Source organism: Lemur catta, chromosome 1, assembly GCF_020740605.2.
Source record: "Lemur catta isolate mLemCat1 chromosome 1, mLemCat1.pri, whole genome shotgun sequence".
NCBI classification, from domain to species: Eukaryota; Metazoa; Chordata; class Mammalia; order Primates; family Lemuridae; genus Lemur; species Lemur catta.
In genome coordinates this window covers 29150542-29388885 of record NC_059128.1, presented here as the reverse complement: position 1 = coordinate 29388885, position 238344 = coordinate 29150542, and the positions used below count along the sequence as shown (strand labels likewise).

At 45.9% G+C, this 238344-nt stretch overlaps 3 protein-coding genes across 6 annotated transcripts; 2 read left to right on the top strand and 1 right to left on the bottom strand.

The window, feature by feature from the left end:
* The first annotated feature begins 24833 nt into the window (after positions 1-24833).
* Positions 24834-29891, top strand: SRSF5 (serine and arginine rich splicing factor 5). 3 transcript variants are annotated; one of them, XM_045564819.1, is made up of 8 exons: positions 24834-25008; positions 25911-26055; positions 26378-26448; positions 26580-26678; positions 26983-27052; positions 28276-28349; positions 28877-28987; positions 29083-29891. In XM_045564819.1, the coding sequence occupies exons 2-8, from the start codon at positions 25930-25932 to the stop codon at positions 29342-29344; spliced, it is 813 nt and encodes a 270-aa protein (XP_045420775.1). In that variant the 5' UTR covers positions 24834-25008; positions 25911-25929; the 3' UTR covers positions 29345-29891. The 3 variants fall into 3 exon arrangements, with proteins under 3 accessions (XP_045420775.1, XP_045420764.1, XP_045420767.1); XM_045564808.1 differs by having other exon boundaries at positions 24839-25004; XM_045564811.1 differs by having other exon boundaries at positions 24846-25133.
* Positions 29892-31353: 1462 nt separating this feature from the next.
* Positions 31354-44663, bottom strand: SLC10A1 (solute carrier family 10 member 1). Its single transcript, XM_045558788.1, is given in 6 exon segments — positions 31354-31426; positions 31428-31467; positions 33667-33863; positions 35327-35599; positions 44310-44642; positions 44644-44663. Coding segments are annotated over 6 exon segments (936 nt in total).
* Positions 44664-96698: 52035 nt separating this feature from the next.
* On the top strand, positions 96699-236263 carry SMOC1 (SPARC related modular calcium binding 1). Of its 2 annotated transcripts, none has more exons than XM_045564796.1 (12): positions 96699-97097; positions 161805-161970; positions 163086-163198; positions 182858-182957; positions 185098-185145; positions 199023-199079; positions 201021-201101; positions 216596-216788; positions 217336-217418; positions 219185-219290; positions 228812-229056; positions 234286-236263. In XM_045564796.1, the coding sequence occupies exons 1-12, from the start codon at positions 96999-97001 to the stop codon at positions 234297-234299; spliced, it is 1305 nt and encodes a 434-aa protein (XP_045420752.1). In that variant the 5' UTR covers positions 96699-96998; the 3' UTR covers positions 234300-236263. The 2 variants fall into 2 exon arrangements, with proteins under 2 accessions (XP_045420752.1, XP_045420744.1); XM_045564788.1 differs by having other exon boundaries at positions 198990-199079.
* The last annotated feature ends 2081 nt before the right edge of the window (positions 236264-238344 follow it).

Here is a 238344-nt window from a genome sequence, read left to right as displayed (position 1 = left end):
CTTGTTTTTATTTATTAATTTTTTAAATTCACAAGTAAAAATTGTACATAATTATGGTGTACAACATGATATTTTGATATATGTATACATTGTGCAATGGCTAAATCGAGCTATTTAACATACGGATTATCTCACATATTTATCTTTTTTTTTGTGATAAGAACATTTAAAATCTACTCTCTTAGCAATTTTCAAATATACTATATATATATATATATATATATATATATATATATATTTTTGAGGTGGAGTCTCATTCTGTCACCTGGGCTAGAGTGCCGTGGCGTCAGCCTGGCTCACAGCAACCTCAAACTCCTGGGCTCAAGCGATCCTTCTGCCTCAGCCTCCCGAGTAGCTGGGACTACAGGCATGTGCCACCAAGCCCGGCTAATTTTTTTCTGTATATTTTTAGTTGTCGAGTTAATTTCTTTCCATTTTTTAGTAGTGACAGGGGTCTCAGTCTTGCTCAGGCTGGTCTCGAACTCCTGAGCTCAAACGATCCTCCCACCTTGGCCTCCCAGAGTGCTAGGATTACAGGCATGAGCCACCGCGCCCGGCCCCCAAACAGAATTGTTGACTACCCTATTTCTCCCTGAAGTTTTGTCAGTTGTTGCTGCCTCATGCTCCTGCACTATCATAAACACGTGACTAATTTTTTTTCAGTGTATTTAATTTTCACATAAGCTCTGTTCTTATTTGCCTCATTTGGGTGATTTGTTGCTCAGGCACATGGTCCTTTTTCAAATTAAAATAAAAATGCTGGTGAAGGTTAGAAATAAGTTTATGTTCATAAAATGGAGGTCAGGCCCTGAAAATAGAACTGATAATGAAGGACAGCACTTGTTTCAGGACATTTGCAGAGCTGTCTGTGACATCTGGCCTCAGAGGTCTGCTCCGGTGGAGGAACCAGGGATTGTGTACAATGCAACTTTTCCACCAGGTGGCGCACTAAGCACACGGTACAGGGTCAGTCCACCCCGCCTCCTTGGGCAAGAAGACGATTCCAGTCACAAATACAAGGAACAGGGGATTTTCAAAGAAAGATGAGAGTTCCATATCCAATAATTTCTTTGTATGTGTATCAGGGCCAATACCTTATAACAGTGTGTGAGATCTGGACTGGCTCCTTTGACTTGCCTGTTTGTACAGGGATAATTAATCCAGAGTGATGAAACACACGAATGCTTTGGTTCATCCATCTACCGGTCTACCCATCCATCCATCCGTCCATCCATCCATCCAGTGTTTACTGAGTATTACCAAGGACTTGCCAAAGTCACATTGTTAGTAGCAGAACTTAGCTGAGAACCAGATCTTTTAGAGAGAGAATGCAAAATCTTAGAATGCCTCCAGATTCTATTTGCTTTTGGAAGGGGATTTTGGCATTCATTAAATACCAATGTGTTTAATATTTTAAAAATTCACAGCAGCCAAAACAAATAAGAAAGGCATATTGTGGTGGGGGCACATGGGTGGGGGTAAGGGTGGAACCCGTGGACCCTGCTCTTTCTCCAAGGCAGCAGTTGACAGGCAGCAAGACACAAACATATGTAATGTGTGAAGCTTGATTGGCTCCTGGACTGGGGAGAAAGCAATTCTAGAAGGGGAAATTTGAATATGAATATGGTATGAGGTGAGATTAAAGAATAATTGTTAATTTTCTGGTGTGTGATAATGGTGCTGTGGTTACGTAGGAGGGTATCTTTATATTTGTGAGATACATGCTGAAGTGTTTAGGGGTGAAATGTCATGATTATGTGACTTACTTTTAAATTGTTTAGCCAAATACACATATACACACACATACAAAATCAATAAAGCCCAATTGTTAATAATTGTTGAGTCTAAATGGAGAAAACACAGGTGATTATTGTACTATTCTTTCAACTCTTCAGTACATGGGGAGTTTTTTGTACCTAAAAGTTGAATGGGGACATGTAGCTCTCCAGGAGATGGACATACAGGTCCAGTTGAGAACCATGTGCTAGGTCTTTACAGGGGTGACACTCCCTGAAGGTTGGAGAGAGGTGGCCCCTGACCCCCTTCCTGTGCCCAGGTCTGAGAGGCAGTACACCTCACTAGAGTCTGGGTCTGCCCACGATGCCCCGTGGGTGCTGGGTAGATAAGAGGTGAGGGCACCAGGTTATACTTAGGAGCAGAGCTGGAGAAGCCAGGCCAAAACAGCAGTCTTGGGAGTGTCTGTGACTTGCACATAGTAGGTGCTCAATAAATCAGTCTATATTAATTGTCTCAACAAATGTTTATGGATTTCATCAGATAGTTGGCTGATGAACTTTGATGACAGCAACGCTCGAAAGGACTGCGGGTGGAAACATGATTGTGACCTTCCAGAGTTGATGACTATGATATTGAACTTCCAAGATTCTGATACTAGAGTGGCCAAGGCCAGCTGAAGGAATCTAAGGGAGAAACTCCTGCATCCTGGACTGCTGTCAAGGGAGAACTGTCACCAACCCGAGGTTATAGACCCCAAGGAGCCTACATTATTTGGAGTTGACTAATTGGACTAAATTTTGGCAGCTCATATTGAACTGCTAGGTGAAGAATTGAGTTAACTTTAAGCATTTTCAAAATGTGTGTAGGTTTGGTGGGATGACTTCTCAATCTTTGCTGTTTGCCTAAATTTGTCTTAACACACATTCCACAGAATGAAGATTTAAGTCATAGTTTCCATTTCCTTAATTAAGATGAAGTGACCATTTCTGGGAAGGTGGAAATATGTGACATTTGTACTTAATTAAATTCAATTTAAATATCACTCCTAAGACTCCATTATTCTCTTACTAGAGACCAAGGATTACATTTTAAAGGCTTTCAAAGATGTATTCCTAATATAAAAGTATTCTTTACTATCTCACCTGAACATAAAAATGTTTGATGTATCTATCAATCCCATATTCATCGTGTTCAAGACATTTTGACTTTTCTTCCAAAATTATCACTTTTAATTTATTTTTCTATAAGAAGATATCTCTGTAGGAAATTAAGAATATTAACAATGATATAACTAGTGACGGGTAGCCCCTGCCTTATTGCCATCCTGTTAGTGAGCTAAGTGGTAATTACCAGGAGTGTAATTCCCTGACCTGGCAACGACAGCATCCCAGGGAGCTTGTCTGAGTGTGAGGGTCTCTGGGCACCACCCCTGCAGGTGGCTCCACAACCAGGTGCCCCTGGTTATTCTAATCCAGCCACCACACACTAATTTAGACCAATTTAGAACGACACTGTTTTCTAAAGAGTATTTTCTAGTTACAGCCTTTTTCAGACATTCTTAGATCAAGCCTTCGGAAGAGCTATCCCAAACCCTCTGATGCAATTACTGTATAGGAAAATACAGATTGAACTTTTTTGCAGCTACCTCAGGATGTGCTACATGTGAAATCACTAGAAAGTACAACTTCCAGTTCCACAGATTAATCGTGGATCTATTTGGTGACAGCTGTCAAGGATTACAAGGCAATTATAGTATAGCTTAATGAAAATAAAATGTGATGCATTTGAAAAAACGTAATTAAACTGGAAATATGACTGCCTGTTTAATTATTGGTCTCCTTTACTACACAGGTGGGTTCCTTTGAGGAGTTGGTCGAGCAGTCCCTGGGGGAAGGGGCCGCGGCCGGCTGCTGATGCTGTCCTGGCAACCCCTCTCCCCCTTAGTTGCCTAGAACACTGTCCAGAACGGGGCAGGCACACCTCCCACAGACCCCACTCTGACCTGGGATGAGGAGGGCCAAACAAGGTGGGCAAGGGAGCACCAAGGACTGAGAAGGGTCTGGTATACAGTCGGCACTCAATAAACATCCCCTGGGTGGTAACCAATCGTTTGTTGAGCGCCCACTATGTGCCAGGAACTGTGTGACCACTTTGTAGTCTTTGCATCCTCGAAACAACCTTATGGATTAGGGTTCATTATTCTGGTTTTATAGACAAAAGTGAGGAGAAAAGGGTCCGAGGATGATGTGAACATTCCTCACGGACTGCGCAGAGCGGGAAGGGGACAGAGAGAGAGGGCGAGGGTGCAGGGGAAAGGGCATAGGGGCTGGGGGTGAGTCAGACCAGCCTTCCCCACAGCAGAAACACATGACAAGGAGGAAAAGGTGTTGAGGGTTGCCAAAGACGAGGGAGAGAATGATCTCTAGGTGAAAGGCCCAGGAACAGAGGATGGTGCCTTTTTCTAGGCATGAAGTTTTGACCTTAGAGGGCCTAGCTGGGCCTGAACCCCATGGCTGGTATAGGGCAAAGCAGGCACCAGTCTTGAAGCTACAAGACCTGGACTGGCCCAAGGCCCCAAGCAGCCGTGTGACTTGTGAGTCACTGGGCCCCAGTGCACTGTCTGCAGGGAATTCAAAAACAATAAGAAAACTGACTAAAAGTCACTCTCCCTGTTAGTATCACCATGTGCATGCAATCCTGAACAAAGTCGGTGATAAAGTACTCCTCCAGGAAAGAATTCTGCTAAGTTCTAAACAATTGCAGTTACTGTTGAGTTTTTATAAAATGTAAGTAAGCTACAAACTAGCTCATTTTTATTACTTATCTCTTAGTAGATATTGTACACAATATGGAAGTTGTGCAGTCAGCCTGGCACAAGTAGACTCAGCTACACCTGTTTGGTTCAAGGGTAAATTCATAACAGTTCAGAATTATTGAACTCACCGTGGTGCGGTTTGTGTCTGCAATACTGTGATGGTCCCACTCCTGCACTGAAACAGATTCCAAATCAACAACAGTGGCCTGGTCATTGAAAAGATGAAGAAACAGAACTTGGGTTACTCCAGTGTTGCTGCTCTATGTGCTAATCAGATGCTGACCCTTGTGGGGTTTACTGTTCGGGAAACATTGCATGTGTTTTTTTAGTAATGGCCATTCTAATTGGAGTAAGATGGTATCTCATTGTGGTTTTAACTTGCATTTCTCTTATGATTAGTGATGTGGAGCATTTTTCCGTATGTTTTTGGGACATTTGTGTATGTTCTTTTGAAAAATGTCTGTTCATGTCATTTGTCCACTTTTTAAGAAGTTGCTTGTTTTTTTCTCGCTCAGTTATTTGAGTTCCTTGTAGATTCTACATGTTAGTCCTTTGTTGGACACATAGTTTGAGAATATTTTCTCCCATTCTATGGGCTGTCTGTTTACTCATTTGATTATTTCTTTTGCTGTGCAGAAGAATTTTAGTTTAATTATATCTCACTTATCTATTTTCGTTTTTAATGCATTTGCTCTTGGGATCTTAGTCATAAATTCTTTCCCTGTGCCAGTGTCCAGAATAGTTTTTCCTAGGTTTTCTTCTAGAATTTTTATAGTTTCACATCTTACACTTAGATCTTTAACCCATCTTGAGTTAATTTTTGTATATGGTGAGAGATAGGGATCCAGTTTAATTCTTCTGCATATGGCTATCCAATTTTTTCAGCACCATTTATTGAAAAGGTGTCCTTTCCCCAGTGTAAGTTCTTGTCAACTTCATCAAAGATCTGTTAGCTATAAGTATGTGGCTTTATTTCTGGGTTCTCTATTCCATTCCATTGATCTATGTGCCTATTTTTATACCAGTATCATGTTGTTTTGGTTACTATAACCTTGTAGTATAATTTGAAGTCAGGCAATGTGATGCCTTCAGTTTTGTTCTTTTGCTTAGGATTGCTTTGGCTATTTGGGCTCTTTTCTGGTTCCATATGAATTTTAGAATTGTTTTTTCTAATTCTGTGAAAAAACAATGTTGGTATTTTGTCAGGAATTGCATCAAATCTGTAGATTGCTTTGGGCAGTATGGTCATTTTAACAGCATTGATTCTTCCCATCTGTGAATATGGGATATTTTTCCATTTGTTTGTGTTGTCTATGATTTCTTTCATCAGTGATTTGTAGTTCTCCTTGTAGAGATCTTTCACCTCCTTAGTTAAATGTACTCCTATGTATTTTTTGTTGTTGTTATTGCAGCTATTGTAAATGAGATTGAATTCTTGATTTGGTTCTCAGCTTGGTCATTGTCGGTGTATAGAAATGCTATTGATTTTTTTTTTTTTTTTTTTTGAGACAGAGTCTCGCTGTGTTGCCCGGGCTAGAGTGAGTGCCGTGGTGTCAGCCTGGCTCACAGCAACCTCAAACTCCTGGGTTTAAGCAATCCTACTGCCTCAGCCTCCCCAGTAGCTGGGACTACAGGCATGCGCCACCATGCCCGGCTAATTTTTTCTATATATATATTTTAGTTGGCCAGATAATTTCTTTCTATTTTAAGTAGAGACGGGGTCTCGCTCTTGCTGAGGCTGGTCTTGAACTCCTGACCTCGAGCAATCCACCCACCTCGGCCTCCCAGAGTGCTGGGATTACAGGCGTGAGCCACTGCACCCGGCCGAAATGCTATTGATTTTTGCATGTTAATTTTATAACCTGAGACTTTGATGAATTCATCTATCAAATCTAGGAGTCTTTTGGAGGAATCTTTAGGGCTTTATAGTTATAAGATCATATCACCAGCAAACAGAGATAATTTGATGTCCTCTCTTCCAATTTGGATGCCCCTTTTTTTCTTTCTCTTGCCTAATTGTTCTTGCTAGGACTTCCAGTTCTATGTTGAATGGAAGTGGCAACAGTGGGCTTCCTTATCTTGTTCCAGGTCTTAGGGAGAATGCTTTCAACTTTTCCCCATCCAGTATGATGTTGGTTAAGGGTTTGTCATGTATGCCTTTTATTATTTTGAGGTATTTTCCTTCTATACCAAGTTTTTTGTTTTTGTTTTTGGAGACAGGTCTTGCTCTGTTGCCTTGGCTAGAGTGCACTGGTATCATTATAGCTCACCACAACCTCAAACTCCTGGGCTCAAGCAATCCTCCTGCCTCAGCCTCTTGAGTAGCTGGGACTACAGGCAAACATCACCATGCCCAGCTAATTTTTTAAAAAAAAAATTTGTAGAGATGAGGTCTCACCATGTTGCTCAGGCTGGTCTCAAACTCCTGGTCTCAAACAGTCCTTCCACCTCAGCCTTCCAAAGTGCTAGGCTTACAGGCATGAGCCACTGCACCTGGCCTTTTTGAGAGTTTTTATCATGAAGCAATGCTGGATTTTATTGAATCTATTTTCTGGATCTATTTAGATGATTATATGTTTTTAATGCTGTTTATGTGGTGAATCACATTTATTGACTTGTGTATGTTGAACTATCCTTGCTTCCCTGGGCTAAAACCCACTTGATCACAGTGAATTATCTTTTTGATGTGCTGCTGGATTTGGTTTCCTAGTATTTTGTTGAGGATTTTTGCATCTATGTTCATCAGATATATTGGTCTGTAGTTTTCTTTTTTTTTTGTTGCATCCTTTCCTGGCTTTGGTATTGGGGTGATATTGGCTTCATAGAATGAGTTCAAGAGGATTCCTTCCTTCTTGATCTTATGGAACAGTTTCAGTGGGATTGGCACCAGTTCTTCTTTGTATATCTGGTAGAATTTGCCTATGTATCCATCCGGTCCTGAGCTTTTTTTTTTGGTTGGGAAATATTTTATTCCTGATTCAATCTCACTGCTCATTAATAGTCCATTCAGGAGTTCCATTTCTCCTGGTTCAATCTTGGGAGGTTGTATGTTTTCAGGAATTCATCTATTTTCTCTAAGTTTTCTAGTTTGTGAACATATAGTTGTTCATAATAGTCTCTGATAATCTTTTGAATTTCTGTAATGTCTCCTTTTTATTTCTAATTATGTTTATTTGGATCTTCTCTCTTCTTTTCTTGATTAGTTTAGCTAGTGGTTTATCAATTTTGTTTATCTTTTTAAAGAACCAACTTTTTGTTTCATTTATCCTCTATATTGTTTTTTGGGTCTCTATTTCATTTAGTTCTTCTCTGATCTTTGTTATTTCTTTTCTTCTGTTATTCCAAACAATATCCTAGTTAAACAAATTATTATGGGAAATTTCAAACAGGCACAATATTAGAAAATAGTTCAATGAACCATCTTGTACCCATTGCTATGCTTCAACAGTTATCAATATTCTATCAATTTTGTATAAATTTTTTACAAATGAGGGGTTGAAGTTGTATTTACTGACAGGAAAAGATCTTCCTGGCTTATGGGAAAAGACAGTTTATAAAGTTTTAATAGTTATTACAGCATGATCTCAATCATGTTAAAATGCATCTTTGGACATTTGCAACAGCAGATTAACCACAAGATACATTTTCCAATGGACTCCTGATGAACACTTAGTATCCATGGCTTCGTTTGGTGTCTTATTTTAAAAAAGAGCTTGTCCTATTTAGAGGGACAGAGGGAGGCAGCCTGTTCTGTCAGAGAGATGCACAGCTGTCTGTCACCTGCTTCAAAACACTTTGCCACCCACCATTCACCCACCCAGTGTTGTGTTTCTGGTGTTAAAAAAAAAAAACATTACAGTGATAAAACTCAACCAGGACTTTAGTAACACTGCAAATTGAATTTATAGAGGCTACGTGCCACATCAAGTCATGATATTAAAATATAATTGACTGGGGGTATAGCTCAGTAGCAGAGCATTTGACTACAGAATATATTTGACTGAGTGGGATGTCTGTGGGATATTCTTGCTAAGTGAAAAAAAAGTTATAATACTGTCAACTGGATGACCCTAATTTTGATTTCAATAAAAGAATAGTAGCATAGGAAGAAGGCTTGGAAGGACACCTGAATGTTAGTAGTGATGTTACGTGGGGTGGGCTTCGGGTGATACTTTGCATTTTTATTGCTTATGTTCTACTCCTCTTCTGCATCGTCTACTCTTTTCCTGTGCAGTACATATAGAAAAATGAAAGCAGTTTAAACACTCAAAATAAATAAATGTTTATTTTATGAATCCCAGTATCATTGCATTTGAGTGCAAAAAGGGTGATGATACTCAGAGAAAGAAGGTCCCTGAGCAGGAAGAACCTGTCTGATGAAGAACCTGTTTGTCAGACAGGTTTGAGGGAGGGCACTGGAAATGACTTTGTGTCCACAGGTGTCAAGGAGGGTGGAGGTGGGGGTTACAGGTGTGGGCATTGAGCAGGTGAATCAAAATACCCAACAGAACCTGAGGAGTCCTTTGACACTGGGGTGAGCGTGAATGCAAATAGCCCTGATTAGTGTAGCAGAGTTGAAATGAGTCCTTGGCTCCTGGAAAAACAAGGTTCCCTTCACCAACGAGGCTTTAAGCAGCTTGTATGCGGGAAACAAAACAAAGTCTGGAAGTGAAGACCTGACTGAGTACAAAAGGATTGCTTAAATAGGGAAAGCAATGGTCACTGTTACACAGAGACTCTTTGACTCTGGGCAGTTTGCTTGGAGTCCTCTATGATGCTTCTTAATGAGCAATCCAGTGTAGGCTAAGATTTAAATTAAAAACTATCTAAATTTTAACTGGTTTTAGCCCATGCAGCAGAAGGGAAGAGATGGTTTTATAGGAAACCCAGATGAATCATAATAGTGGTAACAATAATACTAATAAGAGGCTGCCATTTATTGAGCCTTTTTAATGCACCAGACACTTTGTGTATATTACATCATTTAATCTTGTTGCAACTACGAACCATAAAACCTGCCTTTGTCATTTAACATCAATGACAGAGTGCTTGAGAAACCTTGTTCTCTAAAATCATAGACTACAAGAAACATTGCTGGTAGAGATCCTTTCCAGGAGCATGGAACATCCCATTCTTGCCTGAAATTTCTGAGCCATGCCGGTGGTCACTGTAACACTTAGGAACTTCGATTTTCCAACCTAGGCACAGAGGTTTGGATCAGGAATCTTTGGATGCATCATGCCACAGCTACAGGGAAAGATGGCCCTGAGTTCCCTTCCCAGCCCTGCTGGTAGTCAGACAAAGTTTTTAGCAGAACCTAAAGCAATGTTTCTAAGAGGCTGTATCCAAGGTCACCCAACCTTTCTCCTTTCACATTGCTACTTTTTTGCCAATGACACCCCAGTTCCTCCTGCCTCCTGAACAAAGGTTCCTGAGAAACCCAACTGCTAAACTGTCCTTGCATCAATCATGATGACACTCATTCCAGAGCTGCCCCTGGTTCCCCTCGTTCCATGCCTGAATTATTCAGTACAAGCCCCAAGCCCTGTAAAAATAAATCCCTCCTTTTTCCTGTCCAATGAGATGCCCGTGGTTTGCCATAGCATGTGTGCCCACCTAAGCACTGAGTTAATAACTACCTTTTTTCACTGTATGCGTGCTCCAGTGATCTCTATCTATTGGGTCTTATCACAATTACGTGAAGGAGAACATTATCCCTGTAGTAAAGATGAAGACTCTGAAGTCAAGTAGTCTGTCCAAATCACATCACTGTCAAGTGGTAGAACCTGGTTCTGAAGCCAGGCTTCCTAAAGAGCCACCTTTGCTGAGCTTTTTCTACATATATGGCACAGGTGTGGCTTTATGTTTGGGACACGTAGTCTGGCCTAGAGTCAGGAGTCTGACATCCCTTTGTTGGGGTGAGTACCCCCAGGAGAGGCAGCACATTCAGCAGCTATATCTTTTTTTTTTTTTTTGAGGCAGAGTCTTGCTCTGTTGCCCTGGCTAGAGTGCAGCAACATCATCATAGCTCACTGCAACCTCAAACTCCTGGGCTCAGGCGATCCTCCTGCCTCAGCCTCCCCAGTAGCTGGGACTACAGGCATCGATTCTCCCACCTCAGCCTCCCAGAGTGCTAGAATTACAGGTGTGAGCCACGGCGCCCAGCCCTCAGCTGCTGTATCTTTCGCTGCCTCCTGAGTGTGAAAGAATTTGACCATAGGCAGATTTCCGTATAAGACAGCTAAGGAAGAAATGGCCACCAACTTGGATATAAATGTGATATGGATTAGTTAGCAGAGTGATCCAAAAACTGAATGGTGCACAAGAATCACCTGAAACAACTGTTAAAATGCAGATTTCTAGGAACTCCCCCCAAGCAGTTAAAGCAACTTTTTAGACACATTGGTTATAAACACATGTCAAAAGTTTTGTTTCAAACTTGCTATGAGGTAAGAGGCTTTCTAAAAAAAAGAAGGAAAAAACTAACTCAAAGATTTCTCCCTTTTTTTTTTTTTTTTTTTGAGACAGTCTTGCCCAGGCTGGAGTGCAGTGGAGCCATCATAGCTCACTGCAGCCTCGAACTCCTGGGCCCAAGGGATCCACCTGCCTCAGCCTCCCAAGTAGCTAGGACTATAGGAGCACACCACCATGCTGGCTATTTATTTATTTATTTATTTATTTATTTTTTGTAGAGATGGGGTCTTGCTATTTTGCCCATGCTGGTCTTGAACTCCTGGCTTCCAGCAGTCCTAGTGCCTTGGCCTCCCAAAGTACTGGGATTATAGACATGAGCCATTTTGACTGGCCCTCAAAGATTTCTCTCTTTGCAGAGACATTTTTAAAGGAAAAAATAAGAGTGTTTAAATCTTTGCTGGCCAATATGGTAACCACAAGCCACATGTGGCTCTTGAGAACTTGAAATGTGAGAACTTGAAATGTCTGAAGTGAGGTGTGCTGTAAGTGTAAAATAACCAGATTTCAAAGACTTAATTGGTAAAAATGTCAAATATCACATCAATGACTTTTACATTGATTATATGTTGAAATGATAATATTTTGGATATATCAACTTAAGTATAATATATTAATATTATTAAAATTAATTTCACTGGTTTCATTTTACCTTTTAAAAAATGTGGCCACTAGCAAATTTAATATGTGTGTGGCTTGCATTACAATTTCTATTGGACAGTGTTTGTTTAGAAAATCATTGTTAGACTAGGGACCAAAAAAAGAATATATGGTTAAAGATTATCAGAAACCTGCTAGGACTGGTTAAAGGTGCTTCGGTTCTTCCCAAGACCACAGTTAAACTGAATGAGATTCCTAGAAAAGGTTCTTAAGCCCATTAAAGTTTACCATAAAATTGCTCAAGTGTTTTTATCAGGAATGCAAAGTTCTTCTGGGAAGGAACAGCCTATGCACAGCAGATCACAGAGTTCCACTCCGGCTTGAGTTTAGGACGGTTTCTTTTGAAGCCTCCAGAGAACCTGATTCCATGGGTTTAAGGAAGGCCCGGAAATCACATTGTTAACCAGGCCCTGCAATGCGTCTGACTCTGATGGTTCTCTGAGTTTGAGAATTGGTGACTTAGGTGCTTGTATAGGCTTAGGGACTGAAATGGCCCTTTGGGAAAAGCCATCTACTTCACAGAATGTCATCTGATAGGAGAAGTAGGGGACAGGTTTAGTGTGAGGCCATGTGTCTACACTCTCCCTGGGGTAGGGCAGCTCCCATAACACTCACCCTTGTGAGCCCACCTGCCGTGTTCGTGTGTTGAGTTCTGTGCATCAGGCCTGTGGTCTTCCAATTTTACTGTTCACCTACCGTTTAAAAGAATTTTGAAAAATTACATAACTTTTCTCAAATTTTAAGTTGACATCTAAAACTTTTCATCATCAATTTAAATAATTGCAGAGGGTGTAATTTCTAGTGTTTGTAAGTATTGACATTTCAAAATAAAATGATTACATCACTCTTGAATAAACCCATTGCGACCCACGCTGATCCATTTTGATGCACAGATACCAGCCCCTCTAACATGATGGAAATTTCTGTCATTCCTTTTCTATTTGAGCTTATTTCCATGCCACTTCTCTCATAGATGATTATCCCAATATAATACGTTTTTATATTTAAAGTGTTTTAAAGCACCCTTTCATATTCTATGCATCAAAATTATGTATAAAAATGTACACTGAGAGCTGGGTGCGGTAGCTCACACCTGTAATCCTGCCACTTTTGGAAGCTGAAGTGGGAGGATCACTTGAGACCAGGAGTTCGAGACCAGACTGAGCAACACAGCGAGACTACAAGACTCCATCTCTATGAGAAATAATCAGCCGGGTGTGTACGCACACGCCTGTAGTCCCAGCTATTTGGAAGGCTGACGTGGGAGGATTGCTTGAGTCCAGAAGTTAGAGGCTGCAGTGGGCTATGACTGCACCACTGCATTCTAGCCCCGGTGACAGAGTGAGACCGTGTCTCAAAAACTAAATAAATGAATTAATTAATTAAATTAAATTAAATTAAAATAAATTGAAAATTTTAATTGTATATAATCAAAACAACATAAACATACTACAAATCTTGATAGTTATTCCACATCAAAAGCAATTTTACTGGAAATACATATGTTAATGAGGTAAATAGGGCTTTTAAAAATATAACTGTGGATAAATAACATTCATTGTGAGAAATAAACTTTTATATATTATATAGAAGTGCTAAGAAACATTGTTTATATAAACCAGTAGGTAGAATGGATGGAGTTTTGTTAAAATAATAACACACAATTTTTAAAATTCTTTCTGAATTGTATGTCAAAAATCATTTTACAAATTATCAGAAATTATACTTGATATATTAACTGGCGACTTGGTTATGTCCTCCTTCAGTTTAGTTTAAATCAAAGGATTGGAAACCATTTGATTTCCAAAAGGATTTGTTACCCCGTCATTAGACTCATTGGCCTTCTCAATACCTACCTAATATTTCCAACTGGCCGTTTGTCTAGGGCCTCAGCGGTGCTCCTCTCCCACTTGGCAAAAGAAAGGTCGCCATCGAGAGTCTCTATCTTCTGGGAAAAAGGTGTTAGAAAGATGCCTGAATCACAGGAGAGTTCTCTCCATCAGATCAACTTGGGAAAGCTTTCATTTTGAAGTGGAGGATCTAGAATGGCAGCTGGGTCCCTTAAAATGGAATTCCAGATATCCCTGAGAAAGCCTTAGTGTATTTCCCAGGGATTCATGCACCCCAGGCATTCACACACAGGCCAGCTGAGCAGAGCAGCTGCTGCAGTTTAGAGCCGGAAGTAAAGATCACCTTGACCTGGAAAGGAGGTGGCAGCTGCTCACCTGGGCAGAGTGCATTCCAGGACCCATCACGCCCAGAGCTGCCTTGCTGTCTGCTGGTTCCTCCTTAGAAAAAATGGCCCCTTGGCCTCATCTCCCTCATGTGTCGCCAGTTCGTTTCTTAAGCTTCTCTCGATATGTCCTTAAGGTTTTCTTCAGCCTGTATCCAGTATTTCTTTGTCATGGTAGTAAGAGTTTGAGCTCTTTGAGATAAACTGTGTGGTTTCAAATGCACACTTGCTGTGGAATTTCGGAAAGTTATTTTCTAAGCCTCAGTCTCCCCTTATGAAAACTTGTTTTGTCTTGAGGAGTAAGTGATTTAATGCACACAAAGTTCTGAGCACAATGTCAGGAACAGTAAGCTCTCAATAAATGTAAGCTATTATTATTGGTATTTACTCTAAATTTGGCCTATCTTTTAAATCTCCCTGGGACAGGCAATGCTCATAAAATGCTTTGAAACTCAAAAGACAAATCACTGTACAGAACCTCAAGCCCTGCTGTTACCCTCATATTCTCTGCTCCCAATTAGCCTCATCTTACTGGGGAAGTGTGAGTCAGACAGGCATGTGTTGAGGAATGTGGGGAGAACTGAAGCTGGATATCCACAGTGTCTGAGCCCCTCAGACTAAACTCAGTTTCAGTTTCAGCCTCTTGTGTCTTGGCCAAGACACACAACTCTACTCTGTCCACCCCCAAATTCCACACTGGAGTTGACCTTGGCCCAGAGGAAAGAGCAAATGGGCTTTGAGTATAGACGGACTTGGGCTTGAATCCTACACTGTCACTAATAGTTATTGAACTTGGGAAATAAGCTTCTCGGAACATATTTCCTCTACCATAAAATAGAATGAACAATACTGGCCTCAGGGTTGTGAGAGGGTCAAATGAGATAAGTCTGTGAAACTCCTTGAATAATGCCTGGCACATAGCAGGTCACCAATTATTCTTGAATGTTACAAGGTACAGTGGGTAACTCTTAGGGTATCTTCTTGTGCTAGACATAACGAGGAAAATAGGCATGCCTTAGGCAGATAAGATGTTTTGATGTGTCTTTGCCAAAGCAGTGCTGGAAGACTGATAAGCTGGTTTGGCTTGCTTTGGGAAGGTTGGTGGGTGGTTGGAAGTTGCAGATGGGCGGTTTTGAAGTTAAGCTGCTTGTTATTCAACATTTGGGGTATCAGCTTCATTGACAATAACCCTTGGACACATCATCCATATCTATGAGATGGGCTCTTTGGCAGCCATATTTGTACCATGTGACTTCATCTCTGATTGGACCAGGATAGACACCTCGCCCAACTGGGCCAATCAGATTTTCCTCACCAGAGAATTGAGACTAAGCGGTTCCCTTGTCATTCTGGGATCTACTTCTGCATGGAGGGGCTATAAGAACTGGGTGATATGGTGTGGCCATCTTCTCCCATATGGATTGAGAGGCAGGGAAAGCTAAGCTGCAGTGAGTGAGCAAATGAAATAAAACAGAGAGGAGAGGTAGAAACTGTATACTCCTGAGTTTTTGACAGTTCCCACTACCACTTCTTGTTTAAATCCTTCTTAGGCCTGGACACATTCTTGCCCTTGGATTTCCTGAGACACTTCTGAATCCATAGTGATAAACCCATCTTTGATTGGTTACATTGGATCATGTTGTATATTAGGTTAATTTGCTCTCAAGTTACATAAGCAAACTTGAGCTAGCTTAAGCAAAAAGAGGAAATTAATGGAGGGTGCTGGGGGGAATCTCATTAAATCCAGGTTTGAACAACACGGTTTGAGGAGGTGCTGGTACTGGGGCAGCGCTGGGTATATCATCTGCAGATGGGAAAGCCAACTTCATTCTGATCTGCTGTCTGTCATTCAGATGCCTCAGCTTTGGGTCTCAGTTCAAAACTGCAAATTCCTGGGGTAGAGAGAATTTCATTGATCCATGATAAGCCAATTAGTAATGGCTAGGAGGTAGCTTCAGGCAGCAGATGTATAGTTGCTAAGAGAGTTTAACCATGAGGACTGGATGCCATTATCCAAGGACAGGGAGTGGGCTCTGATTAGCCAGCCCAAGTGGTATCCAGTCCAAGCTCATTTATGCACCTGCCTACAACTTACTGTCAGTAGGAAACTGTGCTTCTCACTAAGAGGGATGCAAAGATTTGTAAAACAATGTCACTAACATCAAAGAATTTATAATCGGTCCACAGTTGATTATACTCCAAGGCAGCCTGTGACAACTGCTAGATGAGATGTACAAACATAAAGTGTACAGGAATTTAGAGAAAGGTGAGATAATTTTGAGCCACAGTGACTATGGCCTAGATGTCACAACAGGTCAAGGTTGGCCAAATTGCTTCCTGAACAAAACACTAAACATACACTTAACATGCCTTATAAAAACCAGAAGGAGCATATATTTAAAATCACGTGTAAAATTCAATAAATCAAGAATATGTTCCTGATGGACTAACCCATATATGTAAGCCACGCTGACATATACAAATGCTCCAAGTGGAGAGTGGACACAAAACAATTGTGCCAGGGTTCTGTCTGAATTCTAAGGCAAGTTAATCATACTCCTGTGATTCTTGGTCATAGCCCTGATTGTAAGCCTCTGGTCAGCTAGTCTGCCTGAACTCTAATCCCACAGTGGTGTTCGTGTGTGTGCTCTTCTGAGCCCTTGGCCCTTTTTGCATGGGTCGTTGGAAGTCTACTCCCAAGGCAAACACATCCTTAATCTGTGCACAGAATATTCTCTCCACATTTTTGCCTCGACCAAAACCTGGGTGACTTCATCTGTCTTCTTGGTTTCAACTGTCCCATATGAGAATTTCTCTGAATTTTAAAAACTGTTCTGGCTCAAATCTGTGTCCTACACACCCTACTGCATGACAGACTCTCCTCCTAGCATGCCCCAGGCACTTTCAAATCAGTGAGCCTGCGTGAATTCATGGGCATCACTCCTTCATTCCCTATTCTCTGAATTCTTTATTGCCCCTGTACTACACTCCCAGACTACAGCCCAGAAGTGAAATTTGATTCTTATCGCTCCCTTATCCACCAAGTCAAATCGATCACCAAGCTGTTATAATTTGTCTCCTCAATATTTCTCTAATTTGTCCCCTCCCTTTACCACTCATCAATCCCATGATTGACTTAACGCACAGCTGTTGTTTTTGCCTCACCATCTACATGGCTTATCCATTGCTATGTGACAAATTCCCCCAGAATGTAACCATTTACAACAGCAAACACATGATATTTCATGTAGTTTCTGAGGGTGAGGAATCTGGGAGCCCCTTAGCTGGGTGCTTCTGGGTCAGGGTTGCTTATGAGGTTGCAGTAAGCTGTCAGCTAGGGTTAAAGTCATCTCAAAGCTCAAGTGGGGCTGGAGATTCTGTGTCCAGGCTCACTCACATGGTGTTGGCAGGTTTCCCTTCCTTGCTGGCTGGTGGCTGGAGGCTTCTCTATAGGTTGCCTGAGTGTCACAGCATGGCAGCTGGTTTCTCCCAGAGTGAGTGATATGTGTGTGTGTGTGTGCATGTAAGAAAGAGAGAGAGAGACAGAGACACAGAGAGAGAGAGAGAGAGAGATGAAACCCATATTCTTTTAAAAGCTAATTTCCAACGTTTTCACTTGTACCGTATTCCACTGGTTACACAGACCAAATTCGGTATACGTGGGAGGGCACGTGTACATACCAGGACTTGAGGATCCTTGGCGGTCATGCTGTGGGTTGCTACCGCAATGTCAATTCACCCTCTTTTGGTAAAGCAATCATTTGATTTTCCTGTGGGGAATCTCCCTTCCCTTTCAAGCTATAGGATGAGCAGGGCTACCCCTCCCTCATTTCTGGTGTGGGTCCCCATTTGCAGCATGGCTCCTGATTGGCTAATGCCTATCCAACATCCATTCTGCTATGGACTGAATGTTTGTGTCCCCCCAAAATTCGTATGTTGAAACCCTAATCTGCAATGTGATGGTATTTGGAGGTGGGGCCTTTGAGAAGTTAGGTGAAGACGTACAGGAGGAGATGGCCACATGACTGGAGGAGTGCATCTGCAAACCGGGAACACCAGGGATGGCCGGCAAACACCAGAAGCCGAAAGAGGCAGGTAAGGATCCTCCCCTAGAGATATCAGAGGAGCTTGGCCCTCCTGACGCTTTGATTTCAGGCTTCTAGCCTCCAGAACTGTGGTACAATACATTTCTGTTGTTTCAAGCCACCCAGTTTTTGGTGCTTTTTTGTGGTAGCCCTAGGAAACTAACGCACTATGGTGTCAGTGTATTAGCATGTCATTTCTGAGACTAGGTTATAAACGGACTGTAGCTCCCATCTTGGGTGCACGCTCTCGCTCAGACCTCCCCCTCCAGGGGCAGCCAGCTGCTGTGTTCTCAGGACACTCAGGCGCCTTTGGAGATGCTCACATGGAAAGGAACTGAAGTCCCCAGCCAATAGCCGGCAAGGAACTGAGGCTTACCAATGTCATGTGAGTGCGCTTGGAAGGAGATTCCCCTGCCTGAGACATCAGATGAGACCGTAGCCTCAGCCAACAGTTTGCTGCAGCTTTGTGAGAGACTCTGAGCTAGAACCTCTCGGCCAAGCCACTCCTGAATTCCTGACTCACAGCAACTATGAGATAATCTCTGTTGTTTTAAGCTGCTAAATTTGGGGGCAATTTTTTATAGAGAATACCCGCTAAAAATGAAGGAGAAATGGTACCTTGAGGAGAGGCAGTGTGGAATGGGGGCTGGGCTCAAGAGAAAGGGAGAAGTGAACTGGACAATGCAGCGCTGATCAGTGGTTGCAAACTGTAGCTGGGGACCCCCTGATTAGGGTGCCGGTTAAATACAGGTGCTCCTCCACTTACCACGGGGTATGTCCCAATAAATGGATGATAAGCTGAAAATGCATTTAATACACCTAACCTGCTGAACATCATAGCTAGCCTAGCCTACCCCACATGTACTCAGAACACTGACATTAGCTTACAGTTGGGCAGAATCACCTGGCGGCACAGGACCCTGTGGAGCAGTGGTGGTTTGTCCCTGAGATCGCGTGGCTCACTGGGAGCCGAGGCTGGCTGCTGCTGCCCAGCTTCACCAGAGACTACCCCACACGGCTTTCTACTGAATGCCTATGACTTTCGCGCTATCCTAAAGTTGATTTTGAAAGTCAAACCATTGTAAGTAGGGGAATGCCTGCATGCAGACTCCTGTGTCGTAGATTCCTGAACCAGGCTCTCTGGGAATCTGCATTTGGAATCAGTGCCTTCATGATCCTTTTAAAGAATCATTGAGTCAGTGGATAATTAAAGTAGAGGCCAGAGTGGGACAAAAGGAACAGCTAAAGCTAGAATTAAAACCGTGTGTTGGCCGGGAGCGGTGGCTCATGCCTGTAATCCTAGCACTCTGGGAGGCCGAGGCAGGAGGATTGCTCAAAGTCAGGAGTTTGAGACCAGCCTGAGCAAGAGCGAGACCCTGTCTCTACTAAAAAATAGAAAGAAATGATTTGTACAGCTAGAAAAACATATATAGAGAAAAAATTAGCCGGGCATGGTGGCGCATGCCTGTAGTCCCAGCTACTTGGGAGGCTGAGGCAGTAGGATTGCTTGATCCCAGGAGTTTGGTTGCTATGAGCTAGGCTGATGCCTCGGCACTCTAGCCTGGGCAACAGAGTGAGACTCTGTCTCAAAAAAAAAAAAAAAAAAAACACAAAAAACCATGTGTTAATTCACGACACAGACTGACATCGGATGCACACAAGGCTATAGATCTATAAAGAATTTCTAAGTTTTGTCTGAATTAGTGGGAATTACTTTATATCCCTGCCTAAGAAAATATTCTCAGGAGCCTGCTTTCCCCTGTAGGTACTGCCCCATTTCTCCGGAGTGCAACTCCTATGCAGAGATGCTCTATTTTCTACCCTGTTCCAAACTTCTCTGGCCTTGGTGGTCAGGACTCTGCAAATTCAGTAGAAGTTCTTCCTGTTTCCGGGATTTCTGGGGCTGCTCTAGTCCATACAAGGGAGTACCAGGAAGACCATGCTGCAGCTTTTTTGAACAGGGCCTTGGCAGGAAAATCAGAAAGTGGGGTGGTTTGGGCAGATCATTAGACTTTCTCTCTAAGCCTCAGTTTCCTCATTTGAAAAACGTTATAACACTTCTATGGAAGGATTGGGGTGAGGATTTTTTTTTTTTTTTTTTGAGACAGAGTCTCGCTCTGTTGCCCGGGCTAGAGTGAGTGCCATGGAGTCAGCCTAGCTCACAGCAACCTCAAACTCCTGAGCTCAAGTAATCCTTCTGCCTCGGCTTCCTGAGTAGCTGGACTAGAGGTGCATACCACCATGTCCGGCTAATTTTTTCTATATATTTTTAGTTTTCCAGCTAATTTCTTTCTATGTTTTAGTAGAGACGGTGTGTGGGGGGAGTCTCACTCTTGCTCAGGCTGGTCTTGAACTCCTGACCTCGAGCAGTACCTACCACCTAGGCCTCCCAGAGTGCTAGGATTACAGGCGTGAGGCACCTCACCCAGAGTGAGGATTGACTGAGATGATGTTTGTAATGTCCTTAGCATAGTGGCTGCCACATAATAATGGCCCAGAGAATGGCAGCTATCAATACTAAGAGGGCTGGGGAGGAGGATATGCTCAGGTGCCCTGAATTTAAGATTAATCTTGATGTTACAATGGTTTGTGTCCCAAATGTGTCCGGCTATAACCTAAGTGAGGAGGAAGGAAGACAGAGCCAACTAACAGGTGGATTTTATGGAGAACGAGAAAGTTCCTAGATCCAGGTGAGCAGTTCTCACCCCTGGTGAGTATTAGAATCACCTGGGAACCTTACTAACAAATTAGAGCCCCACCCCAGACCAATTAAATCAGAATTTCTGCCAGGAGGGACCCAGGCAGCAGAATGTTATAAACATGCCCCAGGTGTGTTTTTTGGCATCCCTGGGTGGGCTAGAAGCCCAGCTGTTTCTAATGTGCAGCTGGCATTGAGAAACACTGATCCAGCACTCAAATTAAAGTAGTGGGACCATAGGTATTTTAAATATTGGGCACTAAATTAAACAACAACAAAAAATCAGAATGTAACAATTGAAAGAAGTCAAATAGGTATGTAGGGATGAATCTGAGTCAAAAACTGAACATTTAAAAAAACATCTATTTCTAAGAAAAATTACTTAAGGATACTTACTTGTTTGAAAAAGTCTCCAGAATTACAAGGTGGAAGCAAGAAAGCAACACTTATTCTTAGTGTTGGGATTTTTGGATAGGAATTTTTAAGCATCTGGTGATATTTAGGACATTTCCAGAGAAACAGAAAAGCTGGTCAGAATGAATAGTTTCCCCAGTCATGTAGCTGTGTAATGTTAAGGGGAAAAACAGTAAAAATTGAATATCCCCTTATGATCATAAATATACTAAAACAAAGAAACATGGAAATGTGCATTATTAAGTTTTATGAATTAAAAAACTCTCACAATACCAAATTATATACATGAGGATGCTTCATATTTTGAAAATACAATTGTGCTTATAGAAAAACCCTAAAGGGAAATTTAAAAAAATACTAAGTAGTTATCACTTAGGAATTAGGAATGGGGATGATTTTTTTAAAACCTCATATCCATGTGTTAAAAAATGATGATATATTACTCTTGTATTGGAAAAGAAAACATATTGAGCACTCGAAGAAAATATAAGAAGTAAATAAAATATAGTGCAATACAATCAGAGGTTGATTTGGTGAGATGGGATTGTTTTCTTTCAGATATTTTTCCTGTGGAACATTTTTCCTATGATGAGCATCTCTCTATTTTTATAACTGGAATCAAATAAGCTTTATTTAAAAATGAAGATAAAACCCTGTTTCCTTGTTCACAATTTTATTATCTGACAAAGGGAATTGGGTGGAGTACGCATAGAGCAGTTTAAAGTCTAGTCAGTTCAGGGGTTGGCAATTTTTTTTAATTTTTAAATTTTTTATTGATACATATTTGTATATACTTATGGAGTACATATAATATTTTGTTACATGCAGAGGATGTGTAATGATCAAGTCAGGGTATTCAGGATATCCATCACTTTGTGTATTTATCATTTCTATGTGTTGGGAACATTTTAAGTCTTCTAGCTATTTTGAAATATAGATTGCTGTTAACTATAGTCACCCTACTCTGCTTTCGAACATTAGATCTTATTCCTTCTGTCTAATTAAGTTTGCACCCATTAACCAACCTCTCTCATCCCCAACCCCCTAAGTTTTCTGTAAAGGGCCAGATAGGAAATATTTTAGGCTTTGCCGGCCATATGGTTTGTATCACAGCTACTGAAGCCCTGCCTTTGTAGCATGACAACACCTGTAGACAATAAGTAAATGAACAGGAGTGGCTGTGTTCTTAAAAGGTATTTATAGATACTGACCTTTACATTTCATATAATTTTCATGTCACCAAATAGTCTTATGTTCCCCCCAACCATTTACAAAGGTAAAACATTCACTTGCCGTATAAAAGCAGATGAGGGGCTGGATTAGGCCTGTGGGCCATAATTTGCTCATTCCCGAATTAGATGAAATCGGATTGTGATGAGTGAAACATACTACCATTATCCTGAAAGTCCCCAACAGACATGCCAACAAACTTTGTGTTTATTTTAATCTGCTATGTCTCTGCATCTTTTTTTCTTTTCTTTGTTTCTTTTTTTTTTTTTTTTAAGAGCCAGGGTCTCTCTGTCTCCCAGACTGGAGTGTGGTGGGTTGATCATAGCTCACTGCAGCCCCAGACTCTTGAGCTCAAGAGACCCTCCCACCTCAGCCTCCTGAGTAGCTGGGACTACAGGTGCTAGCCACCATACTTGGCTAATTTTTCTATTTTTTTGTACAGACAGTCGTGCTATGTTTCCCAGGCTGGTCTTGAATTTCTGGCTTCAAGCAATCCTTCCACCTCAGCCTCCGGAAGTGCTGAGATTACAGGCATGAGCCCCTGCACCCAGCCCATCTTTTTTTCTTTACTAAAGATGTGTTATTCACTTGGATGTTTTAGGAAAAGGATGCCAAGCCATTTTAGTGAAACATTAATACAGGAACAGGACGACCTGAGAAAAATGCTCATGCAAATCCAGGTCTACAAATATTAAGTATTTTCTGTGCTAGACATTTCTGGAAAACATGAATAACATACATAAATCAGTGATGAGGGAATTATAGGGGTATAAACAGAATATTACAGGATCACATAGGAAAGAGAGTTATTTCCGCTCATGGAAGATAACTTTGTGTTTATTAGAGAAATTGGTAAGGAACAGTCTGGTAAGAAGACTAGAGATTAGGCAGTCATCCCGGCAAAAACAAACACCACAGGAGAGAAGTGTTTTAAAATATTGTCACTAGGCACTATGAAGGAAAAATTACTTTTGTGGAACTCACAAACTTTGTAACAGTAAATAAATCAAGAGAAAAGAATTTATAAAAAAATTGGTCCTGAGGAAAAATCACAATACCATGGGCTGGAGGTAACAACGTTTTCCATGGTGTACTGCACCATCTTTCTTGTTTTTCACCCCCAGAAAACCTCTGCCATGTTACTGTCTCATATTGCAGCAAAAATAACATGTAGTGAGTGAAATCACAAGCAGTTGCTTTCATAGTCAACACAAAATGTAGAAAATAGTTGGAAGATTGATTTTTAAAAAAAATCATATAGAAACCAAATATAATTAAATAAAAATTGGTTTGGGACAATTTGAGCATTACAAAATGCCAAAGTTTATTTGGCCAACATCTAAAGGTAACAATTTTTTCTCTTTAACAAATGTGTATCTTCTTTTAAATCCATCCTTAACTCCCCACATCATAGATAACTAACTTTACAATTTTGTCATGTACCCACTGAGCCACATTTAACAGCATGAATAGCCAAGCTCATCCCATACAAATTATCCAACTTCCAGTCCAGAGTTATTAAGGGCCCCTGAGGTCAGGTTAGGGTTGCCCGCACTCCTCTTTCCTGGACTGCTTTATCTCTGTGTAACTCTAGTTGCAAGTATGCAACCCTAGATTCTGGGTACTTCTCAAAAATGGGGTGCCTTGGGTTCCACCTATAATAAGTATTAAAGGAAAGTAACCTTTTTAGCATTGTTCTCTTTATGCCTAAGTTTCTAGGCCTACCAATCTTATTGGGAAAACGCTGGAGTTCAGGATGTGGAGGGCTGTGTTTCACACCCATTTCAGAAGCACAACATTCTCTGTTTCTGAATAATTGTAGTCTTTCATGTGTTACATGACAGAAACCCAAACAGGGAGAATTAACCAAATACCGTTTAGACTTAAAAGCAGCTTAAAACCTCTTCTAGCCAGCTCAAGCCCAGGGTGTGGAAATGCAGAAATCTGCATTTCGGCCCCAATTCAAGATGGCTTTCTAGCTGCAGTGCCAATTTCACGCAAAAACCTTCCATTTAAAAAATATTTCAGTTCCTCAGTCTTCTCACTACAACCAAATCACACATCTATGGCATGCCAGAAAAAGGAATTCACTTGAGCATCAAGAGTTCCCTTGCCTTAAGAGCAACCTTTTAAGTGCATACAGCAGATCAGAGAAAGCCAGGTATTTCTGCAAAGCCTGAGTGAGTTTCATTTCAACCAGTAATCTTATGGGTATCTAAGAAAAACTTTAGATACAAAAAAGGATGCCACTTGTCTTAGGTGAGTCCTATGGGCCAGATGATGAACCGAACTCTGGCTTAGAAGGAGCGAACGTCTTCAGCGGCTGCACTCCCAACTCCGGGCGCCTGCCGGCCGTTCCCACGCCAGTTCCCGCCCCAGTACCACCCACCGCAGGCCGGGGGCAGCTCTCCGGGTCACGGTAAGGAAGCCCAGCCCCGCGGAAACCTTCGTTCCCGGATCCTACAGGGTGGACGCCCAGGTCCCAGGGGCGGTCCCGGAAGTGACGTAGGGACGCGCCCACCATTTTGTGGGGCGTCAGACTGCTAAGTGCGTCAGTTGTGGAGAGACGTAGAGGAGTTAAGTCCTGGTCTGTGTGGAGGCAGACGACTCCGTCGCAGACTACGGACCTCTCTGGGTCTCAGCCGCCAAAGATCCTGTCCGGTAGGTGAGTGGCTCACTTTGAGGGCGAGGCTTCTCGGATCGAGGCTTCTTCATGGCCGCTCAGATCGCGAGTGGCCGGGGCTGCTCTCTGTGCGGAGGACGGCGTCTAATGAGCGCAGTTGACTCGAGGTGGGCGCTGGGGCACGTCTCCCTTTGGGCATTGATTGTTTGAGGGGTGCTGAAGGTGGAAGGGCGGTCGCGGTTACGGTTGTTTGTACACAGAGGGGTTGCGTGCCCCTCCCTGCCACTTTTTAATTTCATCATCCGGACCCCCGAAAAGTGGGCCGGGAGCCCTCTGCCTGCTCGGGGTGCGGTTAGGACTTTCGTGTGCGGGCACGGTGATTCCGGGACGGTGGGGTCGGGGGCGGGAAAGGGAGAACGGGGCTTGGCGCGCGCGGCTCTCCCCCGCCGCTGACTCCGCGGCCGCCATTTTGTGGCTGCCGAACGCCCGCCCGCCGGCGTTTGCGCAGGCGCGGCCGTGGCGTCGTGAGATCCCGGCTTCCATCCGCTGTGACGCGCCCCGGAGGCGGGGACGCGCGCGCGGCCTGCCGCCATTGGGCTGGCCTTGCGGAGGGCGGGGTCGGCTCCGCCCGCATTTCTCGGCCTTTCCTAACTGCGGCAGATGGGAGGGGGCCCGAGAGCCGCGGAGAGTGTGCGGCTGCGCAGTTGGAGAGCTGGCAGTGGGCGTTGCGGTTGCTGCGGTCTGGGTCTAGGGTGGGATCGTGTTGGGAGCCAGGTTTTAATTTTGTCTGCAAGGGTCCTGGCCTAATGTGAGGCACTCTTGGCAGTCTTGTTGGTAACGTCACTGGGCAAACATTTTGTGCCATGTATGTTTTTGATCCCTTAACCAGGCATTGCTCTGTGACAGTCATTCGGTATTGTCCCGATTGAATTATTTTCTAACAGGAAATACTAGCCGGACACCATGAGTGGCTGTCGAGTATTCATCGGGAGGCTAAATCCGGCGGCCAGGGAGAAAGACGTGGAAAGATTTTTCAAGGGTTATGGACGAATAAGGGATATTGATCTGAAAAGAGGCTTTGGTTTTGTGGTGAGTATTTAGAACGAGGTCAACTATTTGTCGAGTAGGTAAAACTTTTGATGAACTGTTTTTGATCCTTCTTTAGTCCAGGTAGGATATTTGTCTTGCGGAAATGTTATGCAGCCTAGAGGCAGTGAATTTTATTAAAAGATAAAAGATACTACCTGCTGGCTGACTGGAACCCACTCCTAGTAACTTCTTGATTAGGATTATCTATATGGTGCTGACGTTAAGATAGCTCTTCCTATTCTGTCTCCCGTTTTTAGTACTCTCAATATGTTGTAGAATACTCGTTGAAAGCCACGTTAAGTATCTTATGCTTATATTTTAGGAATTTGAGGATCCGAGGGATGCGGATGATGCTGTATATGAACTTGATGGAAAAGAACTGTGTAGTGAAAGGTGAGAATTTTAGTTTTATAACTAGTTAGGCCTAGAATGTAGAGCAGACTAGGTCAGCTGGGATATTTTTCTAAGTAGATGTTTTATGTAGCTTGAGTGTATAATGGAGATTTTTCTTCCCCTTTCTGTAGGGTTACTATTGAACATGCTCGGGCTCGGTCTCGAGGTGGAAGAGGTAGAGGACGATACTCTGATCGTTTTAGTAGTCGCAGACCTCGAAATGATAGACGGTATGTGATGGGTGGATGGCTGCTTTGAACAATTATTATCTTACGGGCAGTATTTATGGTTCAGGAGTTAACAGAAATAAATGATTCTGGAACTTACTGTGTATTATGTTCTGTTATTCCTATGTTAGCCCACTGTTCTGGATGAATCTATATAATAAGTTACATAGAATAACACAGAAACCGTTGATGGAAGTCATTTGAATGACTTGTCATGTCGGATTGCTCGAACTTGCCCACAGTTGAATACACAAGAAGTGCACATCACTGCATTTCTTCCATTGTGAATACTCATTTTCTTCCTTAGAAATGCTCCACCTGTAAGAACAGAAAATCGGCTTATAGTTGAGAATTTATCCTCAAGAGTCAGCTGGCAGGTTTGTTGAAATACAGTTTTGAGTTATTTTAATGTGGCTTTTTTAAAAAGTTAATGGGTAGTTAATGTTTTATTATATTTTATTAAAAATAGTTTTATCTTTAATTAAATTGGTGGATTTAATTGTAATTTTAAAAATTTAATTAATTGTAACTGGGGGATATTACAAACTTTAATATTAGTGATCAAATGTAAATGTTTTGAGGATATTTTTCTTGTTCTTTAAAATCCATTTTAACCAAATATTAAACCCTTTATTTGCCAGCCTATCTGTGTCGTTGGCCTTATGACGAGGAGTGCCTGTGGGTTATCCTAATCGTTGTCTTGGTCACTCTTGGTTGGGCCTGGTTGACTTTGCCAGTCAGCTCCTACAGTGATCAATTGGCCACCTCTAGATCTGTGTTTGCCGGTCTAGACGTAATCGGTGCACTTACTTGAAGTGCCAGGTTGCAGCGATCCCAGAGCGTTGATAACGTGATCTGATCCCTAAGTTGAAAGCTGTCTTCCTGTAACGCTTCCGAATAAGAGGTCCTGGTGGAAAAGAGTTGAAAGATACGAATTAGGTGGTCGTTGGAATCCTGATCGCAGTAAAGTGGTCCTTGGTAACTGCTCAAGAGTAGAACATGTCTGCATCCGCCAGTAGTCTGCTAATAGGGAGGGCTGTGCGATTAAAGGCTTCCATCGATTGGGTAGTGTCCTTCAAGTGGGTGGCGAAGAGCCAATCGGGCATATGTCATGAAGGTTTCTCCGACCGATTAATGGTTTGCTGCTTGACTAGCCTAGGGAAATATTGATAAAGGTAAAGTAAACTTTTTTAATGACATATGGGGCACAAAATAACTGGTGTCTTGTAAATGTTCTGTTTTTTAAATATAAAACTTCTACTTTAGTCTTTACTTTAAAAATATGTACTGTTTCTCTTTTTTGTTTTGTTTTTTTTTTGTTTGTTTGTTTTTTTCCTTTTGTACTGGGCTCAATATAGACTAATACTACTTTAATGTTAAAATCTGAATTCCCTCTAGCATTTTGCTTAAAAGCAATATGCTATTTCCTTATTTCGTGCCCTGACATAATTTTTGAATTCTGATAGAATACAAGTGTGGTACATACCATGTTTGTACTTTATCTAACATCTTCTCTTTCAGTAGTCTTGTTTTTATACCATGTGGTTGTTTGTGTGTCACCTTTCCTCTTCTCTGCTTGACACAATTGTCTTGTGTTAAGGATCTTAAAGATTTCATGAGACAAGCTGGGGAAGTAACCTTTGCGGATGCACATCGACCTAAATTAAATGAAGGGTGAGTATGTACTGCAGGTTGTGAAAACCTTTTAAAATATCCTGAAAATTTTACTGTAAACATTTCTCAAGATTTAAAATTTGAATATGCTGAAAAGTAGTAGTTCTCCAGGGACAATTTTGCTCCCCAGGAGACATGGGAGTGTTGGGAGACATGTTTGATTGTCAAAACTGGTTGAGGGGGCTGGTCCGATGGTAGTGGGGTTATCAGAACTTATTAGTGTCACTGAAGTTGGCATTGAACCCCCACTGCTAAATTTGACTGGCTTTAAAAAAAAAAACTGGTTGAGAGTGCTGCTGGCATCTAGCGGGTAGAGGCTAGGCATGCTGGTAAGCAGCCTACCACAAAGAATTATCTGGCTTAAAATGTAACAGTACTGAAACTTTGCTTTCTAATGCTGTCATCCATCAAGAAATGGGAATGTAGCAATAGCAAAGTGAACAGGGAAACCATTTGTCTAGACTGTTAAACAAGTGTGTGAGACTACAAGATGTGTAAACTTTAAAAATGTTTTTTTTCCACTGTAGGGTGGTTGAGTTTGCCTCTTATGGTGACTTAAAGAATGCTATTGAAAAACTTTCTGGAAAGGAAATAAATGGGAGAAAAATAAAATTAATTGAAGGCAGCAAAAGGCACAGGTATCTGTCATATTTTTAAGACAAAAGTTTTATTAGATGGATTTGTAGGGTTTGTCATGTAGGCTGATTTCCTCCCCTCCTCTCCCTTTTCATAGTAGGTCAAGAAGCAGGTCTCGATCCCGGACCAGAAGTTCCTCTAGGTCTCGTAGCCGATCTCGTTCCCGTAGTCGGAAGTCTTATAGCCGGTCAAGGAGCAGGAGCAGGAGCCGGAGCAAGTCCCGTTCTGTTAGTAGGTCTCCCGTACCTGAGAAGAGCCAGAAACGTGGTTCTTCAAGTAGATCTAAGTCTCCAGCATCTGTGGATCGCCAGAGGTCCCGGTCCCGATCAAGGTCCAGATCAGTTGACAGTGGCAATTAAAACTGTAAATAACTTGCCCTGGGGGCCTTTTTTAAAAACAAATTCCCAAACCATACTTGCTAAAAATTCTGGTAAGTATGTGCTTTTCTGTGGGGGTGGAGTTTGGAGGGGGGTTGGGTTGGGTGGATATCTTTGTAGATGTGGACCACCAAGGGGTTGTTGAAAACTAATTGTATTAAATGTCTTTTGATAAGCCTTCTGCTCACATTTTTGTGAATGTCTGAAGTATATAGTTTGTGTATATTGCCAAGAGCTCTTTTATAACTAAAGCAAATTTAATTTTTTTGTACTAGAAAAAAATCTGAACATTTTGATTTCCTGATTATTCAAATATGTTAATTCAGAATTAGTTTAATGCCTCAGTTAAACTAATTAATAGCTTTGGACACTTAAAAGAGCTCTAAATTTGCTTGTACATAAAGGCTTAATTTGAGTTTTCTTTGTTTAGGGTCAAGGGTGTCCTCCCACTCACCCTTTTAAAAAACAGCTGCAGGACAGACACAAAAGCAGCTGTTTGTTTATTGATAATAAAATACTATAAAACTGGTTTTTGTCTGGTTTTCTGAAGAAGTCCTATGCTATTTATTCCTCATCTCCATCTACATAAAATACATATAAAATACAACAACTCTAGAGTCCTGGGGTTTATGATTTTTTTTTAAGTAGTATTGTTGACAGTTCTAGGCTAGTCAAAAGATAAGCAAAGACATCAGTGAACTGTTAATAGTGACTAAGTTGTTTGGCAGTTTCCGTTGTGTCCATGTTCCCCTATGCTTTTCCTTTATTCTCTCTGCTGGCATTGAGGTACTTAAACTTCCAGAGCCAAGTGAAGGACGGTATATTTGGGAAGCAAATTATAAAATTCAGTGGGTTTCTTGCTTTCCCTGAAAGTTACACAGTTTTGATGGTCAGATGATACAAAGCTTTTTGTCCGTGAATATGAATGGTTAAGGGGCTTTCACGTTTTGCTGCCTTTAGTCCTGAGACGTGTGTGACAACAACATGGTTAAGGGGAAACAGCAGTGAAAACTGCTGAGGTCTTATATCTACCTTTAGTCAAGTGTTAGAGTCCTCTGTGCTTGAGACCTCAGTTCCTGCCCGATAAATGCAGGAAATAAGCTTTATAGGAATCTCAAAGACTGATTAGATATTCTTAGTCCTCTTTTTTTAGGGTGCTAGACTAGATAAATTGGTAACAGTGAATAACATGTTTTTAACATGATTATACCAGCCAGACGCTGTTTTAAGTGCCTTATCTGTATATTAACTGAATTGTTAACACTATGACCATGTAACAGGAGGGAACTGTGGAACGTTTCAAAGAACAAGTTAAGTGGTAGATTGGTTCCAGAATCCAGTAAGTCTGGTTCCAGGACCCCAAAAGCACTTTTTCTCTTGACATAGACTCATGCCCCCAGCTGTTAAGGGATTTTGGGAAAGGCATAATTAGAAAAATTTAGCTTTTTTTGGCTTTCTGAAAGTGGGTGTTGCAGAGTGGGAATTGCCATTTGTGGGGAGGGTTGAAAGGGTTTTGGCATTTCTGTGTAAAGGGACTTCCTGGCAGTTTTCAAGACTGAAACTTAAGCCATGAGATTGTGAAACTGTTTATCAATATGAGGCTGAAGTTAGGAGGAGTTTGTTATACTTGTTAATTTATTTGAGGGGACTGGGTTTATTTTCATCTGTGGTGAAACCTAGAGTTTTCTTTTTGTATTGTATCTCTGAAGGCCAGCCTGAAGCTGCTATCAAAGTCATCCTGATTTGGTTTCTGCCTTCGTAGAGTTCACAGTCACTGAGCAAGTCTTTTATTTTTTAAATAAGTAGTAAATCCTAGACTGAGAGTAGGTGAGGCTTCTTGGGTAGACACCCTCTCTGTCTTCCCAGGAAGGCTTGATGATTCTGATAGCTTTGCTGGAGAAAGACTCAGGCAAGACTGGTGTTTTTGTTCCTCTGTAGTTGACCACACTGGTTTTCCGAATTGCTTAATGACCAGATTCCAGGTGGAGGAGTTAGGAGGAGGAGGAGTAGCATGTGCAAGGGGAGCACTCTTTTTTGTGGGTGCCGTTTTTCTCAGAGCTCCTGGAGTTCTTCAGTTTTGGTAGCTGTGTACATCTTTGTTTTCTCTGTAAAGTTAGTCATAGGTGTAGAGGGAGAACAATAGAGTAGTTAAAAGCTTGTTCAATCCTGAAAATGTAAGAACACCAATTTATCCCTAGAGGTGTGCTGTATACACATGTAAAGGTGTATTTTTTTCCCTTCCCACTGCTATTGTCTTTCCTGCTATTTACTCTTAAACTTGGCTTTCCCCCTAGTCTCCTTAGTGGTAGTGCTAGTAATAAAAGGCCTAATTAATATTAGAGTATTGAGCCTTTATTACTTCTACCTTTGTACATCGAGTAAAACAATAGGGGAGGTGGGTTTGGTATGCTAGCATGATTTATACTCAGAGTAAGGAGGGGAAGGGAGGAGACAGCTTTAGGAAGGTCTAGCCAGGAGAGTTTGTAAACTTCTCCCTGTCTTCTGTCCCCTACTTTGATCTATTCCTTTTCCTGCTCATGTAGAGATGGTGAGCAACTTTGGAGCTAAGAAGCCAGGTCCACCTTCTCTTTCTGCTTTCTCTGTAGAAGGGTACAGAAATCAAAAAAGAAACACTTGTGGCAGATTCTTCACCCTGAGAATAGCTGCTTGGGACCATAGGCTCCAAAGGTAAATTGCTTTCACTTAGTTTTGCCATTGGGGTTCTCTGAGATAGCATTGTGAGGAAAATTTTTTTTAAATAACAGAATCTTTGTCAACCCAGGCTGGAGTGCAGTGGCATAATCGTAGTTCACTGTAGCCCGGAACTCCCGGGCTCAAACAATCCTCCCACCTCTGCCTCCCAAGTAGCTGGAACTGCAGGAGTGTGCCACTGCAACCACACGGCTAAATTTGAAATTTTTTGTAGAGAACAGGGTCTAGCTTTGTTGCCCAGACTGATCTCAAACTCCTGACCTCAAGCAGTCGTCTGGAATCAGCTTTTCAGAAAGCTAGAATTACAGGTGTGAGCCACCGTGCGAAGCCTGGACATTTTTTGGTAGGGCTAAAGATCCAGAGTATTGCCCCCTGAGAGCATTCCAGGCCTCTCTGGTACTCGAACCTTCACCTGGTTGAGGAACCTGGTTGATTGTTCTAGAAATTTCTCTTTTTTAAAGGGGATAGAAACCTCATGGGCAACAAATCTCTTGAGTTGCTCTGAGAAAAGCATCAGACTAGATTCATTTACACAACTCCACTGTAGTTTGGAACTAAAGCTTATAAAATGGTTCAGCCATTGGTTTCTTTTTGGCTGCTTGATAACCAAATTACTTCACAGCCAATTGTAAAGGGAGAGAGAACCTACATTTGCTAATAGGAATTCCAATAGGGAAGGTTGTATATTTTCATAGGGTGTGAATCACCATCTCCAGGAACTAGAAAACGTTTCAAAGGGGCCCTCCATTCATGGGAATTAAGAGGCAGTTGAAGGATTTGGGTAAGTGGTTACGAAGAATATGTTGATATTTGGAGTTATGAAGTAATGAAATGTGTTATAAAGGTTGAGTTTCTTGGTTCAAGAAAAACATTGGAGTTAAAGTATACTTTAAGGAAGGGACTCTGGTCTTGAGATTTGACTATATTTTGAAGGTAATGCTCTGAGCATTTTAGAAAAGAGGTGCTGTATTAATCCAGTAGTAGATTAAAGTGTAAATCATTAATCAAGTCTATTGTAGTTGTGGTCACCGGTTAATGAGCATTTATGCATAAGTTTACTGTGTAACCAGAGTTGAGAAATCCTGTTACTTGGGTTCTAGGTTATATTAGGCTGCATTGCTTTAATGTTTTTCCTCACGGGAATGCCAAAGGTGCTGGAGCTCTAGCCTGGTCCCACAACATGAGAAACTTGTTCTAAAAAACAAACTTCAAATTTCATGAATTCTTGTGGTTGAGGCCTTTCACACATCTATTATCTCAGGACTCACATGTCCAGGGCAATTCTGTCCTATTTCCTCATGCTGAGGAAATGGTGTCTCCCCGCTTACAGCAGCCCAGATTGCCTCAGTCCTATGAGGTAAACTACATCCACCATTTGATTTTCCTAGCGAGAAGGCAGAAATGGAATGCAGTTGATGGAAGTAGTCTTGGCTCTTTAAGGTTTCTGGCATACTTCCTGTTGCTACCTGGTTCTTAATGACATGGTAAGAGTTAATTCCCCATCCAAAAAGTCCCTACTAGAAACTTACTTGTTGGCAGATAGAGGTCTAATATGGGGCAGAACTTGAAGAGGAGGATGATTCGGTACTCACCCTTGGGAGTCTTGATTTTCTCATGGCAACAAAAGATGGCAATGAGGAGAAGCCCTTCTCCAAGCTGGAAAATCGTGAGGAGGAGAGGAAAAAAGAAAAGTGGTCCAATGATTTAAGGGGGAAAGGTCACATTGAGGAGGGTGGCACAGAGTTGAATATTTTGGCATCCGGTCTCCATGCTGATGGTGCGTCTGCACCTGTGTAGGTGGGAAAGTAAAACCCTGTATGCCCTCACCGAAGGAACATGGGGGAGCAACTCCGCTTGCACTTGTCTTCCCTCCCAGATACTCCAGGATCCACTGAACAGTCCAACATAGGAAGATGGAAGGGAGTCAGGTATGTGGGGTGCTGGTGGGTTCAAAGAAAGTCAAGTAGACCCACTTGACACTAATCGAGCCCTGAGGGGATGGTGACTAGTTGGTTCATATCAGGAGGTTTTCTGAGAGGTTTTTTAAAGTAGCCTGGAAATGTATAACTTGTCTGCTCTTGTAAGATGCCAAAGTTTGGAAAAATGTCTGGCTGTTGAGGGATGAAAGGAAGGTGTGAGCCAGTATCATTCTCTGGCTTGTTATGTTGGGCTAATGGGACAATTATACTTTCAACATACAGCAGAAGATTGTCTGAGATGTCTGGGACCTTATCCTGTTTCCAAATGTCTGGCTTAGACATTTAATTATCACAAAGGTGTGATAATTAACAACAACAAAAAAACCCAAACTTGATTGAGCCCCATTATTAATTTTTGGAACACATTCTCTTAGTTTGATTTCATATGTTATAGATTAAAGGGTGGGATATTTACATTTAATGAATATAGATACAATTCATTGAATTATTAATTGTATTAAAAGTTACTAAACCCTGAGAGACATCACAGCACATTTATTATGAGGGAGGCTACTGTGATGGAACTTGGCACTGTGGCCATTACCATCTCTATCACCCTGTTTTGGTAAAAATTGACATCACTAAGTGGTCATTGGCAGATTTTTGGCTCACTATATCATCATGTGTTACATCCTGTAGCAATTTGTTCTTTATTAAATTACATTGGCTTTAAAAATGGATCATTATCTTTTAAACTTTTTAAAATTCAGGGTGTTCTTTTGTGGGGGAGGTACTACTAGTGTTTAGACTCCTGCATCAGTATTTGTTTACTGTGGCTGAAAAGAGGAAAAGTCCTTGTCCTAGTCTGGGTAGACAGGAGAGTGCCTGATGTTTCTGCACCATGCCCTCAAACTGTTCTCTAAAGTAGCAGCTGGGTGTGAATTGGATTACACTTTAGCCAAGGTCCACAGCTACTTCAGATCTCAGTGCCATTTAGCAGAGCTGTTACCCAATGGTGTCCTTGTTGGGACTAAAGCCTAGGCAGAAAAGGAAGAAAAGTGGGAAGGGAAGAGTATTTATCAACACCTGGTATGATGACATGAAACCACCCCAGTGCCACTAACTATCAAGGAGTTGGGCAGGAGATGGTATCTAGATTTGCTATGTTTGGGGGTACTTTGCCATTAGCTATTGCTGTTTGGATGATAGGGTTTAGCTGGTGCATTTGAACAGGCCTTGCCCAGATCTTGGGTTCCTATCTCCTTATCCTGTTCCTGAGAGGCTAGGACAAGAATAAAGCCCATGGCAGAGTGGGGCCTAAAATAATCCCTACCGTCCATTGAGGCAGAAGAGAGCAGAGAGAAGGTAGCCCAGCAGGAAGCCACTAAGGGGCATCAGGAAGGAGGTGGCCAGCAAGGTTGGTGTCATGGCAAACATGATGCTCTTGCCCACATTGATGGCAGAAAGGGTGATGATGGCCCCACTGAACGTGGCAGTGATTAGCATCCCTTCCATGGCATGAGACAAGAAGAAAAAGCAATAAAAGGGTGGGGAATAGGGAGGAATAGAGAGGTGGGGATTGGAGGTGGAAGGAAATATGAAAGACCTCTATCTTCCATCTTTTTGGATTTCTTATTGGTAGCTAGGAAGCTTGGAGGACCGAGAGCTAATCTGATAAATGCTTTCATTACTAAAATCTCAGCCCAGAACAGCTACTGCTTTTGACTTCTCTGGATAGCAGATTTTCAGGGAATAGTTTTGAAGGAATGAGTCTGTTCAGGTATCCTGCAAAGTTCATATTGTAAATTAAAAGTTTCAAAGTCATTTTTGGAACTTGTGTACACATGTTCCTACAGTACTGTCATTGTTCCAAATATTTTGGAACTCATTAGAACTTGTCATACTTGTCTCAAATACCTCCATTATAGGTAGAGACTTCATCCGTTTTAGGATGAATTTGACTTCTGGAAATTGCCAAGAGTTATTTGAAGTGAAGCTGGTAAATAAGGTGGACAATCAAGCCAGGTAATATGATTTTAGATCCAAAATGATGTGTAACCATATGGGGACAAGCCTACTTTCTTGAGTGACCTGCAAATTGGATATGAAGGAAATGCCCCAAAGAACTTTCAGAAATGTCTTGGGCAATAAAAACATCATCGGAAAGTATGCAGGTCCACCCTGTCCCAGGTAAGTGCTGTGAAAGCAACATTCATTGGGAACAATGGTATGATTTTCATTTTAAAAGTTATCTATTATTTCATAGTTGAATCTTACCTACCATTTAAAATTTTCAATATGTGAGTTTATGTTGAAATTATAGGCTGGGCATGGTGGCTCACACCTGTAATCCTAGCACTCTGGGAGGCTGAGGTGGGAGGATCACTCGAGGTCAGGAGTTCGAGACCAGCCTGAGCAAGAGTGAGACCCTGTCTCTACTGAAAATAGAAAGAAATTAGCCAGACAACTAAAAATATATATAGAAAAAATTAGCGGGGCATGGTGGTGCATGCCTGTAGTCCCAGCTACTTGGGAGGCTGAGGCAGAAGGATGGCTTGAGCCCGGGAGTTTGGTGTTGCTGTGAGCTAGGCTGATGCCACGGTACTCTAGCCCAGGCAACAGAGTGAGACTCTGTCTCAAAAAAAAAAAAAAAAAAAGAAAGAAATTATAATGTTAAGATTTTTCATTATGTAACAGGATGCAAGCTTTGGAGTGTACGTCTATGTACTTTCACTTTCCAAAGTGCATTTTAAAGAATCACAACTCCAAAATGGCAAACACATATGCATAAATTTAGGGCTGTGTGTCCCTTTCATCTTCTGAGTAAAGGAATACATGGCAAACTTTTCTCAAACTTAACATGTTGTTTTGTCATAGTTATATGTGTTCAGTTTCCAGTACATTTACATGTATAGCATTTTATATTTCCTAGTAACAGTTAAAGAATTATGGTAAAATACATATAATGAAATTTGCCATTTTAATCATTTTTGAGTGTACAATTCAATGGCATTAAGTACATTTGTATGTTGTCCTGATGGCATTTTCACATTTATTTTTATTGCTCAAATTTCAGCTGCACAGCTTTGCATTTTTGTTTTTAATTCATGCTGTTACTGATGTGATCATATAAAACATCACCTGTGCCAACAAGTGATCCTATTCTAAGACAAGAGTGACATTTACACATCTCATCAATAACCTTATGCTTCAAGTTTTATTAAAAGACTTACTGTAATGGGCTTCCCACTTTGCCTTGCATTTTTAATTGATTTCTGCTTTTGGATTTGCCTTTTACCTAGTGACCAAATAGTTTTTACCTTCATCAAAAGAGTGTAATGGATAGATAATGTAGGGGACATTGGGCTAGAGGGATTGTCTGCAAATCCAGAAACCCTCTTTCTCTGCATGGGTGTTCACACTCCTTCTCTCCCTCTTATTTTCTCACTCTGGGGGCCTGCAGAGTGGTAGTTATGAGCACAGACTTTGTCATGATCCAGGTGTGAAAGCTGTCAGTGTTCATCTCTAGATGTGTAAACTTCGGCGAGCCACTCAACCTCTCAGAGTGAGGTTGACAGCACAGGATCTGGCTGGCTTATAGGGACTGCTCATTAAGGACCACCACTTACTTCTGCCAGAGCTAGTTACTGGAAGTAGGGTTATTTCAGTTTGAAAGGTGTCTAGGAGGGTTAAGTGTGCAGAGGCTAGGATGATAATTTTTTTCATTTCTCAACTTGGCACTATATTATTTATGGCACATGAAGATGAAGGATGATCATATCCCTCGAAGAGCCATAAAACCAAGGAAACCTCAACTATTGCATCTTGATCCACATGTTTCTCTCTGCATCTTCACAGGACTGATTCCTGTTTGGGAGTATATGAAAATTAAATGGAGCTGTTGACTTTATGGTTGTTTAACCCTGGAGGTTTAGCCAGGGGCAAAATGGGTCCAAGGTATGCCTGGGTTTTGTAGATCACCTTTTACGTAGTCCATTGTTGATGGTCCCTGTCTTTCTAGCCCAAGTATTAATATTTCTTAGCTCTTTTAATATTCTCTGGGGTCATTTTGACTCCATTTTTGCTGTGGCATTGAGTGGTGAATGTGTAACAACAGGAACAGGAGACTGGTTGATAATCCTGGCTCTTCCAAGTAACTTTTCTGGGCCTCAGTTCAGTCTGCAAATTGGGAATAAGGCAGGAGACTGAACTTGATCTTGAAGCCTTCTCCAGTTTTAAGATCTGAGATCCTGCCTTTGCATCCTCAAAAGAACACCTTTACGGTCACTCTGAGGTGATAGGAGACATGTTCTCATTTCAGTTGTCATTAGCAGTGTGAACTTGGGATTCTGGTTCCTGATTTTTCTACCTATAAAAAAGGGGCGGGCAGAGTTGCATTAACGATAGTGGGGATCACTTCACATTTTTATATTCTGATTTTTGAAATTTCTATATACCCCACAAACTATCTTAAAGAAATAAAATCATGGACACATGTTTCCATTTCTGTTTTTTTTTTTTTTTTTTTTCCTGCTGATGTGTGGAATATACAGGTAGCAGACAGGAATTGCCCTTCGTTGCTTTATTTTCAGGGCACTGTGATAGGTGCTGTGCATTCAGTGTTAATTAAGACATAGCTTTATGGTCTTCTTGAGAAGCAGGTGAGTGGGGAATAAAAATGAACAAGTATTTATAATACAGTGTATTCACCACCACAAGGGTCGGCAGGCATTGGGTGCTGTGAGAGCGAATAGGACAAACATCCTACCCAGGCTTGGGGGAGGGATTCAAGAAGGCTTCCTGGAGGAGGTGCTATTTGTGTTGAGACTTAAAGGGTGAGTAGGAGTGACCCAGTGAAAGATGATGAGTGGCATGAGAATTGGGGAGAAGAATGTTCCAGGTGAAGGGAAGGGCATGTGCAAAGAAGAGAGCGGAGACTGGTGAGGTCAGCTGAGACCAGTAAAGGCCTGAGGCTCCACATTAAGCAGACTTTATCCTGGAGGGGAGTAAGGAACCAATGAGAGGCTTTAAGCAATGGAGTGACATGATGGTTTGTTCTTTATGTCTCTACCCTCAAGTTAAAACTGGGCCAGGGAGTCAAGTTAGAAGGCTGTTTCAGTTGTCTAGTGAGAGAGGATAGTGGCCTGAATGAAGATAGTGCAGCTAAGGATGGAGAAGAATGGAGGGATTCAAGGAACAGAAGGGGGAATTGATGGTCACGGGCGTGAGTGGGGAGGGAGAAGGGGATGTTGAAGATGACTTTCTAGTTGAGGCAATTAGGCACATAGATAGTCACTGAGATAGTCACACCAGGAGGAGGGAAGAGCAGGCTTGGGGAAGAGATGATTATAGTTTAAAACAAACTAAGTTTTAAATGTCTGAAGTAGAAAGATCTAGCAGACAATAAATGGATCCCAGAGCCAGGAAAGAGTTGAGGGCTGATGGTACTGTCGTGGAAGCCATTAGCTTGCAGACGGTAGCTGGAGACCTGAGATGGATCGGATCCTGCCATGGAGAGATCCTGGGCTGGGGGAAATCTGGCAAGGAAGGCAGAAAGCTTAGTTTGAATGCAAAGAGGTTACTTTTTCTGGAGGAACCCACAAAGGTGTCCAAACAGAAGTCATGAGAGGTGGTAGGAAAGCAGCAGAGCTTGGAGTCACCAAAGCTGAGGGAGAAAGCTTTTGAGAAGAAGCCAGTAGTCAGTTACGTCAAATTCTGCTAAAAGGTCCAGAAAGGATTGAAGAATGTCTGTTGGATTTGGCAAAGAAAGTGGAGCAGGTGGTCATGAAAATGCTTGGACAGTGGGAGACCAAGGAGGAGAGAAGAGAGGGATTCAAATAACAGGCTAATTGTTGGCCTGGCCACTTGTGAGAGTTCTTGTGGTGGCATGGTGAAGGTGGAAGGTGTTCAAAAGGAAGTTGACTGACATAGAGAAATGTGGGCAAGGGAGTGTTTTTCTGAGGTCTGGCTAGGAAGGGGAGTAAAGAGAGGTATTAGCTGGAATGGGAAGTGGATTCCACAAAAAATCCTAATGTTGCCAGAAAAGGACAACCAAATAGCCAGTAACCATATGAAAAGGTGATAGACCTCCCATGAAATCAAATTTAAAACTACCCTGATCTATTTCACACTTAGTTGGCAAAAATTAAGAAGTCTGACAATTCCAATATAGATGAAGACATGGAGAAACAGGGATCTTCAGACACTGCTAGGGGAAGTGTGAAGTGGAACAACTACTTTGGAGACTGGTTAAAAATGTGTGAATCCCACGACACAGCAGTTCTGGTTTTATTATGCATGCCCTCATATATCGGGTATGCACTGTTCATAGAAGCCAAATATGAAATCCATATAAATGTCTTACAGGAGAATGGATGAATACCAGCAAACTATACAGCAGTTCCAATGCATGAAGTAGCCATTTTATTGACATGCCTATTTCTCAAAAAAAGGAAGTTGTCAACTGTTTATATCAATATAATTTTTTTTTTTTGAGATAGTGTATTTCTCTGTCACCCAGACTAGAGTGCAGTGGCGTCATCATAGCTCACTGCAACCTCAAACTCCTGGGCTCAAGCAATCCTCCTGCCTCAGCCTCCTGAGGAGCTGGGACTATAGGCGTGTGCCACAACGCCTGGGTAATTTTGTTTATATAAAATTTAAAGACATACAAATACAACAGTGTATCTTGTTTCTGAATATATGCACGTGCCAATAGTTGAAAAGGATCTGTGGAAATGCTGAACACCAAATTCTGGGAGGTGCTCCTTTTGGCATACGGCAGAGGGGAATGAGACTGGGGAGGGGAACACAGGGGCCTTCCATGCTAGCTCTTCTTAGGAGAAAAGCCATACACAGGCTGTGTGTTTGTTTTGGTGTGCTAGAGCAGAGAAGTCTTGTTTACTTTGGCTTGATGTGTAGGAGTGTTGGAGTTTGCTCTTGGACTTGGTGTGCCTTGTCAGCTTGGGTAGGTGGGAGCATGTTCCTTGATCTCCATGTACTTCCTCCACGTGCATAGGTGCTGGGGGCTGTTCAGGGACATCCATCTCCTAGCGGCTGGGTGTCTGTACCTGTCGTTTAACCTCAGTTTACCCTGAGGGACAGGGACAGAAAGGGGAGGTGACTTTACCTACTCTAGCTCTCAAAGATTGGATGCATGGTAATACCGTGGGCCTGGCTGCCTCTCAGGGGGAAAGGAGCACATTTGGTTCTTTATTTTTACTTTCTGCTTAAGTTAAGAGCATTGCATAGACCCTATTTCTGGACACCTGTACACCCTGTTTGAGGGACTGCCTTTGAGCCTCTGTCACTGGAGGGATTAGAGGCAGAAGCTGAGGGAGTTGTGAGGGGCCCCATGAGAGTCTCTGTGGGGAGATGGGAAACTTCTGGGAGTCCCGGTGGCTTCCATCTCATCGTCATTGGGCTTCCTACATGATGGAGGGCAGACCTGCAGAAGTTCTTAGGTTGTGCCCAAGCCTGTTGTCCCCACAGCCATGAGCTCTGGTGTCTGCTGTGAGGCTGGTGGTGGTGGTGGGGTGTGGAGCAAATGAGCTTGAGGGGAACCGAGGCAGATAGCCAAAGGGGCCAGGTCCCTCTGGTACTCTCTCCTCTGTCCCTGGCAAACCAAGTTCACTTCAGCTTTGAGGGCATTTTTTCTTGCCTGTGTGTGTCACCTGCATTTTTTGCAGCTTGTTAGCAGTATCCATGAGGAAGGAGCTGCCGTGCCTGGCTATGTCGACGGGTCCACTGGGTGACCCAGGCGCCTGTGATGGCAGACTGTCCCCAGACTCGCTCCAGCTGCCTCACTGGGAGAGAGCCCTGGGCTGGCTCTAGAAATAAGCTTCCCACAGATTCCAGGAGACCTTTGGCAAGACTCTGGGCTTCAGTCTCTTCATGTATACAGTGGAATCGGCATCTTATGCTTCCTCCCAACTCTCCATGGGAAATAGTGAAGTGTTGTGCTTCAAGAGACGCCTCAAACTGAGGCCTGTGAGCTACATCTGGCCCTTCAGCATGTGTTGTTTGGTTTGCACGATCTTTTTAAACAGTTTGAATGAGTTGCTGATTTCACATCAAAATGGAGATTCTACCTTCTCTTGAAAAGCAGGAAGCTGTGGTGGCAGTGAGCCTCCTGCTCCCGCAGAATGCCTGCTGCTGACGCATGGCGTCTGCCCTAATTAGAGGGGCCATGCCTCCAAAGCTGCTGCTTTGTGGTCATGCGGGACTGGAAGATGTTTGAGTGAAAGCACAGGCTCTGGAGCCACCCTGACCTTGAGCAAATGTACTAACCTAAGACTCAGTCTCCTCATCTCTAAATGTGAGAGTGGTCACAGCACCTCCCATGGGGGTGCTGTATGTGGATCACATGCACTTATCCAGGTAAAGCGTTCAGTGCAGTGCCTGGCTACTTCTTATCCTTGTCCTTATTACAATACGTGTAACAAGTTGTCCCAGGTGCACTCAGATTGGAATTGGAAGTCCAGCTGCACATGATGGTGGATGAGATTCATGCTCTTCCAATGGGGTCAGGGGCATGGCTTAATGAGTAGTGTGGGAGGCTTGTTTGTGGGGAAGGGGCTTAATGGGAGAAGGTAGATGTCCCAGGAGAGCATTATCTCTTGTAGGGTCTAGGTAGAAGTGACAGTCGCCAGGTGCCTGGACAAGAGGCTGAGCAGAAGAGCATGAGGGGTCATGTTCTTGAGTCACCAGAGGCTCAACCCGGGTGGGGCCCAGCACCACAGAAAGGTAGACACTGGACAGAGACCTCATAAGCACCTCTGGCTGATGAGGCTGGGGCAGCTGGTCACTCACACTTAAAAACTCCCCTGTTGTCCTTTAATGCTGTCCCTTATGTTGTCCCCACTGCTCTACTTCCACAGAGACACAAAGCCCTCAGAGTGCCCCTCCCTAGCCCCTGACTCCCTGCATCTCTCCTACACAGGGATTAAGGTATGCTTTGGGTTCCTGGGGACACAGAGGCTGCAATGAGCCCTTTCTGCAGGCCAGATCAAAGACCGAGGGCTTGCTTTGCAGCAGGAAGGATTCGAACTGGACAGAAGGAAGAATTTCCTCCCATGAGATAGTTGAACATTGCAATATATCCCTGTGGGAGCCTGCATGAGCCAAGTCCCCTCTTTGCGCCTCTCTCATCTACTGCCTAAGTGAGGCTGTGCCACGTGGGTCGAGAGCCCAGAGCATTTCAGAGGGTGGGGCCTGGCAACCCCCAACTCTCTCCTGTTTTTTTTTTCCTGTAAATATCAGTCCCAGGGTCATTTGGCATCACCAAGAGGGGCTTCTTTACTTGTTTGTTTTCTGAGCAAATTTCGGCCAGGGGTAGGGTGCTGACAGACACAAGCAGATCGGCCTCTGCACTGCACTGCTAAACCTGGCATTGAATAGGGTCTCCACTGAGGACTGAACCAGAGGGAACTGGCTTGAGGCTGAGGCTTAGCTAAGAGCAAGAGCTTCAGCTAGTGAGTTTCCTTCAGCCTCAGCACAGGTGGCTGGAGCTGGAGCGGGTCTGAATGGCTCCTCTGGTGGGTATTTGAGATGGGAGTCCTCCCTGTTTGGAAGGACAGGCATTGACCAGCCACCGTGTGCTGGGTCTCCAGGAGTGAGTCCTTGCTGATTTGTGCTCATGGTGCTTTGGGTCGGGGGAGGCTGCCGTCTGCCCTCTACCAGTCTGGCTGGGGTGGGGCCAGCATAACCCGGGTGGGTGCTGGGAAACTCTGGGCCCTTCTTGGTTGTGCCTTTGCATGTAAGTGGCACTGTGTTTGATGGGGGATGAGGGACTTTAAAAAGAAGACATCCCAGATGCCTAAGTAATTAGGAGGACCTTTTGGAAATTCTTGCCTGCTCTGCAGGAATTTGAGGTGCTCATTGGTTCCAAGTCACATTGATCTCCCTGGCTATGTTTAGAAAGGATTGCACCCCCTTTCAGATCTCTGGCCTCAAAGCAGACAACTTGCACACCAGTGCAGGTGGGTACAGTTCTCCAGAGGTGCCTTTGGTTTAAAGCAAGCCTCCTTTAAGACAATCCTTATGCTTCACTTGAGACACCTCTGGGAATAAGGGGGTCTCCAGGATGCTCCTGGATCAGTTCAGTCCCTTTGGCTTGATGCTTAAACCAAGAAGTACACCAGCTCCTGCCCCCAGCCCAGCATAAACTCTTGGCAATAATTGCCAGCCATTCCCCGCCCCAGCATCCACCAGCCCCCACTCACTCTGTCTGCTGGCATTAGCCCAGCTCTTTCTCTTGATTATGACATCTCCAGTGCGACCCCTGTCCCAGCCTGCTCCCTCAGCCCCAGCCCTACCTGAGGTTCATGTCTCCCTCCATGGCCAGACTGAAGACATTGGACAGGTTCCCCCCAGGTGAGCAGCCACAGACCAGGATGGCCAGTGCCTTGATGTTGGTCAACCGGAAGATCTTGCCCAGTGCAAAGGCAGTGAGGGGCATGATGCCATACGGTGCCACCAGGGTGATGGCCAGCCCTTTAGGCTTCCAGAGGTGAGCCTTGATCTTGCTGAATTCCACGGTGCAGCCCAGCGAGAGCATGATGATGAGCAGCATGAGCACCAGGATGATGCTGAGCGCCAGGTCGGTGGGGCGCTTGTCAAAGTTGGGCGGCAGGGTGAAGTTGACGGGCAGACGCATTGTGGGCCTCCATCTTCCTGTGAGGCTGGGAGACCACCCCTTGTTCTCTGGCTGACTCCAGTCCTTGCTGGGTGCCTTCTTTTATCACCTCTCAGGTCAGAGAGTTTCTGGACAAAATGTAGCTCTGGGCAAATAGAAGGATTATGCAACTAATTGAGGTATTTCTCTGGCTGTGGCCCCAAAGAGGAGAGCTCAGAGCCTTATCTGCCTGGCCCTGCCTACGTTTCCCAAACTCCCTGACCCTGCTGCCCTCTTGAGTGCCACTCACACTCCTCCCTTACCACTTTGCTGCCTCTGGGACAAGAGGGCTTATTTCTCTCTTTTGCCCTCCACTTAGTGCATCTCACAGGTATTCTGTTCCTGGGGTCCAGTCCGGGGTCCACAGCAGTCCAGGGCCTGCCTTTCTCCTTCCCTGTAGCTCCTGGCCCCGTTGCCTTAGTTACTTGGTTGGGGGAGGGTGCCTTCTCCATGTCCAGGGTTATCATTTGTCCCCAGAACCCATGGGAGTGAAAGGAGCTGAGTGTAGCCTTTGGTTCCTGGATATGGGCAGCACAGCCCAAGGGGTTGGGGCACAGGGTAGGAGCAGGTGGTGTCGCTGGCCTCTGGCAGGGGATGTGTCCATGACCTTTCTCCTGGGAGATGAGAGGATGTTGGTGTCCTTGCCTGTGCTGGGGAAACCCTCGTCTTATCCCCAAACCTGGACTGTATGGATCCCGGGGAGGAACACTCCACACTCCCTGGCATGCTTGCGGCAGACGGGCTCTGAAGGTCGGAGGCTCTTTCCTTCCAGGGCAGCTGCGAGGAACCCTGGCTGTGGGGATTAGTTTTTGCCCAGGGAGGCCCATCACTTGGGAAACTTGCTGAGAAGAGAGCAGGAATGCACAGTCTTTTCTGTCTGATTTCCTGACTGCTCTACTTTTGCAGTGAGCCTGTGTGTCTCCAGCTGGGAGCCAGGCTTGGGGCATGCAGCAGCAGCAGAGAGAGGCAGGCATGCCAGGGGCAGGGTTGTCTAGTATGCAGTTGCCTCTTGGCTGGGTTGGAATCCATGAAGCCTGGGTGTGGTCTTAAACAGGTGATTAGACTTTGTGTGTGGGATTCCAGAGGGCAGAACAGGAACCAGGAACATTGGACAGATTTTGAACCACTATTGGATGGATTTTGGCTTGGGGCTAGGAACTGCCTGAAAATGAGAGCTCTCCAACAATGGCCTCAGAGGCTTCTGGAATCCGGCATGGATAAGGGTTGCATGACGGGATCTACCCACGGTGCATCCTATCTACGATGAGGTTGCCACCTGAAGTTGTACAGTGCACAGCCTGTGGGGCTGTACACCATGGCTCTGGGGACATGATCTTGGAGCTCCTTTGGTTGAGGGAAGGTGCCCTCCCCATGTCCCTCTGAAAGTCTCTGATATTAATGATTTCCTGGTGCTTGAGTTGAGCTGGTATCAAAGGGAGGGCAGACAAAGGGCTGAGCACTAGATGTTGATGAGGACATGTGGTGTCTGGACTGAACATTCCTGGAGGGTGTGGGGAGGCTCAAAGGAGGCTGTTTTCTCATCTTGGAGCTAGTCAGAAGAGGGTCTCCTAACAGAGTGGCTAGAGGAGAATTATTCATCATCAACAGAGGACCAGGCACTGTGGGAAGCAAAAAACTATATAATCCATGTTCCTGTCCTCAGGGACCTTGTGGTCTATATAAGACCACAGGTGGCCAAATGGTACACAATGCAAAGCAGAAGCACGTGAAGGTGGAGGCCACGCAGGGCTCCCATGTACAATTGTGCAGGTTGTGCACTGCATAATGCTGGGGACACCATTCACATAGATATCCTGTGCAACCATGCACGGAGCACTGAAGCCAAAGAAAGACATTAATTTTTTACACATCTGCCTGATGCCCAAAGGGATGAGGAGTACTTGATCAGTATCTGTTAAAGATCAGGGCCTAAAGATGTGTTCATTGATCACAATGTACACATAGAAACAGCAGAACTCCCACCAACACACCTCTAAACTGGATTCCAAACCATTTGGTCTCTACCAATTCTCCCTCTTCACCTCTTCTCAGGAACCCAAAGTTCTCCTACCTCCTACTGTGAATTTTTCCCTTTGAGAAAACACACCTTTCCCTGGCCATCCCTCTTCCCCTGTCCACTCTGTTCCCAGCAATGTGTCTTTGCAGAGAATAAAAGGTCTCTTCCACGAAGCTGAAAACCTCCATTCTTTTCTCCATATCCCCTCTGTACCTGCTCTGATTCATAAAATTATGGGGGCAGGAGGATCTTTTGTGTTATGTTAACGATAGCTGAGAGTTGTTGAACACATACTTGCTTGTTAAATGGTGAGTGATACACAGCACTAAATTAAATCCACTATAAGGTGAAGGAGGAAAAAAAAAGAAAAAATCACAGCACGCAGCACACAACTGCCCCTTTGTTTGCTTAACCACCTGTCACTTAACTTGTTGTCTTTAAGAGTTTGTTTTACAGCACTTGAAGAATACTGAGCAGAGAGCAGGAATGTAACCCTCCTTGACATCTGCCAGCACACATTCCGAAAAGATTGATAAAGCCAGTCGAACAGAGAAAAACAAACACAGCTGACTCCCATTATCATTTCCCAACAACTGCTTTGTTCTCTATACTCCAAACCTCTCATCTTAACTGCCAGCACTTCTTTCTTTTTTCTTTCGTGCCATGTCGTTTCCTCTCTTGGAAAGTAAAATAAAGTTTTTGTTTCAAATATATCCTAATCTTTGATTCAAAAATTCTTTCTCAGCCTGTGATGCGAGTTTCCACCCTAACATTTTGGTGGCCCACATGGGGAACTCGCTTTTCTACCTCTGTCTTGGAGAACTCACTTTTGAGTGTTTTGAAACTGCTCCCTCCTCTGCTGTGTAGCTCCGAGGACATTCTTCTTGGCACCCTCAATACTATTCGGAACTCAGTGAGTCTCATGGACTTTGGAAATGGTCGTGCATTCACGGCTAGGGGTGGTAGCTCTTTGGTTTGGTCTAGTATGGAAAACATGGCTCTGGGTCTACCATTCGGGGTGAGGGTGCCTTGGAGGGATGCCTCCTAACCACCCTCCTCGGTCTTCACCCAGACCCAGGGACGCCTGGCTTTGGGGAAGATCTCAAGGTTTTGATCTGGGTCAGAACTCAGGGATGCCCATTTTCTGGCCGGATTTCTAGGTTTCGGTCTGACTCAGATCTCTGGATGCTTGATGTCTGATCAGAACTCTGAAGGTCATCTGAGTCAGGGATGCCTCTCTCAGACTTTCTGATATATGACCTTCAAACTTTGGGACTTCCTAACCTCTGACCCAAATGTTTAGTCTTCTATTTCAATACAGCCTGGCCACAACATAAATTGGATGACCAGGAGATTTGGCTGGAGAATGGATCTCTTAATCATAATACCATTCTACACCTCAACCTTTATTGCTGCCTGCTCAGCAAGTGGGCTGAAGTCCTCTATGTTCAGGCTTTCTTTGAACTTGCTCAACATCCTGATCCTCACTCTGCCTGCTGCATGTTACTTCTTACCTCTTTCCCCATCCTTCTCTGACTCAGATGATGGTTCCCTTTCAGCTTCCCCGTCCCCCCTCCATATTGGCTCCCTGCTTTGGTGCTGCTGTTTAAACCTTTAACTCCACTGTCTTCACGTCCCTGAATTTCTTCCTCTTCTTCCTCTTCCTCCTCCTATTCTTCATCATCTTCTTCTTCGTCGTCTTCTTCTTCTTCTTCTTCGTCATCGTCGTCTTCTTCATCTCCACCCCTCTTGCCCAGCCTCGCTCACTCTAGCCAGCCATTCCAAAACCCCTACCCACCTGTGCATGAGATCCCTCTTCAGAAGGTTGCTGGGTTAGAAGACATAAATTACTCAGGGCCAGGATAAGAATCAAGCCTTTTTCCTTTCACCACTGTCTGAGGCCATTTGCCTCTTTACTAATGTAGATCCTGACACAAGAGAGGGACAATCTATATTAGCAATGCACTTGATATCCCAGTTGGCTCCCAATATTCATTCAATGTAAACTCCAAAAACTTGAAAAGGGGCCTCAAACTCCACAAGTGGAACCTTTAGACCTGGCCTTCAAGGTCTTTAATAACTGAGATGAGGAGAGAAGAAAGGAAAAGAGGGAACAGGACTGGCAGTGGGCCCGATAGCAAAAAGTTGTTTTCCAAATGGTGGCTACCGCTATAGGAGGAGCTTCTCAGGACAGAGTTCCCCTGGAGACTCAGGCAAGAGGTCACCAGAGCCACATCCTTCTCCAGGAACTAAACCCTGCTTCAACTGTAACCACCTGGGTCACTAAAATAGGCAATGCTCGAGGAGGTGGGCTCTGCTGGGACCGTGCCCTCTCTGCGAAAGGAAGGGGCACTGGAAGCGAGATCGCCCTCTCCTTGAGGGGTTGGGATGAGGAGAAGTAGAGTGGAGCGCAGACTGGAATCAGGGAAGCAGTGTTCCGCACAGAGGGGCCAGCAAATGGAGAGGGTCTGGTTGGGGGCTCGCTTGGCAGCCTTGAAGGACAGCAAGGGGGGTCGGGCAGTGAAGCAGCCACAGGGGGGACAGAGGGAGAGTTGATGAGGAAGGAGGGGGATGTGGCAGCTGGAGTACACTGGTCCTTGTAGGCCATGGAGAGGACCCTTGATTGTATTCTCAGAGAGGTGGGAGACCACTGAAGGCTTTAAAGAGGGAAGTGACATGATCTGACAGCGTCACTCTGGCTGCTTTGTGAAAAAATGCCTTCGGGGAGCAACAGTGGAAGCAGGAAGATGACTGCAATAATCCAGACCGCAGACAAAGGTGGCTTGGCCTATAGCTGTGCTGTTCACCTGTGAGCTACGAGCACTCAAAACGTGGCTGGTCTGAATTGAGATGTGCTGTCAATGTGAAATACACAACACTTAATTTTGAAGGCAGTACAGAAACAAGACAATAAAATATCACATTGACATTTTAAAATATTAATTACATGTTGAAATGATAATATTGTATTTTGACCACACTGTGTTGGGTTAAAATATACTATTAAAATTAGTCTCACTTGCTTCATTTTACTTTTTTAATCTGTCTTGTCAATGGAAAAAAAGCCAAACTCTGTAAAATAATTTTAAAGAGATTTATTCTGAGCCAAATTTGAGGATCATGACCCGGAGCCAAACCAAAGAGGCCTTGAGCAAGTGGACTTGCTGTGTGGCTGGGTTACAGTTTGGTTTTATACATTTCAGAGAGACAGGGGTTACAGGTAAAGTCATAAATCAGTATGTGGGAGGCATACATTGGTTTAGCCCGAAAAGATGGGCCATCTGGAAGGGTGGGGGAGGCTTACAGGTTATAGGTGGGTTTAAAGATTCTTTGGCTTGTAATTGGCTAAAGATATGAAGCTTTGTCTAAAGGCTTGGAATGTTTTAACATAGTTGCTGTTTATCAGAGATAAGCCATGGGACATATATTTGTTGTGTAAATTAAGGGCCTGTAGGTTTGTCTGGCATACCCTTAGGCCTGTTAATGGGTTACAAAGGATGTCCCCAAGAAGGGAGGGGCATGATAAGATATGTCTCAGGCAATTTAGTTTTAGGATATTCCTTTTGGCCACAAGGGTGTCCATTTAGTCAGCTGCTGGGGGGCAGGGGTGAGCCTTAAAATTTTATTTTAGTTCACAGTCTTCTAGAAAATCTAAAATTACATATGTGGCTTGCATTTGTGGCTCGTGTTATGTTTCCATGGGACAGCGCTGAACTAGAGTGTTCACAGTGGGGGTGGCAAGAATATGTGGATTCTGAAAGTAGAGATGATGAGGAATGCAAGAGTCCAAGAGGGAAGGAACAGGTCTGGAGAGAGGTAATTCATGAGTAAACTTTGGCAATGATTGCGTCCCTGCAGCGTTCACAGCGCCAGGAGTGCAGGAGCTGTCCAGGGAGACAGACAGATACAGAAGAGAAGCCGTCAGAGCCCTGAGGCACTTCAGCATTTAGAGTTAGGAAAAAGGCAGATCTGCAAAAAATACTTACAAAAAATGAATATCTAGCAAAGTAGCAGAAACCCTTAAAAACCTCACCCCTAGAGGCTTGCACTGGAATGGCAGCTGCCCGCTGGAAGCCGGAAGCCGGAAGCCGGAAGCCGCCCTAGAGAGGAGGAGGCTGGGAGAAATCCAACAGCTTTGCTTGGTTTGCCATTCCGAGCTCACCCTTCCTTGTCAGTCACTGCACATCCTCAGGGGAGAGTGAGCAAGGAGAGGGAGCTAGGCCAGGAGAGTCACACCAACGCCCGGCATGGAGGTGCCCTCTCTCCCCTACCTTCACCTTTCTCTTCTGAGAAGCCAAGGAGTGGTTGAGTCAGTTCAACCCCATAACCAAGGGTTCTCCACGTTAGTCCTCCCTCCCCAGTCTATCCTGCACAGTGCCGCCTGCATAATCTCCCAAAGCCAGCCCTGCTCGTCACACGCACATGCACGTTCCATGTGCCACGGAATTAAAATCTGAATTCTTTAGCAACTTGTACAAGGCCGTCTGTGATCTCACCCTGTTTCCAAATCCTTCCTATCCTGTAGGGGCTCAACTCTCTTGGAGGGGATATTCTCTTCCTCTTCGAATGTTTGTCGCCTTTGTGTGTACTCAATGAAGGTGCTAAATAAACCTCTGGGAACCTCTTAGGACGCCCGTTCCATAGACTCTTCAGTTCTTTGCTTCCCTGCCATGGCTCCCCCACCGGAGGGTCAACTTCTGGAAGATAAGAGAAGAGACATGTGGCTGTGGACCAGCTGGGCAGCTCTCTGGGGCACCTAACTGCCGGGACAGCTTTCAGCTTTTGGACTAGTTTTGGCATAGTGTTATCCATAAGGGGTAATTTATTATTTACATTTTAAATCCTTCAATTTGCCTCTCAGAAAGTTGCCCAACTAGAAAAATTGTAAAAGAAAACAGAAGAAAGAAGAAGAAATGCAGGAAGGCTGGTAATATTTTTCTGACATCAGAAAAATAATTTTTGAGCACTTTTGGACATTGCTTTATATCTACATGCTTGTAAATGATCTCCCTCCTTGCTTAAGTATGAATGATTAAAGCTTTATATAGGTACATATAAGGAAATTCCTTTTTTAAACATAAGAGATTATACAATTTTTGTTTTATTAACTAGAGAATCCTGACTCCAACTAAACATATGTTACACAGATTTGAAGGATCCTGTTATCATTTATCATCAACTGCCCAGAAGCCCTAATGTCTCCGTCTGATTCTAGGAGGGAGGGTGGGCTGGTCTGCCTTTACATTTTGTGTAGCTCTTAGAATGCTGTTAAATAAATTGCCTTGTGTGTGGTTGATCATATTCAGTGTTTATCAGCAAAATCAAACAAATGGACAAAATGTCAGCTGCTCTTACCAATTCTGCCACCAGATGGAAGCAAATCACCTCTGATGGGATTGGTCTGCACCTGGGGACTGCTGGGGCTGGGGGTTGGCAGAGTAAATAGGAGTGTGGATGCAGGGAAGGGGTAGGCATGGTGTTTGATATGGAGAATCCTTTGTGGAAGAGGGAAGAAGCTTCCAGAGGCATAGCTCAGCCTTACATGATTCACAACTTCTTAAAGCACTCTGTATAAACATAACTTTTCCTGTTGATTTTTCTGTACAGCCATATTTTTTTTTTTTTTTTTTTTTGAGACAGAGTGTCACTTTGTTGCCCGGGCTAGAGTGAGTGCTGTGGCATCAGCCTAGCTCACAGCAACCTCAAACTCCTGGGCTTAAACAATCCTACTGCCTCAGCCTCCCGAGTAGCTGGGACTACAGGCATGCGCCACCATGCCCGGCTAATTTTTTCTATATATATTTTAGTTGGCCAGATAATTTCTTTCTATTTTTAGTAGAGACGGGGTCTTGCTCTTGCTCAGGCTGGTCTCGAACTCCTGACCTCGAGCGATCCACCCGCCTCGGCCTCCCAGAGTGCTAGGATTACAGGCGTGAGCCACTGCGCCCGGCCAGTACAGCCATATTTTTATGCACCCATTTTTCCTCTTGATCTCTCATCCACAGTAGTTCAGAAATAATATAAGCTGCTCTTGGCTCAAATCTTCTCTTCCCAACTTCAAGACTTCTAATTGGCTCACAGAGACATTGAAGAACACAAAGTCTGCTTCCTTCCCCACTGAAGAAACACCTATAACATTTATTGAGGGCCTACTATGTGCCAGGCATTTTACATATCAAGTCCCTTTAATTTCTCAAAAATAGTTTCCATCAACCCCATTTCACAAATGAGAAACCTGAGGTGCAGAGAGGTAAAATAATTGGTCCCAGAACAAGCCCGTGGCAGAATCAGGGTCTGAATCCAAAATCTGTTGGCCTCCACACACATGTGTGTATCATAGTGTTTCTCAATCACAGCACTATTGGCATTTTGGGCTGGATAATTCTTTGTTGGAGACAGGAGGCTGTGGGCTGTGTCCTGCAGGCTGTTTAGAAGCATTACTGGCTTCTACCCAACAGATACCAGTAGTACTCTCTCCCCTAGTTGTGACAACCAAAAATGTCTCCAGACATTGCAAAATGTCCCCTGGGAAGGAAAACTATCATCAGCGAGAAGTGCTGATGTGTAGAAGCTTTGGCTGGGCTGGGCTTCTGGTTGCTGCAGACAAGTGTAGTCTCAGAGCAGGAAGATGGCTCCGTCCAGGCAACGGCCTTTCAAGGCTCTTGCTCCAGCCCCCTTCCAGCTGCTGCTGTCTTAGAGTGAGGAGTCCACAGAGCTAAGGGGACATGCCTACCTATAGCACCTCCACCTTTCTGCACCACATTCTATTTTCCAGGGCCTCCACGGGCTTGTTGCCAGTTCTCCTGGCTGCTAGAGTGTGCACTTCTGCCCCTGGAGTGTGCCAAAGGTATCTCCTGAGGCAAAGGAGGTGGACAGAACTGGACATGTGAGCTAGGTTGTCTGGACACAGAGGTGCACGCAAGGCCCCTCTGCTGGAGGATGGTGTCAGAAGTGGGAAGACAAGGGTAGTGGGCTGTGAGCGAGGGGCCTCCATTTGTATCTTAGCCTGGAAATGTTAGGGTGAGCTTGCTCCAGACCCCTGCTGCTGGGTGGCTGGTGGGAGATATGATTGTGGGTCTAATTGACACATCAGTTTGAAGACCTCAGAATCACCAAATTTGCCAGCATAGAAAGGCTCTCAGGGCTTTAGGCTTTCTTCTGAATCAGATTCTTTAGGGAAATTTCCACCATGTTCACTTCTCACTTGGTGATCATTTCCTACTTGGAAAAAGTTACCATTTCTCCTGGAAAAGCAGATGGGAGTCAAACCAACAAAGGCACGTGGAGAAGCGGGGCTCAACCAGGCTCTCCCACCAGTTGAGGGACCCTCACACACAACTGCCTTCCAGTGGAGGAGTGGTCAAAACCTGGCTGTCACCCTCCCCCTCGACCCCCGCAAATGGGAATGTCTGTACTATTTTTAGCCGAGGAATTAATTGAAATGACTTCTAGGTTTACTTGGTCACAAGTAATACAGGTGTGGAAGTGTTTTAACTCATTTGCAAATAATTAAAATACAAAGTTTATCCATAATCCCCATTAATGGATATTGATAATGTTGCTCTCAATTTTGTGAACATTATAAATGATACATGTCTGCCAATAGAGGACTGGTGATTAATTTATAGTACATCCATATGCTGGAACTCAGGGCAACCATTACAACCAGCACAAACCAGTAAAAAGATGAGCTAAGATTAATTTCTTCATAAAACAAATATATGGTGAGCACATAGTATGTGTTGGTGCCTGGTTAAGCACTGGATAATAAAAACATATGTTTTGACTTGCAAAGATGTCCATGATAGGACATTAAGTTTTAAAAACCCATTCACAGTATACAATACAATCACATATATGCTATCATATATTTATACAAAGGTAATAGTAACCACCTAACTGAATGCTGAGATTCACTGTGTGCCAAATATTAGGCCGAGCACTCATACATGACTATTCCATTCAATCCTCATATCTATGGTTAATATTCTCCCCATTTTGCAAAAGAGATAATCAAGGAGGTTAAGTCACCTGGCCAGGGTCATAGACACAAGCTTCAGCAGCTGAGGTGGGATCAGCTCTGATTACAGAGCCTGAGATCTCCACCACTGTGCTTTACTGCTTTTCTGAAAACGTCTACACACATGTAAGACGATACCATATGACGGTGGAGAGAAGTTTCTGTGCTGCTTAGGATCATGGGAAAATTGCAGATAATTACACATTCTATTTTCTGTATTTTTAGAATGAATTATATAGCAAATTTTTCAAGATATAGAAAACAATTTGGGATTGTGATTGGTTGTATTTATAGAATACTGTGGATAGAATTAATATCTGCATAATATTCAGAATTCTTACCTAGGAATGTGGCAAATTTTTCCATATATATTCAAGGCTTTCAATGCATATTCCAATTATCTCTACCCTGCCCTCAAGTTAAGTGTGACGATTTTAAATGCACACATGTCACATATTTCTTGTTCAATTTAATACTAGGTATTTCATAGTTTTAGCTCTGTTTTGCTTCATTAAAATGGCCCCCTCCCCCACTCAATTTCCTTTTCTAACTGGATATTTCCTGTCTATGTCAAGGTAATTGGTTCTTGGGTATTAATTTTCTACTCAGCCACTGTATTGAACTGTCTTATTTTCTTATTGAGGTGAAATTCATACAACATAAAATTAACCATTTTAAAGTGAACAATTCAGTGTGAATTTGGGACATTCACAAGGTTGTGCAACCATCTCTGTCTAGTTCCAAAGCATTTAAGCACCCCGAGATAGAGCCCTGTGCCTATTAAGCTGTTATTCCCATGAACCGTCTTATTTTTCTGAATTGATTTTCTTTAGAAACCAGTGCTGTGGAACCCTTGGATACGATTGGGCCATGGGGCATTGGCAGGCAGGGAATCCAAGCTGGTGTAAGGCTTCTCCAAACCTTAGGCATATCCCTACTCCCATCCTCAGCCTGCTTGGAAAGACATAGTTCCGAGAAATTCCCACTGAAATGACCCTCAGACCTCCTCTGGCCAGTCACAAGCCTGGGTCTTGCTGCCAAGGATAATCAGTGCTTCCGCATGGCTGGAGCCCAGCTACGTGCTGCCCGCGCTGGCCAAGCAGCCCTCAGGGCTCGGAGAAGGCCCAGCGGTGGGAGTGAGGACACACAAGGCCGTTGGTCGTGGTCAACACCCAGGGACCAACATTCGCATAAGATCTGCATATTATTTATATTAGCTGAAATTTATTCTTAAATTTCCCACTTTCTTTAAAAAAGTTTATATTCGATGATGCAAATAAAATATGAAAACCTTCCCAATGTTTCTATGGCTATCATAGATCTGTTTTTTAATTTCGTTTTCTATTCGTCTATCACTGAGTCCAGGGCTGCTGTGCTGCTGTGTGTATGAGTGCGTATGTGTGTGTGTTTGCACCTAGGTGCCACACGCTGTACTGGGCACTGAAGACATAAAGACAGTGATAATCTAGGCCTGGCCTTCAATGGGCTCCCATTAGGAAGGACTAGAAACCCCACTCCCTTGACCCAAATCCACGCTCTCTGCCTCTGTACCATGTGGCTTCTTCCAGCTCTTTCTTCAGACTCAGCCATGGCTAATTTTTTCTGTTTTTAGTTGTTTTGGCTAATTTCTTTCTATTTATATTAGAGATGGGGTCTCGCTCTTGCTCAGGCCAGTCTCGAACTCCTAACCTCAAGCGATCCTCCCGCCTAGGCCTCCTAGAGTGCTAGGATTACAGACTATAGTTAATAATAATGTAATGTATATTTCAAAATTGCTAAGAGAGGAGATTTTAGGCGTTCAAATCACAAAAAAGGGTATGTGAGGATGGATATGTTAATTAGTTTGATTTCATAATCCCATAATGTATAGTATACACATATCAAAACATCACATTGTACCCCATAAATATATATAATTTTTACTTGTCAATTAAAAATAAAATTTAAAAAAGAAGAAAAAAAGAAGCTGTATTCAGTTATTGGGAATCAGAATTTGATACTTATTATTAATAAGACTTACCTTACTATTGTGTTGCTTAGGCTTAATATGTCCTGAATTAAGAGAGATGTTAAAGTCTGTTATGGGTGTCTTTATTTTTCCTTGCAAATGCTGTAATTTTTCCTTTATGAAAGTGATTGTTGTATATTAATAACTTTATATCTTCATATAAATTATAGGTTTTATAATTATAAAATGCCCTTTTTCTCTTTTAGTACTTTTTCAGGTCTAAATTCTATCTTATCAGATACCAGCGTTGTGATTCCTATTGCTGTTGTTTTTGGGATTTACATATACTCTGTATATCTTTGTCCATTTAAAAATTGTTAACTTATCTTAAGCTCTTTGCTTGAGATGTGTCTCTTGTGTTTAGCATAGATTTTCATTTTGCTTTTTTAGCCAGTATAAAAATATTTCTCTTTTAGTGAGTGAGTTAAACACATTTACCATGATAGACTCAATATGTTTGGCTCAGTTCTGTCATATATATTATGATATATTTCACATGTCTCTTTTATCTTTCATAGATCTTGTCATATATCTTTCACTATGTGGACTTTTTCATTCTCTCTCGCTCTGGATAGATCTTTTGGTGTTGAAGAAGGTTTTAATTTTTGTTCTAATAGTTATCTTTTTTTTTTTTTTGAGACACAGTCTTGCTCTGTTGCCCAGGCTAGAGTGCTGTGGCATCAGCCTAGCTCACAGCAACCTCAAACTCCTGGGCTCAAACGATTCTCCTGTATCAGCCTCCCAAGTAGCTGGGACTACAGGCATGTGCCACCATGCCCAGCTAATTTTTCTATTTTTAGTAGAGATGGGGGTCTCACTCTTGCTCAAGCTTGTCTCAAACTCCTGGCTTCAAGCGATCCTCCCACTTCAGCCTCCCAGAGTGCTAGGATTACAGGCATGAGCCACCGCACTCAGCCTCCAATGGTTATCTTTATACTCATATATACTTTTATATAATTCTCCTAGTCTCTTCTTCTCTCTTTTTTTGGCACCTGTTGTCCTTGGTGCCATAATATGAACAACATTAAAATTAGGTACTAACCTCTTCTCTCTGTTCCTTCCTTTTCTACCTTCCTTTCTATTTGAAGTAGTATTTTCTCCCAGATAATACTCATAAGGCAATTAGCAAGCTTATTCTACTTTCCATATACACTCTCCATTCTTCATCTACTTTGTGATATTGTATTTACATTGTCAGAGCATGTAACCATCATATGCTATTCTATTTCATAACCATAATTTTCTCTTAATTTTACAGGTAAAATTAAAGTTTACCACCAGTGCTCATGTAGGCATTATTCCAGTCAATTTTTGTTTTCTGAAACTAATTTTTTAGTAGATTGCTCAGGAAGGGATCATGTTAAACATATTCCTGAGTTCTTGTACATTATGGAAAGTTTGCCTGTGTCCTTTATACATGAAGGTCAGTTTGGCTGGATATAAAATCCACAGATCACATTTTCTTTTCCTTAGTATCTTAAATGTGTTATTCACTGTGTTTTGGCATAAAGCATTGCTGTTGAAGAGTCTGATAACAATCTCATTTTCTTTCTTTTATACGTGATTTGCTCTTTTATCTTGGATTTCAAATGATCCTTTTCTGTTACTAGTTTTTTAAGTGAATTGAGTATTTTTGGAGAGAGGGTGCAGCTAGGAGAACTTTTCTAGCTCCTTGGCTCTAGAGCTCCCTGTTCTGTTGTTTTTGCAAAGTGATAAAAGAGATGGTCTGGTATTTTCTGAAATCGTTTTCTCTGCTCTACTCCTCTACTTTTCTGTGATATTTTCTATCCTTTGCTCTTAACTGTCTGGTTCTGCTCCATTTGTTTACTACTTCCAGCACTTTCTCTTCAGTGTGGGGCTTTTTCTGGAAAGGAGCTTATGCTTTGAGTTTTGGGAGTTTCTAGGGCTCAGGCTGCTCCAGCACCATCAGTCATTATTGCGCCTCAGTCCTCTTGCTCTGGCCCATGAATTGGATCCTGCAGAAGCCCTCTCTGTTTCAGCTATTCTTGTGAGATTGGCTCACTGCATTTGCCAGTGAATTTTGGAGTCTCAGGACCTTCTTTCTGCTTCTACTCAAACAGAAGCCAATGCCATGCAAGTCTCATGTTATTGAAGGCTTGTTTCCATGAATACATACTTAGTGGTTTGGGGTGATACTGTGTCACGTAATATTGTTGTAGATATTTTCTGTGGGTCTTTGATTTTGCTGTCCTGGTTGCTCCCTCTGTGTTTGGAGGGGGTAATGGGAGATTAAAAAACTATGCTGTTGCCACCATCTTTCCAGAATCTACTCTCTTCACCTCACTTTTTTTATTCATTTAATTTTTTTAGAGACAGTCTCACTCTGTTGCCCAGGCTGGAGTGCAGTGGTATGATCACAGCTCACTGTAACCTCAAACTCTTGGGCCCAGGGGATTCTTCCACTTCAGTCTTCCAAGCAGCTGGGATGACAGCTGTGCACCACTACACCTGGCTAATTTTTTATTTTTTGTAGGGACAAGGTCTTTCTATGTTTCCCAGGTTAATCTGAACTCCTGGCCTCGAATGATCCTCCTACCTTGGCTGCCCAAAGGACTAAATTTTATTTTTAAAGACAGTTTTAGATTTACAGAAAAATTGCAAAGATAGTATAGAGAGTTCCTACCTATACTGTACAATGAAGTATCTCTATTATTAACATTTTACATTAGTATGGTACATTCACTATAATTAACACACTGATATTGATAAATTATTATGAATTAAAATCCATATTTTATTCAGATTTCCTTAGTATTTACCTAATGTCTTTTTTCTGTTCCAGGATCCCACATTACATGTAGTCATTGTGTCTCCCTGGGCTCCTCTTGGCTGTGACAGTTTCTCAGACTTCCCTTGTCTTTGGTGACCTTGACAGTTTTATGAGTACTAGTCAGGTATGTTATAGGATGTCCTCAATTGGAACTTTTCTGATGTTTTTCTCATGATTAGACTGGGCTGTGGGATTTGGGGAGGAAGACCACAGAAGTAAAGTATAATTCTCATTACATTAAATCAAGGGTACATCCTGTCCACATGATTTATTACTGTTGATGTTGACCTTGATCACCTGGGTGAAGCTGTGTTTTTCAGGGTTCTCCACTGTAAGGTTACTGTTTCTTCTCCTTTCTATACTGTCCTCCTTGGACAGAAGTCACTATGAGCAGCCCATACTTAAAGAGTGAGCAGTTATGCTCCACCACCTTGAGGATGGAGTATCTCTGTGAATTATTTGATACTCTTCTGCATGGGAGATTTGTCTCTCCTCTCCCATTTATATTGTTTATTCTGTCATTAATTTATATCAATAGGAAGTCTTGAATATTTATCATACTTTGGGTTACAACCTAATACTACTTTATTTACTTTGTTGCTCAAATTATATTTATTCCATCATTAATTTATATCAGTAGGGAGTCTTGAATATTTATCTTACTTTGGGTTATAATCTAATACCACTTTATTATTTCAGCATGGGGCATTGGGAGCTCTTTCATTTGGTTCCTGTGTTCCTTTGATATAGGCCCATTATTTTGTGAGTGTGTGGGGGTGTGTGTGTGTGTGTGTTTGAGCACTTCCTTACTTCCTGGTACTACAAGATGCCCCAGGCTCATCATTTTCTTAGTCTTACAACCAGTCATTTTCTCCAAGGTGCCCTGGGTCCTTTTATGGAGAATGGGTTTAGAAGCCATGAGGTGGCTGCTAGGTGTGCTCTCCCTCTCTTTTAACTGGTGCTGGTGACCTCTGTTTCTAGGGCTCCCCATTCTCTCAGGCTACCACCTCTTTCCTGCTTCACTTCCTGCCTGGATCCCCTAGCCGAGCTGCCCTCGAAGTCACCATCCCTTGACCATGCCGTGCCCTCGTCCTGCCAGTTCACAGTCTTGGACCTCCTTGACTTTGGTTCTGCCCTGAGGTTGTCAGGTGCTGAGAGGTCTGCTGAGCTCTCACTGTGGCTTGGCAACCTTACCATTCTCTGTGACGGCTGTCCCACGCCACTGCCCTGTGCTCAGTCCTGTCTCTTGCACTCTTAGCTATTGCTCTCCTATGTCCCCAGGAAAATGGAGACCAATCGGGGCTCAGCCCCTAAATTTCCCTCTCTACAATTCCAAACTTAGGTGACTCTTATATCCACCTCCCCACCTCTGTTCTTCCCTTCATGCCCGTCCTTCTTCTCTCTCATTTCAGAGAACATGTTTTTTTTCTGCCTTTCCTCCAGGCCAATATCTCCATTGGCTCGAACCACCCGGAGGAGGTTTCTCTTTCCTCTCATCCTCTCTAGAACTGGGCTCCATCACTGACCTAATTTGGTGTGTTCCCAAATGCTCCTCAACACTCTTTCTCTCTGCCTGGCAACATGTCTAAATTCTCATCCTAAACACACCCCCTGAACTTTCTACATGACGTGACGGCTCCCCTTCCCTGTTTTTCCATTTCTCCTTTCTCCTTCCTTCCTCCATCACGCTTTTGGAGAAAGCCAACGCTAAGAACTATATTGGCCACAGCCCTTCCTCTTTCATGCCCACAAACTTGCCTTCTCTGCCACTTTCCCAGAACTTTCCTCATAGAGACTCACCATACTCAGTGGTCTCTCCTTCACCATTGTCCCATTTGGCCTTTTTAGGACAGCACTGTCCCTTTGTGCTCTCCTTTCCTCCTGGCATTTGAGCCCTCCTTGCTGCGGGACAGATGTGCTTCTGTCCTGGCTCTCCTTCCTCTCTTCCTGCTCCGTCTCGGCCCCTTTCATTGGCTCCTCTTTCTTGGGCTCTCCCTGGACCTCAGGACTACCAGGCTTTGTCGTTGGCTCTGGGGTCCCTCCAGCCTCCACTTCCTACCAGCCTCCATTTTGGATTCAGCAAATACTGACTTCCAGCCCCTCCTAGACTCATCAAGTTGGATTCTGCACACATGCAATGTGGCTGTCTCTGTTTATCAGAGCTCCATGGCAGCTCTGGCGAGCAGTTAGGACAGAGACCTCTGACCTCTGTGTTAACAATTCCAGGAGGATCTCTTCACTCTTCACGCAGGGCTCTCTGTTCAGCCCTAAATGCATAAGTCCATCTACTACAGGAGCCACACAGGAACCTCAGATCAACAGGTTGAAGCATAACTCATTCCTCTTCCTCCCTCCGTTTTGCTGCCAGCCTTGCCCTGCTCCCTTCTCCTCCCCAAGGCTGTCCCCATCTGCCCGCTCAGGCAGAACGGAGCACTCGCTTTGACTTCCCCCTTCCCCCACTCCCAGATCCAGTTGGCAGCTGTGCCCTGCTGATCTGAGATGTTCCTCTTCCTCCCTGTCCTCCCTGCCACTGCCACCTGGACTGAAGTGAGAGCCCCAGACCTATGAAATCAGAACCATGGGAGTCTGCATTGCGAATACGCTCCCCAGCATGTCCGATGCACAGTGATGTTTGTGAACCCCGGCTGCAGGATGAAGTCTAAGCCCTGCAGCTGGCACACAATACCTTTCTACTCCTGGGCAGCTTGGACCTCCACGGTCACCAGATTGTCAGACGCAGCTACCACCTCACAAAGATTAAGTTCTGACTGTCCTGGTCTGCTTCCTTTCCCCTGAAAATAGCTCTGTGTCCTTGCTTGTTCTGATTTCTCTGCCTGGCTCAGAGAAACCAAGACTCATGGTGAGAAAGATCCCAGAGTTAGAAAGTGGCAGGGCCAGGACTCAAACCTCGGAGCCTGCACCCTTAACCACTCTGCCATGCTGGGTCTAGGGACTGACTGATTAATTTAGCAAAGGCCCACCCCACCCTTTTTGTTCTAGTTCCAGCACTGTCCCTCCCTCCAGAGCCCCTCTCACCAAGGGGTTACCATCCCCTTTTATCTTCCCTTTAAGTGGAAGATGTCTGTCTACTCTTCCTCCCTCTCCAGAGGCCTGGCCATTTCCCCCCTGGCTCACCTCCCCCATCAAGCAGCAAAGAGGCCCTGTGATGAATGGAAGGGAAAGCGGAAGGGGAGGGGGACACACGGAGGGAGAGAGGCTGGAGGGGGAGGAGAGGGGGAGGGGAGGAGGCAGTGACCGCCGTGGAGGCAAAAGCAAGGCTGAGTGGGATGGAGTGTGAGCAGAGCGCCAGTGCCGCGAACCTTACTTTAATCACAGGGCCCCATGCTCAATTTAACAGACACAAGGGCTCAGAACGGGGTCTCTGTGCGGCGGTGGGGCAATCAGCGGCCCGCGGTTCCTGGGAAAGCATTAATTGCGGATGACAATGTGTAAACAGTGGGGATGAATGGAGTGTGCAGGTGTGAGCGGCTGGGGCCAGCAGGCTGTTTTCACACGAGCTGCGGCTCCTCCCCGGTTGACCTGCTCCCCAGAACTCCACGGGCAGCAGCAGTTGGGAAACCGTTGAGGGTGCTGGAGTTTGGCGGGGGCAGCGTGGAAGATGGGGAGGCCTGGAAGGGCAGAGGCCTAGGCGATGAGTTATGGGGTGTGCATGTGCGTGTGTGTTGTGGGCTGCCTGCATCTGGCCTAGCCTGTAGCTGAGCCACCTGCTCTCTGGAAAGCAAGGCTGGATCTTTAATAACAACTAAGTGTGTCAGGGCCTGGGGAGCTCGGGGTGTGCTTGGGCCTGCCATCCGCCTGGGCATAGACGGCCAGCGACAGGAAAGCCCAGGAGGATTCCCAGAGGCCTTGTCTTCTCTCTCCCAGCACAGCCCCGAGATGTGCTTGGGGAAGGCCAGGCGATGCCGAGGGCGTTGGTCTGCTGGGCCTTCCTGAACCAGCCTGGGGGCCCCCCTGGCTGACCTGGGTGGGTGGGGTGTCAGGGCAGGGAGGTGGGGGTTGTGAGGAAGAGGAGGGTTACTGAGAGACAAGTCCAAAAAAGCCTGGATATTGGAACACCTTTCAACAGATGATCTCAAAGCTTCTTTCCAAAGCTGTCCCCTAGCAAACGTAAGGACTGAGGACAAAGTGTGTAGGAGAGGGGTGGCTTCTCTGCCCGGCTACAGCTGGCTCCTGGAGTGACCCCCTCAGAGCAAGCAGCACTAGATCTTGGCACATCATATAATAATGATCATGATAATCGTTATTATCATGGATGCTATTTACTGAGCTCCTATGTGCCAGGCACTCTGCTAAACGCAGTACTTACATCGAGCCCTGGGTCTGCTTCATGTACAGCTTCCCACGTCACTCATGTCTTCCCAGGCCCACTGGGACTCTCTGGGGACAAAGGCAATGCCCTGCATTTCTCTTCTCTCTCCCATGATCCCTCGAATGAGCTGGGCCCCCAGGAACCCCAGGAGTTCAGGCTTTATCACGTAGGCCGTGGGGTCCATGGACTTGTTTAGGTAGTTGATGGTCACTGGGTTTCAGAAAGATGGCTCTGGCCATGGGGTGTGGCTCAGGGAGCGGAGGAGTGACTTGGAGGTGGAGGGGCTTGAGGGAGTTAAAACAAAGCCAGTGAGGAGTGAGGAGCGTCTACCTGTGGGTGGCGTGGAGCTGGGGAGGACGGGGTGCATTTCAGAGCCACGGAGGAGATGACTTCTAGGGCTCCAGGACTGGCTGGCTCTGTGGGGTGCAGGCCCAGGGTTCTGGTTTGAACCACCTGGCCAGGTGGTGGCAGCAGTATTGGTGTTCCCTCCTGGGAACACAGGCTGGGAGGCAGGTTCACAGGCGAAGAGAATGAGTTGAATTTGGAATGACTTTCTTTCCAGTGGTTACCGTGGACTCAGGGCTGTAGTAGTGAAGAAGTGAAAGCCAAAGTCCCATGGGGATTTCCTGAGAGCCTGGGCCAGGCTGAGCGTCCCAGCGCAGAGTGCTGTCACCTGGCAGTGCCAGGCTCGCTCTGAACCCCACTGGGGGCCGGCCCTGAGCAGAAAGCAGGCAGGGTGAACTGGCGGCAGGCTCAGAAGAGGAAAAAAATCAAGTTGGTGCTAAAATATCTCAAGCATGAGCCAAGAAAAAAAAAGCATGCAGATGCCAGTTGAACTCTCTACCTCAAATCTGTTTTCTTCAGGTAGCCTGTTCAGGCCCTACCCCTGGCTTGTTTTTATTTTCTTTTCAGAAAAACAGATTAGTTATTTTATTCCCTGCAAATTCCAGGCACTTGAAGTGAGGTTAAAAACTTAAGTGACTTTCCAATCAAAGGAAAGTCAACAGTAACCCAGGATTAAAAAACTAGGGTGAGGCCAGGCGTGGTGGCTCATGCCTGTAATCCCAGCAATTCGGGATGCTGAGGTGGGAGAATCGATTGAGGCCAGGAGTTCAAGACCAGCCTGGGCACCATACCATGAGACCCCATCTCTACAAAATATTTAAAAAATTAGCTGGGCATGGTGGCATGTGCCTGTCATCCCAGCTACTTGGGAGGCTGAGGCAGGAGGATCCCTTGGGCCCAGGTGTTCAAGGTTGCAGTGAGCTATGATCACTCCAGCCTGGGTGACAGAACAAGACCCTATGTCTAAAAAACAAAAACAAACTGGGCTGAGAAGCTGAATATTGAATATTACCTATATTTTTGGATCATTTTCCTGTTTCAGTTTTTAATAATGCTTGCTAGTAAGGTGGTTCTGGATCCAGAGCCTGGGATCAGATGCCAGCTCTATCATTTGCCAGCTGCGTGACATTTGGCAAATTTACTTAAACTTGCTGCACCTCAGTTTCCTCACCTACAAAATGGGGATAATAATCCCTACGGGCCGGCAGTATTGTGGGGATCAGATGAGCCCAAGCCTGAACGGGCCGAGGAGAGTGTCCGGCTCAGTCAGCATAACTAAATATTGTCATGACAGTGGGGGGTTCCAATCTTTTCTGCTTCAGGCTCAGGGCTCTTGCTAGGAGCCCTCCAGGCTTCTGTTCCATCCGTCCTTGTCCAGGCTGTCAGATTGGTCTCCTGGGCTCTCAAGATGAAGTCCTAAAACGAAATCAGGATGGTCTGGCGATTCGTTGTTCCTGCTCCTTCATCTGCGATGCTTTAGCCTTTCGCTCAAGGGCCAGACTTGAACAGTGGTTCCTCCGTGTTGGTATTTCTTGAGTCCGTTATAAAAACTGATGGGCAGATAGATATAGAGTAGCTAACTATTTTGGCAAGTAGGGATACTAAAGAAATAATCATCAGTATTTCATATATGGACATTTTAGTATCAAAAATGTTGAAGGAGGCACTGGACAGGGGTTACTTTTGACCCCAAACACCCGTTCACCTGCTCCAGGTGATGGCCCCCAATTTTTTGTGTATCCATCTCTGCCTCACAGTCAGCCCCTGACTCAGAGCTGATGCAGGTGACAGGTGCGAGCCAATCGGGGCTTCTCCTTCCTGTGGCCCCAGGGATGGAGCGCGTGGCTCAGCCAGAACCGCGCGGCACCGAGAGCCTCGCTGGGATTCTGGGGAAGCAGCAGCTGCTCCTTGCTGCTGGATCCCAGCCAGAGACGTGGTGTGGAGTGCTGCGGCCGCGTGCTGTCAGCTGAGCCTGAGCCCCGCACGGAGGACGTGAGGATGGCAGAGTCCAACGATGAGGATGTGATTTGAGCTCTGAGTCCAACCACATCGGAAGGCCCCGGATTTTTTTTTTTTTAAATAATCTTCTTATTTTAGAATAGTTTTAGATTTACAGAAAAACTGTGGAACATTACAGAGAGTTCCCATAGACTCTACACTCAGTTTCTCCTACTATTAATATCGTACATTGGTACAGTACCTCTGTCACAATTAATGAACTGATATTTGGCGTATTTGATTCAAGTTTTCTCAGTTTTCCCCTAATGCCCTTTCTCTGCTCCAGAATCCCATCCAGGACACCATGTTGCCTTTGTCATCGTGTCTCCTTAGGCTCCTCTGAGCTGTGACGATGTCTCAGACTTTCCTTGTCTTTGGTGACCTTGGTAATTTTGAAGAGTACCGGTCAGGAATTTTGTAGACTGTCCCTCAATTGGGGTTTGTCTGATGTTTTTCTCATAATTAGACTGGGGTTATGTTTTTGGAGAAAGGCCACAGGAGCAAAATGCCACTCTCATCACACATTGAGGCTACATCCTGCCAGCATGACTTACCATTGCTGACGTTGACCTTGATCACCTGGCTAAGGTAGAGTTTGCCAGGTTTCTTCACCATAAAGTTACTTTTTCTATCCCCCTTTGCACACTACACCTTTTGGAAGGAAGACACTATGTGCAGCCTGTGCTTAAGGAGTGAGAGTTATGTTCCTTCCCCCTAGGGTGCAGTATCTACATAAATTATTGGAATTCTTATGCATGGGAGATTTGCCTCTTCTCCCATATTTATTTATTCGATTGTGTATTTATGTAAGTATGGATTCCTGGATATTTATTTTATACTTTGCGTTATTATCTAACACTATTAATACTCTATTTTGTTGCTCAAATCGTTCCAGCTTTGAGCATTGGGAGCTCTTTCAGTTGGCTCCTGTGTCCCTTTGACATACCCCCATCAATGTGGTCATCTGGATTTATCAGTCGGCATGAGCTATCCATTCCTTTCTAGTTTAAGTTAGTTGAAGTCAAGAGTTCTGTCACTTGTAACCAACAGATTTGTAACAAGTCTTAAAGGAAGAGCAAGTCTTTAGGTTGTATTACCTGTTGAAAATTCAGATGCTGTCCACATTTTTCTTATGTCAATGCAGCTGAATGATAATTTTACACTGGAAAGCACAGATCCACCCTGGGCCTGTGGTGACTGCTTCGCTGGGCACTGTATCAGGAGACTTGGGAGACTGGGGCTGTGTGCAGTTCAAGTTCCAGACTCGTGATCTTAGACAGGTCACTTAACCTCTGAGCTATAAAAGCGCAGAGATGGGAGAGGAGTAGGTGACACAGCATCGTCATCTGGAGGCCAAGACTATGCCTCTTACCTGCTGAACCAGCTTCTGGGGAATGTAATGACAGCCCCCAATTGGGGTTGCCAGGTAAAACATAGGACACCAGTTAATTCTGAATTTCAGATAAGTAATGAAGGTTTTTTTAGTATGTCTCAAATATTGCATGGGGGTATACTTACATTAAAAAAATTATTTGTCCTCTATCTGAAATTCAAAGTTAACTGAGTGTCCTGTATTTTTATTTACTAAATCTGGCAATCCTCCTCCAAATGCCCTCCCATTTTTAGATTCCTCAGGGCATATCCTATAGGAAAGGTGACTGTGACTTCAACCTCACCGATAAAGAAACCTGAGCCACATAGTGTCCTGGGCAGAGCAGGACAGTATGGTCAGACTCTTTTGAGGTCAAATGTCTGCTCTACTGCTTTGGGCAAGTTGTTCAACCATTCTGAGCTCAGTTTCCATGCTGCATTGTACAGTGGGTTGATCCTTCACAGATGCCATTCTAACACTTTGCAGGGTCTGACATCTAGTGGGGACTCAGTCAGCGGTGGCCGCTATTGACGTTACTGTTATCTGGACAAACGAACAGAAAGTCCTGAGAATGCAGGAGGTGAGATTGAAAGCCATGGCCCCTTCTCTGAGCCAGGGAGAAGGCTAGATCCGAGAAGCAAAGGCTCGGGGGATGGAGGGGGTGTGGGTGCTCTGTGAGGATCTCCCTGGGGCCTGGGCTCTTTGCTGGAGCTTAGCATCTTGTCTGGAGCTCTGCTTTCTGAGGGCTTAGGATAAGTCAGGTGGAGCTGGGTCTGAGGTTGAAGGGAGGAAACTGTGTTGATAAGGGCTTGGAAGGGGCTAGTCCTGGGAGACGAAACAGAAAACTAGTTCCTTGGGGAGTGGGAGGAGGGAGGGAGGAAGCAGGGGCAGTCAGGTACCTGATAGTGATAGCTAAATTTATTGAGCACTTACTATGTACCAGGCAAACTTTTATGTACTTTTTATGTAACACTTCATTCAATCCTCATAACTCCCATTTTATAGGTAGGGAAATTGAGGCACAGAGAGACTAGCAAACTTGCCCAAGGTTACAGTTAGTAAGGGGGACAGCCAGGCAGCTGTGTCCTAGTCACATATTCAGCATGTTGCATATCTTAGTTCTTACAACAGTCCTCTGGGGTTGGCATGATTATATCTTCATTTGGTGGCTGAGGGCGCTGAGGATTATACAGTTTGCCCAAGGCCATAATTTTCAGGGGCCATGATTCAAATGTGAATTTCCAACCTGTAGGTGCCTGAAGATGTCAGGCAGGGGAGGAAGAAGCCAGCAATGACCTTTCCCCTCATGCTAGCCCTTGGAAGAGGTGGAAGTGCTGGCTTTATGCCTTTGATTTGTAGTGGGGCAGGGGTTTAGATCCAGCTGTCAGCTTGGGAAGCCACTTGAGGATTCTCTTTTAAAAAATGGTCTTGTAATTTATAATAGTGTGGTAAAAACAACAATGGCCACCCAAGTGAACAGGAAAACAACCTAAATGTCCAGCAATGGGAGAATCAGTTGCATCAATTATGGGACAAACCCATGATGGTATATTTGCCAGCTGTTTAAAAATATCACATTTTCAAAGATTATTAACAGGATGGCTAGTGTGTGGTGGTTCACGTCTGTAATCCCAGTGGTTTGGGAAGGCCAGTGCAGGAGGATCGCTTGAGGCCAGGAGTTGGAGACAAGCCTGGGCAACATAGCGAGACCCTGTCTATAAAATAAAAAATAAAAAGCATTAGCCAGGCATGATGGTGCTCCTAAAGTCCTGGCTACTTGGGAGGCTGAGGCAGGAGGATCACTTGAGCCCCGTAGTTGGAGGCTGCAGTTAACTGTGATCATACCACTGCACTCCAGCCTTGTCCACAGAGAGAGACCTTAGTCTCTTCAAAAACAAAACATAGGAACATGCCTCCAGATATAAGTAAAAGCAGGAGATAAAACCGTACACATATGATCCTAATGAAACGAAGATAATTTTGCATATGACTCCTTAAACATAGAAAAATACTAGCAGAAAATACTCTGGAAAGTTGATAATGGTTCATCTCCAGGCTGCAAATTTAAAGGCAATTTAAATTTTCTTAATTATTCTATCATGTACTTGCCATATGCTTTACAGATCAGTTCGTTGACTCACAGACCACTGGAGCTGAAAGGCATTCAGGTGGCATCAAACTATGGCACTTTAAAGATGGGGAAACTGAGGCCCAGGCCCGAGAACACAGTCTGGGCTGGCGAGGAAGCCAGGTGTGTTTGCGCAGCTGGCCCTGCGTGGGGTAGGGCGAGGTGCCCGTGGGGGGCGTGGCGCGCCCTCTCCCAGGGGGCACAGCCGGAGCAGAGCGGAGGGGAGAAGGGAGGGCGTGAAGGTGGGATGGGGGCTGGGTGGACGCGAAGATTGGGGAACCTTTCAAAAATGGAAACCAGATGAGCCGTTCAAAGGGGAGCAGATTCTCCACGGCGCGCTCCTTTGTCGGCCGCGTGGGAGGCGGCGGCAGCTGCGTGCCTGCCCCCCGCCCGCGGCCCGACGGGGCGGACACGGATAACTGCATTAGACGCACTCAGCTCTTTTCAATAAAACGCCCTTGTTGGAGGCACAATAGGGGGACCGGGGCAGCAACCCCGGGCCGGCCGGGGGCACCCTGCCCTCCCCCGGAGAGCGGAGAGCGCAGAGCGCACTCATTTCTCAGGGCTCAGCTAATTGACGTCTTGCGCTGTGTGGTTCAAAAGAAAAGGCCGAACCCCTCAAGGCCACCTCCACCGGAAATGAGGCCGCCCCCCACCTCCAGCCCGCCCGGTCGGTCCCTGGGGGCGCAGCCCGGGGACCACAGCGCAGCTGGCCGCAGGCGGCGAGGGGCCTGGGTCCTGCAGAAAGCGTTGCTTTCCTGCGTTGCTTTGACCCGGAGATAAGGAAGGTGTCGTGAAGGCTTCTCCCAAAGGGGTTTGGCGCCCAACCTTCCAGAAACACACTCCGGGAGGGAAGCAGGTGACAGCTGCAAGTGTAAAAGGCAACTGCAGGGCTGGAAGTCTTCATCAGTGATTACCCAAATGCCACATTCTTTTAGTGATTTTAGTAAAGATAGCCCAGAACATTCTTTGAAGTTAACAAAAAGGGAAAGAATATTTCTTGAACCCCTCCAATGAGTTGCTTTAACTATGAGTGAGGTATTTACTGTCCCTGTTTTACAGATGTGGAAACCATGGCTTGCAGAGGTTACTGGCTTGCTAAAATTGCCCAGCTAGGAAGTGGCAGAGCTGGAATTTGAACCCAGGTCTGTTTGACTTTAAAGCGGGGTTTCTCAACCTTGGCACTACTGACATTTTAGCCTGGGTAATTCTTTGTGGTGGGGGCCACCCTGTGCATTGCAGGATGTTTGGCAGCATCCCTGGCTCTACCCTCCAGATGGGATCACCAAAAATGTGGCCTGATGTTGCCAAATGTCCCCTGGGGGGCAAATTGTACCCCCTGTGGAGAACCACTGTTTTAAAACAACCTTGGCATGCTTCACATGCAGGCATACTTGTCTTCATTGGGCTCAGAAATTTCATCTTTTGGGAAAACCAATTAACTAGCCACATGGAATTCTTAAAATTCAGCACTCTGGTGGGGAGTGTGGCAGGAGAAGAGTTGGCTGCATCAGACAGGGCCAACCTGTCTGTGTGCCAGAACCCAAAGGTCTGTTGAGTGCTAGAGGCATTTTGAATTGGGTGTCTGTCTGGCCACATTTCTTGGGCCCCGTTGGGTTGGGAGTGGCCCTAGTCCCTTCTGTGCTCCCCATTTCTCTCTGCCAAGACTGTCCCGCACGGGGTGAGCCAGCCCCGTACTCCATTCATTATGCCAGATGGCAGGAGTAGCCTGGGATATTGGAAGAACTGAAACATCAAGGGAGGCCGCATGATGGAAGGCGACGTCACTTGTGCAGAAATGGGGCCCGAACCTTGTCTTGAAACCAGAAGGGAGGGGACTCTGTTGCAGGCAGCCAGCCCCACTGCCGGCCCCAGTGCTGGGGACAGGGCTCACCCTGATTTTCATTTTTGGCTGCAACTCGTGAGTGCCCCTGCCTCCACTCGCACATCCTGCTGTGGCCTGTTCCTCTCCTGAGTACCCGAAGCTCACAGGCCACCCAAAAGCCAGCCCCACTCTGGGGCCACGCTGTACCGAGGCCTGTTTCAGTTCAACTGCCTCCTTCTCGCCTAGACAGACTTGATGTATAACTGGGCTTGATTATATTTGTTTTTCCAATTCTGGTCTTCCTACTCCCCAAATGGCTGTGTTGACTTTTGACTGAAAACACCTTTTCCCAAAGGCACCTCTGGGAGGAGTGTCAGCTCCACAGGGAAGCTAAAGGCATCGGCCGACCGGGCTTGAGGCTTGTCCCCAGCACCGTCATGGGCTGCGCGTTATTGAGCAAGTCCATGGCTGGGGGCCCAGAGACTCGATGGTGGGCTTGTCTGTTTCGACGGAGCCCTCTCAGGAGAGCGCAGAGGACAAGGGCTTGAGGAGTTCAAAGAGAGACAGATGTCGGGAGGAAAGGAACTAGGAAATTGGGCGAGTAAAGAGCAATCAACATTTCAGATAATGAAGGGTCAGGATTTTTGATAATTAGAGTTTGTATCTCTCTCTTTCTTTAATATGCCCATAAGCTTTTGGGGCAAGCATAAAAACATTTATGTGCATAACACACACACACACACACATCATCCCCGGTGTAGTTTGATATAGTACATACATCTTCCTGTTTGCCCTCTTAGCCACTGATACATATTTGGTGGACACATCTTCCTTCTAAAAGGACCATTTAAAAAAAGGAAGACATGAAAATAAGTGTGTGTGAATATGTTTGTGTCTCTACCATATGTAACTGCTTTCTTTTCTTTTCTTTCCTTTGAGTGTCTCCCCCTCCCCTGGGTGGTTTACATTTGCCCTCCTTTTGCTGAGATAATTTGCACTCTCCAACTTCATTAGTTGCAACCCCCTCCTGCCCTGGGACAAAAAATAGGGCCAAACTGTTTAAAAGAACACATGGAGACCCCATTAATGCTGGCCCTAATTGTGCCAATTCAAACCCCTCAATAACTCTAATTAAAACCTGTCTTGTGCAGGGCGCTGAGTGGCAACACAGCTGTCATCCCAGACAATCACATAACAGCTATGAGAAAAAGGGTCTCTGTGCAGTTTTTGGTGGTGGTTGTTATGGAAAGGGTCGATGCAGGGGGATTAAGATAGGGGTGCAGTCGGAGTGGGGACCCTTGAAAAAGTCTGCGATGTCAGATCACAGTTTGAAATCAGAAGACCTTTAGCTTTTTTCCTCTGGCTTCCCACTCTTATTTCTCTCCCCCAGGCAGGAACACCTGCAAACTGCCTGGAAGGGGCCATGACCACCAGACACATGGATACCACAAGTTGACTGAAACATCTGAAAGAAAAGGAACCCTCCCTCCCCCCACAGAAAAACCCCAACCAGCAAAACCACACACCAAAAACTGAGAACGAGTTTTTTCTCTGCCTCCAACCTTGTCTTTTAGGATCCAGCTGCACTTTGCTGGGCACCATAAATAACTCAGCAATTACATTAATTGGTTGCATATTTGTTGACACTGAAGGAGAAGCCCTTAAGGTTGGGGGAGGTGGATTTCAGCTGCAATTTAACATCCTTCCCCTCTGCCGTCCCTCCACGTTTTATTCCACCCACCCTGTTTATTTTTCCTAAACTAAGATGGGGGGAAGTGGTGGGCAGATGGGCCCATTTCTGAATAAGCTTTGACAGGGCCCAATCAGACTCGAGTCTCATCTGTTGGCTAAATCCATTGATCCACTGGGTTTGGAAGTTATATCCCACCATGGGAGAACTTGAGAGATGGCTTCCTGGTTACACTCGATGGTGTGTAATTTCCTCTAGGGGCAGCGGATATGGTGGGCTTATCGTCAGGCATCTTGTTTGGATCAAAGAAGACCTGGGTAGACCTTGGCCTGAATCTCCAAACCCAGTTTGGATTCTTCCAATAGCTTGGCCCACCTTATGGAGTCTCTTGAATTCCATGCCTTTTGAAGCAACGGGATCTTAGTAACCTCATTCACTCTACCTCAGTCTGTCGGCAAGAACTGGTGAGTTCAGCTTGAAACCAGCTCTCTGTTAGCTGGGAGGACTTTGCAAAGCAGAGTGGAGGGTGACTGGGGCAGCTAGCAGAGACTGAGCCCCGGCTGGAAGCTCTGAGTGGGCTGAGGACCAGAGACTCTGGACTCATTTTCTCTCTACCATTCCTCTGGGGTCCTGGCCTAGGGCTGGAGAGGGAATGAGAGAGCATCAACCACACTGAGGACCTGGGCCTGCTGAGTGGTCAAAGAACCCCTTGGGAGGAGGAGTGTGTTTGTTTTGGTAATCCCTGTGCCCGCACAGTGCCCAGCACGAGGCTGGCACCCAGTAGGCTCCCAGCCAACATCTGATGGGTGGATGGTTGAGTACTTGAAGTTCCGGTGCCCAGGTGCTCTGAGCTCTTAAGAAGGAAGTAATGACATAAATCTGATGTCATAAGGTTCACTTTTACATGATGTGGTGGAAAGAGCATAGGCTTTGGAGCCAGCAGACCCTACCTTTAATATACCTACTTTTCAGAGCCATTGTAAGGATAAAATAAGCTCAGGTACGTGAACACAATAAAAGTGACTTCCTTTTCCTTTCTCTGCGAAACCAGTGGGAAGAGTAACTGTCTGAATCTAATCCTCTGATTTCCTCACTGCACAACAAGGATCATATAGTTCTGCCAAGGAGCAAAGTGGGAAGCAGGGTTGAGAACCTCAAAGCCTGGACAAAAGTGGCCCTGAGGCCTGTTCTCACCCACAGCACTTTGGCTTGCTGTTCCCCCACCCGGAATGCTTGGTCCCTCACTCCAGGTCTCTGCTCAAAGGTCACTTTATCAGAGTGGTCTTCCTCTGTCCAAAATAGCAGCCTCCTCCTGCCCCTCCCCCACTTTATCTCCCTGCTTTATTTTTTTATGGTGCTTATCACCCCCCCACATATTATCTATTAGTCGATTTGTTACCTGTCTCATTTATTACACTCTGAGTTTTCTGAGGACAGGAAGTTGTTTGTTTTGTTCATTGCTGTATCCACAGCACTTACAGCAGTGCCTGACATGTAGCAGATGCTCAATTAGTACTGAGTGGATGGATAAGGGGGTGATGACAATTTCTCATCACCTAACAGAAAGAGGATACCTAGTTCTAAATATTTGTTAGGTCCATGATAAATGCATTGTAAAAGGTTGGCTCTTCTCTCAGTTTCCAACCCAGGGTCTCTGGAGTAGGATTTAAGGTCATGGCTTTTGGAGCCAGATAGATTCCAAGATCTGGATTCAAATCTTGGCTCCACCCTTCAACAGTAACGTGAATTTGGGATAATTACCAAACACCTCTGAGCCTCAGTTTCCTCATCTGGTAAGAATAATTGTTACTGCATCGGACTACTGGGTGAATTGAGATAACGTTTGAAAAGTGTTGATGACTGTTCTTGGAACGAAGTATGTGTACAACACATGGTGAATGCCATTGCCATCATGGTTGTCATCATCTTCATTCACTATCTTGAAGCTAAGATCCCCCTTAACTAAGAGTGGGCTGATTTAAGGCCCTGCAATACCACAAGGAGAAGTGACGAAAGCTAATCACACTTAAGGAGGGGTGAGCCAAGCCCAGTTTTGCTGCTTTGTTCCTCAGCTCTTTTGTTTTTGAAACTTGCACTTGGTTGCCAATCACATAGTCTTGTAGATACAGAAGGACCACAAATTGCTCACTGAGTTTACTCCCTCGAGCTTGGACAGCTGGTACAGAAGGTCCCCAAATGGTATTTGGGTCATTATCACCTTGACAAGGAATCTGATTCCTTTTCAAACCAGAATAGGTTTTTGTCCACCACCAGAGTAAATACCATCCCTTCAAAGGGGCCAAGCAGATGAGTCAGGGGCAGACAAACCTCAGTCTTGTTTTCAGTTTCACTAGGATGTTGTGAGTGGGCACACCCTCCTTCTCTTACAGCCACCAAGACCTAAGGGTGTGGGCAAAGCCACTGCTTGCTCTAGGAGCTCTCAACTTGCCTGTCCGTGTTGGGACCTATGACTGCTGGGACACGTTGGCCTCACCCTATTGCAATTATTTATCTACCAAGAGCCCTGTATTCTACTATATTGTATGACTGTATATATATGCATGTTTATATGCACATATGGAAACACATGACATGCATACAAACCATAGTCACTCCCTGCTTTTGGTGAGTTGGAAACAGTGTGGGATTTGGAATGATCTAGACCTCAGCTTCAAATTTGGGCTTTGCCATGTAGTAGCTTTGTGACCCAGGTCAAGTCACTTGCTCTCCCTTAGAAGCTAACTGGTAAAAAGGTTCCCGATGAAAGGTCTAATGTGGTCCTACCTGTGTGAACACCCTTATGCACATGCAAAGGAGCTTCTCTTCTTTTTTCTCCCCCAGGGAGACATGGGGTTGGCTAGGCAGAGACTGGGTTTCTGGGTAGGGAAGGGAACACATGCTTTGGAGATGGGAGGGAACTGTTGAGTGTGGCGAGTGGTGGTGCAGGTGAGAGAGCAGTGGAGAAGGATCCCCCGGAGCAGGGTCCTCATACACTCTCGCCCTCAATGTGAGGCTGGGCTCTGGGGCCCAGCTATGCCAAGGGCACTGAGTGCTGCTCACCTCAGATGCTCAGTCCTTCATGGTTTGCAGGCCTCGGTGCAAGGCATTTCTTACTTTGGCTTTGGCTCAGTTCACACATAGGAATCACTAAATAGCAGCAGGTAAAATGAAGGGCCGGGAAAGATTTATTTGTCGAGGAGACATTGGAGAATCAAAGAACTTTATTGATTAGGGGATCCTAGAGCACTGGTCATTAAAGGGCGGCCCCAAGGCAATCCTCTAGATGGTGGCAAAGAATAATTGGACTTCGATTTCTATTTGTAGTCTACCTAAAAAACATGAAACAAAGCCAGATGCAGTGGCTTATGCCTGTAATCCTAGCACCTGGGAGGCCAAGGCAGGAGGATCGCTTGAGCCCAGGAATTTGAGGTTGCTGTGAGCTATGATGATGCTACTGCACTCTAGCCTGGGTGACAGAGAGAGACTCTGTCTCAGGAAAACAAAACAAAACCAAAACCAAAAACCAAGAAACATCTATTCCTCCACTGGGTCCATACGTCGGATGGCACGTGCAATGCAGGATGTACAAGTGGAAGTCCCCAGATTGGAGGGGATGTCTTCATCCTGTCCTATGCACTCAGCGTGTTGTGATGTATCACATCACAATGTACCAGTTGGCACATTGTTTAGGTTTAATCAATGCCTATCCTGACAAAATATATAGGTAGCCTAAAAGGTCCCTGCAAAAAACTGTTTTAAAGATAGTATTAAAACTATAAAATAACATTAAAACAACAATGACTGAGCTGGTACTTCTCTAATTTTTCATATGAGGTCTCCTTTCCTCACATTACGAGGTTCAAAACAAAGATCTGGCAGGAGGAAGTCAGTGATTAAAGCAAATTGAAATTATCTTGAAGTCTACTTGTCATATGGATTTACAGCAACAAGTTTTGCTGTTAAGTAAATATTTTGCCTTCAAATATCAGTGAGTGATAAATTGAAGCCATCATGATGAAGAAGACATAAAATGATCATTTATTTCATGTTTATTTTAGCCTTAAAAATAACCTTTACATTGTGTACATAATATATCCAGACACTTTGTAACCAGATATACCTATAGCAGGAGTGGTTGCTCAAAACGTTTTTGCTGTTGGAGGCATGCAATAAAAAAAAGTTGGAGCCCACTGATTGCAACCACCCCTCTAAGTGTATATGTGAAGTAATCGGGGGCAGAGAAATAAAGTCATGTGTCCAGGGTCTCATTGTGAGTTAGTCTTGGGGCTCAGAACAGGTGCCAGGACTCAGGTGGTTTCCTGTCCAAAGCTTTTAGTGGTATAGGATTTTGTTGTTGTTATTAAGGATATAGCACCTCCCAGCCCTGAAGTATTAACCATCGATCATAGAAACAGAGTGTTTTCTTTCCCTTTGTATTTTAGCTGTATCTATTAAAAAAGGGGGTGGCAGTATCAACGGCCAGATTATGTTCAGGAAATGGTAGGCACCTCAAGAATGAGGACCTTTAACAGTAACACTTGTCCACTGATTGTATTTAATTCATATCTATTAAAGACTTTCAGTGCTGTCCTCCTGTACCTCTCTTAGTAGGTAGTATATATTCCAGAACATAATATAATAGAATTTCTTTAGAAATATTCCATTCATCAGGGTTTGAAGTAACTGGACTGCTCTTTCTTTAATTAGGAAAGAAAGAAAATTTTGCTAGCCTCAGAAAGTGCCGGAAATAGAGAGGAGGAGGCTGTGGGATTGAGTTGGGAGGAAGGTCAGAGGGAGAGATGGATGGGAGGATAGCAAGGAGAGAGAACAGCAGAGGCCAAGCAAGAAGTCCAGGCAGAGCGAGCTGAGCACAGAGGAGGAGGTGGACGTAGGGGAGGGGTGTCCAGGAGGAAGGGCTGGAGCTCACTCCACTCCTGTTTCTATTAATCCAATTAAAGTGTTGAAAATCAGATCCCACGTGAAGCTTTGAACGTGAATTTTCATTACAGCACTGGGTTGGGGGAGGGAATGGAGCGGAGGGGGAAGGGGAGGCACCGGGTCCGTCCTGGTCCTGATCCTCAGGAGGTGGGGGCAGGGGGCCCTCACAGTCTTCCCCAGGACAGCCGTGCCAGTGTGACGCTGGGCCCAAGCCTGCTCTTCTGGGGCCCAGAAGAAGCATGGAAGTTCCGGCCTCCTCCATCACGTACCTTCTGTCCTATTTTTATGTCCTCTAGCTGGCCCCTGACAAACCCATTCTGTTGGTGGGGCGCTTGGCAGGTAGGGTCAGAAAGAATGGTTTGTCGAAGGCCCCCTGCTGCGGCCCCTGCCGGCATGAAGATAGTGGGTTCCATAAGGCAGAGGAGAAAGGAGTTGTATACCATTGCCTAATACCATACATTCAACCCCCACTTGCTTCAAAACTTGGTGTGAGAAAAATAGTGGAGGAACTCCAAGCACTCAAAAATATCCCCTCTGATCCTGAGAAAACAGAAAGTGGGCCATCGGGAAGGGAAAAGGAGTGCTCAGGTGGGAAGGTCAGCCCTCAGTCGCAGCGCTCTTCCTTCGTGGGTGCACCTTCCACGCCCTCTCGCCCTCTCCGTTCAGCCTGCGCTGGTGCCTGGTGGGTGCTGGCTGCCGGGTCCCCGGTGCTGAGCCACAGCAGAGGCTGCCATGCTGGCGTGGCCGAGACAGACCTGAGCAGTGAGCAAACACACGCTCCCTGCAGACTGGCCTAAGTAGGGCAAAGGAAACAACCCAACCCACACATCTTACGGGCCCTTTCCGACTTGGTTCGTGGCCTCCCTGATCGGCAAAATCGCCCAGGCTGGTCCAGTTAGCTGCTAAGGCTGGGTTAAAAACCCAAACTATGTCCCCTTGCTGTCCCCCTTCCCTCTGGACTTCCACCCAAACCGAATTTGTTATGTGGCCAGTAAATTTGTTTAGATTTTTTAAAAAAAAGTCAAGGAGGAGAGCACATTGTTTGCCACACTCAAAACTGTGTGCTCTTTCTCCTGCGGCCTTGCCTTTGCCCTGTCCCCTGGGCTGCTCGCAGGATGAAGAGAGGCCTGGCTGGGTGCATGGGGGTCAGGGTCGCACGGCAGCTCTCTCCTTGAACTCCCCTCTTGGTGCTCAGCTCCCCTTCTGCACCGGGACTTCCCTGGGCCGCCCATGCCCAAGAAGGGGGCCCTCCCCCGCCCGCCCGGGGTTTAATCTCCGCCAGGCCTCTGCACTGCCGGGCTGCTGGTGTGTGGTCCTTCACACTGAAGTGCCTCAGCAGCTGGAAACAGTGAGGAGGGAAGGGGAACCTTGAGCATAAAACCCTGGCACTTCTCAAAACAAAACGAGTGACTCCAGCTTTTAATCAGTTCAGGGCTGAGGCGGAAGAATTGTGTTTGGTTTTACACAGACAAAGCGTGTTTTAGGTCTCTGCATTCAGAGGCATCTGTGACTGCCCTCTATGCAAATAGTCACAGAGGCCTGGGCTGGAGGCACTGGGCTATTTAGTGGGGCCCTGGGGAGGATGCACGACCCTCTGGGCACAGGGTGGCCATTGACTTTTCTCAACCAGGCCCCTCTGCGGTGGAATTGGTGCCCGTTACCCCACCTTCTGCTCTCAGAAGCCAGAGGGACCACAGCTTTTGGGACTGTGGCTGCTCCTGCCTTGAGCTTTGACCGGTGGGCTCCTTCAAAAGTGGGGCTGCAAATTTAAGTCTTAAAAATGAATTTCTGTGTTACTGTTGAGGGAACTTGCTATTTATAGGAACTCACTTGTGAAAGAATAAGTTTGCAAAGAGAAGAATCCTGTCCCATTCCTGCCCCCCCCAGTCACCACCCTGTCCAGAGTTTTAGGTACCAGCTTATTCTAGAATTTGCTATCCTCCTAGAGTGACTTAGCGTAAAGTATTGAAGGGTAAGCTATGCCTCTGGCTTGGGATTGTCAGATTTAGCAAATAGAAATGCAGGATGCCCAGTTGAATTTGAATTTCAGATAAACAATGTATATATTTTAGTATAAGTATACTAAATATACTATAAATATATCCCATGCAATAAAACAGGGTTATGCAATATTGGGACACACTTGTACTAAACATTTTTTTGTTGTTTATCTCACATTCAAATTTAACAGTCCCCCTGTAGGTCTTTTCCTCTCTTCATCTCCTCCTTTCTTCCAGGGGTGCTTTTTTGGGCTTAGGTCTCCCTGGGGTCCTGTATTCCCTCCATCTTTCTCTCCAGCTATAATACCCTCCCTTCTCAGCCTGGGGTCTCTCTGCTCATCTACTCTGTCTTTCCTCCTGGTTCAACCCTAGTCGTAGGCCCTGGGTTGGTCAAGGTTCAGCCACTGCTTCTGAAAACCAAAGGCAACGATAGTGATGCCTACAGTTTAGTCACTCACCTCCCCCCCACCCCCGGCCCGAGCACAAGTTGCTTTACCAACATTAATCCATTTAACCCTCATAACAAAACTACAAGGAAGACTTTTTTTTTAATTGTGGGAAAATATATGTAACATAAATGTTACCATTTTAACCATTTTTAGGTGTACAGTTCAGTGGCATTAAGTATGTTCACATTGTTGTGCAACCACCACCATCATCCATCTCCAGAACTTTTTCATCTTCCCAAACTGAAACCCTACACCCATTAAATCCATTCCCCTCTCCCTCCAGGCCCTGGCAACCACCATTTTATTTTCTGTGTCTATGAATTTGACTACCCGGATATCTCATGGAAGTGGAATCATACAATATTTATCCTTTTGAGTCTGTTTTATTTCACCTAACATAATGTCTTCAAGGTTTATCCATACTGTAGAATGTATCGGAACCTCCTTCCTTTAGAAGGCTGAATATTCATTGTATGCATATAACACATTTTGTTTATCCATTCAGCCATCAAGGGGCCCTTGCGTTGCTTCCACCTTTTGGCCATTGTTAATAAGGCTGCTATGAACATTCCTGTGCCAATATCTGTTTGAGTCCCTCCTTTCAATTCTTTTGGGTGTTTACCCAGAAGTGGAATTACTGGGTCATATGGTAATTCTAAGTTTAATTTTTTGAGGTAGTGTCATACTCTTTCCATAGCAGCTGTATCATTTTATACTCCAACCAGCAATGCATAAAGGTTCCGATTTCTCCACATCTTTGCCAGCACTTGTTTTTATTAATTTAAATAATATCCATCCTAGTAGGTGTGAACAAGGAAGACACTTTTAATTACTGCTTCAAAAATGAGAAAACTGAAAACTGAGGCTCAGAGAGGTGGAGTGACTTGTCTATGGCCAGCCAGCAAGTAACAGATGGAATTTGTATCAAGGTCTGTCTGACTCCCAAACTGGGACTCTTAACCACTATATTTCCTGCCTCTGATACAAACATCCAAATGCAAATTTTTCTGTCTTTGGACAGATGTCTAATTGTGGAAGACATCTGGTAAAGGCACAAATGCAGGAACAAAATATGTCCAAAGAGCTTTTACATGTTCTTCTTGAAACTGTACCACTCATAGGGGAATACAGCAATAGCAAATAATTTCCCCTTAATTTGCATTTCATCTTAGTTGTTTTAAAATAATCTATTCAATTTGGTCACACTGTAATCTTTTATATTGATATTATCTGATGTTTTTACAGTTTTTTAAAAATTAAAAAAATTTTTAATTATAAGTACATAGTTGTATATCTTTTTAGGGTACATATGAAGTTTTGATACAGGCATACAAATGATACAGGCATACAATTAATCAAATCAGGGTAATTGGGGTATCCATCACCTCAGGCATTTATCATTTCTTTGTGTTAGGAACATTCCAATTCCACTCTTTTAGTTATTTTAATGTATACCCGAACTTATTGTTGATTATACTCACTTTGTTGTGCTATCAAATATTGTTCATTCTATCTAACTGACTATATTTTTGCACCCATTAATTATCCTCACTTTATCCTCCCTTCTCGGGTAGGATAACCATCATTGTACTCTCTGTCACCATGAGGATCAATTGTTTTTAACATTTAGCTCCCACATATGAGTGACAACACATGAGATTTATCTTTCTGTACTTGGCTTATTTCACTTAACGTAATGTTCTTCAGTTCCATCCATGTTATTGTAAATGGCAGGATTTCATTCTTTTTGTGGCTATATAATATTCCACTGTGTATATGTACCACAATTTCTTTATCTATTCCTTCACTGATGGACACTTAGGTTGATTCTGAATCTTGGCTAGTGTAAATAGCCCTGTAATACACATAAGAGTGCAGGTATCTTTTCGATATGCTGAATTCCTCTCCTTTGTATATATGCCCAGCAGAGGGATTGCTAGATCATATGGTAGTTCTATTTTCAGTTTTCTGAGGAACCTCCATACCGTTCTCCATAGTGCTTGCACTAATTTACATTCCCGCTAACAGTGTACGAAGGTTCCCCTTTCTCCACATCCTTGCCAGCATTTGTTACTGCCTGTCTTTTTGATAAAAGCCATTTTAATCTACTGGGGTGAGGTAATACCTCATTGTAGTGTTGATATGCATTTCTCTGATAACTAGTGACGTTGAGGATTTTTTCTTATATCTGTTGGCCATTTGTATGTCTTCTTTTGAGATATGTCTATTCAGAGCCTTTGCCCATTTTTTAATTGGATTATTTGATTTCTTCCTATTGAGTTGTTACAGCTCCTTATATATTCTAGTTATTTGTCCCTTGTCACGTGGGTAGTTTGCAAATATTTTGTCCCATTCTGTGGGTTGTCTCTTCCCTTTGTTGATTGTTTCCTTTGCTGTGCAGAAGCATTTTAGCTTCATGTGATCCCATTTGTCCAATTTTCCTTTGGTTGCCTGTGCTTTGGGTGTATTACTCAAGAAATCATTGAACAGGCCATTGTCCTGAAGTGTTTCCCTAATGGTTTTTTTTTGGTAGTTTCATAGTTTCAGGTTTTAGATTTAAGTCTTTAATCCATTTTTATTTGATGTTTGTATAAGGCAAGAGATAAAGGTCTAGTTTCATTCTTCTGCATATGGATATCCAGTTTTCCCAGAACCATTTATTGAAGAGACTGTCCTTTCCCCACTGTATGTGCCTGGCACCTTTGTCAAAGAGAAGTTCACTATGGATGTGTGGATATATTTCTGGGTTCTCTATTCTGTTCCATTGGCCTATGTGTCTGTTTTTATGCCAGTATCATACTGTTTTGGTTACTACAGCTCTGTAGTATAATTTGGAGTTAGGTAATGTGATTCCTCCAGTTTTGTTCTTTTTGGTCAGGATGAGTCTTCTGTGGTTCCATATAAATTTTAGGATTATTTTTTCTATTTCTGTGAAGAATGTCATTGGTATTTTGATGGGGATTGCACTGAATCAGTAGATTGCTTGGGGTAGTATGGACATTTTAACAATACTGATTCTTCCAATCCACAAGCATGGAATATCTTTCTGGTTTTTTTTTTGTGTCCTCTTTGATTTCTTTCATCATTGTTTTATAGGTTTCATTGTAGAGATCTTTCACTTCTTCGGTTAAGTTTATTCCTAGGTATTTTATTTTACTTGTAGCTATTATAAATTGGATTATGTTCTTGGTTTATTTTTCAGATTGTTTACTATTGGCATACAGACATGCTACTCATTTTTATATATTGATTTTTTATCCTGCAACTTTACTGAATTTGTTTATTAGTTGTAATAGTTTTTTTTTTTGTGTGTGTGGAGTCTTTAGCTTTCTCCAGATACAAGATCATATCATCTGCAAACAAGGATAATTTGGCTTCTTCCTTTCCAATTTGGATGCCCTTTATTTCTTTCTCTTGTCTGCTCTAGCTAGAACTTCCAGTACTATGTTGAATAACAGTGGTGAAAATGGGCATCCTTGTCTTGTTCCAGATCTTAGAGGAAAGGCTTTCAGTTTTTCTCCATTCAGGATGATACTAGCTGTGGATCTGTCATATATGGTTTTTATCATGTTGAGGTAAGTTCCTTCTATGCCCAGTTTTGAGAGTTTTTATCATGAAAGGATTTTGAATTTTATTGAATGTTTTTTCAGCATCAATTGAAATGATCATATGGTTTTTGTCTTTTATTCTGTTGATATGATGTATCACATTGATTGTTTTGTGTATGTTGAGCCATCTTTGCATCCCTGGAATAAGTCTCACTTAATCATGATGAATAATCTTTTTAATGTGTTGTTGAATTCAGTTTGCTGGTATTTTGTTGAGGATTTTTGCATGTATGTTCAGCAGACATATTGGCCTGTAGTTGTCTTCTTTTGTTGTGTCTTTGTCTGGTTTAGTATCAGAGTGATATAAGCCTCATAGAATGTGTTTGGGAGTACACCCTTCTTGATTTTCTGGAATAATGTAAGTAGGATTGCTGTTAGTTCTTCTTTGAGTGCTTGGCAGAATTCAGCAGTCAAGCCATTGGGTCCTGGGGTTTTCATTGATGGGAGACTTTTTAATTACTGCTTCTATCTTGTTACTTGTTATTGGTTTATTCAGGTTTTGGACTTCTTTCTGGTTCAATCTTGGTAGGTTGTATGTGTCTAGGAATTTATCCATTTTTTTCTAGGTTTTCCAATTTATTGGCATATAGTTGCTCATAGTGATCTCCAACGATCCTTTGGATTTCTGCAGTATAAGTTGTAATGTCTCCTTTTTCATCTCTGATTTTATTTATTTGGGTCTTCTTTCTTTTTTTCTTAGTCTGGCTAAAGTTATGTTGATTTTGTTTATCTTTTCAAAACACCAACTTTTCGTTTTGTTGATCTTTTGTATTGTTTTTTTTTTTTTTTAATTTCATTTACTTCTGCTCCGATCTTTATTTCTTTTCTTCTCCTAATTTTGGGTTTGGTTTGCTCTTGTTTCTAGTTCTTTGAGATGCATCATTAGGTTGTTTGTTTGAAGCTTTTCTACTTTTTTGATATAGGCACTTATTGCTATAAACTTTCCTCTTATTACTGCTTTTACTGTGTCCCATAGGTTTTGATATGTTGTGTTTTCATTTTCATTTGTTTCAAGAATTTTTAAAATTTCCTTTTTAATCTCTTTATTGACCTACTCGTCAGTCAGGAACATATTGTTTAATTTCCATGTGTTTGTATATTTTCCAATGTTCTTCTTGTTAATACCTAGTTTTATTCCATTGTGGTCAGAGAAAATATGATTTCAAATTTTTTTACACTTTTTAACACTTGTTTTGTGGCCTAACATATTGTCTATCCTTGAGAATGATCCATGAGCTGTGGAGAAGAATGTGAATTCTGTAGCTTTTGGATGAAATGTTCTATAAATATCTATTAGGTCCATTTGGTTTATAGTGCAGGTTATGTCCAATTTTTCTTTATTGATTTTCTGTTTGGATGATCTGTCCAATGCTGAAAGTGGAGTATTGAGGTCTCCAGTGATTGCTGTATTGAGCTCTCTTTAGCTCTGATAATATCTGCTTTATATAGGTGAGTGTTCCATTGTTGGGTGCATGTGTATTTTAGAATTATTATTTCCTCTTGCTGAATAGACCTCTTTATCATTATATAATTACCTTCTTTGTCTCTTTTTATAGTTTTTGTCTTGAAATATATTTTATCTGATAGAAGTATAACTATTCTTCCTCTTTTTTTTGGTTTCCATTTGCATGGAATATCTTTTTCTATCTCTTTATTTTCAGTCTATCTGTAACTTTATAGGTAAAGTATGTTTCCTGCAAACAACATATAATTGACTCTTGTTTTTTTATCCATTTGGTCACTGTATGTCTTTTGATTGGAGAGTTTGGATCATTCACATTCAATGTTATTATTGATAGGTAAGGACTTACTGCTGCTATGTTATATTTGATTTCTGGTTGTTTTGTGGTCCTCTCTTTCATCCTTCCTTCCTGTCTTCCTTTGTTAAAAGTGATTTTCTCTGGTAGTGTGTTTTAATTTCTTGCTTTTTATTTTTTGTGTATCTGTTGTAGGTTTTTTGATTTGAAGTTACCATGAGGCTTGCAAAAAACATTTTATAACCAATTATTTTAAACACATGACAATCCTGCTTACAAGCAAAGAGAAATCTAATAGACATTCTATCCTTAACTCCACCCCCCTGCTTTTTAACTTTTTGTTGTTTCCATCCATATCTTTTTATACTATCTATCTTTCAAAAATATCTGGCCATTTTAATGGCCTAGCAAATGTAATTGAGCATGGACTTTGACCTTACTAGGGAATGGGAGGATAGAAAAGCTAGAAGATAGAAAGAAGGTAAAGGTTCCAATCACATGTTTGTGGTCTGAAAACTCTGGCTATCTGAGAGGCATTACCCAGCACCACAGACACATGGACCACAGAAAACACTGGGCTTCTGGGAGGACAAGCAGAGGGGCTGAGGCTGAGGGACACAGAGGAGCGATTGCAGTGTCCTTGTGGCCAGTAGGGAGTGCTCTTAGCTGAGGGCAAGAGTGTCCCCTTGGCTGGGCACAAAGCCTGGCATGAATTCCATGACGTTCACCCTAGAGGAGGAGGCTGTGATGTGTGTTGTCCTACTTCTTAGTATCTGGCTCCTTCCTGAGTGCCACTTTGTCCAGAGGCCATGGCCCTCAGATTGTACCACTAACTTTGAAGCAAGCTTCCATGGAAACTGCCTGGCTTCCTGCCCTCACCTGCTGGAAATGGATGTGAGACTCCAGGTCAGGTCTGTCCTCTTTCTTTCCCACTGTACATCTGTCGGGTTGCAGTCTGAGATGTCGGTTCTCGGTGTGCTCATGGCGGAAGAATGACCATACACACCAAAGTAAGGCAAGCATGAAAATGAGGTTTACTGAGGAGAGAAAGATAGGATTATAGAGCAAGAGCAAGATATAGGTGCTAGCTGAGCCTTTATACTGCCCTGGGAGATCAGGAAGGTCAGGTGCCAATGCCCATAGACTGCAGGGCACCAGCGAGCTGTTTGTGGGTAAGGCAGGTGGCTGGTGGACAAGGCAGTGGCTGCATCTCTTTGGCAGCCAGAGGGAGGGGACATAGCAGCTGAGCTGGTAAGGGAATCTTCTAAGGTAGAAGGCAGAGCTTGGGCACTGGCTGAATCTTCTGATCTTGCTGCTGCTGCAGCGACTGAAATGCCTCAGTGGAGGGTGCCTTCCTCCCCCACCCCCACCACGCACAGTCTAGTGGGCCTGGCCCTTAGATCTGAGTCCCAGCACCCAGCTCTCCAGGTCCTGGTTCCCTCACACAGCCACTCCCAGGGTGCGGACAGCCCCAGGCTGGCTGTGGGTCAGAATGGCCCCAGATTGCCGCTGCCTACACTCAGAACCAGGGTCCCTTTTTCTCCCCAGGGACCAAGTTCCCCCAAAGGAGCCAGTTTAAAAAAGCTGCTTACAATACAAAAAAAGTCTTGACATACTCTTCTCCCAGGACACCGCAGCCTGCCTACTGATTCTTCATTTACATGACTGAAGCGGCAACTCCCAGTGATTCTTCCAAAACAAGGAAGATCTGCTTTGAGGTGATTTTTCTTTTTTTTTTTTTTTGCTACTGCCTACACCCTCAGATAGCTGGCAAATTATCTTTCTAAATAAGATTAAAAGCACAAGTTTAAACTCTGACAGCATTCTATTACAACCTATGATTTCATTCATTACTCTCAGCAACTTTGTGAAGACTTTATTATCCCCCTTTGGTAGAAGTGTCAATTGCAGTCAGAGGTCTGGATTGGAATACATATTATTAATAATGCAAGTTCTTCATCTCCAAGCCCAGGGCTGTTCCACTGCCCCAAGCCATTTCTTAAATAAGATCAGACTGTCCATCCCGATCTCCTACCCTTAGCCCATTCCAAACTTTTTGTTAAATGAATAATGCATTTCTGATAGTTTTAGATAGCTCTGTATTCTAATTAGACTGCTGAAAGCATGAAAAGCATTATTTCTTCCAAACTGTAGTCTACTATCCTTACTTAACTAGTCTCCCTGCTGTTTGGCTCACCTTTGCATCAGCCTATTTTTCCTTGCTCTGGGTTGATGGCGTCTATGCTGAGGTCTCTAGCTAAAGCAAGAATAGCCCTACCAATGATTTCTGGAGCTGTTGCTGCCTTACCATGAGGCAGGGTTTCACTGTGTCTTGGTTTAAGTTCTCCCAATAGCAGATTCTGAGATAAGAAATTTTGGGGCCAATAGTTTATTTGGAGGTGATCCAAGCAAGCACTGTAAAGAAGTGGGGAAGTGCATTAGGGAAGGGTGAAAAGCCAATTAGTGGTTCAGTAATGAGAGGGCTACTACTGTGGGCAACTGTGGCTGATTCCTGTTGGGGACCCCCTGAGAGACTGCTGGAATACACCTGAGAATCGCCCTGTGGAGGGTGAGGGAGTTGAGGGATTTATCTATGAGTTCTGGTTCTCCACTGGTTGAGGGTTGCCCCTGGGGTTACTGCCCCCAGGCACTTCTGGCCTGTCCTATGCACAGGACGCTGGCACCTGTGGCCGGAGGAAGCTGCCAGGCAGAAAGAGGAAGGCATGTGAGATCAGGAAGCTGCTAGAGGACTCTCCGGCAGAGGGGGTATGACTGAGTCATGAATAGCGTCTCCTAAAGGTAGTGCCAGTGGTATTTCTCCCAAATCCTTAGACTAATTGTGTTAATACCATTAGGGTCCATTGGGCTGAATTTTAGTTGATTTTTCAAGCACTTCTAACTTTTGTAAGGATCAATATTTTTTGACTCTGTTTCTTTTTTAGACATTTTCCAAAGTATAGTTATAAAATTTACTTATTTTTAAATGGTAGAATAAAAGTCATTCTATCTTGTCATTATGATATTGGAGCCTTTTATAAATAGAAGATACATTATGAGATCTTAGTGATATTATTCTTTCCTGTGACTTGAAACATTTAGTTATTTTGTCATCTTAGGAATCATTTCATCATTACTCATCAATTATTCCCAACTATCCTGAAAAAAACTAAAATAAAAAACCTAAATAATGATGGAATCGCCTGGGAGGAGGATGCAATAGCATAAGAACTCATCAGAATGGTATCATCCTTTAGTTTCCTGACTGCACTGACTCAAATACTACATTATCTTTAAGAAAATATAAAATAAGACTGGGGATATCATCTTTGTGGGATGCTCTTATGTTTCATTAAATAGAGTTTAGAAATCTGGAGTTTTTACTTTCTGCCTATTATGGCAAAGAGAAGAAAATTGATAGAGGAAGAGGTTACATAATTATTAGATAAATCAGAAGATGAATTCAAAGAGACAGGAAAGTCCAGAAAAATGATGGTGAAATTGATTATGTGAGATATCCTAGCCTATCAGTCTTTAGATAACAATATCCTAGATGATTTTTCCCAAACTCAGGAATTAATGAATTAAGAATATGTTTTTAAGGACAGAAAGGAAACATGGTATTATCATCCAGTTAGTCACTTAACAAGATGAACTTAATTACACAATATTTTAGGACAAGAGCCTGGGTCTTTCTATTTTGCTAAAAAGATATATGACAATATTCTTTAACTTTTTAGATTTTTTTGTGCTGTGCTCACTTTGGCAGCACATGTACTAAAATTAGATTATTTTGTGCAAAATTTACTTGAAATAGACAAATGCTGTAGACAGGTGTATATGTAAAGAGGAAATAGATGATGTAGATAAGAGAATATTAATTGGATTAAAGATTTTCAATTCTGTTTATAAATCTAAAAGAGAAGAAAATGAAAATGTTTTGCAATTATGGGACAAAGATGAGCATTCTCTCATCAATGAAATTATGAGCCATCAAACTTTCAAAAGTATTGTTTTTTGATGATACAAATACAAACAGAAGAACCATAAGGAATAACAAGCTAGAGCCAATTAGAGATACGTTTGAAATCTGGAATTAGTCTTCATAAGATGAGTGTGTTCCAGGTTCATGACATTGGATGAGTGGATGGTTTCAGCCAAAGTTTGTTTTCTATTTCAGGTATGTTATCTTTAAAACTACAAAAATCTAGAATACAATTTTGGGCTTATTATATTTAAATTCTTTTTTTTTTTTTTTGGGAGACAGGGTCTTGTTCTGTTGCCCACGCTGGAGTGCAGTGGTCTAATCATAGCTCACTGTAACCTCCAATTATTAGGCTCAAGAGATTCTTCTGCCTTGCCTCACAAAGTACTAGGGTTCCAGGTATGAGACATGGTGCCCAGCCTTAAATTCTTATTAACTATTTTTTTTTTTTTGAGACAGAGTCTTGCTCTGTTATCCCAGATAGAATGAAGTGGCATCATCATAGCTCACTGCAACCTCAAACTCCTGGGCTCAAGTGATCCTCCTGCCTCAGCCTCCCGAGTAGCTGGGACTACAGGCTAATTTTTCTATTTTTAGTAGAGATGGGGTCTTTTGCTCAGGCTGGTCTCAAACTCCTGAGCTAAAGCAATTCTCCCTCCTCGGCCTTCCAGAGTGCTAGGATTACAGGTGTGAGCCATTGATCCAGGCCTCTTACTAACATTTCTAAGAAGGTTGTTTTTCACTGTCTGTGGTAGTCAGCCTCCAAGATAGCTCAATATTACTAGCCTTCTAGTATTCATGCCCTTGTGTAGTGCCCTCCGACATTGTACCAGGGTTGGGCAGTGTGACCAGTAGAATATGGCAGATGTGGTATTGTTTTAATGTTTGTCCTTTCCAAGACTCATGTTGAAATTTCATTACCACTATAATAGTATTACGAGGTGGGGCCTTTAAGAGGTGATTGGGCCATGAGGGCTCTACCCTCATGGGTGGGCTTGGTGTCGTTATAAAAGAGGGAGTTTGTCGTCTCGTTCTCTTGCTCTTCTGCCTTCTGCTGTGGGATGACTCAGCAAGAAGGCTCTCACCAGATGCCAGCCCCTGTATCTTGGACTTCCAAGCCTCTAGAACTGTAAGCTAGTAAATTTCTTACTCATTATAAATTACTCAGTCTTAGGTATTCTATTGCAGCAGCAAAAACAGCCTAATACATGATAGCATAGCTCTCTTGAGGTTAGGCTGTAAAAGACTGCGGCATCCACCTTGGGCTCCCTCTCTAATTACTTGCTCTGAGCAGGAAGCCCATGTGAGGCCCATGTGGGCAGGAACAGAGGAATCCAGTCAACAGTCAGTGAGGCACTGAGGCCTGCTGATAACCATGTTGGTGAGCTTGGAAGCAGGTCCTCCCGCACTAGGTGACCGTCTGTAACCCTGGTGAATAGCTTGGCTGCAACCAGGCCTGGCTACACAATTTATGGGATCCAGTGCAAGATGAAAATGGGAGCTCCTTTTTGAAAAAATAAAAATTTCAAGACAGTAACAGTAGAGTATTAAGCCAAGTATGGGGCCTTTTGTGATTGCGCAGGCTGCCTGCCCGTGAAGCTGGCCCTGACTGCAACCTCATGACGGAACCTGAGCCAGAACCACCCGGCTAAGCTACTCCTAGATTCCTAACCCACAGAAGCTGTGAGATAATAAATGTTTGTCATTTTAAGCTGCTAAGTTTTGGGAGTAATTTTTTAATTTTTAATTTTAATTTAATTTTTTTTGAGACAATGTCTTGCGCTGTTGTCTGAGCTAGAGAGTGCAGTGGCACCATCATAGCTCATAGCAACCTCAAACTCTTGGGCTCAAGCCATCCTCCTGCCTCAGCCTCCCAAGTAGCTGGGACTACAGGTGCATGCCACCGTACCCGGCTAATTTTTCTGTAATATTTTTTATAGAGACAGGGTTTCACTCTTGCTCAGGCTGGTCTGAAACTCCTGGCCTCAAGGGATCCTCCTGCCTCGGCCTCCCAAAGTGCTAGGATTACAGGCGTGAGCCACCACATCTGGCCAGGAGTAATTTGTTATGTAGTAATAGATAACTAATACACTATCCTTTTATTTCTACTTCTGTAAATTATTTGTAAAAGGATTTAAAAATATAAAAACATAAAATAGGTCCATCGGACCAAGATGGTAAATATAATAGTGGTATGATTTTTCCTGGGCTACTAATGGTGAAAGGGATAAGAGTGACCTAGTTAGTCACAAATGTAGTTCTAAGTTCTCTCCCACCTCAGTGCCTTTGTATATGCTGTTTGTTGTGCCCAGAATGCTCTTCTCCCCCACTCTTTGTGCAGCTTAAACCAGACAGCCTTCAGGTCTCAACTTAAGCCTCACTTCCTTAGGATAGTTAACCCCTGTGCTTAACCTTAAGGGCCTTAGTTCCTCATCTGCATAATGGGACCAATAATACTGACCTCTTAAGTTGGGCCTGAGGATATGAGACTAAGTGGGTTCAAGCTCTTATTCTGCTACTTGTTTCTGGCTATGTGAATTATTTAACCTCCCAAAGTCTCAGCCTCATCATTAATAAAATGAGTACAATAATGGTACCTACCTTGTAGAATAAATGCAGGAGTGTGTGGACACATATGATCACCTCTAAGACTGCATTTTTTAAAGCCCTTAATTGCCGGATATGATCATATGAGTAAACTCTAGTCAATGAGAAAATGAAATGTGACTTCTGGGAGGTATCCTTTAAAAAGAGAGACATGCTCCCCCTCCTCGTCCCCCTTTTTCTTTTCTTTCTTTCTTTTTTTTGGAGACAGAGTCTCACTCTGTCTCTCTGATTAGAGTGCAGTGGCGTCATCATAGCTCACAGCAACCTCCAACTCTTGGGCTCAAGTGATTCTCCTGCCTCAGCCTCCCAGGCAGCTGGGACTACAGGCCCATGCCATCACGCCTGGATATTTTTTTTCTATTTTTAGTAGAGACGAGGTCTTGCACTCCTGGCCACCAGCAGTCCTCCTGACTCAGCCTCCCAGAGTGCTAGGATTATAGGTGTGAGCCACCAAGCCGGGCCTCCCAGACTTTTTCCTTCCTGCTGGCTGGAAAACAGATGTGATGGCTGGGACTTAAGCAGCCCTCTTGGACCACCAGATAGAGCTGCTTATTATGACAGAGAAATAATAGTAGGAACCAGGCTTAGAGGGAGCTGTTGGAGACTTTATATGGAGTTTGTATACCAAAGAGAGAAATAAGCTTCTAAATTTTTTGTCATTCTAATTATTTTTGTCATGTATATTTAAAGTTTAAAAAGTGACCTTAGTAAGGTTAATGTTTGTGGGTAAGCCTCATTTTCATAATGGGATTAATAATATTTACTTTAGCCCAATGCTAAGGTTACAGCAAGTTAGTCCTAAATCCAGTAACAGAACCCAGGATTCTTGATGTCCCAAGCTTCTGAGCTTAGTAGTGTATTTGACAAGTCCTGGACCTTAGACACAGCTCACCTCTTTCTGCTGGTAGCTGTTGTAACAAGTGAAGCAAATATAAGTCAGGGTATGTTTATATTATAGGGGCACTTTGCTCCAGAGCCCCATTCAGGATCTACCTCCTTCATGAGACCTTCCTGCCCATAGATCTATAGTGGATCCTCACTCTCTGAGTTCCCCAAACACATTGCAGGCTTTGCTTTTAGATATGGTCTCCAGTATCTGGCTAGTCTGTGTCTTCAATTAGATTGGAACCTCTCAGAGGGCTGGATGTGCATCCAAAGAGGCCTCATAATAATGAACATTGTATTGGGCACAGAAAGAAATGCATCAATGTACTTGTAAAAATGAACAGAAAGGTGCTACTCTAAATATGAAACAAGGCAAGACTCCTCTGGATTATACAGGAACAGATATATTTGAAATTGGCACTCCTAGCTAGGACTAAATATTTGAGGCCCTAAGACCTCAATATATGATATAAAGTATTATGTTTCTTCTGTTGAAATATCACCTTGCAAATGGAAGTCCCATAAGACAAGGAGTATGGCTGAAACTGGACGAACCAGATGCCAGCACAGCTAGATTTATTTTTGGACCATAAGCCTGGCCTCCAGGGACAGAAGGAACTTGTCAATTTTACTTTTTTACTTGGATCAGAATATTGAGCCTGGCAGAGAGATGCTATTTGGGACTAGTAGTTCTCTGGAATTTCTAACCTTCTCTGGGCTTGGGAGGAGTTGGGAGAAGAAAATGCATCATTTGAATGATGGCCATGGTTACGACAGGCCTCACATGCCAACCGGAGGGAAAGCAAATACTTGCTGAGCAAAGTAACTGGAAAGCAGTTGCTCATATTTTAAACTAAGCGACATGATTGAAATCTAGAATAATGTAGACTTTTGGACCAACAACCACTTGGAAAGAAGCCTTCTGGCAGGAAAGCAGCATTTGGTGCTGGGATGGAAAGGACTATTGCAGTGCTTTTTCCCTGGGCACTTTGTGCTGCCAGATACTGGGGGCCATTTCAAGCATATTTACTCACTCCAGCAGATTTCTCAATAACTTCAGCAACATGAAGAAGTTGACCAACTTGATGGGTGCATGTAGCCTGGTGATAGAGTCAGGAAAAACCTCCCTTGGTGGGTAAACACTTGAGGGGGGGGCGGCACATGGAAATTGATGTAAGTGCTGCAGGAGGCACAGCAGTGGACAAGTGTCACAAGTCCAGCTGGGTAAATTCCCAGGATGCCAAATCACCAGGGCTGTTTCCAGAAAGGGCTGACCCCTGCTGTTTACACCCTCTTCCCCTGAAGCTCAGTGAAGCTCACCAGTCTCAACTGCCTTGTAGGCCGCTGAAGAAATCCCGTTAGTGCATGGGGAACGTCCAACCCATCGGCATTTGAGGCTGGAGACGGCAGTCATCATGTGACAGGAGCAGAATTAGATGCCGGAAAGCCAGCCTTGCATCTCAGCTCTGTCATTTATCCGCCAAATGAGGCCAGGCAAGTCACAATCTCATAGAGTGTCCATTTACCTACCTGTAAAGTAGGGATGTCTGACCTCCCTATTTCACAGGATCATTCGGAGGATAAAATGAGATGAGGCATTTGTCCTGCCCTCTTCAAATGCCAGATTGTGATATTTCTAATTTAACAATTTTCAGGGCTTTACATACTCCTTCCTCTTTAATCCTGACAACAACCCATAGCGAGGATACTATTTTTATCCCCATTTTACAGAGGGGGCACCTGGACTCCAGACACGTCAAATGACTTGTTCACGGTTATGCCACTAGGTGGCAGACCCAGGATTTGAACCCCTGCTGTCTGGCTGAAGACAGTCTGACCACAGCAACTCCCCGTAGGGGAAAAGATAGACAATTCTTTTAGAGACGTTTTCCATTTTTGTTTGGGGAAGCACAAGTACTTTGTTACCATTCCAGCATCCAGTCTGGGATTTTTTGTCTAAGCACGCTGGGGAGCGGTGAAGCCTTTTAAGCAGGGAGTGGTGCATTTAGGTTTGCTATTTAGAAGGATGACTGGCTGTAGGGTGGAGGCTGAATGGAGCCAGCATGGGGAGTGGGCAAAACTGAATGCAGGAGTCAGGTGGGAAGCCCCAGGGGAGCAGAGCTCATCTTTGTCAGGACCTCTCAGGCCAGACAGGGAGGAAGAGTTAAGTGCTGGTACTTACAATCTGGTTGGGGAAAAGAATTCCTCCCCATGAAGTGAGTAGCCTACACCAATGGAAGTAAGCACTAAGGGTTGTGCGCCACGTAAGAAAATAACCATGGGTCTCTTGGGTTGAATGCAGTGGAGCACCTTGCTCTGTCAAGGAGCTGCTTGATGTGGCTGTGACCATTCCCAAGACGGCCCTGGCCAGACCCCTCCAACATCTGACTGGACCCTTTGCTGAGCTGTCCTCTCCAGGTGGGTTGGGCACCCAGAAGAGATCTCTCCCTCCTCTGACCCGTCTCTGAGATCTCTGCACCCACAGACTACCTTCTCCCCATCAATACTTTTTCCTCCTTATACCCCACCAGGAGACCAGGGCCCCTCTGACTGCCTTCCCAGGGCTGCTAGGCCACAGAGAGGCTGTCCCTTGCCCTCTGGGTCAGAGTGGGGAGCCAGGATGTCTGGGCTCCAGTCCCGGATCACAAGGACCACAGGGCCACCAGTAGCCGTTCCCATACACACGGGGTGCCTTCCCCAGCAGGCCACGCCTAGCACATGCTTCACGATGTCCCCTCGAGACTTTCCTGGGGCAGGTGCTGTGGGACTCAAGGTGTCGCCCCCAGGGAGTTTCTTTGAAAGAAGTGAATGCTCCTATTCCCCACCACCAATGCCGGTCACAGCCCGCCCTGTGCGGGTCACCTGGCGACTTCGCAGTTGCTCTTGGTGTTGGCGCAGCAGGGAGGTGGATTTCTCAGTGCTTTTGTGCCATAGCATTTCCATCTGAAAAATGGGCCTACTTCACGGGGCTGTTGGGGCAACTCTATACTTGAGCTAAAAACTGTACATGCTTAGGGTATTATTATTAGCCAGGTGAACATTCTGGAGGGTTTAAGGCTGCTGGAGCTCTCTAAGCCTTCCGCGGACAGAAGGGCCAAGAGAAAGTTACAGGTCTCTCCTGAAGCCCCTGCCGCAGAGCTCCTGGGTGGGGGGGTTGACCGCAAGCCGCCCCTCTTGCCCCTCTCCCATTGGCTTTCACCTGCCAGAGGGTCGGCTGCTACAGGCCTCTCGGGCCGTCAATCAGTCCCGCCGGGCTCCGCCCCGCCCCTCCCGGGGGTTTATAACGGGAATTCCCATGGCCCGGGCTCCGGTGTCCAACCTGCTGCCGCCGCGGCCCTGCCGAGCGGAGCGAGCGCCGCGCGCAGAGCACACGCTCGCGCCCCAGCTGCCCTCCCTCGCGGTTCATGACCGTGTCCTCTGATCGCAGCCCGCGCGAGCCCCTGCCGCAGGACCGCCGCCTGCTCGCCGCCGCGAGGGCCGCCGAGCGAAGAAGGAAGGAAGGAAGGCAGGCAGGCGCGGTGTGCGCCCGGCGGAGCCCGCGACCCCTGCCCGCTGCCGGCTGCCCGGCCCGGCTGGCACCATGCTGCCCGCGCGCTGCGCCCGCCTGCTCACGCCCCACTTGCTGCTGGTGTTGGTGCAGCTGTCCCCGGCTCGCGGCCACCGGACCACGGGCCCCAGGGTAAGTGCGCCCCCAGCCGCGCTCCCACCTGCGGAGGGAGGCGAGGTGGCTTTGCCCCTCATCCCCGGGGGCAGGAGGAGGGCGAAGGGAAGTGTCAGATCTTGTTGTCCTCTGCCTACTACCCGGTCGCCTGCGGGCTTCTTGGCGAAGTTCCTGAAATATATTTTTTCTCCCATTGGCGCCACCCGTCCTTTCTCACAGCACCTACCCCACCCCCCCGAACTGTCACTGGTGGATTTTCTTTCCCAATCTCTTCTCCCATGGCATTTGCTCCAAGACCCTCCGAGGTGCCTCCTGCGTCCGGGAGAAGCTCGCCCTCCGTCGACTCGGGCTTTCCTGTGGTCTCACACTGCGCCCGCTCCGGCGCACTGGCGTCCTTGGCAGGCGTGGGGGGGGGGGGTGGGCGGTGCGCAGCTCTGCTTGGAGAGTTTTAGGTTACCCGGGAGCCACACAAGGACCTTGTGTTGTTGTTGTTTTAAAAAGCGATCACTGCTCGTAAACCCACGGCAGATAATTTTAATGCCCCCTCCTGCTGGGCAGGCCCCAAAGGAGGGGCAGGGGTGGGGGGCCGCGGTGAGGTGGTGCGGAAGAGCTGAACAGTGTTCAGGGGTCTCTTCCCCTGGGGTCGATGCTGGGAGGTTGAATTACTTGTTGAACCTTGGTCTGATTGGAGTTTCTGAACGACATGAAACGTGCCAATTCTGTGCACAGGACAGGCTGTCCAGGGCATTGTAAAATCTCCTGGAACCGACAGCATTGTGTTCATTTCTGGTCTAAATTATTGCTCCCCCCACCCCAATTGGTCCAATAAAGAATTTCACTGCCTTAAAAAATGTACTATTAAACCACCTAGTGGTTCGTTTGACCAAACTTAATCAAGGCAATCTCTGGCTAAACATCAGTTTATGTCAGAGCGGTTGCCTTTCAGGATAGCTGCTTGCCTCAACTGGCAGCGTGAGAGACCACGTGAAAAGAGCTAGGATCTTTGTGAAAACAAGGTTGGCTCCTCAACCAACTCGTGCTTCCTTTCCTGGATATCCTTCAGCCTAGCCCCATTACCACCTGTTCATATTGCAGGTTCCTTATTCATTGCTTTTGCTATATGAGAAATCTCTGCAGCTGCCGTGTGTGGAGGAAAAGCTTTGCAATGCTTTGGGAGTCTTATGCCTGCCCAGATGCTGGGCTGATTACATCTGAGCCCTGCTATCACTGTGAGATCAGATTTGCAGCCACTTAGGAAAGAAAAGTGTTTGTCCCCGTGTTGGGCTGGCTCTTGCTTTTATGACCAGATGTGCAACAGCAGCAGTTAAAGTGTGGCAGATTAGATCCAGGGCGTGCCATAAATCCTCGACAGCAGGCATTCCCAAAGCTGGGGCAAGTAAAGGCTCCGGGAGTGACTTTTATGGATGCAGATGAGGATGCCTTTTAAATGAAGCTGCTTGGTTTGATATTAGGACTCGGAGCTCTTAAACTCTGAGGTCAGGCGAGCCATGCGTTCTCTCCAATAATTAGGAACAGTCAAGACAGAGACGCAGACCAGAGCACCCCGACTGAAATCTGGATGCCCGCCCACATGAGGGTCGAAAGGAGAGAGGCCCTGAGACAAATGGTGGGGGGCTCGTTTGCTGCTGGGCATGTCTAGCATCTCAAGCCATATGGCTCTCCTTCCCTGCCTCCTGAAATCAGAGGAAGCAAATTTTAGGGGAAAGCTAGGGACTTTAGGGGAAAACAGGGGACCTTGGTTAGGGTCCTTCCAGTTTCTCTAGTTTATTAATTTGACAGAAGTGATAGAACATAAGCAGAAACTGTAAATAGGCTTGTGTGTTCCAGCTGCTTCGATTTCTCTCTCCCTCTTTCTTTTTTTTTCCTCCTTCTCTCTCACTTTCTCAAACACACACACACTCAGAAAGTACCAAGGGGAAGCTGCTGTCTTGACCATGTAGTTACCTGATTGCATTTATATGCAGCAATAGGAGCTACCACTTATGAACATTTGGGCTGAGCACGTTACCTGATCTCTTACGCGAACAAGAACAAGAAGGTGGGTCTTTTAAATACCATTCTGCAGATGGGGAAGGGTAAGTGACTTGCTTGAATCCCTCATGGTACGTATGTAGCTCGGGGAACCAAATCCCAGTTTATATAGGTTTAAAGGTTGTGCGGTTTCCACATAACCACACAGCTGCGGGGAGTGTCCATCCAACCAGCGATGCTGTCCCTGTTAAAGGAAGAGACAGCTCGATGAGAAAACAGAGAGCCCAGATGCATCGGGTGAGTCTGTAGAGAAAGTATTCTTAATTTTTTTTTGGTGTTTGTATCTCTAAAGCATAACGTCTGAATTTCAACCTATCCCCAAAGACTCCAGTTCTCTTTGAAAACTTCTTGGTAACCCCAGAAGGGTGGCTCTGGTTGAAAGCAGCGGCATCGTAGGAGGAGCAGAAACATCTGGCTTGTTGCAGTATCCCTTGGGCACTCCTAGGTCTCTTCTGTTAATCTTTTGAGTGACAGAGGCTTAAGGATTGGCATCTTTTCCAGCTGGCTTTCTAGGAAACCAAGAGCACGCCCTTTTGGTTTAACTTTATCTGGCTCACTACTTGAGCTCCTCTGAGGCCTAGACCCCAGTCCTTGCCCCCTAACTTGCTTCCTGCCTTCCTTCATAAAATTCCTGACATTTGTTTGACTCTGGAAACCAGCGGCTATCAAGTATCAGATTGGAGGCTATTGTGTAGGAAGCACCTGATTTTGGGGTCTCTCAGCTCTGAGCAGCTGCTTGGCTACCTGGGACGCTGGTCAGGACTCTTTTAATTACTGTGGAGGCAACCATTTCTTTAATCCTGACCAATTTACTGAAAATGTTTCAGGGGAGGATGGGATGGGGGAGGGGCTCTCCCAGGCTGATGGAGTCTGGTCTATGGTCAGGCAAGTCAACTGCCTGTCTTTGTCTAATTCTCTGTCTGCTTTGGAGACAGGGAGCTGGGTGAGGGCAGGGACTGAGCCCACTTGTCATCAGTGTGTCCCAGGAGCTCAGCTCTGGGCCAGGCACCCGACGGAGATTTACTTTGTCCGTGTTTGGAATGAACAAATAAATGCAGATGATGCATATTTAACAGCGATCCAAGAGTTGCACTTTCTTGGTGCTTTAGCATAACTGTAGGCAGGAACTAGATTTAGGAAGTTTGAGAAATATAAAATGGGAAGGTCAAGAAGTCTGAGTCAGCAATTGATTTCTTTTTTTATTTTTTTAATTTGAGAGATAACGTATGTATTTATTGTATACAACATGATGTTTTGAAGTACATATACATTGTGGAATGGTTATATCTAGGTAATGAAAAATTGCATTACCTCACATAGTTATCATTTTTGTAATGAGAGCATTTAACATCCACTCTTTTTGCACTTTTTAAGAATATAAACACTTGTCATTAACTATAGTCACCTTGCTGTATAATAGATTCCTATCAAACTGTAATTATGTACCCTTTAACCAACTTCTCCCACTCCGCCCTCCCCTCTCCAACCTTTGGTAACCACTATCCCACTCTCTACTTTTGTGAAATCATTTTTTTCAGATTCCACATATGAGTGAGATCACGTGGTATTTGTCTTTCTATGCCTGGCTTATTTCACTTAACATAATATCCTCCAGGTTCATCCTTGCTGTTGCAAATGACAGGATTTCATTCTTTTTTTATGCATGAATAGTATTCCATTGTGTATATATACCACATTTTCTTTATCTGTTCATACATTGATGGTCATTTAGATTCATTCTATATCTTCAGTATTGTAAATAATGCTGCAGTAAACATGGGAGTACAGATATCTCTTTGACATACTTATTTCATTTCCTTTGGATAAATACCCAGTAGTGAGATTGCTGGGTCATAAGATAGTTCTATTTTTAATATTTTAAGAATCCTTCATACTATTTTCCATAATGGCTATACTAATTTACATTTCCACCAACAATGTGTAAGGGTTTCCTTTTCTCCACATCTTTGCCAGCACTTGTTATTTTTTATATTTTTGACAATAGCCATTTTAGTTAGAGTGAGGTGATACCTCATTGTGGTTTTGATATGTATTTCCTTGATGACTAGTCATGTTGAGCATTTTTTATATACCCATTGCCATTTGTATATCTTCTTTTGAGAAATGCCTGTTCAGGTCTTTTGCCCATGTTTTCACTGGGTTGTTTTTTTGCTATTGGGTTGTTTGTATTTTGGATATTAACCTCTATGTATTTTGGATATTAACCCCTTATCAGATATACAGTTTGTGAATATGTTCTCCCATTCTTAGGTCGTCTCTTCACTCTGTTGATTGCTTCTTCTGCTGTGCAGAAGCTCTTTAGTTTGATGTAATTTTATTGGTCTATTTTTGCTTTTGTTACCTGTGCTTTTGAGGTCTTATCCAAAAAAATTTTGGGCAGACCAATGTCATGGAGCTTCTGCTCTATGTTTTCCTCTTGTAGTTTCATAGTTTTGGGTCTTATGTTTAAGTCTTTAATTCATTTTGGGTTGATTTTTGTATATGGTGAAAGATAAAGTTCTGATTTCATTTAATAAAAGGTGTTTTCCCAACACCATTTATTAAAGTCTATTCTTTGCCAATTGTGTGTTCTTAGCACCTTTGTTGAAAATCAGTTGGCTGTAAATGGATTTATTTCTGGGCTCTGTATTCTGTTCCATATGTGTATGTGTCTGTTTTTATGCCAGTACCATGCTGTTTTGGTTTCTATAACTTTGTAGTATATTTTGAAATCAGGTCCCTTTGCTCTTTTTACTCAAGATTTGCTTTGGCTATTCAGGGTCTTTTGTGGTTTCACACAAGTTTTAGGATTTTTTTTTTTCTATTTCTGTAAAGAATGTCATTGCTGTTTTGATAGGGATTGCATTGAAACTATAGATTGCTTTGGGTAGTATAGACATTTTAACACTATTTATTCTTCTAATCCATGAACGTGGGATATCTTTCCATTAATTTGTGTCTTATTCAATCTGAAATTGATTTCTTAATTGTTTTAGGTATATTTTTTATTTGTTCACTCTCTTGATTACTTGATTCATCCTTCAAAATTCAGCTCCAACATTACTCTCTAGGAACTTTTTGCAGAACACTCTTTTGGCTAGAATTGATCACTCTCTCCTTTGAACAACTTCTGTACCTGGTGCACCTGTGTTCTAACTTCTACTAATCCTTCTGCAGTGAGCATCTTAATATCAGGCCTGCATCTTCATCTTAGCACTAAGTTGCCCCTTCAGCATTTCATGCATAATTCTGTTTTGTTAAATGAATAAACTTGCAGGCCCCCTGAGGGCAGAATAATCTCTCATTCATCAGTGTGCTTATCACATTGTAAAGCATTCTGTAAATATTTATTGAAATGAATTGGATAGTATAGTGATGTCCAACCTGGACCCCCCTGCTCTCATTTAAACCTGAAATTGATTACTTACAAATTGTTTTGTCCATTTTTAGGCTTTTGTTCTTTGTTTAAAAATAAGTGTGTGTGGTGGTTATGGGAAGGTTGGAGGGAAGAGAGACTGAACAAACAATCTTGAATAGGGAAACTGGCTTTAGTTCCACACCAACCTCTTTTTGTATCTTTCATTTGCCAAAAGTGAAGTAGCTTCTGAACTATTCCTTTCCATTTGACTAGCCTGCCCCTGTGTCTGGACCAGGGTGGGTCCTCATGTCTGCTTTGATACTCCTCTAATAAGAGGAGTGTGCCTGACAAGAACCTTTCTTTAACATATGGGGGGATTTAGCTGAAATGCTACTCAGATGTTAGACCAAGAACCTGATTTAAACATTTTGGTAGAATTGACATGTGAAATTTGAAGAAACAAAATTGAGGAGGATAGGAAGAGAAAACACTCATCTTAGGAATCTCTAGGAAATACAATCAAAATGGAAAAGACCTTGATATTATCTCGTTATCTCCTGATGTTGAATATTCATATTTCTCATGGCCCAGCAATTCCACCCTTAGGTGTGTATGCCCAAGAGGAACTCATGTCAAGCAGGAGACATGTGCAGCTATGTTCATAATACCACAAGCCTGGAAAGAGTCCAGTGGCCCTTCAGTGGGAGGGCGGACTGTGGTGTAGTCACACAGTGGAAAATTATACTCAGCCCAGACAAATGAACAATAATGATGTGCAAAAATATGGGTGAATCTTGACAATATGATATAAAGTGAAAAAAATGTACAAAGATGCAGGATGATATCTTTTATAAACTTATAAACAACTAAAATTAAAAAAAACTTTTTAGGAATACATATAGTTACAATAAAAGCATATGAAAAGCAAAGCAAAACAAAGTAATGATGGACACAGATTCAAAGTGAGGTTAGGGTGGGGAAGGGGACAGATTGTTGTGGGGACCATATGGTTGGTGTAAGTTGGTATCAATACTTTACCTTTTTCGGGGAAGAGGAGGATAGGTTTGAAGATATTTGTCCATTGTTAAAGATCTAGGAGTTGATTAAATAAAAAATAAAGGTGGCTGGGCACAGTGGCTCATTCCTATAATCCCAGCACTTTGGGAGGCTAAGGCGGGAGGATTGCTTGAGGCCAGAAGTTCAAGATCAGCCTGGGCAACATAGTGAGACCCCATCTCTGCAAAAAAAATAAGAAAATTAGCTGGGCCTGGTGGCACATGCCTGTAGTCCCAGCTACACAGAAGGCTGAGGCAGGAGGATCGCTTGAGCCCAGGAGTTGGGGGCTGCAGTGAGCTATGATTGGGTCACTGCACTTTAGCCTGGGCAATAGAATAGGACCCTGTCCCTAAAAAAGAAAAAAGAAAAAAGAAAAAAAGTGGGCCCTGCATAAACCAATGTTGAGTGTGTCATGAACCAAAGATTATGATTAATTCAAGTCTTTGTACCTGAGGTCAAAAAAAATTTCCCTGAGTAAAGGATTCCTTTTGCATTCCCTTCTGCTTCCTCCTCCCCCTTTCCAGCTGTGCACGTGGCCCTATCTAAAATTCCCCACTGGGGAGTGGTTGTGGCTTTTGTTTCAATTATTGGCTAGTTAGACCCAGAACAGGCACAGCCCCTGGCATAAATACCTACATCACCTGGCCTAAGAGCTCATTTGTAAAGCTGAGTTGGCAGTAGGCAACCTTCCCTCCCCCTTGCTCAGGGAGGGATCAACTCTGTGCGTCTCACTCCTTAACGCTGCAGAGCAGTAATGTTCACGAGTTGATGCATGGGTCAGAGGCCTTATTTGGCAGTGCAGGGTGGAGGTAGTGACTGGGGGAGGGAGAGGCCTGTTTCTAGCTTGATGCCTGTCTTCATCCCCACCTCCTCCCCTCACCCTTCTTTGCAGGGGCTGGGGTGCATGACCCTGCTTAGCAGGTACAGGGCACCTTTTCTCCCTGGACCACATAGAGATTTATTGTTTCAGCAGCCAAGTTCTGGCATTGCTGCTAGTGGTGGGGGATGCCAGTGTGGAGGGGCCCCTCCTTCTGTGTTTGGGAGAGGACAAAGGTTGAGCTGCTGATGAGAAATTGATCAGAGCTGCTTGTGGGGCTGCCAAACAGGGTTAGCATTGTATAGTGCGTGCTCTGCTGAGTCGTGAGTCACTGAGGGGATAGGAGAATTGGATGTCCATGAACGCTTCCAACTGTCCCCATAAAGACCCCAAAGCAACATAGCTCATTATAGGAATTGGTTGAGTTTTCCTTTGCATTGGATATCATTCTGAGCTCAGTTGCTAGATCACAAAACATCTTACCTTTGGCCACCATCAAAACTTGTTGAGTGTGGAGCTCCATGTACTTCCCGACATCACCTTGGTTGATTTCAGCCTCCCTTTCTTGAGTCAGAGAGGGGCAGCCTCTACAAAGCAGGGAAGGCAGCACTTATCTCAGTAGAGCCTCTGCCACCAGCAGGGAGGACCAGGGCTGAGCGAGGTTCCATGAGGTAATGTGTCAGGTGCTTTGAAACCTGACAGATTCTCTACAGATGTGAGCAACTATGCCCTTCCTCCTTAAAAACCATTTTACACTGCAGTGTTGATTGGATTCTATAAGATAAGGGCTGATTTCTTTTTTAAAGTACTGACAGTAGAGAAAAACTGGACCTATTTCCCAGAATGGTTTATTTTTAGGACTAGATGTACATCTCTAAGACAGTGGTGGGAGTTTAAAATAATTTATTTGGATGTGTATCGTACATCTGTTCTTGAACAATTCTGCCAAGCCCCTGGGGAGAGGACACACAAGTAGGTAATAAAAGAGTGAGGTGGGGGGTGTTAAGATAAAAGGAAATGAATCACTACTTCGAGTACACAGTGCCGCTGACCAGCTCAAACACAATGATACCAATGATTTCCTTTCATCAGTGGCATTGTCTAATAGAACTTTCCACAAGGGTGGAAATGTTATATACCTGCACTGTCTAATATTAGCTACATGTAGCTATGAATACTTGAAATGTGGTTAGTAAAACTGAGGACCTGAATTTTTAATTTAATTTGATTTTAATTAATTAAAATTTAAATGTTGCTAGCAGCATGTGGCTAGTGGCTATCATACTGGACAGCGTTGGTCTCTGCCCAGTGTGCCAACCCTCATCCCCTGCCGGAGACCCCCATGTGCGGCAGACTTCAGCTGCACAGAGCAACTTTGCGTTTCCTGACTCTCCCTCCCTTCTCATTTGTCTGTCAAAATCCAGCCCATCATTCAAAAGGTTCGAATGCTATCTCCACACAGTCCTCCCAGACCGGTCTCAGGCAGAATTCTTTCAGCTCCCTGTAAGCAAATAATTCTTTGCTTGCTCCTACAACAGACTGTGTTCCCATATGCCCTGTATTCTGGCCGCACAGGCTTGGAGGCAGACAGACTCAAGTGTGAGTCTGGCTCTGCCGCTGGGCGCCTGGGCTAAGTAATTTAACCTCTTAGGTCCTCAGTTTCCCTCTATGTCCAATGGAGGTTACGGCATCTCTGTTCCAGGTTGGTGGGAAGGATGGCCGATGTTCGTTGTATTATTAATACTTCCTATTACTGCTGTGACAAAGTACCATAAACTTGTGGCTTAAATAATCCACATTTCTGAAGATCAGAAATCTGACACTGGCCTTAATGGGCTAAAACATTGTCAGGGCTGCGTTCCTTTCTAGAGGCTTTAGGAGAGAATCTGTTTTCTTGCTTTTCTTAACTTCCAGAAGCTGCCTGTATTCCTTGGTTCATGGCCTCTTCCACCTTGAAAGCCAGCAATGGCTGGTCAAATCTTTCTCTGTCTCTCTGGTTGTGACAACTCTGCCATCCTCTTCCCCATTTAAGGACCCTTGTGATTACATTGGGCCCACTCGGGTAATCCAGACTAATCTCCCTATTTTAAGGTTGGCTGATTAGCAACCTTAATCCTCCTTGACAGGTAATATAGCATTGTTAGAATAAGGACATGGACATCTTTGGGGGGGGCACTATTCTGTTTACCACATTCATTAAGGGTCTAGCACAGTGCCGGGCTCATAGAAAGTGCTTGATAAATTGGGGCTGTTATTTTACCTGCATCTGTTAGTTTCTTTCCTTTTGGGTGAGTGCCTCTTAATGGTGAAGTTGCTTAATTTTCTTTATAGACTCTGTCCTGCCCAAGAGCAGGTGCTTAGTAAATGTTTATTGAATAATAGAATTTTCAATAAAGGTAGATGGTTTCTTTCCCTATAAAGATATATTGGACAATAAAAAGAAGCAACATGCAAGCCAAAATATATGATCCCCTTTGTGCAAAAAAAAAAATAGTTGATTTACAAATAGAGAAATTGGGTGGATTATATGTAATACTATTAGTGGTGGTTATCATGGGAATGTTCACTTTCTGCAAGATACATTTTAGTAATTATTAAAATAATTTTGTTTGCAATGAACATCTTTTAATCTTAGAGGAAAATAATAAAGATTAATACATGCATGATTAAAAGACATGACCTGAACCTATCTCAGTCCAGCCTGATCCCCGAGTCACCCTTGGATTCAGTCTACATCTGACAAAAGTGGCCTCTGCTCATGTTGGGCTAACTTTTAGGGCTAGTACCAGGTCTCCTGCTCATTTTCAGCACGCCTTGAGCTCAGTCTACTTTAAAGGAGAGTTTTCAATTAACCTCAGCAGGACATAACTGTAAAAAATGTATTTATTGCTGCTGGTGGGAACATAAATTAGTATAATCGGTTTGTAGAATTACAATTGAAGTTGCACACACTCTTTGACCTTGTAATTCTGCTGTGGTAATACCCTACAGAGACATGTTCAAAGATGTTCTTGGCAGCATTTTTTGGTAGTTGTAAAATATTGGAAACTGGCTAAATACTCACCAACAGAAGAATAGAAAAATAAATTATTATATACAAATAACAGATTACTGCAGAGCACTGAAAATGACTAAAGCTATCCTCATTATGGATCAATTTCATAATTAAAATGTTGAGTAAAAAAGACAAATTGCAGAAAATTATATACATCATGCTACTATTTATATAAAGGTTGAAAGCATGCAAAAATTATATATTGTTTAGATGTAAAAGATGTATGAGAAAATTAAGGGCAATGATAAATACTGTATGAAGCTCAAGTTAATGGTTCAAGGCCAAGAGCTCAGGCGCTAGAGCTCCCCACTTTGGCTGGGGAAGAGGCAGCCTGGCGGTCAGGGACCACCCAAGTGAACAGAGGCTTTGGGTACAGACCACCCAGCTACCCGACAGCCTACCTGCCCACAGCTATGGCTCTTCTCACTGTAAACCAGAGGCTTCCTCACCCTGCTCCCTCCGTTAGAGCCACCCTAGGCTCTAGGGGGAGCTGCTCCTGCCCAATATCCCCTGCCTGTCTCCAGGCTCTCCCACTAGGTACAACCCTCCCCTCTCTGGTGCCCCTGTACCCCTAACCCACCTCTAACCCTCATGAACAGGGACCTCCCGGTCAGGGGCTCATTCTCCTTTTTCACTGAGAACCATCCCCTACCCGCAGGCTGCAAACCACAGTTGAGAGGAGGCCTGCAGTCCTCCCATAAAAGCCAGGAAGAGCAACACACGACTTATTTATTTATTTATTTTTTTTGTAGGACTAAACACAGTTTTGTATGACTAAAAAAAAAAAAAAAAAAAAAAAAAAAAAATGGGTGTGAGGGCAAGGTGCGAGAGGGCTGCATTGGACACAGAAGGCTTGAATTCAATGGGTAGTGGTTTTTGTTTTTAAATTGGGTGGTGACTACATGGATTTTTAAATTCCTTTATATATATATATTAAGTAATACATAATAAAGCTTTTCATAAAGAATTAAAATGCATCTAGATAGATCACAAATCCGTTTTAGGAACAAATAATAAAAGTGATGCTTCTGTAAAGGGTTGTCTACTAAGTGATGCTGAGCATGCTATTCATTTCCAAATTTGCAACCGAATCCCGCATCTGCTGGCCACTTCCCTCCTGCCCTCCTGAGACCCTGAGGCCATTTCATCCTAAGGCCATGCCTCCTCCCCTGAGCTCAGGTCCAGGTTCCGCTGGCTGCTGTTCCTCCTCCCTGCCTGTGTGGGCAGTGTTGCTCTCCTCTCTGTACATCCCAGGCCTCTGCTCTTCTATGGTACTTGCTCTCTCTGAATGGTTAGAAATGAGGTTCATCATTGTCTCAAAGTTTGTGGCCATTCATTTAAGATTTCAAGAGTTGGAAAATGAAAACAGAGGATACTGAGGTAAATGTGAATTTCTGATAAGCAACAAATAACGTTTGTTGTTTGTATGTGTAAGTATGTATCGGTGTGTATGTGTGTGTATGTGTAAGTATGACCCAAATAAAACATTATTTGTTGTTTATCTGAAATTGAAATGTAACTGGGTATTCTGTATGGTATCTGGCAATCCTACATTAGTTCCTTTTCTTTTATAAATTATCTGCCCAAAGTTTTTGCTAATTTAAAAAACAGGGGTGGTAGTTTTTTTGTTTTTTAAATCCTAAAGTTATTAATCTGTTTTTCTGTCATGTCTGACAATGGCTTTCTCAGTATGTTATATAAAAAGACAATGGCTTCAGTCCACTAAAATTTCACATCTTTATGTAGCTAATCTATCATTATGGTTTCTATCTTTGGTGTCAGACTGAGAAAGGCCTTCCCCTACTTTAGAAATTACAGAAATTTGGGTGGATAAGTTTCTAAAGACTTGGGTTGTACCAGCAGCCACCAATACATGGCACACAGGTCATCTATTAATGCTCGCCATGATTTTATGTGGCATTTTCTGTGAACTAAACTTCTTGATGCGACCCTTTGGAGAGAATGAATGCTTGTCCTGCATTTTAGAAATTCTCAGTAACATTTGGAAAGATGTGTCAACTGCAAGTATTCTGTGAAAGTAATTGGGGAAATGTATGTAAAAAATGTTAGTTGGTAAGTAGGTGATACTGGAAATGGCACTAGGGCTTTGGCAAAGAATTTAGATTCCTTCATCTTTGGGTCCTTTCCATTCATGAAATTTGTTTTTATTGTGAAAACTTCCAAATATACATATAAAAAAGAGAGACTAGTATGATAGATTCCCATGGAACCCTCACCCACCTTCAGCAATGAATCACTCATGGCCAATCTTGTTTCTTCTACCCATCTCCTTAGTCATCCTCCCCCCACCTCCGACTCAGATTATTTTGAAGCAAATCTGACATTGTATCTTATCATCTGTAAATATTTTCATATGTATCTCTAAAAGACTAGCATTCATTAACAACAGCTAACCACAATATCATAACACAACCAAAGAATATTTATAATAATTCCTTAATATTATACCATCAAATAATCAACATTCAGATCTCCCTGATTATTTCTTAAGTATGCTTTTCTGTTTGTTTGAATCAAGATCCAAATAAGGTCCACATATTGCAATTGGTTGAGCTGTCTCCTAAGTCTCTTTTAATCTATGGGTTTCCTGTTACCCCCTCTTTGCTTTGTAATTTATTTGTTGAATTAACAGCTCATTCTAGGGTTTCCACACTAGGTTTTGCTGCTTGCATTTCTGTTGTGTTTTGTAACATGTTCCTCTATCCTTTATATTTCTTGTAAAATGCTAGTTAGATCTATAGGCTTGATCAGGTATAGGCTTGATATATATTTTTTGGCAAGTATATTTCATGGGAGTTGGTACGTACTTCCATTGGGAGGTATATAACATCTTTGATGTTAGCACCCATTGATGGTCATTGCTGGGCCTGTTAATTCATTGATTTTTAAACAAGTAACAGGTTGTACTGTAAAGGGCTTCTAACTTTTGGGTGGCATTGCCATTATCTTCCTTGTCTCTGGCGTTGCCATGGAGGGGTACAGAAGGCCGCATTGGTGCCAACGTTCCTTTCTCAGCGGTCTCTCGATGGGGAGGCTGCATGTGACTGCAGAGCTTTGAGAGGGAAACTTTGCCCTGAGTTCTTGGTTGGTGGGTGGTGGCCTTGGAAGGGGAGCCACTCTGGTTTCTGGTGGGAGTGGTAAGAACATGAGGGAGCTGTCTTACTCTTTAGTGCCATTTGGGAGTCTTTAAGGTGTGTAGGTGAGCTTTGTGTGTGATCTTTGGTATGTTTATATCAGTTGAGAGTTTATATTACAAGAAACAGATTTTGGACTGGCTTACATGATGAAGGGGATTCATTGGCTCAAGCAACAGAAGGTACAGATATAAGACAGGTGTCATGGGCTGAATTGTGTCCCTCCCAAATTGATGTGCTGAAGTTTTAACCCCCAGTACCTCAGAATATGACTGTATTTGGAGGTAGGCCTTTTAAAGAGGTGATTAAGTTAAACGAGGCTGTTAGGGTGGGCTGGTCTGACTGGTGTCCTTATAAGAAGGGGAGATCAGGACACACGGAGGGACACCAGGGGCGTGAGAACCTTGTGAAGAGGCAGCAAGATGGCGGCCGTCTGCAGGCCAAGGGATAAGGCCTTGGAGGAAACCAGGCCTGCCAGTACTTGATCTTGGACTGCCATCCTCCAAAACTGTAAGAAAAGAAATCTCTGTGTTTAAGCCAGCCAGTCTGTGGTGTTTTGTTATGGCCCGTAGCAAACTAATGCAGTGGCTTTCAGGAGTGGCTTCGTTCAGTGGCTCAGTGGTGGTACCGAACTGGCAGTGCCTTTATGTCTCTCCCTTCTGCTTTTTGTGATGTCTGTTTTATCCCATGTCAAGCTTTTCTCATCATGGCAAATGGCTATAGTGGTTCCATTCTTGCAGTTTTTTTTTTTTAATGAGCAAGTATGATTTATTATGGACAAATGGTAGAAAAAAAATGTTACTAATATCTATATATAAGTTCCTTAAGTCATATGTAAAGAAAGAATGTTATTAAAAGTTTACTTTATTTTTCCTTTGAATCAAGGACTAGCTACCAGTTGCAGTTAGATTTTTTTTGTGCCTTCCAAATGTCAGCACAGTTAACATTGCCTGATCAATAATAAAACACTGAACTAGGTCCCAGTGGTTATCTTCACGTCTAGAGTGTTCAGGTGATCAGGAACTCTTTTATCTGTTTGCTCTAGCTTTTAGTTCTTGGTTGTATCTCCAAATCAGAAAAAACTGAGAGGCTTCTGCTGCCCTCATGAAGAAATTAACAGCAAACAGACTCCAGTTTTTTGGAATAATTACAAGTGAATATCTTGACCAAATAAACCCTGTAGCCATCAAAACAGCAGATTGAGCTGTGCTGAGTTTTGCTGCAGGTCCGGCCACAGCAGCCAATCCAGCACACGCCAACCCCCATTTCATAATTGGGGCCCAGAGAAAAACTGTTTGGGGGCCTGGTGGGTGGCTGTACAAGGGCCTCAGTTTCTTAGGCAGCGTCAGCTCCACTTTGCCGAGGAGCCGGTAGTAGGGGGACCCGCAGGCCAGACATTGCCGATGCCGAGTGATTGTGGGCAGACCACATTTCTGACACAGAAACCCCTTGCTGCTAGCAGGGCTTTCTGGAGGGGTATTTCCAGATGAGATGGCTTATGCCAGCCACGCCTACTTTTTTCTTCTAAGAAAACACATTGGTGTGTTTAGACCATTGGTATTTAAAGTGATTATTGATATAGTTGAATTAATATCTACTATATTTGTTAGTTTCCTATTTATTGCTGTTGTTCTTTGTTTCTATTTTTGCCTTCCACTTTTTCTGTCTTTTGTGCTTTTAATTGAGCATTTTATATGATTCCATTTTCTCTCTTTTCTTAGTATGTCAATTACATTTTTTTTTTTTTTTTACTTTTCAAAATGATTGCCCTAGAGTTTGCAATGTACAACTAGTCCAAGTTCACTTTCAAATAACACTATACCACTTCATGGGTAGTGCGAGTACCTTATAATAACAAAGTATTCCTAATTCTTCCCTCCTGTCCCTTGTATCATGCTGTCATTTATTTCACTTATACATAAGCTGTAATCAGTGAATACATTATTGCTATTATTATTTTGAACAAACTGTTACTCGTTAGATCAATTAAGAATAAGAAAAATAAAAGTTCTTATTTTACCTTCATTTATTCCTTCTTTAATCCTCTTCCTTTCTTTATGTAGATCTGAGTTTCTGGTCTGTGTCATTTTTCTTCTCTTTGAAGAACTTCTTTTAACATTTCTTACAAGGCAGATCTTCTGGCAATGAATCCCCCAGTTTTTGTTTGCCTGAGAAAGTCTATTTCTCTTTCATATTGAAGGATAATTTTGTAGGATACAGTATTCTAGGTTGGTGGTTTTTTTCTCTCAACATTTTAAATATTTCACTGCACTCTATTTTTCCTTGTATGGTTTCTGAGGAGAATTTGAATATAATTCTTATCTATGTTCCTCTATAAGTAAGATGTTTTTTTCTCTCTGGCTTCTTTCAAGATTTTTTCCTCTATCTTCAATTTTCTGCAGTTTGAATATGATATGCCTAGGTTTTTTAAATTTTTATTATCTATCTGGCTTGGTTTTCTCTGAGCTTCCTGGCTCTGTGTGATCTAGTGTCTGACATGAATTTGGGGAAATTTTCTGTCACTATTACTTCAAATATTTTTTTCCCTTCCCTTCTTTCCCTGCATTCGCATTATGCATATGTTATACCTTTTGTGGTCGTCCCAAAGTTCCTGGATAATCTGTTCCTTTTTGTTTTCTCCCTAATATTTTTTCTCTTTGCTTTTCAGTTTTGGAAATTCTATTGTCATGTCCTCAAGCTCAGAGATTCTTTCCTCTGGCATGTCCAGTCTGCTAATGGGCCCATCAAAGACAGTCAGTCTTCATATTTCTGTTATAGTGTTTTTTTTAAAAAAATAAACAAGTTAGAGGATTAGTCTTATTCAATGGGCTCCAAATTTATGTATTTATTTATTTATTTAGTCAGTTATTTAGACAAGGTCTTTCTCTGTCACCCAGGCTGGAGTGCAGTGGCATAATCATAGCTCACTGCATCCTTGAACTCCTGGGCTCAGGTGATCTTCTCACCTTGGCCTCCTGAAAGTGTGTGATCGTATTTTTGATCTCTTGCATTTCTTCTTGATTCTTTCTTTGAATTTCCATTTCTCTGCTTATGTTACCATCTATGCCTGCATGTTGTCTACTTTTTTCATTAGATCCCTTAGCATATTAATCATAGTTTTAGAGGATTCCTGACCTGATAATTCCAACATCTCCACCATATTTGAGTCTAGTTCTGATGCTTGCTCTGTCTCTTCAAACTGTGTGTTTTGCCTTTTAATATGCCTTGTAGTTTTTTGTTGAAAAGTGGATGTGAGGTACTGGGTGCAAGGAGCTGTGACATACAGGCCTTTAGTAATGTATGGCGAGGTGTGGGGCAGGGGTGGCATGCTGTAGTCCTGCCATCGGGTCCTGGGCTTTGGCATAGTCCTGTGTCCCTGGACTGTGAACTTCACAGTGCTCAGTGTTTCCCCCGCCTCAGGTGGGGCAGGATGGCTAGAGAGGGCTGGGGTTGGCTATGTCCCTTCCCTCAGGTAGTTAGGCTCTGGTAAGACAGTTTCTCTTGCGGGCAGGCCTTGTCAAGAAGGGGAGACTGCTCTGTTGTACTCCAAAATGGCTCCTTTCCCCCTCCCGCTGCTGGAAACACAAGGGGATTTTTCTCTGATACTCACTGTGGGAACCTGGGAGGGCTTCTGGAGGTAAAACTCACAAAAGTGTGGAGGTCCCCCTAAGACTGGGCCCCCCCTGGAGTTTTTAGTCTCAGACTTGTTCACACTGAGCCTCCAGCAAGTTGTCAGTTAGTGCTGAGGTTTTCCTACCTAAATGGGTTGGGTTTAGGTACCGCTTTAGGTTTTTCCACTGGGTTCCTGTGGAGGTCTCTGCTGGGGTAAGTTGTGATTCAGTGTATTTGCCTGTCTCTCCAATTTGGGGGGCAGTGGTTTGCTCTCTGAAAGGAGAGTTGTTGATTTTCAGTTTGTTCAGTTTTTTCTTATGGAGTTAGGATGGAGTGGAGACCTCCAAGCTTCTTAAGTGCTCACCACACCCACTTTTATTCACTCCAAACATGCACAAAGAGAGTGTACTCAGTGGCAGATCATGGAAACTTCTTCCCAGTTCCCGTGCAGGTGGCTGTGCTTTGAAAAGGTTGTCAGTGTGGAGGGAGGCCAAGGAAGAGAGAGGGAAGGACCAGCTGTGCCTCTTAGGGTCAGCTGTGTGGGAAGCAGCCACCCAACTGTCTAGTCTTAGGGGATGTGGCTGAGGGTAGGGACTATGTTTTATTTATTTTTCCATGTTGAAGCACCTAGCAGAGAACCTGGCACAGAACTACTGTTTTTCACTATTTCAATCAACAAATTCTACAAATACTTGTTGAGCTACTACTATGTGCTAGCCAGTGTTGTAGGCACTGGGGAACAATAGAACAAAACAAGGAAAGAGTTAGTTCCTGACTTCACAGAGCAGTACATAATAGACACTTGTAATACTTACCTGGCTTTTATTATGTGCCAGGGACTTTTCTAAGCCCTTTACACATATTAACCCATTTTATTATTATGACAATCTTATGAGGAAGGCATTATTATTATCCCATTTGCAGATGAGGAAACTGAGGCTCAGAGAGGTTCATTGACCTGAGATGCTTACTTTGGGTAGCAGGGTGTTTTCTCATAACTCAATAATGTGATGGAAGATATCAAGAAAATAAACATGTTCTTGCCTGTCCCCAACACCCAAAGACTCTCCCCTTGTGTTAATTATGAAAAAGCTGATAACCAGATGTCCCCAGTGCTAAAGCAAGATGAGTGGTACATCACAGTGTACCACGTGTCTCCATTCTTGTGCCTGTCACAGCTGATTAGGCTCATGGCCACATGCCACAATGGCCCGGTCTAGCGTAGGGCCTTTTAGCCATGCCAGCTTCTAACTGTACATCAACAGCAAAATCTTGGCCTGTTCTCCAAGGAGCTGACAGGCAGCAGTTAAGAATCTTGTTACATTTTGTAGACATGTATTTGTCAAAGAGTGTAATTCCTAAAGTACAGTCTGTAGCTCACCTGAGATGCTACGGGATGTAGGAAACTGCATTTCTAAAAAGTACTGCAGGTGATTCTTAGGCACATTCTAGTTTAAGACTGCTTCTTTAGGCTAAAATAGTAGAAGCGATTTAAATATATCAGTCAAGAACTGGAACCTATAGCCTTTGCAATTGTGCTTTAAAATAACATGAGCGACTCCAAATTCCATTTGCTTTTGCCAGTAGCTACTCACATATGCCAAGACAAGCTCCCTTGGAAGGAAAAGAGCCTCTTGAAATCTCTGGCCTCTGCTCTCCCAGATGTTATGTTCATCTTTGAGAGTAGAGGAGCATCTTGTTTTTGGGTTGGAGCTGTTTGTATGCTGACATGAAATCAGAATCTTAGCTGGGCAGCTGCAGTTCTAAAAGGATGCCCAATTCCATGGAAAACCAAATCTTAAGGGCCACGTGCAACTGCTATACCATGTGATCAAATTTAAAATGAAAGATTTTTCTCAGCTTCTTCTGCCATGCTCAGGTGATGTCCAGGAAGATGAAGAGAAGTGCTGTATAAATCAGTGACCATCCAGGAGGTTCCAAAGAGATGGGCTGGTTGGATCGCTAAGGTGCATTGGCTCCTCTGACAATCTTTGCATCAGGGCCTGAGAGTTTTGGACCTGAAGCACAGCTATAATTAGGAGGACCATTTTGGTTCCTTTTCTCACTCATTATTCAGCCTTTGACTCATTTCTTCATTTACTTGTTGCAGAGGGCCTAATTTCTGCAGGTTGTGCTGTGCGTATTCTTGGGACCATGGAATGGTCTGAGGAGGTCTGGGAGTTACTAATTTACCGATGGCACAGGTCTTCACTGGGGTCCCTCAGCCTTCACGTAGCATTAGCTCAGCTGCTTCCAAGATTTGATGAGTTGGCCTACGGTGGGGCTGTGGGAGGCGAGGGGGAAGTTGTGTTTGCATTGGATCCCTGGGCTCAAAGACAAAGCACTCTTATTCCTGTTAGGGTGGGGCGTCTCAGGGAGCAGTTCGACAAATGTCTGAGAAAGGACGTCTTTTACCAGCCTGAAGAACTGTGTAAGTGCATGTTGCAAGAGGCTTTGTCCTATGTCTTTGTTTTCCAAACGCACAAGGAGCTATTCAGTGGTGCATACACCACCCTGCTGGGAAACTGGGACTTGTCACCTGGCAGAGTTCCACGAAGCATTGGTCGAGAGAGATTCCGTGTGGTTCTGTGGTGGCTCTTTGCCCTGTCTTCATCTTGAGAAGCTTATTGTAGGAAACATCTGTTGTTTTGGTCTGTCTAGCATCTATTCTCTCTTTTCTGGCCATAGAATCTCTACTTTCCTTTGGGGAACACTCCTCCCTCACTCCTCGTCCCCATGACTGAAGTGGACTGATCCCACCTCCCAGTTTTAGGTGAGTGCATGACCCGGGCTTGGTCAGTGTCTGCCCTCCCCTGGTTCAGGGATGGTCATGTGACCCAGGCTGGGCCCATGGATTCAATTCCAATGTTGGAGTTACTGGACAAGCGAGGCCCTGGGGTTGGTACAGTCTAAAGCTATAGGCCTGTAGTGGCCGGCAGCCATTTGGTCACCATGAAGGCAAAGCTTACCTCAGAATAAAGCCAACACAGAGCACAACAAAACTGAGAGGCAAGAGACAGGGTTCTTGTAGTGTATTATGAGTACCTGGATCCAGCTATGCTTAAAGTTCCCTTGAATCTCTCATTTATATGAGTCAGTAACTTCCCGAGGTGGATTAACTGTGGGCACAGTTTCTTTGTGGCTCCTTTCGTGAACAGGTGATGTCTGTTCCCTCCCTCTTGAATCTGGGCTGGCCTGGTGACTCGCTCTGACTTCCAGAAGGCGGTGGGAGTAACAGTGTATGAGTTCTGGAGACTAGGCCTCAAGGGGCCTGGCAGCTTCTGCTTTCGACCTCTTGGACCTCTGCCCTGAGACCACCCTGTAAGAAACCAGTCTCCCCTACTGGAGGAGGAGGGGCCATGTGGCGGGGAAGTGCCCTAGCCACCTGCTGGCACCGACTGCCCGCTGTGTCAGTGAGGCCATCCTGGACTCCCAGCCCATTTGATCCTCTACTGAAAGTGGCTGCATTGGTGGGCCCAGGTGAAACCAGCAAAGGAGCCACTAAGCTTTGAGGTGGTTTGTTTTATATCAGTAAATAGCTAATAAGTTTTCTTTTTTGGCTTAAGTCAAATTGATTTTATTTTCTGTTATTTGCAATGGAGAGAGCTCTGAGAGATACAGTATATATACTTACACTCTTATAAACGGAGCCTTGTCAGAAATGTACCTTTGCGGAACTTCTTCCTACCTCTGAGGGAAACCAGCTGCCTCTGTGTGGAGCTTCACTTGTCCAGCATGTGTGGGTGTGAATTCTCTCATTGGTGCATCGTTTCTTGCTTACGTTTGTGTAACTTGTCTGAACGATAGTGCTGCTGTCTCTGAAAGTGTGGATTTCTCCAGCACATGCCCTGTGAGGGGAGACCTTTCAATGGCTCTTTCTTTACTGGTCACTTACGGGATTTGACACTTGGCATTCCTCTGCCTCGCTGGTCGCGCCTTCTTATAGGCTCTCAGAGATTTGACTTCCAGGGTCCCTGATCTGTCCTGAAAATGCCCAGGAGAGTTGAAGCTTCGGATATCTGAGACTAGGGGAGGTAATAGAGACAGTGAAATAGCAGGGGCCCTGGAGTGAGACCCACGTGGCTCAAAGGCTGGCTCTGCCACTTGCTAGCTATGGGCTTCGTGCATGTCATTTAGCCTGAGACTTGGTTTCCTCAGCGGTAAAATGGGAGCCATAACTGCTTTAACTTTGGGTGGCCGCCACAAGGGGCTGGGTGGAGCAGGCACTGCTTTAGAATTCAGGGATTGACAACCACAGGAAGCAGTATTAGGTCATTTAATGCCTTATCATTGTGGAATTGTATGATTGTTTTGATAGCAAAAGTTAGTTAACTTCACTATCTATTTATAAATGATAAAATCTACTACAAGGAATCTTAGATATTATCTTTTTGCCTCTACTCTGATAAAGAAATTCTGTCTATGACATTCTTACTGATCTACTGATAATCTATTTTCTTGCTAAAATATTAATACCCAGTGATCGATTTTTCTATTAAATGTAATTCTACCTTTTGAGTCTTCTACCCATTGGTCCTTGTTCTCCCTTTGGAGCTACAAAAAAGAGAAGACTTTCAGGTCCCATTTTATCTTGTAATTAACCAAGGGTAGAGAGAACAAAGGCAAGGGCCCAGAATTTAAGGCAACTGCTATTTTTTGGCTCTAAGGTAGTGTGGCTCTCATTTGGTGACATTCAGTAAAAATGGGGTGGATAAGACGAAAAACAAAAGAGAAGAATTAAGAATGAACTTAAGTGGAGCAGATGTCTTAGTTCGTTTGTGCTGCTATAACCAAATACCATAGACTGCGTGTGCCATAAACAACAGAAATTTATTTCTCACAGTTCTGAAGCTGGAAGTCCAAGATCAAGGTGCCAGCAGATTTGGTGTCTGGCGAGGACCCACTTCCTCCTAGATAGCCATCTTGTCACTCTAATCTCACATGTCAGAAAGGGTGAGGGGTCTCTCTCGGACCTCCTTTATAACGGCACTAATCCCAGTCATGAGGGCTCTGCCCCCATGACTTAATCATCTCCCAAAGGCCCCACTTCCAAATATCATCACCGTAGGGGTGGGAATTTCAACATATGAATTTTGGAGGGGCATAAATATTCAGACCGTAGCGGTAGGTGAATAAGTTATGGCATAGACCTATGGTCCAAAATCTATAAAAATGGTGTGTTTTTGATATGGATAAGTTCATAATGGATTCAGTGTGAAAAAAAAGTAGGTTATAAAACATTATATTGTAGAGTGCCATTTTGTAAATGACCTCATAGAAAAAAACAGTACACACCAAAATATTGATAGATTTCTGTGGGTGGTATTATAGAGATCTTCATTTTCCTTGCTTAAAAGGAACATATATTTCTTGTGTATATAAATCCAATTAGTAAAACCCAAGTAACCACTGAATCTGCACGTCCATTTATTTCAAATATGAAAGGTGACCTATAGTATCATGCAGTTGTCTATGTACAGGTAGGTAAGCCTGTGGCTGTCCCCTTTCCTGACATTTGTCATCCTTGGATGAGGCCAAACTACATCTTCTTGGTGGCAGCTGCTTTAGAGGGCAGAGGGAACATGGACAGACTGGCCATAGGACAGGCTGTGTTTAGACAAGGAAGAGGGAGAAGGAATACAGCTAGACCTCCGGGAGTCCGCTGGCTGGTGGGACTGCGAGGTCCTGGGCCTCAGCATGCTCCTTGCTCTCCTCATTTCGCCTCTTTCCTGTTTCTTTGAAAAATATGTGTGTCTTGGACGCTTCTCTAATCCTGACGGTGCCTTGGGTTCCGCGGGTGCCATGCTGGCCTTGTGCTGCTCTCCTTGTGCTAGCGCTGCAGGCAGGATGCGGAGACCACTCTCGTGTACACTGGTAACCTCCCCAGGCACAGTTAGAGCTTGGGGCAGGTGGAGCCCAAAAGAGTGTACAGGAATTATTTTTCTGTTTTATTTCTCTTTCCTTCCCTCTTTCCTTTTAATCTTCAGTATTGGCATGTGTGTGTGTGTGTGTTTGAGAGAAATTTATTTGGGAGAATTCTACTCTCTTAATTGTTTCTTTGAAATGTCCCTCTCTTCTTCCCCTCTGCCCCACAGGACTTTACACTCACCTCTGCCACAGCCCTCTACGGGGATCGATTGGCTTGTTTGCTGTATCTTGATCTCTTTGCCCCACTAGGCGATGGGTGGACCCCTTGAGGACAGGGACTTTTTATTTCCGACTACATCAGAAGAACTCAGAAAAGCAGGACCTGTCTGAAGTCTCTACACTCCCAAGGCTTATTAGCACTGTATCAAGTGCTGAATAATTCTCTATTGGTAATGGCACCAAGCCGCATTTCATCATAAATATGCGAGTTCCCTGTGTCCCTGGATCAGAGTGCATATTTACTTTCTATGCTATGTGTTTTCCTTGAGTGTGTGGAGTACTGCCTTATGATCTGAACATGTCACACGCTGTATCTGATAGCAAGAATTGGCTGAACTCTTTCCTTTTTGTGGCAAACATCTCTAAGCAAATACATTTCCTTTGCTGGACTTCACTTTGATTTTACAGGCTGATACATCCAGTGCTGACCCACAAAGTTCCCACTGCGGTATCTAGGTGGTGGAAAGTTTGGCTGAGGAGGGAGACAGCTTTTATTTCAGAGGGTAGCATCGGAGAAGCGTGGTTTCTGGCGAGGACTTATGCAAACGCTTTTCAAAATTGTGACTGTATCTTTAATGAATGTTCAGTCGCTTATTTTTGTGAAGAGCTATTTTCCATTGGAAAACAATCTTAGATTTTTAAGTTATGCCGTGTTAAAAGTTTCCAGAAAATTTCAGGGCATTTTCCAAGGGTACCCTAGGAGGTAGGAACAGTTAAAACACTTAAAAAAAAAAAAGTTTGTGTTCTCATGAATATTGGCTATTTGTTTTTCATTGATTCTTGGGCCCAAAAGAATTCCAACTGGGTGTGAATGAGAATCCGGGAGTAAGACAGCAGAGGTTTTTTGGTCTAACGCTCCCTAGGACAGGACGCCCGTTGGTTATTATTAATAGTCAAGAGGATGCAATTGGAGACCAAATTTCTTTCTCTTTGCTCACATAGCGTTCACCTCTTTGAACCTCGTTCCCTAGCCTGGAGCACACGGTTTCCGCCTGGCCTCAGATCATCTGCCTTTGCTTTCAGTGTTAGCTTATGTTCTCAGGTTTATGTGGAATAACTCCAGATAGAGGAAGTTACCGAGGGGAAAGACAGATTGAATGTGATGAGCACGTTTTATGGATCAAGTCCCATGTTAGGTGTTTTGCATAGACTCTCTCATGTATTTCTGTCAACTGTCCTGTAAAGGGGACCCATTATTATTCCCACTTAGGAGTGAGCAAACTGAGGTGCAGAGAATTTAAAAAAAGTGCTCAGGGGCCCCGGAGAAAAGTCTGGATTTGAATTCAAGTTTGTCTAGTTAGACCATGCTGCCTTAATAGCACATTACAGGAGGATTTAGGTTACCCACACAGGTGGGTGGAAATAAACAGTTGGGAAGGAACCTTTCTTTGCAGGTTTTTATTATATTTTGAGTATCTAGGGTGGAGTATACGATGGCCAAGCAGGAGGCATGAAGTTGGCAAAGCCACTCTGGCACCTTCTGCCTACAAGACAGGCTCTGTGTATTTAATGCCAGCTAATGTGGAGGGTGTCTTAAATGATTTATGTTCGAAATTTTTTTTTTTTGGTTGACAAAAATACCCCTATTGCAATAAGCCCTGGATACTCAATTTTTAATAAACCAGGCTTAGCAGCTGCATAAGGTCAAGAGAGACAGACCGTGTTTGTGCCGAGAAGGTGTCAAGTCAAAGGCATCCCTGGTCAGAGTCCCTCCTGAGCAGATGGATTTTCCATGGCTTGACTCTTAGGGATTAACCCTGTACATTCAAAACTTTGGGGTACGCTGCCCTCCAGGAGGTCACTGAGGGTAGCTATTAGCAAGCCTGAAACTGGGGACTTCGGTGGGAGTGGGTCTCTTGTTTGTATTATTTCCAGAGAGTTTCCAAGGACTGAGACTGTTATAAGCTATAGATTTAAGACTGACACATTGAACTGCATCCAGACTCCATGTTACCCTGGGCAAATCCTCAAGTCCTGGGAGTTGGGCAGCTGCAAAGGCCAGTAGCAGGGAGTCACCATGGAACTTGTTGCTAATGTTTATGCAGTGGCCTGTATGGAGCTGCATACAATATAGCTATTGTTCTGCATTTCAGGAGTGCCAGTTAGTGGCTGGTGTTAAAATGTGTCCAGGATTTGGAAGGAGAATCCTCTCTGTCTACCACTGTGTTTGACTTTGGAGGGTAGAGCCTGGGGATGGAACCGATTGGGGCAGAGACTGAGAGCAAGCCCAAGGTGGACAGCCCCGGAGAGCCATGTGGCCCAGGCCTGTTTTCCTGAAGGGCTACTTATTTAAGCTTTTAAAGAAATTTATTTTAAAATTTAGATGCAGTATATACGATACATTTTCTTAGGGGGGTTAACAGGTCCATGAATTTTGACAATGCAGAGTTGTACAACCACCACAATCAAGATACAGAGCAGTTCCATCCCTGCCCCCTACCCAGATTCTTGCATGCTCTTCCTTTTAGTTAACCCGCCTACCTTAACCCCTGACAGCCAGCAGTGGGTTTTCCTTCTTTATCATTTTACCTTTTCCAGAAGAATGTCATCTAAGTGGCATGACGTGGCCTTTTGAGTCTGGCTCCATTCAGGGACTATAATGCATTTGGGATTTATCCGTGCGATTGCAGATATCAAAGTTTGTTCCTTTCCGTTGCTGAGTAGGATTCCATGGTGTGACTGTATCATGGTCCATCCACCAGCTGAAGGGCATTTGGCTTATTTCCGGTTTTTGACAATTATGAATAAAGCTGTCAGAAACATTCATGTCCAGGTTTTTGTATGAAAATACGTTTTCATTCCTCTTGAGTAAACATCTTGAGTGGGGTTGCTGGGTCATGTGGTTAGTGTATGTCTGACTTTTTGAGAAGTGGCCAACCTGTTCTCCAGAGTGGCTGCACCGTCTTGTACTCCCCCCGTCAACACACGGGGGTTCCAGTTGCTCTGCATCCGTGCCAGCCCTTGGTATGGCTCTTATTTTCCATTTATTTATATTTATTTTTAGCATTCTAATATAGTGTGTGGTAGCTCATTGTGGTTTTATTATTTAAATGTTTTGGACGTTGTTTCCAAATGAGGTCACTTTTACAGTCACCATTTTCAGTACCGAAAGAAGTGAATAGCATAATTACATTGAATTGTATTTTTGTATGTGGAAAAAACATTCATCGAGTGTATATATTTAAAATTTACCACAATTCTGGTAACCTTATTTTGGTGCCTCTTTATATTTTGATATACCCTGAACCTGTGGCTTTTAGGAACGGTGTCTGGCTGCTATTAACAGATACTCAGCCATAGCTGGGGCATAATTATACATGATTCACATAAAGGAAATCCAGCTGTAGACTGTTCAGAGCTGGTAAGGTGGTCAGGGACTCTGTGCCATCACCCTTAGACTGTGGCTTGCTTTCTCCAGGTCACAGGTGGTTGCTGGAGTTCTAGAATATTTGCTTTTCAGGCAGGAGAGAGGGAATAGAAAAAGGAGCTTTTGATTTTTTTCTCATGGTGGAAGAGCCCTGCCTTCCTTCACCCTCCTGGTTCTATCCCTGCTTGGGCTGCAGTTTGTCTTTATCCTTCCCAATGTGTGACGACTTTCTGCTTAGAAGAAATATCTGGGCTTTCACTTATTTCACTAGGAAATATCCAGGCCTGTTTATTTTTAGTTTAAACACAGTTTGAACAAGCCTATTAAGTTCATTTGAAAAGTGGAAGCGTCATGTTAGAAAGTTGGAGGAATGATGGCCGAAGGTTGCATGTAGAGACACTGATGACAGCTTGACAATGAGGGAAGAGGCAGAAAAAAACTGCGGTGATAGCCTGAGGCCATCTAGTACAGAGGCAAACAGCTGTGTGTGGCGTCACAGCCTCTGGAGTCTAGATTGTGCCTGTCCACCTGCAGAGTTGGCTTGGTGGGTAACAAAGTCATTCCTGCATCTCTTTGCTTTCTGTTAGACTGTGTGTACCTTCCTAAGGACAGGAACATGGTAGATCTTCTGCCTATACCCCATGTTCTATGTGCTCATACATGTGAATTGTATACTCCTTACCATTCTGCTAGGAAGACCAAATCAAAGCGAAATAGGACTGGATGCTTTGGGGAACCTTAGAGTTAGGGCTGCCAGAAAAAATATAGGATATCTAGTTAAATTTGAATTTTGGGTAAACAGTAAATTGTTGTGTGTGTGTGTGTGTGTGTGTCCCAGACAATACATGGGACATACTTATACTAAAAAACATATTCATTGCTTATCTGAAATTCAGATGACCTAGTCATTATGTGTTTTTATCTGCTAAATCTGGCAACTCTACTTTAAGTATATGTCAGGAGAAGGCCCTGATGTAGCTGGTGGGGTAGAATCAATTTTAACAAAACACTCAGTCTTGGCACAATGGTGGAAACATCTGTTGATCCGATTCTGCTTTGAGTGTGGGATTTCTGATGCTCTTCTGAGCAAGGGAAAACAAATTTCCCTTTTCATAGCTGCTAACAGGCTAACTCAATAGAGCAGACCTTAGAGAAACCCTGGCTAGGGTTTCCAGAGACCCAGGGAGGACATGAGGTGTATGTTCCCTTATTTCCTTGCTCATTCCTTGCCTGTTTAGAAAACCTTTTGTTTTAGAGTGTATGCCTTATGTCTGTCTATAAATTTGCATCTATAGTTAGAACAGAAAAGCTCAAGTTTGCTGTGGAGTCATGAATAAGATCCTCATGATGTGAGTACAGTGGGCTGTGCTGACAGCTTCAGGGCTTTCCTAAACCAGTGGTTCTCAAAGTGTAGTCCATGGACCAGTAGCATCAGTATCACCTAGGACCATTTTTTTTTAAATTTCAGAATATTATGAGGATATAAATGTTTTGGTTACAAAAGTTGCTTTTGTACCATTTGAGCCAAAGTTGTAAGTGTGCCCATCCCCCAGATAGTGTTCATTGTACCCATTAGGTGTGAATTTATCCCTCCCCTCCTGTTCCCTCCCACCTGCTTGATTTCCAATGAATGTTATTCCCATATGTGCACATAAGTATTGATTGATTACTTCCAATTTAATGGTAAGTACATGTGGTATTTGTTTTTCCATTCTTGTGATACTTCACTTAGAAGAATGGGCTCCAGCTCCATCCAGGTTAATACAAGAGGTATTAGTTCACCATTTTTATGGCTGAGTAGTACTCCATGGTATACATATGCCACATTTTATTAATCCACTCAGGTATTGATGGGCACTTGGGGCGTTTCCACATCTTTGCACTTGTGAATTGTGCTGCTATAAACATTAAAGTGCATCACCTAGGAACTTTTAAGTAATGTAGATTTGGGCCCCAGCACAGACCTCTTGAATCAGGAAGTGTGGGGGTGGGGCCCAGCAATCTGTCTTCCCCCCAGTCCTGGGGGGGATTCCAATGCATTTGAGAACCACTGCTCTAGATTAGGGGTCTGTAAATTTTTTCTGTAAAGGACCAGATAGTAAATATTTTAGGTTCTGTAGGCCACAGAGTCTCTGTCACCGTGACTAAACTCTGCCATTATAGTGCAAAAGCCACCACAGACAATATGTAAAAGAATGGGTGTGGCTGTGTTATAAAGTAAATAAAGCCTTATATTTACAAAAACAGGGAGCTGGGCAAGATTTGCCCCCCACCCCCAGGAGTTTTCTGACCCCTGCAAAAACTAAAAGACACTTTCAGAGTAGTCAGACTCCCTTGTTACTGGCCCCTCCTATTTGGTGATACTTGCAAAATTCTCACAGTCAGAAATGGGAGATGCCAGAAGGAAGAGAAAAAAACAAAAAACAAAAACAAACAAACAAAAAAACCAGAAAACAGAGCTGTCTAGGTCTGGTGAAGTAGCTGTTGTCATCAGAGAAGGCTCCCAGTGACCAGAAGTGTCTGTCCCTCTGTAAATCCTACCCTATTTTTAGCTGTAATACTCATGAATGAGACCATTCAGACTGTTCTCCCTGGAAGTTTGTTCTACTCATCCTGAGTGCCACAGCTCTATTCTCTTTCTCTAGTCCATTCATGCTTCTATTGTTCTAGAAGACTAGTTCACACATTCTCTTCTCAGTGAACTGCCACTACACCTGTCCTAGGCAAACTCCTCAACTTTTGTGCCAGATCTCATCTGGGACTTACTCGAGGACATTTCTGTAGCCGCTGCCTCCCTGTCTTCTGTATCACTGGTCTCCCCGCCTGTATCCTGGTTGTCAAAACTGCTGTCATGTCTCCCATGTCACCTTCTTGTTGCCACCCTTGACAGCAGAACTCTCTGAAAAGGTCATCTGTACATGCTTTCCCTGGTCTCCCGTCTCTGCCTGCTCTTGAACTCACACCTATTACGTTTTTGTCTCCACCACTTCCGTGAAACAGCTTGTTAGTGTCACCAGTGACCTCCACGCTGGTCACTTCCATGGTCAAGCTTTCTGCAGCACCTGACACGGCTGATCACTGCCTCCTCTATGAGACACTTCCCTGGATGCTCCCAGTCAGTCCCCTTTCCTGGTCCCTCCTCATCGCTCCCACCTCTGATGTGGGAGTTCCTTCCTGTTACTTCCCAACTCTCCCCCTCTAGGTGGTAGAGTTCCTTGGGGCTCAGCCCTTGGATCTCTCTACCTATACTCCTTCCTTTGCTGATCTCATTTTTTGATTTAAATATCATCTGTGTGCAGAGCTACCTCACACCTGTGCCTCTAGACTGGATATAGCCACACCAGCATATCCTCCTTCTCACTCAGCATCTCTGTGCGGATGTCTCATAGGTGTCTGAAACTAAAACGCAACTAAAAACCCCAGATTTCCCCCACCAACCCTCCAAACCCATTTACCTTGTAGTCTTCGCAGGCTCAGTAAATGACAGCTCCATATTTACAATCGTGACAAAGCCTTTGGCGTCCTCCTTGATGCTTGTATTTCTCTCACATCCCAAATCACATCCATCAGCACATCCAAAATGCTCCATAAATGTATCCAGAATCCAGAATCAGCCCACTTCTCGCCAGCTCTGCTGCTGTAGCCCGGTCCAAGGTGTTATGATGTCTTTCTTACCAGGATGACTGCAGCGACTGCTACACCATCCCCTCTCTTTGTCTCCCTGCACTCTGTTATCAGCACAGAGCAGAGGGACCCTTTTATAACGTAGGTCGGATTAGTCACTCCTCTGCTTCCCATTTTACAGCGTGTGATTTGCTCCTCTGCTGCCTCTCTGCCCTCTGTGCTCCAGCCGCTCTGGCCTCCTTGCTGTTCCCTGGGCACTCTGGGTACATTCCCTCCTTAGGTCCTTTGCCCGTGCTGTTCCCTCTTGTATGGAATGTTCTCTCCCTAGAAAACTGCATGGCTCACTTGTTCCCTTCCTTCAGCCTTTGGTCAAATGTTGCCTTCTCAGAGACATTTCTTGACTAAACTATGGATAAGAACTGCCATCCCCAACCTCTTGTATACCCTTTGTCTGGCTTTATTTTTCTCTGTAGCACAAATCACCACCTGCTAGATTATGCATGTACTTGCTTATTAGCTATATCCCTGCACTAGAATGAAAGCTTCATGAGAGCAGGGACCCCAGTGCCTAAAACAATGCTTGAGATTTGGAACATGCTGGAAGCATGTTGAATGAATGGATTCTCACTTCTCACACTTAATCCAAAATGCATTACAATAGGGCTGTGGTTTTCATACTTTTAAATAGCAGGGCAACTCTTTTTCCAAACAAATTCAGCAGGAGCCTCAATTTGTAGGACAGATATCAGTGATATTTGTGCAGCTTGAATTTATCTAATTTTGTATTGTTTTTATTGTCTTCTTGTAAAATGTGATAAAGTCCTGATTTACATTGTAACAGTTTACTTTGCAATGGCAGAGTACTCTTCAGTTAAACTGACCCAGAAGTTTGAAGGAAGGATATTAAGATATTTTTATTTGGAAGTTGAATATGCATGGGTTCTTAAACAATTGTCCAAACACCTTGCTGACAATGCTCCCTAAGCATGTGTACCTGAAGCATTGCCGAGAATTTGGCTGTAGTGCACAGGTGCTGTTGTGGTGAACTTTCCTTGCTTCTAGAATTTCACATGAACGGACATGTGCAGCCTGAATTAAAAACAAAACAAAACAAAACATGTAGAGCTACAGCTTCTTGATCAATGAAAGACACATTTAGAAAATATTTAAATAAACACACAGAGAAATGGCCTGGGAGAAGTTTTGTTACTGAGTGTTGTGCAAAAACCTTGGGAGCACCAGACAGTGTGTTGGCTGTCTTCAATCTGTTGTGACTTGGACTATAGCACATCAGTTGTTCATTTTAAAAATGGTTTTAAAAATAGTCAAGCTGTTCTGACTTATTACTTCCTTTTTAACTCTCTTTTTAAAAATGACAAACATTGTTTTTTGGGTTTTTATATAAGCAACATCTGCTGAGCAGTGTGCAGTAGGGCAGTGATCTTGGGCTGTGGTCCCCAACCCCCAGGCTGTGGACTGGTACTAGTCCGTGGCCTGTTAGGAACTGAGTGACGAGTGGGCAAAGCTTTGTCTGTATTTACAGCCACTCCCCATCGCTCACATCACCACATAAGCTCCGCCTGCTGTCAGATCAGCTGCAGCATTAGATTCTCATAGGAGTGAGAACCCTGTGTGCATGCGAGGGATCTAGGTTGCACACTCCTTATGAGAATCTAATGTCTGACTATCTGAGGTGGAGCTGAGGTGTGTTGCTAGCACTAGGGAGTGGCCGCAAGTACAGATTGTCACTGGCAGAGAGGTTCGACTGAACAATAAATGTAAGGTGCTTGAATCATCCCCAAACCTCCCTTCCCCCACCCCCAATCCCTGGAAAAAGTGTCTTCCACGAAACCAGTGCCTGGTGCCAAAAACATTGGGGACCACTGCTCTTCGGTGTATTTTCTAAAGACAGTTTCCAGGCACACAGTAGACCCTCCGTGAATGAATGTTGGATGTTGAATGAACACAGCAAAAGTCAACATGCAGTATCCTCTTTAAAAAACAAAACCTTGCCTCACCTCCCATCTTGCCTTTGGTTATGTGTCCCCAACCCTCCACCCCTGGCTTTATTAAGGTACAGTTCACACACACACACAAAAGCATATATTTACAGTGTACAGTGTGATGCTTTGATATACGTATATATTGTAAAATGCTTACATCATGCTAATTATCACAGCTATCATCTCACATACTTACCATTTTTTTGTGGTGAGAATACTTAAGATCTACTGTCTTAGCAATTTTGAAGTAGACAATACATGATAATTAACTGTAGTCTCCATGCTCTATCATAGATCTCCAGAACTTACGCATCCTGTCTATTTTGACCATGAACCCTAGGGTCAGACTGACTGGGTTCCATTCCTGGCTCCATCACTTACCAGCTGGTGACTGTGGCCGAGTAACAGAACTTCCCTGTGTCTTAGTTTCTTCACCTTTGAAATCTGTAAAAAGTATCTATTGCACAGGATTATTCTAAGGGTTAAATGAATTCACATGTTAAATACCTAGAGCATCGCCTGGCAATAAAAAAATTTGCTATTATTACAATTGTTAGTATTCTGAGAGGCGACACTTTTCATAGCTGCCCGGCTGGCAAAGGCCACAGAAAGGCTGAGAACAAACGTTCCCTGTCCCTTCTGAATTGTAGTGTCTTGAGATGTTTTGGGTAATTCTCGGAAGATCCAACACAACCCAGGCAAATGGTACAGGTGTAAGGAAACATCCTCTTTTTGTTAATGTGGATCATCAAGGGGGTGGTGATTGTGGGTTTTTCTGATTCCTGTGTCTCCAGAGTTTAAGTTGCGTGCTTTGTGTTTGCTGCTGTCTCTGAGGGCACACACTTGAGGAAGTTCTGACCTAGGGTTCCTTTTCATAGAAGGCGGAAGACTTCTTTCCCTTGGGGCTGGTGCTTTTCGTTGGGAAATCCTGTTGCTGCCTCATACAACCAGGCTGGGCCCGTGGGAGAGCTGGACCGAGCAGCCGTCTCGTATTCTGGGACAGAGAGAGTGTCTGGGAGCCCAGGTGTTCCCCGTGGCTCCTGGGCAGCTGTCACAGCCCCTTTTCCCCAGTTTGGACTCTACCTCTCCAGCCCTGTCTCGTCCCGCGTGTGTTCCAGCCAAAGGGGGAAGTTATTCCACTTCCTGAGTGGACCCTGAACCTTTTCCCTCTGTACTTTAAAAAATAATTATAATTATTTTAAGAACAGCAATTATCACTACTAATATTTACTGAGATCCAGAAGGTGCCAGGCACATGTAATATATAACATACCTGTGATGGTTTTCATTTCTCGGACATGCAGGGGAATGTCATGGCTTGTGAATGTGCAGCTCTGACCAGCCCGACTCCAGGCCTCGTGTTTTTGACTCACAGTCGTCAGAGCCGCAGTGGGGCTGGGTGGGCCCCAGACCTGCAGGGACCCCTGCTCCATTCACTCCCCAGGCTCTGATGAAATCCCTGGAAACCTACCAGACGTTGACTTTTCAAAAAATGTATTTTAACTATACAATTATTCAACATAACTTTGGGTAACTTATACCGGATAAGGATTATCCAATGTAAAATTAATGTCACCATCTGGACTAAATCATCCTATTAACACAAGCACACTCGCCCCTGTCTTCCCTGGAAAAGGGATAAAAGGCACACACACACTGTACCTAAAAGTGGAGGTGGTGCCTGCTGTAACCCAGCAGTCCCCAGGGAGTCATGGATGCGTGCTCTCTCTCCCTGGTGCTGCCTAGGCTGTGGCTCTGCATTGGATCCAGTTTAACACATTAACTGCCATGAGAATTGTATTTAACTCATGCTAGTTTTGAGCCTGGGGCTTTGTGAAGCATATGTAATGCACACGTCTCTTTACTTTGAGAGCCACGTGGTATACAGGCAACTCACGTTGCCATACTGTAGCATACATGTTACGTGATAGATGGCCCCCTGGGTAAAACCCTGCAGTTTGTTCATGAAAATCTTACTTGCTGATGTTCTTATTGTTACAATTAATATTGACAATTTAATTCCAAAAATGTGGATTAAATGAATAGAAGTCAGTACATTTTGTTTTTCTATTTATGTTTACCTTTAAATTACACTTAAAAGTTTTTGTTCATGCCCATTTATTGATGGGGTTGTTTGATTTTTTTCTTGTTGATTTTTTTGAGTTCTAGATAGATTCTTGTTATCAGCCCTTTATCGGATGTGTAGAGAGCAAATATTTTCTCCCACTTCTGTAGGTTGTTTATGAGTGCAACCTCTGTGGAAAAGAATTTGGAGATACCCCAAAGAGCTACAAGTAGAACTACCATTTGATCCAGCAATAGCACTATTAGGCATCTACCCAAAGGAACAAAAGATATTCTATAATAAAGACATCTGCACTCAAATGTTTATGGAAGCACAATTCACTATAGCAAGGATATGGAAACAACCCAAGTGCCCATCAACCCATGAGTGGATTAATAAAATGTAGTATGTGTATACAATGGAATACTACTCAAATTATAAAAAACGATTGTGATCTAGCACCTCTTATATTTTCCTGGATAGAGCTTGAGCCCATCCGCCGAAGCGAGGTATCACAAGAATGGAAGAATGGGCACCACATGTACTCGCCATCCAATTGGCACTGACTGATCAACCCTAAGGTGCTCACACGGTAGTAATATTCTTTGGGGGTTGGGGGGTTGGGGTGGGTAAACTCACAATTAATGGACAAGGTAGGTGTTGTAGGGAGGGAAAGGGTACATCTCAAATCACGGTTGGGATGTGGCAAAGTCATAACATGTAACCAAAATATTTGTACCCTCATCATTTCCTGAAATAAAAAAAAAAAAAGGAAAAAAAATTATACTTAAGCCTGACAAGTCAAGAAAAATACTTTACCCTTGTGAAGTAGTTTTCAAGTTTTCACATTACTTTTTACATTACTAATTTTTAAGTTATCATATTGCTTTTTATTGAAAAAAAACACAGAAAACAATAAAAAGTAACAAATTTTTCATTAAATTAGAAGGATTGTTTTGTTTTCAAAGTTTTTATTCTATTTTCATAATAAAACTCCATGGCCCCAAGGAAAAGTTTTTTCTTCTAGTGTGGCAGTCAATGTGTTATGTGATCTCATCAGAGCAAGGCCCAGAGCCTTTAGCTGGGGTTCCAACAGCATGCCCTGCAGTGGGGGCAAGTGCCAGTGAACCCCCAAAGTCCAGGAACCCCTTAGATTCTGAAGTTTCTGTGACCTCTGGGGCTTTGCTATGATTGACCCTGTGAGAATGAGTGAACCCCAAAGCACTGATGCTAGATACAATTAACGATGTAGGTTTTATGGATCTGCAAATCAGGCAGTACAGATGCGATGTGGGCCCCTCACTGGGAGCAGGCAGCCCCCATGTTCTTACTGCTAAGGGGCTGCTGCCAGAACTAGGACAGAGGCTCATCCTGCCGTACCCAAATGATTTGCCCTACCCCAGATGTCATCACTGTGTCCTCCAACCCATTTCCAGCACTCTCTCAGCACACTTAGATAGCGCTTCCGCTCTGTGACAGACTCATCATCGGGTGAGGAGACGGTGATGACAGCGGGAACAGACAGTGGCTGCCACCGTGGAGTTTATAGTCAGGTGGGGGAGGCAATGAACTAATCACACGAATGACATAAAGCTCCACCTGTGTCGAGAGGGACAAAGGAGACCTGCCTTGCCCTGGTCTGGAGGGTCAGAGCGGGCTGGCCTGAGGCCTCCCTGCCTGCAGAGAGGCCTGGAGGAAGTGGGGGACTTGCCCAGTGAAGAGGGCAGAGAGGTCTAGGCAGGGGGCACAGCACAGGGAGAGGCCCGGTGGCTGGAGGTGAAATTCTCCGCATTCTTGAAGCCAGCTCACAATCGCTGTTAGATGGGAGCCGGGCTCTGTGCTCCTTGACACAATTTCTCGGGGTATGGAAGCACCTGGCTCCTGAGAAACACCGAATTCCTTGGGGGTGAGGGCCCGTGCTTCATCTCCTGGAACCCGTGGTCCCCCTGGGTGTTTGGAGGGCTCTTCAGAGCACCTGGGCTGTGGACCCTGTCTCATATCAACTTCCCGCGGCGGGGCTGGCCAGATGCCTTCTGAGCGTTGCCGCCTGTGTGAGTCACAGCCCCGGGAGGCCAGGGCCGGGGCGGCTGGGGGGATGAGCTGGACCCCGCAGCCCCCAGCACCACAGACTTCCGCCTGGGTCGTTACCTCATGGGCAAGATCTTGCAGGCTCGGGGAGAGACAGCGCAGCTGGCCTGACCGGCCCCTCCAGTCTCCTGCCATCGCCATCGGCCTGGGCCTTCCCCCAGCGCAGGCTGTGGGGACACGAGGCTGTCAGCCTGCACTGGTTTTCCTTTCCACTGACGCACCTCCCCATTCAGTGTCGCGTTCTCCTCTGTTCCCAGTACAGCAGAAGGAGACACTGGTTCCTTCAACAGTTACTGCCCATCCCCTGGTGTGTCATGTGCGGAGTCCCTGGGCTTCAGAGGTGAGCTGGACTTGTCTGTGAGAGTGAATAAGACCCCTGTCCGTGCAGGGCTGCGTATGCTGGGGAGGGAGAGGGCTGACATAAACCCCAGGAGAATCTTACTGGTCTTCTGTTCTCCACGAAGAGCATTCCCAGGGGCTGGGCTGGGCCCTAACTTGGGTGGTCTCAGTGCATCGTTCAGCTGGAGAACAAACCGATGCTTCTCATGTGTTTCTTTCCTTTTATCAAATGGCTCAGTGGGCCTGGAAGTAACTGGTGCTTTGCGGTGGGAACTCTCTTAATAGAAACATCAGGTTAGGAGTCCAGATGGGGAAAGGTGGGCACCTGGGAAGGGGGCCCTCTCTGCACCCCAGGACCGCTTCTGAAGTGCTCCAGATGAATAGGCTGGCTGTGGCGGTGGGTGTCTCACCTGGGCGACTGCTCCTGCCTGCTCAACCTCCCTCCCTCCTCCCCCCTGCCCCAGCAATCTGCGGAGAATCAGGCAGCGCTCCAGGCTGCAGACTCCACTCACTTGCTGCTTAGAGAGGCAGCTCAGTTGTCATAATACAGGGCTCAGGCTTTAAAGCAGGACTGCCCGGATTTTGGCTGGGTCATCCTGGGCTGGTAATGTAACCTTTGGAGCTTTCTCATTGGTAAAAGGTAAGCGCAAATACCACACGTTGTGAGGGTGGACTAAAAAATGCACTTAATGTTCTTAGCGCTGGCATAAGGTCAGCAAGCTCAATAAAAAGTGATGATGTTGTTTTCTGCCTTTTTTGACTCTTTCCATCATGCTTCAGGCGCAGAGGTCTTGTGCATCATTATGTGCTCAGCACAGTATGTGCTGCTGCTTGCAACATTGGAGCGGGGCCCAGGGTTGGCTGAACCCTTTCTCTGTAGGAACTGGCTTTCCTGGGGAAAGTCATAGTTCAGGTTGACCGCCTGCCATCGCCCTTGACTGCTGCCGTTGGATGTCACGTGTTCTCTTTGCCCTGGGTGCTCAAAGTGTGGGCCGCTGACCAGCATCACCAATACCACACAGACCCTTCTCAGAAATGCAGCATCCTGGGCCCTCTGCAGACCTAGTAAAGGAGAACTTGCCTGTCGACACAATCCCCTGGTGATTCATGTGCCCCTTAAAGTGCACCTTACTGTGCACCTTCCAGGCCAGCTCCCTGCCTGGCTCACAGGAGGACTCCATAAATGTTGGAGTAAATTCAGCAAAACTATTTCCACATAAATGTGAGTTCCCGCTCATTGGTTCTGAAACCCCAGCACACACAGGGGTTGGGATGTTGGGAGCACTGGGTTCACTTAGCATGGGCCAGAAGGAGGAGGAGACCTGCCTGGTCCCCTTTATGGCACTGTGTTCTCCTTCTTGGTCCCCTTTGCAGCCTCCCCCTGCTCCGCCCCTTCTCAGTGTAGGGTTGTCCCATGCCTTGGTCCTGGACCCTCTGTCACCAGCTATACTAAGTCCCTGGCTGCAGATCCAGCCCTGGAGACTCTTACACTGTATCTCTTGCCCTTATTTCCAGAAGCCTGTGACCAGCTGCCCATTGGACATCTTCATTTAGCGGCTGTCTTAGTTGGGTTTCCTAGCTGCAGAGATCCTGGTGTGTGGGACTTACTGAGGGAGTGCTCTCGGGAGCAAGGGCAGGGGGGAAGCAGGATGTGGCAGGGTAGGAAGCCAAGCAAGGATGTCGTGTCAGGCACTGCCTGGTCCTGGCCTGACGGACTGGGTGGGGGTGGGCAGGGGGCAGCAGAGCTTCCCTGGTGTCCCTTGGTGAGGGTCTGCCTTCATCAAGGCAGTTCTGTAGGGAGATCTGCTGCCACTGGGGATGGATGCACCAGCCAGAAAAGGGCATCTGGGTGAGGTGCCAGCAGCACCTTCTACTGATGTCCAGGAGGCACCTAGCACTTAATATGCCTCAGATTGCTCTTCCCTTGCAAGCTGCGTCCCGTCACAGACTTTGCTCTCTCAGTGAACAGCACTGCCACTCACCCGCGTGCTCAAGCCCCAAAGCTAGAGATCACTCTTGGTCCTTTGCCCCGCAATCGCCCACATCTGGTCCAACAGCGAATCCCGTTGAGTCTCCCTTCCAAATACACCCTGTCTGTGTCACCATCTCTGTCCACTGACACCATCCTACCCGGAACTGCTGCTTCTGTTTCTTGAGCCTGAGTAGCTTCGGTAGCCTTAATATTGATCTCTTTGCTGCTTTTTTTTTTTTTTAATAAATTTATTTTTTAAATTGACAAGTAAAAATTGTGTAAATTTATTTTATACAACATGCTGTTTTGAAATATGTATGTACACATCAGGCAATGGATAAGGTGAGCTAATTAACACATACGTATCATTTTTTTTGTGGTGAGGACACTTAAAATCTACTCTCTTAGCAATTTTCAAGAATACAGTCTATTGTTATTGTATTAACTGCTGTCATCATGTTGTGCACTAGATCTCTTGAACTGATTCCTCCTGTCCAGCTAAAATTTTGTATCCTTTGGCCAATATCTCCCCAACCCTGAGGCCCCTGGGAACCAACATCCTACTTACTCCCTGCTTCTTTCCTGATCCTTCTTCACACAGCAACTGGGAGGACTCTCCTAACAAATGTATCTCAGATCACATCATCTCCTTGGGTGAAACCCTTCAGTGCCCTCTCGTGGCACGTGGGAAAGAAATTCAAACTCCTTATCATGCCTGTGCCCTGTCCCACATAGTGTGACCTCTGCCCCCTCTGCCCCTCCACGATCCTCTCCCCTCCTCCGTGCAGAAGGCGAGGTGTGGTAAGGGGAGTGAGGGAGGTAAGGGAGATGTGACCATCACATGTCTGTGCGTCTTTTCTCCTAGACTGGGGGGCCCTTGTGGGCAGGGGCCATGCTCTGCCCTGGACGTTGAGCCTGACGGTGAGGTACATGCCTAACCATCACCCTCCCCAGCCCTTGGAGTCTTGCCTCAGCCACATGATCCAGTGGCTTGCTGTGCCACCACCCTGTTGTATTTTCTTCAGAGCACACATTACTGTCTGAGATGGTTTTGTCCATTTACATGTGTGCTGGTCTGTCTGTCCCGACTAAAATGGAAAGCCCCGAGGGCAGGGACTTGTGTATCTTGCCCACTGCTGTGTCCCCAGTGCTGAGAACAGTGCTGAGCGCATAGTAGGTTGAAATACTTGTTGGCCAAGTGACTGAACACTGGGAAAAATGAACAGAAGATGCGAGGGCTGCCAGCTCTCTGGAATCTGGAAGGGCCCATTTAAGGTCAGGGAGACTCCATTTAGAAAGTTCATTGTAAGTTAGAGGTTGTTCTCTTTCTAACTGCTTCTTATCAAAATGAGCAGAGCAGGAAATGAAGCCCAGTTTTCTGCTTATACCTCAGACCACCAGCAAAGATAGACAGGTCTGGAAAAAGCTGGGCACACACTGGAGAGGTGTCTGGGCTCTTCCCAACCACCCTGGGGACTTGCTTAGCTCTGCTCAGGAACCCTCTGGCACTGAGGCCTAAGGAGCTGGTTAATATCACAAGCCTTTTTTTTTTTTTTTTTTTAAATCCATCTCCTGAATTGGCTCCTGACTTGGTATTACCAAAGCCCGGACAGAGTCTGGGAGTCGCATGTCTAAGGAACAAATGCAAATTAACCATGTTCTCCTGGATGACAACTTTGTTTGAAGAATAAGAGGCAGGATTGTGCCGATGGGAGATTCTGAGGGCAGTAAGGAAGTTAAGGCCTTCAGACCTCTGAATTGTGCTCTGAGGAAAGGTTTTGCAGGGAGAAGGCTGGGCACCAGGACCACTCACTCCCCTGCAGCCAGCTAACTTGGACCTTGCATTTGATTTCATGCCAGGGGGCCAAGGAGGACCAAGCCACCCTCTCTGCTTCCAGCTTCAGGTCAGACCAGAGGGCAAGACAGACTGCTGGGCCTGTTAACTTTTAGAGTCTGGGGAAGGGAGAGTGGAAAAAATAGCTCGAGGGCCAGGCGGTAGATGCGGGAGAGGTTTGGGTTCCTCCTCTTGCTGAGTCTCCTTCTGTCTTGTGTCCTTGGGTCCTAGAGACTCTGCAGAGGATCAGATGGCCTTTTGTTCAGAGGTGGCAGAACCCCACTCTGTCCGGTGGCAACTCCTCTGACCGACCCTGTCACAGTGCTCAGAAGCCACGTTCCTCTCCTCACACTTTCTGCCCCTCACTGGGGCACGGTCAGGGATCGCGCTTGCCTTGCCGGCAGCTGTGGCCCCCGACAGAATGGCACGTGGGCACCGGAGAGCCACACTGGACGTGGAATGGCGGGAGTGCTTGGAGTCAGGAGACCTCATGGAAGGCCACGCTCTAGCACTTCTTTTCAGGGTGACCTTGAGGAAGTCACTTGCCCTCTCTGAACCTCAGTTAATTTGCCCGGGATTGTGTATAGGCTGCTGTGAGAACCTGAGTGTGGTGACGATGGTGACAATGATGACGATGGCTGACGTTAACTGAGTGCTCAGTCTGTGCCAGGCATGTTTCTGAATCCTTCACCATGTCTTCCCGTGCACTTCACTCTGCTTAGAACGTCCTTCCGTGGTGGTCCCTTAGCACACCGTTCTATAGATGTGGGAACCGAGGCACAGGGAAGTTAAACATGTCCAAGGCCAAAAGCCAGAGCTAGGGACTGAGCCATGCACTTATTTCACACAACCAATTGAGGCCACATATCTGGAACGTGCTTTGTAAAGTGCCGACTGACTTCCAGCTGTTTCAGTATTACACACGCAAGGTGGCTTCAAAAGGTCCTGGTTTTGGGTCTGGTTTTGGAGGGCACAAGCTTCTGAGCATTCGCTGTGAGCCTGTGCCGGGGCCCACAGATGCTAGACACGAGGGCTTGACAATTGCCTGAGGCCGCGAGGGGGCTGGTAGCATAGGGAGTGGGCTCAGTAAGACGGCACGAGGAGGGGCAGGATTGCTTGCAGGGAGGACGCTTCTCCAGCCATTGCTCTGGTTTTCCAAAGGGAGGTTGGAAGGGTCTGGTCCTCCTTGACTGTTTGCATTTGAACCGAGTCCTTGGCAGGACTGAGCACCCACTCAGCAGCGACTTCCAAGCCACCTCTGTCAGGGGTGATGGAGCAGGGTTCCCTCTGCCCTGTAATGTGAGGCTAAGAGGAACCACTGGGGGAAACGAGAAGGGGAATGAACAGGGGGGGCGTGGGGGGCAGAGCAGGGAAGAGAAGGCTGTGGGACCTGGGAGAGAGGGAGCAGAGTGAAGCTGGGCTCAATGCAGTGAGATTCCTGCCAAAGAGAAAGGATGCCTTGAATGAAATCCAGGAAGCTTCAGACCCGAGGCCCAGCGAGGAGAAGGGACTTGCCCAGGGCCAGGCCTGGAGGAGGATCTGTGCATCTGTGAGTGCTCCAGGCTGGCACCCTGATGGCTGGTGCTGGTCCCTGGCTTGCCAGGCTGGAAAGCAGGAGGTGGGGCTGGCCTTAAGTCAGGCCTCCTCCTCCAGGACGCAGGAAGGCTTCCTCAGCTGTTCCGTGCCTGTGTGCAGCTCTGATTTATTTCAAGATTTTCCTTGTCTGAATCAGAGATGGTTTTTCTTGGCAAATGGCAACTTTTTCAGAAGGCAAAAATGCAGTCTCCTCATAGTCTGGGTCAGTGTAATCCCCTGTTTGTTTATCCAGGCTCAGTGTGTTTGAGGCCAGAGCCAGAGCCTGCCGGGGGTGAGGGTCCGGCCCAGCCCAGACAGCTTTATAGCTGGATTTGCAAACTCCAGCGAGGCTCCAGCTTTGGATCCTTCTGATCCTTGCTGTGGTGTGGCTGGGTGCCTTGGGCTCGCTGTGTGCCCTACTTTGGAGGTGATCTTTGGTGGGTCCTTTTTCTGCTTCCTGGGACCTTTGTTTCAGAGTGCAAGTGAAACAAGAGCCTGCCTCACATATCAGCTTGGGAGAAAATCTAGATTAATCCAGAAATTTTCCAACTCCATTTTGCCCAATTAATATGTCCACTTGAGTAGAATTATTACTATTACATATCTTCAGAGCCTGAGTAATTAAAGCATGCATATATGTGCTTCCTCTGCTTATGTTTGTTCTTATTTTCCACACTTATCATAAATTCCCCAAGGGTGGCTCAGGAAAACATAACCTCTCAACCCCCCAGCTGTTAGACGTGTGGGTACTGGGCCTATCGGACAGGGTCAGAAACCTTTCTGGAGAGGGAATGACCATCTGGAATTCTCTCTACACTGGAGTCAACTCTGGCGGGCCCTGGTCCCTCAGGAAGGTCTCTTGCAGGAACCAGGACCTCTCCAGGGTGGCAAGCTCACAAGTTGCATAGGAAGAGACCTTCTTGAGGTGGCATCTCATGGCTTTGTAGTGACTGGCCAGCATCTGCCCCACCTCAGGTCCCTGGAGGCTCTACACTGACCTGTTAGAGGAGGGAGAGGGAGGAGCCAGCTGGAGCCGTCCCATGTGCTGGAGTCTTTCTCTTCCATTGCCTGCTCCCTCTGTCTTGCCCATTCAGTTTCAATCCGAGGGCTGTGTAGTAGTCCTAGGAGACATAGGTACCATTTATCGAGGGTTTGCCTTGTGCCAGGCACTGTGCTAAGTGATTTATGTGCAGCATCTCACTATTCCTGATGACCAATCCTTGGAATGGGCATTATTCTTATTTTACAGATGAAGAACCTGAGGCTCAGAGGGGTTAAGTGACTTGTCCAAGGTCACACAGCAAGTAAGTGGTGGAGCTGGGATTTGAAATCCTGGTCTGCCTGATTCTAAAGGCCACACTCTTACATATTGTGCTATATTGGCCACAGAGATACCTGAGAAACCAAGTGCTTTCCAGGACATTGGTGTGTTTGTTTTAAAGAGATGTTCTGGAAGCCATGTGAGAGTTAAGCTTGGGACTCAGGGAAGCCAGAGTATTGAATCTTGGAGGTGGCCAGGCTCGGTGGCTCATGCCTGTAATCCTAGCACTCTGTGAGGCCGAGGCAGGAGGATTGCTTGAAGTCAGGAGTTCGAGACCAGACTGAGCAAGAGTGAGACCCTGTTTCTACTAAAAATAGAAAAAATTAGCCAGGTGTGGTGATATGTGCCTGTAGTCCCAGCTACTTGGGAGGCTGAGGCAGGAGGATCACTTGAGCCCAGGAGTTTGAGGTTGCTGTGAGCTAGGCTGATGCCACGGCACTCTAGCCCAGGCAACAGAGCAAGACTCTGTCTCAAAAAAAAAAAAAAAAGAATCTTGGAGGCTTCTTTGGGAATCTGAGCCTCCAGAGAGGGAGGGAGGGATATGATCTGCAGGGGAAAAGTACAAATCAATAAAGAGCCTCTTGGGTCTGGATTAAACACAGGTGGGACTGCTTCTTAGTGGTTTTGGGAGTTAGGCCAGACTGTGGGGCTTGTTCCTTGGAGTGGACGTGGAAGGAAGCAGCCCCAGGAGCGTCAGGCTGGCGAAGGAGAAGGAGAGAAGACTTCTTACAAGGAAGCCTCTCCTTGGGGTCTGGGCCGAGCTGGGTCCAGGCTCTTTTCTGGAGTTGAAGTAGGATCAAGAGGCACAGAGCTTGAGGGGCTTGGCTCTGCACCATGGCGATCCTCCCCCAAGGGGTGGAGATGAGGCCGCAGAGCAGCACCAACCCCAAATCCACCTGGCGATGGGCTGCAAAATTCAATATGCCTCCACCGCCTCACTTCTGGGTCATTCCCGGTTCTGTTCCAGCCTCTGTTCCACCTCCTTTCATCCCGTGACTGCCCCTGGCGGTGCCCTTCCCACCCTGCACCTCCCTGCCAGTGGCCGAGGGGCCACATTGTCGGCCCCACGCATCCGCGGCTGGGTCGCCTCACTGGAGAGGTTTGCGGGGCCCTTGCCTCGTGCCAAAAACATTTCTGAGGATGGATGTGCTCTCGGGATGAGGGTGAGGGGCTACAGAGTAACAACACCCAGTGATTTCCAGCCACCTGTAATGGGTAGGCGACAGCAGCTGGGTCCCTGGGCTGGGGTTCGGTAGCAGGAGGTCTGAGGAACACTGGAGTAAGGCTCAGGGAGCGGGAGCTGCTGGGCCTCCAGGCCTGGGTCTCAGAGCAGCTCCCTGCAGGGAGGGCCTGCGCAGGCCGTCCAGGGAGGCCCCTGCCTGGCCGGGAGCAGCTTCGGAAGCCTGCTGCCCGGGCAGGGACGCTTCTCCCAGTGCCTGACACCGCTCTTGGCCTGGAGCTGGGAATGCAGGAGGTGACCTAATTCCATTGCATTTACTAAAGTAGGCTGGAACCAGAAGATGGTGACAGCCGTTTCCAGAATCTTCCTCTGAACCATCTCCTATTATATATTGATTCTTTCTTTCCATCCCCACTGCCACTGAGTCGCCCAGGCCCCTGTCAACACCTCTTGTCTAGATCTGTGCCAGTGCCTCTTAACTGTCCATTTTGTGTGACTCTCCTTCCCCTTCATTCTGTTCTACCCACTGTGGCCAGCGGAAGCAGCTGAAAACACCAGTTTTACCGAGTGACTTTCCTGCCCACGTCTCCACGGGCTCTTCTGGCCCCAGGACTGAGGCCCAGCTGTCCGGAGGGAGCCATCCCGTCCTCGCACGGATGTTTCTCCCCTGTACCCTGCACAGGCACCGTCGTTTTACTGACGGCGCTCTCCCCGGCCGACATGCCCTTCCTCATCTCAGCCACGAGCACAGGTGGCATTTGTCCTTCAAGGGGCGGCCGAGTCCTGCCCCTCTGTGCAGTCTCCTCAGCCACCTCACCGCCTCCTTCTCCAAGACCCGCAACCCGTCTGCCCTCAGTGCTCCGGACCGCTAGGTGCCGAGGCAGGCGCTGTGTGTCTCTGTCTTACTTGGTGGTCTTTTCTCCGCAACCAAAGCATTGGCTCTTGGAGGAAGGAGCCAGATCACGTCCTTTGGGAGCCCACCCAGGCTGGCCCTGGGTCAAGCCTCTATGGGTACTCAAGAATTAACTGTTGAATTGACCAGCAGGAAATAGCTTTAAATTGCAGCATGAGGGGTTTAGGTTAGAATTAAGGAAGGATTTCTAGAGAGCCGTTAGGTGTTTAGAAAGGACGACTGAGGGAGGTTATAGCAGTACTAGGTCTCGTAATGTTTGTGAATAATAGGAGAATATTCTCCCGAGAAATGCCATCAGGGGATGACAGGGTTTGTGTGGCAAAAGGTAGGTTGGGGAAGAGGGAAAGAAATAGCCACGTTTTAAAGTCCAGGTTGAGGACTCCGGGTTTTTGGCTGGAATCGGGCTTTCCACTTCTGGTCCTTGTCATCGGCTCAGGGCTGTCTCCGCTTTTCCCTCCCGTTACGCAGCAGAGGTGGGAAGGGAAGAGAAGAGGAGCCGGAGCCACGCAGGGAGGGACACCAGCCTACCCAGGGCCGAGGCCACGGGGCCATTCACTGCTCTGAAAGTTCTGGACCAAAGAGTGGCTTTGCCATCCTGCTACCTGAAACCTGAGCTGGTCATCAAGCCGGGACCAGGTGTACAGTGGTGGTCTGGTGCCGGGGTGCTCAGAGGAACGGAAACACCCTTCTCCACGTCTATCCCGTGTTTCTCAAATACAAGTTCGGGTGCCGGGAAGCCGGGGTTTGCCTGGAGGTGTGTGCAGCCCCTGGCACAGCTTCCTGTAGGGACGTTGGTCTGCGAGCAAACTCGTTGCGTTTTGCAGGAGAGTGCGTGACTGCGAAGCTGGGACACCAGCTAAGCCACAGGTGAGGAGCTTCCTCTGCTGACTTGGGTCTTTCCCCTGACTCTGCTGCAAGGCCGCCCTTGTCCCCGCGTGCCTCTTTCCGTTTCCCTGGGGGTTGGGGGAGCGCTGAGTGAAAGGAGCAGTGGAAGTGAGGAACAAAGACAGCCACAAAGGAGTCAGGAGGAGAGGGGGCAGTGGGAGCCAGACGGACCTTTTGGTGCCGTGCGGGCTTCAGATGTGGCATTGTTCATACAGGTGCAGCCCTCCTCGCCTGGCTCTCAATGGCTGGATTAGGCACATTCAGTCTTTGTTCTGACACCGCAGCCGGCCCCCTGCTCTATTCATTCAAAGGAGGCTTTGTGGGCCTGGGGACCGACCCTTGTGCTTGGGGAGCCCCTATGCCGGAAGATTGAGAGTCGCTGGCAGGGCAGTGACCACGCACGGCAGCTGTGAGGGGTTGGGATGCAGGGCATGGGCTGCTCTGGCAGGGCTGACATTTTGGGGACGGTGGCACTGGTTCTCCTCTGTCACCTTGAGTCACCCCACGAGGTGTTCTGAGCTATTCTGAGGTAAGCTATGCAAACTAGGTGGCAGTTTTTGAACTCCTTGAAGACATGGAACTCTTCTCACATCAAATCAGATGGTATTCTCCACGGCCAGCCCACTGGGAGTTTTAATGACTAGTATATGGACGGTGACACACGTTATGGTGTGCAAAGTAAAAGTTTCAACTGATGCAGTTCTCTGAGTTTTACCCTTAGCACAGCACAGGCAGAAGGGTAAAGTTCTGTTGCAAAATACATCTTGAAGCTAAAGTTTTTACGTTACTCTTTTACTTCAAGCCAAAAGTGACCCTTATTGGAAAGGTCTAAATAAAAACTAAATGTTTAGGGTAGTAGTATTGACTTATTGGACAATTCTGGATGACAATCGTGGAGTTGTAATAACATTGTTCTTCCACTTAAAACAGTCATTACTGCCATCCCCGCAAGACAAATAAAAGGCATTTTTTGCTACAGTTAGTAACACTTGTATTGTTTCTTAATTTAAAACTTTTTTGAACTTAAAATATTTCCCACTTCCTTTTGCCATGGTGATTTGAAAATCACTGTAAGATATAATTAGAAAGAAATACCCTCACAGAAATGTCAAATACAAAGAGAATTGGCTACTTCACAAAATATCCGAAGTTAAACTTTGTGTGAAAACCAATCCCTAGAATCTTTGCTAGCTTCAGTGAAAATATGTTGCGACCATGGAATGCAGTTTGAAAAACCCTGATTTAGTTGATAGTAAAAGTCGTAATATAGTCACATCTAAGATATGTCAAGCACTTTTATGTGATAACCCAATCTCTCATCCTCAGAACAACCTTTTTATGAGAACTGCTGTATTTCTGTGCCTTAACAGATGAGGAAACTGAAAGCTCATAGAGGCAAGTGTTTTGACCAAGGTCCTCAGACCAGGACCGGCTCCCAGGTCTGTCTCACTCTTGATGCCACTACCGGCCCTGCGTTTTCTGCCCAGGACAGAGGACCTCCCCACGCAGCGCCACCTTCTTTGCTATGTCCTGTTGAGGCTGGGATCTGCTTTCTGTGAAAAATGTCACAGCTGATTGACAGTTGGGATATTGATTTAGTTTGGCATCCATTTCCTTGCCCCCCCCACCCATAAACAAGGATGACCCCTTTCCCCCACATCAGAAATAGAATGGCATTGACTCTTTCTCTTATTTGCATCTTGCTGTGTTAGAGAGCAGCTCCCCAGGAGAGAGACAGAGCAACCCTCCATCCAGCCAGGTGGGAAGGGAAGGATGGGGCGGAGTTGGCCCACAGCAGGGGAACTCTGGTTGCCAGGAAGATTGCTGCTGTGGCCCAGGTGTATGGGCTGTGAAAGATTCAGCTTGTGTAGTCCTACCCCCCGCCACTGCCTCCTGTTCCATATTTTTTTAAGGAGATATTGGGAAAAGGTGAGAATGTGGTGGTAGGGTATGAGAAATCTGTATTTTCTTTACTCAGTTGTGCAAAAACATAACTACATTGGTGAATTTTTTAAATTACTGAGCCTTTATGTAGTTTGAGGCTGGGTCAGCGGTTTCGCTCCTTTGGGTCTTCATGCGGCTCTTTGGTCCTTGTCGACTGTGATAAAATAGAGTCATAGGTCTGGGTTTGAATTCTGACTGTATGGTCTTGAGCAATTGCTTAACTTCTCTGAGCCTCAGTTTTTCCATCTGCAAAGTGGGTTGCAAAATATTACCTTTTGAGTTGTCAGGATCAATTAAAATCATTTGTTTATAATACCTAGCCCTCTACCTGGTACATGGCAAGCACGCAATAAATGGGAATCCCTTAAAAATTTATTTCTACTCCAACCTCTTCCTCTCTAACTCCCTCTTAGAGTGCTTGGAAATTTTAGTGGTGCAATTAGGTGCTTTATAGTTTAGGTTTTAGAGAAGTATAGTCTTCTTTCTTGGAACTTTTGCACTAAAATATAATTTTTAGCCAGTTCTTTGGTGGATACTGGGACCCCGACAGATTCAGATCTGGCGTGGAGAATCTATTTAAAGCAAAGCAACTTCTACTTTAAGTGTCTTCTTCAGAGATGCTTTAAAAGGTGTCAGAACTTGGGAGGATATGCTTTATTGGGGTAAAAAGGGGCAATTTAAAAATTGTCTTTTTCTGCTTTCCATAGAAGGAATATTTCTTATATGAGACCAAGCAGTCCAGCACAAGTTATCCTTCGCCCTGTCCTCTTGGAGGCCAGGCTAGGAGGCAGTCAGCCCTGTAGCTTGACACAGCCTACATACTCCGATTAGCTTGAGAAACTTCTGGAGTTGGCCTGGGGGCCTCCTGGGTCCCTCCTCCAGCTAGTTTTCTGGGCTCTCGTTAGAGTTATGTTCTTCCAGATAAGGTCAGGAATGGAATTGCCTTTTGTGGGGGGCACCCATGTTGTGACTCAGACCAAGAAGAACCTTCTCCAAGGAATTTGCTACATGTGGGTGGTCGTGCTTTGGCTTAACCCTACTTGGAACTCTGAGGACACTCTGGGACTTGACTCTGTAGTACCAAGGGCCTAGGACATCATCTGGCTGTGAAACACGACCAGCAAGGATTGTGGAGACTCAACACAGCCCCTGAGGGCAGGGACCAGGGCTCCGTGCCCCTCACTGTGTACCCAGTGCCCGGCACAGTGCCTGGCCCATTGAGGGTGGTTAACAAATATTTATTGAATGAATGTGGCAAGTTGTAGAGATAGAATATAAAATTTTATCATGCAGGTTTCGAATTATTTTGCAAGGAAGTAAATGCTAGGGGACTTTTGTTCTCAGGGCATCTTTTAGGAATGATGGCAGAGCAGGTGGCACTCTGCTTCCCTCCTGTACCTGAAGCTAGAGCTGCTTGTCCTCCAAGGTCTTATTTTTTGGCCATGTGATTTTTATTCCTCCCCTGGGCCCCCTGTGGATGACATATTCACCACCCATCATCACCCTCTAGGCTAATGCCTGACCCAGGAGACGCGTGCGCCTGCAGAGGCTGCTGAGTGCTGCTGGCAGGCCCACGTCAGTCCTCGCGTTGGCTTGGAGATTAGAGTTCATCCCGCCTGCGGAGACTGAGTTGCTCTGTCGAGAAGGCCATGCCTCTGAGCTGAAGAGGGAGACTGCGTGGTGAGGAGGCTGTTGCCTGCGTAGACACTGCCTGAGAGGTCACCTGGGCCCCACAAACCTAATGGCACCACTTGGAAGGGCCACTGAGCTGATCTGTGCTGATCTTCTGAGAGCTTCGGGTGTGACACAGAAGAACAGGAAACCTCACCAGACTCCTGGAGATCAGGCGGCCAAGAAGGCACCCTTCCCTCCCAGTCCAGGTCCGGGCAGGCCCCTCCCAGGCCTGGCCTTGGGTGGGCCCTTGGCCGTCAGACTTTGCTGTTCCTGAGGTGACACCAGAGTTTGAGGGTAGAGCTTTGTATACAGCTTTGCTTAAAAGGCTGGTCTGGGTCAATCTGTTTGCAGTTTTGTCTGTGTCTCACCCTCATTCCTTAAAAACAGGCATATGGTAGGGAACTTGGAAACTAAAGAAAAGTGCAAAGAGAAAAACCAAACCCATCTATAATCCATCTGTATTCCTACCATTTAGAGATAGCCACTCTTAACATTGTGGTGTACTTCTTATCTTTTATCTTTCTCTCTCTGGAATGGGAGAAGATACACATATATATACACACATATATATACATATTATATGCATGTATATATATTTATATTTATATGTATGTTTGATATTCTGCTTTGGTTTTATTTAATTTTACATTGTGAGCATTTTCCTGGCCAATAAAAAGTCTTGAGAACCCCTTTGAAGGCTGGGCGAAAAGTCTTTAGTACTGAGTCTTTATGGGCACTGTACTTTGCGTTAGAAAGCCTGTGAAGTCCCCGTTTCTTGGGAGGTGCAGGCTTGCTGGTGTCCCCGAAGGCTTTCCTGAGTGGCTTCAGCCTGCCCCTTGCTCTCTCATTTTCACAGCATTGCTCAACAGATGGGATCTGCCCAGTGCAAAGGTAAATGTCCTCTCAATCCATTTCCTAATCCGTTGTTTGGGGGAAATTGGAACTTCAGGGTTACCAATGTATGGACTCATAGAAAAAGATCCTCAAAAGTCAAATATGAGTTTTGCCCTTAAAAGAAAGACATTCTCTCTGCCCAGGAACAAAAAGGGTTAGGACATGGAAGAACCATTCTTTCTCTCCCTCAGGAGTGGTTTGCTCTGGTTTTCCACTGATCTCCTGTTGCTGCCTGTAGGATTTGACATGGTTTTATTTACTTTTCCTTGGCCCGGTTTGGGTCAACAGGATTTCTTTCTTGCTCAGAACAGCCTCACACTTGTGCGAAGCAGGACGTGAGCCTGGGCCCCAGACAGCAGTAATCAATCCTTGTCCCAGCTACGCATTGGGGATTTTCAGCTCGAGATGGTCTAACAGCACCAGGGTTTATGTGGCACGTAGCAGTTCCACGTGGGCCAAACGATTCCTTCTTCTTTTTTGTCTGTAAATGACTTTGAAGGTTTGTGTGTGCGTGTGTGTGTGCACATGCACGCTTACATGTGTATAAGTGCTTGTGTGTTTGGTGATCTGAAGCCAGGCACCAGCACCGCAGGATCTCAAGATGACAGTGGAAACAGCAATAAAAGGAAGCATGCATTTTAAACACACAGCCCCGACAGAATTCGATGATATAGCAAGACTGAGATTTCCTCCTCTGTTTGTTTTAGTCTGCACTTGCTCAGTGTTATCCCCTGGGCTTAGTGCTGTAAGGGAGTGGATTTCCTCAAGTGCTGTGGATAAAGCATTTCTTCCTCTGCTATCTCCCTTGTCAGTGTAAATCTCTACAGCATGTGAGTGGGCAAGACGATGGGCTTCTGTGTGTGCCACAGGATCTTGCCCAAATGAAATGGGTGCGCAAATGACATTTTCCTTTGTGATAATTCCATGACATTAAAAATACACCAGTTTTTCCACTGAGCGATTACGGAGCCATGAAATAATTCCCAGGGGCGCAGGGGGTGTACTGCTCTGCCTCTTCATCCTGCTATGTTTAGAATTTGTGTGCAAGTCTTTTCTCGTGGGTGGCCTATGGTGAGGCTGTTCTGGGCCCCTCTGTGTCGATAAGGGGAACAGTAAATAGTAAAAGCACAATATGTGAATGGACAAATATTTTCTAAGGTCAGAAAAATAACAGCAGCAACACCAGGAATCCCAAGTAGTGGTCTTGCGAGGGCTAAAGGCAGCCCTGCTGCAGGATGGGAAGGGAGACCTGGGCAAGAGGGGAGTCCGTCTTTTGGGTTCAGTGGCTCAGTCCTGACGCAGGCTGTGGGGCCATTACCACGTTGGGGGTGTGGCAGGAAGCACGCTGGGTGGGGGCTCATGAAGGAGGGACTGGGGGTGTCCATGACTTTTGTGGGAGGCATGAGGGTTCTCTCCTGGGGTCTCCATTCACCTCCTTCGGAGCACATGTTGTGACATTGAAGGGCTTGTGTCTGATAGCGCAGAGCAGATCCAGAGGAGAGGAAACACAAGACTTCCAATGCTGTTGTCTTTGGAAGTAACTCAGCTGGAAGCTCTCTTCTTCAACATTGACCCTAGACTCTTGAACAAGAGCTAGTGACTGTGCCCCTCAAAAGATTATTTCTTAAGGACTCTTCTGAACTGGCTCTTCTGAGCATGTGTGTGTATGTGCACATGCAGATACATATCCCTGCGTCCATGTAACGGACACCCACATGTCCGGCTGATGAACAGCTTCAGCCGATCCGCTCTCTTATTTGGGGGACTATCCGACTCCCACCCCTCAAACTCTCCTCCCTACGTGGGCCAAGTGTTATTAGCTGTATTTCAGCCATATTGTGAGCTACCGAGGCATTTTGTCAGCCAGCCTGGAAGCCTAACAACCAGTTCCAGTGTAGTCTTCATGGAAAATCAATCATTGGATCCACAATTGGCTTCTGCAAGATCTTCCTGCGTTCTGGGCTGCCTGTTGGAATCCACAGCCTGCTGAGTGGACCTGAGCTCCCATTAGCGTCTGTTCTTACAACCGATCTTTCCAGGCCTCTCCTGTGTGTGATTGCAAAATGGTGCCACATTTACATTTACTCCCAAATTACAATGACTCCAAGACCCTCATCTGCTCAAACAGTACCCCTCCTTAGTCCTTACTTTGGGGTGCCTTACACACTTCCACAAGCTGGTCATAATTTCCCTCTTTGTCCAAAGGACACTCATGGCTGGTGGTGCCCATACTGGGAGCACCTGGGTCTCAGCCAGTGGGACTATCTCCAGCTACGCGGCCAAAGCTGTCCCTCCAGGTGTCAGAGCAAGGCTGGGCTTCATGCGGAGGTGGGGAGGAGGACCTGCCTCATTTCTGTGTCACTTTGTCATCTAGGCCCTGAAATAGCTCTGTGAGTTCCCGGAATCTCTCAAAGGGATCTTGCATCCGTTGAACACCCCTTTCAGCTTTGCCCAGAATCTCACCAAGTCTCCTGGGAAAACGATTCTGTCTGTTTGGGACATTGTCCTTCCAACCAGAGGGGCTCAGTCACGGCCCAGCCCCCGGCTGGATTGGGACCAGCTCCTCCCTCGGTCTCGCATTGTGAAACACACCACATATCTCAGGGCACCAACTGCTGCTAGTGCGGGTGGAGCAGGGCTGGGGGTGCGGGGGAGTGCCTGGGCCCCGCTGCCACCAACCAGGATGCTCAGGGACGTGCTAGATGTTTCTGTTCTTAGTAAGGCTCTGTGAAAACTTGGAACATGGCACTGGACAGAGCTTGCAGGAGTGTTCAGGACAACCTTGTAAGGTACCACCAACCTTGGCTGAATAAAGGGCTCCTGCCAGGTGGAGAAGGAGTGCTAATTTAACAACCCCTTCCCATCAGATGTGTGTGCCATTGGGCTGAAGGGCGGGCCACTTAGAACCAAACAGGCTCCAAGAAACGCCTTCCTTGTCCTCTTGCCTTCGCACCCTGACAAGTGGCTCCTCTCTTATAATCCACAGTCTCTTGGATGCACCCTGAGACTTCTTTGTTGCTCCTTGTTAATACCATCCACTTAATCTTTATTTTTTTCCCCAGTGCTAGTGGGCTGAGAGGATTGAAAACAATCTGAGTCCTGGGTCCTAGAGAGCCCTCTGTTTATTTGATCTGGAGTGAGAGGAGTTTTTATTTATGTTGGTGGCAAAGTTTGAGGGATGAGGAGGGGAGTGAGCACGTGACCTTTTCTCAGCCCAGCCCTTGCTTCCTGAGTCCCGGTGGCTAGTATTTAGTGACTGGGGGGGGGGGGGGGGGGGGGGGGCGGTGCAAGCAGGAAACAAAAATAAATGCCTTTTGCCTCTGAGCAAAAGGTTTGATGCCCTGTTGGTGATCAAGGAGGGCTAAAACCTAAAGGGCATTTAAACTACAGGACTCCACTCATTCAAAGGAATATTTTTATCTTCGGTTGTCCTCATTTCTCCTCCTTCCTCGCCAGGATGCATACTTGTGGCATCCCACCTTGCCCTTCCTCCCCTCCTGGAAGTCCTGGAGGGCGGGGATGGAGCACACTGATCTTCCCCCCCCTGGGCACCAACCCCATTCTGTACAGAAGCTATAGTGTTTGGTTCTCGGTGATCTTGTTTCCTCCGGCAGCTTCAGGTTCCACCTGGCACATTTGCTTTTCTGCCTGGGGTAACCAGCTCCTGGGGAGAAGGCAGCGTGTGCACAGATGCCTAGTGTTGGGCTCAGAAACTCACCGTGACTGCGTCGTGGATCATCACTTTCTTGTGGGGAGGCTGCAGCTCTTGGGGGCTGCTGCTGGGTTTGGGTTTGCTCAGCTCGTTGTCTCAGTGTGGCCGTCACAGTGTGGCCACGCTTATTGCCCAGGACGTGCAGCCACTTCCTTGGCCCAAATATGCCCCTTCTTTTCCATCCCCCCTGGTGCCTTTTTCAGGTACAGTAATCTCCTAACTGTCCTCTCTGTTGCCTTTCATACCCCTCTGAGATTTCCAAAGCTCAGGTCTGATCTTGTCTTTTATTTTCTTCACTGGCTTCCAATTCCTTAAAAAAAAAAAAAAGACAGCTGGGAGTTTTTAAGACCCTCCATGATCTCACCCCTAGCCTGGCCCTGAAGCCTTATTTCTTCCATGCATGGTCTTTTCTTAACTGTATTTTGGAATTAGTTTGCTGGTCTATTTACGTGCACCTGTTGCTGTTGCTTAGGGTGTCCTTAGACATCCCTGCCTACCCATGGAAATCTTTTATGATCCAGTTTTTGGCCCCATTCCCTGAGAAATCCTCCTGGATCCTTCCAGTCTGAATTAACCTCTCACTCTGACCCCAGAGAACACGCAGTCAGCTGCTCGGTCCCCAGCACTGGGCAGAGCCCTGAGGCATGGTAGGTGCTCAGCGATTCTTGGCTGAGTAGATGCCTCTTTTTGCTTCTTCCCCTCCACTCCTCTCCTTTCTTTTCCTTCTTAAGAGTTAGCTGTGGCCGTCTCACATATTGGGCTTTCCAGCATTCCATTTTCAAATATTCTATCCTTTTGTCTGTTTGTGACTTTGCTTCCTGGTTGCTGGCTTCAAAAATGCAGTCTCTGTAGAGTTAGCTGTCCACATGTCAATCTCTGCAACTAGATCAGCTTTTGGGGGCAGGGCCTGTGTTCTTGTTTATTTTCATAACCTCCAATGCACCTGGCGCGATGCCACGTATTGAAGGGGGTGGGCAGAGAAATCTCCAGAAACCTCTCTGAGTGTTTATCGTTGGGGGGTCTAATGTGCCCTTCCAAGCAAACATTCTTTAGAATTATTATATATTTTTTGGTTTGGGTTTTATGTTTTTCTCTTGCTTGTTGATTTATAATTTACATGAAGTACAGTTCACCCTTTTTAGGTGTACACTTTCATGCAATTTAACAAATTGATATAGTTGTATAACCACTACCATAATCAAGATATAGGATATTTCCATCACTCCCAAACCCTCTCTCATGCTTCTTCCCCTACTTTCAGGCCCTGGTAACAACTGATTCGATTTCTGTCCCTTTAGTTTGGCCTTTTCCAGAGTGTCATAGAAGTGGAATCATGTAATACATAGCTTTTTGGGTCTAGCTCCTTTTATTTAGAATAATGCTTCATTTTTTTTGGGAAATTTGATGATCTGAGCTCTAACCCAGGCTTTATGTGTACCCGCCTTTCTGAAAGATTGGCATGGGGTGTGGGTTTGGGGTGCATATAGGGTGTGTGAGTTGGGAGCATCTGAGTAAACTTTATCCCCTTTGCATCCTTGTTGGGGTCTCTTTGGCCCCAGGGTCTCAGCTGCTTTGTCGGACCCACTGACCCTCCCTCCCTGTCCCTGCCCCACAGTGGCACCCAGTGTAAGACAGCCTTCTCCCCTGGGTCCTGGCCAGCCATCCCTGGGGCTGCGGGGGCCACAGTGGAGGAGGGAAGCTAGGTGGGTGGGGTGAAGTGGCCGCTAAATTCCTCCTTGGGAAGGGGGTGGCGCTGGGGTGACGAAGGTCAGGCCTCTCCTGGCTAAAACAACAGAAGTGGTTCCAGCTGCCCAACAGCTGGAGGGGGGTGTCTGCTTTCCCTCAGCGGCATGAAAAGCCCTTTAATCGGGTGTGCTGCTGTCAGGCCCCGCGGTGGAGGTGTGCAGAGGAAGAGCAGACGCCGCCGTTGCTGCCAGGCCTCTCCTTCCCTTTGACCTCCCTTATCTTCCCTCCTCCATCGTCGCCCAGCCCCGCTCCCAGGCCACCGGATCGAGGCCTCCTTCGCACCTGTGTAAATGCCGTGGTCATGGGGTCAGGGAAGGGGGAGGCCAGCTGGCAGCAGCAGGGATGTGGATTTTCAACGGGGAGGACGGATTTGATGGTGGACGGGTGAGTGATGTGTAAATGTGAAACTGCTCTCCATTCCCAGAGATGCGGGGCCCAGAGCAAAAGGCAAAGTCCAGTTTTACAGATGGTGAAGAAAGTGGTGAGGGGCGGACAGTCCCTGGTTGGAGGGTGAGAGGCTGAGCCACAGCTAGACATCTGGAATGGGATTCTCCACTTTTTCTTGCAGGCTTGGCTCCAGGAGTGGCTTTTTCCCCCTTTCAATTGTAGATTTACCTCCCAGAAATGCTTTTTTGTACTGGAGTTCTAAAAACTTGAGCTGGACTTTGATTTACAAACAAGACTGAAAAATACCTCCTCTCTTAGGGAAGATCTCTCTGCTTCCGGAGCCCTTTTCCTCTCCTGTCCCGCCGAGGGGCTACTGCTAGAGACTCCATCCACTGTTGCAGAGTTGACAGCAGGGCCCCTCTGCCCCTTGGCAGCATCTGGGGCACAGCGCCTGGTAAACCCCTACATGGAGGGAGGCACTGTGGTGTAGTAGAAGGAATCTGGGCCATGAGAGTCAGACTTAAAGGAGTGCTCTACCGTGTCCTGGCCCAGCCTTGCTGAGCCTAAGGTTTCCTCCTCATTCATTCAAGCCGTGAATATTTACTGAGCACCCACTGTGGGTATGGCCCCTGCTGGGCACTGGGGATCTAGCAGTGTGCACCAGATCTTGGTTTCTGCCCACAGTAGGGGAGGATGTAATCACAGTCGTGCATGGGCAGTTGTACAGTGGACAGTAGAGGGTATTCTGGGGGCTCACTACAGGGGTCTCAACCTACTTTGGAAGTCAGATGCCCCAAGGAAGTAGCATTTGCCCTGAAATTGGAGGTTGTGAGGTGGAAGCACATTCCAGGCAGGGGCTTAGCATGTGCATGGTCCTGAGGCAGGCAGGAGCAGTAGAGGGGGCTGTGATCTCTGTGTGCCTGTTACCTGCCCAGCAGGCATGCGGGTAGGCATTGCCCTCCTTCTCTTGACTTCCTCATAGGCATTTGCAGGTGGGGAAAACTCACCACTATTTACAATGTTGAATCTGTAGGAAAATGAATTCAGGGTGTCAAAAAACTAACCTATATATGCATCCATTGTATCACCTAGCTGTTCTTACTCAAGTGCAAGCACATGGTAGCTGCCAGAAAAACCAGAGTGCTAATCACATTGGCTGTTAAATTATCGGAGCTTTCTACCTTGACATATCCTCACTTCAGGCTCAGCAGCTGAGGGTCTCAGATGACTGCTTGACTTATGGATGAGATGACTTATCTCTAGGCTGATGGGAAGGCTTCCTGGAGGCTACAGCCAGGCTCACTGGAATGAATCCATGATCATTTAGTGATATCTGCCATGGGTATATGGGTGTCGTCTCAGCACACTGGTACATTCTCTTCAATGACTTAGGGATTTTTTTTCGTTTCCTTCAATTCAAGGGAAAAATACTGTGTTTAATATGTGGCTTTCATTATCTAATAGATGTTCTTTGAAAGAAAAGAAAGTAACAAAATTTGAGCTTGATTTGAGGGGGCAGGGGTTGGTAGCAAAGAGTTAATCACCTAGGCAAGAGATAGAGTCTTTTAGGCAAGGACTAAATGAAGTCCTTGTGGATAAGAGAGGAAAGCCTGCTGGAGACAGAGTTCCAGCCAGCCCCTAGCCATTTCAGCAACCCCAGCTGGGGCACCAGTGAGTAAAGCTATAGTGGTTGTTTCAGCCCCAGCCAAGCTCCCAACTGAATGCAGTCAAATGTGTTATCTCAGCTGATACCACATGGAGTAGAAGAACCTCCCAGCTGAGCCCAGCCAATACACAGAATTATGAGAAATGATAAATCATTCTTGGAAGCTACTAAGTTTAGGGGTGGTTTGCTTTGTAGCAATAGACACATGAAGCAAAAATGCTAAAAGTGAGTACTTGAAGTTGTATAACATATGAATTTATTAAAGAAAAACCTAAAATTAGTTTGAGTTTGGCTTGTGATTTTTGAGTATGATATCATAAAGAGAAATACCACTTGTTGCTCCAAATTGTGGACTTCACTCTCCCAAACCCAGTGGTGGACCACTGACCTGGTTCTTTAGTATGACTGCTACCCCTTCCTCTACACCTGGGCACAGTATGGAGTTATACGTTTTACAAGATGGCTGTTTGGATTTTAGATACTGGGTAAGTCAGCATGATACTAGCAGGTGGAAGGTAAGACTGTGAGAACAGCTCTATATTATAAAGAAGTGAACGTCTCCTTCCAGATGGAACCTTAGGCTGGCTCTGTTGCTCCCCACATTGTCATGGAAACTTGGCATTCAGTCAAACCTAACACAGCTTGTGGTACTGGGGTGGTTTCTCTGAGAAAAAGCAGAGACAGGGTTTGCATTCTACTCTGCTGGACATGGAAGGGCAAGGATCAGCGTGTGTTTATTTCAGGCAGAAGGGGTGGTTGTTCTAACACTAATTTCGTCTACTCCAATCTCCTCCATGGCAAAGGTGGCCCCAGCCAGGAGCTTACTTTTCCAATAGGAAGGATAACTTGTTTATATGTATTTTAAGAGTCTGTCCTACTTTACAAATGTGACCAAAACACAAAATGTTTGGAGTCATCTACTCCCCAAGGAGAGAGGGTGGGAGAGAACTGCAAATACACAATTATCCCAGCCCCTTTTGTTTGGTTTCCGTATTATGCAATCCTATTTAACATTATTATTTTGTTTTTATTGTCCTTTGGTTAGGAAGAAGGAAGGAAATTTATGTGAGGAGTTTTATAAAAATACTATTTTCCCGCTATAGGGAAGTGGCTCAGTGTTTGGCTTGTTGGGGAGACAGCTTGCCTGTACCCAACACCAAAAATTTCCACCAACCATGGTTGTTCTTGTGCCCACAACAGACAGTCGCAGCAGGGTGACTCAGACTCTGAGAGGTTTGTCTGTGTGCTGGGAGAACTGACATAGACCACAGGCTGGTGCTGGGGACTGCTAGTCTGGACTCCTGTCTCTTGCAAGAAGAGAGGAAAAAGCCACCTTCGTGACTTCAGGTGGACTGTGACAGACTCTTGGGATATCCTGGCTGTTGACCCATAAGTAATGAACTGATTTACTGTCTAGTTTCAAAACGCAGACATTATTTTCAGGAGCGACTTCTTTTTTTTTCCCCTTAGTCCAATCAGTCTTAGCCTGGCTCAAGTAGGAAAAACTCAGTTGAGGACTCTCCTCACTCTCCTCCCCTCTCCTCTTGGTTTGTTTGCTTTGTAGCTGGGCTATTGCATATGGCAGCCACTAGCCACATGTGGTCATTTAAATTTAAATTAACTAAAATTAAACACGACTAAATATTTCGGTCCCCACTTGCATTAGCTACATTTCAGTGTTTGATAGCCGCATGTGGTTTGTGGCTACTATATTGGATGGCACAGATATAGAACATTTCCATCATCGTGGGAAGTGCTGTTGGACTGTGTGGCTTTGGAGCATTCCTGAGTGCCTAGGACTAAGTCCTCTCTTGGTGTCTCTATCTTAGTGTCTCTGTGGTATCCTGCTACTGCACCGTATGGTAAATGTCAGCTTGCTTGTTGTCTCCACTCTAGAGTGGAAGCTCCCTGAGGCCAGAGACTATGTTGGTTATGTGTTCCTTCCTCTGCCTGGGAGTTTGTTGGGCTCACTGTCGGTGCTCACTTATTGAGCACAGAGTAGATGAACTGATGGATGAACAAAGCTGGAGGATTACCTCGTCCTCAGTGTTTGTGGACACAAAATAATCCCTTTGGGCCCTGGAGGCTTGGGTCATCCTATTAGGGCATAGTCATTCTGTTTAAACTCCATTTTATGGACTTCTTTATTTTTTTGTTGTTGTTTGTTTTTGGGTTTTTGTTTATTTGTTTGTTTGTTTTTAAACAATCACAAATACATACAGTTCTTAAAACAAATGAAAACGAGACCCCATCGTCAACTGAAAACGAGACCCCATCGTCAACTGAAAACGGTCTCTAGCAATGGCCCCGTGCTGTCTCTGAACTTTGTACTCGGCCTCAAGAACTGGTAATTTCTAGACAGGAATCTTTTGGGAGCGCTTCCGAAGCGGAGAACGATCTCTGTGTGCTGGGATAGGTGGGGCTTCTGGAGCTCTTTAACCTGTCTGTTTGCAGACAGAGTGTTCCTCTTGTTATTAAGCTGGTCTCTGGCACAAGTGCTCTGGCGTCTCTGTTGGCGCAGAGCAGACAATTTTCAAACTGAATTTATGGCCCATGGCTCAACCCCACAGGGATGCCTGCAGCTCCCCTTTCCTGTGAACTGTGGAGTAGACAGCAAGGCAGCCTCGGTGGGTTTAAAAAGAAACTTTGTCATTCTCGTTCCCTCCTTTTTTTCTGTGTATTCTCTTTAAAAAATCTCTTTCCTCATTTAAATTCCAAAGAAAAAAGATGAACAAGAACCTATATGTGACTTAAGGTATGTTAACTAATCTTCCCACAATACTATGAGGTGCAGGGTATGTTACTACTATCCTTCTTTTACAGATGAGAAAACTAAAGCCCAGAGAAGTTAGGCAACTTTCCCGAGATTAAACAGCCTGTAGGTGTCAGAGCTGGAAGTGACCCATCGCCTGGATTCAGAGCCATACTTCTAACCACTAGGCTGCACTGCTTTTCATTGTTACAGAGCAACACTGCAAACAGAAACACTGACCCGATTGCAAAAATGACTTCACAGAGTGAAAAACTGTTTACCAAGAGCCTACTGTGTGCGCCAGACACCGAACACTGAATATCCAGATAAGACGGCCCTGCCGTCCAGGCACTTCAGGCCCACTGCGAGATGTGCCTGATAAGAGATCTTGTTCTGAGGTGGCGTGAGGACAGGATGCGCTCAGCTACCTGTGCCCATGTGTAACGCCATGGGGGGTAGGGGGGGAGGTGACCTGAGAAAGCAAGGCTCAGAGCATGGGGTGGGGGTGTGGCCCCAGGGATCCCAGCATGGGCAGGAGCCCGGGAGGCCAGGTCTGTCACGCCGGCAGGGTTTGAGGTAATGCCAGGTAGAAAATGCTCCTCAGGGATACATTCATCCCACAAATAACAGGGTGCCCCAGCATTGTGCTAGATGCTGGGCGGGGGCTGTTCCAGGAAAAACAGACATCATCCTCATCTTTATGGAGCTCAGAGTTGGGGATTCCATTGTTAATCAAACCACACAAATAGAGTCATCATCACAAACTGTGTCACGAGCCATGAAGGAAAAGCGAGGTGTGAGAGCTTATTGCGGGGGACCCGTCCTCGCTGGTGAGAGTCGGGAACACCTCCCAGAAGAGATGGGGTGAGCCAGCCTCTGAAACAGGGTGTCAGGGAATGGAGAAGGATCGGTGTGTCTGCAGGCCTGGAGGCAGGGGGAAATGTAGCTAGTTTGGGAGGTGGGGAGCGGGCCAGTGTGCGCCCGCAGCAGTGAGCTGGTGACAGAGGAGCCAGGGCAGAGGCTGGGTTGGAGGGGGTGTCCACAGGGACAGATTCTGCCTGCCTGGCCTGGGTGACCGTGTGAAGGTCCTCAAGGGCAGAGGACACCACTCAAGGGACAATCTGAGGGAGCCGAGGCTGGGGGTCCCATGAGAGAGTTGACTTCGGATGACACTGTCCCCTCTTGCCATCCCCGTCAACTCATCCCTCCTGTGTGTGGCAGCCTGCGAGGCAGTGGGCTTCCTCTCGATGTGACTTTATATGTTATTTATTTTTGCCCTGAACACTGGACTCTACCAAATGCTGTGCTCATGAGACACTATCAGGATAGTTCCCTTGGGGCCTTGGGCAGGACTCAGGTTTAACCTGTGAGACGGCCAAGTTGCACCGTCCATCCCCACTAGGCCTGTGTAGTGGTTTCGGCCCTCAGATGCCCTTCCCCATGCTAAGCAGCCAGCACCCAGGCATGAGGTCAGGGTGGCAGGAAGCACTGGCTTCATGGCTGGCCTGTGGTCTGTGTACTCACGGACAGGCTTAGGCTCTCTTGGAGTTTGGCCAGTGTGAGGTGTGTGTTTCCAGCCCTCCCTGGAAGGGTGTGGTACTACCTTCAACAAGTCTCATCTATGTGCTTCACACAAAGGGCCTGCAAATATATCTGAGACAGGGCTTGTATTCACACCTTCCCAAAGCCTCCATGAGCTTGGTGTGATTATACAGTCAACTCTAGCATCACTGACGGCCCGATGTGTGCTCCCGACATTGCCGTGCATTATTGCAGGATATTGGTCCCCTCAACCCTTGCTGCTAAAGATTCTCCAGTGTGCCCGGGCGCTCTGCCACACGGGAGTGAGAGAGAGTGGACCTAGCTCTCAAGGCCCATATGATCTATTATGGGTTATTGAACAGAAGCCCATGGATTGCAATGGCCCAATTATTGTTCTCCAGCTCTATTCTATAGTTGTTGACAGGAGGTTCACTGATAAATGTGCTTAAGGTCAAATGAGTTTGAAAGATGCTTCATTGTGTATGCTTCTTGATCTGGTTATTGATTGCCAATAACAAATGACCACAAAACTTAACTGCTTTAAACAATTTAGTGTTATCTCTCACAGTTCTGTAGGTTAACTGGGCTCAGCTGGGTGGTTCTTGGTTGGGGTCTCTCATGCATTTACAGTCATCCCTCAGTATATGCAGGGAATTGGTTCCAGGATCTTTGAGTATACCAAAATCTATGCCTACTCAAGTTGTGTAGTTGGCCCTGCTGAACCCACATATATAAAAAGCTGGCTCTCCATATACAAGGGTTTTGTATCCCATGACTAATGTATTTTCAGTCTACATTTGGTTGAAGAAAATCTGTATATAAGTGGATCCATGCAGTTCAAACCTATGTTGTTTAAGGGTCAGCTATACTTATCTTTATTTTTGTTAGTTGCAGTCAGATAACAGGTGGGGCTAGACTCATCTTTACTCACATATCTCTGTGCCTGGGCTGGTTGGACATTTCTCTCTCCATATGGTTTTGACACATGCTAACTTGGGCTTCCTCACAGTATGGTGGTCACAGGTTGTTAGCTTCTTACATGGTGGCTGTTTTCCCTCAGAGTAAGGATTGCAAGAGGCCTAGGAAGGAGCTACAAGGCTTTGTATAACCTGCGCAGAAATCCCAAAACATCACTTCCACAGCATTTTCTTGGTCCAGCAAGTTTCTGAGGCCAGCCAGTCCAGATTCAAGGAGAGGAGATTAGATTCCGTAGCTCAGTGGGAGGAGCAGCAAATATTTTGCAGCTATCTTTAATTTGCTTTACCTCTTAGAGGTTCATAATGTATAAGAATGTTTCAAAGCTGTCTGAGAAGTCTTGCACCAAAGAAACATGTTTATTAGGCATTTCCCAAGCTGATTATTATTGCTATTTTTAAAATCGGGAAATCCCTTTCCCACAGAAAATCACTTAACCTGTATTCTACCAGGGAGAGGTGGGAAGAAATTGAATGGTGATAGATTTGGGGCTCAATACTGTCTAATAAATAAAACTTCACAAAGATGGAATTTGGAGATTTATAGTGAGTTCCTGATTTGAGGAAGTACCTAGATGGGGGTTGCATGACCATCTGCATGGATGGTTAAAGCTTTGATTTTACTTCCAGCAGATCTGGGTTCAAAGTCAGCCTCCACCACTTATAGCTATGTGACATTGGGAAAGTTACCGCATTCTGGATGTCAGTTTCCTTATCTGCAAAATAAATAGTTTCATAGGATGGTTGTGAGGACGGAGACCCTACTTGTGAATTACTTGGCACAGTGCCTGTTGATGGTCTGTAATCATTAGACATTATTGTTGTTATGCTGTACAGAGAATGCCTTCCTTGATTAGAGTTTGTGGCTGCTCAGTTCCCTTCATCTCTAGGGTTTAATAACTTTGGGCTTATTTGGGACTTGCTTCCCAAGGACAAACTAGTACTGTAAGTCATAGACTCACCCCACTTTTCTTGCAAAAGTAACCCCTATACTCTTTCATTTTTTTCCAACCTAGTTTCTAATAAGTGACCGTGACCCTCAGTGCAACCTCCACTGCTCCAGGACTCAGCCCAAACCCATCTGTGCCTCGGACGGCAGGTCCTACGAGTCCATGTGTGAGTTCCAGCGAGCCAAGTGCCGAGACCTGACCCTGGGCGTGGTACACCGAGGTAGATGCAAAGGTGAGTGTACACCCCCCACCCAGCCAAGGAGAGGCTCCTGGCACCACAGCTCTCCACACTGTGCACTCTGCAGAGAGAGCCTGGAATGAGTCTGTCCATGTGGTTTGCTGTCCTGTCTCTTTACCCCTTCTATTGGGGCACGGGGAGGGAGAACTGGTCTACCTGAAGCAGTGAGCACTTCTCTGTCTTCCAAACACTGCCACAGGCAAGGACTTAGAGAGATGTGCTGCTGTATGGCTAGTGCTTTTCTTTTTTCATTTTTTCTTTTCTTTTAATAGAGATACTTAAAATGGCAAGACATTATTGCTGGCTCCTGAACAGGGATTCCAGATTGTTGGCTGACAGATATGTTTTATTTGGTCTGCTCACATGTTTAAAAACATTTGGGACAACATTTAAAAATTGGGAGATTCAACATAAAAATCTGGCTTTTTGTACTTTTCCTCCAAAATTGGAAGTTCTGGTAACATTAGGTCTGTGTTCCTGCAAAGCAACACATGGCTAGAGCTGAGTAGCAGCTACCCGCTTTAAAGGGGAGGCTGCTCTCCAGTTTTCCGCAATCTTCAGCCCTCCCTATAGTGTCTCAGAACTAAGTGCCATTCTTCTCATACCCAGCTCATTTCTCTAATCTATATTGCCTCCCTGAGTGCTGTAGATATTTGAGTTTGTGACCCTGGACTGCTTAGAGCCATCACAGGGGTGGCAGGAAGCTAAGCAGGCTGCCCTCGAGCCTTTGATTTTCTAAAGAAAGTATTTGCAATTCTTGAACCATAAAACATCTTTGAACCCCCTCGGGCTTACTAGTTATATTAATAGCATAAACCAAGTGAAAAATAATGGAAGGGAAACATTTTTTTTCTGGGTTAGGGTAGGGGTACTTGGGAGCAAAGACAGGCGGAACCTGGTACAAACATGAAGCCTCCACTCCCCACTTTTCTAAGGATAGCATAACAAGGAAGATGGGCCCAGGGACGGTTGCTAGCCACTGCCCTTGTATTGCCAGACAAGCCCGCGGGGGGTGCGGCTCCCCCACAGGTGGAGGGACAGCCATTTTGTCCCATGGCTCCAGCGTGGAATCCAAGTGAAATATGAAGTACACTCCTCTCCCCTTTTAGATGCTGGCCAGAGCAAGTGTCGCCTGGAGCGGGCCCAAGCCCTAGAGCAAGCCAAGAAGCCTCAGGAGGCTGTGTTTGTCCCAGAGTGCAGTGAGGATGGCTCCTTTACCCAGGTGAGACCTCGGACAATTCTCTGGGGCCCGTTCCCTGGACTCTGGGGGAGGGGAGGTGTCCGGGAGCGCGAGGGCCGCTTGGCGCCTTCACTTTCTGGGAAACTGCTGAGTGAGAGGCCCTTCAACTCCCCCCTGCGCCACCTCCCCCTCCCGGGCCCTCCGCGCCACCTCCTGCCAACTGGCAGTGGGTCTTGCAAAGAGGCACGACGTCCGAGCCAGCAGACTGGCATCCCTCGGTTCGTCCTCCCTGCCGGCTCTCTCCGCCGAGGGCTGGACCTGCGCTTTTCTCTTCTGTCAGACGTGGGCCGATTATTTTTTCTCAGTCCTGCCAGTTTCCACGGGCAACCCCGGCATTCCCTTTACTGTTTATTGCTACCCCTCCGGACTCCCTGCTTCCTACCCCCGGTCCCTGCACGAAGCAGAGCCCTCTTTGAGCACAAAGTGTTCTATAATTCTTGGAGCGAGCGAGCGAGCGTGTGTGTGCATGTGCGTGCACACGCGGGTGTGCGTGGATATGCAAACACTCAGATTTTAAAACCTCTTTTCAGGCAGTCCCACCTCTCATCCCGCATGATCTTCCGGGTAGTGCTTTGTGTAGAAGGAATGCTGACCGTGTTGACGTTGGCACAGACTATTTCTAAAACCCAGGCCGTGGCGGGACAGTAAGGTGCTCCTTAGGGAAGCTGCGGGCTGCCCCCTCCCACACAGGGGCTTGTGGCGGGAGGTAGCGTGGGGGGGCGGGAGGCTTTAGTAAGATGTGCGCCAGCTGGATGGAGGTGCTGTGGCAACGAGAGTGGGGAAGGGAGCTGGACGAGGGTGAGCTTAGCCAAGTGGTCCCGGCCGGGTCCCAGTGCCTACGACTTTCATTGTTCAATTGAGCAGCATTTGGGGGAATCCCTCTCTCTCAGAACTGGGGCAGAGGCTTCAGGGGTTTAAAAACTTCCCTCTAATTCTGAATCAGTGGGGCAAAGGGTGTCGTCTGGCCTTTGGTCCGGAGGGGTCTCAGATTTCATTTCTGGGTGGGGTGCAGGGGATTACTGATTTGAGACTGCCTGTTGGGGTGGAAATGTGGAGGGATGGGTGGAACTGGACATCAGTGTTTTAAAAGTTTCCCAGTTGATTCAAATGTGCAAACAGGCTCAAGGACCACTGGATGAAACTGACCTTAGCTGCCAACCCTGGGAGAGGTGCCTTTTATCTGTTTTCTCCTCTAAGCCTCACCATAGCCTGTGAGGTAGGTGTTTTATCCCTGTTTACAGATGATGCAACAGCACTGGGATGTAGAGTAGCAGAGCTGGTTCAAACCCAGATGCCCCTGACTCCAGAGCCCTCCAAAGACCTCCCTACCCTGCTGCTCTCTGAACTGGCACGGGTGGGGTGGCACTGGAAGGAGGCAGCCTGGTGCCGTGGCTAGCACCGATTCTGGAGCCAGAATGCCTGGGTGTGAAGCCCAGCCCCCACCACCTCAGGCAGGTCCCTGAGCTTTTCAGGGTCACAGTTTCGTCATCTGAAAATCAGGTTGATATATCTCCGTTATTGTTATGTGTTATATAATAATTGTATGTGATAATAATCATGTTATATATGTCATTATATATTAGTATTATTAATGATTATTATTATAGCTTCCCTCATAAGGTTGTGATGAGGATTAAATGAGTTAACACGTGGAAAACACTTGGAACACATAAATGCTATATAAATATTTGTATCATCATTATTCCCATCTCTGCTGTGGTTCTACTACTCAAATCTTCCTAAGATTTTATGATTGATATCACTTAAGGGAAAAAAAAAAACCCAAAATCTTTTAAACTTGAAACTCCCCACATTTGAAAATTGATGAATTCTCTCATGAAATTTTATTGACTATTTATTCTAGTAAGAAGAATGCAGGTGATCTTTGTATATATTTGAAACCGCATTGCTAAGAATTCATGTCCGGGGGCAAGAAATCATACCTCCCTCAGATTAGTTTGTGCTGAGACAGGGTAAAGGTAACAGAGAGGAGGGCAGAGTCTGTGACATTGGTTTTCCCTTTCTCGAGGTTTGTGTAATCCTGGGCGTGTTGCTTATGAGGACGGTTGACCCCTGCCCTCCTGATTCTGAAGTGTTTGCTGCCTCGTGACAGACAGCCTGCTGGCCAGCTTTTGTTTTGTCGAGGCCAGGCTGGACCAGGTGGTGTTTGCTGGGGGAAAGGAACTTCCAGATTAGTCCGGGCTGAATTGCTAAATGAGAGGGCCCCTAAAGTTCAGCAAAGGTTGTGTAGACAGTCAAGAACGCGCTCATTTGTTTGACACACTAAGCACTGCCATGTGTCCGTAGGCTCGAGGCTGGCTCGCCCGCGTGGGCAGCCAGACAGCCAGACAGCCAGACAGCGGGCCCGTCCCAGCCACAGTGATTGAAATGGATGTGCCTTTCCTCTGATCAAAGACGCTGCAATAACTTCACAAAATGAGGCTGCCTCTTTGAGTGTGCTTCAGTCACAGTGACAGGCTGCCAAAACGCCGAGACGGATGCTTTCTCCTTCCCCCAACCTGCACCACCACTTAGCTGGGCTTTTTATTTTTCTTCAAGAACAAAGCTGAGAGACAAACTACATTGCTTTAATATTCTTTAGAATATTGATAGGTACACATCCTGGTGTTAATAACATATTTTAGCCCTGTGAATATTACACAGTAACCCTCTCTTGAAGCTTATGGGGGAATTCTACCCCTGACCCAACTCACATACATGAGTGGCTCATCTTCCTTCTACAGCAGCAACATTGTGCATTAGATTTTTCAAAGTCTGAATACCTGGGCCACATCTCAGACCATTAAATCAAATTCTGGGAGTGGGACACATACGTTGTATTTTTTCAAGCTCTCCAGGTGATGCCAATATTTGGTCAAAGTTTCAAACCACTGTTCTAAGGAGTTCATCACTCTTGTTTCTTGATTACATCATGGGGAGGTGGAATTAAGCCTCTTTGGTGATCTGCTGAGGAAGGGCAGGAGCTACAGGCTTTGTCCTTGGCTGTGGTCTTATCTGTTTTCTCTTTGGGGTATCGGGAACATAATTCCTGACATCTGTTCTACCAAGTCTTCTGCCAAGCAGTTGTCTGGTGCCCAGGCTGATTAACTGAAGCATCAGTCATAGTGGGAGGGTGTTGGATCTTCACCATCAGACAGTGTTGGCTGGAGCTTGGCAAGCATGTGCATCATTGAATAACTATGTTGACTCTTTATTGAGTGCTCCTAGGTGCTAGGCACTGAATTTTACACCTATTAATCTTCACTAAAACCTTTTGAGGTTATTAATATAATACCTTTATTTATAAAGGAAAACTGAGTTTTGAAGGGGTTGAATAGCTGGTTTGAGGTCACTAAGCTAAAAAAGATTTGTATTCAAGCCTACCTAATTTTGAGGCCCATGTTTTTAAATTTTGGGGGCTACAAACGTGGCCTTGATGCATATGTATTTCATTTTCATCACCATTGTTATTCCAGAAGTTCGCTCTCTGATGTTGTTGAACGATTAATTAAACAAACATTAAAAAAACCCAACCTTTTGATTATAGAAATTTAAAAAAATACAAGAAAGTTGAAATAACAGTATAATGAACTCCATGTATCCATCACCTAGCTTCAATGATGACTGACATGTGGCCAATTCTGTTTCATCTTTATCCCATTTTCATCTCCCACTTCAAATTGGATTGCTTTAGAGCAAATCTCCAGACACAGTATCTTTTCATCCTAGATATTTTTGAGCTCTGCTGTATTCTGGGCTGTAGGCTGGTTGCTATGGGGCATTCAAAAAAATGTCATGACCTCTGCCTTCAAGGAGTTTACACGCAGAAAAGATATTAAGACATATGATAAAGTAACTATGTAAAAGACCATGTATATACAACGGGTGATGTTCCAGAAATCCATTTACAAGTCAGTTATTTGGAGTTCTGAATGCATTTTATTATTAAGAAAATGCATGCTAATTGAAAATTTCTGAACATAACCCCCCCCCCAAAAAAAAACAAAACTAAAAGCAAAGCTGGGAATGGTGGAACATGCCTGTAGTCCCAGCTACTTGGGAGGCTGAGGTGGGAGGATCACTTGAGCTCAGGAGTTTGAGGCTATGGTGTGTTACGATCGCACCTGTGAATAGCCCCACTGCACTCCAGCCTGGGCAACACAGTGAGATCTCGTCTCTAAAAAACAAAACCAAAATCAAACCAAACCAAACCAAACAAAACAAAAATGCAAAAGCAAACGACACACATTAGCCTTAATGACAAAGAGCCAATCTTATATAAAGAACTCCTATAATACAGAAAGAAAACGATTCTAGTAGAAAAGTGGGCAAGAGATAAAGCCAGTGATTTCATCTCCCTGAAATGGCTAACCCTCTCTAGAATTTTTTCCTTATGTGTACTTATTATCACTGTACTAAAAATGTTGTAATATCATATATTGTTTTATAATATTTTCTTAAGTAATTGTATTGTGGACTTATTTCTAGGTAAGTTACAGATAGCTCTACCTTACATTTTTTAAAATGGCTGCATTGTATCCTATTGTTTGAATGTATCATAAATCCTGGAAATTTGGGGATTACATTTCCAGAAGCTATATATTGGGTCAAAAGGACATGCAGTTTTTGAGGCATTTGATGCATATTACTCAATTGTTTCCATAAATGTTGAGCTACTATGCGGTTGATTAGTGGCTGTTGTTATCAGACACATTCCCAAGCCATTTTCTGTGTAGATGGATTGTAGTTCTAATAATATTATACAACATGAAACACTATTCATTATATTACTTTTATGTGAAAAAAAATGTGTTATTTTTTCCCCGTCTTTGAGCTCTGTGTTCCAGGAACAATTTTTCTTGATGTAGCTCTACAGGCACCAACATTTTTCACTCATTCTAACCACTGCTCCCACAACCAGAGCACACATATATCACACACACACACATATATATACCTTTTTTATTTCTGAGATAATTTTCTTTCATATAGGGATCTGGGGAGCTATAATTTTTTCTTGATGATGTTTTGTTCTGAAGCTGGAAGCTAAAAAAAAAAACAAAACAAAAAAGTTCTGTGCTTTTTGACAAAGGTAGAGGGCTCCCTTGTCATTTCTGTAGTTCTTACTGTTGTATTTCTATATTTTTTATTGTCGTGTTCGCTAAAGCCTGGGGAAATACACACTTATTTCCTAGGTGCCTGGGGTTGAGCTATGAAGCAGGTCTTATTCCTCTTTAGCTCCCCTTCCCCCACCCCACCCCCACAGCATAGAACCTCTTCTTCCCGATGGCATCCCTGTAGACCTGAGTCATGTGGTTAGCTTGCCCTGGAAACACCTTGGTTTACCCTCTGGTCCTTCCTTTTCCAGATTCTCAGCAAGTCCTGAAGGTATCTATGCTGTTTTTTTTTTTTTTAAATTTCAATATATTAAGGGAGTACAGATGTTTTTGTTACGTGGATCGCTTTTATAATGCTTAAGCCAGCGCTATTGGTGTGCCCGTCCCTGGTATCTATGCTTTTCATGAACGTGAGCCTTCATTGCCCTCGGCTGATTAAACGTTGGCAGGCTGGAGTGCTGAGCGTCCTCATGGGGTGGAAAGGATTTGTCCTATCTTGATGAGCCTGGAGGTCTAAAAAGAGTCCAAGGGCAATGAGCTTTTGTCTTAATGTGGAAAGATCTTGCCTAGAGAGACAGACAGCGTGGCTCTCTCCTCAGGCAGGGTAGAGGACTCTGTGGGTAAAGTACAGAGACCTGGGGTGCATCTGTAAGACGCAGTGTTCCTAAGCTGCTTCAGCCACAGATGGTCCCTTTGGATCCCGCAGACAAAGCCAGTTCTGTGTGTTTTAGTGGATGAAGCCCTGCCTTAAACCTGCTACAATGCCAACTCTTTTTTTGTTTTTTTTCAAACAGTCATAGTGTTAAAAATTCAAGCCCATCCTTTATGTATAGACGGCATAAATGGTAAATGGACCTACTGTTGGGCAAGTGATTGCTTTTCTTTGTCCTGTTTTGCTAACTGTTCGATAAACATTATTATTATTACAATTTAAACATCTACTGTGTCCAGGGCATCTTGCTACTTGTTTTACATGTGTTTTCCATGGAATTGCTTTTGTTCCAAACAACCAGATTCTGCACATGATATCTGATACAAAATGCCCTCTATTTAGCACTTTGTTGTTGCTTAGCACGTGTTAGTTTCTTTCTTCTTTAGGTTCTTAGTTTGCTCAAGGGTAAAATGGGAGAGTTGAGCTAGGCCAGAGGTTGGCAAACTGCTCTGTGGGCTGGACACCTGCTTTTGTTCTTTAAAATGGTAGCTCTATGGAGATACAATTCGCACACCATAAAATTTACCCTTTTGAAATACACAATCGCATGGATTTTAGTGCATTCACGGAGTTGTGCAACCATCACCACTGTCTAATGCCAACGCATTTTCATCTCCCAAGAAGAAACCCTGTACTCATTAGCAGTGACTTCCTATTACCGCTCTACTTAGCCCCTGGCAACCACTGATCTACTTTCCATGCCTATGATTGGCTTATTCTGAATATTTCATATCAGTGGATTCATAACATGTGGGCTTTTTTGAGTAGCTTCTTTTACTCAGCAGACTGTTTTCAAGGTTCATCCACATTGTAGTATGAATCAGTACTTCATCCATTTTTATTATAAAATAATATTCTATTGTATCCATATACCACATTTTGTGTATCCATTCATCACCTGATGGACATTTGGGTTGTTTCCATTTTTGGCTATTATAAATAATGCTCTTGTAAACATTTGTGTACATTTTTGTGTGCACATATGTTTTCAATCTTCTTGGTATGTAGCTGGGAGTAGAATTGCTAGGTCATATGGTAACTCTATGTTTAAACTTTTGAGGAACTGGCAGGCTATTTTCCAAGGTGGCTGTACCATTTTACATTCCCACCAGCAATGTATGAAGGCTCCAGCTTCTCCACATCCTTGCCAACACTTGTTGTTGTCTGTCTTTTTATTTTTACCCTTTCTAGTAGATGTGAAGTGGTATCACGGTGTGGTTTTGATTTGTGTTTTCCTAATGACTAAGGAGGTTGAACACTTTCTCATGTGCTTTTTGGCCATTTCTCTATCTTTGGAGAAATGTCTATTCAGATCCTTTGCCAATTTCCTAATTTAATAATTCATCTTTTTATTATTGAGTTGTGTGCATTCTTTATATATTCTAGATATAAGACTTTTATCAGATATATGATTCACAAATATTTTCTCCAATCCTGTGGGTTGTCTTTTCTTAAAATTTTTCCTTTGAGGCACAAAAGTTTTCATTTTGAAGTCAAATTTATCTTTTTTTTCTTTTATTGCTTATGGTTTTGTTGTCATATATAAGAAACCATTCCCTAAGACAAAGTAACAAAGATTTACTCCTATGTTTTTTTCTAGGAGTTTTATGGTTTTAGCTCTGACATTTAGGTCTTTGATCCATTTTGAGTTAATTTTTATACATAGTGCAAAGCAAGGGTTCAACTTCATTCTTTTTCATGTGTATATCCAGTTATCTCAGCACTATTTGCTGAAAAGACCATTTTCCCCCCTCTAATTGTCTTGGTGTTGTTGTCAAAAATCAGTTGACCATAAATTTGATGGCTTATTTCTGGACTCTCAATTCTATTCCATTAATTTATATGTCTATCTTTCTGCCAGTGCCACACTGTCTTGATTACTATAACTGTGTAGTAAGTTTTACAATCTTCTTTTTCCTTTTTAAGTGAACAGTGAGATGAGTTTGTTCCACACCCATGTGTGGGGTTGATGCCAGCTCCCTTCACCTGCACAGGGCGTCTAGGAGGGGGAATGCCCAGGAACCTGTAGCCTGTGCTGTGGTCCAAGATTTAGTGACTGTATAGTGACCTTGGTTTGATGTTTGCAGGGGAAGGGAAAGGTGGGGAGAGAAAGGAGAAAATTGGTGGTGGGAAATTCTCCTCACCAAAGATGAGACTTACATATCTCCAAGAGCTCTCAGTCTTCAACAGGCTAATATTTCTTCTTTGAATCTATAAGCAAGGAAGGGATTTCTTTTTCAAATTAGAAACTGTGGGTTACAGTGAGCCTTTTTGCCTTCCTGCAGGAGGTCTGGATGGCATATATTAATAGTTTTCAGTGAGTAAGCAATCTAAGTTATGCAGTTATGAATTTAAATTTTTAATTTTGTAAATGATGGCAGGAACAGGGCCTGTTCCATTCATGTGCAGGAAAGACTTGTCTAGGAAGTGATTCGTCATAATCTCTTGCATGTGGTGGGAGCCACTACTCTCATCTTTTCAATGGGGGAACTGTTACCCCCGGCTTACCCATCAGGTGCAGGGCTGGACAATAAGATGAGGGTGGGTGGAGCATGCTTTGTGCTTAGAACACTGTATCCACTGTGTTCTCTGGGGACTTTTCTATCCCAACCTCTGTCTTACTCTTCAATGGCTGTTCAGTAGCCGAAAGGCCGCTATGCCGTCCTCTCCCAGACTGGCTGGAATCATTTGCTTTGGAGCAAGCATGCAGGGCTTGGGTGCTCCCAGATGGGCATCTGAGTTCCCTGTAGCCCTGTGATTCTGTCCCTACAGTTGTCTATTGTGGAAATGAAAGGAGAGAGCTCTCGCTGGTATCTGCAGCTGCTCTTCCCCAAGGGGGAATACTTGGGAGGGAGGAAGAGCCGGAAGCCTTCTTCTCTGGCCTTCCTGCTGCCTTTGGGAAAGGAGAGGCTCTGAGATGGGAGGCTTCAATCACTCTCACTGCTAGTCTTTCCTTTTTTTTTTAGATAATAATCATCATGATCAACAACACCACTTTCTTAACTTATACACAATGTATATGCCAGGCTGTTTTATACATGCCTGACACATATTAACTTATTTAATCCTCTGCAACCAGTAAGGTGAGACCTATTACATTCCCATGTTGTAAATGAGGAAACTGAGCCCCACAGAAGCTGACTAGCTTGCCCAGGGTCACGCAGCCTGTAAGTGGTAGAGTCAAGATGCAAACCCAAGAAGCCTGGCTCAAGAATTTTCCTTCCTAACCACTATTCCACCCTGCCTCTCTAAAGGACATTGCCATCTTCTAAAGTGATGTTGCCAAACTAGGGCATAGCCAGGAGGGTGACCCAGGTGAGTAAGGTCAAGAAATTATGTCACATGAGGAATATTCAGTGGAGACAGAGATGCCTGGTATGGAGATGAGAAGAACCAAAGGATGGATGGAAAAGAGATGACCAAAGGGATACGTGAGAGCCAGATTCCGACCTTCATCTGTGAATAGCCTTGTACCGTATAGTCCCATAGGGCTGACCCAGGAGCACCGAGTAAATTATGTAAAGACTAGGATTCTGATTCAAAATAGGGAAGAACTCTTTACAAGTAGAGTAGTCCACAGATGGAATGTCTGACTCTAAAAGGACTTACCTTCCCATCCCGGGAAGTGGGCAAGCAAAGACCAAATGGACATCCTGCACCAGTGCCATGGGGTTGGGGAGGGCATGCACCTACCTTGGGAAGGGGTTAAATTGATGACGTTGGAGGAGGAAAATGCCACACTTTTTAGGATTTTATGAGACAGTAGCTAATGTCCAATCAAGTGGTTAGGCACACACAGTGGGCCCGCTTATTCAGGAAACTTCCAGGCAGAGCCACTGATTTGTACACATTTAGGGTGATTGCCTCTGCACTGTGAGTGCATATAACATTCCAGGAAGTGACCCTATAGGTCAGTCAACTAAACTTCTGCAATATTTGAAGGAATCAGAATTTTTTTCTATGTCAAAGTAGGGAAAGATATTAGGAACATAGGTGGGAGTTATGAAGACAAGAAAGTTTAATTAAAAGTGAAGTTAGACATGGAAATCAAGAAAAGGCTTCCACTCCTGGGGGCCACTTTTGTCCCACCATCAGCCAGATTTTTCACAGTTCTGATCCGAACAAATCTTATGAGGGACTTTCTTATTGGGTATTTCTCAAACATAAAAACATATTTGATATTTTCTCTCCAAGATGGAAATAAAAGCAAATGAACAAGAGGTGCCATATTTGCTGTATACAAAGCCTGGACTGTTCTAGGCACCAGAGGGGCAAGAGTCAAGAAAATAAAGTTTCTTGGGTCCCCAATGCTCTAGCACTTGGGTTTTTAAAATATCTTTATATGTGTTTTGGGGGAATGGTGTCCAAACTTTGTGGAAAATGTAAAAAAATATCTTTCACTATATACTTGGAATAATGGCCTGACAATTAGATACTACTAATAGTTTGTAAAATTCCACCTTACTCTTAAGCAGCAGACGTTCAATTTACAGTAGGGTTGTAGAATTGCGAGCCTTCTGGTTTAAAGGGGACCTCAGAGCTACCTGCTTCATCTTCTCCTTCCTCTCCCCACCCCTCCCCCATCCAGGGCTCAGGTTCCATAATTTCTTATAATTTCACCCAAGTCGTCTTCCACCTTCTGCTTGATTGCCACCAGAGACAGGAAGCTTATTCCTGCAATGATGAAATCCATAATGCATTTTGGGACAATTTTGTTGGAAAGCCCTTCTTTACATTGACTTCAGAGCTGCCTTCCTGTAATTTCCAACTGAAGACTCTAGTTCTAGCTATGAGACTCACAGAATCCATAGAAATCCCACTTTCCACAGAAACAGTTGTAGACCAACATTATTATGTCCTTGTGACATTGTCTCTGTTAGCCAACAAATTTTTCTTTTTGCCCTGGCAGAAATCCTTAGTTCTGTCACTCATTCCCATATTATAGGGATTTATGTCTCTTTCCTCCTGGCCTCTTTCTTCTAAATCTAGTTTGCCAAGGTCCTTCTTATAAAGCATCCTTCCCCAGACTGGACACAAGATTTCAGATGTGGTCACAAACAGCCTGGGGAAGAATGGGGCTGTCTCGTTCTAACTAATGTCACCACTTCTAACTAATGTCATGTTGGCAGCCATAGCACACCATCAACTCATAAAAAATGTAGTTGACAAAGACTCCCATATTTAGGAGAATTTGAAATTGAAGGATTATCTTGCTTTCCTGCATCCTCTCTTAAATTCTGGCAAATGAGGTAAATACTCTTACAGGAAAATTCTTCATTCCCCAACAGACAATCCTCCCTAGACTTGGCATAGAGTAGGAGACAATGCCTACAGCCAACAAGAACAGCAGTGCTTTGAGGCTATGGGCTAGATCCTCCCTTCAAAAGGGAAGGGGAAACAGATGAAATCAGTGTGTGCTGAGTGCATACCCTACTCCTGACACTGTTTTAAATGCTTCATGTATCTCGCCTAATTCTGTCTTCTCAATAACCTTCAAGGTGGTACCATTAGCCCTATTTCATAGATAGGCTCAGAGAGGTTAAGTAACTTTGCCAAAGTCACACAGGTAGTAGTAGAGATGTTATATAAACTCAGGTCTTTTTGTCTCCAAAACTATGTTTTTCCTTCTGCATCTTATTGCTCCTTAGCCAAACCTGACTAAAGATGAGGGAGAAATTTGTGGGATAACCTTTTCCAGCTTAAGGAAAGAACAGCTCATGCTAGACAGACCAAAAGGATTACACCATCCCTTCCTTCTCTTTCCCTCCTGGCTTCTCATGGCAGTCAGTCTCTCTTCCATGTGTGAAATCACCCAGAAGATTTAATGCTGTAGTCACTAGATCCATGCATTAAAATACCACACCTCACTAAAGCAATGGGAATAGAGAAACTTTGTAAAAAAGTGTAGTCACAGGGCCCCTTGTTACCAAATTCCCACCTAGAAAAGTACTTGTTTCTTGAGTATTTAGTGATCAATGCCAGAAAAAGTGGAGTGGGATGTTTCCTTTAAAAGAGTGGTTCTTGAATTGTGGTTCCTGGCTGAGCAACAACAGCATCACCAGAGAACTTGTTAGAAATGCAAATTCTCCAGGTGACTCCAGGACTAGTGATCCAGGAACTCTGTGGGTGGGGCCCAGCAATGGTTGCATAAGCCCTCCAGGTGAATCTCATACATACTCAATACACAGTGCTGTCCTGCAGCTTCTGGTGGAGAGAGAAGTTCTGGACAGATAAGTGGCCATCTCAGTTGATCTGGAGACTCAGTCTTCTAGCCAGAACCCCTAACACCAATGGAAAAGCACAACTTCTCAGACATTCTATAGAGAATGCAGCCCAAAGGAAAATGGGGCAGCTGAAAATACTGCCCTGAAACCAAGCCAGGGTTTGTGGAAGTAGGACCAACAGTAAGATGCTTAAGTTTCACTGTTCATTAGGTTAATCCAAAGACCCTGCTAACTGATTTGGAGCAATGGGAAGATTAAAAAGAAAAAAAAAAAAGTCTCATATTCCCACTGCCAAAAGAAAGTTAGAAAAATATCCACATGCCTTCTGCTTTTAGTTTAACTTTTTCCCGCTAGGAAATGTTCAAGTACAGGATAGGGGTGATTTCATTACAAGTTTGGTAGTTGCTAAGAATGCTGAGTCAAGCCTTCCCTTTGCATATGGTTCATCTTTTCTATTTTACAAAGAGGCACAAAGAAATAGATGGGGAGAATTTAAGCCATGGGGTGAAAAGGTACTATGCCTTGGGTGGCATCCCAGTTGTGCTTGAATGGTTGAGACAATTCAAGATGGATTTCTTAACAAATGTATAGCTCGAGAAAGCAGTACAAGAAAAGAGGAGGAATCATTCCTGGAAAGAAATTATTTCAAGCATAGTGAACTAAATGACAGCCTGATTTGTGGACTGTAAAAATACTCATTAAATATGAATTTCCATTAAATATGAAATGTCCGATTTTGAATCAACAGTGTAGTTCATTATATCTCAAACAAGAAACAGTGAAATTAATCAAAGTGTGTGCCTAAATTATCAACACAGTGTTGTCATATTAATGGTAGCTTGTTTATCCCAGCAGTGAAGAAGCCTGGACAATGAGTAGCGATGAAATCGTGAAAGGTATTTTCCACAGCTTGTTGAACATTGAATATTTTTCCTTGCAAGAAGTGGTCCAAAGCCTGGAAGAAGTGGTAGTCAGTTGGTGCAAGGTCTGGTGAATGTGGTGGATGACAAAGAGTTTCCAAGTCCAGCTTCTATAGTTTGAGCAGCGTTGTTTGTGCAACATGTGGTCGAGCATTGTCTTGCAAGAAGATTGGCCTGTCTCTAGTGACCAATCTCGGCGGCTTAATCGCAAGCATCTTCATCATTTCATCCAGTTGGTTGCAGTAGACATTGCTTTAATCGATTGACCAGGTTTCATGAAGCTGTAGTGGATAATACCAGTGCTGGACCACAAATGAGACACCATTAGCTTTTTTTGATGAGTATTCAGTTGTGGACTGTTTCAGCACTTCATTGTTATCCAACCAGTGTGCTGAATGCTTGCGACTGTCAAAAAGAATCCATTTTTCATCACACACAACAATATGGTGTAGAAATGGTTCGTCTTTATGTCCTGACAGCAAAGAAAGGCAAGCTTTGAGATGATTTCTCTTCTGACGCTTGTTTAATTTATGCGGAACCCATCTATCCAACTTCTTTACCTTGTGAAGTTGTTTCAAATGGTCCAATATTGTTGGAATAGTAATGTCAAACCTTGCTGCTAATTCACACATAGGTTGAGATGAATTTGCTTTCTCTACAGCTTTCAGCTCATCATTACCCATCTTGGTCTCAGGTTGCCCATGTAGTTCATTTGCAAGATTAAAATCACCAGAACAGAACTTCTCAAACCATCAGTGTACTATGTGTTCATTAGCCACATCCTTCCCAAACACTTCTTTGATATTTTGAGCTGCCTGTGTTGCATTGGTTTCATGATGGAACTCATATTTGAAAATAATATGAATTTTTAACTTATCCATGGTTTCACAAAAATTGCTCTAAAAAAATCTGAAAGATAATCACAAGCAAAATCATGTGTTTGAAAGACTGAGGATGTACCTTCACAATAAAAATAAAACAAGAAATGTCAAAGTGAAATGTCAGAGATAACAGCTGTCAAACTTAGCATTTAAGGACATCGGACATTTCATACTTAATAAGCTAATAGCAGGACTGGGCAAAGCAAAGGAATACAGCAGTACACCAAGGCCCTGCAGTTCATTATGCTGCAGCGTCCTCCCCCACTGCCCAGCGCATTTCAGAGAACACTAGTACCATCAGAGATGCTCCTCACGCAAAAGTTAGGGGAGGGTCCCCTAGTTTAATAAGTTTGGGAGTATAGACCTAAATATTTGTACCCCCATAATATGCTGAAATAAAAAAGTAAAAAAAAAAAGAAAACAAAGGTTTGGGAGTAGATGCAAATGGTATCTTAGAGCTAAATCGTCAATTGTTTTAAGACTAGGAGAAGTTCTGCAGTAAAGAAATGTTTTAACTTTGTTTCACCCAGTAGTTCCAAAGTTATTTGGCTAGAGAACACCTCTATCTCCCATAATTTCTGTGCATGCCTCACAGAACACCAGCTGCATTCATCCACGTCTATCACAGCGGCAGAAGTGTAGGTGGAGAGAACCGCAGCCTCCCATTCCTGGAAAAACAGGGAAGAAAGTGGGCTCACGCAGGGAGACGGGTTTCATCTCTGGTTTCCTAGGGAGGTAGGGATGCTTGGTAGGAAGGAGAGCTAAAGAATAAGCAACAAAGAAGCTACTCTGGGAGGTGAGGTCTCACCCCGCCAGAGAAACCCCAGAGAGCAGCCAACAGACAGCGGGAAGGTGGAGGCTCAGTGCTGTTGTCCTCTCTAGAAAAGGCCTCTCACTCTGACTGCAGCGAAAGACTCTCCCAGCTGCCTCCTGGATGAGCATATTTACCCCCCCCCATTTGCCAGAGAATTACAGTTGTAACCACTTCCTGTGTCCTCCCCTCCAGGTCGGAGACATTTCCATGTGTCGACACTAGCTACTGGGACCATGCTACTTCTCTGTCTCTGGGCCTCAGTTTCCTTGTTTGTAAAATGTTTCGGTTAGATTGGTGACCTCTCAGGCTTTTTCTCATCTCTGTCAAATCTGAAATCTTATGAGCATTTGAATATCGGGATTCTGATTTTCTGTGCTTGATTAACGAGCTGTGACCTTTGAACCAATAGCCTCTGCTCTCTGTTCTTCTCCTGTAAAGGACTCGCACACAGGGTGACTTTGAGGCCCACAGGAGCTAACGCACAGATCATTGATGGTGACTGAAAAGCCGTCCTAAAAGTAGAAGGTGGCGATTTCCATCTTGGGCACGGCACCTGGGGGAGGTAGCTGTCTGTACGCAAGGTCCATTTGTCTCCTCTGTTTTTGTCGGCCTTTCCTCCCATTCACTCCCGGGGCTGCATTCCCCCGGGAGCTGGTGTTTGCTCCCCTGGCCCATCGGTCACTCAGCGGCTTTGCCGGGAGTGCTGGTCTCCCCCATCCTTCCGGTGTCCAGGAGTCGGGCTCATGTTGAAGATTAGCAGGCTTAAAATAATTTCAGATTTGTCTTAATTTGGACAGAGTTTGACTTGAAATATACCACTGGGCTGTTTATGTAAAGGGCTTCTTGCCAAAAATATTAAAGTACATGAGTCAGAGATGAAACCTACTTATCTCACACATGGTTTTAAACTACCTTTAGGGAACACCAGTTACATTCAGCCTATGTTACAGCACAAGCAAAAAGTAACTTCACTTAGGTTGATGAGCAGACATTTTTGTCCTTTAAGGAAGATCCGTCGGTTGACACTTCAGCCTTCCTAGGATGCTCCAGAGTGGGATAGGAGCAGATTGCATGGTTTGTATCTGTACCTTTGGGGCCCGAACCACCTGGAGTTTTGAGAACCGCAAGATATTAGAAATGGCCGATCGCCTCATCAGTTCCTCTTGGCCCACGTTTCTCCCATGGATTAGTCTGAGAGTTGATCAACTTGAGGCTCTCAGGGGAAGCAAAGGATATTACTTATTAATTTAAAAGAATAAGTTCTCAAGGGAGTAAGCTAAGCCAGACAGAATTTATGGCTTGATTGTGTGTATGTAAATCATCGATTCTGTAGAGTTTACACCGTGATTGCTTTTCTGCAAGAAGACATGCTTCTCTCCTCTGAGAGTAATAGAACAGTTTCTACATGAAAACAAACTTCTCCTTCTTCCACCCAAACTTTTTCAAACTTTTTGCTGATTTCAGACTGCCCATTCCCCTCCGGCTGCTCAGAATAGGATGTTCTTTCATCCCCATGAGATAATCTATCTCTGGCCTTCTTGAGTGTACAGTTAGCTTGCTAAAAAATAACACAGTCATATTAAAAATAAATAGCTAAGGTTAACTGGGCACTTACCCTGTGAGCTAAGTGCTTTATTTACATTCTCTGATTTAATTCTCCCAGCAACTGAAATTGGCATTATTATCATTATTGTTATTACCTTCCCTTTTTAAATAGTTGCAGACAGTTTGAGGCTTAGTTTGATTAAGAAACTTTCTAAGGCTGCAGAAGGAGTGAAGTGGTGGCGGCTACAGTCTGTCCCCAGACTTGTTTTCTGCAAAAAGACATCTTGAAAATTCTCCAGAAAAGCTTAAAAACAGCCTCTCAATTTAGCATCCTGGGCTGATTCACCCAGGGCTCCTTCGGCACTGAGATTTTGCTCAGCCACTTCCAAAGTCCCTGCAGTCAGACTTGCTTGGATCTTGCCCACCTTCTTTGATTCACAGCTGTCCTGCCTCTGTAGCACACCTGGGGTAGGTGTGCCCATCACTATGTGCCCCAGGCCTCAGAGGAACATGGCAACAACTCCTCATTTGATTTCAGTTTTATAGGACTTGGAAGGAGCTCCCAGCCTGAGGATTTTATAATCTGGGGTCTGTTCTTCGGAGCCTGGACTGAGGAAAATGCGGAGGGCCCTGGGGAGAAAGGAGCTGTGTTGCCTGAAGGCCAGCTGGGGGCTGGGAGGTGGTGTCCCCTGTGCCCGCAGGGATACAATGGGGGCACTCAGTGAGAACGTGGCCCTTGGGACCTCCAATCCCAGAGGTCAGATTGCATCCCCTGAAACAAAGCTTTGGGTTTAGCCTCTTACGCATTTCGTTCCATCCCCAGTGGCCTTGGCTGGTGGTCTGTGCGTGCCCCAGAGGAGGGGGCTTTCAAATCAGCCCATCCTCTGCAGCCTCCTCGACTGCAGTGCCTGGATCCAGCAGTGCAGCACCGGGCCTCAGGTGCTAGTCTTGGGGGCACAGTCTTCATGGAGAGAGAGGCCTGCTGGTCTGTGGGAGCCAAGGGGCCCGGGAGTGAGTCAGCCTGGCTGCCCAGCCCCTGGGACAGGTTTTCCCAGAGGTGATTATTGGCCAAGGAGGAGAAAGCAGCCAGCCAGGCCCCATTAAAATGCTGCCACTGGTGAGGAATCGTCTCTAGGAAACATCCCCTGCAGGGCTGATGGAATCTGAAGGGGTCAACTCCACGTTTCCAGCAGTGTTTCCCGCCCAAGCCCGTGGAGGTCACTAGGGGAGCTCTGGCCTGTGAGGAGGGCGGCTTGCCAGGTGTTTCTGACACAGCTGAGAGCCATGATTGCTGCGGCCACTCTGTGTCCGGCCTTCCCTGTGTGCCAGGCACTGGGCTTCCTCACCAGAGCCCTCCAGGTTTGATGCTGTTATCCATCCCCATATTACAGATGGGGCTCAAAGAACTAAGTATTATTTCTGGTTTGTAACTGGCTAGACCAGGATTCAAACCTGGGTCTGTCTGGATTTTTTTCCATTCCACCATTAGGCCTCCTCAGAAGGGAGTGCTGACCCAGCCCAAGGTATTGATCTTGCTTGGGTGAGCATCTGAGGTAGCAGCCATGGCCATGAGAAGAAGTGGAGTGGGACATGGTGCAGGGCAAAGGCACTGAGTGGAGCTGCCTTGCATAGACGGGAGAGGTAAATGCCCCGTTAATGCCCGGCCACCTCACTGGTAGGAACGAGGGCTCTCCATCTTGTCTTAGCCTGATTTCTGTTGGTAGGTCCATATGAAACAACTTGTCTTGGGGAAAATTATGGTGTTTGGTACCCACACAAGAGCAGAAGTCTTTCTGTAGCATTTCTGCATTAGTGATAACTCTTGGATTTCACCCAGGCTGTCAGATCTCTTTTCATTCTGTTCCCTTCTATACCTCACCACTCAATTTGTATGCTATTACTGTCTAGCCTCGATTCCAATTCTTCCTGGATTCCAAGAGGCACATTTTTTCACACTTTAATATCTTTGCAATTGGCACACATCTTGTAATTGGGATCTACATTTAATATAGTGGGGCTGTTTAAATTGAGGTTGCATTTTTAGAATTGATGGAGACCATGAATTGAGGAAATATGATAATTCATGCCTTTATTCAACCCATCAATCACCCACAATAAATGACAGGCATTACACTAGATGCTGGGAATGTGGGAATAACTAGTGTGCAGTCCTTGAGGTCACAGTCTCGAGGGGGGAGAAGGACCAGACAAATTGACAGCTAGAACTCACTGTAGGAAGGGCTGTGAATCTGGGGAACCCAGGATGAGCAGAGGATCGGAGGAAGGAGGGCAGAGAGGCAGGGGAGGCTGGGACTGCCTTGAGGAGAAGGTATATCAGGAAGGAGGGTGGGAATATAGAGGGGTTAGGCATGGGCTGGGGATGGGCTGGGGAGAGGTGTTCCGGACAAATGGAGTAGTTGGAGCAAAGGTTCAGAATCATGAGAAACTAGGGTGTATTTGGAAGCATGGAAGGGTTCACTGTGGCCAGAGTGGAGGCTGTGTGTGAAGACATGGGTTAAAATGAGGCTGCAGAATGGGAAGAGATCACGGAGGACCAGGGGCACTGTGCACATGAGTTTACCCTCTACCCAGAGTCCAAGGGTGAATCACTGAGGGATTTTAAGCAGGGAAGTGTGCCTTGCGTGTGTTTAGGAACTCCATCGAAAGCAGGTGGGAAGAGGATAGCGGGGTGGCATGGGAGGAGGCGGGTAGGGTTACAACTATTGGAAGAGGAAGAAGAGTTACCCTGAAGGATGCAAAAAGCCTCATTTCCCTTTACCATTCCCAGGCAGGTGGACCTGGCCATGGAGGCTTGGAGAAGGTGCAGCAGGGCTTCTAGACTTGACTGAACTTTGTTTGCTCTTGCCTTCACCCCACCATGTGTGCCCTTGTCTCAGGAAAACTATGTGATCAGTGGTCAGGCTGATCTATGAATGGATGCTGGGAAAAGCCAGACAAGGAAGAAAAGCTTACTACTTGTCTCTACTTGTTAAAGAAGTATCGTATCAACCTACAGTGGTGACATTCCAACTTGAAATTGCCAAATTAACTCACTGATCAGAAATTTTCACAATTGGATGGGAGCGTATACCAGAGCTTGGGGAAAAAATGTACAGAAATTGGTGAGAACCGTCTCAGGAAAAACACTGTGGTCACATGTCAGTGTGATATCAGATATTAAGTGTGAAAAGTCATAAGAAAGAAGCAGATAAACGGCTGTGGCTGTGATGGGAGTCACACAGCAAATACATGATCAGTGCTGTTGACTGACTGGTCCACCTGTAAGAGACACTCTGCAGACAGGTGTGGGGGTGAGGTGGAAGGTGCTCTTTCACTGTATGGCGGATGCTTTGAAAGGTGTGGGAGATGATTCCTGATGTTGTGACCCAAGACTTACAGTTTTCTCCCCTTCCCACTTCCCTGAACAGGTGCAGTGCCATACTTACACGGGGTACTGCTGGTGTGTCACCCCAGATGGGAAGCCCATCAGTGGCTCTTCTGTGCAGAATAAAACTCCTGTATGTTCAGGTACCGTAGGGAGGGGCGGGAAGGATGAAAAGGGTTGGAGAGAGACCCCTTGGTTGGTCTCCTGTATCTTGTGGGGGAACCTTCGAAAGGTTGGTGGTGGCTGTGAGCCCTTTTCCAGGTCAGGGAGGATTCTGCGCTAACCTGCAGATCTGCATATGCCTGTGTGCATATATTTATTGATTTTGAGTGTAGGTTTCTGGTCCAATGCTCTTTTCCTAAGCATTGGCCATGATCCCTAGAGCTAAGATGGCATATAAATTATTAACTTGTGTGCTGATTCTGATTGCTAGTGGCTCTTGAAGGACTTTATTGAGATGGATTTCGAGACTGCTTGGGAGTCCCAATCAAAGGCTGTGGTGATCAATTAGTGATGCCTGTCATGGGTGTAGGAGAGGAGAGTGGCGGCTTGTTTGCCATGTATTTACCATCCTGGAAGAATGTAATGTAGAGTGATGGAACACTTCCATATCAGGCCCTTACATCTGGCTGGTCATCGGCAGTGTGTGGGAAATTAAAAAGAACCCAGATATTGAGGCTCCCCCTTGTATATTCTGATCCGGTAGGTCTGGAGTGAGACCTGAGGTCCTTATTTTTATGAAGCTTCTCAGGTGGTTCTGGTGATTAGAAAAGTTAGGAAACCACTGCTTTATAGTGATCCGTTGGGTTAGTCTATAGCAAAAGTTAAGTCCTTTCTATTCCTGACTTTATAGGCATAGAGAAATTTTGCTCTTAGGTCACTTTCATGGGATTGTAGATTATGGATTTACACAGCCCCACACTGCGTACCTCCACTCAGACAGGAAGGGACTCTAAATTGCTTCCTTAATTCACTATGTGGCTCAGCCCTCTTTTAAAAAAGCCTAGCTCACCCATCAGCTGATTCATATTTCTCTGTATCTGTGTGTATGGGGTTTTACTGACTTACTTATTTTTCATTTTAAGTGTAAACAAAGTATAAAACATTATGCTAAAACCTATGGGAAATTCTAAAGTCCAGTGGTCTTGCTGTTGTAACTTTCCCCCTTTTTAATTAATTAATTTATTTACAAAATTTATTCATTTCTACTTGCCCTGCTATAGAAAGAGAAAAGTAAGTGGAAAGGGCAGTAAGAAACTACATCAGGAAACCAAAATTTGCAGGCCAAAAAGGGAAGTTTACTTTATTTGTGGTTTACATGGAAACTGGAAACCTTAATTGGAGCTGGGGTGGGGAGGGGCAGGAATTAGCCCTCCTTGCAAATGACCTGGAAAGTCTCATTTAAAGCAAACAAATGCACTAGAAACAAGCCATGCAAGGTAATGTAATTGAATTCTCACAAAAGTGGTATATGGAGAAGGAGTATGATATAGATTAGGGAAATAGAGAATCTTTCTTTTTCTTTTGTTGGTGGGACCCCATAGTTGCCCTTCCATGGGTGAGCTGGCTATAGCCTGCATGTGGGGGCTGGGCTTCCTGAGAGGACAGGTGCCACAGGGCCAGGACTGGAGGATGGGGTGCACATGCCATCCCAGGATCTGCAGATGTTTGGCCAAACACACATGCTGCCCCCTCCTTGAGGAACAGGCTGTGCCTAGAAAATTGTTTCCATGCCTCAGACTATTTGGGCCCATTCAGTACAATTGGGCCAACAATTTTCTACTTAATGCAGATGGAAAATTGCTGATTTCCTGTCCTAACCAAGCAAGGGATGTCAATCATTGCGTTTGCAGTACAGGGTGTGGGGGAGGGTGTGGAAGGGAGCTCTTTTCGCTCGGCCCTGCTGACTTGATGTGGCTCAGAACATGGAGCTGACAAGAAGTCAGGGAGATGGGGTGCGAAGGTGAGGGACAGATATTGGAATGTTCCACAGGGGAGTTACATGAATGTGGAATTTTGTAAAAATCTGGTTAAGACTGCTGCCGGGAACCTGGAAATCATAGTTCATCTCCGCAGTGCCGGGTTATCAGTGACACTGATGTTAAACAAACCGCACTCGACATGTGTATAGGTACTAACTTTGTATATAATATCCCTAGATGTGTATACAATGCACAAATACATGACCATATGCTCATAACATCAGGCTCTGCCAACTCTTTGAAAGAAACCAACTGCCACGTGTTCTGAATGGCTGTGTTTTTGTCTCCCTTCTCACCCAAGGTTCAGTCACCGACAAGCCCTTGAGCCAGGGTAACTCAGGAAGGAAAGGTGAGTGGAGTTTTATGCTTTATCTAAATGTTTGCTTCTCGAGCCAGTCTGAGCAGGCGTTCTTAGAAAAGATGGACGGAGCCTGGCTGGGGTGAAAGCTCCAAGTGCTCCCAGCAAGTCTTCTCCGTCCTTATTCTGTGTTTCCTCCCAGAAGCGCCGGAGGTAAGTAAGGAGACCACGCTCCCAGAATTTCCAAGGAAAGTGGGTGAGTCTAGAGCCCAGAGCTGGCAGGGACCTTCAGAAAGTGAGCCCTGAGAATCTTGGTTCCCCGGGCAGCTCTGTCAACCGACGACCAGTGTAACCAGAATTAAACCAAAGAGGATGAGGAAGGTAGAGGGGCTCACATCTGCCTCTGGCTCTTTTGTTTTGTAAACCTGTTGGAGCTGGTTTTTCACCACGGATTCTCCTTCATCACTGTTCCTGCACATCCACATTCTCTTCACTGAGTCCATGCTGGGCATTTGCTCTGTGTAGCTGTTATCCTGAAATTCTGAATAACTATGTCCTTGAGTCCAATGAGACAACGAAGATGTGCATGAACACAGGAGACATGTGTAACGTGAGTGTCCACTGCTGAACCTTGTCACCCATTAGTATATACCTTTTGTGGTGCGTGCTATGTGGCTTCCATAGGACTCTTAAAATTTTAATTTTTCTTTACCTAGAACAACATTAAATAGCAAATTAAAAAAACACCATGACAACTGAAGAGAGAGAGACTATGCAAAAGAGGATAAAGCTTTATATTTTAATGCCTGTAAGGGCACTTTTCTCCTGCTTTTTGGACAAAAGATCGTACATTTTCGTTTTACACTGGGCTCTACAAATTATGTAGCTAACATTTGTCTGAGCACTGTTTAGTGGGCAAGTCAATATGAGCAGTGGGTCTCTGGAGCAGGCTACTCATGATTTTCTGTGTGGAAGACAGTTTGAGGCCAAAGATTCACTGCGACTGGCCTCCAGGACAGCATGCACACAGAGAGCTGGTGGCTGCGTGGAAGCAGCTATGTATCCTACCCCACGTGCAAGGACTCCAGAACTCCCATCTCAGGCTGAATTTGAGGCTTCCCACCTGCATCAGTAAGGCCTTGGGAACTACGTGCTCATCAGAGTCCCTGTGGAGAGTTGGACCTGCTGAGGTCATTGTGAAGGTCAGAGGCTTATCCTACACATGTAGTTACAGGGTGACCAAGGCAAGGCCCTGGACCCTGCCTTGGGTGCTTATGCCATGGGGATGGGACGAAGAGGCAAAGACACCTGCTCTGAATGCAGGAAATAAGAATCTGGAGAACCTGCTGCCCCAAGATGCAGGTGCTCCAAGAAGATGTGAAAGTGGAGCATGGTGATGCCACCACGCACCAGAAAATATGGGCCAGTGGGCCGAATGGGCTGCTCCTCTTCCCCTGGGCAAAAATGAGTAAGTGGGTGACAAGGAGGGAGCAAGTACCTTTTCAGGTTCTTCCTAGGACAGAGGGGGACAGCCATGAATGTTGCTGGTTCCCTCCCAAGTGGGAAAATGGGGAGAGGGGTCTGCAAAGACCTGAAATCAACACTGAATGGTGCTTTTTTACTGGGCTGGGAAAGGAAGTTGCCTTCAGTTTTGCTTGTTGCAGCTGAAATCTTCAGGAACATCACCTTCGTTCCTGAGTATGAGGTCCTGGGGGTAGGAAAGAAAAACTGGCAATCATGTGAAACTGGCCGCCCAGATTTCCACTCCTGCTCCCCCACCTGCCAAGGGCAGCTGAGTACATGATGCTGAATAAGGCATACACACCAAGAAAGGCCATCCGTGGGATTTCAGTTCTTAAAGTGGACAGAGAAGTCCTGCCAGGTTGATGTTGCTTTGCACCCTGTGGATAACAATGTGAGACAGACCCGTGGACATCCGGGGCTCTCGTTGGTCCAGCAGGAAGAAGGCAGAGGGGCTGGGGACGTCAGTTTACAATAAACAGCAGTGAGCAGGCTTTGCTCTTTTTTAGTTCTAGGGTCAGTGGCCAGAGCGTGATTCCTCCAAGGGTGATTCAGGAAAGGAGGGGTGGAATCTGATGCCTCATCTTGGAGGGCTGAGTGGCTGTCAGTTCCCAGCTCTTTGCTCCCCTGCCCCAGCTGGTTCCTTCCTCCCAGATGGTTCTTCAGAGGCTTTCTCCTTGCTGCACAGGTCAGGACAGGGCCCCGGTGGGGAATGCTGGGACTCACTCTCCCCTGGAGTCTTGAATTCGACCCATTGGCCCCTCTTTCCCTCTGCTTTGGAGGCTCCTGTTAGGCCCTGGATCCTCTCCTCTTTGTCTGCTGTGGGCAGTGCAGTGAAGAGCAGGTCTGGGCCACCTGTAGGAAGGGCCACCTGAAGCCACACCTGTCCAGGAAGCCGAGGTTTGAATGGGGACAGGGTGTGAGAGGGCATTTGTAATATCCTGTGTCGACCCGCCAAGGTTCCTCTTTCAGCTGCCACTTAAGAATGGAATGTGCTCTGGAGGGCGGCAGGTGGGGAGACACAAAGGCCCCTTGTCTGGGCTCGTGCCCGCACGTGAGTTCTCCTAGAAGGCATCTATCTCCCTGCCTGCTGCAAAGAGATGCTGGGCCTGGATCCTCATGTAGGGGGAGGGGTATGGCCAGAAAGGAGGTGAGGCCAGAGGTCTGGGGTGTGAGGGGGGTGGGCAACTGGGCAAGGACTGGACCCGGCCTTTTCTTCCCCTACCCTCTTGCCTTTTTGAATGTGCTCCACTGACAGGGCTGGGAGGATCAGTTCTCTTTGCCTGGAAGGAATGAAAAGACGTATTGTGCGACCACAGAGAGTCTGATTGCCAGCCAGGAATTGGTCTCTGAAGGAGAGAAAGAGAAAGGCAGAGTGAAAGGAGGCTGGGGGAGAAGGCCCAGAGAGATAGTGGGAGAGAGGCAGGAGGGAGGGAGGCCAGGCGGTAGCAGGTCACAGCCGCTTGGCCAGGGTGGGAGGCCTGGGTGGCGGCGGTTCCTGGGTCCGCAGGTGTGGGGCCCCAGGACAGAGGTGGGGGAGGGAGGAGGAGGCTGTTATCTTACCCAGATGCACATGTTCCAGGAGGGGCGGGAGGTCAGAACTTCAGACTATTTACTTAATCCCTTGGAATGTCCTCTCCTCACTCTGTTCTTTGGGCCCCTTGTGTTTAACAGACTCCTTTATGGGCACATGTGTGGTAATTAACACATGCGGTGTGGGTCCTGGGCCATGTGTTTGAGTTTCAAATATCCATTGATCTGGGACAATCCCATCCTGGCCGCCCCCTCCCCTCCTCCTCCTCTGGTCCTGGCCCTTGAAGAGAGATGTGAGGGTGTGTGTGCTGGGGTGGTGTGCACGTGCATTCACATGTGTTTTATTATGATCACACGTGTTTTGTGCCTGCTGCAGAGGAATATCTGAGCAGAGGAACAGGGCCCCACACAGCCCTTGTAGCCATGAAAATCTGCGGCTAAAAGAGTTGAAGGCTGCAGAAGTAGAGATATAGGTTACGTTTTGGTTTTCCTTGAAGTGGTCTGTAGGAAAGTAGCCAGGAAACAAAATGTATTTAGGGGTCAGGAACTTGTCCTGGGCAGCTTCACCTGACTGCACCAAGGCCTGTGGGTTTTCCCAACTTGCCTCTTTTTGGGGTCTTGATGCTAATTGCTGCAGGTGATTTGAGGAGCTCCCAGGATAACTGAACACAAAGTCAGGGGCTGGGCCCAGCCTTCATTGCCTGTGAGGTTCAAGGAGGGAAGTTCTTGGCCTCTGGGAGGGTGCAGTGGGGGATGGTGAAGAAGGAGTCAATGAGAGAATACGGACAGCACTTGGGAAATGGTTTCTGGCAGTTCTCTGGGAGCCTTTGTCTTCCGGGTGCCCAGAGTCCCAGAGCCCTGGGGTGATGCTGTGATAAATGGCAAGTGAAAGTTTAGGGTCATCAGCAGTTTTCTGCCCTTTGCTTTTTCCTTGTAAGAGATCTGGAGTTAGTTGTTTAAGGAAAGTGAGAGAAAAATAAAAACATTAATGAACTCTGCTTAAATTTCCTGCATGGGCTTCTGTATTTGTCAAGCCAGTCATAGAGAAGGGCAGAACTTCCAAAATCCAACCCATCTTTAATTTGCAGAAACTTATTTTAAAAATCTCCTGCTGGCTATTCCACAGATGTGCTCCAAGTAAAGAGTGAGTCACGTCTATTTCTCCAAGGTCCCTGTCTATGTCTATAATTTTAGACTCTCTCATGGAGCCAGGTCTACAGGTTGGTGCCAACTTGGAGACCTTGTCGCTCAAGTGACGGATCAAGCAGCCCGGAGGGGAAGGCTTAGGGCAGGGGTGATGGACAGCATGCATCTCAGACAAAGGGGACCATGTGGCCCCTCTGCCTCCTCCCTCATGAGGTGTTAGCACACCTGAAAGAGGGGTGCTTCATGGGCCTGAGCCTGGCCAAGATGTGCTGGGCTGGCTGTCGAGGGTCATTCCACACGTGGAACGTCACTGCAGCTCAATGACTCCAGCCTCTTCCCAGCTACATTTTTTTCTCTTTCCCTGGCATCCATGGTGGGGAGGGCTGCTGGATCAGCAGTTGATCTCTCAACATTTCCATCAGATGAAAAAGGTCTGATCACCTAACAGCCTGGGCTGGATTTGGATGGAGGTGGGCAGCTGACGACCTCGATGGTGTTGGCTTTTGCTCATGTTGCCTTTTCCTGGGAAGAAGCACTCCCTCTGATTCTGTGCCTGCTGAAACAGAACCATGTGTAACCAGCTCCAAGCCCATGAGAGGCAGCTCTTTCGTGTTCTCCGTGTATGTTGCTGCTGCTTTCTGGTGCTCTGAGCCACCTCGAAGACCAAGCCTGGCATGTCACTATACCAGCTTTGCAAAGATCAGTTTCAGCAGGGGTGTGCACGAGTGTGCTTGAGTGCTCACGTGTGCACGGGGTCTCCCTCCCTCCCTCCAGCAGTTTACTGCTCCTCCAGCTTGGCCCTTATTCTAGGGTCTTTCAAGGAAAGTTTGTGTATGAAGAGTATCGGACTAAGAGTTTGAATCCCTGTCATATCCCCATCTCCGAGGACTGGAGAGAAAATGAGATTCTGGGATCTGAAAGCCTCCTAGCATAGATTCATTCAAGTCCCTTGTGGTATTAGTAACCATTGGTATCTTATACATAGTTCTTTTATTCAACAAATCTTTGTGGAGAACTTAATAAATGCCAGGCTTGTCGCAGTCACTGAGGACCCAGTGGTGAGTAAAACAGTAAGAGTCCCGGCCTCACTTAGTGGACCTCACGTTCTAATTTTCTTAACATTTTATTATGGAGATTGTCTTAGGGTGGAGGTAAAGCCTTCTCGGGGAGCAACAGACTTCAGGAAGCTCCAGGAAGTTGTCATCTCTGTAGGGGAGAGAAGGCAGGTACCTCTCCTCCCCCAAATAGCTCTAGCTGGTAGCTCCAGAGCCCAAGACCCCTAGAGGAGGCTGCCTGAGCTGAGCTGAGCCTACGGCCAAGTTCTTTAGACCTATGACTGGTACCTTGGTGGGGCCCGTGAAGTCCAGAGGAGAGGTCTCAGAGCACGTCAGGCCAATGAGAATATGTTCTTTTGCTTGCTGTCCCTTGCCTGAGTGAGCTAAGTTCCAGGTGTGGCACAGCAACTTGGAGAAAGGCAGGGATATGGGCACATGGATGGACAGGACTTGGGGCCACTTATGATCCCTTATCTCCAGCTCTGATGGCCATGTGTCTTCTGGGGTAATGGCTGGGGTAGTGTCCCATTGCACGGACCCTGTGCCTGCAGAAAAAACATGTGAGATTCACGGGCTGCTTATTTGCAAATTTCTATGGAAAGGCAATGGGAATAGAATAGCTAAAATAATTTTTTAAAAAGAAAAATAAAGTGGGAGGAATCATTTTACCTGATTTTAAGATGTATAAAGCTACAGTAATCAAGTGTGGTATCAGTGGAGGAAGAGACACATAAATCAGTGGAACAGAATAGAGAACCCAGAAATGGATCCACGCAAAACAAATATGGCAACAGATCTTTGACAGAGGTGTAAAAGCAACTCAATGGAGAAAGGACAGTCCTTTCAACAAATGGTGCTGTAGCAATTGGACATCCATAGACCAAACAAACAAAACCAGTAAATACATACCCCAAACTCTCAACCTAAACCTCATACTTTATACAAAAATTTATTCAAAATGGATCATAGACTTAAATTTAAAATGTAAAGCTATTAAAACTTTTAGAAGAAAATCTTCACCACCGAAAACATAATCCAAAATGTAAAAAAAAAAAATAATTAAACTGAACTTTAAAATTTGCTGTGCCAAAAACTCTGTTAAGAGAATAGAAAACTGCAGGCTGGGAGAAAATATTTACAAACTACATATCCGACATAGGACTTGCATCTAGAATGTACAAAGAGCTCTTAAAGCTCAACGGTTAAAAAACAGTTTAATTAAAAAATGGACAAAATACGTGAATAGATATTTCACCAAAGCAGATATACCAGAGGGCAAATAAACACACAAGAAAGGTCAACATCATTAGCCATAGGAAATGCAAATTAAGACCACGGTAATCTATCACTACTTATCTATTAGAGCTAAAATAAAAAATAGTGACAATACGAAATGCTAGCAAGGCTGCAGAGAAACTGGATCTCTCATACGTTGCTGGTAAGAATGTAAAATGGTACAGCGACTCTGGAAAATACTTTCGAAGTTTCCTGAAAAACTAAATGTACATTTACCATATAATCCAGCAATTGCACTCCTGAGCATTTATTCCAAAGAAATGAAAATTTGTAGTCACACAAAAAGCCTGTACATGAACAAGAAGGAGCTTTATCTGTAATAGCCCAGAATAAAAACAACCCGGATGTCCTTCAGTGGGCGAAACAGACTGTGGTATGGTAGTCCAGCCCTCTGCGTGGTTTCCATTTCTACGGTTTAAGTTACACACACTCAACTGTGGTCTGAATATATTAAATGGAAAATTCCAGAAATAAACAATTTATAAGTTTTAAATTGCAAGCCGTTCTGAGTACTGTGATGAAATCTTGAACCATACCATCCTGCTCCATCCCATCCGGGGCATGAATCATCCCTTTGTCCAGCGTATCCATGCTGTCTACACTCCCCACCTGTTAGTCACTTCGGCTCGGTTATCAGATCAACAGATCACAAAAAGAAGGGTGAGTACAGTACAATAAGATATTTTGAGAGAGACAGAGAGAGAGAGAAAGAGAGAGAGAGACCATATTCACATAACTTTTATAACAATATGTTGTTATAATTGTTCTATTTTATTATTAGTTATTGTTAATCTCTCCTGTGCCTAATTTATAAATTAAACTTTATCATAGGTGTGTATGTATAGGAGAAAAACAGTATATATAGGGTACAGGACCATTTGCAGTTGCAGGCATGCACTGGGGTTCTTGGAAGGTATCCCCTGTGGACATGGGGGGACTATTGTGCACCCATAACATGGAAAAGTACTCAGCAATAAAAAGCGATGAGCTGTCGATATACACAACAACTTGGATGGATCTCAAGGGCATCAGGTAAGTGAAAAAAGCCAATTTCAAAAGGTCATATGTTGCATGATTCCATTTATATAACATTTTAGAAATGACAAAATTATAGTGATGGAGAACAGATTAGCGGTTGCCAGGTGTGAGGGATGGGGTGAAACAGGGAAAGCGTGACTCTCAAGGGTGGCACGAGGGAGATCTCTGTGGTGACGGAGTAGTTCTGTACTGATGGTGGTGGTCACGAATCCACACATGGATAAAATGGCAGAGAGAGAACTACACACACACAAATGGGTACATGTACGCCTGGTGGGATCTGAATAAAGTCCATAGATTATACCAAAGTCAATTTCCTGATTTTGATTTTGTACTACAGTTATATTAACATTACCTATATAATCATGGGTTACTCAGATAATTATGTTAACCATAAAGGTGTTACCACTGGGGGAAACTGGGTGAAGTATACAGGGGATCTCTCTGTATTATTTTGACAACTTCCTGTGAATCTCTAATCACTTCCAAATAAAAAGTTAAAAAAGTTAGCGGAGCCTTCTGTGTGGACCCAGCCCTGACCTGACTCTTCTGCTGCTTGTGCCTCCTTGTCCTCTTTTATCCTTGGTCTGCCTTTTCCACCAACCTCATGTTCTTGCACTCGCTCAGGGCAATACAGAGCTGGAGGATGTGGGAGCTGCTTGCAAAGAGACAGCTTTAAGCTTGTTTTAACTTCTTTTGGGAGGGAACGTGCAGGTAGGTAAATGGAATGCAGAACACTGACTCTTGCTTTGCAAAGGACCCTGAGTGCCCAGATCATTTCTGTTGTCACAGCCCAGTGTGGGGACAGTTCACAGTGCATTTCTGAGCCTCATGGGCCATGGGGCGTGCATCTCAGGGAATGCTGAGATTGACTGACATTCCAGCCTCCTCCTGGTGTGATTCAGGCCAGGTTCTTAAGGGACTTTTGCAAATGGGCACAGTTGTCTCCTTACGATGCCCAGAAGGAGTCTACTTCCGCATGGGGCCCTGAGTCACATGCTGAGGGGGATGGTGGTTCTGGCAGAAACATGGTCCCTTCAAAAGTAAGAACTTTCCAGCACTTCTACCAGGCTGAAGTTTATGGTTTTTTTTATGGCTAGACAATGGCAGCCTAAAAGAATATGAGAGAGTCACCAGTGATGAACAAGGTTTGGGAAGAGCCCAGGAATTGGAGGGGACTTGGGATTGTTGAGAGACCTTCCGAATCTCAGGATGGGGGTGGTGGTTTCTTTTTTCCTCATTCTCCAAGGCTCCTCAGTCTCAGAGACCCCAAGAGATGCCATTAATACAGATTTTTACTCTGTTCCCTTTGAGACATTTGCTTTTGAAGGACCTGGAAGAGAAAGCTCTTTGTATGTGGTCAGAATAAACTCATTGTACACCCAAACAATTAACTCCTCAATGGACTTGCCAGTCCCTTGAAAGGCTCGGCCCTGCTTCCCTGGACCTCTCGGGCTCCATTCAGTCCCTTAAGCACACCAATGTTTTTGGGTTTTTGTTTTGTTTTGTTTGTTATTCTGAAAAGTCTTTCCCTGAGAACAGTCCGAGCGGATCAACATTGTCCTCGGCTGGGCATTTATCTCTCCTCGCCAGTGAATGTCAATCAGGAATCAAAAAGCCAAACAGAGGAGGCTTTGAACGGTGTCATCGGGGGTCGAAGTGACTTCCAGCTGTCTGTGCGTGGGCCAGGCCTTCTCGCAGGGCAAGGAATTGTGCTGTCACACAAACCCACTGTCTGTATAGGCTCACAGAGCCCATGTGGGGGCTGCAACTTTCTGGGGCTGCACCTGCAAGGACAAGGCATGGTTGGGGGCTGGGGAATCTGGGAAGGCCAAACACCACGGTTCTGGGTCTGAGCAGTTTCCAAAGCCGCTCACTGCCTCTGGGACCTTGAGCAAATCACTGATTGCACTGAGACTCAATTCTCTCTTTATCTGCTTAGCAACTTCCTGCACCCTGGCTGGTGGTGAGAATAGATGAGGAAAGCCACCTGCCAGAAACCGAGTGTTGCAAAATGTGGTAATACCATTATTGTTGTTGAGCTTGGCGTCATCCTTGAGAAATTCTCTCAGGTTTGCCTTATTTATGTATTTCTTTTAATGTTTCCAAATTTCCTTTTCCCTCCCTCCCTGTAAGAAACACGATAACCTTTGAATTGGCTTTGTTTTGTATTTATCCTCTTCCCTTTAGTCTGGAAGAGTATTATGATACAAAACAGAAATAAAATCTTACTATTTGAGGTCCAAAAGAATCACCAAGAATAATCATCAGACATCAAATCATCATATGCATATACATAAACAGATTCAGATGTATCTTAAAATATATGGAAGAATCTTTCCCCAAATTAAGGATTGCTCAAATAGTCTAGCTGCTACTGCCTGATGATTTATCTGTAATGACTTTGGCACTCCCTGCTCTTTTGTTTTAGCAGCTTTATTGACGTATGATTTACATACCATGAAATTCACCCATTGTAAATGTACAATCCAGTGGATTTAGTAAATTCATAGAGTTGTACAGCTATCACCAGAGAACATCTCCATTACCCCAAAAAGAAACCCTGGGCCTATTTACAGTTACACTCCACTCCCAGCCCCACCCTAGGCACCTACTGATCTGTTCTGTCTCTACAGAAGTACTTTTACTAGTCATTTCAGATGAATAAAAGCATGCAGTATGTAGTATTTACATGTGGCTTATTTCATTTGGCATCATGTTTTTGAGGTTTGTCATCTATATCATCACATGTAGTAGTTATTCATTCCTTTTAATTGGCTGAATAGTATTCCATTATATGGATGTATCACAATTTATCTGCTCACCTGTTGACAGACATTTGGATTGTTTCCAGTTTGAGGCTATTATGAATAATGCTGTGATGAATATGTGTGTACATGTCTTTGTGTGGACATGTTTTTACTCTCTTGCATAGATTCCTAGGAGTGGAATTTCGGGGTTGAAAAGTTTATGTTTAGCTGTTAAAGAAACTGCCAAACTCTTTTCCAAAGTGGCTGTCCAATTGTACATTTCCACCAGCAATGAACAAGGGTTTCAGTTTCCCCACATCCTTGCCAACACTTGGTATTGTCTATTTTTTTTAATTTTAGCCATTTCAGTGGGTGTTTAGTGTTATCTCATTGTGGTTTTAATTTGCACCTTCCTAGTGACTAATTATGTTCAGTATCTTTTCATGTCTTCATTGGCTGTCCATATATCTTGTTTAGTGAAATGTCTATTAAAATATTTTGCCCATTTTTAAATAAGGTTGTTTGTCATCTTATTGAGTTGTAAAATTTACTTTATTTTTAATTTAATGACTTTGATAGGATTTTAATTTTGTAAACACAATTTAAAAAGTAAGCAGTTAAATAAGATAGTTAACCTTCATGGAGTTATACACCCATCTAATAGGACTTCAAAGTTTTTTTTTTATACCTACACAGTGTCTAGAGGCTTGGTAGGCAGACACCCTTCAATTTCAGAAGAGGATATTGCTGTCCAGAGAAGTAAAGCGAGGGGTTCAGGTTATCCAACTTATTGGACGTAAAGCAGGAATTGGAGTGTGAGTCCACTTGAGACCGGGAGGCCAGGGGCACACATAGAAACTTTACTCTCTCCCCAGGGCTCAGTGTGGGACTTGGTGCTGCTCCAAGGCTTGCCTGGAAGCAGAACCGATGTGGACCTTGGACCTGTGTTTGGTAGACGAGGTGCGCTTATTTGCTGGGTCAGAAGCCAGGTGCCCAGGTGCCCGGAGATGATGGTTAGAGAGGGTCCTGTTGGCTTTGGCCTGGATTCCCGGCCTTTGGGCATGCTGGATTTCACAGGTGGCTCCTGGCAGCAGGGTACCTTGTCTTTTCTCACTTCATAAAGTTTTCCATTTAGGGCCTCCCTTGTGACAGAGCAGCTGTATCTCTTCACCCTCGGTGACCCTACCCTGCAGGAAGATTCCTTCCCTGCACGTGGCTTCATGCCCTGTGGGCTTCTGTGCCTGCATCTGGGTAATCTGTGGAAGTCCTTGACCTGCAAAAGTGCAAACTTCCCCAGGAAACCCTCTTTGCTCTCTTCTAGCACGGATCTTTGCTGATGGCTGGACCAGATGGGCAGTCCCAGGCTCTCAGCTGGATGATAGGAAAAATAAACAGAATGTTTTCAGTTATCTTGCTCCAGAGAGGAAATACAGTTCTTGTATTATAGGAGAATTTTAATGTCTACGTTGTATATTAAAATATTGCATAAGCCATTTTGCACATGAGTTCTCACCGTTGTCCCTCTTGGAATGTTTGATTTCTCACTTGTCTCACTTTCCCTTTGTTAGCCTGTAAGACTCCTAAAATGAAGCCACCCTGTGTGGAGGAGCTGAGCACACTGTGCTGGGCTATTTAGACTGAACTCTGCATCCGGCAGGCGTAAGCAAATGTGCGCTTGCAGCTGCCAAAAGACTTCATTCAGTGGCTCATTGAATTCAATGGAAAGAGGTGTTAATAGAGTCAGGGGAAGTGATGCTATTAAAAAAATGACATTGTGTGGCTCTGTTCTGTGTTTATTCTCCCTCAATGACTTCCAGATCAAACTCACACAGTTTGGCATCAAAAGATGCCTGTTTTGGACTCCAGTTTGAGGCAAATGAAATATCCAGCATAGTTACTCCTCACTTCCTGCTACATCTTGTTCCTGGGGGTGATTGTCAGATAGTTCAAGATTGCTTTGGCCCCTGTGAGAGCTGCGTCTTGGTGTCAGCACATGAGAATAATAGCAGGGTCAGGTGTCACACGACTGTCAGCTCAGCTGCTGGCCTTAGCCTCTAGCAAGGGTTTGGGTCTTCATAGCTCTTGAATCTTAAGATCCCAGGGGTAAGATCTTGATGCAAAAAAGAGATCAGGACTCTATATCCTCTCTGTCTGCCCAGATAATATGCAAAGAAGTTGGCCAAAGGTACTGAGAGCTCCCAATGGTGGTTATTATTGATGGTCTGATAGGCGTGGTGGAGACTGAGAACTCGCTTTCTCCATAAATAGTTTGTACTCAGAGGATATAGCGGTCCATTCTAAAAGACCTCTAGGGGGTCTTGGGAAGGGAGGGGTGGTGTAATCATCAAACGGGCTGAGACAACAGTGCTGTCAATCCCTCCCCCCACCGAGGGAGAAAACAGAGAGAGATCTCTAAACTGTTCCGAAGAGGTGATGATACCTGCTCGCAGCCTTCACCAAGGGGGTGAAGTTATTTCTTGGGAGGTTAAAAAAACTTATGCTTTTGACATAGAAAGCACAAATATATACAGTTTATCTGTGTTATTAAACTTTCATTAGGGAGGTGATTAGGAAAAAATTGTCTGAAAGTGCTCCACATGTGGGTGACAATAGAAACGGGTGAGAAGCACTGCTCTAGGCTAAGGTTTTGGGGGCCTTGATGGAAAAAACTCAGAGTCCTGGAAGGTAAATCAACAAAGTCTGCAGTAACTCCTGACCTGCCGAGGTTCCTGTGCTGCAAAGAGAGCTGCCAACACTACTGGAATGATAAGCATTAGGACTTTGTTATTGATATTAATACTAGGTGCTCCCTGCTCCCATCATCTGTGTTAGAAATTTCAAAGCAAGTCTAGGGTGATTTCTGCAATTTCCCATGTCCTCTCCCATTTTGTTTGCCCCAACCGCTTGCGGGCAGTTGGGGTGTGTGCTGTTTCACAGTTAAACCGTCCTAAGGATTCCCGATTCTCTTTAGCTCAGCGTGCTGGGAGGAGAATGGTACTTCCCATCTTCTCATCTTCTTTTAGATGAGGTTGGAGAAACTGCTAGGAGTTTGGAAGGGAAGAGCATCCTGGTCTCTGGTTTTCCTTAAGCTCTTTAATCAGGGCTACTTGAAAAAAAAACTGATCCGGTACCTTTCACAAGAGAGCAGAAAAGAAACTGGGGTCACCAGAATTTCATGCCGTAAGAGATGCCAACCTTATCCTAACACGCCTGGCCAAAGTTTAGGGCTGCCAGGGGAGACTCCTGCTCCCAGCTTTCCTGCAGGAGGAAGAGGGCTGGCAGAGTCATACCGGTATCTTCAGATTTATGAGAAAGGGTCCTCCAAAGCCACAAAACCTTTAAGTCCTTTCCTTTTGACCGTCTGTTGGGATGGTGAGCAAACACTTGGATTTGTTTTACTGTTGGTGTCTCTCTGTGGTTCTCCTTTCTTTCTTGTTATTTTCTTCTCTCATTTGTTTTTCTTTGGTCTATTCTTTGGGACTTGGCCGGGCCATGTACAAACCCCAACCATTCAACAGTGCTGGAGAGTAGATAGTATTTACCTCAATAATGGTAGTCTCTTTTCGATTCTTTTTAACCCTCAATTCAGATGACGGGTCTAAGCCGACACCCACGATGGAGACTCAGCCGGTGTTCGATGGAGACGGTAAGCTCTCTCGCTGCTTCTGACTTACGGTCTCCCACCCGTCTTCAGGTTTGGGAAAGGTCTTAACTTTGGGTGTTTGTTTAAACTTTATTATTATTATTTTCTTTTTTAATTTCAATTTTTCCCCATGTAAGCTGCGTTGTTTTAACCTTTTAAAAAATGCAAATCCTCCAAGGAACTGGTAAACTCTCCACTTCTGGAAGGGCCCCCTGTTCTCTCCAGGCTTCCTGCCTGTCTCCTGATGTCCAACAATAACACAGCCTGGACAGACCCTTTGAGCTGCCAAGACCCAGGAATCATGGCTAAGAAAGACAGTCATGCCGGCAGCGTCCCTTCCGTAAACTAATCAGCACTTATGAGGGTCTGCTCTGTGCCTAGCATCATGCGAGGCCCTCTGGGGGATGAAAGGGAAGTGTAAGACTTCGCTCTCAAGACAGCTGCAACTATCAGAGAGCGCTATGTGTTTAATGATATGGTCTCGATTTTCATTGTCATAGACATTTATGGAAGAAAGAGATCAGAATGGTCTGGGAAAAGCTTCCGTGAAGAGCTGGGACTGGTGCTGGATCTTGGCAGTGGAGGGAGGAATTAGTGCGTTCTGGGCAGGGGTCTGGCATGGACAGGGAGGGCCCACAGTGGGGATGGGGTACAGTGAGCAGTACGGCAGGGAGGAAGGGGGTTAGTGGGGCTGATTTGGCTAGGTTGTAGGGACTTTGACAGTTGAGTCAAGACATTTGGGAGAGAAAAAATTTTAGGTCAAGAGAAATAGTGGTGACTGGTGGCAAAATAGAAGCTAGAACTCTCTGGAGACATGGGGAGTAGATAGAAAGAGCATGGGATGCAGGTTGGCCCCGATTCAGGGTGGAGCTGCTCAGGCCCTGTATTCTTCAATGTATGTTGCTGAGGACTCCAGATTCCCCCGAGGAGGAGCAGAATGTTTGGCAGAGTGAGGTCTCTAGAAAGTCTGACAGTAAGGTTCAGCTTTTAGTGCAATATGCAGCAAACTTTTAGCAGCTCTCAGCTGAGTGTGTCCAGGCTTGGATCACGAGACTGGTCAGTGAGACAGAGGAATAAAAAGTTGGCACTGTGGCTAGGGCTGTCCCTCCTATAGGCTCAGCTCTGGGGAAAAGGATTGAAGTGTGAGATAATGGGACATATGTATGTTCATGTCTAGAAGTTCAAATGTCTGTGTCATCCACAAAGGTCCTAGACTGTTGGCAAGTCTGGGACCTGGGTGATCTGGTGGGGAATGGAGACCATGTCATATTGGGAGACCTCCCCAAAGCCCTCACTGAAGATCTGATCACTCCACAGTGTGTTCAGGGCTATCTGGGATTTTTATACCACCTGCCTACTGGGTGACCCATGTCCTAGAGAGCCGGGAGGCACCCTGGTGCTCTCTGAATGGAGGAATTCAGCCTCTGTTCAGTGAGAAAACATTAGCAAGGGGATTGAAGTGCACATTAGACCTGTTGCTCTCTTCCCCATGTGGAGCAGAGTCCCAGCGAGCTGAATCTGCTGTGGCCCAGCCATTTCCTCCAACATGGTCTCTGTGGTTTGCTTGGCGTTCGTTTGTTGATTTATCCCCTTTAAATCTTCTCCCAGGGAAGCAGCTGAGCAGGACTTGGCTTGGTCCATGTTCCTTCCCTCCTGGGATAATATTTTTATTCCTGGATGGAGTGGCTCAGCGCCTCTGGACTCTGCCCACTGTGCCTCCTGGCACAGGATGCCCGGGTTGGCTCTTATGCGCTGGTGGGGAGAGGAGCTTCCTTTGTGAGGAAGGGAGAAGGCACTGGGACAAGGTGGGTGTGGAATGAGGGAGATAGCTGAAGCTTTGGGCCTCAGGCTTTTTAAAAAAGCCATTAAAAAGCCTGGGGTTACACTTTAAGTCACATACTCTCTTTGCCTAGAATTTTTCTCTCTCCTTTTTTCCCCCTCCAGAAATTACAGCTCCTACTCTATGGATTAAGCACTTGGTAATCAAGGACTCCAAGCTGAACAACACCAACATAAGAAATTCAGGTAAATAATCTTCCTTGGATTAGATGTGTACCCAGTTCATCCCTGGTGGCCCCATGGTTGCTCCATGACTACCTACTGTGTGGCTTTGGCCAAGTCATTTAATCTGTCTGGTCTTTAATTTCTACATCTATAAAATAAGAACATTGGATGAGTTAAACCTTTCTAGCTTTAATTTTCTTCAATTAACACATCAGGGATCATCATTTATAAGTAGCTGATCCTTTTAGCTAAAAAAATTTTTGACTGTATATTGTAATATTTTGCTTGACTTTTTATATGCCATGTGGAAGGATTTGAAAGAAGAATGGCTGAGCATAAAGAAGTTGGACTTCAAGCCTGGAGGGATTTGGTTCCATGTGTTTTTAAGGCTTTAAATGGTCACTTATGGCCGTATCTTTTCTGTTCTGATCTTTTGGAGGTCTTGTGAATGGTTAGGTTTTGGCACTGGCTGAACCCCTTGCAGAAAAGTGATAATTTTTGAATGGTGATCAGATTTGTAGGATTTATTTGTAGAGTTTATTTATCATCAATTAAGACCAACATCAATAAAGTTCATTTATCATCAATAAAGACTAAATGTTCATCAACAGGAAAATGTATCCACAAGCTAAATCTGCATCTCTATCAAGGAGGATCATCCTCCTTTCAACCAAGGACTTCATTGATAGAAATACCGCTGTGTGTCATTTATGCCTGGCTGTTGAATCGAGCCAAGTCATCTTTTCTTTATAGGTGGCAAGGACGATGAACAAAAGACACGGGCCTAGTTTTCCATGCCCATTAATGAATGACTGTGCTGTCACAGGCCCCCTTAAGGTTTATCTGTGCGCCAGCTCTGTCCTAAAGGTGGCAGTGTGAGGTTAGAGTGCGAGGAGTGATATAAACCAAGGGGTAAATTCAAGCGGCATTGGTGGAGTTCCTCTGCGGTTTGGGGTGGTCAGTACCTCTCCATGTGTCTGGTTCACTGTTTGATAAAAGCCAGAGGCGTGGGATGGTGTGTGGACTCCCTTGGGTCAGAGTCTTTGACAGAATAGTGCAGTGGGTAAAGCACAGGCTTTGGAATCAGCGAAACCTGGGTTCACATTCTAGCTCCAACACGTAGTGCGTGACCCCAGTCCAGTCACATAATCCCCCTCTGTTCTCATCTGTGAATTGGGATCATGGTCTCTCCCTCAAACGACTGTGGTTAAAGGTTAACTAAGTTAATGTCTATGTAGTACTTAACAGATGCCCGGCTAAGTGATCAGTTGTAAGTACATATATTTATTATTATCACTGCTTTTGGTAAGAATAATGGGAATATTAATGATAGTGCTGATGGTGAGAATTCTTCAATCAGGACAGAATTTATGATTGTTGCTGTAAAGCAAAGACATCTATTAGGCTGCTTCTTAGGACTTCCCTCCTCTGCCCCTGCATTGTTAGGCAAATATAAGTCAAAGAGAAGTGGTTTTGGTTTCTACAGTACATGGTGCTGGAAGTAACATTTGCAACTGTCCCTAGTCCCTGAGACCCTATAAGGTTTGCAAGGTCCCAGTGAAAGGGTTACTTGTCATTCTGTGACCAAGTGGTAGGTAAGAGGGTGAGCTCTCTGAATTATACGGCACCTTTTCCTGAAACACTGACTTGACGTTTAGCAACTGCTTGCCTGAATTTCTTTTTCACCCACCAGTAGTTGATTCCTCTACGTGGGTTATCACCTCTGTGAGAGCAAGGGCTTTATTGCCCACCTATCATATCTATTATAGAACTTTGCTCAGTATGTTCAACTGCTTTGGGGAAGGGTGGAGGAGAAAAGGTCATCATCACCATTATCAGTTACATGAGAATAGCACTGTCATAATAACTAGTCCCCGCCAGGTGCTATAGAACCTTACATTTGTCATCTCACTTGAGCTTCACCATACCCCTGTGAGATAATTGTGAACCCAATCTTGCAGATGAAGAGTCTAAGGCTAAGAGAGAGGAAGTAACTTGTCCTGGGTCATAGCTAGTAAGGGGTTGGGCTGGAGAAAACTAGTTATGCTTGGGAATAGGATGCTTGTCTTCTGGGGCTGTATTCTCTCTGAGTGTAGTAAAGTCAGTTAATAATCTTTGCTTCCACTGAAGTACTTCTGTTTTCCATTTCTACTTTCCAATTGGATGAGTATAGAGTTGTGTTGAGAAATGGTTTCCAGGCAGGTACAACCACCTACCTTTTGTTGGAGTGACCCGGCCACCTTTATTTTTCCCTGGTTGGCCCCAGTTATGTCTGTAAGGTTGATGTATAGGACAGGATAGTTGGAGTAGACTTAACAGCTCTCTGGGAGAAACTGAGACCAAGAATAATTTTTATGGATTAATAACTTAGGAATCTCCTACTAAATTTGGACTTTCTCCAACATGATCAGTATGGACTGAGGGCCTGTCAATCTTTTTGTTGTAATTATGTTACCATATAAAAGACATGCCCACAAAGGCCTATAGCAGGGGTTGGCAAATAACTACTTGCCTGTTTTTAGCAAATAAAGTTTTACTGGAGTGCAGCCACAGCCATTTATTTGCACATTGCCTATTTCTGTCTACAACAGTAGAGTTGAATAGTTGTGACAGAGCCTGTGTGGACTGCAAAGCCTAAAATATTTCCTATCCGGGCCCTGGCATATCTGATTGAAATAGAAGCATTTGGATGGGAGTGTGAGTGTGGGGATGTGTCACTCAAGTTTTTTGGCCCCTCTCGTAGACCAAGCAGACGGCTGTTTCCTGACGTGCCCAGGTAAGCCTGCATCAGTACGGGGACTCTTCCCCATCTCACACGGGCCCTTTCCAGGCTTTAACGTCCTGTTCTGGTGCACGCTCTCACACATGGCTTGCCAAGGAAGTGTCCTGAAGCTTGGCTTGCATAGGCAGAGCATAGGGAATCTTTTAGTGGAGGAGATAAACCATGTAATGGCAAAACCATTTGGTGTCAGGCAAACCTGTAGACCCAGCTTCCAAAGCAAGCTCCCCACTGAGAGGCTTGGTGAGCTCAGGAAAGTTCATTAGCTTCCCCGAGTCTTGAATTCCTTATGTGTAAAAGAAAGTTAATAGTAGCCTTGCGGGATCTTTGTGAGGACTCAGCAGCATCTGCATAGTACCTGGCACAAAGTAGGTGCACCATATGTGATTTGAAACAACAACAAAACAATGCCTGCTCTTGATGGAATCTTCCTGTATTGTGCCAGCCAGTTTCCACGTGTTATCACATTTGGTTTAATGAGACATCAGATGTACTTTAATGACAGCTCGTGTCTGGGTGGCTGGCTCCGGTAAGGACTGGAGCCTCTGGGTCAAACACCTGGGATGGTTTTCCATTAGGGTTCGGTGAAAGATTCTGAGTTCAGGTGCTCTTCAGCTCGTGTCTGTGGGAAGTTGCAGTGGGACCCTGTGAAGCTGTCAGGGTGAGAGCTCTTCTTCTCAGCTGCCTCGCAGAGGCACAAAGGCTATCCCAGTTTCTTTTACACCCCAAACATCCTTTTTTCACACTCAGACCCTGTGACGCCAGGTTTGTTTTCTGGCCTGGGGACTGTTGATGTTGGAAAGACTCCACTGGGCAGCTGAGGTTTTGCAATAACATGACACATATGCATGCGGCCTCTCCCAGTCCCCTTCTCTCCTCCTGGAAGTCTTGGTCCTTGTTTTTAGGGCTTTGTCACATGTTTGCTGCGGTCAGTGTCCCCGTTTGAGTGCTTCGCAGGTTCAGTGTTGGTGGATTTGCCTCTCTGGTCTTGTTTAGTTCTGTCCTCCATCATAGCTCCAGCGCACCAGCACTTCTTCCTGCATTCAGAATGACAATGGACCTGGCCAGCTAACACCCTAGAACTTGGGAACAGCATCTTCTCATAGATGAGGGTTGGCCAGACCCTCTGTTCTGCTTTTATAAGGAAATATGAACTCTTGCTGAGGTGTGTGTGTGTGTGTGTGTGTGTGTGTGTGTGTATGTGTGTGTGTATCAGGGCTTAGCCATCAAGGGGCATTTCCTAATATACCTTGAGTTTAAAATATTTTTTAACCACCTACATTTTATGGAAGAGGGTAAAGAGACTAAATAAATGATGAGAATTAGGCTTCATCTAATTCTTCATCCTATGCCCCCCTGCTTCTAATTTGATTAGATGCAGACACTTTCCTACAGCTATGATTTATATCTTTTTGTTTCTGTATGACAAAATTCTGTGCTTTCTTCTCTAGGAAAGCACAATCTCTCAGGAAATATGGTCCTGTGAGCCTTAACTCTTCCTGGCATGACACAGCCACGCTCCCAAGGCCCACACTCATTCCTGCAGCTGTGGGGGGTTAAGTTGACTGCTGTAGCCTTGAGTGGAGTGCAGTGGTGTGACATCCCTCTCTGCTTCCCCAGCTTGCTCTTTCCTTTGTCCCCATCTTTTCTAGTTGACTTCTTTCATGATCTGACCGGAGACTTCAGGAAGGCTCTAGAACCTGGCCCTCACTGTGAGTTAAATTGAAAAGGACCACACTTTGCCTCTTTGGCCGGCAGAGCTTCCTTCTGTGCATCAGTGAATAGAGCAGCTCTTGGTAACTCTGTTCCCAGAGACAGAGCCATCGGCAGAGACACAGGGTAGAGAGTCTCTGAGTACATGAGAGTGTCTGTGTTTGCCCAAGTCACTGTACCTGTCGCAGGTAAGCTGTTCACAGCATCCTGCCCTTATCTCCCAGTGTCAGAGCGTCAGAGCGTTGCTCTCCTAGGCCTGCTTCCGGCCCCTGGGTCACATTTTGGATTGCTCCTGCTTCACCTGGGAAGTTCCTGCCGGGGTAGCTGCTGTGCTTGGGACTTGGGGTCACTGAGGCAGCTGTACCTCCTGGCTGGGTCCCCCAACCCCCAGGCCGGCACTCTTGGCTCATCTAGCAACCGCCGGCTGATGTAATAACCTGAGGCCTGGAAAAATAAACAGCTCACAGGGAAACCAGCGGTAGCCGTTGTAAGCAAATACCCCGCAGCCACCTGGAATCTCGCACATGACGTGATTGGAAGGAAAAATGAGTAATCCACTAACGTTAGCAGCCGAGGACGGGTCTGGGCTTGTGTGCGTTTAAAATATCTATATAAAAACAAACCCTGGATGTTTATTTCTGTAACTGGCCTTCTGGGTCTCTGCCCTCTGGTGCAGGTGCCTCGGTCCATCATGGCCAAGAGAATGGAGCTGGGGACGGAGGCGAGTGGTCGTCCCTACGGCTTTCTCCATGGAAGCAGAGGCCTTGTTCCTTCTCAGTTTTCCCTTTGCAGAGAGGAGCGGTAAACCCATCTGGAGGCCCCAGAGAGCCTAGCCGCAGAGTCCATTTTTACCGTGTTTTAAAATTAGCTTTCCCGGCCGCCTTGCGCCTTCGCCCCACGTGGTCTGCTTGGAACACAAAGGCGTGGGGGCGGGGTGCCGCGTGATCTCGCACTGGGACTTGCTGCAGCAGCAAAGGTTTTGTTTCTGAAGGTGAGTCTGTACTCTTTTTGGTGTTTGATAGCGAAACCACACGTCCCAATATTTTCCTTTCGGCCTCTGCCGCTAAAAAAAACCGAAATCAAACATCCTGCCCAGGTATTGTCTTCGGCTCATTCCGATTTGCCGGAAGTCAACCGCGGTCTCTCCTTTGATCTGAGGGTCCTCGTCCTATGTTTATTTGTAAAATGACTTTGGAAGTAGGCAGGGCATTCATCTTATAAACACACATGTGCAACATTCGTGTTTTGGGGAGTAAAGGGTGAAGTTTTGATACTTTATTTTGACATTTAAAAATCTCTCTTCCATCTTCCACTTTTGTCTGTGCCCTCTCCTCCTTTCTTGCCTAAAGTTTTTATTTACTGATGCCTGTTCCTTAAAGCACAGAACCTGTCAGGTCGAGGTCAACGAAGTGACCGAGAAAAACTAGAAAGAAGATAGCTTGCTTTTTCTTAGTACTTGTTCGTTACAAAAATACTGGGTTTTTTTCCTCACACATTTCATATTCTTTTTGGTGGAAGGGTCATATCTGCTTACTTAATGGCATGAGTCAATAGAGATGGGAACTTTTCTAAAATTTGAGTGGATGTGAGTCAGTGATGCTTTGGGGGAAGAGTGAAAAAGAAAAATGCCTATGTGTTTTATTAGAACAATCCATCCTAGAAAAAATACCCTCTGTAGAGTTTCTGTCTTGTTCTTCCCTACCCCTTAGGACCTCAGTCTCTGTGTGGGAAGGAAGCGGTCACCACTTCAGACCATGGTGAGCCACGCATGGCCATTTTAGGTTATGCAGAGAGAAACTATTTAGACAGGCTGGTTGGTTTGTAATTTTCCCTTACACCTCCTCACCCATGACACTGCATCCCAACGGCATGCCCTATTTACGGTGCCAACTGTAAACATCCCCGTGAGTAGGTGCCCTCGGCCAGTGTCAGGGATGTGGAGTGGGCAGGGTCAGTTGTGCTCTGAAGGTGAAGCCTCCGAAACGCAGCAGGTTGGGTGTGGCTTGCAGACCACACGGCAGGACTGTGGAAAGAGGCGTGAGGCACGAGGGAGAACCCGAAACCACCGAGCAGTCTGGACCTTAACTCAGCCCCCTCCTGGTGTTGGGTTCCTCGGGGACTTGGGAACCTAAGTCTCGGTGGGGAAGAGCACCTGACCCTGTCTAATTGTAGGATTGTGGACCAGCAGGGTGAGAAGAGCCCAAGAATACTACCACTTAATTTTAAATGGGGAAACAAGAGACCAGTTAGGGCTTTGTCTAGGGTCATAGGCCCATCAAAAACTATTATGAGCCAAGGCCTCCGTTTGGTGCTAAGGGGGTCAAGGGAACCGAGACAAGGAACATCGAAGGGAGGAGCTGGCCATCGAGCAGTGGGGTACTAAAGGGAGGGGTGATGGTGTGGTCCACCTAGTGGGGAGGAATATTTTATCACTGACATGGTTTTGAATTACTGGCACAGTGATTATAAAAAGCAGACTGACTCTTAGCTCTATATACTTTCTAGTTCACCTACTAAACTTTATTAACTGCATCTAGGGCAGACTTCTCATCACCCTGTCCTTGGTCAGCTGCCGCAGTCCAGTTGAGGACACTAGTCATTCATAGGAGAAGGCAGGAAGACCGGATTTACTCCCCACTTGCTGAGGACACTGCTACCTTAGACAGCTAATAAGCGCAACTACCATTTATCAACTTACTGTAGCACTGCGTTAAATGCTTTACATCTCTGATTGCATCTAATCTTCACACCGAGCCTATGAGGCACGTGCAAGGGTTATCCTGCTTTTACAGAGGAGGGACTTGGAACTTTGAGATCTTAACCGGCCAAGGTCATAGAGCCAACAAGTGGTAGAGCCTGATTGATTAACCCCAAAGCCCGTGGTCTTGACTGTCACTCTATACTGCCTCTATTCCAACCGTTGTGGACTTCTACGAAATAATGACCGAACCTTCTAACATGCCAGACCCTGGCATGGAAGCGTGCAGGAGTGGGGTGACAGGCTCTTACCAGGGCTTTCAGCCTTGCCAGGGAAGCCCAAGTATCCCCACTGCCCACTCCAGGCCCCTCTGAGTGCCCTGAATTCCCTCTGGCCAGGGTATACAGCCGTCCAGCTGAGCTTTTACACCATCCTCACCTCTCCTTCCAGGGTGGAGCTGGAGACGACCTTCTCTTGGCCAGTGAGTTAACAGAAGGGGTGCCTCCTCCAGAGGAGTTCTCCAGGAGGTCCCTTTGTAGGTTACAACTGGGTGGTGATGTTGTTTTTCACTTCTTTTTGCTATCCTGTGGGGAAAAGAGGTTGTTTTTTGTTTTTTTTTTTTGCTTAAAGAAGAGGCAGAAACCCATTCCAGTGGAAGAGGTGACTTTTAAATTTGTGCAAGGTCTCTTTCTATTCTCCCCAGCCCCACCTCCACCTGATACACACCTGAGCACAATATCAGGGGCTGACTTTGTTCTGTTTGCCAGTGACTTTTGCTTTTTCCCTGCCCTGGCAGGGCCTCTCCTCCGGGCCTTTCCTTTTCTGCATCAGTTGTCTGCCTCTGTTCTTAAAGGAACCCTGAGCAATGGTTCTGAGGGCTCCCCTCGTCTTCAGGGGTTCTTGGAGCACCTGGATGACTCTGAGTAGCATGGATGTTGAGACTCAGGACTGGTGGCAGGGGACAGCCAGCCCAGCAAATGGTGCTTGGAAAAATGATCCTCTGGGGGCCACTTAGCCCCTCCTGTGAAAAAGTGAAAAGTCCACAAGTAAGAAAAATAACCTGTTCACATAGTTGGGTTGAACCCATAGGTGCTAAACCCCCATGTGGCTAAATAAACAGAAAGGGTCTGCTCAGTGGTGCACCGTAAATCACTCCCAAAGGGCAGGGACTCCAGCAGGGCCCCTCCCTTAAGCACCGTGCTGGTCCTTCCAAAACCGCAGTCAGTTCCTTAAAATATGGTCCTATCTTTCCCTCTCTCTGCTTCTTCAGTCCCTTCCTCTGCCAAATTCTCAGCCACCCAGCAGTTCTGGACCGGTCCCGACACCACACACGCACACGCTCACACACTGACCTAGAGAATCCCGAGGCAGGAGCCACACGATTTCTTACGCCTCTGGAATTTCATGTTGTGACTTAGAAAGGTTGTTTTTTAACAGGCAGTTTGTTATTGTGGGTTATCTTTCAGCATTTCATTCATTTTTGATAAGAGACTAGGTGGCTGTGAGGTATTTGAGGGGGTTTCAGGGTCATTGTAGGGGACACAACACTAGTGTTTTCCTTAATATTCTTGGCCCAGCGGGATGATTCCTTTTGCAAGGGAACATAAGTAAGCTCTTCTCAGTTTTCAGGCCGGGTAACATTTTATTGATTTTTCCCCTAAGACAATCCAGTGCCTGATGGTCTGAGGGTTGAGTGTCGCGTTTCCCAGGATGAGTCAAAGGGATAGATATTCTTTGTTCGGCCTCTGTGGTCTCGTCCCTGCCGTTTATTCAACAGTGCGAGGCCCCATCTCTGAAGTGTCAGGCTGGAATTCTGGGGGAGGGATGGCATAACGGGGGATTTGAGCAGAGAGGGGACCTGGACTAAGTACTCTTTACAGATCCTGCACACCTGAGATTCCACAGTTCTATGAGTAGGGCTGGGCGCCAGGGATGGGCACATGAAGGACCAGAAAGGATGTGGTGGAGTCCTTGCCCTTAGCAGCTTGCAGTCCAGGGAGCGGGGGTGTCCAGGCAGAGGGGTAGATGGGGAGATAGGCGCTCAGCAGGGCCACTCTGCTCCTTAGCCTCAATCTAGGACAGGGGTCCTCCAGGAAAGCTTCAGGGGTGGAGGGCAGCCGTGAACAGGGTGGGTTAAGATCTCAGGGCTTGTTCTTCCTTCTTGCTACATCTTATAGAGCTTTTCTGGCCCCTTGGCGCCTGACGTGATGCCAGTGCTTGGTACATACACATCCAGTAATAGCCTGGGGGAGAACCTGTGGCCACCAAGACCCTCTTTGTGTCCTCTTCCTGCACTGTCATCTCATGTGTTACTCGGTCCTGCTTTAGGTCCTCCTCTCTCAGGACATTGTCCTGGGCCTTGTCAGCTTCCCACGCCCTTTTTCTGTAGTGTAACTCTCTCCTAGGGTGGCTCAAGTAGGTGCCTTAATTACCAGCTGAGCCTCCACTGGGAGGGCCCTCCGGGTCTTGTGTCATTCCTCAAGACACCTTCCCATTCTACATTTCTATGGCCTGCGGCTCTTCTCACTTCTGTGTATGGTTTTCCATAAATTTAGGCTTTTCTCTTGCACTCGTTTTTCATATGGACCTTTTGATGGTTCATTTTATGTGTCAACTTGACTGGGCTACTGTGCCCAGTTGTTTGATCAAACACTAATCTAGATGTTGCTGTGAAGGTATTTTGTGGGTGTGATGAACATTTACGGTCAGTTGACTTCAGTTAAAGCAGATTACCCTCCCCAATGTGGGTGGACCTCATCCAATCAGTTGAAGGGCTTAAGAGAAAAGACTGAGGTTTCTTAAAAAAAGAAGAAATTCTGCCTCAAGACTGGAACATAGAAATCCTGCTTGAGTTTCCAGCCTACTGACCTGACCTATTGATTTTGGACTCAAGACTGCCCCATTGCTCTCACCTGAATTTCTAGCCGACCGGCCAGCCCAACATATCTCAGACTTGCCAGCCCCTACAATCATGTAAGCCAGTTCCTTAAAATCTCTGTGTGTGTGTGTATGTGTGTGTGTGTTATACATGCATCCACCTCTGTCTGTCTCTGTCTCCTGTTGGTTCTCTTTCTCTGCAGACCCCTGACTGATACAGACCTTCTCTGACCACTGCCTTCTCTCCCTGTCCACCTCCACCATCCCTGCCCTCAACCCCAACCACCACGAGGTTCCCATGCTCTGTCTCCCAAAAGTTCACAGCGTGGCTGGCCCACCGATGCTTCTGACTACACTTTCAGAAGGTGCTGGGGTCACCCAATACCTCGGCTTTTCCGCCTGCTCCATCCTCAGCAGCCCCGCCCCTGGAAGTCAGCATCCGGAAAGGAAGCCCAGCCCAAGGAGCTGAAACTCAAATCTTACAATGTTTATGTTTGTTGGCCATTTCTGCTTTTAAAAAATGTATAAAGAAGAGAAAAGAAAATAGATGATGAGGGAGAAAACGTTCCTGGGATAAAAGGCTAAACTCTGGGCTAAAATCAAGATGGGGGATTAGCTGAGGATTTAGGTAATCTATGCTCCCCTTTGCTCCTAATCACCACGAATAATCAAGAGGCACAGAGGCCGGGGCTAGCCATAGCAGACAGAGCCGTGCTCCGTGCTTCCCCCGGCTTGGTGAGACATGCAGGAATCCGTGCCCTGGGCCTGGAGACAGGGTTTGTGCTCGTCTGGGCCAACCTGGTCTTTCCTGTCCCCTGCTCTGCCCACTCCTGCTCTGCTGTGATCCTGCGTTGCCCCATGCTATGTGCAACTGGTGGTTGAGAGGGCTGTTTTCTGGTGGCAAGGGCTGGTCTCGGTCTCATTTCTTCCACAGGATGCTTTTCTGTTGTGTTTCTCCTCTTAGACAGTCAGAGGTTTGTGAGTAGAACTTTAACCACTCATTGCCAAGTAGGGTGTGACCTGGCTCGCTCTTCCTCTCTATGCCATTCCCGGGATAGGATTGTAGGGCAGATGTGTGTGTGTGTGTGGGGGTGTGTGGTCTTGTGTTTCCATGCCTCCTGGACAGCTCGATTGTTCCCTGTCCCCTATGTTTATGTCTTCCAAGTGTTTACAGATGGTTCCAGCCCATTCTCATAGTTACTGGACTGGTCCTTCTAATCTTGTCATCCCGAACTTTCCTAAGCAGAGATTGAGTGTTTTAGAATAATGTGTGCCCATTTCTGGGGAGCTCCCCCTCTGAACCCATGGTCATGAAGAGCCATGAAGTAGACCCCCTATCTTGCATTCAGGAAGGTGACTTCTTGGTACCTGGGAAAACTGATAGATGTGAATTTCAAGATGCATTTGGGTGGTGACTGAGGAGAACAGATGGTGACCATGGCTTCAAGGGTGGGCTGGCTTCTGGGTCCTGGGTTGTGGAATGAGCTTGTGTTCCTTCGTACTTACCGATTAGCATTTGCATGATGTCTAGAGACACACTGCAGGAATGACTGATTGATTGATTAAAGGGCTTGCAGGGGCTACAAAAATACTCACGGGGTCAACTGAAAAACAGTTGAGCAGATCTAGATGTTTCAGGTATCTATTGCTGTGTGACAAACCACTTCAAGACTTATTGGCTTCTTTTTAATGTGTCTGTGGGTTGACTAGGTGGTTCTTTGACTGGTTTTACCTGACTTTGACTCTTGAACTCATGCAGGTGGAAATCAGCTGGGCTGGAATGTCCAAGATGATGCCCCTCGCATGTCTGCAGGTGGTGCTGGCTGTAGGCTGAGCCACTTTCGTTTTTTCTCTGTGGTCGCTCATTCCCCAGTAGGCTAGACCAGCTTCCGAATGCGGTGGTCTCAGGAAGGCTTCCACAAAAGTGAAAGTGGGGCTGCAAGGCCTCCTGAGGCCTCGGACTGACACACAGCATCATGCCTGCCATTCTCTTGGTCAAAGCAAATCACAGTCCGCGTGGAGGGGTCCACACAAGGGCATGAATACAGGGAGATGCAATTCACTGGGGACCATTTTGTAACAGTCTCGCATACTGAGTACAAGAAAAACATAGGTTAGAATAAAAATCAGATTAGCCTGAGGCAATTAGAGATGAAGAGAGGTGAAGAACAGAGGTGAAGAACTCAGCTAGGGCTGAAATGCCAGCTCTGCTGCTTCCTGGTTCTATGACCTTGATCAAATTATGCAGCCAGTATGTGTTTCTGCATCCTTCTCTGCTCAGTGAGGATGATAACATCTATCTTAGAGGCTTGTAATGAGTTTGAAGTGAGTTAACATAAGTAAAGCACCTAGGACTAAGTGTGGCACGTGGTAAATACTCAAACAAATGCTAGCTACTGTGATTCATTTTATAGTTCCATAATGGTGGGTGAGTTACAAATTTGGTGTTAAGTTTTCCAGTTTCGAGGCAAAGAGAGAATACTCAGGTGCAAGATTTGTAGTGGGTGTGAGCTGAGACGACATCATTGGTTCAGAAGCTGTGCTGTGTTGAACACACTTCGTTTTGAATGCAGCAGATTTAGGGCAGTCCGCAAAGAGACTGACCTGGAAGGGCTCACTGTAGAAAATGAATGCATTTTTCTCCTAGAGCAAATAGTTAGAAGCAATACTGCCTAGAGGTTGGCAAGTTGGGCTTGACCTTCAGGATCCCCGCCCCCGCCCCAGCTGAGTGAACTTGGGAAAATCCACGAACCTCCCCAGAGTTCCGCTTCCTTGTATACAAAGTGGGCATAATAACAGTGCCCACCTCACATGGGCAAAGGAATTACGCAAGTAAAGTCCTTTATTGCCTAGCATGTATTACTCAATAAATGTTTGCTTTTATTGTTATTAGTTATAAAAATGATTTTAAGATTTTTTCTTTGCTGGAAGACAAGCTGCGTACTCTTCACAAATGGTTGGTCCCACTACGATAAACCACTCCTGTCTCTTTCTTAGAGGGCACTTAGATTTACAGGAACTGTAATAAAGTAATAAATAGATGAATGATAAAAAAAAATAAAGTAGGCAGCTCTGCATTTAGCCTTCTCTTTAATTCCGTGCTACTGCCTATTTTTCCAAATTAGTGAGCTTTATCATTTTTATGATTTTATTCTCCATAGAGCTTTGCATTCACTGACAGTAAACATTTCAGAGCAACCTTCAAGGACGTCCAGGAATCCGTCAACAGGGCCCCAAACCATGGGTCCGCACCTCTGCCTAGATGGCCCCTGTCCACATTTCTGTGGGTTTCAGAACCCCCAGCGGTGTGAAGTCAGGTCCCTCATTTGCTCTGCTCCTGGGGACGTTTCCTCCTGCTCTCTTTGCCTCATGCTTTCAGTCTGATTTATGGCCTTAGAAGCTTGGCCTGCAGAGTCTTAATTTAAAGCCTCTGTCAGAGGTTGTTACATGAACGTGGTGCCAGAAAAAAGCTGTTTTCCTTTGGTTTTGCTCCTCTATTGCCTCTTTCATGGCATGAAATATGAGGTAGGAAAATAAGGCTACCAAATTGGAGTGGGGGGAGCTATTGAAAAATTCTTGCATAATCCCCTCGAAGTTGCTATGGCACCTTCCCAGCCAGGGGCTGAAGGTAAAATTCTGGGTCTTTAAGCCACGTGTCCCAAGGCCGCCCTCCCCACCTGGTTTTTCTATCTCTTTCCTAAGCTGCCTCTAGATGCTGTTCTGGTGGTAGTTATTGGAGGCAGAATTCCTAGCCTGATGTCAACTGTTTTAAACTCTTCTCCCTCTAACCGAGGGGATTCTATTTAGCTTTGCTGCATTGGCATTATGAAAACAGTATTTTTAAAAAAAATTTTCCACATTCAAAATTATATTTTAATAGTGAATATGCTATACATACCTGCCTCCTGGCCCTCAGATATTTTTATGCCCTTAAAGAAATAGTCCCCTTACCCTGCAATGGGCATCAGTGAGCTATTGTTTTTCCTAGCAGTGAGACAAAGAATGGTTTTCCCATCATCTGGCTTCTCTCTAAAACAGCATTGAGCTACTTTGTGTCTCTGTATACACCTACAGTTTGGTTAAACCTATGTGCTTGACATATATGTGTATTGTTAACAGAGCCATTCATGATAACCAAGGGGTTTGGCTCCTTTAAAGTAGAGCTGAATGTCTGCGATGTTGATCACGTGTGCTGTGAACAGGCATGGTTCTCCAGGTTGCTGATACCAAGTTCCTGGCTCTAAAAATGGTAGTTTTGTAACACACTGTAAAAATTACATGGAATGCCCAAGACTATATTCCTGTCAACTTCTTTAAGAGGAAAATTGTAGAATAATGTTATGAAAAAAAAAGTAAACAAAAAAATGAAAAAATAAAGGAATAGGACAAGTTTATGATGTGATTCCTTTTTCGTAAAAAAAAAATAAGTAGATGCCTACATCGGTATTTGCATGAATGTGTGTGCATAACTGAAGATTTAGGGAAGGTACAGTGTTTAAACTTCAGTGGAATTAGGGGTTTTCGAAAAAATTTTTCAAAAAAATTCTTTATAATAAGAAAAGAAACCCAACACCATTTATTTTTAATAATAAGAACGAAAACAAAAGCAAAAACACCAAGAGCAAAGTCTTTTGACTGGTCAACGGGGTAGGATTTTCCAGTACGGGGCTGTGCGGGTGTGAGACCCCCTGGAGCTGGCCGTGCCTGGCACGGGGCAGCACACACTGCCTCAGCCCGGGCCTGGCTCCAGGGAAACCAAGTTTGGCTGTTAAGACGTGTTCACATGTTCCTGAGGCTGCGATGCATGGACACCTTCCTACTGAGCCTGTTTTCTACCCCCGATGGGAGCAGCATTGTGTAATGGGTTGAAGTCCATTCAGCCTCCTTTGTGTAGCCATGTTGGAGGGTGGGAGGGAGCCGGAGTTAACCCTTCTGCTCCTCGTGGGTGCTGAGCATCACTCCACGTGGGGCTGCTGGCCGGCAGCTCTCTCCTGCTATGTCTGGGCTTGGGGGTGTCCCTGCACACAGGCATTCCTGCATCTGCTCGCTAGGCAGCCAGGCCTCTGAGCCCACCTCTCCTGGAGCCAGCAGATAGTGCATCAGCAGGAGCCTCTCTGGAACAGTGAGGAAATTCCACCCCGGGGCAAACTGGCCCTGAGAGGCAGCCCAGAGTGCCCGGCTGGCTTGTTGGTACAGGAGAAGCTGTTGGTGAGGATGCTGAGGAGCCCTGGCAGTGGAGATGGCCATGGGGAGGCTCTGGGCCTCCAGTGCCCGCTCCATGGGCTGGTGGAAGACACAGCTCTCTGTGGTGACTCAGCAGCTACACCATAGCTCCTTGGGCCCAAGTCTGGGCCTTTCTGTTTCCTTTGGGTGCTGGGCATAGCAGTAGGAAAGATAAATCACAGGGGTGACATTCACCACTCGTGAAGGCTGTGTCTTCTCTTGCAGAGAAAGTCCACTCGTGTGACCAGGAGAGACAGAGTGCCCTGGAAGAGGCCCGGCAGAATCCCCGTGAGGGCATCGTCATCCCTGAGTGTGCCCCTGGGGGGCTCTATAAGCCAGTGCAGTGCCACCAGTCCACTGGCTACTGCTGGTGTGTGCTGGTGGACACGGGGCGCCCACTGCCTGGGACCTCCACTCGGTAAGCCCACCCAGAGCCTGTCCTGCACCCCAGGCTGGGTCCTGGGACAAGAGGACCAGCTTCCTGGTATGCTGGCATCTCCCAGCATTACTGCCCTGCTTTGGTGAGAGTCAAGTCACTAGGGGAGCAACTTCCCCATTCGTGAGCAGTTTCTTATAGAAAGACCCTGGAACCTGGATTATGGTCACAGATCTGTCTCTTTCTATCTGTAGACCTTGAAAAAGTACTTATTCTCTCTGAACCTCAGTTTCCTGATGAGAAGGTTATTGTCTTGCCTGGGTTCTATGGATCAAAAAAGATCCTGTGTGCAGCTGTGAAGTGACATCGTTATTATGCTTGGTTGGTTACAATGACATGCCCAAACATGTCTCAATGGGAACATTTATGCTGAGATGGCCCTGTAGCTGCTGGACAGTGAAGGGGATATTTTGCTGCCAACCTTGGGCACTTTAGGCTTAGTGACAACACAGATCATTTCTGGGCAGTAGTGACCAAGGCAGGCTTAGTTGCCAACCCCTCCCAACCTCCCACCTCTCTCTCTTCCCAGCTACGTGATGCCCAGTTGTGAGAGCGATGCCAGGGCCAAGAGTACGGAGGCCGATGACCCCTTCAAGGACAGAGAGCTACCAGGTGGGAGATGCTGCTGCCCCTGAGGGCGCCTTAACCTCCTTCTGTTCCTGCACACCCTCATCCTGCAGAAGGGGCTCCCTCCTCTGGTCTGTTTGCCAGTCTGTGAGAGGGAGCAGGGATTGCTGGCAGGGGCATCGTAGGAGCATGAAGCCAGGAGCCATGGATCTGCATCCCAGGCTGGGATCTCTCCCTCATTAGTCCTGTGCCCTTCAGTGCTTTGCTTCTCTTCCTTGTGCTGCCTCTTCATCTTTAAAATGCAGTCAGTGGGTTAAAATCCTGTCTCTGCAGTTCCACAATTTGTTCTCCATCTGAGGACGATTGAGACATTTTGGGGACTGTGAATCATTTTTTCCAGGGCTGTGAAGAGAAGATAGCTTACTGGGAGGAGTTGTCACCTGCTCTGCAGATACAGATGACCCCCCTAGTAACACAGGTTGACTACGGATGTGACATGAGACACACAGGCAGGGGCCCTGGGACCACGAAATGGCTGCTGAGCTGGGTTTCCCTTATTTAGAGTGATCTCTGCCTGCAAGTTGCAGTGAGATTACTACGTATCGGTGGCTTGGAATCCCGTTGTCTCTACGCAGCACAAAGTCGGCTCAGTGCCGGAACCACAGCCGCCTTCCCGTGGCCCATCAGGACTCCAAGTGAGAACTGAAAGCAGAGAGTCCTGAAAATCAGGGGGTTTCCACATGAGGTTGGTAGAAATCGCTGTCACAAGAATAAAGTTGTGGAGGTCAGGGTGCCCCCTTTTAGCCAAATGTGAATTGAGATTCTACTATGTGCAATCTGGTGATCAAAACTCACGTGAGGCTTACGGAGTGGAGAAGATAGGTTGGATACAAAACAATGAACATATACCTTTATAAATCGTTGCGGCAGATACTCTGAAGGAGGAGCGCAAGGTGCTGCAAGAATGGCAGGGAGAACCTGCTTTAGAGGCCGCAGCTTCTCTGAGAAGGAAGTGTTGACCCCAAGGCCTGGAGGCTTTGGAGAGAGAAGAGAATGAGCCAGTTGCTGCAGGGAGGGCTGTGGTAGTGTGGAGGGACCACACTTGAACTTGTAGGGACATCTTTCTATGCGGTTGAGTGGGGGATATGTTCCCAAGCAACACTCAGCTACGTGGGTGTAGACATGAAAAGGCATACCTACGAGAAGGTTCACCTGTGTTTCACTGTGACTTGCTGGAATAGTGCAGAGAGGAGAAGAGGAGCAAAGGGCTTAGGAATATTTACAACAGAGATTCTATAATTATCATCTAAGTTGGATGAGGAGGGAAGTGAAAAGAGGAGGAGATGCTTGGGTAGATGCAGTGGTGGGTCTACGTACGTCCACTTTGGCTTCAGGGGTTCTCTCCTTTTTTTGTGCTCTCACAGCACCTGGTTCTTACCCCTGGAGTAGCAATTTCCCCACCTTAGGATGCCTGCCTGGCATTAGCTTGAGTATATTGTGAACTTCAAGAGGATAAGGACCCTGCGTGCTGTTCGTGATTATCTCCCTGGCGTTTACCATAGAGCCTGTGTTGGTACTCAGCAGACATTTGTGGAATGGAAGAAAACTGAAAGCATTATTATCCATTTGGTCTGATGGGCCCGTGTTGGGAACGATGGAGGTTTATAAGAATCATCTGAGCAGTAGACAAACCCCAAAGTGGACTTGGCTGGATAAGAACTTTTGAGAAGTTTGGAAAGGATGGCAGTTGGGAAGCTGTTTACTTGATTATTTACCTGGCCTCTGCCTTCTAATCTCATTTGATCTTTCAGGCTGTCCAGAAGGGAAGAAAATGGAATTTATCACCAGCCTTCTGGACGCGCTCACCACCGACATGGTTCAGGCCATTAACTCGGCAGCACCCACTGGAGGTGGGAGGTGAGAATGTGAGCAGGCCCTGCAGGGAAGGGGCCCTGACTTTTCAGATGCTGAGGGCAGCTGGGGGAATGGGGTGGGCTCCGGTAGGGCGAGGGCTGGAAGGCCGTCTTCTTCCTGAAGCCATGTACCCACGGCCTTGGCTCCCTTTGTGCTGAAAATCTTCCTGTCCCTCTATTCTTTGGGAGCTGTTTGTCTCTAGCTTTTAGTTACCTGGCTCACAAGCAAGTCTAGGGCTGTCTGGAGACCTCCAGCTGTTTCATTCAGGAAGGGAATGAGTGGGAGTCCTGAATGGCAGGAAGGGTGATGGGCATAGCGTGGGGACTGGGAGGACAGGAGGACATGGAGGGCGCACAGAGCACTTTGTGATTTTCTTCTGTCCTGAGAATCCCAAGGAGATCGGAGCATGGGAATTGGACACTCCCGTAGCCAAATCCAGCTTGGCTCGGGAGTTGATGTGGTAGCCAACGTGGTCCTGACGTGAGGCTCCCCAGGAACCAGCATCACTGGCGCTCACTAGTTTGGATCCACTAGGTTGGCTGGAGTGTGCACACTTGCATCCACCCATCTACTTAGCCCCTTTACAGCTTGTCAGACACGCCAAGCACTGGGCTAAGGACTAGGTATCTGGGGATATGCGGCAGGTCCACCTTCAAAGAACGCAGCCTCGTGGGGATACTAGATCATATAGACAGATACTTACAAACTATATGGTAAGCGCCAAGACAGAGGTGGAAAAACAGAGAAGGCAGCTTGTCTAACTCAGTAAGGAGGCGTCAGAGGAGGCTTCCTGGAGGAGGTGATAGCTGAGCTGAGTTTTGAAGGATAAGTAGGGCTTAGCCAGTCAGAGAAGGGAGAAAGCCATTCCAGGGAGAAGGAAAGAATATTGTGACTCCAAGAAAGTGCATGTCCGTAGCTCAGTTTGGCTGGGCTGGGGTGGAGAGGGGAGGAGGAGGAAGAGAAGAAGAGAGTGGTAAAGATGAGGTAGAAGAGATGGGCAGGAACTGATCCCAAAGAGCCTGTCAGACATGCGAAGTAAGACTTCCAATTATGAAGCTGGAGGGGTAGGTACCACAGGGGCTGGGGGACGTGGGGACAGGGATGGTTTAGGCTCCTTATAGAGGCAGAGGAGTCACCATGTGCTTGGCAGGGGCGGCAGCCTGCCTCTGCGCTCGTGTGGCTCACCAAGGAGGGGGAGCTTGGGCCCCGGCATCTGCCTAGATGCAGAGCCTCCTCCAAGCCAGGCCACCTTGGTGGCGTCGGCGAGACCACAGGCATGTATTTAGGGTGGGGGTCTAGGACTCCAAGCATAGCTGTCGATGGTTCTGCATCCTGAGGCAGCCAAAGGCAGCTTTCTTGAAAACCCAATTTTATATCATATCAGAGTGAGCACACACAATAGCCAAGATGTGGAAACAACCTAAACGCCCATCAATGGATGAATAGATAAAGAAAATGTGGTGTATGTATGCAGTGGAATAATATTTGGTCTTTAAAAAGAAGGGAATCCTGCTATACTGAGGACATTATGCTAAGTGAAATAAGCTAGTCACAGGACAAATACCGCATGATTCCACTTACATGAGGTACCTGTAATGGTCAGACTTACAGAATCAGAGAGTAGAATGGGGAGAGGGAAGGGGGGGTTGCTAATCAAGCCAGAGGATCTGCTATACAACCTTGTCCTTATAGTTAACGGTGCCATGTACTGTACTACACACCTAAAAATTTGTTAACAGGGTAGAGCTCATGTTTAGTGTTCTTACCGCAATAAAATAAAATTTATAAAAAGAAAGAAAAGGAAAGGAAAAAAAAAAAAAAGAGAAAAAAAGTGAGTGCCATAGTTGCCACTCTTGGAAACTGCTTGTCGGGGCGCTTGCTCTTAGCACCTTGTGGTCCTGTGAGCTCGAAGGCTGGTTTCTGGCTCTGGCTCCGTTTCTGCTTCCTTGTGGGTGGGGGCCGGGCCCCTGCAGGAGGAGCACAGCATGAAGTCTGAGAATGATGGAGGATGGGGCTGAAAGGCCACAGAGCGAGCTGCTCCGGGCAGCTCAGTGTCTGACACAGAGGGCTGCCTCAGGGTCTCCAAGGAGAGGGAGGGGTGACTTTTGAAAAGGCACATTCAGTATTATATACCTTTAGGTTATTTGTGTTTAGAATATGAAAAAATACCTATTGTTTCATGCAGAAACAGGCAGGAGGCAGGAGATATTCATGTTTATTAAAAGAGAGGGAAAAAGCAAAAAGGAAGGACCACACACCCAAAATCCCTGGTGTGGGTGCTTCCCCCCCACAGTGCCCTGAAGGCTGCTGGCTCTGCCCCCAGCCCAGGCATCTCCCTGAAGTCCTGCCTCAGTCCTAAGGAGGCTTCACCCTCCACAGCTCTTGAGCACCACACACACACACACACACACACACACACACACACACACACACAGACACACACGCAAACACGTGTGCGCATGCACCTCCCCCCCCACACACACGGTCTCGGCCTCAGGCAGGGGGAGCAGGGTGGGCCCTGCTGTTGGGGGAAGTTAGGATGGTGCCTTACCTTCAAATCACAGGCTGATGGGATTTTTATAGACAATAAAAGCTAGGAAATTTATAAGATTTTTAATACCAGTGTGTCCTCAGGGAAGGGGCTCTTTTTTTAAAAAAAAAAACCTTCTATTTTAGGTGTAATTTAGAGTTGAGAGAAGTTTTTAAAAAATATTCTTTTCAGAACATGTTTTTCATTTTAAGCTCATATCAGTTTGACCAAACTTGGTTTTGATGGGAATGAAAGGTTTGAGCGGCTTTTGGTGGTTATATTACCTAGAGGCTGGACTTTTAATCAAGAGACAGACAAGACGATCCAAGAAATAGTTTAGAAATCAAGGAAGGGGCTGGGGGGAAAGGGGAAGAAGGAGAGAGAGGAAATCAGGGAGGTAGCTGGCCAGGGCCACCAGTTTTGCTGGGTTTAAAGCCCTCCCAGCTCTTACCACGATATTGGCATGAGCCTCAGCTCTTACCTGAGCTGGCCCCTCGCCCTCCTCACTCATTCCATCCTTCCCACCCTTATGTTCCAAGCGCTGGTCCTCCTTGGTTCCAGGTCCTCAAACAGGTCAAGCTCTCGCCTGTTCCAGGACCTCCGTGCCAGCCGCTCCTTCAGTCTGGAATTTGATTCCCCATCTATCTTCCCATGACTGGCCCTGCTTGTTCATTTAATTGTCACCTTCTCAGATACCGCCCAATCTAGAGGACCTGCCTGTTCACCCTCTGCCTCAGCACCCCTTTTGGACTCCACTATCTGAAATTTTGCCGGCTTATTTATGTATTTTCTGTCTCCCCCCAACCAATGAGAATCTAATTTCTATCAGAGAAGAAGCACTTCTGTCTTCTTCTCTGCTGTATTCCTAGAACTTAGAATAGTGCCTGGCACATAGTAGGTGCTCAGTAATGTGTTAAATGAATAAACAGCTAGAAGCCTGGATGGACAGAGGGGTGGATCCCTGTCTGACATAGAGAGGAATATCTTGATAAGGCGTCTTTCTGGCACACATCAGAGGATCTAATCATTCTACCCTTTACTGCAACACTAAGTAGCAGGCAGATCCAGCCACCAAGTTTAGGTGCTTCTTTGTAACCAGGGCCCTATGCAACCTGGCTGGGCCCCCGGGAACTTGGGGTGCTGTGTGTGGACAGACCCTGGCCAGTCACCCCTCTCGTATGAGGGAGGAGCAGAGGCATGGGGCAGCTGGAGATTGGGTGGCATGTCTGAAACAAGGCTGATGAAGAGAATTAGGAAATCCAGGCTTCCTGGGTTTTGGCCTTGGCTTTGGAATTCAGAGTTGAGGCTACAAGCATGAAGTTAAGAGAGCCTCATCCGATCCCTCCGGTATGCTCTCAGGGTCTGGCAATTAAAGCCGGACATCAGCTGAGGCCAGTGGGAAACAGTCCCACTTGGGGGCGGTGGGGAAAAGGGACAGGGAGGATGTTTGGGCAGTGCAGAAAAGAAAGTGTCTCCCCGCAATCTACCACCTGTCGGGCATGGATATTTTGGGTTTGCACCAACTCTCATGTCTCACCCCCTGCCCTCTAGTGTAAGCTCCATGCTGGGTTCTGGGGACATCTGAGGAAAAGGGCACAGTCCCTGGCCTGGAGGAGAGATATAGATCCATGTGACCACACTGCAAAGTCAGCGTGATAGTAGAGGCTGATAAAGTGCTGCAGGGACTCAGGGGAGGCAGGGTGGGTGAGGGCAGGCTTTACATAGTGGGTGACACTTCTCCTACAAATGGGAAAATGTCCCAACCTGGGTGGACCAGTGGTAAGCATCTCCAGCAGAGGGGCCACATGGGTAGTGAGGTGTGGTGGGAGGGTGTGTGGAGGGACTTACAAGAAGTAGTGTGGGTTAAGGTGGAGAGCCAGGCTGGGGGCAGGCCGGAGATGAGGCTGCAGAGCCCAGGTGGTGCTGAGCCTCCTGAGTCCTGCCAGGCCTGCACTTCTGAAGACTCATCCTGACGGTGCTATGGAAGCGGGATTGGAGGGAGCAAGATGGGGCAGGAAGGTTACAGCAATTGTCAGCGTGACAGGTGACGAGAGTGTGGGCTGTGGGGAAGGGGTGATTTGCTGTTCTGTAACGAAATCAATGGGATTTCAAGACTTGTTAGCTGCAGGAAGTAGAAGAGAGGGAGGCATCTACTCTTTTTTTTTTTTGGCCTTTTAGCCTGATTTGGTAGCGAAAGCAGTGCTGTCCAGATCTAAAAACAGGCAAAGTAGAATGGGGTGTCCATGGAAGCATCTATAGCAAGATGCATGGGAGGGGCACTCTGCAAGTATCGTTGGGTGGTAGCCATTCTTAGTGCACGTTTGTTGGCTGAGTCAGTTATCCCCTTGGTCCCTCCTGCCAGGGCTCCGGGGACAGTGCTCCCCCTTAGATCAGCCCTCCCATGGCATCCATGAGCATTTGTCACTCCCAAAGGAAGATTTCTGAGATCCCAGCCGGCAGAGTCTTCCAGAGCAGGAAAACCCTCTCCTGGCTCCACCCTGCCCCAGGGAAAGTCAGCTTTGAGGGGAGGTGGGATGGACTGGGTGAGCCTCGTGGCCCTTCCCGTGGTCCCCCAAAGAAAGACCATCTGTGCTGTGGCTTCACCCTTCCTGCCCAGTGCGGTTGCCCATTGATGGCTTTGCAAGGAAGGGGCTGGAATGTGGCTGAGTTGGTATTTCCCAGCCCCACCCGCACAGCTGGCGGGGCCTGGACCCAGCTCCAGATGGGGCCCAGTTGGTCTGCTTGGCTTGGCTGGTGCCTCCAGGCCGTCCCGCTTTACCTTCTCTAAAACTGCTGAGGACAGCAGAACCGGGGCCCAGATCTTGGCCGCACCAGGTTTCCCTGTGGTAAACGGGGCTGGCTCTCCAGCTGCGCGTTGCAGCCAAGGCCTGGCAGGGCTGAGGCTGCAGAAGCAAAACTGAAAGTGCTGCAGGAGGAGGGTGGCCCATGCCTCCTCTAAAACTGGGAGAAGACTCACTGGGGCCAGTTCAGGGAGGGACCTGGCTTTAGTGGCTTTCCTCATCCCTGGAGGCGAGAGGCAATAGGACAGCCACTAAGACAGCCCAGAGGCAGGGCAGACACCAATGCTGTATGGAACCACGGTCTTCCGAAACCTGGAATTTGGTACCACTTGAATGTGTCTTTTCACACCATGTCCAAGGAAACTTGGATATTCTACCTTTTAGCAGAAGTAGAACTTCAGCCATGGAGAAGTCCCAGCCAGTGCTAGTGCAGTGATCCTAAGAGCCCTGGCTCCCTCTAGGTTAGGGTCCCCAGCTCTTGCCTGGTGAGCAGTGTTGAATATGGCAGTCCTGACATCTCCAGTGGGATAAATGTGTGCACGTGTGGGAGAGACTGGGAGCTGGAGGAGAAGGTGCAAGAGCTAGAGGGACCAGTGGGTGTGGCTTTGTGATCAGGGTGTAAACGGTAGGAAGTTATGATGAAAAGGAATCTAGCAGACTGCTTGAGAGAGTCCCTGAAACTCAGGGGGAGGCTTTCCTGCCCCATGCCCACCCAGCACTGCCCTGGGAAAGATGTCAGCAGAGGCCTCTAGTGTCTTCTTCTACACACATGTCCTGCTGGGTTGGCTGTGCCAGGACTCCTGCTGGGTCTCAGCTTCGACCAGAGCTGGTGCAAAGCACAGGGAGTGCCCTGTTGCTAAGCCAGAAACTCGATTTACAGAGTTTTAAATCAGATGCCTTCAGTAGTTTTCTTTATTCTATTTTGTTTTGTTGGAAATATGGAAACCACCTCAAGCATCCACTGTCTTTTGTCTCACTCCTTCTTCTAGAAGCATCATGCCTAAATATTCTTCTGGGGCTATGGCTAAAGTCTTCTAGAACAATGGTTCTTTACCTGAGTCCCTGGACTTTGAATGGGCTTTAGGAAGCCCATTAGTCCCCTAAAATCTGCAGCCTTCTGTGTGTATGTGCATTTTCCTAGAGAGAGGGCCTGTCCCTTTGTTTAGGTTCTCAGATGGGTCCGCGGGGGAGCATGTGCGGATCACCTATGGCTTACTCAGGTGAACTAGGTCCAGCTAATTTGTCTCGAGCACCCGTCTTGTACAGAGCTAAGAAGTTCTTGCTCTAAATGTACTTGGAGTTTGGCCTGGCCAAGGTGTTGAGTTCCAAAGCGTGACCACAGTGCTCCCCAGCTTCGCAGGTAGAGCTGGGCTGTGTTACCTGGAGCGGGGGTGGGGGGCACATTCTGGAGCAGGTAGAGCTGGGCTGTGTTACCTGGAGTGGGGGTGGGGGGCACATTCTGGAGGTCAAGGGAGTTGAGAAGCAGAGTCTCAAGTTAGCTGGGAAGGAAGGAGGATGGGGGCAGGACCCTCCAGCCCACAGAGCAGGCTGTCGGTGGTGGCAGTGTTACAGGGCACTGTGTGGAGGGGCTTGGAGGACCCCTCGCAAGGAAGCGAGCCCGGTGCATCTCAGCCCAGGAGCTCACCTGGGAGTTGGGCACAGGGCTGGGGGTGGAGTGGAGAGGGGAGCCCCGCAGTTGGAAATCATAGGTGCTCTGCACTGTGAGGTCCTCATGGGAGCGAGGAGAGCAGGAACACGGTTCTTCTTGACGTGGAGACAGCAGGACAGGAGGGTCAAAATAGAGGGAGGGACAAGGACGGAGCCAGATGATGATCACTCTCTGGCATGGAAGGAAACTCAGAGGTTGTAAAGTCGGGAAGAAGAACTGCTTCTTGCTGCAAAATAGCCCAAAGGAAGGTGGGGGGAGCTCTATCAATGGAGGTGCTGAAAGCCGGACAGGCGGGAGCCCCAGGAACACATGCTGGAGGGAGCGAGCCTCCCCTGGCAGCGCCTCTGGGTGGGATGACCTCATCCCTTCCCGTCTCTGCGACTGAGGCTTTATTATTCCAGCCTCTAGGTAGACATTACGCTATGCGGAGCCTAAAGGTTAAAGGAAGAGCTGGGGAGCCTTGGGGCTGTCACGGCTCCCTGGAGGGAGGGGCTGAGAGGGGAGGTCGCCGGTGGTCCCCCCCAAGCCTGGGTCAGAGCCTCTGGTGGGAGAGCAGAGTGACTTCCTCGGGTTCCCCGTCTCTGTGTCCTCCCTGGTGTTTAGGAAAAGGCGGGGGCAGGCAGGGCACTCCCGTCCTGCACCATGAGCATCCCGAGAAGAATTTTCTGCTTGCCCACTCCATGCGCGCTGCAGGGGCGGTCTGGAGAGCCTTGAGAGCCAGTGTTGCTGGTGCACAGAGGGCGACTGAAACCACCAAAGCGCTGTGTGTGCTGGCAACGGCAAAGCTGAGCTCCGCAGTGAATACCTTCATGCCGTTTCAAAGACCTCCTGAGCTTGGTTTCCATGACAGACTAAGCAGATTTCCAAAGAATTAGAGGCAGTTGGCAGCTCTGCACGGCTCCCTCACACCTTCCGCCAGGTACTGCCTGATTCAGACCTGTCAGGATGAGGCCCCCCCTGGCGCATCCACTAATTGCGCCCTCCTGGAATCAGGCCAGGATGCTCGGGGCGACTGCCCCAGACAGAAATCCACCTAATTAGGAGTGGGCATATAACAGGGATGACTGGGTTTTTTTTTTTTTGCAAGGAAACATCTTTTTCCCTGAACTTTGAGGTCACTTGGGGAGTGGGAAGGGGAGGAAGTTTGCTGGCTTGTTCACAGGGGAGAGGTCAGAGATGGTCCCCTCCTTCTGGAAAACTTGACAAACCCTAGAGAAGAGAGGGTGGCACTGGCGAGTGCCTTGAATGTTTTCCTTACCAGGTATAGCTTCAGAATGTGCTGGCAGGCCCTAGAACCCTGGGATTTGAATGTGTGGGACTCCTAACTTCAACCTTATTCTCCTGCCCAAGGGGAGGTTGCCCAGGAATTTGAACACACCGGCCTAGACCACATTCACTCTGTGCCAAGCCCTGGGAACCCCTGGGGCTCTGTTCTTCTGGTCAGAGACTCCATTCAGTCCCTCTGGAATAGACCCATCACTGGCTTTCAGAATTGTAAATATTAGTTATCACCCTGATTCTGTTTTGGGAAAAGATAGGCCATACGTAAGTAAATAAAATGCGTGGGCAGGACATTGCGTACAATTACACACATAGACCTTGGTCTGGTAACTCGATGGTCACCACAGTGTGTGGGCTGTGTTAGACGTGGTCGTGACTGCACGTCTGGACACGAGGAAGTGCTCTTGGTCACTCTAGTCCAGTGTTTCTCAGCAGAACCAGCTGGGGGTGTTGGGTCACATGTGGTGTGTTCTGGGCCCACCCCAGACTCCTGACTGAAAACCTCGGGCTGGAAAGACTCACCCCTAGCAGGTCTGGGATTTGCCAACTCTAGAACTTCTGTCTGTGTCTGTCCCAGTCGCCCTCTTCTCTCAACTCCTAGTGCAGTTGGTGCCCGGCAGTGAGGGAGCACAGGAACTTTGCACTTCGCAAACTTCCTGCCCTCACAGTTGAGGCTCTGTCTCACAGAGACGGTGTGCAGCTTGGGGCCAGGGGTGCACCTCCCAGGGCACCCCTTCCCACAGCCGTGTCCAGCTGAGGGTGTATGTGTGTACGGGAAGAGCAGCTCGTGCACAGTGGGCAGTAGGCCAGGGGAAGGACAATTTGGATTCCAGGTGTGGTTTACTCGGGTGAATTAGATTGAGCCAGTTTGTCTCAAGCACCTATCCTGTGCAAGAACATTTCTGGTTGTGGTAGAGGGTGAGGCGTGCTCATGTAATAAGATCACCCACTTAGGGAGCCCTGAGAAAAGGATTGTCCAATCTTGAGGCCCAAGTTGGAGAGGATGGCACGATGCTGCCTGCCGCAGGCTGAGCCTCCCCGGGTGGACTTTAGCTGCGGGGAGCCGTTCCTACCTGGCTGCCGGCAGCCCAGCATGAGTGCCCTGGCATCCGACCACCTGGGGAGATTGGCAGTGGGGCGGCGGGATCTTGTGCAGGGCACATGAGGGAGTTTTATGGGCTGATGGTTCCTGCAAGATCCTGAGCAGTGTTGTGTGGGCTGGGGGTGTCTGTCCATGGCCCAGGTTCTCAGAGCCAGACCCCAGCCACACGCTGGAGGAGCGAGTGGTGCACTGGTACTTCAGCCAGCTGGACAGCAACAGCAGCAATGACATTAACAAGCGGGAGATGAAGCCCTTCAAACGCTACGTGAAGAAGAAAGCCAAGCCCAAGAAATGCGCCCGGCGTTTCACCGATTACTGTGACCTGAACAAGGACAAGGTCATTTCACTGCCCGAACTGAAGGGCTGCCTGGGTGTTAGCAAAGAAGGTGAGTGCCGTCTCCTGTGCTCTGGGCCTTTCGTTACTTGCCCTATCCAGGCACGGGGACCGAGGGCTCTCCCAGTAAATGAGATCCCGGGTGCTCATTTATTCAGCCACTGTTTACTGGGAGTGTTCTGGGCTTCATGCTGGATGCCTGATACAGTGGTGGCCTTGACTGATAAGGTCCCTATCCTGCCCAGGAGACAGATAGTAAATAAGCGTTCACATACACCGTGGTAAGTGCTGTGAGAATGTTGGTTAGTGTAGGCCAGGCTATGGTAACAAGTTTTATGGGCCAGTCCTGGAAATGACACACATCCCTTCTCGTATTTCGCTGGCTGAGGCTCAGTCACTTGACCACACCCAGCAGCAGGGAGGCTGGGAACCCAGGAAGTGAGGGGAACATGGCTTTTGGGGAACACTTAGTAATCTCTGTCGCAGCAGGACAAGCGCAGTTAATGCAGGAGCATATGTAGGGGCACCTAAGTCACTAAGGGACCGACGGCCTTGGAAACCTGTGTGCAGGGAGTGATGCCTAAACCAGGGCTCAGCAAACCGTGGCCTGCGAGCCCAATCTAGTCTCTGGCCTGTCTCTGCATGACCTGTGAGCTAATCATGATTTTTCCATTTTAAAAGGGCTGTAATTTTTTTTTTAAAAAAGAAGAATCTACAACAGGCCCCAAAAGCCTAAAATGTTTCCTATCTAGTCTTTTACAGATACATTTGCCAACCGTGTTCTAAACCAACACCCGAGGCATGAGTAGGAGGTAGCCAAGCAGAGAGGCCAGGGCAAGGGAGAGTGTTCTGAGCTGAGGCAGAGGAGGGGTGAAGCTCTGGAGGTGCAAACAGAGTTTTCAAGGAAGTCAAGGATGTCTGTTGTGTGATGAACGCATATTTTAAGGTGGCGTGAAGGTGGCAGGTGACAAGAAGCAAGCCATTCTTCTTCACAAGATTCTTGCTTCTCTCAATAGCACTTATCACGCTGTATTGTAATACACTTTTCTGATTCCTCCTGGAAGCCATGGACTCTGTCTTCTCAATTCCTAACCTCTAGCACAGTACATGGCAGCAGTTCCTTAAGTCCTTGTCAAATGAACAAATGAGTGAAGGAATGAGGGGTGAGGGGGTGCCCTTTGTGGTGATATCATGGAATACACTTGGAATCTGTGCTCATTTCGCAGAGTGCAGGCCGACGGCCAGTACTGGAAAGAGACCATGGCCCCCAGGCCTGCCAGGAGCACTCCCAGGCTGAGTGGGGATGGTCTGTACCGACCCTGCCCTCGGTCCCCTTCCTGTGCTGGTAGTTCTGGTCTACACACTACACAGAAGCCAGGGGAAGGCTGAGCGTGGTGACTTGGGGCCCAAAGAGCCCAGGGAGCTCTCCTAGCCTTCCTCTGCAGCCTTTCCAGGCGCTGGGTGTCTGCCAATCCCAGTGAACTGTAATGCGGCATTTAGGGACCACTGGTCAGCTGGATGTTCCTCCTCTACCCAGGCTCAGCTGGGGACAGGTTCTAGCTTAATTATCTTCACGGCTTTGCCCACAGAGGCCTCTAGAGTGCTTTGGAGCGCAACTGTCATGCGTGTTGGCTCCACACACCCTCCTAACCCTCCCACCCGAAAGGTGGGACTAGGGAGACCAGAGCTTTGGGACTACTCTTGACCCCTGAGCACCTGCCTGGCGGAAAGTCTGGCAGGAGTGCTGTGTCTCTGCATGTGTCATGTCTGTGGCATGTCTCTGCATGTGTCTGTATGTGCACGTCAGTGTGTGTCTCTGTAAGCACGCCTGAGTGTGCACCTGTGCATCTCTGTACATATGTGTGCATGAATTGTGCCTATGTCTACATGTCTCTGTGTGTCTCTGTATATGCACATCTGTGTGTCTCACATGCCTGAGTGTGCACCTGCCTGCATGTTTGTGTGTGGACGCATGGTCTGTGCATATGCACATGTGTGCATGTCTGTCCATGCCTTTAAGCATGCCTGTGTATACATGTGCATATCTGACATATGTGTACATGTGTCTGTGTGCATGTGATGGAGAGGAGAGTCAGGTGTAGAGAAAGGAGGAGGAGGGCACGTAGGATTGACCGACAGGGTAGGGTGAGGGAGTCTATGCAGACTTAAGGCCCGCGGGGAGATGGAGCAGGATCATTCTCTCCCCACTCTCCATCTCCACACTCACCGCGCATGCACTGCCCAAGGCCCGTGGTCCCTTACAGCCAGAGGGCTCCGTAGGCCCTTAGTCCATTTTGCAGTTGAGGAGTCTAGACTGGCCTGGAGAGGAGCAGAGTTTGCTCAAGGTTACACGTGAGGCAGCACCATTGCTTGCGCTGGGCTCAGCCTCAGGTTTCCTAGGCCAGACTGCTGTCCCCTCCATGAGTGTTTGAAGGCGTCACCTTGTGTGAGCAGGCCAGTCTTACTTGCCTGACGAAGCCAAGGGAGGTGGCGGAGCAGACCCGGCCTAGGGCGGTGTGAGCAGGGAGAGAGGCTGCTGGAGGCAGGGCACCGGCAGCATCCTGAGCGGGGAAGCCCACGGCGTCCAGGCCCGCGGCGCCTGCAGCAGCACAGGCTGCTACTCAGAGGCCTAGGAGTGGTGAGGGAACCACCATCCAGCTGCAGGTGCGGCTGGAGGTGAGAGTGGAGCCCCTGACGTCAGACAGCCCCAGCTTTTAGTCCCAGCTCTGCCATCTTTGGCAAGTTACCTAAATTCTCTCGGCCTCAGTTTCCTCATTTGCAAAATTGGGATGATAGCATGTGCCTCATAGATTCGGTGTGAAGGTTTAACAAGATAACACGTGAAGAACTTCGCAGGGGGACACAGCCGGGGCTGGAGGCATCACTGGCAGCCTGCTCTGTCCCTCTGCTCTGGGGGAGGCAGAAAAACCACCTGGGTGGATGGTGCGTGGTCGCCCCAGGGGACGGAGCCAACATTGGTCATCCGGTATCGTGTGGTGCCCTCTGGTGGGCTGAGAGGGGCTTGCACACACGGTGGGGGCAGAAGCGGGGTCAGGGGAGGATTTGGAGCTTTGGGATGAATATAGTTTCATCCCAAAGGGGACTGAGGGATTGAATTTTTGGAAATGTCACATGAACACAGATATTTTTACCAACCAGACTCCTCTCTGGGGAGCTCAATTCTCTTCACAGCATGAAAAGACCAGACATTCTGAGAGCTGGGGCCTCTTTTATAAGTGGCCTTTCACAATTTATAAAGCACCTTCATCGGGATTATTGTCACCATCTTCTGAGGCAGGCAGAGTGGGGACTGCTGCCTCCAGTTCTCAGAAATGCCAGCTCTTCCTTTAAATTGTCTGGGGATGCCACTTGCCCCGGGGTCAGGCTGTTTGTCTCCCCTGGGCTCCCTGGTGGTCTAGAGTGTGGTCCTGCAGGCAGAGAACCGGGTCTGAATTCTCTTCACCGCATGAAAGCTGTGTAGGATGCTGGGGAGGTTATTTGACATCGCCAAGCCTCAGTCTCATCATCATAAAGTGGGGATAACTTTGTCACTATCATATAAAGTTGCTCTGAGGAGTAAGTGACAGCACTTAGGTAAAGGACTGGCACAGGACCTCTACAAAAGAGAGCTGGTTGCTGCTGGCTGCATGTGTCGCTCCAGTCTCAGCTTGGTGGCAGGACTGCTGTAGGCCTCTCTCTAGATCCTTCTGTTCAGCACAGAGAGAAGCAGCTGTCGGAGGGAGCAGAGGGAAGATGGGATTTGGAGCCAGCAGCCTGGTTCTGCTACTTCCCACCTGGCTGCCTTGGGCTTGTCACTCTCTGAGTTTGTGCCCTCGTCTGTAAGATCAGATATACCAACATCCACCCTGTGTTCTGTCTTTCCTTCTCAGGTCTTAAGGAATGTTAGCATAATCAGGGGGACACTGAGCTGTGGGTCACGTGACCAACAGGTGGGCCTGGGTTCCGCAGCACCGTGTGCTCTGCAAAGCCCTTCTGCTCCTCCATGAGGCGGTGGGTCCTCAGGCGATTCGGTGACGGAGGCGGAGTGGAAGCAGCGCGGCTGTGGTCCCAACCCCCAGCCTGCAGACCGACCCAGAGCTTTTGGGTGTGTGTGCAGTCACGTGGCCCTAAGGGGCCCAGGGGCCGGCCCAGCTCTCGCACTTGCCCCCCACCTCCCTGCACCTCCCTGGGGAGATCGGGGCCCTGCGGGAGCCGGCACAGCCAGTCTCAGAACTGCTCGGCACCCCGTGGGCAGGAGTGGACCTTGTGTAAGTCATTTATCTGCCTCGAGCCTCTACTTCCAGATATGTCAAGTGAAGGTGCTGGACTCAGTGGTGGCTAAGATTCCTTCCACCTCTGGCATTCTGTAACTTGGAAAACCAAGATCCAGGAAGGTCCTGCAAGTGTCCATCAGCACAAAAGCCCTTCTTAGCAAACAGCTAAGGGGACTTCAAAGAGGTACCCAGCAGGGGCTTGACCTTATGAGAAAGGGACTCTGTTTAAAGTGTTGGCCAGTAAAGGGCTCGCTTGGGCAGAACACGGCCACGGACACCCACAGAACAGGAAGCGTGGCCACGCAACTTCTGGCTCTTTCCCAAGTCCACTCTTCATTCTGGAGGTCAGAGGGGACAGGGACCCAGGTATGGGAGAAGCTCTGCTAATTCTCTGGGTCAAGGCCACCTGAGCGTCACATGTTCCTGTTAGTTGCAGGCAGTAGCCTTGGCAGCTTCCCCCAGCAAAATCAAGTAGGTATAAACCCACTCAGTACGTTGCCTTGTTTCTGAGCTCCCCTGTTTTCTCTGCGGCCCCCCAATGAAGCTTTGTGGTGTCGCAGGGGTGAAGGGATTGGCTGGGTAACTCCGGCTCCCATTTCCAAGATTTTTTTGATGAGGATACAAGAGAAAGATTGGGTTAGTGCTAAGAAGATTCTGCTGTACCCACTGGTAAACCAATGTCTGCTGTCTCTGCCCCAGCCCCAGGTTAAAGGCTGGCCTCTGGGAGTAGTGCGATTTGTGCAGTGCGCGTACCCCCAACCTGTGCTCACTAGTGAAGCCTAGTCCTCTGGGATGCCATGCTTATTTCACTTGCTATAGTGGTGCCTCGTGGCGGCAAAGGACAGGCTGGTAAAGTGTGCTTATCTGCAAGTCTAGGCCACCTGCGCCCCACAGCTGACAGCAGGTGGAAAGGCTACTCTTGTGGGGAGATCGATACATATAGTTGGATTTCTCATGGACCCAACGCTAACTTCTTGCTTTTGCACTCTCCTCCCCACTCTCAACAGGGCGCCTCATCTAAGGAGCAGAAAGTCCCAGGGCAGGTGGAGAGTCCAGGGGAGCAGGACGGACCGTCAGACACCCAGCCTTCAGCGTCGCCCACGGCCCAGCCACGCCCCGTGTAACATAAGCGGTGCCCACCATGTTTGCACTTTTAATGACTCTTAACTTGCGTGTTTTGTTTTTGGTTTCATTTTTAAACACCAATATCTAATACCACAGTGGGAAAAGGAAAGGGAAGAAAGACTGGTTATTCTCTCTCTTATTGTAAGTTTTTGATCTGCTACTGACAACGTTTAGGTTTTTTGGGGGGGGGGAGGGAGAGTGTCGTTGGGGCTGAGAAGAAAGAGATTTATATACTGTATATAAATATATTTGTAAATTGTATAGTTCTTTTGTACAGGCATTGGCATTGCTGTCTGTTTATTCCTCCCCTCTCCTTGCTGTGGGCTGTGGGCACTCTGGACACAGGGTCCAGCTTTCTAGAACCCAGGGCTCCATCCCCAGCCTACATGGATTCTGTCTGGAGACTGACACCTGTGTGTATATAGAGGGGAGCCCTGCGGTTATATTGCGGACTCCATCAGTTCTTTTTTGGTGGGAGGAGTATGCCACCTCATGCCATTTGTTGTCAACGTTGGCAAGTCACATGGCCTTGTCCAAGGAGACTGGGTTGGGAGAGGCGAGGAGTCCCGGTTTGTGAGTAGCAGTATAGGCACCAGCCTGGCTTGGCCCGAGTGTTCCTGCTGTCCTGACCCCTGGGGGCCCCGGGCCTCTGGGCGCACCAGTATCTTAGTGACCTTCTGGACAGATTATCCACAAAGGGTCTGCTTAGATCAGTTTAAACATTTCCATCCGTGTTTGGCATCTACTCTGTGTAAAGCATGGCGGGGGGTGGAGGCAAAGCAGAAAAAGACACACAGCAGGGCTTTTGTTGTCGTTGTTGTTAAGTAGATGTTTCATATGACAGCAGTGGAGGGAAGAGGACAGACAGCCTGCACTGGGGGTGCAGTGCCAACAGGACAGCTTGGAGGCTCTGGGGACATGGCTGTCTCAGTGCAGGGCATCACGGGCCTGAGGGCAGGACGGGTCGGTCCCCTTGTTGGTAACACTACAGTTGTTTGTTCTTTTTTTATTATCCAATGCTGAGATTCTTTCTGTTCCCTTAAATTTTCTTTTGGGCTTCCAGCCTTTGGGCCAATTCTAGAAGTAACACTGATCTTGGGTCTCCTCCTGCTGCCTCCCCTAGCAGGGCAAGGGTACCACGCCAGCTGTGGGGACACCCAGGCCCAGCTTTCCACCGGCGTCTTGCCAGGATTCCAGTGTGGGCTGCCCAGCCTTTGGGTCAGATGCGCAGCTTCCTTTGCCCAGGTGATGTGTCCACTCGGGCGGCCTTCAGACAGGGTAGCAGTGACCCTTAGCGCCCCTTGCCATGAGCAGCCGTGGTGGCAGTGAGGGAGGTCAGGTAGCCTGCACCAGTGCCCTCATCTGATTGCTCTTGGAAACCTGGCCTCATCTTGTTTCCTATCCCAGTATGCCCGCACGTGCGTCCACCTTGGCAGGCTGGGTGTCCCATTCCGGGGCTGGAAGGCACTGGCAGGGTGAGCGCTGCCCCGTGGGAGGAGCACGGCCCTGCGGGGCATGATCTGATGGGGTGCTGGGCCAGGAGAAAGTCCTAGAGGTTGTCTCAGAGATGACTGGCGGCCCCATCCCACGTGGTAAGGTGGAAAGGAAGCCCTCTCCCGTTACCCCCGACCAGAAAACGCAGCGTGGATGGACCTTGCGGGAGACTCCAGCCCCATTTCTGGCCTGGAGGGGGCATGAGCGCGTGGAGAAGGCGCCCGCTTGTAGAAGTCCAGAATCTTCCATAGGCATCTTGTCTCTCACACGTGTGTGGGCTGTGTGGTGTGGTTTTCGTTTGTGAGGGAGGGAGGGAAACTATTTGTAGCTTGTTTTATAAAAAATAAAAATGGGTAAACCTTGGCAGCTGTTGCCTCTTTCTTTGGGTGGCTTCCTCTGCTGAAGTCTTCATTTCCTAGAAGGTTTAGTCCTTTTCCCTCTGCAGTTAATGATGTAGCTGGCAGGGCACCCAGCGGTGGCCACCAGGTGGTACCCACTGTGAGCTCTGTGATTCTTCCTCCTCCCTCCACCCACACACCTGCCCCATGGGGTGCCCCTCCCCCATTCCCTCCCTCTCAAACCGTCGCTGGAATGTAGGGAATGTTGCTGGCAGAGCTTTGGGGACAGGGCTGGGGGAAGCCCATTCCATGGCTGCAGGCTGGAGTGGGTGCATTGGCCCTAATGCAGATCACAAGACCCCGGGCTAGGATGCAGCTGTAGGTGGGGAGCAGACCCCCAGCAGGCTTCATGCAATTCTGTGCCCCGGTTTTGTCGGGTCCATATTTTGTCTGGCTGAGGCTGCTGGTCTGGTTTGCAGAGCTGGAGGACTTTGGGACTGGGATTGGCCGCAGGGGTGGGGGCTCTAGATTTTCCCCAGTGTGACTGGCCTCTTTCCCTTTTGCCCACTCTCTGCACACAGCTGTTCCTGGAAATGACCTCCTTGATCACCCATTTGAGAACCTCCAGATTCCTTTTGCCACAGTCTGTCCCTTTGTCCTTTGCAGGTGAATAGAAGATAATTCCCCTTGCAAAACTCTCTTCCAACCTTTTCTTTAGCTAAGCTTTCCTGGGAAAAGGTCTAAGCCCTTGAATGTGGCCACATGGGCCCCTTTCTCATGGCTTCAGAAGAGAGGACAGCCCATTCATGGCACACTTGCCAAGTGCCAGACACTGCGTGCTGCATCTACAGGCCCTGTCGTGTGCAGTGCTCACCACAACCCAGTGACACAAGCATCTTTTTCCCACTTCCTGAGTGTGGACTCAGATCCAACAGTTCAGTGACTTGCTGGGGAGCCACCTAGCCGGTAAGGACAGAGCAGGAGTCACCCACAGCTCTGCCCACTCCCAGCTGCCTTCCTTGAGGGGCTAGAACAGCAACCTTCTCTCTCCTGTCCAGCTTGGATGCTGGGGGTTTGCATTGAGCTGTGAGTATATTTTTCCTTAGAGCAGTTAAGGGTTTTCTTAAAAGCCACTACCTTCGCCGAGGCCTGTCACAGGCTTCAGGGATTGGGGGGAGAGAAATAAGAAAGGCATTTGCCCTGCAGGACCTCACTGGTAGACTTGGGGTTGACCTTGGTTCCAGCAGAGAGACCTGGCCTGGTCAGGGAAGGGGCAGGTCTGAGTGGGTCACACTTGACTGCTGGGCGAGCCTGCAGCCCCATCCTGCCTTCCTCTACTTTGTGTGACAAGGAAAAGGGCCCCCACCTTGGTTCTATGCCTGCCTACTCCTACAAATGCCTGCACTAGGTATGTGACATAGGTGTCTTTTGTCATTTTTTGTCAAATCTGGGTGGGGCACTCTGGCCAATTCCTTCTACTCTTCAGTGCCACCTGCAACCAACACCTCATCCGTGCATCCTCTCCCGCCCCGCCCCACCCCTTTTCTCTCTCACAGGGTGCACTCTGGGAAAGCTCTTTTCTCTGTATCCTCCTCGTCAAAGCATTGACTCTAGCTAATGGCTGATGATCCTGTAGTAGCACCCCAGACTAGGCCTGTCTGTGGGTCCAGGGCAATCTTGATTATTCACACGCTTGATGGTCACAGCACTGCATCCTCAGGTGTGGTCTCTCCATGCGACAATGGACACATTGCTGAGCTACTCATAAGGTTCAGGAGAGCTGTGGTGACATACGCCCCTCCCAACCTTAGCAGCTTAGAACATAAAGGTTTTTTTCTCACTCCTGCAACATAGCCATTGCCTGTCACCTCGGGTGCTTCTCCACATTGTCCTCCCCCAGGGACCCTGGCCGAGGGCAGCTCCATCCTCCATGATTGCGGAGGCAGAACAAAGGGAACGTGATAAATCACACCCTGGTTCCTAAAGTTTCCATCTGGAAGTGACATTTGTCATTTTGCTCACATTCCAATGACTAAAGCAAATCACATGGCCCTACCTAACTCAAAGGCAGCTGGCAAGTGCCCAGAAATAGAATCAGAAATATCTGGT

Excerpts from the sequence above, each read along its gene's own strand:
- SRSF5 (XM_045564819.1), top strand. The coding sequence starts at position 25,930 with ATGAGTGGCTGTCGAGTATTCATCGGGAGGCTAAATCCGGCGGCCAGG. Across the intron at positions 27,053-28,275 it reads CCTCAAGAGTCAGCTGGCAG|GATCTTAAAGATTTCATGAG; the intron begins GTTTGTTGAAAT and ends TCTTGTGTTAAG. Across the intron at positions 28,988-29,082 it reads GAAGGCAGCAAAAGGCACAG|TAGGTCAAGAAGCAGGTCTC; the intron begins GTATCTGTCATA and ends CCCTTTTCATAG.
- SMOC1 (XM_045564788.1), top strand. The coding sequence starts at position 96,999 with ATGCTGCCCGCGCGCTGCGCCCGCCTGCTCACGCCCCACTTGCTGCTG. Across the intron at positions 199,080-201,020 it reads GCCGGTGTTCGATGGAGACG|AAATTACAGCTCCTACTCTA; the intron begins GTAAGCTCTCTC and ends TTCCCCCTCCAG. Across the intron at positions 216,789-217,335 it reads CTGCCTGGGACCTCCACTCG|CTACGTGATGCCCAGTTGTG; the intron begins GTAAGCCCACCC and ends CTCTCTTCCCAG.